At 44.4% G+C, this 230,304-nt stretch overlaps 3 protein-coding genes, 1 long non-coding RNA gene and 1 pseudogene across 6 annotated transcripts; 4 read left to right on the forward strand and 1 right to left on the reverse strand.

Annotated features, from left to right (window-relative positions):
- Positions 1 to 11,801: 11,801 nt before the first annotated feature.
- LOC110306910 (aldo-keto reductase family 1 member B1 pseudogene) lies at positions 11,802 to 12,720 on the forward strand (annotated as a pseudogene).
- A 3,636-nt stretch (positions 12,721 to 16,356) lies between these two features.
- Srp14 (signal recognition particle 14) lies at positions 16,357 to 20,270 on the forward strand. Its single transcript, XM_021183465.3, is given in 7 exon segments — positions 16,357 to 16,461; positions 16,601 to 16,673; positions 17,053 to 17,165; positions 19,268 to 19,300; positions 19,814 to 19,897; positions 19,900 to 19,947; positions 19,950 to 20,270. Coding segments are annotated over 7 exon segments (405 nt in total). The 5' UTR covers positions 16,357 to 16,437; the 3' UTR covers positions 19,980 to 20,270.
- A 624-nt stretch (positions 20,271 to 20,894) lies between these two features.
- Eif2ak4 (eukaryotic translation initiation factor 2 alpha kinase 4) lies at positions 20,895 to 115,864 on the reverse strand. 3 transcript variants are annotated; one of them, XM_021183477.3, is made up of 39 exons: positions 115,630 to 115,864; positions 103,395 to 103,507; positions 98,922 to 99,024; positions 95,608 to 95,760; positions 93,263 to 93,343; positions 91,152 to 91,300; positions 87,124 to 87,239; positions 83,633 to 83,787; positions 81,984 to 82,519; positions 77,967 to 78,073; positions 76,894 to 77,051; positions 73,672 to 74,099; positions 72,600 to 72,669; positions 69,968 to 70,051; positions 66,595 to 66,717; positions 63,779 to 63,883; positions 61,665 to 61,722; positions 60,870 to 60,949; positions 59,717 to 59,818; positions 57,568 to 57,621; positions 55,384 to 55,620; positions 53,298 to 53,373; positions 52,328 to 52,449; positions 48,818 to 48,867; positions 47,769 to 47,937; positions 46,477 to 46,593; positions 45,819 to 45,884; positions 34,318 to 34,488; positions 33,857 to 33,991; positions 33,443 to 33,550; positions 32,105 to 32,233; positions 29,806 to 29,892; positions 27,816 to 27,928; positions 25,812 to 25,870; positions 25,174 to 25,271; positions 24,156 to 24,224; positions 23,428 to 23,472; positions 21,970 to 22,088; positions 20,895 to 21,117 (listed from the first exon to the last, which is right to left on the reverse strand). In XM_021183477.3, the coding sequence occupies exons 1-39, from the start codon at positions 115,771 to 115,773 to the stop codon at positions 21,060 to 21,062; spliced, it is 4,947 nt and encodes a 1,648-aa protein (XP_021039136.1). In that variant the 5' UTR covers positions 115,774 to 115,864; the 3' UTR covers positions 20,895 to 21,059. The 3 variants fall into 3 exon arrangements, with proteins under 3 accessions (XP_021039136.1, XP_029327490.1, XP_029327491.1); XM_029471630.2 differs by lacking the exons at positions 98,922 to 99,024; positions 115,630 to 115,864 and having other exon boundaries at positions 103,395 to 103,508; XM_029471631.2 differs by lacking the exons at positions 98,922 to 99,024; positions 103,395 to 103,507; positions 115,630 to 115,864 and adding an exon at positions 98,138 to 98,254.
- LOC147005838 (uncharacterized) lies at positions 29,797 to 33,907 on the forward strand. Its single transcript, XR_015046497.1, has 3 exons — positions 29,797 to 29,988; positions 32,612 to 32,721; positions 33,785 to 33,907. It is a non-coding gene; the product is annotated as an uncharacterized LOC147005838 (long non-coding RNA).
- Positions 115,865 to 130,599: 14,735 nt separating the features above from the next.
- On the forward strand, positions 130,600 to 224,045 carry Gpr176 (G protein-coupled receptor 176). Its single transcript, XM_021156635.3, has 3 exons — positions 130,600 to 131,106; positions 217,025 to 217,277; positions 220,822 to 224,045. The coding sequence occupies exons 1-3, from the start codon at positions 130,791 to 130,793 to the stop codon at positions 221,945 to 221,947; spliced, it is 1,695 nt and encodes a 564-aa protein (XP_021012294.1). The 5' UTR covers positions 130,600 to 130,790; the 3' UTR covers positions 221,948 to 224,045.
- The last annotated feature ends 6,259 nt before the right edge of the window (positions 224,046 to 230,304 follow it).

Genomic DNA, 230,304 nt, shown 5'->3' on the forward strand with positions numbered 1-230,304 from the left:
TCCACCTCTCTACTTCCTGTTAGCTGAGAGAGGTGGTGCCTGGGATGGGCAAGGGTGGGAGCGGGGCCTCTGACTCTGAGGCCCTGACACCTCTCCTGAGGTTGCAGGTGCTTACGCAGGCTGATGAACACACACCCTCCCGTGTGCACACAAGCAAGCCCCAGGCCTGCCTGCCTGGGCTACAACTGAGAATCACTACCCAGGCTTACCCTCATTCTTCTCTACTTTTGCTTTTTTACCAAAACTCGATTTGGCAGAGTGCAGGCCTTCAGACCAAACGCCATGGGGGAACATCCTGTTCCCTTCTCCCACACCTTCGTCCACCCTTCCACCTCCAACACTGCTCCCTGCCCTGAAATCGCCTCCAAGGGCCTAGGAGTGTGACTCCTTTTGAAATGGCTCTTGGGTTCCTTTGGCCTAGGACACCTGGGTAAGCTGATAGGAGACCACAGAGCAGTGTGACTCGGTCTCTTCTTGCACACTGGAACGCAAACCGGCCATACACATCAAGTTGACTCTGCTTCCCTGGGGCTGCTGAGGTCTAGAAGGGAAAGGCTGAGAGCTTCAGTGGGACACAGAAGCTGTTTAGGAGATCGGGCTCCCTCCTTCATCACTGCCCGTGCTGTGGCTCTGAGGAGCTAGCATGAGCTCTGTTCCCTTCTCCCTTCTTCTTTCAGAAGAATTATGGTTCCTGTGGTCTTTGCCTCCTGCCCCCCTTTTAGTTCCTACCCCCTCTTAAGCATACCCCAAGGCTTAGAAGACAAAATGTTAGCTCTTTAAATCATCATGGGGACTTGATAGCGGTGCCAAGATTTTTGGCTTTTTGTTTTGTTTTGTTTTGCTATAACTGCTGTAAAAATTCAGGGGATGCCACCCCTAAAGATTCCCTTTTCTGGGCTGGAGAGATGGCTCCATGGTTCGGAGCACTAGCTGCTCTTCCAGAGGGCCTGAGTTCAATTCTCAGCACCCACAAGGCAGCTCACAACCATCTGTCACTGGAGTCCCATGGGATCCTATGCCTTCTTCTGCTGTTCAGACAAACGTGCAGACAAAGCACTTAATATGCACAACACAAAAATAACCAATTTAAAAGATTCCGATTTAGATTGAAGGACTTGGGGAACAGCTAATGTATGGGGGTGTAGGGGGACTTTCCCTGGACTATGCTTACTGGCCTTAAGGTAAACACTCTAGAAGACACCGGAGTGGTGTGACTCCTCTCTGTGACAAGTCTGGAGGTCCTCACCATGCTCAGACAGGCATTGTCACCTGTTCTCCTGAGAGCCCACTCATTTTCTCCCTAAATCTTTTGTCTTCCCCTCCCTAGAAGAAGCCATATACACTTCTAGATCTTACTTGCTATTGGTCCCTTCCCTCCTGTGAGGAACACATCTACACACACACACACACACACACACACACACACACACACACACACACACACACACTCATCCAATGCCAGCTTAACTTAATTATTAAATCCTGGGAAGGTAGAGGGCAAGTTCTTTCTCTCCTACACTAACTGGAAAACTTATAATGGACATTTTAAGGGGACACTTAAGGGAGACACAGAGCTGGGAAGGCTGGTGTCTGTCCTTCCCAGCTCTTACTGAACCCCACGCTTCTCTGGCCAGTGTGACCCTCCCTCAGATCTCCCCCGTTTCCCAGTCCTATGTGTGTGACTACGAACATCCAGCATCCGGAAGCCTCCCGGCTCCTCTACACCAAGAGCTTGGAATTTTTCAGTAAAACTACAGCTTCTTATTTCCTTCCTTCCTTCCTTCCTTCCTTCCTTCCTTCCTTCCTTCCTTCCTTCCTTCCTTCCTTCCTTCCTCCCTCCCTCCCTCCCTCCCTCCCTCTCTTCTCTCTCTCTCTCTCTCTTTCTCTCTCTCTCTCTCTCTCTCTCTCCCTCCCTCTTCTATCTTTCTTTTTTTTAAAAGAACAAACAAAGTGTTGCTATATAGTTCAGGCTGGGCTTAACTCACAATATAGCCTAGAGTAGTTTCAAATTCACAATGATCCTCCTGCCTTAGCCTCCCAAGTATTTGGGTCACAGCTGTGTGCTACTATGTGCCCAGGTAGTTCTTTTTCTTTTTTTTTTTTCTTTTTACTATCGTATTATTTAATCTATCACTGTGTGTGCATGTGTATTATGTGTGTGTGTGTGTGGGTACGCATGTCATAGCAACCGTTTGTAATCAGAGGACAACCTTGCGGAGTCAGTTCTCCTCTTGCATCTTTCCATGGATTCTGAGGGTGGAACCCTGGCTGCCAGGCTCAGGTGGCAAATGCCTTTACCTGTTGGGCTGTCTTACTGGCCCCTTCCTAATTTGCTCTTCTTGAGAGAAATTCTCAAGTCAAGAGGCCCATGTCGGTTTTAGTCTCTGTCTTTCTTTTCTGTTTTATTTTATTTTTGAAGACAGGGTCTTGTTCAGCCCAGCCTGAATTTGAACTCATGACATAGCTAAGGCTGACCTTGAATTCCTGATCTTCCTGCTTCTGGCCTCCAAAGTGCTGGAATTATATATGTACTGTCTTCAAGAGTAGTCAGGGCTCATATTATAGATGTGCACCATCATGCTTGCCATATATATATATATATATATATATATGTTTTTTTTTTGAGGCAGGATCTCACACTTTATCCTAGGATGTCCTGGTATTCACTGTGCAGCCCAGACCAGCCTCAGACTCAAAGAAATCCTCCTGCCTCAGTGTTCTGAGAGCTGAGATTACAAGTATAGCCAACTCCCCTGACAATCTTTGTCTTTAAGTGACAATATGAAGTTCTGAATTAAGTTTCTTACTTTCTAACTTTTTAAAAAAATATGTTAAATTATATAACACATATGTGTCTATGTGTGTGGTTATGCACATGTGACTACAGATGCCTGTGGGATTCTGGAGGTGTCAGATTCCCTGGAGCTGGAGCTATAGACAGTTGTGAGCCACCTGATGTGATGTGGGTGCGGGGAACTGAACTCAGGTCCTCTGCAAGCGTAGTAATGGCTCCTAAGCCCAAGAGTAGTGAGGGCTCTTAGCCCCTTGAGGCCATTTCTACTCTACATGGACCTTAGCTGGAGTCTTACCCTCATTTTCCTCTCAGCTGTCCTAGCTCCAGTCCCTTTGAGCATCCTGAAACAGCCTTAGAACATCCAAGCTGCACAATTTAAAACTGAAAAGGACCCTAAAATCCATCAATTTCCATCTCTCATGTTGCAGAGGAAGAAACAGGAGCCAGACAGGAAGTGACTGGTCCAATATCATTGGACTGATTAATGAAAGTGGAGCTTAGAACTCAGTGTTCAATTCTTTCTCACAGAGCAGCCCCACTTCAGAGACTGAGGCCTGAAGTCTAGGGCCTACTTTGGAGACATTATTGAAAGTCCCAGGATGAGTTGTTACTGAAGAGACACTTCCCATTTTCCAGAGCTAATGTTCTGGGCTTCTTTGCCCCAGTGGACAGTAGCTGGGTCTGGGGTGGGAGGAGGTAGGGGCAGAGAAAAGTTGTGCAGAGCCACGGGCTCTACTGGGCTCTCAGCCTTGGCTCCTGAGGACTTGCCCCCAACAGACCTCGGAGCAGGTGTGAACCCTCTGTCCCCAGAGTTTCTTGTAGAACAGTTTGTTCTGTGTGGGGAGAGATGGGGGTGGGGGGGACAGCAGTCAGTGTAGGCGAGTGAGAGACATTAGTAGGACCCTGGAGCCTGGTGCAGCTGCTTCCTGTTGTCAGAGCACTTCCTGCAATGGAGAGACTGGTCTCCCTGGCCTTGACACACACACACACACACACACACACACACACACACACACACACACACGGAAGGTCTCAATGAAGAAGCTGCTTATGCTCTCAAGACTTACCAGCTCCCTTGGGGAAGTAGGTCCCTGTCCCCAAATGTGCTCACTCAGTCCTGTCTCCTCCTCCTTGCCTTGTGTGAAAGATTTCTCTTGTCTTCTCTGCACCTGACTGTCTTCCATTCTCTGTCTGTCTCCCTCAGGTTCATTCTTCCCGAGGTCTGCACACAGACATTCTCTCTCTCTCTCTCTCTCTCTCTCTCTCTGTGTGTGTGTGTGTGTGTATGTGTGTGTTCACTGGCTCTCCTTGACCATGTAGCATGCCAGTGTGGGCCCTGCCTCCCCCTGCCTTGTCTTGTGGTTTGACATTTCACCCAGGTTTGTTCTGTCTCTTCCTGAAGACTGACAGACAGGAGACTCTGGGCCCCTTACCACTACCTCCTTACTTCAAACCAGTCAGAACTGGCCATATAAGTGACCGGTACAATGACTCCTGAGCACACGTTCTGTGTCTCTCTCGGTTCCTGTCTGAATTTAGTCAGCGGAGCCAGTTTGCCTCAGACACTGGCATGTTGAAATGAAGCACTGTGTTCTGTGGAACATGCTGTCTTCCAGGCACTTGGTCTCCTAATGGGAAGCTGACCATGACCTTGTTTCTTGTGGCTCTTGTGGCCCCCTGGCCTTCCAGGCCCCCTCTGACTCAGCATGAGAGTTTCTATGGGAATGACCTGAGCTGACCACTCCACCCTTAAAGGATCCCTGCTGTGTGTTTGCAGGTGGTCAGTGAGGGAGGAGGGAGCGAGGTGGCCGAGCATGGCCACCTCCATCCCACTCTGAGGGTCAGCAAATGTTTCCAGCCTCTGAACCTGCAGCAGGGCCTGGCTTGTGCTCCCCCCCCCCAGGGGGGGGCCTGAGGAGGGCTGGAGTGGGGGTGGAGAGAACAGTAACCTGGTACTCTCAACCCGGCACTCTTCCCGCAATTGTGAAATGGCCTTGGACAAGAGCCAAGCAGGAAGCTGCGTCTAATCTGTGGCCTGGCGCCTGGGGTGTGAGGCCTGCAACTTACTCTTCCCCTTCCCAGTGATGGCTGAGGCTGACATGCAAGCCCACCTGCCAGGAGACACCCTTGGGTAATGGAAAGGTGTCTAAGCCTCCATCCTGCCTACCTTAAGAAGGTGGGGATGCGGGCTGGTGAGATGGCTCAGTGGGTAAGAGCACCCGACTGCTCTTCCGAAGGTCCGGAGTTCAAATCCCAGCAACCACATGGTGGCTCACAACCATCCGTAACAAGATCTGACTCCCTCTTCTGGAGTGTCTGAAGACAGCTACAGTGTACTTACATATAATAAATAAATAAATCTTAAAAAAAAAAAAAAAAAAAGAAGGTGGGGATGCGAGGGGTAGGAATTACCTGTGACCGAGCTCCCAGTGTCTGCTTTCCCTTCCTTATCCCAGTCTGTTTTCTTAAGAATAAGGAGGAAGCTGTGAATGGTGGTCCACAGCTTCAATCCCAGCACTCGGGAGGCAGAGGCAGGTACGGATCTCTTGAGTTTAGAGCCAACTTGGTCTACAGAGTGAGTTCCAGGACAGCCAGGGCTGCCTAGTGAGACCCTGTCTCAAACAAACCAAACCAAAACAAACCAAAACAAACCAAACCAAAACAAACAGAACAAACACAAACCAAGCCAACCAATCTCTGCCCCCCCCCCCAAAGAATAACTAGAAGGTCAGACTAGAAAGATCTTCAGGGGCCTTTGCCTTCCTGGTTCCATCTTGTGACTCAACTGGTTCATGATCCATTGACATAACTGCTCCATCGGATGGGCAGTCTGCTTCTGTGTCTGCTTCCCCTGTTCACCTCTCAGAGTGGTAGAGTGGCTCCTTCATCGATGGAGATTGAGTGATAACGGGAGAGTATCTCTCACTTTGGGAGTTAGGATGCCTGGGGAGGTGATCTGTGCTGGAATCCTCACTGTATTATTTCCTGGTCATTTACTTCCAAGCTGGAAAGTTTAAACTTGGGACACTTAGGCATGGTGTCACACACCTTTAATCTCAGCACTCAGGAGGCAGAGGCAGGTAGATCTCTTGTGAGTTTCAGGCCATCTTATTCTGCATAATAAATTCCAGGACAGCCAGAGCTATGCAGTAAGACCCTGTCTTGAAAACAAACAAACGAACTTGGTACCCCTAATCATCATAAATAGAGAACCCCGACTCCTACCCACTAACAGTGGAGGGAGAAAAAGGCCAGGAGGGGAACAAGAGCCTTCACATAGCAGGATACTCTGGACCGGGCTGCTTGTATAACAACCAGGCATCCCTGGCTTGTCCTCAGGTTCCTTTTGTACAGTGCATGGTACACCCTGCAATAGTGCTGCCCCACCCCCACCTCCACCTCTGCACAAGGCACACGGAACCAGGGGATGTTTATGGGGTACAGTCTCTGGCATCTGAAGTGCCACATTAAAATCTAGCCTTCACTCAACATTTCGGCAGAGCACTCCTGTAATCCCAGTACTCAGAATGCAGAGGCAGGGGAATCATGTTCAAGGCAAGCATGTGTTGAGACCTTGGAGCTTGACCTGAGGTGGACAGCAAGAGAATGAAGAAAGGACAGACACACAGACATACCATACAGGAAGCTGGGACTGGGTGGACTAGGCTCTTGGATGGAAAAACCACAGCATCCTGGAAGCTGAGTGTTTATTATATAGACTTGAAGAGGAAGGGGGAGTTACCGCATACAGCTGAACAAGGAGAGATGTTAATACAGACAGATAAACAAGGAGGCAAGATTAAGGTATACTGGATCAAGGTTTGGCTAATGTGGTAGGTACAGTCTCTAGGGGAGCATTCTTTAGTCCCTAAACATGGCGGTGTTGGTGGGATAAAGCTATGACGGACATTTCTGTACACTCTGTCTACATCCACACATGGATCAGAAGAGAAGGCTTTTCCGGGTTCCCTCTGAGCCCCACCCTGGCAGGAGATGGAGACTTTGCTGTTTTTCCATGGGTCTGAGGCTATAATCCTTGAGTGGCTAACCCCACGTCAGCAGTACTCATTCAGTCAGGGGTTCACTCGGTTTTCCTCTGATCCCTACAAGCATGAGCTACAACAAACAAACAAACAAACAAACAAACAAACAAACAAAAGTGGCGGGCGGGGTGTGTGTGAGACATGTGATGAATGGGTCAGGTGAGGTAGCTAACAGGCACAGAGGTGAGGTGAGGTAACGGTTTCTGTAGGGGGAGGGGCGGGTCTTGGGAGGACCGATTAGTTGTGCTCTGGGTACTGTTTGAGTAGGAATGGGTGAGAACACTGACAACTGGCTTCTCTGGGTTTCATTTGTGGGATGTCTCTGTACAGATCTCATTTAACTCACCCCAGTGAGGAAGACCTTCCCATTTCCAGTTGAGATGGAAGTTCTTAGAAATAAAAGTGGCTTTCATGGGATGGAGAGATCACTTGTCGCTTAAGATCACTCTTGGCTCTTCCAGAAGACCCAGATTCTATTCCCAGCATCTGCACAGCAGCTCACAACCATCTGTGACTCCAGGTCTAGGGATCTAATGCCCTCTTCTGGCCTCTGTGAGCACTGCATGTGTGTTACACAGATTTACCTGCAGGCCAAACACTCATACACACACACACACACACACACACACACACACACTCTTCTTTAGAAAGTGACTTTCTTATGGAAACACATCTAGAAAGTGCTGTGTGGAGCCTAGAATTTAAGGGTCTGATGATTCTGGAGACAGGATTTTCTTTTTCCCTTGGAGTGTAAGGGAGAACAGGGCCTTGGAATGCACGTCTAGACCCAGAGAGAGGGAAGATGACAGGAAGAGAGTGAGGTACCAGAGCTGGCCAGTTTTCTGTCTTCTTTCCCTTCTGGCATCTTTATGGCCGACTCCGTGGATGTCGGAAAGGTCCAGTCCCCGGTGTGTGTTCCATCCTGGAACCATCCGTATACTGTTCCTGACACAGGGACATTATACACCGGGCCCTAAAGGTCCAGTCCCTACTTCCTCTTGGTGTCGTTTAACCCCTTTCTTGGTGCTTTAGTGATAGTGGGCACGAAATATTCAAATCTCAGGACTGTTAGGAGGAGTTGAGAGAACACAGGGAAGGGCCTAGAAATGAGCCTGGCACTTAGTAACTTCTCAGTAAACACATGCTAAGCTGTTCAATGAAATTAGTCCCTCTAACAGAGACAGGTCTGTTTTGGATACCCACACAGAGAATGCTTCGCACCATAGGGTGCCTGGTTAGTCCCTGTTCAGCGAATGGATAATTGATAATCTCCCCGGTCTACAGAAAGCCCAGATCCCTCCTGAAGCATATTTTAAAGATAAAGCCCACAATCTAGGATATTCTTGTCTGTCTACGGTAAATTATTATCCAAGCTCTAGGAGATCCTGGGCGCCTACCGCTGCACCTGTCCATTGGTGCTATGCCGTCCCCTGCTGGCCGGGAGGAGTACTGCAGGTGGGTCCCTGGGAGACTGAGCTGGGAGAGGGCTGCTGGAAGACACTGGGGCCTCCTCAGCTTTGTCTAAGGGAGCAAGAAGGGCGGTGCTAATGGGATGCGTCTGGAGGCTCTAGAGACTTCCTAAACCTCGGAGGGGCTTCGGGGACAGGTACTGAACTTCCGAAAGCGTCTGGCTATATAGCTCTTGTTAACCTGGAACTCATTAGCTAGATCAAAGTGGCTCCAACTAGCATCTATCTTCCTCTGCTTCTGCAGTGCTAGGATTGCAGGCACGTGATACCATGCCCTCTCAGTTCTCGGAAGTGGAAGTGACTTTAGGAATTAGTGTAAGCCCCTATGGGATGGTGGAATTATCTCTTTGCATGTGGTAGTCAACCCTTTAGGGTAGGAAATGATCCCCATAAATAATGTACCCAGGTCTCACACAAAAATGAGGGACCAGGGCAACCCCAGACTCTCTGGCCCCAAATGGAAGCTGGTCACATGGTCTCTGTAGGGTACTGGGGGCAGGATTAAAATGTATCACTCCATTCTGAGGGAGAGGGCAGGGTGGCAATGAGTCCCCAGAGTTAGGGAGTCTCCTACACGTACACAGCCAACACTTACTGACTGGAGAGAAGAATAGGAATTAGCAGCTTTGAGTAGCAACGTTCAGAGTGTGTGCCAACATGCCAGTGTGGTTACTTTTCGTAGGAACACTCGGGCTTCTGAACACACTCTTTTTTCCCACTGGCTTTCCCTGGGGTGCCTTCCTCACTAGAGCTAATCTCTTCCCACTGACCCACAAGGTCTCCAGGTCTTGGGACTTCCTCTGTCACCCTGAGTCCAGCCCATCCCTGTGTCATTCCATACTTCCTTTCAGTAGCCCATTTCATCTTCAGCTCACTTTAAATTCAGTTCACTGATCCTGAGTGAGGCAGCTCGGAAACCTAGATCTACTCAGACAACTGAAGACAGTCCCCCTGGCTCAGAGGACAGTCCCTGTAAGGCACAGCATCTGTGAGTCTCGGTGCTTCTGTTTTACAGGTGGGAAACCAGAGCAGCCACTTCCAGCCTGGGTGACTGGAGCCATAATGGTGCATGATCTGATAGACCACGTACTCTTCTCCAGGGAGACAGGCGCTTCCATGGTTCCTGACATCCCCATTTTGTAGCTGAGAAAATTAAGGTGCTCATAGATTCAAGTAAAGGTGGAATAAACAAAATGATGGACAGGAACGAAGGTGAAAGTGAAAGAAATTCAAAGAAAACAAACAATCCTCACCTTACACCACACGTATACACACACACACACACACCACACACACCACACACACACACACACCACACACACACACACACACACACACACCACACACACACACACACCACACACACACACACACACACACACACACACACACACACCACACACACACACACCACACACACACCACACACACACACACACACACACACACCACACACACACACACACACCACACACACACACACCACACACACACACACACCACACACACACACACACACACACACCACACACACACACACCACACACACACCACACACACACACACACACACACACACCACACACACACACACACACACACACACACACACACACCACACACACACACACACACACACACACCACACACACACACACACACCACACACACACACACACACCACACACACACACACACCACACACACACACACACACCACACACACACACACACACACACCACACACACACACACACACCACACACACACACACACACACACACCACACACACACACACACACCACACACACACACACACACACACACCACACACACACACACACACACACACACACACACACACACACACACACACACACCACACACACACACACACACACACCACACACACACACACACCACACACACACACACACACACAGTGGGCTGGTGGGTTAGTAGGGAAGAGAAAGAGTGAACCTAAGGAGAGGAAGCTAGAAATGTAGCTCAGTGCTAGGTTTGATTTGCAGCATTGCATAAAACTGGGCGTGTATTCAGGAGGTGGAAGCAGGAGGGTCAGAAGTTCAAGGCCATCCTCCACACTAGGGAGTTCCAGGCTGGCTTGAGCTACTCAAGAGCCTGTCTCCATTCCTGGTTCCCTCAGAAAACCATGCATGTGATCAAACAAACAAGATCCGTGCAGAGGAATACAAAACCCAAAGTAGATCCTGAGCTTTGGCCAACCTGCCAATCTTGGTTGATCTGTGATCTCTTCGGTGGCTTCCTTTGGCCGTTATTGGCTAGCTGTTTCCCCCTGTATGACAGCTTTGTGACCTGCTGCATCTTGAGATGGTCACACCACACTTTGTTGGGTGGGGCAGATGTTCTGCTCTGGTAGAGCAATCTGAAAGAAAATGGCAGCTGGTGATGGACTGGCTGTACGTCTGCCGACCAGTTGGCCTTTAGGCAGCTACGAGGTACCTTTAATACTGTCCTGCTTTTCAGAGAAGAAACTCATAAGAAAAAAAGTAACTTGTCTCCCAAGGTGTGTGTGTGTGTATGTGTGTATATATATGGCTACATATATATACAGTTTTGAAAATTTTTTTTTGTTTTTTTAAGTCCAAAGCAGAACAAGAATAGGTGTATTTTTTTCCAAGGGAAAGCATTCCTGTCGACATCGCTCAGGGCTGCCTGGTTCTAGCCTGTCGTTTCATTTGGCTGAGAAGGACCACATGGAAGGCAGTCCCGAAGATTCTTATGCCAGGACAGACAAACTCTGTTGAGAGGAAGGGCAACTCTTACAAACTCATTTCTGAATTCCTGGTTTATAAATGTGTCTGCTATTTGCCTCTGAATGAGTTGTTACATCTACCCAGTTCCCTTAGTAATGATAATTTTGACCAAAAATATGACAATGATTTTAACAAAAACCATGACCATCATTTCTTTTTATTAAATAATTCACCATATCAAGGTTCCAGTCATTTGTCTACAGACACCGACAGGTGGTCATGAGACATAAATTTGCCAAGTCAGAAGTGGTCACTCTATTTTTGTTTTGCTTTTGAGCCTGGGTTTTGCTATTTCGGGTATTTGCTGGCTCTAAAACAGCACCTCCCACCCACCCCCCATCTCCAGAGTCTGGGCTTCCAGGCATGAGTGCCACACTCGGCTCATGACTAGGCTCCTACCTTTTTTAAAAGAAGAGATTTATTTTTGTCTAGGTGTATAAGTATTTTGCCTGCATGCGCGTCTATGTATTATATGCGTGCCTGGGGCCCTCAGAAACCAGAAGAGGATATTGGATCCCTGGAACTGGCAGTTGTGAATGGTCATCTGGGATCAGGGAATTGAACCTGGGTCCTCTGCAACAGCAACAGATGTTCTTACCTGCTGAGCCATCTCTCCAGCCCATGCCTAGGTTTCTGATCCTACTTTCCATGTGTTCCTCCTAAGAAGGCAGGATCACAGTTGTTGGCTAGGGTGTGTAACATGCAGCAGTCATGGCCAGCTCTGGGTCTGGGTACCGGGACATCCCCTCCTGGCCAAGTGACTAGGGCTGTGCAGGTTGCTATTGACATTGGGTACCTTCACCCTGACTGTGCCCAGTGCACCAGAATGAGGAAGCAGTGGGAGTGGTCTTCCAGGAGATACTCAAGGAACAGGTAGGGCACGCCAGTTCTTCATCATCAGCAAGCTGTGGTGTATGGTGCACGACAGGGACACGGTGAAAGGAGCCTGTCAGAAGACACTCGGCGACCTGCCACTCCACTGCCTGGACCTCTGCCTTGTTCACTGGCCAGCAGGCTTCAAGCCTGGGCCTATTTCCTGTGGATGCATCAGGAAACATGATTTTCAGTGACACTGATTTGGGGGACCACCTGGACAGCCACGGATCAACTAGAGCATGAAGGTTTGGTGAAAGCAATAGGTGTCTCTGACTTCAACCCTCTTCAGATCAAGAGGATCTCAGCCAAACCTGGCTTAACATAGAAACCTGTGGTTCATCAGACTGAGTGCTACTCACACCTAACTCAGGAGAAATTGACTCAGTACTGCCAGTCCAAGAGGCATTGGGGTGACCTCGTATAGTCCCCTTGATTCTCCTGACAGGCCCTGGGCCAAGCCTGAAGAGCCTTCTCTCCTGGAGGATCCCAAGATCAAGGCAACTGCAGCCAAGAATGAAACTACAGCCCGAGGGCTACCTGGTTCTTCCCAAAAAAGAACTTAGTGTCAATCCCCAAGTCTGTGACACCTGCACACATTGTTGAGAGCTTAAAGGTCTTTGACTTCCAGCTGAGCGTCAATGATAAGACTATTCTACTCAGCCCCAACAGGAACTGGATGGAGGGTGTGCGCCTTGAGGAGCTATGACAAATACAAGGATGACCTCTTCCACACAGGAGTCTGAAGCTCCAATGCCTGCTCCTCCCCAAGCAATGTGCACCTGTTCTTCCTGCCTCGTCAGTCCTTTTGTCACATGGCCCGCATCTGTCCTTTTTAAGTGTTACATGGCCCGTGCCTGCACTGGGTAGAACCTTGCAGATCAGACAGCAAGGATGTGTTAGTTGAACGTAAGATCTGGAAAGCTTTGGCAGTAGCTGAGCTGTTTCTTCCAGCCTTTCTTGGTCTTTCTTCTTACCCAACTGGAAGATTCAACACAAGCACCTTTTCCAATCAAAGAGGAGCAAGATTTATATAGCCCAGGGAATGCCACTAACAGTTACGTTGTGAGTGCTTAGAGCTGTAATCCCTTGGGTCAGATTTCTCCTTGCCTCAAATAAAAACTGCTTTTTTTCGTGTGTGTGTGTGTGTGTGTGTGTGTGTGTGTGTGTGTGTATGTGTGTGTGAAAGGCAAGACCATTAATTATGGCTAGTAGTAGATGTAACCATGAGAACATGGAGCTTGTAGTGATTTGAAGAAGAAGCCATGACCATGAGCCAAGGAATGCGAGTAACATCTAGACTGTTAAGAAACACATTCTTCCTGGAAGCTTCCAGATGGAATTCAGCCCTCTAAACACACCGGTTTTTGACTTCTGATCCAGAGGTATAAAAGAATAAATTTTAAAAATTTCATGTTTTAAAGATTTTTCTTTATACTTATGAACGTTTTGCCCTGTATGCATGTCTGTGCACCAAGTATTTGTCTGTTGGGTCCTCTGGAACTGGGGTTAAGGACAGTTGTGAGACACCCTGTGAGTGCTGGGAATGGAACTCAGTTCCTCTGCAAGAGCAACAAGGGCTGTTGGCCACTGAACCATCCCTCGAGCTGCCCTGAGATGAAAAATAGTAAATGTCTGCTGTGTGAAGCTAGATTTGGGGCTCTTGGTATGGAGGCAATAGGAAGCTAGCACAATCTTCTAGTTGGGCTCCCACTTTCCTCTTTCTTATTTATTTATTTATTTATTTATTTATTTATTTATTTGAGACAAGGTCTCACTATGTAGCCTTTATTTATTTATTTATTTATTTATTTATTTATTTATTTATTTATTTGAGACAAGGTCTCACTATGTAGCCGTGGCTAGCCAAACTTTGCTTCATAGACTAGGCTGTCATCCAACTCACAGATATCTGACTGCCTTTGCCTCGTGCATGCTGAGACTAAAACTATGTATCAACATGCACAGTTCTGTCTCTCTCTCTCTCTGTGTCTCTTTCTGTGTGTCTCTCTCTCCCTCTTTCTCTCTCTAAGAAAGATTTCCCCATGTAGCCAAGGCTGGCTGTACTAGCAGGCTCTGTGTGTCAACTTGACACAAGTAGAGTTATCAGAGAGGAAGAAGCCTCAGTTGATGAAATGTCTTCATGAGATTCATCTGTAAGACATTTTATCAATAAGTGTGATCAATAGGGGAGGGCCCAGTCCACTGTGGGTGGTGCCATCCCTAGGATGGTAGTCCTGGGTTCTATAAGAAAGCAGGCTGAGCAAGCCAGTAAGCAGCACCCCTCTATAACCTCTGCATCAACTCCCACCTCCAGGTACCAGCCCTGTTTGAGCCCCTGTCTTGACTTCCTTCAGTGATGGAACTGTGCTCTGGAAGTATAAACTGAATAAACCCTTCCCTCCATGACTTGCTTTTTGGTCATGGTGTTTTCATCCCAGCAGTAGAAACCCTAAGACACTGGCCTAGAACTCACTCTGTAGCCCAGACAGGGCTCAAATTTGCCATCTACCTTCCTACTTTCTTAGCTCTGGGATTATAGGCACGTGTAGATACACTCAGTTCTGCCTTCTTTATAGTGTATTCTCTATGCCACAGGTGGGGGAATCTTTCAAATATAAATATGATTGTCATTGTCTGTGTACAACGTTCTTATCAAGACCTTCTCTCTGGATTTGCTTTTCGGGTTTTCGAGACATGGTTTCTTTGGCTGTCCTGGAATTTACTCTAGACCAGGCTGGTGTAACTTTTGAATTTTCTCAAACCCTACTTTTAATAATGGTTCCTAAATGCTCTAACCTCCCTTCTAGCCCACTACCTACAGGTTATTAGGATACGGGGGAAGTGTATCTGTTTAGAAATTATTCTTTGGAGTAAATCCCACCCCCATTGTCAGGAAATCAGCAGCTCAGTTCATAGCGTTCAGTAGCAGCAGCTCCATCCACTCGCAAATACTTCATTAATACAGAAGCAGCCCAGCAGTCCAACTCAGAAGTGTTGGGATAGCAAACATGAACCAGCAGTGGTGGTACGACCTAGCAGAAACTGCCAGGCCTCTGCCAAAACCACTCGAGTCAGCAGGAGCAGTTAAGCCAGGAGAAGTTCTCTGCCGTGTCTCTCTGAATGACGTGAAGATCATTGAAGACGCAAGACCAAGAAGCACTCCAAAACTAACTATGCAAGCCCCCATCACTGTCCATTGAGTCCTGTTTATACTCCCTCCAAACATCACGTGTCCTCCAAGGGTCTTGCCTCAGTATGACTTAGCAAAACTCCATGTGAGTCTGTATCAGCTGACATCACTCTGCCAATTGGCTGGAGTCCGAGGAAGTGGCAAGAAATTGCAGCATATCACCAGAAGGTTTGTGTGTGTGTGTGTGTGTGTGTGTGTGCATTTCTCTCTATGGGGTCACGACAAACAGAGCTCAGCTACTCAATGTAAGGCGAACCAATGCATGCATGTTGTTATCGAAGAATCCTTCATTTTTTGTTCTTTCGAAACATCCTTTTACCTGTGTCTGCTTCAGCAAAATATTCTTTGATATAACTGATTTACCAAAGAAACCACAAGTTTCCACTTTAGGCTGGCCTTGAACTCACAGAGATCCTCTGCCTGTCTCTGCCTCCTGAGTGCTGAGATTAAAGTCATGGGCCATCATTTCTGTCTGGATTTAAAAGTTTTAAACATGTTAAATCCAGATACTCACACTCCACCCATGAGCCACCCCCTCTCCACTCCCCTCTTTCTACCAGGAACAACATCTGAGCCTTCTGTGGCTATGGGCCCTGCTGACCGTGGCAAAGGCCCTGTGTGATCCGGCTCCTTCTCCAATCACTTTCACATATTTTCCCACGCTCTGAAGTAGGATAGAAAGAAAAAACTATGGACCCTGGAAACAGAAAAAAAAAAAAAAAAAAAAAAAAAAAAGCACCTTTTTCTGGGGTCTAGCCTGTGCTTCCTGCTGACAGTGAAAAGTGAGATCAACAATGCCTTCAGAGCAAGTACTCTCTTTCTAAAGATACCTCAAACAAAGATACTGAAACTTGGAGCTCCTTGGCCACTTATTCCTAAATGTAAACAATGCATCTATAAAAACACCTCACATCTTCATCTTCATTAGGAAGTTCTGAGAAACCAGATCATTGTGTAAAAAATGGGGAAAGTGAGTCAGTGGACTCTTGGGTGACTTGCATATGTCTATCCAGTCTTTCTTTTGCTCTCATTCCCTCTTACAGCCTACGGTGTAGCTTGACAACGCAGTCCAACCACTGAAAGCGTCATTCCTCATCCTGGATAGACGCCGGAGGAGGCGCCGAGCGCGCAGGCGCAAGGCAACCCGAGCGAAGCGAGGATTGACGGAAGACGTGTAACTAAAGCGGAAGTCCCGCCCAGCGCGAGCGAGCCTTCCGGCTGTAACCGCTGGAGGCTTCTGCTGAGGGCGTCGGGACCTGCGGAGCTCAGGATGGTGTTGCTCGAGAGCGAGCAGGTACCGGCGGCCCCGGGGGCCCGGGACTCGAGCGAGTGGGGTCAGCTCGGGTCGCGGTTCTCCCTTTGCGGGCGGGCCGGGGCTGTGAGGCGGCGGGGCGAGGAGCGGAGGCTGCCTAACGGGGCGTGTTGTGTTGCAGTTCCTGACGGAGCTGACCAGGCTCTTCCAGAAGTGCCGCTCGTCGGGCAGCGTGTTCATCACCCTCAAGAAGTGTAAGCAATCTCCGGGGCCGCGCGGGGACGCCTGGGAGGGGACAGCCCGGCCCCCGGCCTGTCCGCACCGGCCACCTCCGGGGCTCGTGGCCGGAACGGCGCCGGCCACCCATTCACCGTGACAGTGGGGCCCCAAGTGTGTCCGACGCCCGCTGTCAGGCAGCCCGGCCCCCGCTCCGTTAGTGAGGTCCCAGTGTTTATCGAGCGAGTCGTTGCTCCTAGTTTTGGCCGTATCCTGAGTGATGGCGGTGTCGTGACTATATATATGGGAGTGATGGCGGACCCTTCCTTACGATCATCAGAGTTTCACTTTGGACCCAGAAGCAACGCCTGTGGTGGTGTTTACCTGGGTGGACTTTTTTTTTTTTCTTAAACACAGATGACGGTCGCACCAAACCTATCCCGAGGAAGAGCTCTGTGGAGGGCCTCGAGCCCGCAGAAAACAAGTGTCTGTTGAGAGCCACGGATGGGAAAAGGAAGATCAGCACTGTGGTGAGCTGGAGGCCTTTCTTAAGGCTCTGCTTTCTTTTGTGTTGGCCTGGCCGACTCAGAAAAAGTCAGTTTTCTCTCAAGTAGCCAAGGTACAGGAGCAACCTGTCTCAGTGCTAGCTAGGAGAACAGATTTAAAACAAAATTAAAATAGTGTCTTGCAGTCTACTCAGGCTGACTTTGAACTTGTGATTTAGGGAGCTCACACCAGGCGCTTCAGCCCATGCTGGTGTCACAGGAGTGTTTCATCAACTGAGACAGATGACAGTGATGGTTTTTGTGAAGCTGGAGATGTGACCCAGGCCAGGGTCTTCATCCTGCTAAGTCATCGCCCTGGGTTGCGCTTCACCCCCGCCCCCTGAGGGAGGAGGGGCATGTCAGGATTAGGTCCGGGTCCCCCTTCCCTGTCATTTTGTCACTCCCAGGCTGTTGTGGGATCAGGATCTACTTTTGCTTCTTTTTGGCGGAGGGGGTGGGTTGTTTGGTTGGGATAAGGTCGCGGGTAACTTAGGTTCATTAGGTCACCTCGGTCTCCAACATGGTGGAATCCTAGGTGTGCACCACCTTCCCAATTACTGTTTTTGTAGGACAAACTATCAGCAATAAACTGTTAGACAGAAAGTAGAGGCCGAATGCTTGTTCTGCTGGAGTTCCGTGGAAGTGAGCAAAGGAGCTGCTGTGAAGCAGGACTGGCTGTGTTTTCTTTCTCTGCTGCTCCATCGGTACATAGGTTCTGGGAATTAGATGATTTTTTTTTTTTTTTTTGCGTATATGATTTATTTTTATAGACACAGACATTTTCTTTTTTAAGATTTATTTATTATTATATGTAAGTACACTGTAGCTGTCTTCAGACACACACATCAGATCTCATTTCAGGTGGTTGTGAGCCACCATGTGGTTGCTGGGATTTGAACTCTGGACCTTCAGAAGAGCAGTCGGGTGCTCTTACCCACTGAGCCATCTCACCAGCCCCTAGATGATTATTTTTAACCTGATTTTTTCCAGGTCTTTGCGGCTCACTTAACAAAGGTAGCTACAGGTTAGGCTTGGTACTACAGAGGATATCTAGTCAAGGACCATGATCTTTTTATGAAAGGGTGAATATGCAAAACAAAGATTCCCTGGATTCAGAGCCAATGCTTCTTAATTCTATAGTGAGCCTGTAATGACAGTAGTACAGGGTACTCAGGAAACTGTGGACGGTAGCTGATGTTCTCTTGAGACGACTGTCAAGGTCAAGCAAGGCTACATTGCCGTTATGGTTAGCTGTCATAAATGTGAAACAGCATTTTTCCTAGGTATTGTTTCTTTTATGACAGTTTGAATTGTGCTTCTATCAGTCTGAATCAATGGAAGACAGAGTTTCATGAGACAGGTCCTTGCTTATCCAGCCCATCCTGGCTTGGAGCTTGTTCCTGTTCAGGCCAAGCCTGCCGAGCACTGGGACTCCAGGCCAGAGCCACCACATGCTCAGCAGAGGGAGAAGTTTGAATGTAGTTTGCATAAGAAAATGAACACTTTTGACAAGTCCTCTGATATCACTCAGAATCCAAAGAGAAAAACGTAGGGGCATCTGTATAAGGTTTTTTTTTTGTTTTTTGTTTTACCTTAAATTTAAAGACTGTGGTACCGGACGATCGTCCCAGCTTTATCTCACAGTTGCTGGGTTTGGGATTATCAGAGTGTGTTTGTCTGAGGGATTTTAGAGAGGTGAATAGTTTGCTGGGAGCCCACTTCTGCCTTCCCATCCTGCTGTAGATGTCATATGGAAGAAGGCACAGAGCCGCTTTGCTCGTTCTTGAGAGCAGGTTAGGGTGGGTAGACAGCCGTGAGTACACTGGGACCCCTGAAGTTGGGAATTAGTATTTAAAGATTAGTTGTCTTTTTGTTGTCTTTTTGAAGCAGGGTCTCTGTGCAGTCTTGCAACTCGCTATGTAGACTAGGCTGGCTTAGAACTCACAGAGATCTGTCTGCTTCTCTCTCCAGAGTGCTGAGGTCCAAAGGTGTTTGTGGGCCACCATGCCTGGCCTAGGTGTTGTCTTGATGAACATTTTGACTTTTCTTGGGTGAATAGGTGCGAGGTGATGTTTTTCTCTTTGCAGGTGAGCTCCAAGGAAGTGAACAAGTTTCAGATGGTAAGTTCCATTCCCTGTTCTCCAGTCCTCCTTGAGGGCGTGCTGCCGCCCAAGATGGAGCCTGACTTCTCCGCTTGCCCACACTTTCATTTTATGAATATTGTTCAGCAGTGGTTTCCTTTCCCTCCTGCCTACCTTATTTTTATTTTTTCCTTTTTTTTTGTTTTTCGAGACAGGGTTTCTCTGTGTAGCCCTAGCTGTCCTGGTCCTCACTCTGTAGACCAGGCTGCCTTGATTTCTTTCCGTTTAAGACTAGTTCTTTCTTAAACTTCAGATATGCTCTATGATATTGTTGAGTAGGAAGTTGCCTGAAGTTTTTCCTTTTTGCTTGGGGAGTGCACAGCCTACAGCTCCCTGGGGAGTATGCCTCAGCTGCTGAAGGAGTGGAGACTTTGATGGCATACCAGTTGCCAGTACAGGTGTCCCAGAAGGCTTTCTCATGCCAGCTACTCCAAGTCTGTGTGAAAGTCACCTGCTTCCCCAGTTGGTACCTTTTCTTGTTCTGGCTTTCAGGCCTATTCAAATCTACTGAGAGCTAACATGGACGGGCTGAAGAAGAGGGACAAGAAGAACAAGAGTAAGAAGAGCAAACCAGCACAGTGACAGGCGTGGCTGCTACCAACCAGCTGCACAAGTGCATTCTTCCTCTGTTTGCTGCTTTCAGCACCTCTGTATGTAACTGTTTTCACGGAAGGGTACTTTAAGAGAGAAGGACTGGGATGGTCATGGGCTAGTTGTGGTAAGAAGCCAGTTTTTGATTTGTGCTGTGTGGCTGGATATTCTTAGATTCCAGCCATAAGGTTTCTAGTCATCTTTGAGGAGCTATGCATCATTAATCTCCAGGCTAGCTGCTTTTTTTCCTACCCTATTTATGACAATAACTACTAACTCTAGATGGTACAGTTACTCAGTGATTTTTACCTTGTCTTGAGATTACTGTAATAGTTTTATTAAAAGTTGTGTTATCCTACAGGTGGGTTGTTTTTCTTGGTTGTATAATTTAAAACAACAAAAAATGCATCTAGTTATTTTGTATGTCTGTTGCACATTTGCTCTGTGCCACAGCAACAACCTGTATGATTGGTTTTCTCGTACTATGTGTGTCTGGGACTGAACTCAGGTTATTGGGCTGGGCAGCAAGCATCTTTAATGCCGAGCCATCTGTCTTCCTGGACCTTATCTAATCTTACATGATTCCTTCAGCTAGTCTGAGTTCTCATAGCCAAACAGGAGTTTGCTTAATGACATTAAGATAAATATTGGAGAATCATCAAGAATAAAGATCCTGCCTGGCGTGGTGGCATAACCTGTAATCTCAGTGGTCTGGAGGCAGACTGATTTTGAGTTTGAGGCCAACCTGGGATGCATAGTGAGACCCTGTTCTGCCCTCCCACCCAGCTACAGAGGCAGAATAGATCACAAGGGATGGATGACTTTTGATCTCTGTGCCTTTTTATCTACTAGGAGAATGTAAATGTTAGGACAGTTTTATGTGCTTAGTGTTTAGGACCAAAGGAAGACAAGTGTCTGTCTTCTCCTCCAGCTCCACTAATGGCAGAACTGCAAATGGAAAACAGCAGATATGTATGAAACATTTATTATATCAAAAAGGTAAATTTATACATGAAAACCCGACAAAGCTTAGCTTTGTAGGACAGCTTATTAGAATTTTAAGTTAAAATGAATTGAATGCACAACATTCCATTATTTCAGTATAAGTCCTTGTCCATTTGAACAATACAGCAGCAGTTCTTTAGGGTCAAAATAGGATTCTGTAGTAGTCATCTCTGAGGCTGTACAGGAACAGCACTGACACCCTGCAAGAGAAAAGGACAAGCACACCGATGGCAGACTTAGTGGGATAAAATAATTTCATAGCTTTGTTTTAATTAAAAATATGGTAGGAGATTGATCACTAGAAAGACTGCATAAACTTTCTTGGAGCTGTGATTGACAGTTTGCAATTAAGTTCTGAAAAGAAACTGCCATTCACTACCAAACTTCCTTGATGTCCTTTAGTTAAACAGTGACATAAATGACTGGCATTTTGACATACACAGCAAAGGTAGTCATTTTTTGTTTTGTTTTTTAATGTCATTTGCTTTTTTTGTGACTGAGTTTCATGGAACCCAGACTGCCTTCAAACTTGCTTATAAGGCTAAGGATGACCTTGGATGCCTGATCTGTCTCTACATCCCAAGTTCTAGGATTATAGTTGTATGCCATCATCCCTGATTTAGTTGTGTAAATGTTTTCTGAGGCTTGGGAGATGGCTCAGTTGGTAAAGTGCATGCCAAGCAAGCACTGAGTTTGGATCCCTAGAAGCAGTGTTAAAAGCTGGGCAGAGTGGTTCCTGACAGTGTAGCCTTGGACAGGGTAGAGATATGTGTGTCCCCGAAGTCAGTGATGCCAGTCAGCCTAGCTCACTGATGAGCTTCAGGCTCAGAGAGAGACCCTGTCTCAAAAAGAAATGGTGACAAGGAAAGTGGCACGAACCCCATGTCTCCACATGTCACACACACAATACCCCGATGCTACACTCAGGCTCACAGTGCTACTGATAAGATCCTCACAGTGATTCACAGTCTAGAATTTGTTGACTGTTAACCCTTGACACTCAGTCAGACCCTTCCCTAAATTTTAACCACATGAAACCTGCTATAACTTACTTCTTTTCAACTTTGATGTTATAAATTTCATCGCAGACGAGTTTGAGGTATCTTTGCTTTGGCAGGCGTGACAGCAGCTGCTTCACAGTTGTGTTAAATGCCTGTTCATCAGCATCCCACTAGGAAAGATGAGACCAGATGTGACAGAGCAGAGCAGCAGGGTTACTGCCTGACTTTGTGGGTCAGCCATGTTGGAGATGGGGAGTCTGTGGCTCTTCCTTTGAAGCTTCAATTTTCTTTTGAGACTACAGGTATCTAGTTAGAGCCTGCTCTGCCTTGCCATAGCCAGGGTATTCGAAATGTGACTTTAGATTGCTTTTCTTGGACATTTCCTGTGTATAGTGGACACTGTTGCCTTTCATGTGTACTCACTGAACTGAATCAAAATCCAGCAAACTGCCAGAGTCCTGTGTGCTTGTTTGACCAACAGTAATGAGGAGGCAGGGTCTTAGTCTGTCCTGCTGTCTGGCCCTCAACTGAGGACCTCTTGCTTCCAATCCCAATCTTAATTCAGTTTATTTTAAATCTATGACTGAACAGTATGGATAGACAAAAAAGTTATTTGTTATGAAATGCTTTAAAAATTAACCTGTAGCCTGTCATCTCCATTCCTAGGAGCCTGAGGCAAGAGGATTACTGCAGTTCAAGGCCAGCTTGGGCTATATTCTGGTTAGTTTTTGTTAATTACACAAACTAGGCTGGAAAGAGGGGCCAGTAATAGAAGAACTGGTTCCAGCAGTTGGCTCCTGGGGCATTTTTCTTGATTAGGGATTCATGCAGGAAGGCCTAGCGTACTGTGGGTAGTGCTATCCCAGACAGGCAGGCCTGGTCTATAAAGCAAGCCTGCCAGCCAGCTAGTCAGTTAGTAGAAACATTCTTGCCTTGGAGTTCAACCTTGGCTTCCCTCAGTAAGGGACTCTAGTCTGTAATAAGAGGTGATAACCTTCCCTTTCTAGTTGTTTTTGGTCAGCGTTTTATTAGAGCTACAAAAAGCAAACTAGGATAGGCTACCTGGTAACATTCTTCCTCACAAAATATAGAAATCACCTGTAGCTATGATTATTTTACTACCATGGGACAGTTGAAAATTTTAAAGACTGGAAGAAAATGTATAAAAGTATAAACCTGTAAACAGCCCTTTGGGTCTTTTACAGCAGAGTGTTCTGTGTGACTGTGCTTCCCGAACTGGGGTGAAGATTGGCTTGGGAACACATGGTGCTATGGGTAAGAAACTAGATTATGCTATCTGCTAGGCTCAAGTCCTGGCTCTGAGCCTTGTGGCTGTGTGATTCTGATTCAGGAATGCCCATAACACATAGGAAAAGCAGGACCAGCGTTACTAGCTCAGTTCCTGATGCTGCCAGACAAACTAATTACTAAAGAAGTTTAAGACCTTTTACCAGTTTCTCTTTGACAAGACTGTAAAAGTCACAGTGCAGAATTGTTGCCGTTGCTTACCTCTAATGATAGAAACTGTAAGATTGTTTCCTTGGGTAGGTCCACCTGTTAATACACAGAAAGCATATATCATGTATGAAGTCCCAGCAGCTCACCCTGGCTGGGGCTGAGGAGAGGAACAGGGCTGCTGTAATTTTTTTCAGTGCACACATGCGTGCATGTGTGTGAAGACCTGAGGTTGGTATTGAAAATACTCTTCGCTGCTCTTCCATCTTATTCTATGAGGCAGAGTCTGAGTGAGACCCAGAGCTAACTGATGCCTAATTTGTGCCAACTTGTTGGTGTCTTCCTCAGCTAAGGTTGGAATCATAGGCATTTATTGTGGGTTCTGGGGACCTGAACTTTAGTTCGCACATGCCTTAACCATGTAGTTATCTTCCCAGCTCCTAAAGCAGACTTTAACTGGACTATGTGAGCTAACAAGCACTGGAGGCTGGAGTTCAGATCATATCGACACCTCAAAGGTGCAATGCTGCCACGTGCACTTACTAAGGCCTCGGCATGAGTGTGGCCTTAGGAAAAAAAAAAGAAGAGAAGAAGAGAAATACACAAATGACCATCTTTTCTCCCCAGCTTTTTCTAGTGTTAGACTGCCTGTAATTCACATGAGGAACAGCCAGGTCTGATACCAGATACAGCTGACAGCAAAAATAGCCCTGAATTCTGAGACCACACTAGACAATGCAGACAGATGCTATCTTCAGATTGTTAAAGAGCATGTGACTTACAGCCAAAATTTCAATTTCACTGCTTTTCTGATGTAAATTGGCAAGCGCAGTCTGAAGTCGGGTTTGTACCTAATAAAAAATGGAGTTCAGAGCATGTTAGTGTTTTTTTTCTCATTCTAGAAAACAACAGCATGACAAAGCCAGAGCTTAGAAAGGCCTTCAAACAGAACATAAAGCTTTGTTCCTGATATAGCTTGGAGAGAGCTGGAGGCTGAGGGGAAACTGATTTTGGGTCTTGTTATGTTGCCCAGGTTGGCCTCAAACTTTAGATCTTTCCAAGCACCTGAGATTACAGTGTACACCACCACACAAATGCTCTTAATAGTTGGGCTGGTCACCACAGCCCAACTATTAAGACCAGCCTGGTCTACAGAGTGACTACAGAGCCCAGGACAGCAAAACCCTATCTTGAAAAACCAAAGGAAAACCAAACAAAAATCACAACAGCAACAAATCAAATGCTCTTAACATCGTCTCCCATTAGGATCATGGCACACTCTTGCCACATTCAACACATTCAGTTACTTCTCTTGTTTTTATAACTGCATACTGCACGTGCTCTAAGGTTGCACACATGGCCTTAGTACAGGCATACAGCAGACACTGAAACCATGAGAACTACTCTTGTGGCTGGTCTAAAATGCTCTTATGTAGGCAGATTAAATGGATCATCTGTTGACAGCTGCTGCTTACTAACATCTCTGGAGAACAGATGGGCTGAATTATGGCACCTGAGAAGTTTTGCTAATGAGATCTTCAGAAGCCACCAGGTTAGAAGGGAAAGGATCTTTATATTTAAAGCCAAGGACAAGCGGCTGGAGAAATGGCTTAGTGGATCCAGGTTCAGTTTCCAGCTCCTGCATAGTCAAACTGCAAGTCAAATTCCAGGGGATCTAATGCCCTCTTCAGGCCTCTAAGATATATGGTTCACAGACATACATTCAGGCAAAACACCCACACACGTAAAATAAAAGCAAGCAAGCAAGCAAGCAAAGAAAAAAAGGTGGATGTGCTATACCTGAATCTCATGTCGCCTCCTGGTGCTGGCTGACAGCTTTTCTGGTGCTAGAACAATCACGTTGGGGACTACTGTAGTTCCATGGATTTCAAACAAACCTGAGAGAGAGTTTCATGTTAAAGTCTTTACTTGGGACCAGTTTCTAGAACACTCCATAAAGAGCTGTCTACTAGTGTACATCTGGCTGTGACTCATGTCGGCCTTCTTTCTTTTTGTCTCTTTGAGGTGGAGTCTAGTTATATAATATTTATAGACCAGGCTGGCTTTACACTGCATCCTTCTGCCTTAGTCTCCTGAGTGTTAGGATTACAGGCATGTGCCACCATATTTGGCTTGAGCTGCTTTTCTTTAGTCTGTTGTATGAGGGAAATATCCACATTGCATGTATATAGTGAACTGAGTAAAACGAAGGTTAAATCACATGTGTGAGTACAACACTGAGACAGACTAGGATTAGAGGGTTGGCCTGAGCCCAAGCTGCCTTAGCACTTCCAGGATATTGGAACACATCTCATGTGATACAGCCTGGTTGACACTTTCCTTTTAAAAGGTATTTTCGGCGTGAGAAGGCATCCATCAGCCTTAGCCCTAAGCCGACACAGCATTCTTAAGGCTAGGATTTCAATTAGTACTTATACCTGAAGCATTAGAAAACGACCCCTTCAGAGATTGTACGGCAAGATTATCAGAAGCGTCTCTAAAAACAAGCAAACAGTCAGTTAGCAAATGTCAATGAGGCAAAAAGCAACTCAGATAAGGGTGCCCTTAGAGCATGCTACCTTCCTACTGAATACAAAACCACGATCCTCTTAGTTATTAACTGGAGGAAAAAACAAAACAGAAAATGCTCTTAGTGGTGCTTTTTCTCATGAGCAAGTTAAAAAAAAAATAAGGACATGATTCAGGTTAAAAGACTAAGACAACATCCCTGATTCATCCAACTGGGTCTGAAATCCAGGCTCCACGGAGTCAGCTGATTTAATGAAATGTAATGGGTGTTCTTTTCGCTCCCTTACAATACAAAGAAACAGCAGTAGCAGGCCCCACCTTCACTCAGCCAGGAGCCTTGGTGACCACCACAGGAGAAGTTTCAAAAGCTGTACACAGACGCTCTTTCAAGCCTGCACATTAATTTATAACCTTTAAGAGACATGGTAGTGCTCCTTCCCTTTAATTTTCTGAACGTCTGTGATTTGACTGGTGACTTCAAGAATAGCACATTCCTTGAAAAAAGCCTGCCAGTGAATTCATGGAAACTAAGTGGTCATGGAAAGTGTGTGTTGGAGGGGGTGACTGGGGGGCACAGGTGGCAAAGCAAGCCTTGTATTCTCTAAGCTGAGACGCCTCAGTCCTGGCAGTCATGGTCCTTGGTGTCAGATGTTCTTTGCTGGAGGTGCATCTATCAGTCCTGTGCTCTGTCATGTCCCAGCAGCCTCTATTACACCTGCACCCCAGTGTGACAACAGCCTGTCTCCAAACACTGTCAGATGTCCCAGTGGGGACAAAACTGCTACTTGTTGAGAATTACTGACATCTCCTTAAATTTAAGTGTTTTCTGCCTTCTGGTTGTTTTTGAGACAGGGCTTCATAGATCCCAGGCTGGACTTGAACTTACTATGTAGCAGGGGCTGACCTTGAACTGACATTCCAAGTGCTGGGACTGTAGGTATTTGTCAGGATTATAATACCTAGATCTGTTTGTTTGGATACGAGCCCATATGAGTTGTGAAGATGTAAGACCTTTTCTAACCCCACTGCCCTTTTATAGTCTCCCAGAAGTAACTACAGTCAAACATCCTGTACAGTCAGTCCTCCAGATGTTTTCTATATGTAAATTGCATATTTTGCCGTAATACTCTCTATCCCACGGTGGACATTCTTCCACTAAAGCTCTGGAGAGATTATAAACAAAGTGCAACACCTTGGAGACTTCTGAACACAACACCACCTTTGAAACTGAAATTACTATTATTATTTTCAAAAGAACTATTTATTTATGTTATGAGTCCATTGTCACTGTCTTCAGACACCAGAAGAGAGGATTGGATCCCATTTACACATGGTTGTGAGCCACCATGTGGTTGCTGGGAATTGAACTCAGGACCTGTGGAAGAGCAGTCAGTGCTCTTAACCACTGAGCCATCTCTCCAGCCTCATTATTTTTTAAATAAAGTTTTTTATTCTACTAAGATATATTATCTAGGTTAACATGACTTGGCTATTACTTTCACTTAAAATGGATAAGTATTTTTTAAATGTTTAAGTGTCAATTTCTAATAGATTTTGAAAAAATTGAGATTGGTATTAGGGTGTGACTATATAGTACAGGCTGGCTTGACTTCACTTGGCAGCCCAGGTTGGCCTTGAAGTTGTGATCTTCTAATCTCAATCCCCTAAGTGGTGAGATCACAGACATGGGCCCCTATTCCGTCTTCAGCTGCAGTACACTGTCCTAGGGAGTAAGTTCTCACAAACCCAGGCCACTCCATGGATCTGTTCCTTCTGCCTATGGTGTTTACTTTCCTTCTGTCATGTTATGGTGCACACAAAGGGGCCTTCACCAGGAAATAAGTAGGTGGGGCTGCTCAGTTTTGGCTTCACAAATTGTCAGCTAAATTACTTTGTTTTCTTTATAAATTTACCTGAAATTTTTTTCGTCACCAACTTTGGTTCTTAGTTTCTGCATAACGTGATCCACAAGATCCGATTCCAATACACGCTTTTCTGTTTGCCTCTCCTTCTCAAAGGACTTGACCTTGGAAAGAATGAAATAATTTATCATTTGGAAGTTTCTGAAGCCAAAATGGTAGCTCAGTGTGCCCTAGTGAAGCAATTGGGTCAACAGTTTGGAGTCAGTGGGTCTTAATTGGGGAGGATTCTGCTTTCTGGAAGACATTTAGCAGTCTTTTGTTTTTTAAAGTAGTACTTTAATTAATCCCAGCACTTGGGAGGCAGAGGCAGGCGGATTTCCAAGTTCGAGGTCAGCCTGGTCTACAGCCAGGGCTACACAGAGAAGAAACCCTGTCTTGAAAAACCAAAAAAACCCCAAACAAACAAACAAACAAAAAACAAAAAAACCCCCCAAACTTTATTTTATTAGTTTTGTGATGTGTATGGCTGCATGTATGCTGTGGTGTGTCTGAGATCAGAGGATCAGTTGGCAGGAGTGGAGTCTTTCCTTTTACTATGTTACTATGGGAGTCCTAGGAGTGGACTTAGGTCATCAGGCTTGGTGGTAAGGGCCTTGACTCAGGCTCTGAGATGATTTTAGATGTCACAGCTGTGGAGTGTGCTCCAACATCTTGACATACACTATTACAAGGTCAAGGATACAGCAATGATGAACCAAATCTCCAAACATTGAAACTGTTCCTGAGATACATGGTCTGTTCAGGAATAGTTAGAGATGACAGAATTAAAAAAAAAAATGGCTCTCATATTACACAGTTCCCTGCTCATCCTGAAAGAGGTGGTTGAACAGCTGGGTATGTAGGCCTGTGTGGGCCTTGTTTGTTTGTTTTTTATTTATGTGTATGTATGTGTCTATAGCTATGAGCACGCGAGTGCAGATGCCTGAGGAGGCTGGAGGGGTCGCATTCTTCTGGAGCTGGCTTTACAGGGAGTTGAGTCCTGATGCGGGTGCTGGGAGGACTCACAGGATCTCTGCAAGGCAGTACATGTTTTTACCCACCAAGCCATCTCTAGCCTGGGCCATGTGATTTTATGATGAGGATATGTACACATTTGAGGTGCAATCCTTATTGCATACAAACTCTTAAAACACATGTCTAACTCATCCTGACAGCATTATAGGAGAAAATAAGGAGAATGAGAGATAAAGGCCAATTTTTTCTTTCAAAACAATATTTGAAAAGGTCGTGCGGTGGTAGGTTTATGTACAATTTTAGTTAGGTACAACAGAGTAAAATTGTTTAGGAAGACTCCAGAAGACAAGCTGTTGGCAGGCACAGCTCTCCTAAGACAAGAGCTTGGGGCTGGGAAAGATGGCTCAGTGGCTAAGAGCACTGGCTGCTCTCACAGGACCTGGGCTTCATTCCTTGTGGCAGCTTACTACCATCTGCAACTCCAGCTCTAGAAGAGGGCATCAGATTCCCTCTTCTGGCCTATGTAGGAACTGCACACACATGGTTCACAGACAGATGGAGGCAAAACACCTATACATAGAAATAGTACCCAAAAAATGTAGATTTAAAAAATTTATCTATTTTCTCTAGGAAGATGATCAGTCATGATAGAGTTTAGAGCCAGAGAGGGGGGGAGGGGAGGGAGGAGGGGAGGGGAGGGGAGGGGAGGGAAGAGGGGAGGGGAGGGGAGGGGAGGGGAGGGGAGGGGAGAGGAGAAGAGAAGAGAAGAGAAGAGAAGAGAAGAGAAGAGAAGAGAAGAGAAGAGGAGAAAAGAGCATGCTGAAGTACACTAGAGGTTCCACAGGAAACAGTTTGTGGAAAATGCTAGTTGATTTCCCAATGGTCTTGAATGTGTGTGCGCGCGTGCGTGCGTGCGTGCGTGTGTGTGCGTGTGTGTGTGTGTGTGTGTTGAATCAAGGGTCTTACCCATGCTAGGTAAGTGCTCAACCACAGAGCTCCATCTCCAGCCCTCCCCTTCCCTCTTTACCTTGACATGGCTTCCTTCTTTATCAGAGACCAGAGCCACATAGGTGATTTCATGGTGTCTGCAGTACTCTTGTAACTCTTCCTGGGACTGAAACAAACAGTGGGACAAATGGACACAGTGTGCCTGGAGCCCCTTCAAGTCATTAAGGACAATGAAAAAACTGCTGCTAATTGTATTCCCAAGGTGAGTTACTAAATATGCTGACTTCAGGGGGTAGGAATGCTATTGAGAGGAGCACAGAATTCCAGGAAGGAATTCTCTTGTGCTTTCGCTACTTTCATGATTGTGTTGAAGGATGGCAAACAAGTAATGCAGCCATGACAGGAAGAGGTTTTCAATGGCTTCAAACCTTAACAAAATGTGCCAAGTTCTGTAACACACACACACACACACACACACACACACACACACACACACACACAGAGCATTTTAGGAAAGCAAAGGAATAAAAAGACAGCAGCTAGAACAAAGCAGAATTAAGCTGGGTATTTTGTTCTTGCCTATAATCCTAGCACCCAGGAGGAGGCTGAGGCAGGAGGATGGGCTACACAGTGAGATCCTGTCTCAAAAAACAAACTGAACACCCGAACACTTCTCTAACAACATATGAAGCAAGCAAATAGATGCTTTTTCAGTTACATGATTAAAAAATTGACAACAGTTTTTATATGAACACACAGAGCTGCAGAAAGCTCATGGTGGGAGAGTTGGCCTGTGGGTTCCAGTCATTGCAGAGCCCTGGGGTGCCATTAGTGTAGCTAATGTACAAGCATCCTCCACGCCTGATAATGCAGACATTGGGTATCTAAAGCTCCCAACTCCAATTGTGAAGGGCAGGCAGGTGTCCAGGGTGACACTTTGCTCACCTCCACAGCTAGAGCAGATAGCAGGTCTGCACACTGGAGGCGCGCTGATGACTTACAGATCCACAGACACACAAGCTCAGAGTGCCCTCAGTGTGGCAAGCTGGCCACAGCATGTCCTCATTTTAGTCCCTGGAACCTGTCCAATGGTGGCCCTGGGCCATCACAGGGGCTGAGGTAGCCAGAGGTAGAGAGAAGGTAAAGATAGAAGTCTCACTGAGGACAAAGAAGAGGAAGCCTCCTCAGGAAAGAAAATTCCACACTGCTGAGTTTAAAGGAGGAAGGGCCCAGCCAGTGCAGGAGGTCTCTAGGTACAGACCCATGCCTCGGGCCTCTGGAGGGACAAGCCCTGCCAGTCATCTTGACCCTGACTTCTGACTTCCAGGATCTTAGAACAGAACTGTTAACACACTGGCCTTGTGGCCATCTGTTGTAGTAGCCATCAGATGCTAACGCAAGAGGTAACTCCACCCACAGAGATAAACCCTATTTGACAGACTCTGGTGTAGACTGGCAGGCACATCCAATTTTTTAAAACTGTTTTTACATTATGTGTGTGTGTGTGTGTGTGTGTGTCTTTCTGTGCATACCCACACATGTGTATGTACCTGCAGGGGCTAGAATTAACTCCCTGGAGCTGGAGTTACTTGCTGATGTAAGCCACCTGATATGGGGGGCTGGGAACAGAACTTAGGTCCGCTGGAAGAGCATCGAGGGCACATAAGCATCTTGCTAGCCCCTCTGTCCAACCTTCTGACATTGCTACAGGGAGTGGAGTTACACAGACCCCTGAGAGGCGGGCACATATGGCGGGCAGAGGGTAAACGGATAGGAAAGATGGCAAACTTCCAGCTTCTTTCTCACGCTCCTGAACTGAGACAAAGTCTTAAAGGCTTAAAGGCTTCTTCTACCAGTAGGGCACCACTGCCAGTAAACTAGTCTAACAAGTTCAAGGCCAGACCATACAAATACCCAATGTTTTGGACCAAACAGCTTCCCTGTCTTTGATTAAACTGACCAACCCTAAATTAGGGGGCATAGAGTGCTCAAAGGCCATTAAAACACCCATCCTCAAGGAGACCAGACATGAGGCTCCAGAGGCTCCACTCTGGGAAGGGTCTCGCTTCTCCCTCTCTGTGCCTTGCTGTGTCTGACATTTTCCCTGGTGTGCTTGAGATTTTTTCTGCCAGAGAAAGTGAACCCAATCAAGACCCCTACACAGTACACCATTATCATCTACAAAGCTCACCTTGAGAGACTTACCATTGAGTTACAACGAGTAAGCAAAACCAACAGAAATCTCAGCGTTTTAATGAGCTTAGGGTTATGGTTGGGCCCTACGGCTTCAGGTGGCTTCAGGTGGCCATGCCTGTGAAAGGCTGATCTATCCTGATCCGTAACCATCTGCATGTCATTCACAGCTTTCTGTCCCTTACCTGGGACCAGTCATACATGATTTCTGCAGTGATGCCTGCTGTCCACAGTTTCTGGGTTAGGTTGATGGCCCTGGACATGGACATCTGGCCAACACTGACAACCAGGAGATCACAGGAGCTCACTGTAACCTGATAGGAAACATAGTTACACGGGGTGGGGGTGGGGAACACTGCAGCTGCGGGGTGAGAGCAGCATCCTAGGGCTGACGAACTAACGCCCCTGAAATTGGGAACAGTCACACAGTGCAGATGGCTTTGGTTTAAAATGACATCTCGAAACAACAGAAAACAAGACAATTTAAAAAAGATCTTTACAGACATAATTTCAGCTGTCCTGTGCCATTAGGAAGATACATTTCCACTCCTACCCCTTCACCCAGGGAAAACAGATCTTGCCTGAAATGGGAAAAAGCCATTTTTTTTTTAAGCTTTGTAGACTAGCTGGGTTTTTGAGCAAGAGAATTGACAAAAGTGTGTTAACAAGCAGAATATGTTATCTTTACATAGTGTACTACGGATGTGGAGAGTTAAGTAGGAGAGATGCCTGAATCGGCAGCAGCCGGAGAGCAGAGAAGCAAGGAAGAGACAACTCTTCGCCTGGCCTGGGCACAGGAAAGGTAACTTTAAAACACTCGCGCTGCAGCTTTTAGGTCTTCAAAGCAGCTTTGTGCCCTTTGTTCCCGATTATTAAAATCCTAGACTCTTCAAAGTGATGGTCTTTCTATGTTAATGAGATAACTGAGACGGGGTTGGGGGAGAGGGACCTGGCCCTTGGGCAGACTAAGTCAGGATAAAGGGTTGGAGCTTTCAGACACAGCCCCAGTTCTGGGAGGGGAAGGGGCTAAGTGGGTCACTGGTGACATTGTCAACCCTGCTATATAATGAAGCATCCACCAAACAGCAAAGGGCAAGGTTCAGAGTGTTTTGGAAGGAGGCTCCCTGCTGATGGTGCACCACACAGGGCTAGGTGTTCATTCCTGAAGCGCCTAAGCTCTTCATGTCCTCACCTCTTCACGTTAATGTCAGTTATATTAAGCCAGGTCGATACAGGGTTTCTCTGAGTTCTGTGTCCTGCTCTAAGAAAGAGGGCTTCTACCTGGCATTGGAAGTGGAGGGGCCGACTTGGGGACTGAGCTCTCAACCTGTGGTTCTGCCATTGTCTTCAGGAGGGTGGGAGTATCATAGAGGGAACTGTGCCAGCTGGTGGCTGCTGCCATGCTGGTCCTTACTTGGCATGTGGGAGTGAGTATATAACTCGGCAGGCTGTGCTCCAAAGGTAGGTAAGTAACATGAGGAGTGGGGATGCCCCAAAGCGTGCCGGCAAGCATCAGGACTTACAGGCTCTTCCATGTTGAGGACAGCAGCAAATATCTTGTCTATGGCTATGCTGACACCGACAGCAGTGGGGACTGGCCCCACAGTCTGTGGGCCTCTGAACTTGGGAATCTGTGGATAGACCGGAGGCCAGGTTATGAAACAGGAAAGAAATATATTCTAGGTAAAGCAACAGCTAAAAAAAAAAAAAAAAAAAAAAAAAAGCAAGCCCTCACAAGCCTGGCGTGGTACATGCCTGTAATCTCAGAACTTGGGAGAAGAGGCAAGAAGATACATTTATATTCCTAGATAAATGCTACAGGGATTCCATAGGATTTACTGGGTTAACTTTTTGCATCATGACAGGGGGAATGAGCTGAGGAATTAGAGGAACTAGCAGTAGGCCAAAGCAAGTCAACACACAGGGCTTGCCCTTACCAGCAGGTCGTATCTGCCACCGGCGGCAAGGATCTCAGGCACAACCCTCTGCCTGCGTTTGCTGAATGCCAGGAACTGGAAGATGATGCCAGTGTGCTGCTGCACCTTGTAGACCAAGCCCAGGTTGATGGAGACCTGTGGAGGGAATGGCCACACATATGGGGCAGCAGCCTCAGCTGTGGAATGTGGACTACAACTCTGTCTCAATTATTCTGCATAAACAAAACCCTTCAGTAAGATCGGGCAAGAACTGTTTACTGGAGCCCGCCAAGCTCTGACAGTAACACCCTCTCTGAGGCACACGCCACAGAGTGGGTGTGTGTGACAGAAACAGTGTCGCTTGCAAAGAAATCCTGAGCTTTGGAGAAATACAACACTAACATTAGGGAAATAAGCCCCATCCCCTGGGGCCGCTGTTATCATGGCAGGCCCAAACTGCCAGCACAGAACAGCTGTCAAACCTGTAACTTCATGCCAAGTTTCTTCAGCAGCCCGACAACATCCTCGAGGTCTTTTAAGCTATACTTCACCAACTGAGCAACTCCTGTTTTCTGTTTTATTAGTGAGTTGATGGTTGGCGTTAGGTCTTGCAAATCCCCCTTCTGCTCGATGAACTTGTAGAGTCGACACAGCTGGAAAGCAAAGAGGCACAGTTAGCTGCTGCTCCAGGATGGGACAGGGACAGCATGCACAGTGCTTCCACACGCTGCGGGGCCTGCAGGGCCCTGTGTAGCCCCAAGAACGGGCATTGGGTGGTCACAGGTAATCCTAGCTTTTGTAATACCTACAGAGTATCCCTTCCCCCCAAATTCTGCTCTGAAGCAGCTCACAGAATGTTTGAGACAGACAGACATGTACTTAGTGGTAAGTACTGGCAGTGGACTGGACACTGGCTGGGCCTCTGCTGTGCGTTGTCCCCATTGTAAACCATGTTCCCCTCCTCCGTCCACACCCTCATTTTCATTACTGCAGGTGCACAAATGAGAGGGGCAGGCCATGCCAGACTTGTTCAGATATTCACAGAATTAGCCGGAAACTCTTCTCTCCCCTTGCCCGAGTAATCCCCACGAGGAGCCCAGGGCTGCCTCCCCCTGCACCACCTCTGGAGCCCCTATTCCCTCAGCCACTCTGTGTCTGCCATGTCTGCTCCTGAGAAAAGCAGTGCTGCGGACGGCAAACTCTGGCTGACCCCAGTCCCCAGCACGCAGCAGGAGGAAGAAGGAGTAACTATGGACACAGTGCCCGAGAGAAAACTACCAGGAGCCAAGCTGGAGATCAGACCAAAATTCCAGCTATACCACACTGTATGTAGGCAGTATCTGGCCCACCTATAGGTTGGCACACAAAACCCAGGAGCTGAGTGAAGTCTCAGCTTAACGTAATCAGTTAACCATATGTCATTTGCACTTTAAATCCCAAAGAGTTAGTTTCTCTCCCTTTTAATTTTATTCTTTATTTTTGAGACAGGTTCTCACTGTGTAGCCCTAGAAGTCCTTAAGTAGACCTGGCCTCACACTCACAGAGATCTGTTTGACTCTTGACTCTGTCCCACGAGTGCTGGGATTAAAGGTGTGTGCCACTGTGTACTGCAAAGTGGTTGTCTTGTAATCTTCTAACTAAGTTAAAGATAAAAAGGTTTAACTACAAAATCATGCTTTTGACTCTTGACTTAATTTTTCCTTCCTAGCGCTGGCAGTGTAGCTCTGTGGCTGGAGCTCTGGGTTTGATTCCTAGTACAAAGGAAGTGAGGAGGTTAGTTAGCTCAAAATAAGAGAAAATTTTCCCCAATAGCTTTTCCATGAAGTTACCTGGCTAATACCTGGCAGGAGCAATGAGGGAGCTTTTGTATCCACATGACTGGATGAAACTCAGTGTCTCTTGGGTTTCAAGATGTCACTGTGAACTAAGACGGAGCTGGACACGAACCTTCCTGCCCCTCATCCCCCATTTCCCTAGTATACTTGGAGCACCATTTTAAAATAATGAAGTATCAAATGTCATTAGATCCCATTTTTTTCTTTTAAAACTAGTCAAATACACTTCTTGTTCAGCATCACAAAGAGATGTTGATATCTTAGCAGCAGTACGGTATCTTAGCATGGTATCTCTGAGACATTTTCAAATATGGCATTAATTCAAAGAAACTTCTGGGTATAGAGTCACTGATCTGGACAGCTTCAACCAGATTCTTGGCACAAACTAGAGTCCCCAGGGCAAGGGATCCCCAATCAAGGAACTGCCTCTCTCAGGCTAAGCAAGCCATGGGAATCAAGCTTGTAAGCAGGGTTCCTGTCATGTCTCTGCTTCAGTTCCTGCCCTGACTTCATGGAAGTGTAAGCCAAGTCAACCCTTTCCTCTCCAAGTTGCTTTTGGTCATGGTGGTCATCTCAAAATAGAACGACAAGTAGAACATCTTCCCTAAATGAATGTGGGTGTTTCTTTCAACCATGGTCTATGTGAGCCCTGTGAAAGTTGTTTCAAAGAGTCGAGTGTGGCCTCCCTTCCCCCCAGCCTGGAACCTGCCTGCTCAAGGGTGGAGCTACCGGCTCATTCGTCCTGCCACGCCCACTGCTGGAACCTGCCTTTGCTGCCTGGAGTCACACACGTGTTCGTCCTGCTACTGGACCCTGAGTTACTTGGCGGGAAATTGGGTTCCCTCCCCCTTCCTTTATTAACTGAGTGTCTGGAATTAATAAAATTGAGTCTTGATCAGGATTTGTCTTGGCTCCATTCTTTTCTTCCGCCCCGTCTAGTTTCCTCTCTTTTCAGCCTGAACTGCCTTTCTCAGCGAACCGTTCGTGTTGTGGACTGCGGGCGGGCCGCAACAGTTGGTGCCCGAACAGGGACCTGAAGAATGGCAGAGGGATGCTAAGAGAAACGACTGCTGTGTGGAGCTCCACAAGAAAGGAAAGGATCTTCGTATCGGAGGAGCATCGGAGCAACGGACAGGTACACATGCTAGCGCTAGCCTAAAAATTTTCAGTTTTGTAAAGTGTTGCTGAGGATGCGGTAGGATACGAATCAAGTTTGAAGCAGTGCTGACCCAACACTGTTTCTGCTTGGGGTCAGCAGTTCGTTAATCGGAACTAGATACGGAGACAGGCGGTGTGCCGCAGTTTTTTAGAAAACTGCTTAGGTAGAAGAAAGAAGGGTTCAAAATCATGGATCAGGCGGTTGTTTTTAGTTTTCAGGAGTTGCTTAAGGAAAAAGGAGTAAGGCTTGAAGTACAATTAGTAAGAAATTTTTTAGATAAGATAGATAGCTGTTGTCCATGGTTCAAAGAAGAAAAAACGATAAATTGTGGAACCTGGGAGAAAGTTGGTGAGGCCCTAAATATCGCTCAGACAGATAATTTTACCCTAGGTCTCTGGGCGCTTGTAAATGATGCTATAAAAGATGCAACTTCTCCAGGGCTAAATTGCCCTCAGGCGGAACTTGTGGTATTTCAGGAGGAGTGCCTATCAGAGAAGGCCTCCTCAAAAAAAGATCTTCTTAACTCAAAAATTGATAAATGTGGAAACTCTGATGATGGACTGAATTTTAACAAAAATCACTCAGATAGAGGAATTGCCCATTACCTTAATGAGAACTGGTCCTCTTGCGAATCTCCCGCTTCACCTATAGTCACCACTTCGGGAGGTGCTACGCATAGGGACACACGGCTAAGTGAGTTAGAGTTTGAGATTAAGCTTCAGAGGCTGACTAATGAGCTTCGGGAACTAAAAAAGATCTCAGAAGCAGAGAAGAGTAACTCTTCTGTAGTTCACCAAGTGCCGCTAGAAAGAGTTGTGAGTCAGGCTCATGGGAAAGGACAGAATTCGTCTAATACGCTGGCATTTCCTGTGGTCGAGGTAGTTGATCAGCAAAATGCTAGGACCAGACATTACCAGACCTTGGATTTCAAGTTGTTAAAAGAGTTAAAGGCAGCTGTTGTGCAATATGGTCCTTCAGCCCCATTCACTCAAGCATTATTGGACACAGTTGCGGAGTCAAACTTAACCCCCTCAGATTGGAAGACTCTGTCCAAGGCTACCCTGTCAGGAGGAGATTTTTTGCTTTGGGATTCTGAATGGCGAGACGCCAGTAAGAAAACTGCTGCTTCTAATGCTCAGGCTGGTAACCCAGACTGGGATAGCAACATGCTTTTAGGAGAGGGTCCATATGAGGGACAGACAAATCAGATTGATTTTCCCGTTGCAGTGTACGTGCAAGTTGCGACAGCCGCATGCCGTGCTTGGGGAAGGTTGCCAGTTAAAGGAGATACTAGTGGAAGTTTAGCTAGCATTCGGCAGGGTTCTGATGAACCATATCAGGACTTTGTGGACAGGCTGTTGATTTCCGCTAGTAGAATCCTTGGAAGTCCAGACACAGGTAGCCCCTTTGTTATGCAGCTGGCTTATGAGAATGCTAACGCAACTTGCCGAGCTGCAATTCAACCGCATAAGGGACAGACAGATTTGGCGAGATATGTCCGTCTTTGCACAGACATCGGGCCTTCCTGCGAGTTCTCGCAGGGAACCCACGCGCAAGCAATGTTCTCGAGGAAACGAGGAAATAATGCATGCTTTAATTGTGGAAGTTTGGATCATTTTAGAAGTAATTGTCCTAAGAACAAGGGCGCCAAGGGTAGACAAACAGGCCGTACCCCAGGAATATGTCCCAAGTGTGGGAAGGGCCGCCACTGGGCAAAAGATTGTAAACATAAACCAAGGGTTTTGAGCCGCCCGGTGCTGGGAAACGAGGAAAGGGGTCAGCCCCAGGCCCCGAGTTACTCAAAGAGGACAGCTTATGGGGCCATAAATCTGCTGCCCAGCCAACAAAATCAGTTCTTGAACTTGTCAGGTCAAACCCAGGAAATGCAAGACTGGACCTCTGTTCCACTGTCCACGCAGTATTAACCCCAGAAATGGGAGTCCAAACTCTGCCTACCGGAGTCTTCGGACCACTGCCCACAGAAACCTGTGGCTTTCTCTTGGAACGTAGCAGTTCTATTGTAGAAGGCCTGCAGATTTTTCCAGGTGTTATAAATAATGATTATGAGGGAGAACTTAAAATCATAGCCGCTTGCCCTCGTGGTGTTATAACTATACCTGCTAATCAAAAAATTGCTCAACTTACTTTGATCCCTTTACGCCAGTCACTGTATAGATTCTTTAAAAGTGAAGAAGGACAAAATAATTTTGACTCCTCGGGTGTAAATTGGGTGAAATCTATCACAAATCAGAGACCTAACCTTAAATTGACTCTTGATGGAAAAGGCTTTGAAGGATTAATAGATACCGGGGCCGACGTAACAATTATAAGAGGGCAGGACTGGCCCTCAAACTGGCCCTTGACTGCTTCCTTAACTCATCTTCAAGGAATTGGGTACGCCAGTAACCCAAAACGTAGTTCCAAATTGCTAACCTGGAGAGATGAGGAAGGGAAATCAAGAAAGATTCAGCCGTATGTTATGTCAAATTTGCCTGTGACCCTGTGGGGAAGAGATCTGTTGTCACAGATGGGTGTTATTCTGTGCAGTTCTAAGGAGATGGTGACTGAGCAGACATTCAGGCAGGGACTCCTGCCTGGTCGTGAACTAGTAAAAAAAGGACAGGGAATTAAGACCTTTGAGGATCTTAAACCCCACTCTAACATGAGAGGTTTAAAGTATTTTCAATAGCAACCACTATCTTGCCTGCATCCCACGCGGAAAAAATTCAATGGCGTAATGATATTCCGGTGTAGGTAGATCAGTGGTCTTTACCTAAAGAAAAAATAGAGGCCGCTTCTTTGCTAGTGCAGGAGCAGTTAAAAGCAGGACATTTGGTGGAGTCTCACTCTCCCTGGAATACACCCATTTTCATTATCAGAAAGAAATCTGGAAAATGGAGACTGTTACAAGATTTAAGAAAAGTTAATGAGACCATGGTAGTTATGGGAACCTTACAACCGGGGCTCCCCTCCCCAGTGGCCATTCCTAAGGGATATTATAAGATTGTTATAGATTTGAAAGATTGTTTCTTTACCATCCCTTTGCATCCAAAGGATTGTGAGAGATTTGCTTTTAGTGTTCCTTCTGTAAATTTCAAGGAACCCATGAAAAGATATCAATGGACAGTCCTCCCGCAGGGGATGGCTAATAGTCCCACATTATGTCAAAGGTTTGTGGCGAAAGCAATTCAGCCTGTTAGACAACAATGGCCAAATATTTACATCGTTCATTTCACAGATGATGTCTTGATGGCAGGAAAGGACCCCCAAGAATTGCTTTTGTGTTATAAAGGTTTACAAAAAGCCCTAGCTGATAAGGGATTACAAATTGCTTCTGAAAAAGTACAAACTCAGGATCCTTATAATTATTTGGGTTTTAAACTCACTGATCAAGCTGTTTTTCCCCAAAAGATCGTTATTCGTAGAGATAACTTAAAGACCTTAAATGATTTTCAAAAATTGTTGGGTGATATTAACTGGCTTCGCCCCTATTTAAAGCTTACTACAGGGGAGTTAAAACCTTTATTTGATATTCTTAAAGAGAGTTCTGATCCCATTTCCCCTAGATCCCTAACCTCAGAAGGATTGCTGGCCTTACAACTAGTGGAAAAGTCTATTAAAGAGCAATTCGTTACCTATATAGATTACTCCCTGCCGCTGCACCTGTTAATTTTCAATACGACTCATGTGCCTACGGGACTGCTATGGCAAAAATTTCCTATAATGTGGATACATTCAAGGATTTCTCCCAAACGTAATATCTTGCCATATCACGAAGCAGTGGCTCAGATGATTATCACTGAAAGAAGGCAAACATTGACTTATTTCGAAAAAGAGCCAGATATCATTGTTCAGCCTTACAGCGTAAGTCAAGACACTTGGCTGAAACAGCATAGTACAGATTGGTTGCTTGCACAACTAGGGTTTAATGGAATTATAGACAACCACTACCCTCAAGATAGGTTAATAAAATTTTTAAATGTACATGATATGATATTTCCTAAGATGACTTATTTACAGCCTTTAAATAATGCTCTATTGATTTTTACTGATGGCTCCTCTAAAGGGCGAGCTGGATATCTTATTAATGATCAACAGGTTATCGTAGAGACTCCTGGTCTCTCGGCTCAGCTAGCCGAATTAACAGCAGTGCTAAAGGTCTTTCAGTCTGTACATGAGGCTTTTAATATTTTTACTGACAGTTTATATGTTGCTCAATCAGTACCCTTATTGGAAACCTGTGGCACATTTAACTTCAATACGCCATCAGGATCCTTATTTTCAGAATTGCAAAACATCATTCTTGCCCGGAAAAATCCGTTTTATATTGGCCACATACGGTCTCACTCTGGTCTTCCTGGGCCTCTGGCCGAGGGTAATGATCGCATTGACAGGGCTCTAATAGGAGAAGCTTTAGTTTCAAATCCTGTTGCTCTGGCCCAACGTGATCATAAAAGGTTTCACCTCTCTAGCCACACCCTAAGGCTCCGCCATAAGATCACTAAGGAGCAAGCAAGAATGATTGTAAAACAATGTCCTAAATGTATTACATTATCTCCAGTGCCACATCTAGGAGTCAATCCTAGAGGCCTTATGCCTAATCATATTTGGCAAATGGATATAACCCATTATGCAGAATTTAAAAAACTAAAATATATACATGTTTGCATTGATACCTGTTCAGGATTTCTCTTTGCTTCCCTGCATACAGGGGAGGCTTCAAAAAACGTAATTGATCATTGCCTACAAGCCTTTAATACCATGGGGTTGCCTAAGCTCATTAAGACAGATAACGGGCCATCTTATTCTAGTAAAAACTTTATTACATTCTGTAAAGAATTCGGTATCAAACATAAAACTAGAATTCCTTACAACCCCATGGGACAAGGAATAGTTGAACGTGCTCATAACACCTTAAAAAATTGGCTTTTTAAAACAAAAGAGGGGCATCTATATCCCCCAAGGTCACCAAAGGCTCATCTTGCCTTTACCTTATTTGTCCTAAACTTTTTGCAAACTGACATTAAAGGTCAGTCTGCAGCGGAACGCCACTGGCACCCAGTTACTTCTAATTCTTATGCATTGGTAAAATAGAAGGACGCCCTGACTAATAAATAAAAGGGTCCAAATCCAGTTCTAATCTGGAAAAGAGGCTCGGTTTGTGTTTTTTCACGAGATGAAGATGAAGCACGGTGGCTACCAGAGAGATTAATTCGTCAGGTAAACACAGATTCTGTCTCTCCTCGTAAGTATCATTCTAAAGACTAAAATTCCTCTTGTGCTGGGAGTGGAAGCTCTCAGAAAAACTGTTTTCCTCTGAGCCAATTCCCCTACAAGAGGCCAGAGATTAACTTTAGCTTTACAATTTGCATCTAAATAAAGTACCTTGACTTCTCCGAACAGAAAATTTACATTGCTACACTCTCATTGTTTAGAATTCTTCCTTCTCTCAAGCAGGTCAATCTACATTCTCCGGTTCTCCGCCCCTACGAGCAAACAGGTGGTACTGCTAATCTCCCTTCAAAGGACATCCCAGCTTGTGGCTTTTCAGTCTAAGATAAGATCTAGATTTACCAAGAGAGCTAGGGAAGTAAAAATTTCATATATATTTACAAAGATTAGTTCTTATTTTGATAGAGATGGGCTTAGTCCCTTAGCTGGCCTCTGGCTTTTCACCCTTGCTGTTACTGCAAGGTGTCCTTAGTTCCTCAGGCTACTGAGAATAACAGGGATAAAGAAGAAAGACTTTCAGCTCCTATTTTAACCAAAATTAATGGTGTTAATACTGACATAATTCTTATCTTGGCCTTGCTAAATCTGAGGTTAACAAGTCTCATATAGAGACCTCGCAATAACTCAGAATTGCGCTACTGATTCATAATCATATGAATACGGTATGGGTACCGCTTGGCGCAGGAGATTACTACAGAGGAAAAGTCCAGCTTGACCGTTTCTGAGTTCCCTGTGTGACACACCTGATTTAAAAGAGGTTGGTATCTGACTCCAGCTAAAAACCAAAAATACTTAAGGCTCTGCCTCCCCTCCCCAAAAGATACCAAGAGCCACAGATGTGAGTTGTTACAATGCTCACAAGAGGAATCAGGTCAATGTCCACCCAAGTCAAGGTTAAAGGCCCACTCATCTATGGATAAAAAGAATCATTTAATCACCTCTGTTAAGCATTGCCTATTTAAACTTAATTAATAGGGGAGAGAGAGATTGGAGACCTTGCTGTCGTAAGGGCAAGCCCTTCACTGCCTCCCACCCAAAAAATAAAAAAGCCAATTGGCCTTGTACTAGGAGCCAGCCAGTCTTCACCCCTTCTCCCTGTTCCCCTGCCTGTCACCCAAAATTACAGAGAATTATCAGCTCAGTGTTATTCTAAAATCGTTTAGTTAAACTCAGCTAGGGTACCAACGCCCTACTTAATGCAAACAGGTAGCTACCTATTCAGTACTAATTAGCATTATAAAGTCAGAGCCTACAGCCCAGCGCTGCTATTCAGTCAGTGCTTTAAAGACAGTCTTAGCCAGATACAGTTTACCATTAGAAAAGTTAGGGAATCCCACGGAAACAGGTTTTTTCTTTAGCCCTAAGAACTCAGGCAGAACTATTGAACATAGATAATTTTTCTGCCTCAGGCCACCCCCTTTTTTTATTTTTGTTTTGTTATCTAATGGGGGGAAATGTGGCCTCCCTTCCCCCCAGCCTGGAACCTGCCTGCTCAAGGGTGGAGCTACCGGCTCATTCGTCCTGCCACGCCCACTGCTGGAACCTGCCTTTGCTGCCTGGAGTCACACACGTGTTCGTCCTGCTACTGGACCCTGAGTTACTTGGCGGGAAATTGGGTTCCCTCCCCCTTCCTTTATTAACTGAGTGTCTGGAATTAATAAAATTGAGTCTTGATCAGGATTTGTCTTGGCTCCATTCTTTTCTTCCGCCCCGTCTAGTTTCCTCTCTTTTCAGCCTGAACTGCCTTTCTCAGCGAACCGTTCGTGTTGTGGACTGCGGGCGGGCCACAACAGTCGAGGGCAGATATTTGTGAAGATCCTCTCTTATTCTTCTATGTCCAGGCACTGTGCCAGCCATACAGTAACTGTCTAGGGATTAAGCGACTCTACTTGCCCTGTCCACAATCATATTTTAGTTTATTGAACCTGTGAATTTTGTTACCACCAAAGATCATGGGATGAAGTTTGAGATCAAGGAAGGGCTGTAAAGCTTCTGGGAAGGTTATTTATTTATTTATTTATTTATTTAGATTTTCAAGATAGGATTTCTCTGTAGCCCTGGCTGTCCTGGGACTCACTCTGTAGACCAGGCTGGCCTTGAACTCAGAAATCCACCTGCCTCTGCCTCCCAAGTGCTGGGATTAAAGGCGTGAGCCACCACTGCACAGCAACTTAAATTTTTTTAACTTATTTTTATTTATTTATTTTTTGATTTTTGGAGACAGTTTTTCTGTGTAGCACTGGTTGTCCTGGAACTTGCTCTGTTGACCAGGCTAGCCTCAAACTAAGGTCTTTGTCTCCTAAGTACTGGGATTAAAGGCATGAATCACCATGCCCAGTTGCTTCTGGAAAAGTTTGAAACATAAAAACATTTTTTTTCTTGGGGCTGGGTTTAGTGAAGAATGTAATTGCTTAGTATGCGAGACTCTAGGTTGAATTTTTAACACCACAAAAGAAAATTAAAACCAAGCTGGGCAGTGGTGGCACACTTGCGAGGCAGAGGCAGGCGGATTTCTGAGTTCGAGGCCAGCCTGGTCTATAGAGTGAGTTCCAGGACAGCCAGGGCTATACAGAGAAACCCTGTCTCGAAAAACCAACCAACCAACCAAACCAAACCAAACCAAACCAACCAACCAAACAAACAGAAAATCAAAAAACAAAAAAAGAAAAAAAAGAAAAAAAGAAAATTAAAACCAACCTGGGGATCCATCCCATAATCAGCCTCCAAATGCTGACACCATTGCATACACTAGCAAGATTTTGCTGAAAGGACCCTGATATAGCTGTCTCTTGTGAAGCTATGCTGGGGCCTAGCAAACACAGAAGTGGATGCTCACAGTCAGCTATTGGATGGATCACAGGGCCCCCAATGGAGGAGCTAGAGAAAGTAACCAAGGAGCTAAAGAGATCTGCAACCCTATAGGTGGAACAACAATATGAACTAACCAGTATCCCCCGGAGCTCGTGTCTCTAGCTGCATATGTATCAGAAGATACAGAAGATCAGTGGAAAGAGAGGCCCGTTGGTTTTGCAAACTTTATATGCCTCAGTACAGGGGAACGCCAGGGCCAAGAAGTGGGTGGGTAGGGGATGGGGGGGAGGGCATGGGGGGACTTTTGGGATAGCATTGGAAATGTAAATGAAAATGAAGAAAATACCTAAAAAAATATGGAGAAAATACACAAAATTCTGTTTTCTTCTGCTGTTTAGCCATTCTGTTAAGTGTGGGCCATTGTGCCAAAGATTTGGATTAAATAACATCAGTAGAGAGAACACAGTTGTCCTGTTTACCAAGAAGATTTTAGAGGTAGGAAATCTTCTAGGAAGGTAAGAGCCACAATTCTGTTCTGAAGAGTAGAAGACCTTGGGCGAGCTTAGGCTGTTTAGAAGGATTTGCAGAAATCTGTACCCTGGTTCCACATGGCTTGTTTTGGAAGAGGCATCGTAGAGCTGAGCCTGCTCTGCAGGAGGCTGTATCAAGCTCAGGCTTTACAAGGGATGTGAAAGAACCCAGTAATCAAGGAAGAGCGGGACTCCGCATGTGGAGGACACACAGAAGGACACACTCTGATCACAGCACCAGTCTCTCTCTTCCAATCCCAGTGGTTGCCATGGCACCAACACTCAAGGGGGAAGCTGCATCTGTGAGCAGCAGATGTGTGTTGCTTGCTACCGCACTGCTACAGAAACGTGGTGACATTTTCTGACACCGTAAAATGGTAGAGACAGTGGCAAACACGCCATTAGAAGGTACTTACGCTATTAGAAGACAAGGACAGGTTACAGAATTTAGCTTCCACTTCTCTCCTAGTCAGCTTCTCTGTCTGATGGAGAAGAGAAAGGGAACATGAGTGATGCCTAGTTCTTGGGAGGCCAAGGCAGGCCTTTGTGAGTTCAAGGCCAGCTTGGTAAACATAGTGAGACCCTGTCTCAAATCCCAGAAGTCCTCCTGGAAACAAAAGCAATACAGTGACCTCCAGCCTTCCCTCCCAGTCCCTTCATTCTGCCAGTGCCCCATCTGCATTCTGTTGAACCCAGCACGGCCCAGCAGCAGCAGCACTTTGTGAGGAAGAAACAAACCCCTAGAAAACAGCCAGTAAAGTCGGAACCCTCGAAGCCAATCTGCCAGATGAATGAAAACTAGGCAAGGCTTCCCTGTATTAAAAAAATATATAACATTAATGAAAATCCCAATTCATTCTGCGTTAACCACAGACCGTCCACACAGTTACCTCCCCCACGGTCACATAATTAGAAACAATAAAAATAAATCTTAAACACAATTGCTTCTGTCACATTAGAGCAAAGATGAAGAGAGATGAAATTCTCCATGTAGTTTTATGGTTGCTTGAGAATATTCATGGGCTAGTATTATTATTACCCTTCAACATCGAGTCAGAGAAATGAAGTGCTCACCACAGCATCATACAGAATAACGTAGACTTGGCTGAGCTTATCCTCTGGGATCCCACAGTGTAGGAGTATTGCCTTCAGAAGCATCGTATGGTTCAAGTAAATACTGTAATTTCTTTCCTAGAATAGAGAGAAAAATACTGTTATTTTCATTATAAAAGCAATACAAGTATGTGGCCAAATGAAATCTGGTAATTAATTTATTTTCCTACCACCACAGGAGAGCTAAAGTATAGCATTCTCTTTCCTGGTTCATTTTTCTTTCTTTCCTGGCCATCTATTCATCTATCTACTGAGACAGGGTTTCTCTGTATACCCCTGGCTGTCCTGGAGCTTGCTTTGTAGACCAGGACGGCCTCGAATTCACCGAGATCCACCTGCCTCTGCTTTCTGAGTACTGGGATTAAAGTCAATTGTCACTACAGTTTGGCTTATCTTTCATATCCATTATCTTCAATGTTACAGTTGAAGAATGTAATACTTTTATAATATTCATAAAAATACACGGGTTGGTCTTCAACTAAGTTAAAGAGCCTAAAAGAGCACACACAGATGGAGAAACAAGGAGTCAGATCAGTGGTAACCGACTTGCAAGCAGAAGGTTGTTAACGGTCATCATTCCCTTTGGCCACAGCAGTGAGTTACTGAGTGCTCACAGGTGTGCCGGGACAGCTGGCTACAGGGAGAAGTGGCCCAGGGGCTCTACCTTGAATGAGCACACTGTGCTTGGAGAAAAAAAAAATTAATGATCACATAGCTGCCTCATGTCAAGAGCTGTGAGGGTCGAGACTAAAGTGTGACCAGCCAGCCAACTCTGGAGGCTTCCTGGGAAAAGGTCTGACCCATGGCTGGATGAGAGAAGATTTTCTGGAATGTGAACATCCGTGACCAACAGTGGGGATGGCAGGCCTGTGAGGAGAGCAGCAAGCAGTCCCCTTCAGAGCTGGAGAGGAAGAGCTGGTGGGAAGGGACACTGGGTAGCTGACAGTGAGATGAGGGGGAGCACTGAGGTCCTCACCAGGGCAGGAGTGCGCCAAGAGCATGGTAGGAAGCAGCCTCATTCCTGAACGTTGTAAGGATGGGTAGAGAAAAAACTCGGCCCACCCCCAACAAACCAATTCTGTCAGGTTAGAAGCCCAAGTCCAAGATGAAGCTCAAAGTGTCATCCTCAAACTCTGCAGTTGCTTCAGAAAAGCCATGATCTGCTCCAGCACTCAGCAAGAGGCAGCAGTGGGTATGGGTCCCTCTGCCTACACTAGCAGGACAAGGCAACACATGACAGAGCGGGAAGGAACCTGAAGTGCAGGAAACTCCTGGATTATTTCATAGATGGTGTAGATGGTTTCGGCAGTGGGCAGAGAGCTGTTGGTGGTAGAAGTGACGATATCAAATGCACATTCCAGGAGTTCTTTGGGATGAAATCGGTCTAACTTCCGAGGTCTGAACACCCGCTCTATGCAGTATCTGGAGGAAGGAACCAGCTTTCTTAGATCGCTGCTTATTGGAAATAAATACGTATGAGGAATTGTTGGACAAAGAAATGAAGTTAAAAAAAAAATCTGTGTTGTGCTCAACAGTTCAAAGTCATGTTTGAACCCAACCAATTTTGCCTCATTCATAATCTATACCCCAGGTTCCAGCCTTGTACTGTTAATTTTTTTTTTTTACATATGTCTGATAGAGAAAAAGATATTACACCAAATGACATTAAGTGATGGCTTTCTACACAGAACTGTCCATGCTTTAGGACTGACTGGTAATTGTGGCCTCATAGCGCATAGAGAGAGAAATGTGACATGGTGTGCCCCACTGACAGCATTTTGGTTGTAATTGATGACGATCTGAGAGTCTGACCCCTGCAGTATCTGAACACCAAGCTCTCAGCACTGGCTGTTCTTGCTGGATCATCCCATTCTTTACAAGGAACTTTCATTTAGTTACCTGCATAAGGAATCCACAGAGACCACTGGCCATTTGTCCCTCCAATTAAACCTTAAAAGCAGCCATTTGAGATCAACAACAGCCAGGTCCTCCCTCCCCAAGTAACCACTTGAAAACATCATTAGTTATGTTGCCTGGGGCCATGTAGAAAGCACAGAATATACAGCAGGCCTGTCAGGAGACATGATTGCTTCATTTCTTCTAAAGATGTCTTAAGACATTCTAGTCAGCTGAGGACAAGGGAGCCCTGGGGCTGGGCTCCCTGACACATGCTGCTCAACACTTCAACCCCAGAAGTCTTTCCTGTATGAAAGTTTCAGAAGAAAAAAACAAAACCTCCCACCCACCTTTGTCTGATTTCATTCCCACATCTACCAAATGCAGGGTGCACAATACACCTTACCGTTTTAAATTCAGTATGTTATTTCTTGCCACATATCTTGCAAAAGGGACCTGAAAGAAAGTTTTAAAGACCCGCATCATGAGGTGCCAAGTACTACATTCTTTTAGATTTTAAAACAGCTTTGCTGGGCTAGAACCCACACATCACTTTAAGGTCAGGCACCCATTTAATAGTGAGGTCAGAACCAACTGCCCAGCCAGCACACCCTATGATGTCAGCACAATGATGAAATAGCTGCTGATGCATTTCTTTAAAAAGTATACCCTAGCCATTAAGCAGCATGTGACCGTACCCCGAGAGCATGCACACTTGGGATGCTCATGTGTGCTTCAGCTGCAGTAGGCTCTACTGCAGACTCTGCTCACTGCATTTCTGAGGGCTGTGAAACATTCTTCTTTTTTGTTGAAAACATGGTCATATTTTATCATGCTCATTTGAAATATGCATAGGTTACTGGTTTGTTGAGATTTTTAAGGTGTAGTTTATGGGTTAGAGAGATGACTTAGAGGGTAGTAAGACTTGTCATGCATGCTGGCTAGTTTTCAGTGGACACAGGTTCAGCCATTTTCTTGATTGATGTTTGATTCAGGAGAGGCCTAGCCTATCGTGGGTAATGTTCTCCTTCCTGGGCTGGTCTCTGGTGTGCCAGCCCCGCAAAGCTGTTTCCTTGCTTCCACATGCACATTTCTACACAATTCTTTTTGTTCTCTCACATACACTCTAGTACATTTTTAAAAATTCTCATTTACAATAACAGTCAAAATGAGTGAGTGCTTTCTCTTATGGTGAATAAAGTTCCTGAGTTCCATATCGGTCTCTTAGAGGAAATTATTTATTTTATGTATGGGTATTTTGTCTGCATGCATATGCATATCCCCTAGAACTATCATTACAGACAGCTGTGAGCTGCCACGTAGGCGCTGGGAATTGAACTTGGGTCCTCTAGAGGAGCAGTCAGTGCTCCCAACTGCTGAGGCATCTCTCCAGCCCAAGGAAATTCTGTTATGGAAAGGGAGCTCATGTTTAATGACCTGCCCCTAGTACCCTCTAGTAATCAGAGTGCAGCTACGTATCCTCCGGACCGCTGCTCTTTTCCTAACAGCCCAATGGTGATGGGCTGTTTATTCACCTCTGTCAAGCAATAATTCCAAGCTACTTTGCTTATTTAAAAGAAAAACAGAAGCCAAAAATATAGAAGGAAAGCTGGGAGTGGTGCTCACCAGCAGAATCCTTGCTTTCATATAAATGAGGTCCTGAGCTCCACTCCAAGCACCCCTCACCCATGAGCAGTGTCCCTCCCTCCTCCCCTACCTTCCTTCCTCTCCCCCCATATTTCTCTCACACATGCACATAATTATTTGGAAAAAAAATTCTCTTACATCTTAAAAGCAAAAGTTGTTTTGCAACAAGCCATAAAAAGTAAAAAGAAAAGAAAAGCAAAAAGGTAAATGCCTTGATTGTATTCTTCCTCCTAGGACTTTGAGATACTCCCTGACACCCTACTTTTTGGAGATGCCAAGACAGGCTGATGTGCATGGTGGCTCACCCATGAGTAAGAGTGAGTTCACTGAACACATATTCCAAGTGCGTGCAGCACATACAGCAACTCATCCACGCACAAGTTTCTCTCAGTTCTAGAAACCTTTCTTTACAAAAAAAGTGGGATTTTAGAGTTTCTTCAGAACTTATTTTTCTTAAGCTATCAATATATTATGGACATGTTTACAGATAAGATATACTAATATGTGTGTGTATTCACCCTTACATATATGAATATTTGATATACAGACAAGTTTAGCTGTAGTCTTTTGATAGATTTACTTTACATGTATGTGTGTGTCCCTGAGTGCAAGTCCACAGAAGTCAGAAAAGGGTGTTAACTGGAGTTGTAGGCAGTTCTGAACTACTCTGTGTGGATTCTAGGAACTGAATCAAGGTTCTCGGCAAGAGCATTAAGTGCTCTTAACTACTGAGTCATCTCCCCAGCTCCCCATTTGTCTAAAATGGGTCTCAGTACATAATGTGGACTCGCCTCAAGCTTGTGATTCTCCTGAACTTCCAGCTGTTGAGGTTACAGGTATAGGCCACTATGCCCAGCTACATTTTTAATAGCTTCTTAATATTCCATAATATCGATGACATATAGTTAACTATTCTCCTATAGACAAACATGATGGGTTTCATTTTTTGATACAATTACATAAATATCCTTTTAAGATTCATATACTGTATTACTCAAAAAAAAAAAAAAAAACAAAAAAACAAAACCCTAAAGGTGGAACTGTCATTTCATAGACTATGGAATGAGAATCAAATTTTGAAAAATTTCAAGGCTTAGTGGTTACGAGGCTTCTTGCTTTCCCGAGGGCCTGAGTTCTGTTCTTAGCACTCATGAGGGATGATCCACAATGCTGATAGCTCCAGCTCCAGGGATCTAATGCCCTCCTCTGCCTCGGTAGGCATGTGCACACATGTAGCACACACTTACATAGATACACATATAGACATTTTTCAAAAAAATAAATTTGTAAATTTTCATTCATTTCATTCTTTTATTACTTTTCTAAAAAGTTAGCCATTAGTAGTCTCAACAGCTCTGGTCATGTCTGAATAATATAAACATTTTTGTACCTTCCAAGTAAAGTTAAACATGTATGCACAGCACATATATCTTGCCATACCCCCAACCCTCTGGAAGTTTAACTCATTTCCTGTCTACGTACCGCCTGGCCGTATGCTTCCTTTATGCCTCCATTTGTACTTTTTTTTTTTTTTTTAAAGATTTATTTATTTATTATATGTAAGTACACTGTAGCTGTCTTCAGACACTCCAGAAGAGGGCGCCAGATCCCGTTACGGATGGTTGTGAGCCACCATGTGGTTGCTGGGATTAGAACTCTGGACCTTCAGAAGAGCAGTCGGGTGCTCTTACCCACTGAGCCATCTCACCAGCCCTCCATTTGTACTTTTAAAGATGGTTTGGTGCCGAGGATTGCACCCAGGGCACTGCACGTGCTAAGTACACACTCTCTCCTCGAGTTTGGTTGCAAGTGCCTTCTGTGCATTAGGGACAGAACCCCAACTCTCATACTCACTGCACGTTTTCCTCAGGTCTAGAGGAAAATGGTGGGTTTGCTAGCAGTTAAGGCTGTGAAAGACTAAAGTTGTTGCTGGCTAAGAAAGCTTTGGCGATCACAGGAAAGAGAACATGGACAAAACTCAGCATACCCATTAGCTGTTTTAACATTGCTTTCTCTAGACAGCGGACATTTGGGGTTTTACTGAAGAGCTAGCTGGCGAGTGAACGACATTCCTCTGTCCGAGCTGAGGTTGACTTGCTGTAGGGTGCTCTGTGGACCTCAGCACTGCAATATGGGGTCAGACACTTGCTGAACTCTAACACTGCCTTTACTCTGATTAGGTTTTTCCTACATGTGGCTCCCCAGTATAAGGCTGAAGTGGGGGTGTCTGGGAGGGGCGAGTCTTTAACAGAGCAGCATCCCAGCTCACCCGCAGGTCGAACGGAAGCATCACCAGCATGCCGCTGTGATCCATGAACAAAGCCGCTTCGTTGTGCTCATATATTTGCCTGTTTCGGGGAAGCAGCAGTGGGGTGCACAGCTGGACAGCGCCTATACCAAAATACAAAGAGACTGAGCCTCAGGTTCTTAACCCGAAACACACACAAGCACACAGGTGAGTGAGCTGCTGCTGGGACACTGAGAGCCAACATTGGCTCCCAATATTGGCTAATAATGTTCCAGATGGATACATGGAAAGCTGACCTGGGCTAAGTCTGTTGATTTAGTCAGACTTTGGGCTCCATGAGTCAACTGTATTAAGTAGCAAGGTTGGGATAATCAAACAGTTTCTCCTCAACAAGCTGGGCCAACTGCTTATAAGTGGATTTTAATATATAGTCAAACCAAAATCTACCAATAGTAATTTTTCTCTTTCATTGAGACTGGTCTCACTATATTGCTTCAGCTGGCTTCAAACCCCTTGCCTTAGCCTCCTGAGTGCTGAAATTACAGGCTTGTACAGCCACCTGGATTTCCTTCCTTCCTTTCTTTCTTTCTTTCTTTCTTTCTTTCTTTCTTTCTTTCTTTCTTTCTTTCTTTCTTTCTTTCTTTCTTTCTTCTGTGTGTGTATACCCACATAGTATATGTTTGTGTTGGTATGTGCACATGTGCATGGGCTTGCTCATGTATGCATGCACTTGTGCTACGGGTTGATGTCAGGTGTCTCAGCTGCTCTCACTGAGCCTGAGCTTCCTGAGTTGGCTGCTGCCACCGAGCTTGGGGCTCTTCCTGTCTCTGTGCCCCTGTCCCAGTTCTGGGCTTACAGATGTGTGCTGGCATGGCTGGGTTTTTAGTGGTGCTGAGGACTGAACTCAGGTTGCTATGCTTGTGTGCAAGCACTTTACTTTCTAATGACTTTTAGAAAACTGCCGAGGAGTGGTTTTAAGAGAAGGACGTACCATGCCTTTTAAAGACGCGGACGATGGTTTCACATACAAGCTGCTGGATCTTGGCTGTACGAATCAAGAAGTTGCCCTAAAATGAGACCGATTAAATGTCATCAGCAAAGCCTAACTCAAGAGTTCCTCTAAAATGTTCGTCTGCAGTTGTGTTGGGTGCTGCCCTGCCCAGTGTCAGGATCTCAGCAGAGGTCCTGAGCAACTGTCTCTTTGAACATATTTAGAGAGACATGTATATTTGCTTAAGGATTTCCTTTTCATTCCATTTTATTATAGTAATTTTAGAAATAAAAATAAGCAAAAAGACAAAATAAAGTCACCTGTAGTCTTACAAACAGATCTGATTATTATTAGACAGTCAAACTCTGCTCTTATTTCTGAGACAGGGTCTCACTGTATTGCCCAGGCTAGCCTGGCCACAATCCTCTTCAGTCTTTGCAAGGCCACAGGTGCGCATGATCATATGATCATAAATCTATAGTTTCTCTAAATTCCATCTTCTAAGATTATACCACAGCTTAACTATATAGAAGTAGACAGCATGGATGGCCAGCCTTGGCTACCTACCCACTCAACTCTTTAACTACCAACCAAGGAGCGCACATGGAGCGACCCATGGCTCCAGCCGCACCTATTGTCAGGCATCGATGGGAGGCGGGAGGCCCTTGTCCTGTGAAGGCTCAATGCCCCAGTGTAGGGGAATGCCAGGGCAGGGAGGCAGGAGTGGGTGGGTGGGTAGGTGGAGCACCTTCATAGAAGCAGGGGGAGAGGAGATGGGACAGGGGGTTTCCAGAGGGGAAACCGGGAAAGGGGATAACATTTGAAATGTAAATAAATAAAATATCCAATAAAAGAAAAGAAAAACAAAACATTTCTCTAAATTATTTCAGGTGCTTCTGTGTTTTTGTTTGTTTTTGTTTTTACTTTTAGAAATGAAATAATAAAGGTTCCCAAGACTGGCATCTTGACGACTCTTCAGAAACCATCTGGAAGCTTTTAGAGACTCAAGATGCTTCCCAGCTGAGGCAGCAGAGCTGCTGAGGAGCCAGGGCACCCTGCATCTGGGGAGCCAGAGCACCCTGCATCTGGGGAGCCAGGGCACCCTGCATCTGGGGAGCCAGAGCACCCTGCATCTGGGGAGCCAGGGCACCTTGCATCTGGGGAGCCAGGGCACCCTGCATCTGGGGAGCCAGGGCACCCTGCATCTGGGGAACCAGGGCACCCTGCATCTGGGGAGCCAGGGCACCCTGCATCTGGAGAGCCAGGGCACCCTGCATCTGAGGAGCCAGGGCACACTGCATCTGGGGAGCCAGGGCACCCTGCATCTGGGGAGCCAGGGCACCCTGCATCTGAGGAGCCAGGGCACACTGCATCTGGGGAGCCAGGGCACCCTGCATCTGGGGAGCCAGGGCACCCTGCATCTGGGCTTCCTGGGCCTTGGCTGGTGCTGGGAGCCATTGTTTCCACATACAGAGCTGACCGCTTGGGTATCCCAGGTTGGACATCTGAAATGGGCTCTGTCTCTCAGTCTCTTGGGAGGGCACAGAGTGGGAAGGGTCAAAATCAATAAGTGATTACTAGCATGGCTCTTTCCTGAACTATGCAGTCATGCTTTTTGCATGTGCTTTTGGGGCTTTGGGGGAATTTAAGCCAAGAACTTACAGCGCAGGAATAGCTGGTTAAACCTGGAATATTACAAGGTAAAACCCAAACAAAACAAAGAGATACGAACATGGGATGGCTTAGCTGGTAAAGGCACTCGCTGCCTAGCCTGGCAGTTTGGGTTCAATCCCTGAGGCACACATGGTGGGAGGAAAGAACTAATAATTCCTACAAGTTGTCCTTTGACCGCAACACCTGTACCATGACATGTGCATGTCCCACCCCCTTACATAAATGTTATTTAAAAAACCTATAAAAATGTAAGACATGAAGGTTAGATAAGCATTTAGTAGGAGAAAGGGTATTAGGAGTGGGAGGAAGATAAGAAAGGGCAGAGAGATGAGTTTGATCAGAATGTATCATAGACATACATAAAAATTATCAAAGAGTAAAGAGGAGTGCCCGCTATGTGTGACTCAGCCACCTTCAAGATGTCACTGTCGTAGGTGTAGTCTATGGCGGGGGAGATGTGCTGGCAGAAGATCTGACTCATCATGGTGCGGTAGGCCTTCCCGTCTATGTTGGCCAGCGTGTGGTGCAGCACTTCATGCAGCTCGGACTCCTCCATCTGCGGCGGGGGGAGCAGCTCACTCTTGAGCAGTTCCGTGGCCGTGGGCCGTTTAGCTGGATCATGGTTCAACAGCCAGGAGATGACAGATTTCTGCAACGTGACAGGCACATAGCTGGTAAGGAGACAGCAGGTGAAATTCAGAATCTCCCAATAGGCGGTCACTCAGGGTACTTTTTTTATGCTTAGGTGGCACTTCGGAGATCTCTGATTATGCCATTAGTGCCCCATGACCCTGTGACTTGGGCATGAATGTAACTGGAGCATTCTTGAAAGGGAAAGGCCCCTTTGTCACCAACGATCAAAAATATCCTTAACTTAACAAAGCACATGGAAGCTGAGCTTAGGCTTATGACTACAAAAGACTGTATAAAAAGGAGATATCTAGAAATTACCATAGAGCCCATGTCTAATGTTAGTACCTACGTACCGCACAGCGCACTGGTCCTCGCTCTCCCTCCTTTTATGTTCTTTACTGAGTCTATTCTCTGGAATCCTCTTGCTTTACATTGTTTGTTATGTCTCCATAGTGGAGAGCCCTCTGAAGCAGCACAAGCCTTTAAAAGGTTCCCTAAACCTTTTTCTATTTAAACAGTCTACTCAGTAAGTAAGTATATAGACCATGCTTTGAACTCAAAGAGATCCATCTGCCTCTGTCTCCTGAATGCTGGGATTAAAGACATGTGCCGTCACACCTGTTCCTTCATGATTCTTAATTCTGTAGCTTAGAAAAAGAATTTATAAAAAAATTGGCAGAATATTTGAGAACAGAAATTTTCAATTTTTAGATGGATTTCATAAGACATCTCTAATTTATTTTTAAAATACCCTTCTGGTGGAAACAGAGGCAGGTGGGTCTCTATGAGTTCAAGGCCAGCCTGGTCTACACAGTGAGTTCTGGGACAACTAGGGGTAGAGAGACCCTATCTATGAAGTGAGCATTTATAGCTATGACACTCAAAAATTCAGCGAATGACTAATTCAAATGGAAGATAGCTAACAAGATAAATAGAACTGGTAACAGCCTGTTTTCTAATACTTCTTCACTAATTAAATAGAGGTGGACAAATGAGCCCTGTTAGCCTTTAACAGTGTCATGGTAAACACTATAGAAGTATAGAGACTCACTCAAACAGAAATAAAAAGACACTAACAGTCCCGAAGTCTTACAGATGTGCAGTGGAATGGCCATGCAGACACACAGCTGATAAGAACTTGCAAATGTTGACATGCTCTGTTTATGTTCCTGTTCTCAATGCTGATAGTTTAAAGAAGATAATTTTGCCCTGACTATCACTGTCAATAACAGTCAGTGTAAGGAAGAAATTTCCCTATGACCTGATTATTAACGAGTAAAGGTTTCACCACAGCAAACAACTATCAGAAAGAAGAAAGGGACGCCAGAGATGTACACAGCTCACTTAGGGTCTCTCAGATTATTTGGGTGCTAGTGTTAGCGTAGGATGAACCATCTCCCTGCCCCTCTCCCCCCCAATAGTTACGGTGTATGTGAGAATTTTTCATGGTTGAAATACTGTAACAGCTACTGCTCAGTGGTGGAATACTTGCCTAGCATGTGGAAGACCTAGGTTTGATTCCCCCGTGCTATAAAACCAAACAATCCCAAGACCTTATAACAGCAGACCACCTGGAGAGCATAGTCCTTTCTGTACAACCTGAATACTTCAACCATAAAACAGAGATTATAATTTTTTGCCTGTATGTCCTAAGTTTTATCTAAAGCAATTTGCTGTAAAAGCATTTCTTCCCAGCTAAGCTAGTGGTCCAAGTAACACTTGAAGGCACAATTGAATACACAAAGAGCTCTGGAGTGGGTTAATTTACTGTCAAACCCTGGCCTTTTATAGTGCATTTCAAGCCTAGTAACATCTTAAGAGCTCCTCCATCTTTTGATATTTTCCCCACGGTGTTCCGTGAACACAAGAGAACGAGTGGCAGAAGATTTCTAATTGAAAACTAAGAGAAACAGTAATTAAAACCCAAGGCTGCAGACCAGCAATTAAAGCCTCAGCAAATTACCTGCTTTGTATGTTCTCCATCATCGAAGTCGTCTGGAAACTTGGGCGATGTGGGCTAAAAGAGTATTATATTCAAATCAGCAAGCGCTTGGCAGGCTGCCAGAGGCAAAGCTTTTATTCAGCACAGTAAGATAACCAAAGAGCAAATTAAAATTTGCTAACATGACACCTTCTCCACGCCCTGTGCTCACTCTTCAGTACACAGTCTATTAATGCAGATGTTACCCAAATGATGGCCTCCGTTATGCAAATCACCTCCTTTAAGTTTAAATAAAAGATAATAATAAGAGACTTTTGCCATGACTGTAATTGTCAATAAAAGTCAGCATAAGGAATAAATTAAGTGTAAGGGTTGCACAGAAACACAAAGCAGTTTAGTGAAACACATGGTGAAGAAAGGCAAGATTCCAGGAAATCATCAACGTAAGAGGAGGTGGGAGGTGGAGGTGGAGACGGAGGTGGGCGGGTCACGGGCGGCTTCAGACACAGCCAAGTCAGAGGCAGCTGCTGCTGCATGAAGCCTGACTTAGAAACAAACAAGCCAAAAGCAAATTCACCAACTCCAAATCCCACTTACAATTCCTCCGACTCCCTGCTTTTCTGATGAGCAGGACCTCATCTACAAGAGTAACTGATAGTTTACATATTCCTGAATTGAAAAAGCAATTTCAGATTACAGAAAGGGGCTTCCTCAAGGACATCTAGGTCCATCCCATCTAAGGTACATGCAGAAACACCCTCAGTTCATCTATGCCTTAGCAACTGCTACCCACACACTGCTGTCCAAAGTACAGACTGCTCTCCAAAGTGTCCACAGAGCATCCTCAGTGTGTGCACTGCTGACTCATAGGAACATCCTCAGTGTGTGCACTGCTGACTCAGGAGCATCCTCAGTGTGTGCACTGCTGACTCATAGGAACATCCTCAGTGTGTGCACTGCTGACTCAGGAGCAACCTCAGTGTGTGCACTGCTGACTCAGGAGCAACCTCAGTGTGTGCACTGCTGACTCAGGAGCATCCTCAGTGTGTGCACTGCTGACTCATAGGAACATCCTCAGTGTGTGCACTGCTGACTCATAGGAACATCCTCAGTGTGTGCACTGCTGACTCAGGAGCAACCTCAGTGTGTGCACTGCTGACTCAGGAGCATCCTCAGTGTGTGCACTAACTCACTTGTCTGCTGTGGTCTATTAGTGCGGACAGGGTCTTGCTCATGTGTAGTCCAGGCTGGCCTTGAACTCATGCCCCGTCTCTCTTACATGCTGGGACTGTAGGCATGCCCCTCCATGCCTGCCTTCTTCTCTCCAGACACGTTTCATGAGGAACAGTCCAAATTGCCCAGACTTTACTTTCTACTTTCTTAATGCCCCATTGTCATGGGCACCCTTGTCCGGGCTCCCTGTAACACTCACCCCTATAAGCACAAACAGCAACTGAGGCAAGGGTTTATCTCAAAAACATGAATGGGAATTTCACTGGGAAAAACAGCTCAAGTGACTGCTGAGAGCCACATTGTGTGTGTGCCAGGGTTAGCAAATTCTCTACCACAGAGACCTGGCTCCAGACTTCAGATCCATTTTAACTTCTGGTCATTCAGATTTGCTTTAGGTACCTCAAAACCAGATCCATCCAATATAAACCTTTATGTTTGGAGGGGGTGAGAAGATAAGGTCTGGAATGTCATATAGCCTAGGCTGGCTCGCCTCAAACCAAACTGTTCCTCATCACTGGGCATGTTGACAGGGGTGTGCTTTCTCTTACTAGAACACAGGACAACATAGGCTGACAAATTTAGTTACCAAAACCACTATGCTGGCAACTTAAATGAGGTGACACTCCTTGTCCCAAAGACATTTTACTGAAAACGACAGCATGATCAGCTTACCATGAATTGGACAATGGGTCATTGAAATTAGAGGAGGCAGCCAGGCTTGGGGCCGTGCACTGCAATCCCAGCATTCAGAAGAATAAGAGAGGGGAATCTCATGTTTCAGGCTAGCCTGGGCTACTGGCTAAGACCGTTTTGTTTTTTAAATCAACAATTGATAGCCCCTTCTATTTTATAAATATCAGGAAAAAGTCCTGCTTTGAGTTCAGTATCTCCACTGAGGATACTGGAAATTTATTCATCAAATATATCTGACACCCACATCTCGAAGTTGGTTGAGAACGAAAATTCTTTCTGAGGCAGTCACCATCGGGTGATAAGACATCTCAAAGAAGATAATTCCCAGGCTGAAGAGATCCACTTTCTGTGGGGAAAACAGAAATTGCCTTTAGAGAGTTCTGATATCAAAATGGCATTTCCAGGAGCTTGGGGGTTTAGTTGAGAAATATGAAGATCTGTTCTGAAACAAGTTTTTAGACCTATAATTTTAAAAACAAATCATCCAAAATTTTCACTGAGAAATGATGATCACAGTGAAGCTAACATGTCTATCTGCTAGCACAGTTGCCATCCCTCCCACCTCCTCTCTCTCTCTCTCTCTCTCTGGTAAGAACATTTGAGATCTAGTCTCTTGCGCTGTTTAAACTTATTGTACAGAGTGCATTCACCTTACCACGACCCTTTCTTGATGCTTGCTATTCCACTGCTTCAGCCTTTCCCCTCTTTGGCAGGCTCTATCCATGCTTATCAGTGCTACTGATAGGACCAAGCCTGTCACTTTCCAGGCAAGTGCTCTACCGACTGAGCCACACCCCTAGCCCTCACTTATCTTTGTCCATTCTTTATTCTGAATGGCATCCTTGTATGAGTTTCAGGACGTAGCTTGATGGTGGAGTACCGCCTAGAATGTGCAAGGCCCTTAGAGTTGGATGCCCAGAGCTGAAGAAAGCAATTCTGAATGCCTGCCAGGCCCCACTACTGCCTTGCTACTCAGTTCCATTCTTCACAGGCCTCATCCTAATTAAGGGCATTTCTCTTATTGTTTCCTGCTCAACATGGGTTTCGCCATCACTGGGTCAGCTCTCTGACCTCCTGTACACAGCTGTTACTCCCAGTGGCTGCCTTGTTCCCTATGTACCTGACGGGGGAGGGGAACAGCATAGAGGCTAGCTCCCATAGTCCTAATGGAGAGAAGAACTGCCAACTTCTGCAGCAACGATGCCAGCTTCCGTTGCTGCCCTAGGGCACTGCTGCAAGCTCTGCCTAGAATGACTGTTCCTACTTCAGCTGGTCACTAAACCCTACATGGTACAGTTCTGATGGTCACACTTGTTACTTACTCTGAGACCCCACCCCACGCGCGTGCGCACACACACACACACACACACACACACACACACACACACACACTGTACCTGGTTGTATGCAGACTTGGTGCTTCCTTGGACCTCAGGGCTTACATACAGAGCAGTGCCAACCATGCCAGTCAAATGGCCTATGGAGGAAGGGAGGGGAGCATTTCAGCCAGGGACTAAGTTATTCCTGGTGTTGCTGTTTCACAGTGCTCAGTACTGAGCCCAGGGCCTTGTGCATGCCAGTGAGGGGCAGTGAGCTACACCCCTAGCTCCAGATAGAGTAAACTTCAAACCAAAGGGCTTCCTCCTAACCCCTAGTTATATTTATTTATTTGTGTGGATGTGTGGACGCTGTGGCATGTCTGTGAGAGTCAGAGGACAACTTGTGGGAGTTCATTGTCTCCTTCCACTCTGTGGGCTCAAGAGGCTGACCTCAGGTCATCAGGCTCCTGGCAAGCAACTTTACCTGCTGAGCTGTCTCGCTGGCCCAGAACAAAAGAGCTTCTTTATAAAAGAGAGGCTGGGCTGGATCTGTTATCTGCTGTCCCCCCACCCCCAGGAGGAAGGCTAGGCCTGGATAAAGTCCCAGGAAGGTTGGGTTTGAGGTAACCTTACAGCACCAACACTTTGGGCCCCCAGGGGACCATCATCACCATTGTTCTACTAATGGCAGAGCTTATGCTTCTTAAGAATAATTAACATAGCGAAAGGAAAAAAACCTTAAACTCCCATAAAAACTATTTAAAGGATAATTTCAATTTGCTTCAGAATGAAGTCTTTATAAGTAAAAGGCAGATTTCAGGTTGAGAAGTTTTATGGTCTCCTTTTAAACACAGGGATGAACTAAAGGCTTACCTGAAGGGTCTGACTTAATCACTCGATCACCTGCCTGGTCGTCCGGTTTACCTTCAGCCTAAAACACAAGTGAGGATGGATTAAACACAAGTGAATACAGATTAAACGCATGGATTAAAGGGGATGGATTAAAGTCTTCCAGCAGTTCATGGCAATGGCTCACCTGTTTCTAAGTGAAGACTGAAAAGCTAACAAGGACCTCAGAATAATTATTACCTGGTTTTTGACTTAACACATTTACTTATTTTTTATATTTAGTTCACCCATTCATGCAGGGCTCAACGGAAACCCAGAGAAAGCAAGAGGAAAATGAATTCACTGGACAGCTCTCTTCAGGACTGAAACACCCAGACTCTTCTAGAAACCAATTTATGTTCATCCCTCAAACTCCAGGAATAGAAGCTGTTTATCAGGAAGCACAAGAGAATTAAAAACAGTGACAAACATTGCTCTACCTTTCCTAGTGCTACAGCCTCTTCTACGTCAGTTTTGCTATTTTTTTTTCCCTAAAGGTTGGTCACTAACTTGGCCCCATTGTCCCTTGCTGAAGCACACACTGGACTGTTTTGCCCTCTTTCACACAGCTCTAATGGTCACATTCTAAACCAAGTCTGGTGGTTTGCATGAGATCTCCTTCATAAGTCTTGGGCGTCTGAGTACTTGGTCTCTAGTTGCTGACTATTTGGGGGAGGCCTAGGAGATGTGGTCTTGCAGGAGGACATGTTCCGGGTGCTGTCACTTGCCTTTTGTTCTCCTTTGCTGCAGGTCCCAAATGCACACATTTTATAGCCGACGCATGAGTTCTGACAAGGCCTGGGCAAAGGGCAGGGATAAGGCTGTGTGCAGCTTGCTGAGACTGTAGAGCCTCTCCTCTACTCCCAACACCTCACTGGGCTCTTTAGTAGGGGACAACATCTCACCATGTCATCCGGGCTTGGTTTCAGCACTTCTCAATACACTTTATCTGCTCTGCTCAGGACCCAGTCCTTATTGCTCCTCCTCTATCTCTTTGCTGTGGTGGTGTCAGGGTCTCACTCTGCAGCTCTGGCTGGCCTAGAACTTGCTATGCAACCTAAGCTGGTCTTGAACTTGTGATCCTCCTGCCTCTGCCTTCTGAGTCCTGGGAAGACAGGCACCTACTTTCACTCCCAGCTTTTTTCTATCTCCTCACTCTCCGCTCCTAACTTTATCTGCGAAATTAGCCCTGGCGGTCCTTCTTGTCACTGTCTAAATTCCATTTTCTTTTTCTGACCAGTCTTGGAATAAGCTGCAATTACTACAGATCATGGGACCTAAAAGCTAGCTTATGATAATAGAGCCCTGGCCCTCAAAGCTGCCCAACTTCCAAAGACTTCTTCTTTATACATCAGCTTTTCTACACTTCACAGTTTCAGCCAGTCAGAACATGGGATGTTCACATAGCCGAGTGTGCTCACCTCGGCTGTTAGCTCATGCTGGTGATTCTTGTCTTGGTTTTACTGTGCCCTGCCCTGGACTTTGGCCTGCTAGACTCCCACTGACCTTCTAGGGTCCATCTGGAGTGCCACTGTTATATGCAGTCTTTATTTTCCTTTGGGTGATGGGGGTCCTATTATGTGGCCCAGGTTGGTCTTGAATACCTGGGTTTAGCTGATTAAATACTTCACCAGTGCCACAGCACTGGGTCTACAATGTTTCCTGTTCCACATGGCCACGCATCTCCTCCTCTCCTTACTCTCATCTCACTGTTTCTTACCCCTCACATTAATTAGCTCTGTATGCTAAACTAATCAGTAGTGTCAGAGCCAGTGTTTGTCCAGGACTGAGACTTACTTTTGCAAGCCAGTGGAAAGTTCCTCAGATGCAGAGCTTGTCAAATGCCTAGTAAGGAGACCCAACTGCCAAATTATTTCATATGCCTTTTACCTAAACATTGTTCATAAACCAATTAACTTCACATCCCTAAGATTCAGAACCTAAGACACACTTGCAGCCTGTCTCTTCAGACTTGCCTCACAGTAGAGGAAGACATGGCAGGGCACAGGAGATCATTATCCCATCTCTGTGTTTCCAGGGTTATTAAGGTACCCAAGTCATTTACAGGCATAGCCTAATTAAAAAAAAAAATTACTCACAGTGAAGGCTAGATGGTCTGTGGCCAGGCCAAAGTCACCTATTTTTACATGGTCATCAGAATCCAAAAAAATATTGACAGGCTTCAAATCGCGATGAATCATTCCCTGTTGGAAGACAATGAAGAGTCCAGCAGCTGCTTCCTTCCCACCCAGAACTCAGCACTGTTTCCCGACTTGAAAGGAGGAGGGTTGTGATGACCACTGGATGAGTCTTCTCCCATGGACTTCCTGGTCTCTGGAATGTCCTGTGACCTCTGACCTCTCTGCTGGTGGTCCTGGGCAGGGGCAACCCCCAGGCTCTGCTCCCCGCCTCCCCAGAGACTCCTGCTGGCTTTCCCTGTGCTCTGCTCAGGCCCTACTCTCCTTCCTCTCCTTTCCTTTGCGCTACTTCTGCCTGCCACACTCCTGGACTTGTCCTCTCATTCCTACATCTCCCTGTTTTGCCTCTTTCATGAGCCTTGCACACTGTTCTAACAGTTCAGGTCTATGCCACCAGCTCTCAGGAGGAGCTCAATGATAACATCACAGGAGTCCTGCTTTCTCCTCCTCAGAAGGGCTCAGCATGCTTACTGTTCTACGCAGAAGATGCTAAATGTAATACAAACTCTTCTCTGGTCTTTTGCATGGTACAAAGGCATATACCATAAGACATATACTCCTCTGGCTCTGAGAACAGGCATCCCTCTCAAGCACAGGTTTGCTGCATGTTTGTGCCTCTGTGTATGTAGGTGAGGCACAGAGAGAGGCCCAATGATGCCCACTAGAATTCCCTTTTATTTTCCACCTTGCAAATTATGCCATGTAGATTCCATGGCTTCTCAATATTAACAAGGCACAGTATAAACATTTTGAAGTTCCAAAAAATTGAGGCAGAGGGGAAAAAGCCCCAACATTAGATAATTCCATGTTTAAGACATGAGCACTGTCTGACCCCGGAGCCAGGCCTAAGAGCCTTCACCTTGAACAGCCAACTTCTAGCCTTAAAATGCCATTTCTACACACAGCTAAGCTAAGTTACTGAGCCCCACTACTCCCTGCTAGGCAGCTCCCTAGTTCCTCCAGGTTCCCAGGAAGCACAGCATTAGGTCACTGGGAACCAGATCTGTATGTACGAACCACATTCTCACCCTACACGGAACGGAACAAAGGATCACCTGCTGGGGATTAGTTCTAATGCGCCCAAACTGGGAATCTGCGTGTCCAAATGCTGAAGGGCCCTGGCCCCAATTGGTTTTTGATTGATCAATAAAGAGCCAAAGCCCAATGGCTGGGCAGAAAGAGAGAGAGAGAGAGAGAGAGAGAGAGAGAGAGAGAGAGAGAGAGAGAGAGAGAGAGAGAGAGAGAGAGAGAGAGAGAGAGATGGGACTTCTATGTTCCCAGGAGAAGATACACGGGGAGGAGAAAGAAAGGCTCTCCGCCAGAAGAAGGGAATAGGATGGACCAGGCAGGGAAGGAACAGAGGGAGCAATGGAGGAAATGTAGGCACAAGAAGAAAAGTGGCCTTAGAAGGGCTGCCCAGAGGCGTCTTGGACAGCAAAGAAAATGAGGGCACCCAGAAGGAGCCAGGGCAACAAGATAAAACATAGATTGAAGAGGTGTTAAGTCAGGAATGCCGCAGGGGGGAATGTGCTGGCTGCAGGGAGGTTTAGAAGTGCCCACCATTGAGCTAGTCAAGGCATAACAAAATTAGTTGGTGTGTGTGTGTGTGTCTTTCATTCAGGAATCCAGAGAGCTCTTGGGCAGGTGCAGGGCGTGTGCCACCGGTGCGCCAGGAGCCAAAGCAGTTAACTAATTCACCACTGCAGTCATCCTCAACACTTTGTACATCCAAATGCCTTCCTTACAGAGTGTGGGCAGACATCTTGTAAAGGGTCAGTGAGCGAATATTTTGGTGCTCTTAGGCTATGTGATGATAAGACAGACACCATGACCAGCAAGGTGGCTCAGCAGGCAAAGGTCCTTGTCACAAAGCCTGATAAACCTGAGTTTAATTCATGTAATTCACATGGTAAAAGGAAAGAAAATTGTCCTCTGACCTCCACATGTGCACAGTGGCATTCACTGGATCACACACGTATATACAAATAAACAGATAATTGTAAAAAGACTATTTGATCATGCCCATAGTTCCCCCCTTGTTTTGTTTTGTGTGCTTATTCTCCATTTTCTGTTTGATTGTTAATATAAGTTTATTACAAGTTTATAATTTCTATAAGCCAGGAAGATGGTTCAGTAGGTAGAGTATTTGCTATAAAAGCTTGAGGACCTGAATTCAGATACTCAACATCCACATAAAAGCTGGGTACAGAGAGTGGCAGACAAACAGACCCTGAGGGCTGGCTGTGCAGCCAGCTTAGCTGAAGTGGCAAGCTTGTGTGCAGCAAGAGACCTTGTCTCAAAACAAAACAAAACAAAACAAAGAGCAACAAAACTTTTCTTTTGATAAAGGCAACTTACTAAAAAAAAAGAGTTAAACTAGATTTAAAGTCTATGCCCATCAAGGCTGGGAGTACAGAATACAGCAGCAGGCAGGCAGGCATGATGCTGCAACAGTAGCTGAGAGCTTACATTCTGAAACCTCAAAGTGACACACTTCCTCCAACAAGTCCCTACATCCTAATCCTTCCCAAACAGTTCCACCAACTGGAGACGAAGGATTCAAATATTGTGGGGGCTATTCTCATCCAACCCACCTACATCCACAAGTACAAGGGGAGTGTATCCCTAATTCCCACAACACATGCACAAATCATGCAACATAAATGAACAATTTATGTAAAGAGAGGTATATAGACATGAGATGTTATAAAGGTTACTTTCTCATGGATATAAGCTAATCCATCCAGAATCTCTCGGAAAAGCCTCCAGAGCCGGCTGGTGTCTCGGAACAGCCCCTGGTCAATGGTGTCCCGCAGTGTGCTCTTCTCGCAGTACTCCATCTACAGAGAAGAACAAACCAGGTAGAGCCGATCACACCGAAGGCTCAGGATAAGGAGGGGAGCTGCAGTCAATACAATAACTCATTGTAAAACTTATAACAGGGTGTCTTAGTCAGGGTTTCTATTCCTGCACAAACATCATGACCAAGAAGCAAGTTGGGGAAGAAAGGGTTTATTCGGCTTACACTTCCATACTGCTGTTCATCACCAAAGGAAGTCAGGACTGGAACTCAAGCAGGTCAGAAAGCAGGAGCTGATGCAGAGGCCATGGAGGGATGTTCTTTACTGGCTTGCCTTTAATACTCAAACCATATATTTTATATTTTTCCTTTCTAAGCTTGCTATGCTTGTTCAAACTTTTCTTCATAAGACTTAACCAGAGAACAAAGTCTCTGCTGGGCTTTTTTGAAACTTCTTTTGTCAATACAATTAATCCAAGTCTCTTCACCTTAGCCTCAGGCAAACTTTTCAGACAAGGGCAAAAAGTAGCCACATTCTTCACCAAAGTACCACAAAACCAGTCTTTATGCCACATTCTGAAATTCTTCTCCTTTGAAATCTCTTGGGCCAGGTCAACACAGTTCAAATTACTCCCAGCAACAAAGTCTTCCATATTCCTACTAGGATGACCCATTAAGCCCCATTTAAAGCATTCCACTGCTTTCCAAATCCAAAGTCCCAAAATCCACATTCTTTCAAATAAAAGCATGGTCAGGCCTATCACAGCAATACCCCACTCCTGGTACCAACTTCTGTATTAGTTAGGGTTTTACTGCTGTGAACAGACACTATGACCAAGGCAAGTCTTTAAAAAACAACAACATTTAATTGGGGCTGGTTTACAGGTTCAGAGGTTCAGTCCATTATCATCAAGGTGGGAGCATGGCAGTATCCAGGTAGGCATGGCGCAGGAGGAGCTGAGAGTTCTATGTCTTCATCCAAAGGCTGCTAGTGGAAGACTGACTTCCAGGCAACTAGGGTGAGGATCTTATACCCACACCCACAGTGACACACCCATTCCAACCAGGTCACACCTATTCCAACAAGGCCACACCTTCAGATGGTGCCACTCCCTGGTCCAAGGATATACAAACCATCACACAGGGATTTTAAAAAGTCTTGGAAAAAGCTACCTTTTTTTTTTTAATGCTAAAAAAATAAAACAAATGACAGTATGAAAAAACCCATCTTGCATATGAATTGGCTCAATGATAGAACACATTACAAGCATGCATGAAGCACCACCCCCAGCACCCAAACACCCCCTAAAACCTATAGGAGCATATATGTGTTTAATAATAATATTAATAACCAAGAATACTGAAGAATACATTAGGGCAGATATACATAATATTAGCAGGTAATATAGCTCCCCCCGCCCTGTCCCCAAGGTGGGATTGAGCCAGGACCACTTGCATGCTATGCTGGCTGCTTGTTTTTAAAATCCTTTTTTTGTTTAAAACCCTTGTCACAAACATGAAAACCGAGATTGCAATAAGATGGTATTATGTTACAAGATTGTTTCCAATCTCAAATTTCCAAGAATAGCTAATTAGCCTAATGATGTCCTCGGATTTATTTGTACATGAATAACAAATGTTTTTTGAATCTAGAGAAAAACATTACAAGCATGGACACATTCAAGTAGGGGCTCTGTCTCACCCTTTCTTGGTGTATTAAGAGAGAAAACACTGTAGCATCATTTAAGTCTAAGGTCAATGTGTGAAACTAGCTTAGGGTCCCAGCCAGGGCCAGAGTGGGAAATTCCTCAGACAGAAGTGTTGCTCTGTTTTACACATCAGCCTTCATCCTCATCCTCGAATCCCCAGCACATCCTGAGTCACCTTCCAGGCCTCACTCAGGGCCCAACTCCAAGAGTCCCACCCACTTCACAGGACTATTTAGAGAAAGGGCACATACAGAGAGTTAAGGCATGCCCACTCCTGCATTCCTGGGACTCAGACACGGTTGTGAGAAGTATCAATAATTAGTTAATCTGTGGGAAACTGAGGCACTTCATCTGAGCTCACACAGTGACGACAGGTAGATCTAGGATGTGCACTTGCACAGCCTAGGTCCAGGGCTGCCCCATGGTGCCTCCTGAAAACACTGTAAAAAGGACAGGTTCAAGGCTGGGGTTAAGGCTTCCATGTTATAGCTTCCCTGGCCAATTACTCTTTTTTCCCTGGCCTGCTCCTAAAAAGACAATGGTCACTTTTAAAGGCCAGATCCTACAGACTGCACTGATCAGTCCACGCATCCCTGCAGTTTTCTCTGGGACACAGCGTTAAGAAGCTACCTGTGCTGTGAATTCATACCTCATAATGTATTAGAGTTTTATAAGTTTTGGGGGAGCTGGCAGGAAGTTACACATTGATGCAGTTCATCAGATACTTGACAAATAGCGTGGAAGAGCCATGTACAGTATATTAAGAGCAGCCAGGCCACAGCAAAGGGTATCAAGTCATCATTGCCCTTTTAAGAGACAAGTCCATGTTCTGTGTTTGAGGTTATTTGAGTCAAATGATTCCTTGTCTCAAGAAAAGGGTCTGAGCCCGGTGTAGTGGTGCATGATTTAATTCTAGCACCAGGAGGCAGAGACAGATGACCTCTGTGAGTCTGAGACCAGCCTGGTCTACAAGTTCCAGGCTAGCCAGATCTACTTAGTGTGAGACGGTGCCTCCAAAAGAAAACAGATGCAGACACTTCGAGCAATCCAGCCATGTGTCATTGAAGCCCTGGTTTATTTTTCTTCTTCTTCTTCCTCCTCCTCCTCCTCCTTCTTCTTCTTCTTTCTTCTTTCTTCTTCCTTCTTCCTTCTTTCTTCTTCTTCCTTCTTTCTTCTTCCTTCCTTCCTTCCTCCTTCCTTCCTTCCTCTTTCTTTCTTTCTTTCTTTCTTTCTTTCTTTCTTTCTTTCTTTCTTTCTTTCTTCTTTCCTCCTCCTCCTCCTCCTTCTTCTTCTTCTTCTTTTTTTTTTTTTTTTGTTTTTGAGACAGGGTTTCTCTGTGTAGCCCTGGCTGTCCTAGAACTCACTTTGTAGACCAGGCAGGCCTCAAACTCAGAAATCCGCCTGCCTCTGCCTCCCAAGTGCTGGAATTAAAGGCGTGCGCCACCACTGCCTGGCGCCAATTACTCTTTAGCAATGCCAATCAGCCCTTTTTTGTCCATAACCTTGCAGTCCATCATAAAACATAACTGCCAACAAGCAGTGAGAGGTACTCCATCCTGGAGCTGTCCACCAGCGTCTCACCTGGATATAAAGGTAGTGCACAGCCTCAGCTGCCACTGAAGGCTCAACCTCATGGCTACCGCCCTTTTGATTGCAGTCTTCATCCTAAGCCAAGAGGAACACAGAACTCAAACTGAGGGCTGAAATTAAACAAGAGCATCATCACCTTCAAGAACTTGTGTCTAAGGCCCCAGTCTCCTGTGCATAGCCTCCATCGCTTTAGGGGACATCAGCAGAGCAGAGTACAACCACCACCCTTTAGGAGCTTGGAGTACTTAAAGGGAAAGTCTGGTGAGCAGAGATTCTGCAGAGCTTACACACAACCCTGGGAGCCATAGGAGATAGGTAAGATGTGCAACACACAGACTCCTGCTCAGGCCTTACCTTTGAGGATCTACTGATAAGAAGGATGGAATGAATGCAGGGTGAGCCTGTGTTAACAGATGTCTTCACACTGTCAGAAGGTTCAGTGTCCTCTGGGCTACACCCTGAACACATCTTAGCTGCCACTCACATAGCACGTGATAAGCAGCCTCCTTCCTCACAAGGCCAACTTGCTTGTCTCCCCTAGGTAATTTTCTCTCTAATACCTTTAAAAAAGTCTTTTCTAGGGCTGGAGAGCCCAGAAAATAGTTAAGGGCTCAGTGGTTTTAGAGTGCTTACTGCTCTTGCAGAGGACCTGGGTTCCATTCCCAGCACTCACAACCACCTAACTCTGCATTTCAGGGGATCCAGCGCCCTCTAGCCTCCCCAGGGCAGCTAGAGCCTCCATGGGGCAGCGCATATGGTGTGCATAACCTCAAACAGAAGCACATACAGATGCATTGCACTAGGTTTTTAAAGCCTTTCTTCTGGTTTTATTTTATCTAGTTCTGCCTCTATGTGCATGCCTGTGTGTGGGTATGTATGTGTGAGGGCCAGTGCCTGTGGAGGCTACAGGAAGACACAGGGTTTCCTGAGACCCAGGCAGCTGTGAGCCAGCAGACAGTGCTTGGAATCAGTGCTCTGAAGAACATCTCATGCTCTTAACTGCTCTCTGGTCCCTTGACTACACTTTTTATGAGGAAGAACATTTTTCAATATTTTCCCTTTTCAAAGAAAATTAAAAAGTTCTACTTTGGAAATAACTGGATTCAAGTACTAAATTACTTACACTCTTTGTGAAGCGTCTGTGGAGATTATTAAGCCCTTGAGGTTTCTACCCATCAATTACAATGCTCATGGGATGTCGTCTTTAATTGAACCAAACTGGAAGCATAAATTTGATGCCCCTGATAATTAAATGCACAAGGAACACTAAAGCAAATATAACTTTTGCTTTAGCAGTTTAGATTATTTATGCTATTATTGTAGCTAACTTTATATTAAAAAATGAAAGCAAAGGGGCGTAAGTGGCTTTTAATTAACAATACTTATTAAAACCATACTGGCCAATTCATTCAAATCTTCAAATCAGTCGGAATGTGTATTAACAGTGTCTACATGTTTACTCCCTGTGAGTGAACTCATAAATGCTGGCGATTATCCTGTTATTCCAAGTAATGCAGCTATTACAGGCCACATTTAGTCACAATGGTCAGCTCACCGTTTCTACTCTCTGCATCCTGACCAGAGAAGGAAGCAGGGCTCCGTGGGATCTGAGGGTCCAGAATATTTGTCAAGTTTTTAAAGCCATGAGCCATATGGGGAAGTGTGCTTTTTTTTTAAATTTATTTATTTTTATTTATTATATGTAAGTACACTGTAGCTGTCTTCAGACACACCAGAAGAGGGAGTCAGATCTCATTACAGTTGGTTGTGAGCCACCATGTGGTTGCTGGGATTTGAACTCTGGACCTTCGGAAGAGCAGTCGGGTGCTCTTACCCACTGAGCCATCTCTCCAGCCCCGGAAGTGTGCTTTATATCACACCTAGTACACATCTAGTAAGCATCTGGCACTGGAGTTACAGGAGCTGTGACCTGCCTGCCTGACCTGGGAACTGGGCTCAGCTCCTTTGCAAGGGCAGTGCATGCTCTTAACCCCCCCCCCCCCCCCCCCCAGGCCACCTTCCCAGCCCCTGGAAAGGACAAGCTCTAGCAACAAAACTTACGTTTACTAAAAGTAAAGTGCATTCTGGCATTCTCTCTTCTTGTCCACAACATCAGAAATAAAACAAGGCGCGGTGGTCCTTTAAATTTACTCACTAAACATTGCAGGCTCACACTACCTGGTTAAAACACTGTTCTAGAAGATGGTTTATCTCACAGATGCCCGTGGAGGCAGAGGACACTGGATCCCCTGGCTGGGACTTGGTTTACAGGTGTTGTGAGTTATCATGTGGGGGATGGGAGCCAAGCTCAAGCCTGCAAGAGCCGTAAGAGCTCTTAACTGCTAAGCCGACTCTCTAGCTCCTCTGGGAAACTTTCCACCATGTGAAAAAGTACAGCATGCCAACTTACTTCTTCTATATGTCAGTATGAATTTATGGTGTGAATAAAAGCCCCAAACATAAATAGGATGTATTTTAAATGACTGGGTGTATTTTTAAACTGATATCCACCTACCAGATTAAGGCTCTGACATTCTACCTGGTGTTTATAACATTAGATGATGTCATTTCCTTACATATCATGCTCTGAGTGAAACTAGGTAACTCCTACTTAAATATTTACCTGATTTTGACTTTTACTGTTTTCATCTTCATTGTCAAAGATGATGTCACTGTCAGAATCTGAAGCAGGTCTTTAAAAAGAGAAATAAAGACATATTAAACACACAAACAAACAAAGCAAAAAGCTGACATTCTTTTTAGTTCACCAGAAAATCCAAGAAGCTCGAGCACTCTACATGGGGTGGTCTGAGAGAGAATGGCCTCTACAGCTCATTCATATACTGAAGTCTTTGCCTCCAGTTGGTGGATCAGGAGGCGTGGCTTGTTGGAAGAGTTATATCTTTGAGGATAGGCTTTGACATCATGGTGTCTCGTTACATCAATAGCACAGTGACTAAGACACACCCACTACTCTACAACATCAATACAGATTGGGCTGTTGCTTTTTCTTTTCTGTTACCTAAATACAGAACTTTAGTTTAGTTATTTAAGTCTTTATTTTATATGCATGGGTGTTGGGCCAGCATTGTCTGTGCTCCATACGTATGCTGTGCCTGTGGAGGCCAGAAGGGGGCGTGTGATTGAAGTTACAAATGGCTAGCAGTCATGGAGGTGCTGGGTATCAATTTCAATTCCTCTCAAAGAGTAAAAAACTCTCTCAACCACTGAGCCCTCTCTCCAGCCTCCAACAGAGACCTCTTTAAGAACGAACTCCATTATTCACAAAGTAATTAACTGCTAAGAATTGTAATAAATTGTATCCAACTGAGTACAATGAAGTAAATTGCTAAGACAATTGCCCTTGGGTCATAATTTTCAGTCCCAAGGCCAGTTAGTTATCAAGACTCTTCAGTGGTCCACAGAGTTGGAAGCTGTGATTTAAAGCAGTGCCCTGTGACAAATTCTCTTAAATGTATCAAGATAAAGTATTGGAAATCACGCCTGCTTCTTTCTTCTGGCCCTGGATGTGGGGAATCTTTAAAATTCCTCTGGGTTGCATTTGGCTACTCCCTGAAGGAGAAGTTTCCATCAGTTTGCTTCTTTCTTAACAGGGCCAACACACTGGGATTCTGAGTACCCCTGGTGTGGCCTATTGTCTTAGGGACCAGGGGTCCTCTCCCACAAACACTTACAGAAACGACTGGGAGAAGACGCCATCGCGCTCATCCTCGTCCTCCTCATCGCTGCTGGAATCCTGGCCCGTGACTGGGAAGCGGGTGCTGGTAGAACGCTCTGCAGATGTGCTCCACTCCACCGAGCTGCTGAGGATGGGTGGCGGTGCTGCAGCCTCCACGCTGCCCAGTTCTTCAGTGTCGCCTGATGTTTTCCCGCAGGTGGCTGGGCTGTCCTGGGCCTGGGGTGTGCAGTCTGGGGGCGATGTCCCAGGCACCGCTGGGCGCTCATGCCGCTCGATCCAGGCGTTGTAGTAGCGCACAATGTTCTCATGGTGCAGGCGCGATAGCAGTGTCACCTCGCCCTTGATCCGGCGGAAGTGTCTGCTTGCAGGATTGATAGGGATGCGCTTCACAGCATAGCAGCAGCCATCAAGCTTGTTTTGCACCTGTGGGGCAGTAGGGGACAGGACCTGGTCAGATTCGTAGCCCAGAACCTTGCACCCCTGCATTTACACCGAATGGCCCATTTCTGCCCCAACAGAACTTGTAGTCTGAGAACCCATAATAATAGCTAAGAGCCACAAAGTTTGAATTCAAGCCAAGGAAAGCTTTGGATGCCCCCAAACTAGGGAAAATGTTCAAGAAATTCCGATGTGCGGATTCCGCTGGGAGACACTGGGGAGGGCACAAGTTTCATCTCTGCCTCCTTGTTTCTTTCCCTTTTCCCTCACCCCTCCTTTTTCTCCTCTCTCTTTTTGGGGAAATATCTCACTATGTAGCCAGGTCTGGAACTTGACATCCTTCTACTTCAGACCTGGATTACCGGAATACACATTTTCTTTTGTTTTTAGGCAGGGTCTCTTACAGCCCAGGCTGACCTCAAACTCCCTATGGAGATAAAGCTAACCTTGGACTCTGCAATCTTCCACCTCCATCTTTTGAGTGCTGGGATTGCAGGCATGGACCACCATGCTTGTCTTAATCATTTATTTATTAATAAGTGTAACATTTTCTTTAAAATTAGGTTAACATATCGAGCCATAAGTTTTATTAATGTCATGACAATTACTTCCCATTTTTCTGTTTTTATATAGGCTAAATATGTATCAAAATACATTTTAGTTTTAAAGCAAAATTAATTTTCTAAAGCCAGTATAAGTTTCCATCTGCTGATTTTATTTTCTTAATATTTAAAGTCACTAATGATGGATGAAACTCCAGAAATTTTAACAAACCTAAAATAAATTTTTTTAATGAAAATTTATTTTACGAAGAATTTCTAAAGCCAAGTAAATTGGGAGATATTCGATTTCCTTGAGACTCAGTTTTCTTACCTACATGGCATTTATTCATTTTCATTACTAGTCTGAGTGGGGACAATAAGGAATACATGAGAGCATATGGAGAAAGAAGACTCCCCCAGCTCCAGGGAGGTGTGCCCGACCAACAGCAGCTGTCACCATCAACGAGCATGCTGCCCATTGATTTTTGTCACCAAACTAAATTGAAAACTGATGATATAACATCAAGCAATAAAAATAGGAGCACGACGAAACAACAGAAACGCATCCCCACGGCCAGTGTGCTCACACACCACCCCTCCCTGAAGGCTCCCCTGGTTTGACTGAATTAACTGTCCCAGGTTTTCCTTCACATTCCCGTAAGAGTTAATGCACTAAAAATGCCTAGCAGTTCATTTGTCCAAACGAGGAAGCTCAAGTGGTGAAGGGCAAGTGCTAAAGAAGCCTGGCGGTGAAACAGGCTGCTCGGCTCAGCTGGCAGTCTGCAGAGGGGCGAGAGCCAGGGCATCGCAAGAGGAGAAAGGAGGGCCTGGAAGATGAAGATGCCCTTGGTACGGCAGCTCACTAGCCATCTTTAAGATCGTGTAAATAAGGAAGGTTGCAAGGGGCCTGTCCAAAAAAAAAAAAAAAAAAAAATGACAAGAAAGAAAGAAACAAAGTTTGATAAGATAAATTCAAGAATCAAAAAAAGACATATAGTTAATAAAAGTGACACTGAATTATAACTCCTCCTAGAACGATGAGTTTTCTTGTAGGATACCTGCCTTGCTCAAGCCTGGCCCTCTTTTACTGTGGGAAGATTGATGAATTGCTGCTTTGGTTGAGAGGCCTGTGCAGTAAGAGAGACACTTCTAAGATGGCTATGTAACCCTAACACAGGGAGATGGAGGCAAGAGGCTTACGGTCATCCTCAGCCACACTGAGTTTGAGGACAGCCTGGGCTATGTAATTCTCAAACACCTGCCAGGGATATAGCTCACATAGCAGAGCACTTGCCAAGTACACACAAACTCTGGACTTGATCCCCAGCACAGTATCAAACAGGCATGGGAACACCGGCCTGAAGCCCCAGCACTCAGCTGTCAGGAGAAGGACCAGGGTTCAGGGCCATCTCTGCTACATTGTGTTTTCCAGGCAGCCCAGGCACCATGAAACCTTGTTTCAAAACAAACAAACAAACAAACAAAACCAAAACCCAACAAAACAACCCTCCAAAACACACAAAAATCATCCAACACAAGAGTGCCGCCTGCTTCTCTATACACTCAGAATCCCAAACACATACATGCCTCATGGATAGAGGTCACATTCATACGTAAACCATGGCACGCACCTCAGCTGTTCTTCATACTTTCTAACCTGCATCTCTAGTGGGTTAGAAAACATTTAAATTATATAAGAACAGCAGAAGCCTCTTCCTACATTATGTAATAACACTTACCCAGGCCGAGTGAGCAGAGGCCTAACAGTGCCAGACCCTAAGACATGCTTGTAATCTTCCATCTTCCTAGGCTAGAAAATGAGGCACCAAGACGGTCTCCCAGCTTGAATGCCATTTCTGTTCTAACTTTGGAATCCTTTTCTCCCTGACAACACTGGGGTAGGTAGAGAGGTCAACTCCCCTCCTGATCCAAGCACAGGGAAATGTTCTTCACGCAGAGATCCTGACCGCTCACAACGCTTATAAGTAATGTTTTTTTTTTTTTTTTTTCTTCATGTCATTGTTCTGAGCCAACCAAGGACACAGGAACAATGTATTCTTAATGAGTCCAGGGTGGCCTTAAAGAAAGCCTTTAACTCCGGGAGGTGAAAGTGCTCCCAGCTTCGAAGAGTCTTATTTTATTCACTTCCCTTTTCACTCCCAAAATGGAAACCAAGCCTTGAGGCCATGGGAAGGAAAGAGAAAGCTTAAAAGGGATTGGGGACAACCCTGTTGTACCTTGATAACAGCTCCAAAAGCTCCTTTCCCTAGGAGTTGTAGTTCTTCAAACTCAATGAAGTACCGGGAGAACTGCTTCTGTGTCTCACTGAAGAACGCAGCGCTGGGCAGCTGGTTGCTGGGGATGACGGTCTCAACGTAATCTTGTCCCTCAGAGTCTAAGAGAGAGCAGAGGCATGAGGAAAGCCTTCCCAGAGGACTGGGCTGGGAGATGGCTTGATGGTGGAGGCTCACACTGCCTTTGCAGACAACTGCAGTTTGGTCCCCAGCACCCACACTGAGCAGCTTACAGCTACCTGTAACTCCAGCTCTAGGGAACCTAATGGCCTCTTCTGGACTCTCTGGACACTGTATCCACATGTGCACATACCCACATGGACACACACATACACACATAAATGAGAATAATAATAAGAAAAAAAGCAGACAGCTCACAGGCGCCAACAACCTAAGTATGAGAGGAAGGTGCTCCAACTAGTGGTCTGAAAAGCACTTCATATCCTTTGACATTTTTTCTCACCCGGTCATCTTTAAAACAGGCAGGAATATACAGCTGGCCCATTTTACAGGTGAGGGTATCAGGGATGGAGAGAATGTGACTGAACTAGGCAGGTGGAACCCAAACTCAGGTTTCCTGGTCCCCGCCAAGCTCTTCTAAGATAACATGGTGATGTGAGTAACACAGCAGGAAGGGGATGCTCTACCCACTCCATCTATAGAGGCTGGAAGAACTAGGGTCACAAAGCAGTCTCATAAACACAAGGCCTGCACATAAGTGGATTAAGTGAGGCCCGGCCTAGGTAAGGAAAAAAATTCAGGCAGACGTTCTCAGTTTCAGGCTCTGCCTTTTTATCATCATCATCATCATCATCATCAAAGAAGTAGTCAAGTGTAGTAGGGCATGCCTGCAATGTCTGCAATCTTAGCACTCAGGAAGCAGAGTCTGGAGGACCAAGAGGTCTAGCCTGGGTTACACAGTGGGACCCTAGCAAAAAAAAAAATGAAAAAATGAAAAAAGAAAAAGAAAAGGTATTAGTTGTTGTTAAAGTTATTGTAGGCAGGCAATAACTCACCTTCAGGACTCTGCTCCACCAAGGGCAGTTTTGGTTGAGGGTTTATAAAGCTGTGTTTCAGCAGCTGCTGAGGGCTCCATCTTTCCTTGTCGTCCAGGCAGACACACCTCAGAGCGGGAGAAGAATCTCAGTGTGCACAGTGTAAATGCCTTTCTAGTTCATTACCCAGCTTATCTATCAGTCTGCTTTTTTTTTTAAACACACATTGGCAAATTCATGTTACTTTTGGAAGAAAATATACTTAAAAGTGAATTTAAATGAATAAACACCATTTCATGGTTTGCATATCCCACAGTAGACTGGGCTCAAGTTGAAAAGAGAAAAGAAAAACCAACAACATTTTGTTAACTATAGAGGCATAAAATGATCTGAAATACACTCAGGCCATATAGAGCAGGTTTGGACTGTCACTTCCATTCACAGCTCAGTAACGTGCCCTGCTGAACTAAGCCTGCTGGGGACCAGACCTAAATCAAGCTTTCCAAAGATAGCAATCAGATGCTGGGGATCCAGAAACACAATGGTAGCACTGAGCAACACTGCTAAAAAGTCACAGGACCAAGGCCAGCCTGCTCTACACAGTAAGTTACTGGCCATCCAGAACTACAAAGTGAGACTGCCTCAAAATGAATGAATACATAAATAATAGAAGTTCTCTCCCACCCTCCCTCCCTCCCTTTGTTTGTTTGTTTTCTTTGAAACAGGGTTTCTCTGTGTAGCCCTGGCTGTCCTAGAACTTGCTGTATAGACCAGGCTGGCTTTGAACTCACAGAAATCCATCTGCCTCTGCTTCCCATCGTCTGGCCATCTCTTAATCTCTTAATGTGCATCGCTACAGACCCTTTCTTTTTTGCTTCCATCTACAAGTGTACAACACCCAGTCATAATGGGTTATTGAGGATATTGAGTTTATTTGCCTTCAGCCATGTCTTTACATTTTATGTCAATAAAAACAATTATGTCAGTAAACTCCTACATCAGCTTGGACCCATTGGGATTTCCTAGTATATTCTCTGGTTCTCCTGGGGATATTTCCAGTCCTACATACCCACTGCACTGACCACATACACACACTGTGTTAAGTTCTAAAGTGCACTATCCACTCTAAGTCTACCACCGTGCATTACTGTGACTGACACAACAGATCTGGATCAAAACAGGTTTAAAACCTGCCGAGAGTTAACTGCAGCTTTGAGGAGCTCTCGACTGATAAGATTACATTTTCAGAATCCATCATTTTGGCAGTAGAGTGGCGACCAGCAGCAGAGGCCATGTTAGTCTCAGCTTTGAGACCAGAAGGGAGGGCAGGCCCAGAACTTCCCACAGCTCTTACTGCTGAGGGCGCTGAAAGCTGCAGTCTGGGTGCAACAGGGGCCAGGGGCAGCCAGCACTGGAGAGGTGGAACCCACTCAACCCTTGCAAGAGTCAGGGAACTGCCAGAATTTATTTACAATGCATTCCCTTACTGTTGGGATTGTTCCTCAGTGTCACACACACACACACACACACACACACACACACACACACACAGACACAGAGACACACACAGACACACACACACCTCACACATGCTGTGCTAGATTCTGAAGAGCACTATCAACTCTGGCTCAGCTGTAACATTAATGTGACTGCTGTGACAACAGATGTGGATCAGAAAACGCTAACACCTACTGAGAATGACTTGTGTTTTCAGATAGTTATAGCTACCAGGACGTTGTTAGTCCAGGATCTGCCATCTGGCTCCTACACCTGAGCTCTCAGCCACCTCCCAGATGACTTCCCAAGGGTGTTAACTAAGTACGATGGGGATCCCAGGAGGAGTCCACTCTGCTTTTGTGAGATATTTGCTTCTTCTGCTAACTGCAGTGGACAGCAAGGCTAACAACCTAACCCAAATGTCACCCACCCCAACTAAGCAGGCCATCAGAGGCCCCACCCCAGAAGGAGGCACACACACATTATCCCAGATGACAGCTATGTTAACAGAGTCACCTTCAGAAGCACAGAGGGGAGCTGCTCCTCTAAGGAACAACCAGGAAAGTCTCAGGCCTCTGATTGGCCCACTGCCCGGCTGCTGAAGTGAGAAGAGGGGAGAGTTCAGGGGGCATGGGAAGGATGGAAATGAGACTTTTCATTACTAACTTATCATCCCATCTGTCACCTCAGCCACCCTCACTGTAGAGTGCAGTTAAATCCATTTTTTTAAAGAGTTCTATTTGGGGGGATGGCAAGATGGCTCAGCAGTTAAACACACTGACTATTCTTCTAGAGGTCCTGAGTTCAATTCCCAGCAACCACATGGTGGCTCACAATCATCTGTAATGAGATCTGATGCCCTTTTCTGGTGTGTCTGAAGACAGCAACAGTGTACTAACATAAAGAAAAAACTTAAGAAAAGTTCTATTTCATTTAAAATAAATCATAAGTGACTTTTAAAAAGAACTTAAAAGTTTATATACTTTAAGGAGAGAATGGTTGCACACAGACTCAATGTTGGCCCATTTCCTCAAATGAGGAAAGTATCATGGCTACTTTCTGCAGCATACCAATAGCCTCATTTAAACGCTCTATGTTGCTTAAAGACAGGGGCACAGCGCAAGAATGAATCTTCATTACAGTATGTACTGCATAAATTAACTCAGCTCCAATATCACAGCCAGTCTTATGTGGCTGCCATCATCTGTGTAGTGCATCACCAGTGAAAGTCTGATGTGTGGCAGAGGGACTGCTCAGATTCAGAGACTGCCATATGAGTGACCAGCGAACTAGTGGGTGACAGGGATCACTATGGTCAGGTCACAGGCAAACAGAAATGTTAAGGCAAGAGAGAAGATGAAGAGACTTGGTGAGTGACTAGGGAAACGAAGGTGAGGAGAGAGAGAGAGAGAGAGAGAGAGAGAGAGAGAGAGAGAGAGAGAGAGAGAGAGAGAGAGAGAGAGAGAGAGAGAGAAAGAAAAAGAAGAAGAAGAAGAAGAAGGAGGAGAAGGAGGAGGAGGAGGAAGAAGAAGGAGGAGAAGGAGAAGGAGAAGGAGAAGGAGAAGAAGAAGAAGAGGAGGAGGAGGAGGAGGAAGCAGCAGCAGCAGCAGCACAGGGCAGGCCTGCAGGAGGCTGCTCCAGAGGGGTGCCAGAAACAACTGAATGCTCAGTTCTCTTCTTATTAGAGACTGAGGGGTAGTGCTGGCTTAGACTGAGAACATTCAGGGTGAAGGTAGAAAATACTGAGGGGAAAGTCCTAGACAAATAGTTTAGGCACAAGGAAAATCTCTTTATTAAGGACTCCTCAAACTGGAGAGAGCCTGGCTGTGGGTTAGAGAGATGAAGAGGGAGAAGGAGGCTGCCCCACAAGGCTGATGACCCAACAACCTGAGTGAGTGCCTAGAGCTCACTGTGGAAGGCGAGAAGACTCCAGAAAGCTGTTCCCTCTCCTTGGTTCGATTGACACAAACGTCAATGGGTTCTTGCTCTCACAGACATGGACACGGACACACGGACACACACACACACACACACACACACACACACACACACTTACTTTTTAAAAGCTGGCTTTGTAACGATTATGCACTTGTGATTCACAAGTAGAAAATCCTCTGTCTAGAAACAGGTGTTGAATTGGTCCTCTGACCTGGCCATTGGAGGACGAGTCAGGAAGAGAGAGGGCAGAACCACACTTCTTGAATGGTTTCCTGAGGCCTTCTCTTTGCTCTCCTAGGACTTAGCAGCAAAGTAACAGAGGAAGTCTACCACACCCAGGCCACTTCTTACCACTGCCAACGCTTCTGGGGTAGACAGCAATGGGAAAAAAATTCTAGAGTATTCCAGGCAGCCTCCCAACAGTAGTTTGCGAATCAATTATTAAACTCAAGTGGGTTCAGGAGAAGGTGGAAGGCTGTACTAAGGAAGGAGAAAACATGAGCCTGGGCAGGAATTCGCCCTGACTCCCTTCCTCACGTTTCAGCCTCCCCGCTCCTCAGCTGTATAGGAGGAAAGCAGGACAGAACAATCCCTGTCACTCACTTCTTCAGGAAGTCTTGGAAGTCAGTTGGCAGGTCACTGGGGATGGTCACCGGATACTCCCCACACTCCTGTCCTTGGCTGAGTGACAACAGCAGGAGGCCAAGACGCCACACATCCCCTTTCTTTCCTGTTTTATAAGGCAGGGCACTGTCACTAAAACGAACTCGAGTTTGCTCAAATACATCCTCCTTGCAAATGTCTGCCAGACGCTTAGAGATGCTGTAGTCTGTTATCTTGACAGTGCCCTCGGCATCTACCAAGACACTGGACGTGCTCAGAACCTTGTGCACCACGGAGTTGCTATGTAGGTAATCCAGGCCTGCCAGGAGCTGGGCTGTGTACTTGCGCAGCTGGTGGGTGGGGACTGGGCCCGAGTGGCTCAGGTGTGTAGCCAGAGAGATGCCACTGACGTGCTCTGCCAGAATGTCGATCACAATGGAGTCCTCCTCCTCTCTGGAGTTCATCGCAAAGTAGCGGATGATATTTGGATGGCTCAGTTTCACTAGGGAGCTGAATTCTGTTTCTGCTCCTTGAATCTGAGTAGGATATTAGGCAAATGACATTAGCTGGTGTTTCACTCCAAAAGTAAGGTGTGAGATAGACAATACACTTTCAAAGATGGGAAAATAGGATACTATGACCTGATTTTTCCCCTAAACTGGTAAATCAACCTGACAGTACATAAAAATGCAAGAAAGTTTAGCTAATTATCAACTTCAATGCCAAAACAGGGTATCCAAATACCATAAAATTGCTGTGTCTTTTAAAAATCAAAAATTTGGGGTATGTGTGTGATATGGTTAGCAGAAAAAAAGGAAACATATTCAAAATAGAATCTTCTACTAAGAATTATTGTAAAAAAATTTAAAATCCAGGGGATGGATGTGTAGTTCAATGGTAGAGCATCTATCCAGCAGGCAAGAGACCTTAGGTTTAATTCCCAGCACTGAAAAATATAAATTTAAATATAATATAATACAAAGGAAAAATCCTTAAACTTATTATATGATCGCCATCCAACACTAACTACTGATTTTGGTGTGCGTTAAAGTTCTCTTGCTTGGCGGTTTTCTAACTTCTTTATTAAGCAAAGAATAAAGAAATAGAATGTTAAGTGTTCCCGAGCCCAGCATTATTAACTCATATAAAATTCTTTTCTCATTAACAGCCTTGCACATAAACAAAAGAGAAAAAAAAAATCCCTCTGATCCCTCAAAAGTCATTTTAAAGCAACATTTTAAAAGAGCAGAAAAAAATATAAATAATTGCAAACAGCCCAGCTATGAAGTGGTAACTAATACCAGCAAGGCAGAAATCACAGGGGCCGAGACAGGAGGGTGCGTGCGAGGCTGGGGCAAGGTACAGAAGTGGGAGCAGCGTGGAGGCCTGGGGAAGGTGAGGGTCACATGGTCCTCACACTCTGGGGACTCTCTGTGGGAGTCAATGGGGGCAGGCTTTTTGCTTCATTATCTACAGTTTGAGATTGGGCCGTTGGACAGCCATGACAAACACTTACTGACATTTTCTTTCAGTTTTGAATCTAAGACAGGGGCTTCTGCAGCCCAGGCTGGCCTCAAGCTTGCCATGTAGCTTAGGCTGGCCTTGATCTGGTCTTCCCATTCTGTGCTCCACCACGCAGGCTTACCTACCTGCCTTTTGCACTTGTCAATCTTCTCTTTCTCTTGACTGGTAAGGCAAGGGCCCATCTTCTGCCACTGAAGGACCCACTCATGCAGCAAGACAAAGCTGCCAGTGGCTGTTTCCAAAGCATTGTATACCACCTTTCCCAGCTGCTCATCACTGCCTGCAGACAGACAGAAAAGATCACCAGAGCTTGTAAAGTGTGTGTGTACTACATGCTAACTATGAAAAGAATCATTTACTGCAATACCTGTCCATTTGTAAGCACTTTTAAATAATTATCAACATAACCTGAGCCTTCAAATCTTAATTGTTGTAGAAAGTTCAGAACCGATGATGAGATTTATCACCGGGTGAGAGAGAGAGAAGAGCATCTTACTGGACCTCCAGCGCCGTTCTCCTCTGCAATCCATCCTTGGAGACCACAGCTGCCCTGTCATCCCACTAACATAGATTAGTGTGCACAGTGCAACAGCTTAGTCTAATTTGAAAAGTGGCTTCATCAGAGGCACAAACTCTGTATATGCTCAGCAAAGCCCACTGCCCAGTGTTTTAGAGGGAAAGAACCAGAATGAGAGCTAAGGCTGAAAGCAGTGCACTTAGTTAACTATCAGGCACGTTTTCTCCTTGGGGATCAGAACTGCTATAACATTAAACCCTGTTGTACAAAATTCTCTGTTGCCATTAAAGATTATAATAGCAAAAGAAGAAAGCATCACTTGTTTTTTACTTTGTTTTCCTTACTCCATGCTTTCTTCTTGTTAATTTGTCTCATCGTAGCATTGAGGTGCCCAGGCCACACAGTCCTTGGTTGTAGGGGACACTTTGTGTCCGGCTGCCAACAAGTTAGATGTCAGTAGCACCCCTACCACAGCATCAACTGTCAAATACGCCTGTAGACTGGGTGCGCTCAGAAGTAGAGTACTGGATAAGTGTGTGCTAGGTGTGGGGTTCAGTCCCCAGCATGGAAAACCAGTAGTCTTCAGGTATTACCAAGTGACGCGAGGCTGCTGACTCATCTCCAGCTTGGAACCACTAATAATATAGTGATCTAGCCCTATGTGTGCATATGATGTGTGTGTGTGTGTGTGTGTGTGCGCGCATGGGTGTGTATGGGTGTGCACAGGATGGCTTGGGCGCTGGTTCCCAGCTGCTGTTCAGGTAGGATCTCTCCCTGCTTCACAGTGCTGTCTAGCTAGTGAGCTCCAAGAATCTGCCCCACCTCCCCAGCACTTATATTCCGAGCGCATGCCATCAAGCTTGGCTTTCTGTTATTTTAACTGTGGGTTCTGGGGTTAGAGTCATGCCTTCTTACAAGCACTGAGCTATCTCTGCAGCTGTACCCTTTTAGTACAAAAAGTCTAGTTTTTCATGATATTGCTTCACTTCCCTAATGAGACAAATAATTTAAGAGCTGTTGATAATTACATTTTCCATTTGAAAAATCAGAACAAAAATCACCTGCATATATAAGACAGTTTTAGCAGAAGTACTGTGGAGAATTAAGGCTGAATTTGCTCACCTAGACATTGCATTTGTCAGGCAGTTTTTACTTCAGGGAAATGCTGGCAACTTAGAGATTTTAATGCACACAACCTAATTATCTGCTAGTCATAATGACTTGTAAAAGTCTTAGCCTAAGCGGTTAAGACCTTATGTTTGAAAACTTGTCAGCTAAGGGAAGCAACTTTAGGATCATGTGTCGAGTAGCTCACTGGAGATGGTGACACCAAGAGTTTATGGGATGGACGAAGAAGAACACGGCTCACATGAAGTCTCACTGCATATGTGTGATCCCAGTGCACTGGCACTCATTCATGTAAGTATAACACTTACACTTACATGAAACATTCATGTACTATGTGTGTGCACATATGGGTGTATGCCACAGCATCTGTGTGTGGGTCACAAGGCCACTTTTGAGAGTTGATCCTGTCCTTCTACCATGGAGCTTCTGGGTGTCACTCAGGTTGCTGGGTGACTGCCCCTAGCCACTAAGCTACCTCGTTGGCACTGTGTGCAAATAGCTAGACATTTTATAATTGCTGGGGCTTTTAAATTATAAATTCATTTTGCTACCTTCATAGCACCCTTTTCTTGGTGGAGGCAACCCAGAGAGCAAGTGTACTGAGGCTGAAGACGTGTGAGCAGGACACGGACTGAAGCTGTGCTGTGCCAGCAACAGTTACTTATCCAGACAGCTGTCAGCACCTCACCCACGGCCAGAAACATCCTCTAGTCTCTAAACTACAACTTTCAACTGAAAAAAAAACATTATATATTGCTTCTCAAAATGAAAATGTCTTATTGAATATTAAAAAATTAATTAGTTAATAGTTAAAAAAACCCAGATACTTCATAGAAATTAGGGTCTATTTCCAATGCCAGACCCATTGTGAGAAAATAAATAATTTAGTTAAAAAGGTGCATCTAACTGATAAGCACACAGTGAGACTAAGCCTGAGGTACTGTCTTTCTGATTTCCCAGGTTATTGAAGCGGGAGTTTCATGTTGCCAGCTCACGAATTCGGAATGTTTGAATCAAGGACAATCTCAAGTCCAAGGCCAACCACCTCTGCTGGGGCCTATGTCAGCCCTGTGTCTGTGAATCCTAGTCTGTCTAGGCCGCTAGACACAGTCCCAGGTTGAGTGTCCAGACCAGAGGCTCTTCAGATGTTTGCTCTCTGCCCCTTTTATCTGCTGCCCTCTCCTTAGCTGCTCTCTGGTTTATTTGTACCACCTTAAAATGAGGAGGAAAGATGCTGAAAGCAAGCGAGCTTGACCTCTGATATACTATCCATTAATTCTGGCAATTATAGGATTGAAAATAGAAGTTAACTGTTCAATTCACTACATAGCAGCAAGTCCTAGCAGCTCATCTTGATGGCTAAGAAAGTCAATATAGAAAACTAGATTTTTCAATAAATAATTAAAATCCCAAATTGCAGAGAAAGGTTCATTCCAAGGAGTCACCAGAGACAACTGCCAAATTTAGATGTAGAGAAAATAAGGTGTTTTTTCCGGTCAAGGCACAATGTGCCTTGTAGGATAGTGCCAAGCAGATGGACAGAAGTAGCTTAAGGAGATTTGGGGGCTGGGGATATGACTCAGTGCTTCAGTACTTGCTTGGTATGCACAAGGATCTTGGTTCAATCTCTAGTAAGTACCATGAAGGAAAAAGCAGAGATTTGGTTATCAAAGATCACAAGTATCAGGGCTCATTTTGTTTATACACATTTTCTCAGTAACCAGATGCACATGATGCAATACTTAGAACTATCTGTCTGCTAATATATTTCCAAGAGCACAGTTGTATTTCCATATTACATTACAGGAGCTGAGTAGCTTCTCACCCTAGGGGCCAGAATTACAGCTTCCTGCTAGGATGAGGTCTTCCTCACACTATGTTGGTTGAGATGTCAACCTCTAGTCCATTCTGGTACATCAGGGTTAACGTTTGTCACTAAATTAACTTAATGGCCTTGGCTAGTTTACTCACCAATACATCTCCCTTTGTGCACCATGAGCTGATCAGGGCTACCCACAGAGAAATAGAGGATGTCACACGAGCCAGGAGAGGGTTCACCACTACACACAGAATACTGACGTTCTCGCCTGAAAAATAAATGCGGACAATGTTTTTTCCTTTAACTTAAAGTTTGACCCAGGAAATTCTCACCCCTTCACCCCTCCTAATTATTAGCCCATTGAGTCCAGTCTCTGTGTCTATGGGGGGTGGAGTTGAAAGTGCTAGTGGGAAAATGAATTCCTGCCCACTCTCGTTGCTCCCTTTTACATATGAATGCCATAAACTCCATTCAGAGTGGTATACACCAACCACTCCTATTTACACTGAAATTAAAATGCAGATCTTGGCCAGGCAAGAAGGCTCAGCAGCTAAAAGTGCTGTCTTAAAAGCAAGATGACCGGAGTTTGATCCTGGAACATGGAAGGAAAAAGCTGACTTTACATAGCTGACCTCCAAACAATCACACATCCATACAGCAGAGACACAGCATTTCATCTATATAGGAAGCTCAGCCGTCCATCACTGCAGCAAGTTCTACTGGCTGTCCATCACAGTAGAAAGCTCAGCTGGCCGTGGCAGTTTACATTCATCCCTCACTGATCCCATAGCTTCTCATTTCCCAGGCACAGGTGCATTTGCAGAACACTCAGAAGCAGGGGCTCAGAGTCCTCACTGTTCCAGCATGGGCCTCAGCCAGGGAATGCCCATTCACTCTCTCACTGTCTCTGATAGACACTCCCTGTCATCCCTTCCATGACTGTCCCTAAACACTTAACCTCTCTATATTTTTGTTTCTCTTTTCTGTTCTCCCTTCCCTGCCTTCCTCTCTCCTCTCCTCTCTTTCCCCTGCCATGGATGGGGAATACACACTGGGAAACTAGATTGCAAAAGCAATGAACAAGTTGGGGGACAGCATACAGTGAGCAGTGAAGGACAGAGCTCATTATGCTTGAACGTTCCTTGGAAATGCTCTGATGAAGTTTGCTGCAGGAAATCTGCATGGTCTCTAGGAGAAGAGACCTGCTCTTTTGCTGAAAACAAGGAGCACAGAGGGAAGGAAGTTCCCAGTCCCTACAACTAGTCTTACCCATAGGTGTCTGGTGCTGGCAGCAGTCTTTAAGTCAACACTGAAGACAGACTGTAGGCAATGCCTCATTTCCATCCTCTACAGACCTGCTGACCAGATACTGGCCCACCGGCTAGTCCTTCCATCCTCAATGTTCAATCTGTTCCTTGCATCCCCACACTGCAGGCTGCACTCTCTACACACTTACTCTGGGTCTTCATATTCAAACTAGAGCCCTGTGTCTTCAGTCCAGCCTCTATCATTCATGCCTCTACCACTGCAGCGAAAATAAACCAATACCCTCCTCCTCCACTGTCAACTTCAGTTTTATTTTCCTTTGGTTCTTTGAATTTAGTTGGTGGCATAATCACCTACTGTGTTTTATGAGTCCTACATACCCTACCCCCACCCCACATCTCCTCACTAGCTCCCCATCCAGAGGAGCCTTCAACTTTGGACACCTTCAACTTTCTCCTACATACAGACACTGCTCAGTCATAGCCCAGTGTCTCTGCTTCCAATCCTGAGACTTCTAGCCTTCCCCAACCTTTTCCCTCGTGGGTCTCTTATGCCACCCACATGTCCCACATATTCTAAATGCTGGGGCATAATCAGTACATTGAAGTTCTGTTTAAGCTTCTTCTTGTACAAATAAGAACACAATGAGATTTTTGGAGAAAAGGATACAAGTAAAGATTCAAAACCATATGCTAGACTTACATGAAGAATCTAGCAGCCCTTGGTATGAGCTCTGCCCCAGCCAGCAAATGGTACTACTCAGTCCTCTTAGTCCAACCCATCCCAATGTCCTGGAGAGGACAGGTTTGAAGGTATTTTAGAATATTCATCACCACACACTTGAGTCACAGAACACAGAGGTATTAAATTGGCACTAACCTGGCTAGCTTTCAGAGTGCTAGGAGGAGCTGTGCATGCTACCAGAGAAAAAAAGTCACCATTGATCTTGCCCACATCTAAACTCTGTGAGCCACAATAAGGTCAGCCCTGCCAAGATACACATGTTGGTGTAATAGTGGCATCAACATCAGGGAGTAACCAACTACTTTAACTATATTTAAGTCCCACTCCACAAGATGACACCCATATCTGGCACCATTGTTGGATCAAGATTTTGCTAAATGGACATTATAGTAAATCAATTCCTATCAACAGGGCTATACCTAGATTAGTACATATTTCAACCATCATCACAGAAACTTCTCTTTGCAATAGATGCTGATTAGCACTGAGAGCCACAACTGACAAAGGCACAAAGCATCAGTGACCACAATGCTAAGCCCTAAATGGACATCTATATCACATTCTTCTCTCCCCTAGGCTCAGGGACCACTGTAGAAGAGACGGTGGAAAGACTTCCCCAATGGAGGAGCTAGAGAAAGGACCCAAGGAGCTGAAGGGTCTGAAGCCCCCTAGGAGGAAAAGCAATAGGAACTAACCAGTACCCCCAGAGCTCCTTGGAACTATACCACCAATCAAAGAAAACACATGGGGGGACATGTGGCTCTAGCTGTATATGTGGCTGAGGATGGCCTAGTCAGTCATCAATGGGAGGAGAGGCCCTAGATCCTGTGAAGGTTCTATGCCCCAGTATAGAGGAAGGCCAGGACTGGGAATGGAAGTGAGTGGGTTGGTGAGCAGGGGGAGGGGGGAGGGGATGGGGGTTTTCGGAGGGAAAACTAGGAAAGGGGATAACATTTGAAATGTAAATAAAGAAAATATCTAATAAAAAAAAATAATTGGTGCTTACGGCTGTCCGAGATCTGCCACCACCAAGGCCGAGAGCCACCACTAGTTTTAAACCAGGATGCACGGGAAGTCCCATGTGCTAATCTTACTACACACACACACCTACACACATTCCCAATAATAAATAAAACTTTAATTAAAAATGAGCTGAAGAACCTATAATATTTAATAACCTCTCCATTCATGGCTTCTGCACTCAAATTCCTTTCTGGTTTGCAGGAGGCCAAAGCACACGGCTAGAGACAATCTCTAAGTAGTAAGAATATGGAGGAAGGAGTGTTCTTCCAGTGCCCTCTGATGACAGAGGACCTAGGAGCCTACCTCAGAGGGTGTGACTCTCTCCTCTAGGAATGGGTATTTTATACTGTATCCACTTTGGGAAATCCCACGCCTCTGTCTATGTTTGTACCTAACTATAGCAGGCCGTGCAGCTCACTTGATGGAGTGCTTGCCCAGAATACAAAAAGCCCTCCATTTAATTCCCAGAACCCAGTAAAACAGGCCAGGTGTAATCCCAGCATTTACATGGTAGAGGTAGGAACTTCAGGGCAAATTTGACTGCAGAGTAAGTTTGAAGTCAGTCTACATTATCTAAAACCCTGTTTCTCAGACCCACTACCACTGCACAAAAAGAAGTTACACACACAGTATGAAAAGTGAAATTTGAGTCGATAGTGATGATTCAGATGGATAAAAAATTTAAATCATTGAATCAAATCAAATTGTACTGAAGGTGAGACTGTGCAGTGTTGTAGGCTGTTCTGTGGGTTGTGACTGGCTTCCTGAGGTACTGGGAGGCAAGCATGACGATGTATGCCTGTTAATCTATCCCTGTGGGAGGCTAAGGCCAAGGGCATCACAAGTTCGAGGTCAGTCTGGGCTGTAAGATTTTTGCCTTAAAATAAAGTAAAACAGAGAGCTGGGCTGTAGCTCTGAGGCAGAGCTTAGCCAGTGTGTGTGAGGCCCTGGGTTCAAACACCAGCACCACACAGCAAATATGTGACGGTACTTAGAAAGAGTTAAATAAAGACTTGGTTTCATACAGTGAGCTAACAGATGGAGATAAACGTGCTGAGCAGTTGGTGAAGCATTCCTGCCACTCACTGCAGGTCATTTTATCCTTCCCCATCTTTCACCCTGCATGTGAGAAGGCTGAGGGACTCACCTGGACCTTCCTGAGGAGTGTGTCCGGGCTTTACCATTTCCTACAAAGTCAGGAGAGCTTCCGTGGAGGATGGCAGCTGCCCTGTGCCCTGCTGGGTCTCTCTTAGAGGCATAGTCCTGGTTTGTCAAACTAGTAATTTCCAAACGTTCCTAGGGAAGGGAGAATGAAATCCACATTAGCTGTTCATACAAGCGGATGACAAGCTCAGTTGGGATCACCCTCTCAGTACAGAATAAATTTTTATTTGATCGGGATGTTTTAGTGCCATTTCTGATGATGTGAAAAAATACTGGATCAAGAAGCAGCTTAGGGGAGAAGTTCACAGCCCACCACGGTGGTTAGGCCACAGTGGAGGAAAGCACGAGCCTACAGTCAGGAGCAGAGAAGTGGAGGTGAGCATGCTTCATACCAGCTATGATTCCTCCTCTTACACAGTCCTGGGCCCCAAACTAGGGATTGATGCTGCCCACAGTGGGCTGGGCCTTCCCATGTTATCTGGCAATCAGGATACTCTCCTATAGATACACCACACACCAAACCTAATGTAAACAATCTCTCATAAGACTTTCTTCCCAGTGATTCAGGGTTGTGTCAAGTTGACAATAACAGTTATCACAGCTTACAGTGTTACAACTAGACTCAACTTAAAAGGTGCAATGTGCACCAGGGGAATAGCTGGACAAGCAGCACAGGAGCTGAATTTTGATTCCCTACATTCCAAAAAAAAAAAAAAAAAAAAAAAGATGTGGTGGTGTGTGTGTCACCAAGGAGGCAGGATGATCCTGGAGGCTCACTGGCCAGCCAGTCTAGACCCTGCACAGTAAGAGACCCTATCTCAAAAAATAAAGTGGAAGGGGCTCAAGGGTTAAGAGCATTGGTTGCTCTTTCAGAGGACCTGGGTTAGATTCCCAGAGCCCACATGGCAACTCACAACTGTCTCTAGGTTCTAATCCCAGGGGATCTGATGGCCTCTTCTGGCCTCCTCAGGTACTGCACACTTGTGGCACATGGATGTGCAAGCATGTACACACAGTACAAATTACAGATAGAAACAGTGGCAAACCATTGAGGCAGTCGACCTCAGCCTCCACCTGTGTGCATGAAGGCAGTGTACACATTCAATAGAGTGCGTCAACCCAAGCCAACTCTAGGTCAACAAGTGAAGTCCACATCACAGCTTTAAGAGCATGAGATTTTTATATGTGAGAGCTTAGGATCTGCCTGGAAAGTTAAAAAGACAGAACTGGAGATGATTAGAGACTGGGTGGTTGAGGAGAGAAAGTGACTGACAGGAGGCAGTGCAGAGGTAAGATGGGAGGGTGGAGGCAACAGAAATGTCAGATTTGGATTCAGCTTTACCCAGGGCAGACTGGCACTACAGTCCCTTTGTTTTAATATTCAGAAAGACAGCCACAGAAGAGTGTCATCTCTAAGGTTACAGCAGGACAGCTTTGGTTGGGTGTTGTTTCCTGTTGTAGCACATGGGACCCTGCCAGCAATGTCCAGAAAAGAATGAGGAATGTCCCGATCACATCCAGTTTGTTCTTGAATTTGATGGCGAATCATTCTTTCTATCACCAAATCGAGTCTTAGGAAGGTATGTAAGGTTCCCATTTGCTCTTCAGTAAGAACAAACTGTTTTGTTTGTTTGTTTAATAAAAGTTCTATTCCAGGCTAATTAAAATTTCAATCTCCTGCCTTTGGACTCATTTGATAAATTACTGTAATTATATAAACCAGAGTTATTTACAGACAATATACAATGCTGGATTTTGTCACCTGCTTTGGAAATCTAAAAATACTCGGTAAGCAGAGCACAGTGCTTCTTTATGTTCGTGCTCTGAGAGCTAGGGCGGCTAAGGCAGAACTTCCAAGAGCAGACGATTAGCTTAGGTAATATTATGAATTCAAAGCAAGCAAAGGATACATAGTGAGACCCTGTCTCAAGCCCCTTTTTCCACAAATCAGAAAACAAAAGAAACAGACCCCAAAACGTAATAAATGAAAGGCCGGGCTTTAGCTCTAGCACATGAGAGGGAAAGCTGTCTCCCGTGGACATAAGGACTTTTACAAGAGGACACGCAGATCCTTTGGTACAGAATGGACGGCACCTGCTTAGCCAGTTCCTTCCTTTTCTTCTCTTCCTTGATCTCCTCTTTCCTTCTCTGAATCTCGTGGAGGATTTCACGTTGCTGAAATAAATCAGACCAGGTCAGACACCAATCTATAGAAGGCACCCAGCAGGTCCATTCTGGACTCACATAGCTTTTCAATTTCCATGCCAGGGCCCTCATTTCCTGAGATCTACACATGAAAGCTTGGAGTAGCCACGTTCATGTCTGCTGCCAGTGTCTCTGAGCAGCAGGCTTCCCTGTGAGGTACTGGGTCTGTCTTCCTTTTCACTCTTCTAGCTTCGACATCTGCCCATGTGCAGAGGCTGGGTGCAGGGGCTGTTGCCTTCCATGGACTTAGACAGGTGTGGTGAAGTTGGACGTTCTCGGAGCCTGGGCCTAGGGTGGCAAAGGCCCAGGTATCACATCAGCCCACCATGACCTTAATATGCCTTCTCCCATCATCCTTTTGAGTATTAAGTTATTTTGATGTTCGTCAATTGTTCTTAGTTCCCTACAACTGTACATTTTATCAAGACTATTAAGTCATCAGAAATGTAAATAGCAATAAAATGCAAAAAACCATAATCTAAATTTACAGGTAGTTACATCAGATACCAAAAAGGACTGTGAGTTGAAGGCCCACTAACATCTAATACTGAGCAACTATGTACTCTAACTGGGGACTCGACATGGTTTAATAGGAGCCAAGCAATATGGGTAAGATCCATCTCAATGGAATATGAGGGATGGAGAATGTTTGCCCTGTCAAGCACAACAACATTCTATAGAAAACACACAGAGGATGTTAGTATAGCATAGGGTGGAGAAAATGAGGCAGAAACAAGAACCAGACGTAAGCACCTAAAAGCAGGAAGGGGCTACTTGGAAAGAGGAAAGGTGCCAGAGGACGGAGAAGGAGAGGGACGAGGAAGGATAGCAGCATGGTGAATGTGATCAAAGTATGTCATGTGTATGCATAAAATGCCACTAGGAGACACATTACCATTAAAGAAAGTGGGAGAAAATCCAAGTCTTGAAGTATGAGTAGTAATATCTATAGCAAGAAAGAAAACCAGACTTCCATACCAAGAAATAAACATAAACCCAGTCCTAGATGGGAAGTTTAGTATGGATAAGATACCAATTCTTCCACAAAGAATATGCAACTTTGCTCTAATCAGTCAAAATCTCAGGAGGCCTATCCATCCGTTTTGTAGAATCTGAAGGGATAATCCCATAGCTCACCTGTGACACTGGTACATGGCCATGTCTGTGATACCCACACTGGGATACACAGTAGACCCCGCCTCGGGAAAAAGAACCGAGGTAAGAGAGGGAGAGGAGAGGAAGCTGGAGAAGAAAATGAAGGGCAACAGGATGGAAGAAAAAACAGTGGAAGACGAGGGGGCGGGGAAGGGTAGGTTGGCCTGTGTAATATTAAAAACATGCAAAGATTAAAAAAAATCAGAGCATGTGAATACTCAAGAAAATGAACTTAAATTTCCCCATAGACTCTAGCATAGGTAAGCAATTAAGACACGCTTCAAAGCCGTGGCTCTCAACCTGGGTGTGCACATCAGATATCCACATCATGATTCCTAACAGCTGCAAAATTACAGTTATAAAACAGCAACAAAATGTAATGATGGGGGGGGGTCACCAAAATATGAGGAATGTATTGAAGGGTTGTAGCATTAGAAAATTTGAGAATTACTGTTTTAGAGGAATCCTACAGATCACTGAATGAGGAATGGCTATGGAATGTGTTAGGGAAACACCTCTTTCTTTCTTTCTTTCTTTCTTTCTTTCTTTCTTTTTTTAATAACCTGCACCCACATAAGTACTTACTAAGTTGATCAAGGGGCTAAAAAGAAAACAATTTTAAGTTAAAATCAAGAAGGAAACCCAAGGTATAAAACATCTTAAAGGATTTTTAGAGTCAGGAAGCAGTCCCTGCTCAGAAGTTAACAGAAGAATAGAGATGTTCAGTGACCATGAAAGTAAGTTTAACTCCTGGCTCTTCTACTCACTGGGCATCAGCCACATCTGTCAGTCAGGAGGAAAAAGCCTCTAGATTCAGTGAACTCCTGTACAGGTTGGCAGGCTTAGCGACACAGGAAGTCCAATCATATGAGCCACTTAGAGAAGGGCTCCAAGCCAGTGATGGCTGCAGGGAGGGAGCTGGGTAGTGTTGCTCAGTGACTTGTAGTGATTTCTCTCACATGAATGCACATTTCCTGAATGAAGTGATGAGTAAGACTCACAGACACACTCATAGTGAGAGTGGGAATAGACACATGGAGGCCTCCAGGCTGGGGCCAGCACTAACAGCTGGTTCTCACCTCCTGCTCCTCCTTCCGCCTGGCCTCCAGCAACCTCTGCTGCTTCTCCTGAGCCTGCCTTTCCAGCATTTCTTCATGGAAAGACTTTGGCGGGGGCTTGTTATGCTCGCTGAGAAACGACTGCACATGGCGTGCCAGTTCAAATATCATCACCTACACATGTAAACAAGACAACCACAGATGATCAGTGATGGCAAGGGGCGGGGCTGGAGAGGGACTGCCACCCGGCAACACAATAAGCAGGCAGCCAGACTCACCTGCTGTGCCAGCATTTTGTCACTTTGCTCTGACATCTTTGGAATTAGGTTTATGACACAGTCACAATAGAAAAAGCACTTAGAGGGCTCACAGAGTCTGTGATCAAGATACATCACTGCTGAGATAAATAAAAAGTGTCTCTTCTTGTGTATATGTGTGTGTGTGTGTGGGGAAGATCTACTCAAATATACTGTCATTTTCCTAACATCTCGTCATCTGTATAAATAAAGCTGAAAACTATGTACGACTGTAGAAAGGGAATGGCTACCTTGCCAAGTAGAGAGCCTGTTTACTTGATGGTTGGACAGAACGGTCCCATGAGCATCAATCAGTGCTGTCACTTGTCCAGATAGCACACTGATCAGAGGCCCAGAAGCAAGTCTATAGACCTCTCCTTCCCTCCCTTCTGGCAATGAACAAGCAAGAGGCTGGTCAATATGTAAGGAATTAGCCAGACAGAGCCAGGAAGGGAAGGCAACCTCAAGCATCCATAGGGGAACAGAGAAAGTCACCTTTCTAGCCTCTGGGCTAAGCCAGAAGCCACAGTAGGGTGGCAATCAATAGTTCAGGGGTTCTGAGACCACACTGACTGGCATCAAGCCCAGGGTACTGTAGCCAAGCTGCTCCTGTCAGTGAAGAATGTGGACCGAGGCTCCTTCACCCATAGTTACCAGAGAGTGTTTTAACATCTTACTCTTTCATGCTGCTTCTAAGGGGCCTGAGCATTGATGACGCTTTCCTCGAGAAGCTGCGAGTCTGTTCACAGTCGACCTTCCCAGGAGTATGTGCTAAGAAAGTGCAGCCTTCATTTGGTAGAGGTGATATACTTTCTTATTATACCAGAAGCGGTGGTGTTTACTAAATATATCTTGACCTAGGGTTGAGTAATACCAGTCTAGAGGCTAAGCAAGGGCTAAAGGAACATTGGATAAAGCAAAATGTTTCCACCACTCCGAGAGACCATTTCTAAACCAGAAACAGGCAAGACCACAACTGTCAAAGTTTTGTTCTCATTGATTTAACTTATTACACTTTCTGAGCAAGTGAAGTCTGATACAATTTGTAGGACTGGATAAAAGCAAACATATTCCAAAGTAAGTCTTACTGAGGACTTCTCTCCTGTCCATTCAGGACTTGCCTCAGATACTGCTGAAGGACTTCTCCTGTCCTCTTTCCACTCTGGACACCTCATCATTCTCCAGAGCATTAGTCTCCAGTCTGCCATGGTCTTAGACTGTGCTTTGTCTGTGCCCCTCACTGAGGCCAAATCGTCTGAACACCACAGTTCCCCAGCATAAGATGTTCAGTAAATACCTTCTGACTGACTCAGGGAGGAACGCAGGAGTTTGATTTTATCAGTTAAAAAAAAAAAAAGAATCTTTGGTACACTTTAGATCACTTTCCACGACTAATAAAGACGTGCTAATACACAGCCAGGTGTGTAGTGCACTCCCTGACTAATCCCAGTACTCAGGAGGCAGAGACAGGCAGATGTCTGTGAGGCCAGCCTGGTTTCTATGTGAGCTCCAGGGCTACATAGTGAGACTCTGTTTCAAAAAAACAAAACAAAACAAAAACAAACAAACAAAAAACCAACCAACCAACCAACCAAGATCTACTAATGAAGATCAAAAGTCACTCAGAGGAGTGTTGAGCATGTGGGCACACACCTCTGATTTGGGCCACCAGAGCCATCTAGTGGGACTCTGTCCCCCAGCACCCCACATCCTCCAAAACATCACTGGGGCAAAGGTGAATGTTCCTAATCATTGCTTTTGGTGCTCCTCCTTGTAAAGAATGAAGCCTTGTTACTTTAACAGGCAGCCTTCAGGGAAGACCCTACCACAGCCAGTCCCTAAGCTTGTGCTAACGTTTCATTACACTCCATTTTACTTGAAAACATAAATGAATTCTTTAGAATTGTATTTTCAACTGCCAGGACTTCAGAGCTATGAAAACATGCTGGATCTGCACAGCCCAGTCCCACACTTTATGCCCCTCCAACCTCATCCCATGAGGATGGCTCCCCTAAGCTTTTTTTCCTCCAGTTTTTGGGGCAGACTCCTGCAGCACTCTGTCCACTACTGAGACATGCAGAAATACTGCCGGGCAACCGTGACTGACAGGCATCGCTGCCACCCACTTCCAAGACTTTCCAACTTGAAACCACTCCCACTGAATGAATTTGCCATTCCTTGCTCTCCCAGCCCCAGCAGCTACCATTCTCCTCTCTGTCCTGTGAGTTTGACTCTCTGGAATAGTCACGGAGTACCTGTCTTACTACAGCCAGCTCATTTCACTTATTCCAGCTTCTTTAAGGTTGCACTACGTTGTGGTGAATGTCGGAATCCCCTTCCTATGTAAGGCTGGACAACACTACATTGCACTTTGACCTCTTGGCCTGACTCCCTGCGGCTGACAGCTGAGATACTGGGTGGAGCAGACTCTGTAGCTCCCTGGCTGGTGCGCGATCGATCACAAAGGGAAGCAGCCGTGTGACTAGGCTGTGCTACTCTGTAGGATGAGTACACCCCTTTTACTTAGGACAGGTTTATCACTCTAGCTTGAAGAACATGTGTGGGAGTATTTAGAGCAACTTTATTTATAACTAAAAACTAGAAAACTCAATGTATTTCATCTTGTAAATGGCTAAAGGAACATCAAGGTGGAATACTATTCAGCTATGAAATGTAACAATTATTGTTACATTTAACCACTTGGGAAACTCTTCAGAGAACCTGAAAAAATTACCAACCTCTCCTAAGGTTATATACCGTATGAAAGATCTTCAAATGAGATTATAGAAATGGAGGATGGACTAGTGGTTGCCAGGTATGAAGGAGAGAGTGGGGGAACTGGAAAGAGGCCAAGAAGAACATAGCGCAGGATCTTTATGGAGATGGAGTTAGCCGCCACCTTGACCCCAAGCATCACTGTCAGGATGGAGGCTGTGATCATGTACTCAGTGTTGTAAGTGTTACTACTGGGGCAGGCTGCGCAGAGGTGAGTGGGATCTTTCTGTTTTGTTTCCAAAGCTCCAGCTTGGCCACCCTTACCTCTCCACACTGCTTTTTGGCCAGTTCTTCCAGGTGTGATTTTAACAAATTAACACTTTCATTCGACAGGCCTTTAGTATTTTTTAACTCTATTTCGGGAACTCTGAAAAAACAGACACACACAGAAAGAAGTTACTTGAGAAGGAAGTCTGCAGCTTGTTTTAAGGTATGCTAGGCTCCCAGCTTGAGCATCTGAGGATCCAATATCCAGACCTCCTAGCTGAAACTCCCCGTGTGACCAGCCATGCATCCCTTTAACCTCAGAAGGCCTTCAACTACATGCCCAACAATTCCAGCTGATACAGTGCTCGGCATGGAGAACCTTGTACCCAATGGAGAAGTGGGAAGGCCCAAATATACAAAGCCCCATTGCCCCTCACTAGGCTTGCTCCCAACTCATCTGCTTTGATAGTCTTTTAACGATCTGGTTAAGATGTCCCAGCACCATTCCCTGCTGCTGCTGACTCCGATGCCCTCGACAGCATGCGTCCTGCTCCTTCTGCTCCTTGTCTGACTGCTGACTTGGCTATGTGCTCCTCTGTACTGTAATTCTCTGCACATTCTTGGGCTTCAGCAGGAAGCCCAAGAATGCCTGATGAGTGCAGTCATCATGATCCATCTGGAGTCTCACAATGGTCCACACCTGTCACACCATTCTGCTGTGTGTGTGTGCTCTCACGTGTGCATGCCTCCTGAACACTAGTCGAGTGCATCATAGAAACCTGCCTATCCCATGGTTTGCATGCTGCTTCAGCCCTCAGAGTTCATCTAAGAAAACACTTTAAACTCAAGGAAATTACACAGTCAGCCTCCGGGTTTCCTTTATTCCTAACCAATAAACATCCATTAATAGCTCTCTGGGATTAAGCAGAATTTACGTCATTTTCCTGATGAGAAGGTGATTCATCACTTCCTGTTAAGCATTTCTAAGGGGTTCCTAGCATTTTACCTTGGTGAAGCCTTCCTGTGTATTCACCTAGTGTGCACTCTCTCAAGGCTCCATTACCACCCTGTAGAACAGGATGCTATAGTCAGGATCTTCCTGAACAGATAAAATCTGGGAGATACAAGTCTGTATTTTTTTAAAAAAACCTTAGTAATACCAATGTGTTGAGTCCACAGATGGCCTACCACACCCAGGATTCTCTCACACAGAGGAATCAAGGACCACTGTGCATAAGCGTTCTCCTATATCACATTATTTTAAACTGACTGGAGCAGTCCCTAGAATCAAGCCTTACACAATTGTTTCTGTGTGTGTCTTTGTGCAGGTGAATGTGTGTAGGTGAATGTGTGCATGTGCGTCTGTGCCTGTAGAGGACAGAGGTCAACATCAGGTACTGCTTCCTAGGAGCTGTCCCCCTTGATTTTGGAGACAGTCTCTATCGATGGAACCTGGGACTCCCTCATCAGGTGAGTCCCAGCATTGGCCAACACTTCCAGGGGACACCAGTGTTGGGAATACCATGCACACCAGCACGTTCAGCTTTTTATGTATGTGCTGGAAACAAGTACTCAGGTTCTTGTGCTTATTCATCAAGCACTGATTTATCCCTCCAGCACTTACATAATTAAAAAAAATGATCTATTCTTATGCTATGTGTATGCATGGTTGTTTTGCTGACGTTTATGTCTGTATGCCACAGTATCTGTGAAAGCCAGAAGAGGGTGTCAGATCCCTTAGGACTAGAGTTGCTGGCAGCTGTGAGCACCATGTGGGTGCTGGGATTTGAATGTGGGTCCTCTGGAAGGACAGCCAGTGTGTTTAACTACTCAGACAGTTCTCCAGCCTCTCCTATTTGGCCAGGTGTGGTGATGCACACCTTTAGTCTCAGGCAGAGGTGGGTGGATCTCTGTGAATTTGAGGCTAGGTAGTCAGCATATTGAATACAGGCCAGCCAGGGCTACACAACGAGACCGTGTCTCAAAAAAAAAAAATCTATACAGCAATATTAACAGAACTTGTCATGTATCATACTAATGCTTTATGTCCTTGACATGATAATTTTGTGTGGTTGATAAGAGTACTTTTAAACTTTCTAAGTTCTAAGCATTTCTATGTTGTTCTATGTTTAAGATTTATTTATTTACTTATTATATGTAAGTACACTGTAGATGTCTTCAGACACACCAGAAGAGGGCATTAGGACTTGTTACAGATGGTTGTGAGCCACTATGTGGTTGCTGGGATTTGAACTCAAGACCTTCGGAAGTGCAGTCAGTGCTCTTAACCACTGAGCCATCTCTACAGCCCCAAGTCATTCCATGTTTGTATCAAATGGACATATAATCTGTCTGCCTAGTTCTTTGAAGTTGGTAGCTTTTCGACCAGGGGAGTTTTGGTTTCCCAGGTGACATTTATGGAGATCTGCAGACTCTGGGTTATCGCAGCCCAGGAACAAGCTTTTAACAGGCAAGTCAGGATTGTGACTCAATTTTCCATCATGCACAGACCAGCTCAACTAACAAAGATCTCCTGTTAACCCAACAGGAGCTCCAAGGCAAGAAATTGTGCTCTAGGGCTCTCCTTTGTGGTCTCAGGCTCACAATCTTCCTGACTTAATTCTGGGACCATAGCATGGGCCTGCTGCCTGGTTCTAGTCTATTTGCTTTCAGAAATTACGCTATAATTAGTATTTCAGTATGCACATATCTGGGCTTTTCATGTTGACTTTTCAAGAACAAACATTTGAGTGCTTGAGTCTATGGCACAATAAAGAATATGTTACCTGTGATCTTTGGCCACAGATTCTGGCTCAAAGGCCCCACTGCCTTTGGAATTTCCTGGGTGGCAGAGCTCAGGAAAGCATATTATGTTCTTCATCACAAACCCTTTCAGCCAGAGCAGTGTTTATGAGGAAAGGTTAATGCTTGCTTGGGTGCCAGCACAGTATGAGGGTAAAGGTGGCTAGGATAGCTCCAGCCTTGACCATGGGATGAGATATTCCAACCATACCCCTGACCCCTAAGGAGGAAGGAGGTGCTGGAGACTGAGCTCAATCGCCATGGTCAATGACTTAATTACTGTTCATTCATGCCTAGAGAGCAAAACCTCGCCCAGTCCCCTGAACAGCAAGGCTCAAGGGTACTGTGAACTGCCAAGCATGTGGAAGAGCTGAGGATGGTGGCCTGGAGAGGACACTCAGATCCATACCCCTCCCTATGCTCTGGCCTATGCAGCCTTCTTGGGCTATTTTAGACCAAATCCTTTACAACAAACCAGAAAATTACTTGTTCTGAGTTCTGTGAGTCATTCTAGCAAATTATCTAATCTAAGGAGGTTGTGAGAATGCTCACGTTTACAACCACAACTTATACATCAAGAGCATGGGGGCTTGTACCTGGCATTTAAGCAATAACATTCTTGATAAAGTGAGCCCTGACCTAAGCCATCTGCACTAACGTAGTGTCAGCAAAGACACCATGTATACCGCACCATGAAGCATAAAACAAAAGCCAGAGAGCCACTGGCTTAATTTTATTTCATAAACTTAATTACATTTCTCATGAGTCAACCTCCCACAAGCATCTATGCATGCGCTCTCAAGCCTGCTGGAAGCACGGGAGTTACTGACTTCAGGAAGCTCAGACTGAACCAATGAGATTCTTCTTCACCATTTCTTAAATCCACAGCCTCCATTCGTGCCCCACCCACTGAGGAAAGGAGCACCTCCTTCCATTTGCCACCTTCCCCATGACCCCTCACCTGTCCCTGCACATTAAGCTAGAACTGCCAGACACTGTCCCAGCCAATCGGAGGTCCTGGGGATGCTTACAGCAGAGCCCACTGAGTCCTCATGGGGATGCTTTTGTTCTAGCTTCATGCCCAGTGGTGATGTCAGCTTCTTGAGTGCTTACATCTATGTGTAGTTTTGGTTTCCTCTCCCACTGGAGAATACTCAAGGTATTGGTGGGGAGGGACTCGGATGGTCAAGGTCTGCAGGGCTGGGGACAGCCCTGGAGCACAGGGGACAACCCTATACCACCTCGTCAGACTTATGCTGCTCCACTGAGAAAAACAGTAGCTCCATTCCTCTCTTTATTCCAGGCAGTGAAAGGCCGGGCAGGGCAGGTCAGGTCATCTCATCTCCAGTGGCTATAAAGGAAGCACTTTAAATGCTCGCCACATCTTTATCCTATATGTATAGACCTTCCTTCTCTCTAGATTACAAAGAATTAAATAAGCATGAAAGTTGCAAAAGCAAAAAGGTGGTCAATGAGTAAATACTAGCATCCAGTCAATGAGTGAATATTAGCATCGGTAGTGAGCACTCTACAGCTATATGCAGACTTAAAGGCAGCTTTGTAAAAAGTCTAGGGCTGATGTAGTGTTACTGAGATACAGGTGATGGGAAATGAAACGTTACATTGGCAGACAAAGGAAGGGCAGAGGAAATGCTCCCATCTGTAATGTTCCTATGCTGTCAAAACAGAAAGCGAAATGACACGGAAGCTTCTCACACAGGTACTCACACATCTGGGTATGTCGGCGGGCACTTAACCCTCAGTTCCACTTGCACATATACTTCTTCACCAGCTAGGCCCTGAGGGTAAAGAACTAAGTTGATTTCAGGAGGCTCTCTCACCTAAAAGAGAAAAGGAACACATCTTGTAGGGTTTTCCTCTTCCCGACCTGTCCCTGTACGCTGTTAGAGCTGCTTCACACCGTCCCAGCCAATCAGAGGATCAATTATCATTTTATGTGTATGGGTGTTCTGCTTGCATCTATCTCTGTGCACCATGCGTGTGCCTGGTGCCTGTGGAGACAGAAGAAGGCATCAGATCCCCTGGAACTGGAGTTACAGACAGCTGTGAGCTGCGAATCAAACTCCGAGCCTCTGGAAGAGAAGACGGTGCTCACAAGCACTGCGCCACCTTCTCTATCCCCTGGAGAAACAATCGTAATGAGAATGAGAATGATCACCTTAGTTGAAAAGTTCTATTCCCAAGTTTTGAAAGTACTTATGGTTTACAGAAGTATTCTGTCATGTTTCCAAAAGCATGGTTTAAAAGTGAAAATGTCAGAAAAAAATACATTTTCCTGTCAAAGGTATCAAAGGATTGAAGAAAAACACCCACTGGGCTTCCACTACTTAGAAGTTACTGGTTAACTATGTGCTAGGTGCTGGCCTGGAGGCGGAAGGTGAATCTAGACAGACCTGGCCCCATCAAACACATACAGACTAGAGGGCAGATGATCAGAGGCAAAGGACGGGGAGAGCCGCAAAGGAAGCGGGGCTGAGTGACCTGAACAGGTATAGTAAAAAAGACCACATGAGCAGGGGACACAGGTCAACCATACCTGCCTGAAATGCCTGGGGTGTGTTTCATATTGTAGAGGTTTTAGATTTTGAAATAGTTGTAGATTTTTAAAACTTTCTTTGGGGGAGTACTTTAGAATTCATATTTCAGATATTGAATGTTTTCATCCTGTATTTATATTGAAATCTGAACAGAATTGGCCCAGCCTGATCTCATCAAAAATATTTATGAGCAGCTTACAGTTGTCTCAATGGGCAATTTTTTGTTAGTACTTACAAGAAGCTAGCTCCTGCCTCCTCAGGACTCTTACATGAGCACTTTGATCATTTAATGTGTTTGAGGTATAAGGGAACATGCTCAGATGTGGTCACTGGGGAATGTTTAGGCAGATAAGCTGATCCTGGGCAGAGATGGGTGCCCCCAAAGGCCAAAAGGAGGCCAGTGGGCCTGGGGCATATGTGTGAAGGGCGATCAAGGAAAGCAGGTGTACTGAGAAAGGTCAGCCAGACAACAAACTCGGCAGGATTTAAAGATGGGCAATGATAAGATACAACATACACTTTAAAAAAACCACTCTGGCTGTTGAGGAATGAATGGGGAAGACTGAAGGCAGAAATAAAAATGAACAGGGCTGGGGGTGTAGCTCAGTGGTAGAGTGTTTGCCTTGCATGTATAAGGGTCTGGGTTATATCCCCAGCACTGTAAATTTCAAATAAACAAAAAAATCATTATAACGATTAAGCCAATGTTGGACATCCACAGAAGGAGGGAATGTGGGAGGGGGAAGAGAAAATGGATTTGAGATCAAGCTAAGAGAGATCGGGCAATGAAGGACACAAAGGAGAGGAAGGGTCTTGTGCCAGTTGATCCCTCAGGTGGTGAAGGATGAGAGCAGATTTTATGGCTGGGGCCATGGAGGCCACAGGTAGTGATCTTGACCTTCAGTGTAATGGGCATCAAACACAAGACAGTATGCCGAGGAGTGACAGCTAGGTGAGCAAGTGGACACTGCAAACCCAGACAGCTCCTTCAAGGCTGAATGTGAATAGGGACAGGGAACACGGCAGAGGTGGGTGCGCTGGGAGTGGTTGAGAGAGAGGGGATGATATGAACTCAAGGGAGAGATTTTGTTGTTGTTGTTTTGATTTTAAAGATAGGAAAGATACTAAAGCCCATGAGGGTGCTGGTGGGAACAGCCGGAAGAGCAGGCTGGCGTAGTGCGGATCCTGGATACAGCAAGGCAAGGAAGGTCAGCATCTAGGGAGTCAAAAAGGAGAGACAGTGAGGAGGAGAGGCTGGGGTTTCCTTAGAGGAGCCCAGAGGGTGGGGCAAAACCACTCTCCACCACAGCAGGACAGCATTGTGGCTTAAGATGCCAAGAGAATTCGCACAGGAGTTATTTTGTTGATAGGGAGAAAGTGGCTATCTGATGCTTCTGATGATATGTGACCATGCTTCTTACACAGCTACAGTTCAAAGAGTTATCATCATTACTTCAAAAATTAGCTGTGTTATGTGTGTGTTTATGTGAATGTATGCCACCTGTGGGCAGGTACTAAAGAAGCCAAAGGAAGGTGTTGGACCCCCTTGGAGCTGTAGTTACAGGCAGTCCTGGGCTGGGAAGCGCAGGTCCTTTGGCTGAGCCCCAAATAGCCTCACTTTCTTTTTGAAGTGTTTAATTAGGGAAAATGTCAAAGGTAAGTAGAGATAATGATAGGATAGAACCTTGTACCCACCATACAGTTTCTACAATTACCAATTTACAGCCAATCTTTTAGCTGAGGCTACTCCTCCTACCTGCCTTGCTTATTCTAAGTCCTATCAATCACTCTTTACCTATATTATTATTTATTTTCTGACAAGAGTCTGGCAAAGTTAGAAGATTATTTGGCTCCATTTTAGAGATAGACACATGAAGAGAAAGCTAGTCAAAATTTTACCTGTGCTTTCTACATCAAGACACATCTTTATAGACTATTATCTCACTGAACATAAATTTTGAAAAGACATTACAATCACCAATTAACATTCTGTTAAGAAATTATTTCTTGGAGGCTGGAGAGATGGCTCAGCAGTTAAGAGCACTCACTGTTCTTCCAGAGGTCCTGAATTCAATTCCCAGCAACCACATGGTGGCTCACAACCATCTGTAATGGAATCCAGTGCCCTCTTCTGGTGTGTCTGATGACAGCTACAGTGTACTCATATACATACAATAAATAAATCTTAAAAATTATTTTCTCTAATATATAGTACTTTAGAACAATACAGAATTTTTTTAGCATGTGTAGGATGAGCGGGTGCATGTGTGTGTATGGGTGCACGTGTATGTATGGGTACATGTGTGTGTATGGGTGCATGTGTGTGTATGGGTTCATGTGTATGTATGGGTGCATGTGTGTGCGCGTGTGTGTGGGGGGGTGAAAACACATTGTGTGCATTTTCATAGAGATGCCTGAGGTTGATGTCAGGGTATCTTTCTTGATCACCCTAGATTTATTGAGGCAGGGTTTCTTGAACCCAAAGCTTGCCAATTCCATCTAGACTAACCAGCCAGCTTGCCCCGGGGACCCTGTCTCTGTCTCTCAAGTATTGGGATCACAGGCAACCACCATGCCTGGTGGAGTCCAAGTTCTGGTCCTCAAGTTCGAGGCCCAATGCTTTCTCCACTGAGCTATCTTCCTAGGGCAGATATAGTATTTTTTTTTTTTTTTTTTGATTTTTCGAGACAGGGTTTCTCTGTGTAGCCTTGGCTGTCCTGGAACTCACTCTGTAGACCAGGCTGGCCTCGAACTCAGAAATCCGCCTGCCTCTGCCTCCCGAGTGCTGGGATTAAAGGCATGTGTCACCACGTCCAGCTTCAGATATAGTATTTTAATACCAAAGGGAGAGCCAAGAACCATGGCTCACAGCTCTAATCCTAGTTTCTGGGATGCTGAAGCAGGAAGATGACACACAGACTAAGTTATCTCTGAAAACTGATCAACATTCCTTCTTGTCAGTTTTCTTCTAAGTGCTGAATGAATGTTTATTAGCTGATACAGACAGCATACCTGTGGTTGATCCTCTTACTGAATAGGAAGGAGAAGGGTTTGGCATCTATACTGGATTACCCATGAAAAAAATCATTTATAGTTAACACTGTAGATCCTACACTATGAACAATTCTAAGAATGCATTTTCTGCATCTTAAAAAAATGAACTTTCCAGTTATAAAATCACCTTCAAAGAGCTTTCACTTGAATTGTCTAGGTTTTTTGGACTGTGTGGTGCTGAAGGTGCTTCACACAACATCCCTTGAGTGCACATGCCTGCAAGGCCAGAGCATCCCAGCTAGGGCACTCTTGTTGATGATGGCCAAGCCAAGGATTGTCTTGTCTGCTTTGTGAAAAGTCATGCTGACCTTTCGGAGTTCCTCAGAATGACTACCCTGGAACCAGGCCGACAGTGAAGGCAAAGCTGGTAGAGACCACTGAGATGGAGAAGAGCACTGCACATTCAGAACTTTCCCTAGAACACTGGGGCCATCAGGTCTCCTGGAGTGAGCCTGGCTCTAGCTGCTCAGACCATTCTCTATCACACAGAAAATGAGTCTATCTGGATGTAACTAACCTCCTTGGGAAAGGGTCTTGCAGGCCATGGCTAAATGCTTGGAGTCACTGAAGCAGGAAGCAAACTTGAGGAGGCAGTAGTTCACTGGAGAACTACACAACACTAAGACACCCTTGCACTTAATGAAGTACAAATGAATCCATGTAAGGACTGCTCGAAAACTAGAGCAGAGGCTTCTGAGAGCCAGCTCCCAGGACCACTGGGGATCATGGAACGGTAATGGTCTATAGAATTCTGGGCTGAATAAAACATATCCAGTAAATATTCCTTGGATGGAGCAGCCACAGAGCCCCAGGTAGGTCACAGTCTAGATAACTCCACAGTGCAGCAACACCACAGAACCACGAGGGATGAAAGAGCCAGGGTAGCTAACACCAAAACCAATATTTAGAAACCAGGATAGAACATGACTTGAAGTGAGGAGACACCTGGCATAAAGGTTTCCACTTCCAGAGCCCAAGAGCCGAGTGATGGTGGTTCAGATGTAAGAACAGACCACAGCCACTTAGGAATGACCCAAGATGAGATGAAGCCTAACAACTTGCCACAGTGTGAGTTCCAAGCGAGGGTTACCCAAAGAAGGAAGAACAGGCCACAGAAGCAACAGGCTGGTTATGTTTAAGCCCCTTATTTTGGCTGACAGAATTTAATGGCTCCTGTAGTATTTCCCCTACAGATTACAGACTTTGGGGTATTTCTCAGAAAAGCCTACTAGTTATCCTCATTATCCAGTCTCTCCTTTACTTTGTAACAATAGAACCAGACAGTTTAGTTGGGTACATCTCCCAGGCTACTTTGCAGCTAGTTTTAGCCAATGAATTAATTTCTGGAAAATTAAGAGAATTGAGATCTGTCATTTGCTGGGCTAGTGATGGAGCTGTTGTTTGGCACATGGCATTTCAGTCCCCCGAACCACAAGGCTTTTTTGGGGTTTTGTTTATTTTTAAAGAATGATCATGTGAAATTTAGAGAAAATGATCTTAAGAGAAAATTTGTCTGGCCTTAGTGAGAGAGGATGTACCCAGTCCTACAGTGACTTGATGTGTCAGGGAAGGTTGGTACCCAGAGGGGGACCTCTCCCTTCTCAGAGGAAAAGGGTAGGTATGGTGGAGGGGCTGTGTGAGGGGGCTACTGGGAGGTGAGGTGGGGCTTCAATCAGGATGTTAAGTGAATAAATAAGTTAATGGAACAAACAAACAACAACAACAAACACAAAAGAAAAGGATACAACAGTTTCTGCTGATTTGGGGATTTGGTATATAGCCCAGGCTAGCCCTGAACTCAAGATCCTTCTGTCTCACCCTTCTGAGGGTTGACATTATGCGTTGGTACCATTGTGCCCAACTTCATATGCAGTTTCTTTACACATTTTTTTTCCAAACAGGTTGGAATAAAGCTATGAAGGCTGGAGTTCAGACAACGGTGTTAGAGCACAAGGGCACATCAAGGGCAGAGCATCCTTAGCAAGAAGGAAGAGCTCCTGAGCCCCAGACTTTTATGTACAAATATCACTGTTAGGTTCTCTGCCATGTGCAGCTAATTTAATACTAACCACCACCAACTTACTGAAAGAAAAATGACAAAAACAATAATGTAGAACTCAAATAATGAAATAACTCAAAGAAGAGTTCTTTCAGAGATTAGACCAGAATATTTCCTAGATTTCACTCAAGAAGACAGGAAATGGCTTTTTTGTAAGGTATGTTCAGGACACAAAGAACCTTAAACCTCAACAACTGAAAGTTCACCCTAAGAAGAAGCCCTTCCCACTCTCCAGGGTTCATATATATATATATATATATACAGCCCTTCTCTTCCTCTGTACGACCATGAAGTGAAAGGCCCTCTGCTACATACATATCTCACAATGGGCACATCAAGGGCAGAGCATCCTTAGCAAGAAGGAAGAGCTCCTGAGCCCCAGACTTTTATGTACAAATATCACTGTTAGGTTCTCTGCCATGTGCAGCTAATTTAATACTAACCACCACCAACTTACTGAAAGAAAAATGACAAAAACAATAATGTAGAACTCAAATAATGAAATAACTCAAAGAAGAGTTCTTTCAGAGATTAGAACCTTAAACCTCAACAACTGAAAGTTCACCCTAAGAAGAAGCCCTTCCCACTCTCCAGGGTTCATATATATATACAGCCCTTCTCTTCCTCTGTACGACCATGAAGTGAAAGGCCTTGACAAAGGCTATATGATGGCTATTCTTGGTTGTCAACTTGACAGCATCTGGGATTAACTAAAGCCTACATGACTGGACACACCTATGAGGGATTTTTTTCTAATTAAACCATTAGAAGTGAGAAGTCATTCAGATCTTTGAGGTGGGAAGATCCACCTCTAACTGTACCACACCTTTGGCTGGCAGCCTATATAAAGGGCATGGAAGAAGAAAGTTTGCTCTTTTTCTTTGCCTGCTTGCTCTAGCCCTTGCTAGCAAGTCTATTCCTTCACTAGCATTAGAGCCTATTTCTTCAGGATTCCAGCATGCACTGAAGAACAGCTGAGACATCCAGCCGTGTGGACTGAACAACTTCGGGCTTCTGGGACTTTATATTCATAGGCAGCCATAGTGGGACTAGCTGGATCACAGTTTTTAAGTCATTCTAATACCCCTCTTCTCTGTGTGTAGATGGACAGTAGATAGATGATAGATAGATAGATAGATAGATAATCATTCTATAAATTTTGTTACTCTAGAGAACCTTGACTAACAATACAGACCCCAAAGCAAAAGTTGACTGACAAAAAAAAAAAAAAAAGCTTTACAACTGTGCCAAGCTAAATCTTCTTTCATTTTTTAAAAAGATGTATTTATTTATGTATGTGAGTACACTGTTGCTGTCTTCAGACCCACCAGAAGAAGAGTATCAGATCCCATTACAGATGGTTATAAGCCATCATGTGGTTGCTGGGAATTGAACTCAGGACCTCTGGAAGAGCAGTCAGTGCTCTTAACCATTGAGCCATCTCTCCAGACCCAATCTTTTTACTTTTTAAAAAAGCTGCTTAACAAAGCTTCTCTCAGGCACCTTTGTCTCCTAAACACTTGGGATCAGCAATATGAATTGGTTTAGGTACATGTCTGTGCTTGTTACACATACTAGAGGGAAGGGTCAATATCCTTAAAAGCTGAATATTTTAACTTCATGAAGCTGAAAATCTTCAGGTTCCAAGACTGAAAGGTATGGGGTGACAGTCCCATCATTAGACTTCACTGGGTTAGAAAACAGGCACCAAAGTGAGGATAAGGTTTGGGAAATTAATTTGTTATATAAACATCCATCAAACCCAGTGTGAATAATTGCTGAGTACACTTACAAGTCAGGAGTTACTGTGTATACATATGTATCTATCATAATTGTTAAGGAAAAAAGGCACACACTTTAACCAGTTTGAGGTATCTGTCTAGAATTGTTACCTAGTTTCCTGCTATCTGTCCTCCTTGCATTTGAAGGTAAACTTTAATCAGCATAGCTTCTTTTTTTCTCTTCCAAATGGAAATAGCATTCAGATGGAAGCAGCCTACATGAGACCAGGATAGAGCCATGGGGGAAGGGAGATAATCTGGGCAGCCTGCTTGTAAATCTGTACAGAACCAAAAAACGGAGACAGTGGACTGGAAGAATGGCTGGGTGGGCCCCCTGTATTATCACGAGGCCCTGAGTGAATTCTCAGGATCCACGGAAAACCCATATGTATCCACATGCCTATGTGTGCTGATAATCCAAGCTTTGGAGGGTAGAGGTAAGTGGAGGCAGCCTAGCCAAATGGTGAGCTTAAGGTACAGTGAGAGATCATGTCTCAATTAAAAACAAAACAAAACAAACAAACAAACAAACAAAAGACTACAAGTGGAAAGCAACAGAGAAAGATACCTGATATCCTTTTCTGGACTCAACACATATTGTGGTACACTGTAAGTATGCACACATGCACACATGCATGCACGTGCGTGAGTAAAAACAGACAGACAGACAGACAGACAGACACACACACACACACATCATATCAGGAAAAAAATGAAGACAGTTAACAGCCAGAAAGATACTAATGGCAAGTGCTCAGAAAATGGAATTAGATAACATTCCTCTAGATTTATATGAAATGCCTTAAATATTTATTTCCCTCTTTCCTCCATCTCTAAAACTGAATACTTTGTTTATAATGACCAAGTTTATCTTTTCTCAAACATTTGCTCATCAAATTAAAAAAACCAACAAACATTAGATTCTTTAAAATTTAATATGACCTTCAGCTCCATTTTGAACAAGCATCACAACATTCAGAATTTGTTCTAATAAATATTCGAACAGGATTTGGACCAGGTGCTATAGTTTCAATGTGTCCCTCAAAAGTATTAGAAAACTAATCGATCCTGGTCTACAAAGTGAGTTCCAGGACACCCAGGGCTATACAGAGAAACCCTGTCTCGAAAAAAAAAAAAAAAAAGATGACAAAGAGATACACAAGCACACAGGAATACCCTCCTTTGGTATGCCATGCCTTCTGCTATTTATGATCAGCAAGGTCCTCACAAGGTGTAGCCCCTTGATTTTAGACTTTCTAGGCTCTAGGACTGTAAGAAATAAATTGTGCTTTGGTCTTGGTTTATAAAGTTTCCAATCTGTAGTAGCATGTTATAGCAGCAGAAAGTGAAAGAAGAAGGTATCAGGCAAGGCCATTTAAACATTCACATTGAAACAGGAAAATTCAGTACAGTGAATGGCAACAATGTTAAACACCGAGGACTGTTAAGAATGTATAATAGTTTAAAACAATGTTATAACAGCATTGATAATTAAAGAGATAGTGGCAAGGAATAGATGCAAATACATTTGGGAATTGCTAACATCAACTTTGGAAAGCTTTATACCAAGCACTGGAATGGAAGGGTTAGCAACCTCTGTGTGTGTGTGTGTGTGTGTGTGTGTGTGTATAGAGGCAACACTTCAGATTGGCAGCAGAAGTGGAAACTTCACCTGTTTCTCAGACTGTGAGAATGGACAGCACCCGGAGAACATGATCTAGACCCTCTTGAAAAAGATATTTCTACATTTATTTGATGGAAGCTTTAAAAAAATGAAGTCTCTGGGTGTGGTGGCACATGCCTTTAGTCCCAACACTCAGGAGTCAGAGGCAGGTGGAGCTCGTGTGTGTCATGAAATAATTAAATAATTTAAATAACTAAACAAAAACATCTGACGACTTATCCTCTTTCTTTTCTTTCTTTCTTCCTTCTATTTTTTTTATGGTAACACTGGAGCAGGGGGAGGGTCTTTTTTCCCCCAACTTTTGTTTCTTAGTGCTGAGAAATCAAACATAGGATGTGCTAGGCAAGCACCCACCCTCAGATGAGGAAGTGCTTTGTAGATGGGGAAGAGGGAAATAAAATACCCATGTGGTTCAGAAAACAAGTAGTTCATTTTGATTCTGTTAAAAATTTTTAACTGCATAAATTACATAAATATGTCTATGATTAATTTAGGAGAAAATTTTTGTTTCATGTTACCACAAATAAAATTTCCCTAACATATATCTACATTTTTACCATTGAGTAAGAAAATAGACCTTAGAAGAGAAAAATAAATCAATGACTAAGAACAGTTCAGAGATGGGCAGTGGTGGCGCACGCCTTTAATCCTAGCACTTGGGAGGCAGAGGCAGGTGGATTTCTGAGTTCAAGGCCAGCCTGGTCTACAGAGTGAGTTCCAGGACAGAGAAACCCTGTCTCAAAAAACAAAAAACAAAAAATAAACAAACAAAAAAAGGAACAGTTCAGAGAAAAAGAAAAGAAAAAACATGAACATGATTTCTAACCAATGAAATACAAATTAGATGGGACAGGTTTCATTCATTTACTGTCAAAATGAAAGGACAGAGCATGCAATGTTGACAAAGGCTAAAGAGATAAGTGCACTCATAAACGACCAGTGGACCCAGAGACAGAAGGAAGGAGGGAGGGTTTGCAATGCCTCCTAAGGGAGGAAGCAGACCCTCTGCTGATACGGAAAGCTAGACAAGATAAATAAGTACTATTTTTTAAATGTCCTTGAATTATAAACTATATCTTAAATGATTGATGCCCAAACTTTTAAATGTGTAAATTTTTGATATACACTCTGAACTGTTTGACTATCCATGAATGAAATGTTTCAAAGCTGACATTTAATCCATGACATATCCCCCAAAAGTTAAAAAAAGTGATCTGAGTTTACTGGCAGTAAACTTGACCTGAAATGAGAAGAGGTCATGGTCCTCACTGTGTTCAGGCTGACATTTGCATATTCATACATTTATTTCATTGCGTTTACATTTTGAACACACCCCACAGGCATGGAAGGAGGAGGCACATACACCCCGGATTATGTGTAAGAACACTTCTGAATTCTGAAAACTACTAGGCCTCAAGGGTTCTAGATTCAGGATAGTGGCACCGAATAACCTTTCCCTGAAGAAAGGCAAGTAGCGGGTGCTAATGAGAGCTTGTTCAAAGAGTAACCTCTGACTCATCAGACTGAGCATCAGTTATTTGCCTGAAAGGCCTATGAAAGAAAGTGTTGGTGATATTGCTTGTGATCCAGAGCCAGAGTCTACTACTGAATAACTCTACCTGCCTTTTACGGTATCTCTGTGTTAAGTCTTCTTGGTTATAAAGGCCACCGTGAGCTGTAAATTCCTGGGCTAACTGGGATCAGCTATAAATTCTTAGGATTATCAGTATCATTACCTAAAAGTGGCTGATGGTTTTCCTTCCATTTTCCTGCACCTTGGGAACATAAAACTAAAACAAAACAAAACAAAAAGCCAGCTGGGTCTACCTGAGTTCCCCGCACATTCTGTAACACTATTCTGGTGGCTTAGGCCCTACTTCCTGGTTCCCTGGAAACAGAGAAGTTGCCGGATGACCTGTAGGTTATCTTACTATTTACCAGAAGCATGTATAAACTGTATGTAAATTACAAATAAGGCCTAGAAAAGTAAGCTTCCTGCCGGCAGCAGGGGTTTTGGGCGTGTTTTACCCATGACTGTGTTCCTAGCGTCTAAATCATTAAATTAAAAAGTATATTGGTTTAGTGGGAGAATCTTGGCCCTGACAGCTTAAGTAAAGCCTTTTCCTAAAGAAATACTAGATACTGAGAAAAGGCAGACACTGTGAGTTAAAGAAGTAAGGCAGATGGAGGAAAGAAGTACTTTCAAACTTCAGGAACATTTTAGTTCTGCAGATACACTATTCCAGGATAGGGAGAGACTGTCACTGCCCTCAGCCTAACTTCCACACAAAAAAGGAAAGTGATGTTTTAAATAGAACTCGGTAAACACTGCATTACAGCGACAATAAACGTGTTCTATACCTATTCCTCAAAAGTCTCGGAGGAAGGTACAAAAAGTTCTTCCACACCGGAAACGGGATTTACACAGTGTGACCTGGGAGTCTGCTGAGAGCACAAGACCTGGACCCACGCCCCCTAAGCATTCCCAGCACAAAGCAGCAATGAGCGACTATGAATGTGCAGTCACAACCCACCTCGAGGCCTGGGGCGAGTCGGGGTGGGGAAGAATGGTTGGAAGGACGAAGGGTGGTTAGGGGACGTCAGTGGGAATAAGAAGCACAGCAGAGAGAGGAACCCAACCGGGGAAAAAGAGAATTCAGCCCAGGTGCTGCCTTCTCAAGACCAGCGGCGGTGCAGAGGCAGAAAGTGAGGGTAGTGGAACTGCAAGATGAAAAGCCTGCAGGATCTAAGTGGTCGCCCCAGACTGGAGGCGTCTGGCTGGGCTCCTAGACAGGAGAACACCGGGCCAGACCAACCACGTTCCTACCCGTCCGCGCGCATCCGGCCGCAGATCCTGGAAGTCCGAGCCGTAAATGGCCTCCAGGGCCTGCAGCTCGTGGTCCTGTCGCTGCGAATAGCTCTCCTGCGGCTCAGCCCGGCCGCGTCCAGAGGCCCCACGGCCCCCAGCCATGGCGGCCGGGGCAGGCGCAGCGGCCTAGGCGAGGTAGCGGTGATTCTGGGGTGGGTAGGGGAGCTCCGGCCCGCGCCTCGACCGAGCTGGGGGCGGGGCCTCGAGTCGGAGTCGGGCCTGGGGGAGGGGTCTCGAGCTGATGACAGGCCTAGGGGGTGTGGCTCTGCTCTGGGGAGGCGCTTTAAAGACAGGATCTCCAGCGGGAGACGAACCTGGGGGCGGAGCCTCGAGCTGAAGACCGGCCTAGGGGCGTGACTCTGAGCAGGTGAGAGGGCCTTGGGCGGAGCCTAGGCCAGGAGGCGGGTCTGAAGGCGGGGTTCTCCGCGGCTGACTCCTTTGGCCCACTCCGGAGAAGGCCAGTGGGCGGGGTTTTGCTCCAACTTCCCAGGGCCCAAGACTTCTAGTAGAACAAGAGTAGGGGAAAGCTTTGCCTTCTTCCTGAGGGGAGAAATTGAGTCAGGAATTGCCAACATACTTTGGAGAGCCAGTCTCTCAGGTCAAAGTGACAACACATATTAGTTTTCACAAAACAAGTATGTAGCAGAAACAGGCGCTGGAACTCCTTCACCCTGCCTGGATAGCGAGAGGAAAATTTTAGAGTGCAGTCATGAGTTAAATCGTTTATCTTACCTGACCTTCCCAGAATGAGACTACTGGGAGGAAAAAAACGTAAAACCTGTTTCCCACATTCGTTACTCTTGAATCATTAATTAAATGTCTCATGCATGCTCTCTGGACTCTCTGAAATTCTTGCCTTGCATTTTCAACTCCCACAAAGAGAATTATCCGACCAGTTCATTTAGTGTAAATTTGAGCGTTCGCATTCATGTAAAATGTTGCACCCTACTTTACATACTTAGGGATGTATTTGTGTCCATATGAGTCAGGGTCTCCCTCTGCAGCATGGTCTGGCCTTGAATTCATAGTAATCTTCCTATTTTATCCTCTCAGCGCTAGGATCATGAGACCATGCCACCATCCCTATTTGACCATATTTTTTTTCATGCATATAAGTAACCTATCTATTCAGACATTGCTATTGCTTTGTTGTCTACCTGCTGTAGCTTGATTCAGAAAAAAAAAATGCATTATCATGCCTCAAGTTAGGTTAGGTGACATGTCTCTGTCAATCTTGTTTGCATCTATCTTGTTCACTTAGTAATGTTGACTTAGGCATCTCACCTTCATTCATCACTCTGATCAGATAAGGTAACACAAAGGCCTTTTAGAAACCATCTCCTCCCTCCTTCAGCTGGAGACCTGTTCTGTTTCCAGGGACCCCTGCCTGGATACATGGCAGAACTCAACAAACAGTGAAGATATTTGTTGAGTGCTGCCTTTTTTTTTTTCCAGTTCTCACATTCAAACTGTCATCATGTCCCCAGTTTCCCCCTAAGCTGCAGCCCATTTTTACCACCTCTTCACTGGCTCTCTATTCGGCCGTCTTCATCCTTGTCTCACGTTAAGCAGCTCTTCCTATTGTAGCCAAAGTAAAGTTCTTAAATCACAAATATGGTCACACTAATCTCTAAAATCCTTCCATTTTCAACTGCTCTTTTTCTATTACAAAAGAAAAACTCAATATGGATTTTTTTCAACATAAAAGCAGAGGAAACATTATAATAACCCAGGTATTTGTCATCCAAGTCCACAATGTCAGATGTCATCACCAGTATTGTTTCATTTTCTCCATCCTTAGGAGTGCTTTAAATATCAAATATTGTGGGCTTTGTTTATAAAGAAGCATGTGTGTAACAGAAAAGGACATTTGAAACCCATATAAGGTTACCATTACACCTTAAAGTGTAACACTGTCTATGTTATTAATATCTGTATAGTAAATTAATGCAAAATAATAAAAATACTTTTATTTAATAAAACAATAATTATTGTGTGACAGTCTTTTCCTGGGGTGACACAACACACACACACACACACACACACACACAAATTTACCACAAAGTAACAAATGCACCAATATATAACTTGATGAACCATTGGGGTTGTTATTGGTGCTACTAATAGAAATGTGGGTGAGGAGTTACTTAAAGGAGCAGGGATGACTTAAAAGCAGCTACACCAGCAAAAACCACACCCCAGCAAGAGGGAAGACCCTGGAAGCTACTATTGTGAGCTACCTGCACAGCTTGCAGGGAGCCCCACACTCCACAGTCCTAGAATCTCTGTGAGTTACCCAGGCCAGAGTCTTCTCCCTAGAAGTTGTTCACCTTTTTTTTTCTACTGCTGGGAAGGAGGGGGTGTTTATTTTCTGGGATTGTGAGCATCTGCCTCTCACCTGGAGGTGATGTTTCAATTCAGAGAGAACCCATAGAACAAGTGACCATATAGACATGTAGAAAAGGGTCCTGCTTATTAAGAAAATTTCACTGTATCATTAATGGATAATAGAAATGTTAAACCAACAATTTGCTACCAAGTAATTCAAAATGAAGAGAGTTTTGTTGTCCATATATCTATGACACATAGGACCATAAGTATCCAATGTTGACCATGGGATAATTTAAGTGAAAGATCATGTGAATTCTTTGAATGATTCTTGCAACCCTTATATAAGTTTGTAATTAATTTAATGTCACAATTTCAAAATAAGAAACTAGAAACTGTCAACTGTATTCCAAAGTAGAAATTTTGTGTTACCATTAGTGTTTCAAAGTTCTGGTCCTTGTCCCTGACAGGAACTTTGTTAGTCTTTAACTTTGAAACATTGTAACAGAGGTGCAACAATGTTTCAACTTACTGGTTTGAAAAAGCACCCTTATTTTCCCCAAGTTTACAGACATTCAGGTAGGTAGTTTAGAGAGTTCCCATATGCTCTCTCCCTCCAGAGCTTTCTCCAAACTCTTGTTATTACAGTCATCTAGTGTTGCTATTGAATATATAGAATCCCAGGACAGAAACTGTATGTGCAGAGACTGACTGATCAAAACTGCAGTGATGTGAGGTTCAATTGTTTCAAGTCCAGAAGCTAATTATCTCATCTGGGGCTAGCTTTAGCACCATGAATACCATTCCTTACCCAGGTCTATGTTAGAACTAGTATTCTGTGACTAATAGATAATTCTTATCTATTAATTTTGCAGACAACTAAGCCAAGAGGTAAGAATGACATCAGATAGCATCAGACGCCTATAAACCTTCCCCTATCTTGCTGTAATGACCTCTCTGATTATCATCAATGTATTTAAAACTTGTGACTTGTGGCTTTCTTTATTCAGTAAAACACAAGGAAACAGCTTCCAGCTGGAACATACAACCTAGAACTGGTTTCCTGGGCCATGACCACTCAAAATAGCTTCAGAATAAACTGTCCCTTATTCTCTTTAAGGCAGGAGCTGTTTTTTGTTTTTATTTTTTTATTTTATTTTATTTTATTTTTTGTCTAGAGGCTGCCTTATTACTAGCTAACTTTCATAGATTATATTAGGGTTCAATGTTGTACAAATACAGATTGTAATTTATCCAGTATTACTTTACTATGTATGATAGTTTGTATACCTAAAGAGACTCCACATTCCACTCACTTGTCTCTTAGATAATTCTCTTTAGACTTTAATAGCTGGTGTTTTAGTTGTTTTTCTATTGCTGTAACAAAACACTAAAACCAAGGTAACTTGTAAAAGAAAGCATGCAATTCAGGGCTCAAGGTTCCAAGGGGCTAGAGTCCATGATCATCACAGTGGGGGAACAGGCAGTAGGCAGCAGGCAGCAGGCATGGCCCTGGAGCAGAAGCTGAGAGCTTACATGTGATCCATAAGTATAAGATAGAGAGAGCTAACTGGGCTGCTGTGGCTTTTGAATGCTCAAAGCCAACACCCAGTGACACACCTCCTCCAACAAAGACACACCACTTAATCCTTCCCAAACAACCTCACTAACAGCTGAGCATTCAAATATATAAGCCTATGTGGGACATTCTTACTCAAGTCATCACAGTTAGATGTCTACTATTTATAAGAAACATCAAATGGCACAAAATACTAAGTATAAGTAGGAGATTCTCACATGGCTGTTTTATAAAGAGAATGGGGCCCAAGGGGTTTGAGTGTTTGTTGTTGCAGTGGGTGTTATAGCACTTCAATGGAACCCTGCCTGAAGCTATTATGAATTTTTCAGTTTTACTGTCTTAGTTAAGGTTTTACTGCTGTGAACAGACACCATGACCAAGGCAACTCTTATAAGGACATTTAATTGGGGCTGGCTTACAGGTTCAGAGGCTCAGTCCATTATCATCAAGGTGGGAGCTTGGCAGCGTTCAGGCAGATATTGGTTGGAGGAGTTGAGAGTTCCGAAGGCAGCAATGAGAAGATTGGCTTCCAGGAAGCTAGGATAGCAGTCTTAAGCCCATGCCCGCAGTGACACACTTCCTCCAAAATAGTGCCACCTCCTAATAGTGCCACTCCCTGGGCCAGGCATATACAAACCATCACATTTACTGTGTCAAGATCATCCTTTCTCTCTAAGCCAGTTGAGCCTGGATTTCTATGAACTATTCTGGTAAGAAGACTGTGTGAAATAGGCTTTAACAAAATAGAACAGGGTGAGGGTTGTGGTTCAGTATTAAAGTAGTTGACTCATATGCATGGGGCCCTTGGGCACTGATGTCTGGGGCTGGAGAGATGGCTCAGCAGTTAAGAACACTGACTACTCCTTCCAGAGATCCCCAAATTCACTTCCCAGCAACCACATGGTGGCTCACAGCCATCTGTAATGGGATCTGATGCCCTCTTCTGGTGTGTCTGAAGACAGCTACAGTGTTCTCGTATACATTAAATAAATAAATAAATATTGAAAACAACAACCAAACCCTAACATCTCAGGAGAAAAGAGGGGGAAGAGCCAGGAAATGCAACAAAAGGACAGAGAGCAACAGAAAATGAATAGTAAGTACATCAGAGGATAGGTTGCAACTATTTCTCAATTTTAGAAGGCCTGCTTCATCGACGATGTCACTGCTGCTTCTTGGTGGATCTGAATGCTCGCCAGTGGTCTTTTCTGATGAGCAAAAGCACGACTTCCAAAACCTGCAATTCAGTTGCTCAGGTCGGTCTGGAACTCATTCCATAGTCAAGGCACACCTTAAGCAAGTGATCCTCCTGCCTCAGCCTCTGAGGAGCTGGCATTAGACCTGACCCAGTTCTTTTACTCCTGGGGTTTGTCATCTTTCTGGGCCTGAAATAGGAAAAATATTTATTAGTAGGCGTTGCCTCTCCCCTGATGATGCAGATATAGGCCGGATTAGACAATATTAAAAGTAGATACAGGCAGGTTTATTAGGAGGCAGCTCTCAGGTGGGATCCCTATCTCACAGGCAGAGGTCAGTGAAGCCACGCTTCCAGGCCAAGGCAGGTGAGTTTTATGAGCCTGGGCACAGGGTGATGATGTATGAGCTAGAAGCTAGGATTGTGCCCATACACAGTCAAGGACTGAACCCCTGGTGGCCACTCTTTTGGTGGGTTGTGTGAAACTCGAAGAGGAGGAATGATGATAGCCTCATGTTAGCCCTGAGGTTTTCCAAGCAGACAGGGGAGGTTTCGCTGTGCAGACAGGGTTTGGGGAAGGAGGGAAGACGGGGTTTTCCCAGCCTGTGCAAGGATGCGTAGGGGTTCCAGCCTACTATTCATCTCTCCCAGTGGTCAAGAGGGTCAAATGCATTGTTTGTTTAATTGTATCTCTGGGGAGAGATAAGTGGTGCTCTAACACTGAACCACATCCTTAGCCCAACAAAGTCTCTTAGCACAGTGCTCAACCCCACAGCACTTACTAGGGGCCTGCTTTTCTCCCGGTTCAGATTCCAGGAGAACATTGACTCCTCTTTGCTCTGTAATAAACATGTTGCCCAGAAATTGACCAATGCAGTTTCTTTCTGCTAAGCAAAATCTGCAGTGCAGTCCCTGGACAGTCAGTCTGGGCCATCCCACACGTGGTTCTGCATGGCTGGTGCATGCCCTGTAGTCAAAATGTTGGATCAGAAGCCTTTAATCTTAGCACTATGGCCATTCCAGACCAGAAATTCTGAGTTGCAGGGAGCTACTGTGGGATGCTGAGTGATGTCTCTGGCTGCTGTCTATCGTGGGCTGACTGTATAGAGCAGACTGGGTTTGAACTTGCTCATTGTGTCTTACTTTGCATTTATGTCACCAATAGTTTGATCATTTTCCTATGCTTATTTGAAACCCTTGTATCTTCTTTTTTACCTGACCTACGGTGCACCTAAAGTGTTGAATTGTCTTATAACTGAGTTTAGAGAGCCATTTATATATTCTCAATGTACATTCTTTATCATCATATATGTGATTGTTAGCATACCTTTTCATTCTCTTGACAGTGTTTTCTAGAGAACAGTAGTTACTTTTGGAACCAATGATTTTTTTTTTTCATTTGACAATAGAATCACACACACACACACACACACACATACACACACACACACATATATAAACACTCACAAAGATATACACACAAGCACACACATGTTAAGCATGTACCTATGCAGTTCTGCACCATGATTCCATTCCTGTAATATACTAAGAAACACACATTTAGTAATAGAAAGAGGATAAGTGCTGGCCTATGGCCAAGACTAATTGACGAGGAGGAGGAGAAAGGGATCCACAGAAACTAAATGTCCATTTTGCGGGTGATGTATACATTCATTATCTTGTGGTACTCGTTATCAGGACTAGGGTTACAGCTTAGCAGAGTACCTGCTTGGCAAGTACAAGGCCTTAGGTTCTATCCCCAGCAAGGCAAAGCAAAGTAAATAAAGTTAAAACGCTGCACTAACCATCAAAGTGTAATGTGTCACATATCTGCTATATCCTAACATGCTGGTAAAAGAAATTCCTCTCTTTGCAGTGGCTTATTAATCCAAAAATCTAAAAAACATGTTGCTTTGGGTTTCTGTATGTTCAGTCAAGGGTCAACCCAACAGGTTTAGAATCTATAAACATACATTTCAAGGCTTGTTAGGAGTGGTTTTGTCTGTCTGAAGTCCCCAAGCCTCTCAGCATACTTGGAGATTCTCTTATTCTTTAAACCCTCTCCTTCCTTCTTCCTTCTTTCCTTTGTGATACAAAATTCTTCATTTCTGAAGGATATTGTCACTGAATGGATAACTCAGTCAATCATTCTGTTCTTTCAGCAATAATGAAAAAAGGTGTTTTTAAGATTTTTATGTGGCATAAGATAGTTGTCATATTTAGGGGGTGCAGCACAGTGACACTGCTATATGCGTATGCAATGTGTGAGGACCAGATCGAGATGTCCACCATCTCAAATGCTGTACATTTCTTTGTGTTAGGAATACTCAAGGTCCTCTGTGATGTGGCTGTTCCTGGTTGTCAACTTGACTATATCTGGAATGACCTACAGTCCAGAATTGGAGGGCTCACCTGTGATCCAAATTGTGAGGCTGGAAGACACAAGTTTCTGACCTGGATCGTGGCATGGAGATCTTGAGGCATAGTGGTCATAAAAAGCTTAGGCCCAGGTATGGTAGTACATGCCTTTAATCCCAGGAGACTGAGGCAAGCAGATCTCTGAGTTCAAGGTCAGTATGGGACAAAGCAAGTTTTAGATGCAGGTGTGATACACACCTTTAATCTGGGTCATACCTTCTGCTGCAGGCCTGCATAAGGACACTGGAAGAAGGAAGATTCAGTCTTCTTTGGCTGCTTGTACTTACATCTGTTGGAAACTATTTCTTCAGGATTCCAGCCTATACCAGAGACTAACTGAAACAACCAGCTTCATGGGACTGAGCAGCTACTATTGTCTTGGACTTCCCATTCATAGCTGCTCATTGTTGGGTTAGTTGGACTACAGACTGTAAGTCATTACAATAAATTCCCTTAATATATAGAGACCTTCCATAAGTTCTGTGACTCTAGAGAACCCTGACTAATACATTCTCTTTTCTAGATATTTTGGAAATATACAATTGTTGCCTACCTGAGTTAACCCATTAGGCTGTAGAACATTAAAAGTTGTGTGTTATTTATGTGTATGTGTATGCATGTTCACGTGTGTGCAGAAGCCTGAGGTTGGCTGTCTTTCTTGATTACTCTCCACCTAATTGAGGAAGGGTCCCTTGCTCAGCCCAGAGCTTGCCATTTTGGCTTGTCTGGCTTGCCAGCTGGCTCTGGGAATTCTGTCTTTGTATCTCAAGTGTTGAGATCATAGGTACACTACCATTCCCACCCAGCTAGACAACTCTTAGCTTTTCTATGCTACTTAACTGTTGTCTATGTTTCTCTTCTATTGCCATATAAAACACCATGATCAAGGCCATGTATGAAAGGAAGCATTTAAGAACTTGTGGTCCCAGATGGTTAAGAGTCCATGATCATCATGGCTGGGAGCATGGCGGCAGGCAGGCTGACATTGCCCTGGAGCAGTGAGTGAGAGCTTACATCTTGAGATAACAAGAGAGAGAGAGAGAGAGAGAGAGAGAGAGAGAGAGAGAGAGAGAGAGAGAGAGAGAGAGAGAGAGCAAATGAGCTAAACCAAGCATTCAAACATATGAGCCCATGGAGGCTATTTTTATTCTAGCCACCACAACTGTTCTCTCCCCTCTCCTCTCCTCTCCTCTCCTCTCCTCTCCTCTCCTCTCCTCTCCTCTCCTCTCCTCTCCTCTCCTCTCCTCTCCTCTCCTCTCCTCTCCTCTCCTCTCCTCTCCTCTCCTCTCCTCTCCTCTCCTCTCCTCTCCTCTCCTTTACCTGACTCCAGTTACCACGAGTCTACTCTAGTGAGATGAACATCTTTAGCTTTCTCACTCCTGTTTCTTAGCTCAATGTCCTCCAGGCTCATTCATACTGCTGGGAATGACAGAATTTCATTACTTTTACGGTGGAATAAGATTCCATTATATGGTTATATGGTTATTCCATGTTATATCTATTCATCCATTAATGGATGCTTAGGTGGCTCCTGTATCTTGCCTATTGTGAACCAGAGCAGCAGTAACCATGGTGCCCTGAAAGAGTGGCTTACTTCATTTCCTTTGGAATCATGCCCAGTAGCAGGATTACATGATTTTATAGTAGTTCTGTTTCCAATTGTATTTTTTTAATTGCCATACTGTTTCTCATGATGGTTGTACTAATTTATATTCCCACTGATAGTGTGTAAGAGTTCTTTCTTGTCATACCCTTCAGAATTTTGTCTTTTGGTGACAACCATTTTAACTGTGTGGGATGTATCATTACAGGATTCACTTGGATTTCCCTGATTCTGCTGAGCAGACCTTGCACACGTGTCTCTGCTGCTTTCTTTCTGACCTACAATGGTTTCAGTGAGAAACTTGATGTCATTCAAATGATTTTTTTTTCTTCTAGAAGAAACGTTGTGTGTCTCTTTGTCTACTTTTAAGATTTTCCTTTTCTTCTGTGATTACATTCATAAGTTTAGTGATGACAAGGCTTAGTGTAAATCTTCTCTAAGATAACAGCTTTTTGTTTTTGTTAATTATAGAGTTTTTGCCACTAATTTTCTGGACACTTGTTTTGAATTATTCCCCCTTTTCACTTTTGGTAGGTAAAGGCTCTCTGTGTCCTGGCAGCCAGACAAGGAGACTCAAGGCTGTTCCTGCTGTTCCAGTCTCTGCACATACAGTCCCAAAGGTGTCCTGTGAATCTGTCCGTCCGTGTCCCTGTATCTGTCACTTGTAAAGAGCTTGCCTTGCCTCTATTGAACAGCACAGAAAGCATCCCAGGGAAGGATTGATGGCTCTTTATGGAAATCTTAATGGAGTCTTACAAGGGAGTCAGTTACAGACTCCACAGCACCCAAGTAACATCACTGTTCAGCAAGTAATAGCCCTGTGTTGGAGTCAACATTTACGGTGGATATTCATTTTTAGAAGATTGCTTTCAGCATCTGATTATTAGAACCCAGGTGCATTACGCTGGTCAGGGTAGCGGAAGAGTGTGTAAGATTGCACAGTGCATTAGCTTAGGTGTAAATGTTGATTACATGGCAAACCCAAGGCAAAAAAACGTTAGTTGTTACACTATTCTAAAGGCAGGTTAGACAGGCTGAGTGCACGGCAGGATAGCAGTCTTAAGTAACCTCAGGGCATAGTGATTACTCTGGCTGTGAGGTCCAGTAAAAGTTCCAGTCTCTTAGAATGTAAGAGATTTTTGTCCTAACATTGCACTGCACCTATGAGTCTTGCCTTTTAACTTTTGGAATAAATTAAGCATATCCTTTTATCCCAAAGCTATGCTGTTTCTTCCAAGTCAGGTTCTGAGTCATGGCCATGGCTCATCTTGTACTGAAGGAGAGATATTACTGTATTGATCACTTAATTCACCAAAATTGGTTCTAGATAACTTTCAACTCTGACAAAAAAAAATCAAATTTATCTTCAAAGGATATATTTATCATGAACAGAAACACAGGAAAGAATGTGCTAGATCCTGAATTTTACAGTAACAGAGGCGCTCCAAAAAGGGGTTAAGTCTCAAAAAAATATCCCACAACTATGTGGCTCCCCAAGACTACTGGAGGATGACAGTATTCATGGAGATTTTTAATTTACTACTAGAACCTGGTCTGGGCTAGGGATGTGACACAGTGATAGAGTGCTTGCTTAAGATGTGCAAGGCATTTGTTTTGTAGTACTGGGGGAGAGGATTTGCTTTATGATCAGTACATATCTGTATGTGAATGTTTGCATGTGCATGTGTGTGTAAGATGTTGGTGTGTATGTGACTACTGAGGCTTCCCTGTGAAGGAAGGAACTTTGTATTTTTCTAATACCCTCGAGAACTTTAATAGCAAGTCTTTAGGTGCGAAGTCTACTAAAACACATTTGTAGATTCATATCCATGGGGAACCATTCTCCAACTGATATACTGGGATAGTTTAGAATACATGAAGGTCTACATTAATATTACTACCTTTTATGAGACAGGGTTTTCATTATATTGCCTGGAACTTGCTATTTAGACCAAGCTGGCTTTGAACTTAGTGTTCCACCTGTTTCTAGCTCCCCAGTGACCTAGAACACTAGAATATTTATAATTATGGACATCTAAATCTTAAGCTTTTTTTTTTTTTTTTTTTTTTTTACAAAAAGCTACTGTGTCTTTTGCTAATTGAAAATAACTTGTCTGGTATGGTATCTCACGTCTGTCATTCCAGTACTCAGGAGGAAAATCAGGAGTTCAAGTTTGTCCTTGGCTCTAAAGTCAGTTCAAGGTCAGCCTGGGCTACTACCAAAGACTTTTTGTGAACACCTTCCCTCAATTAAAAAAAAAAAAAGAAGCAAGAAAAGTAAGCGATTCTTTCATTTTTGGGGGGAAATACAGAGTCTGGTAAGTAATATTTTACAGACGCCTCACAGAGAGTGCTTTAACATGTTGGAAGGGGAATGTTTCCCATTCTGTGGCATTTGCTGTCTTTAATCATCAACAAATAGGACTTGATCTAATAGTGAAGTTTAACATATCTGACCTTGAGGTTTTTATTAATTCAGTATTGCAGTCTCCTTAAAAAGCCTCCGCAAATGGCTCCTCCTATGTCTATTTGATAGAGGAGGGCACCAAGTTCACAGAGGTCAAGAGGGCTGGAAATGGCACAGGCATTTGCACACAGGTTTGAGGGACCACTATGCATGCTCTGCCTTCTTTGCCCCCACTGCCCCTCGGGCTAGATGGACTCTGTGATCTTGAGAAGGTTTGTATGTCTGCCTGGGTCAAAAGCCAGTCCAGGTTTCCAGAAGAGAAATGGCTTAGAACCCATATTAAGTTTAAATACTCTCAAAAAGCCATTTAAATGAAGTAAGTTTATCAGAGACTGACACGGGTTGGACATGAAAAGCCCAGCAGTTTAATTCAAAGGTTCCCAGGGGCTCAGTTATCCATTACCACTCTCATTTCCCGAGGACCAAGAATGTTCTATTGCCACTACCAATTTACACAGAGATTTAAAAAAAAAAAAGTATCCGACTTAATACCTGCTGTGCACATAAATAAAGTATATTCCCTTAAATATGCAGGCCTGTTTCCATGAGTGTCTGACAGCACAGGCTGGGTTGTGCTGTAAGAAGAAATAACTGTAAAGATATTTGTAGCTTAGTACAACAATGTTTATTTCTTGCTCACACAAAATTTATTGTGGGTGGCTATGTCTCCAGGACATGAGTCCTCCCATGTGGTGACTCAGAGGCTGCTCTGTGTTTAGGCAGTTCCATTCAGAACAAGACTCCCTTCCTAACCACTGTGGCAGGGCAGAAGAGGGACTGGGTAATCAGAAGTAGCATTTCACTGTCTCAGCCTACAAACACCTCATCATTTCTGTTCAGATTTCACTAGTCATAATAGTCATGTAGCCTTGCTTACTTGAAAGGGCAGTTGAGAAAGATTGCTTTCTGTGTGTCTAGAAGAAGAGAATGGGAAGCTGGTAACATGAGTAATGTCTGCACAGTAAACCACCGACTATAAATAAGCACAGGACTATAGGCACAGGACTATAGGCACAGGACTAGCCACATACAAATACAGAACTGCCTACTCAAGATGGGAAGTCACCTACCACAGGACTGAGGACAAAATACTTGTCTCTCTAGCCTTCTCTCTCCCTTCAGTAAAAGCCACAGAAGAGCACATGGAGGTGTGATGCAAGACAGGGGTCAGGAGGAAGGAAAAAAAACTACAGCCCATAGGATCCATCTTACTTAACCATCATTTTGGTCTTTGCAAGAATCCTAGATCCCATCCCATCTTCTTTTTCTACCTACCCAGGATCCTTCCTGCTTTTAAATGAATGTCTAAGAATACTAAAATCCAAGAATTCTTCTGAACATAAATGAAGAGATAAAAGGAAATAAGCTCTCATGTATACAAGCGTTAGTGCTCTTTTGGACCTCCCAGTCTAGAACTACCAGAAACAAAAACTTTGTTGTTTATAAGCTGCTTGGTCTAGGGCATTTTGTTTCAGTAGCCTAAGCAAATCAGAACAACCACACTGGGTTTTGACCCGGTCATGCCCAATTCTAGAAAAAAAATATCCAAATTAAAAATTTTTTTCAATAGAAAACTCTTTTGATATACTTTTATTTAATGACTGCAATATCATGCTCCATATTCTACATGTTCGTCTTACAAGTGATCGACACCCCTGAGATTTGCCTGCTTAAATGTAGTATGGTTTTGTGACTGCTTCAACAAATCTAGTGCAGAGGACATGATACCATGTAGATTCTAAAATGACTTATAAAAGTCAGTGTAGTTTCTGCGAGTCCTCACTTGAAGAACAGCATTGCCTATGAGGACACTAAGCAGCTACGTGGTAAGGCCACACGTAGATCATTCGGAGCACAATTGCGTCTGACTTCTAAGTTATGGCCAGTATCTCCTGCCAGCCACGAATAGCCTCCAGATGCCAGACGCTGGCGACATAGGTTGTTCAAGCCGCTGAATTTTGTGAATTTGCTGTGTACTAACCAGCAAGTATAACATTTAAATGATGTCTAACCTCATGTCATATAGAAACCTTACCCCTGACTCATTGTAGTCAGTGGAAAATCCACCTAAGACGTGACCGTAAGACCGATGTTACCTTGTCCCTGGTTCTGTATTTCCATAAAGCATGTGTGTCTCAATTTGGGGATCAAGGTGACCTCCACTTTGATTTTTGTTTTTGTTCTTTTTGCCGTGAAAGTTCTCACATATTCAAGCCTGCCAACTTATTTTGTAGCAAATTCCTAATTCTCTTGCCTCTCCCTCCAAAACTCTGGGATTAGAGGTATGCACCACCGTGCCTGGCTCATTTCTATATTTTTCTTCCCTTGATCCTTCTCTTTCAGTTCTTTTTCAGTTCCCTGTTTCCATTTCACTCCTCCTGTTTTATTATTTCTTCTTGTATGCCTGCTTATCCCAACTTCCCAATTTACATCAGCCTGCAGGAAACCCCCTCCAAGTCTTCATCGCTGAATTCATTAGCAGTGCCCAGTGTGGAGGTGAGGCCCAATGAAAGGGCCTGGGAAACCATGAGTGGGTTCCTTTTAGTCCACCTTTCGAAGATGGACGAGGCTTTGACTTGACGGAGGGCCCAGGAGGCTGGGCTCCCTGCCCAGATGGCAGTGGCAAATGACATAGAGCCTGCAGGCTGTACCTCTAAGGACGCTGGGGCAGTAACCACAGCAGCAAACGCAGTGCATCCTTCAGCAGCTAGAGACTGAAACTGCGCGCCTCCCACGCGCCCCGCGACGAAGTCACGCTCCACTGGGGCAAAATGGCGCTACGTCCCTCACCAGCAGCGTGAGGGGGGTGGGGGGGTGGGTCGTGCGTCACGTGACCTCGCCTGCCTGCCGCGCGGCCCCGACTGCCTCAGGCACGCGCTGGGAGCCCGGCTGCAGAGCGGGCGGCGGCTCTACCCCGCTAGGGGCGTCCTACCTGGTCCCTGCTAGGTCACGACAATCTGTCCAAGCCAAGATCGGACCTGGAGTGGTGGGGCTGAGGCCAAGGGTGGGGGCGGCTTGTAAAGGCAAAGGGGGGCGGTGCAGAGCCCGCTCCAGGGGTTCAGGCAGCCATGGAGATTGGACCCCAGCTGAGCGTCCCGGAGTCCTGGCGCTCAGCCGAGTGTGCGGGGCCAAGCTGTGGACACTCAGGGCCCGTTGCCCAGCCTTGGCTGCCCACAGGGTTTAGCCCCCACCCTCCCAGCTATAATCACTAGGCTGGGGCATTTCATGGGGGTTCGCACCGCCCCAGCTTCGAAGCTACTAGCGGCATTGAAATATAGCTTCAGCCAAATGTTCCCATCCCAGTAGGGAGAGAGGATCAGAGCGTGCGCGGGGTCCTCCGCAGCCACCGATGTGTGTGCTGGGTGGGTTTGGCCGCGCTGCCCACCCCCTCCCCCCCTCGGGAGGAGGGCCCAGCGATGCTCTGTGACCGTGCCGCCTCCATGTGGTTGCTGACGGGCCCAGGGGGGAGCAGGCATGGGGCGCGGCCGCACCTCCCTCCCACCCCTCCTCGCGGATGGCTGGCTAGGCGATGAGCAGACGTGAGGGGCTAGCCGGCTGGCCGGCTCTGCAGGACTCTGCCTGGCTCCCGAGCGTCGGTCCCTCCGCGCCCGGGGCAGGAGCGGCTGTGCGCTGGGCTCAGAGGCCAGGCGGACGAGCGCAAACCCTGGGCTTCGCTATGGGGTACAACAGCAGCTGGGTGTCACCGAACACCAGCCACCCGCGCAACACGTCGGGCGCCGAGGCTGGCGCCAACCTCAGCGCGTTCGGGGAGCTGAGCGAGGCTCAGCTGTACCGCCAGTTCACCACCACCGTGCAGGTCGTCATCTTCATTGGCTCGCTACTGGGTAAGCCAACCCGCGGGGCCACCAGCGGGCCGGGCTTCCCCGAGGACACAAGAGCTGCCGTGGGGTGCGGGGTGCCTGGCCATGTGCGGGGAGTTGAAGGAGATTTAAGTTAGGCAAGGACGGTCACCTCCAGCCTGGAGGTTGGAAGCAGAAGAGTTGGGACAGGGCTTCTCTTGGCAGGATGGTACAGGTACAGGGTTCTGGCGAAAGACCTGTCCAGACAGCCCTTGTCCAAAGCTTCAGACTCCGCGCATCACCGCTTACCTTCTGGTGCCCGGGAGCATCGCTGCCTCTAGCTCTTGTTTACAAATAGGAGCAACGATTCCCAGGGAATTTGTGACTGATGAAGGAATGTTAACTCAGTCAAAAATGTGTTTTTGCGCTACTATTTCGGATATAAGCTAATTATTTTTGAAAGAGCTCTATTTTATATGTCAGTTTTGGTTTGTTTCTAGTAACGGGGACTTTTTTTTTTTTTTTTTTTTTAAGAGCGTGTGAAGTTAAACTTTACATTGTCTTCAGATAATTTTACAATCTTTGAGTAAAACGAAACCCATTGGACTCCTCCACCTGTGTTTTAAGTGCATAACAGAGATAAGAAAAAAAAAAACCAACAACAACAACAAATGTCTCAAACCACTCACAGAAGATTATAGATTTCTTCCCTTGTTCAGAGGGGATTAAAAAAAATAAATTGACCAAAATGAACTGCGCTACTCTGTTACAGGGCACTGGATCAGTTTTCAAAAAGAGCTGCAGGACATAACAAGGATGAAAGAATTACTGTTCTTGTAATTTCTTGTGCAATGGCTAGTAAAATGTGTGTGGGTTAGGGTGAGACTCATCTTTCCTCCCCCTACTCTTAAATGGCTCTTGCTTTTTAGGGCAACTCTTTAAACAACAAACAGTGCAATCAGACTGCTTTCCATTGAGGTTTGGCTAGCACAATGGATACTAGCAAACAGGCTTAAATTCTCTGTTGTGACATTTGTAAGAATGTGAAAAGATTACAATTTATGTGTGGATGTTGTGGAGAAGAGAAGTCAAAGTTTCAAAGTCAGAATAAATTATATTTCCTAGACACTTGAGAATTTCCATGGAAACCAAGACATCTGAGATATTAAAAGACTATATTTGGAAAAAAAATAACGTGTGGAATTTCCCTTCATACTTTCTCAAGTTGTCATCCTTCTAGCCCTTTCTGTTGTAATAGCTAGCTTCCACGTTCTATCATGGAACATTTTCAGCGGTCCATGTGACGTTGTCTAGATGTGTGTTTTCAAGTGGACCGCTAAATGCACATTTACACAGTAAAACCCTATGTTCCAAATATTTCTGAGATTCATTTAACAATCACTAACTAAACATTTACTATGCAAAAGTACTATGCAAAGAGTTAAATTCCAATATTGCTTCTCTTAAAAGGTATATTAATGGGAAAGTCAGAAAAATGACTTTGGGTTTTTCAAATATACACCTCATATATATACATATATATGCATATATGTATGTATATACTCACACACACATACATACACACACACATATAGCTTTTCCCCATGGTAACTTTGGTGTTGAAATTTTTTTCATGGATTGAATTCAAAGGGTATTATTGGAATAGAAGATAGATATCATGTCTACAAAAGACATAGTGAACAGTGGGTATAGAAATGCTTTTTCCGCTGTCTCTCTGTATTTTTCTCTTTCCTGTCTTTCCTTGAACTGGGTTCAGGAACTTTTAGTTAAATGGACTCTTATTTTCAGTTCTTTTCCACACAGCACTTGTGAGTGACATGCAAAACTGCCTTCACGGATAGGTCTAAAAAAAAAATTTTAAAAAGGACTCATTTCCCATTGATCTTTGGTTATGCCTGACTAGACCTACTAAGAAATCTATTTGCTCTATTCTATTTCCAGAAAATACAAATATAGCATTTCATGTTTCCTTGAAAACATTGTAACATTGTCCTGTGAGTTCACTCTTTGTGGGTGATCTTGATTCATTGTTCTAGATTTCGATCAATTCAAACAAATCTATGTACATGAGATTTTCCTGGAAATGCCAGTTGAGGCTCAGTACTTACAGTCCAAAGCTATGTCCAGTTACATGCAAGGCATGCAAACTTGGGAATGAAGCTCCAAAGTCCACAAATACAGGGCAGCCATGGATTAGCAGGAGGAGGAAGATGAAGTCTTTGGAGAACGGAGTGCTGTCTCCTGATAGATTAGCCACGACTTAGTGTACCTGCTTCTCATCTCAAACGCAGGCGAATGAGTTGTTCTTTACTTTTTTCTCTCTAAACAAATACAAACACTCTCTACACATCCTCCAAACAGGTTTCTCCCTCCTAGGCTTCCTGAGACTCATTAGTACTCCGGAATACTTTCCTTGCCCTGATATCTTGTAAAACATTAAGCACTTTAACTGGAAAATGTCGCAGTAACTTGGGATAACTGTAATATTTCTGTCATAGCAATATTATTTACTGTGCTGAAAACGACTCAAGCATTGCTCAAATAATGTGCCCTTTGGGGATCTGGATAAATGAGAGTTTCTCAGCCCTCGTGATACAACATCTTGGGATGCCTTCAGTTAAATGGGAATCCTGGAAGAGAGCCATGTAATTTAGGTCCTCTAGAGTCAACAGTTAGAAATGGAAGACTCAGAAAGATTTGGAGTCGCCAATTCCAATAAGATAAAATTTGGAGGGCATGGTGGCACAGGCCATGCCCTTCATCCTAGTGCTTGGGAGGCAGAGGCAGGCAGATCTCTGCATTCCAGACCAACTTGGTCTACAGAGGGAGTTCCAGGACAGCTAGGGCTATACAGAGAAACCCCATCTTCAAAGACAAAAAACAAACAAACAAATAAAAACTGGAACCCTACGGGACTGATCTTTCTTTTCTCAGTCTCCTTGGATTCCCAATGAAAATACCTGCAGAGGTTCATTTCTCTTTGTTGCTTTTCCTTAGAAAGGTATGACTGACTATTACCGCTAAGCTACGCCTACCCAGATCACTTGTCACCCGTGCCTGTTATCCTTGGAAGCATGGGAGACATTTTTAAAAAATGAATTTCCCATTAAAGTCACCACTGCAAACAATAGCCAGCATGTAAGTATTCTACACTAGAATTTACCTAAAAGTGTTTTAAAATATAGACATCAGTTTTCCTTCCTCCTGGCAAGCCATTATGTATAAATGGTTCTCCTTTTTTAAGTTGGCCTCCTTTGCCAACTGCTGTGCACTGAATATTTGCCGGATACCCACACCCTCCTGCATTCCCATGTTACAGATAGAACCCCCGTGTGATGGTCTGAAAGAAGTAGGTCTTTTGGAGAAAGTTTAGATGAGGTCAGGTTTAGGGCTCACAGACTCTGTCTCTCTCTCGTGAAGATGTAGCAGGAAGGCAGTAGTCCATAAATCAGGAAGGTCTTCATCAGAACCTGCCCAATACTGCATCTGATCTGGGACTTTCTAGCTTCCAGAATTGTTAGAAATAAACATTGTTCAAGCCACCCAATCTATGTGTTTTATTTGTTTCTTTTTAAATGGTAGCTTGTGCAGGCCACTATGCACTAACACTATTGGTGTATAGTGATCCACGGTGAAACTGATGACCACAAAGTAAAGGTTCTATATCACCCTTCGTCTTATTCTTTCAAAACAGGATCTCTCTCACTGACCCTGCAGCTAGGCTGCTGGCCAGTAAGCCCTAGCTGTCTTCCTGTCTCTGCTCTCCTTCCCTCAAACCACTAGGATTACAGCTTGGCCCTTTCTTTACATGTGCTCTGGGATCTGAACTCAGGTCCTCATGTTTTCAGAGTAAACACTCCTATCCACTGAGCCATCTCCATAGCCCTAAAGTAGTCATCTTAAAGGAAAAATAGGCAGACGGTACATGCAGCTCAGTTAGGTAGCGTGTTTGCCTAGCATGCAAGAGACCATTGGTTTGATTTGGACAACTGGCGATAGGGTGAGGGGAGGAAGGGAGAGAGGGAATGAGCTTGTTGAATCTGTTCAACAGATAGATGATAAACACCGTTTTGCCTCTTGCTTGTTTTTTATAGTCTTCCAGCAAAATCACATTGCATACAAGGGATGGTCATGATACTTGGTAGAAACATATATTTGTGGCTTTGATATGAGCTAGATGATTCTTAGAGTTTCCCAGTTAAACGTTTGACAGGTGATGTATTACGCTAGCTTGTACTCATAATTCATAATTATATAGAATAATTTTTGGTTAACCATAATTATAGACAATAGTAACATAATACCTACCAGCTGCCTTACATCTATATGCCGTTTCTGTTTTAGCATGTCTAGAAGCATGTATACACTGCATAAAAAAAACCAAGGTATCCTAGTCAGGTGTGGTGTTGCACACCTATAATCCCAGGATTTGGGATTTGGGAGGTGGAAGCAGGAAGATCAGAATTCAAGGCTTAACTACATAGTGAGTTCAAGGTTAGGCTGAGCTGCACAAGATCCTGTCTCAACACACACACACACACACACACACACACACACACACACACACACACAGATGGAGGGAGAGGGAGAATAATATATATCAAAATCAGGACATGGCAGGATCAGTAATTAGCTTGGATAGATAAACCCAATATTTTGAGTCCAAATGCCTCATGTTTGATTTTCATACGATAGAAGTCCATCCTCCTCCCTCCATTTTTATGCTCGTGTGTGCATGTGTATACACATGTACATTTAGTGGCTATGAAGTGATATCTCACTGTGACTTCAGTGTAGATTTCTCTAATGGCTAATGAGATTAAGCATCTTTTCATGTGCTCATTACCCATTTGAGTATCATTTTAGTTGCATCTATTCAGATCCTTTGTCTTTTTTGTTGAATTGTGAGTAAGCAGTCAGGACACCAAGCTCTTAGGTAATTTGCAGATATTCCCCCAGCTCTGTGTGTTGTCTGTGCTTCATTTTCTTGTTGCCAAAGTCAGAAGTTGAAGAACAAATGAAGCACATTAAAAACAAAAATTGGGGTGATTGCTGTACTTGATGCCAGACGTCTTTAAACCAAATTTAAATTGCTTGTAAAATGGCATGGTGAGATTTGATTAGAATAAAACTGTTCTGGGAGAGTTTGGAAAATTGGCAGCGGAAGTGGGAAAGAAAACACAATAGTGGGGAAGCTAGCCTGAAAAAAAGTAAAGATGTCTATACCCATATATACATTGTTTATAGATGTATATATTCATTTTAATTTTAATATTATATGTATGATTCTAAAATTTTGTTTGTATGTGCATTTGCTTGCACATATATGCACCATGTGTGTGCCTGGTGCCTGTGGAAGCCAGAGGAGGGTTACAGACAGTTGTCAGCTGCCATGTGGGTACCAGGAACCGAACCTTGATCCAACAAGGGCTCCTAACCACTGAGCCATCTCTCCATCCCCTTTGTATTTCCAATACTTGATCAAGTTTGACATTTAAATTAAACTGTAATTCTACATCTGCATTAGTTCCTCTTGTGTCTCTGTAGCCGTGACCTATGATCGAAATAACTTCTGGTGGGAGAGGGAACGTTTGCCATGACAGAGATAACTTCAGTTGCTTTGGCTCATGGTTTTCAGAGGGTTCACTCCATCATGTCAGGGGAAGGGTGGCGGCAGTAGTGTGTGGTGCACACTTTTCATAGCACAGCAGACTCGGAGAAAGCATGACAGGAACCAGAGGCTGGGCATAACCTCCGGAAGTCTGTCCCTTTCTGTCAGCTAGGCTTTGCCTTCCAAAGTTTTTTAAAAACTCCTTGACTAACTCCTCCATGTGGGAAACAATTGTTCAAAATATAAGTCTGTGTGGAACACTTAAGATTTAAATGGAAGCATTCCATGCCTGGCCTCCAAAGACTCATAGCCATCTCACAGTGAGAAGTGCATCTAGTCTAACTTCTGGAGTCCCTAAATTCTTACTGGTTCTAGTACTGCTAAGATATACACATACAAAATCTCTACTGAAATTCAAGACAGTCCCTTAGCTGTGAGCCCCTATTACATTTAAGAGAGAGTCATGTACTTCCAACATACAGTGACACAGACTTCCTATTCCTAAGTGGAGGAATAAGGGCATAGGTGAGATCAAAGAAAGGCAAAGTCATTAGGGTAGATTTAATCACTATAGCTCCATGTCTGATATTAAGAGCATATAGTGTCATAATAGAGGCTCTAACAGGCTTGGGTACCATCTCCTTTATAGCTGTGTCACATGCAGTTCATATGGCTTCCTGCATTGGTGTATGCAACTTGCCTTGGCAAATGCCCCATGTTCTTGGCATCCTCAACATCCTGGAGTCTTTATTCTAACTTAGGCTTTACCCTCACAGCTTTATGCATAGTCCTCTCAGGAGTTCCTGCAAGGAATCTAATCTGACTTCACTGGCTATTCTCTTGAATTTTGGTGGAAGCCTGCATGGCCCTGTAACTCTTGTGTTATGCATCCTTGCAAAACCAGCAACACATATGAGATGCCAGTTTCAGCTGCCAGTTTGAGCAGTAGCCTGGGCCTCTTGGACCATGGTTGCAGTGCCCTTTGAGTGCCTGAGTGGCTGAACTATGAAAAACACTTCCCTAATGTGCTGGCTTTATGTAAACTTGACACAGACTGTAGTGATCTGAGAAGAAGGAACCTTGATAGAGAAAATGCCTCCATGAGATCTGGGTGTAGGCAAGCCCGTAAAACATTTTTTTAAATAGTGATTGAGGGGGGAGATCCCAGTCAATTGTGAGTGCTGCCATCTCTCAGCTGGTGGTCCTGGCTCTGTAAGAAAGCAGACAGAGCAAGCCAGGAGGAGCAAGCCAGTAAGCAGCACTCCTCCATGGCCTCTTCCTGCCTCCAGGTTCCTGCCCTGTTTGAGTTCCTGTCCTGACTTCCTTCAATGATGAACAGTGATATGGAAATGTAAGCCAAATAAATCCTTTCCTCCCCAAGTTGATTTTGGTCATGGTGTTTCCTCACAGCAATAGAAACCCTGACTAGGACATCGGGTGAGCTCTTTTCAAAAGTAGAGATCCCTTGATAATGCTATTTATTTATTTATTTATTTATTTATTTATTTATTTATTTTAGTATAGGATAGAGTTTATTCAGGTCATGGGGAGGGGAATCAAGAGGGAGGGAGAGGGAGAGGGAGAGGGAGAGGGAGAGGGAGAGGGAGAGGGAGAGGGAGAGGGAGAGGGAGAGGGAGAGGGAGAGGGAGAGGGAGAGAGAGAGAGAGAGAGAGAGAGAGAGAGAGAGAGAGAGAGAGAGAGAAGAGAAGAGAAGGAGTAGAGGCCGGCCATGAGCACGCGGAGAGAGCGGGGAAGGGAGTAGGGAAGGGGCAAAGGGACAGAGTAGGAGCAAGAAGGGAAGAACAAGAGAGGAACAAGAAGATAATGCTATTTTTTATTGTGTTATATTAAACTTTATTTCTATTTATGTGTGTGTATATGTGAGCACCCGATTGCCTGTATGTTTACCACCGTGTGCAGGTGCCTATGATGATCAGAGGAGGGTGTTGGAATCTCAAGAACCATAATTACAGGCTGTTGTGAGCAACCCCAACTGGATGCTGGGAACTGGCATGAAACCCACATTATCTGCAAGAGCACCAAGTCCTCTGAGCCATCTCTTCAGCTCCAACACTTTCCTTGAGAAAGAAATGCTTTTAAATGAGTGCAGTTTTATATCCTGGAACCTACTATGGGTGCTGGGTCTTGCCTGTTCTTGAAATGCGCACAACACATCTTTCCTGTTGTAACAGTGTAACACGTTTAGTTTCTTGTAGCCCCTGAGATGGATGGAGAGCCCACAACTTAAGTGAGGCAAACTTAACTTCTCAAGGAAGGAGTAGAGCAAGCCTGAGATCGAGGTCCAAGCTTTTTAGCCAACATGCTTATAAACTCAGTTTTAGCCTTTACACTGGAACTAGTGATCATTATATAGCTGACCATTTCCAGGACACCTCTTTGAGCTTAGATCCATGATTTAGTTGTTTGGTCATGATTTGTGTAAGTTTGGTTCTCTTAAAATTCCACTATAGGCTAGAGTATTGCTAAGGATTAAGAGGAGAATAATTACAAATAAAAACTTTCTCAACATACTTTAAGGTGTGTGCAAAAGTCCAGAAGCCAAGTCGAGTCCTGAGCCCTTCCCTTTATTACTGCATCCGCTAAAACTGTAAAACAGTAGCTCCCCCCCCCCAGCACACACAGATTTGTTAACCTTATGCTGAAAACTGGAGTGACTGTCTTCACGAAATTGGTTCAGTCTCTATCTGTGCCTTCCTTCCTTCCTTTCTTTCTTTCTTTCTTTCTTTCTTTCTTTCTTTCTTTCTTTCTTTCTTTCTTTCTTTCTTTCTTTCTTCTTCCTTCCTTCCTTCCTTCCTTCCTTCCTTCCTTCCTTCCTTCCTTCCTTCCTTCCTTCCTTCCTTCCTTTCTTTCTTTCTTTCTTTCTTTCTTTCTTTCTTTCTTTCTTTCTTTCTTTCTCTGTGTCTGTCTCTCTGTGTCTGTCTCTCTCCTTCTCTCCCTTCCTCCCTCCCTCTCCCCCCTTCTCCCTCCTCTTCCTCCCTCTGATGGTCTAGGCACTTTTGACTTATCCACCAGCGTGGTGACCATCAAGCAAGGTAACTTGCAGCAGCCTCACTTTCACACAGAGCTTTTTAGTTTTTTGGCACAAACCATGTTATTTCATTCCGTCATATTTACTATGTGAAATGATGTAAGGGATATTTTATTTCTTTTTTTTTCTTCTCTAATAGTAAAACCCCAAAAGTTCCAACAGGGAGTAGCTGGAGCCTGCCTGCTGGAGACGGCAGAGCTGTGTTGGCTTTCTGTCACTGTCATAAAATGCCTGAGGCTATTAGTCTTGTGTGGAGGAAAGGTTTGTTTGGTTCTTGGTTTTAGTTTATGGTTGTCTGGCTCCATGATTTGGGGCCTGTAGTAAGGCTGGACAGTGAAACAAAGCTGTTCATCTCACAGCATCCAGGAAGCAACAGACAAAGGAGATGCTGGGGTCGCAACATCTTCTAGGCTCTACCCCTAGCACCTAACTTCATTTCTCTAGGCCTCATCTTCTAAAGATTCTATTCCTGCCAGACAGGGCTGCAGGGCAGGTACCAAACCATCAATTTATGGGCCTTTAGGGGATAAGCCAGATCTAAACAACATGAAGATCCCATTGTCCAAAGAAGAGTCATATAGTAAAGAAAGGTGCTCACCTGAGAGGAGGAATTGCAAGCATTTTCAGGTTTTACAGAAGGGAGCCCAGTCTTGGCAAAGAAAGCCTGCAATGGGCATTAGATAGAAAACAACCTTCAGATTGTAATGTTCTATGGGTCTCTTTTGTGATAGCCCTTCAGCAGTTGCCCAGCCCCACTCTTACCCTGGGGAGAGAACGGGCACACGAGCCAGCCTTGCTGATCCTAGATCATATTTACTTGTCCACAGTGATTATGTCCAGACTAACATGGAATGCAAATCAATCAGGGTGCTTAATATGGAGCCCTTGGTAGAGAAGCCCTCTTTCCCCAAGGGCATCTTCAGGAAGCCCTGGACATCTGACAGGTGTATGGTTGGGGAACATGCCACCTTGTGTCTTCTGATTTTTACCACCAAGGGTTTGGTAAGTAGTCCAAAGGATGCTGAAAGCTGTCTGCTTAGGCTATGAGGCTAGCGAGAGAAGCAGATGTAAAGATAAGATGAGGAGAGAGAAATGGAGACAGAATGAATGTGCTCTGATACTGTTTGATTCCCTGGAGCTCTGGAGCCCATTCTATTTATATTTTCCAGTTACACAAACCCCCAAACCACAAATCTTTTTTAGAATTTAAACTGGAGTTGGGTCACAGTAAAATTTACAGGAGTAGCATTATTCTTATTACTCATTTGGATAAAAAAAAAAAACAACCCAGAGGGCTTCATGGCTAGTTTAATAGCACATTTTAACAGCTAGAAAGACCCTCTGTAGTGGAAACTAGAGGCCTTGCATGAGCAGCATTGGAAACCCAGAGCTGTGAGAACCCAGCAGGAGCCAGAAAGGCTCTGGCAGCTGGAGACATAGTCACAGGCTCTGAGGCTGGTCAGGCCCAGCAGAGGACAAGGTCAGGGTTGGAAGGTCATGCTCAGGTTCAGAGGGTCACGAACGCAGGAATGTGTTAATGCTAAAACCGTGGGTCTGGCAAGATGCTTCATGGCTGCATAGAAGCAGAAGCCCAGAAGTGATTCATTGAGTTGGGAAATGTTTTAGCTACTGTCTGGGACTAGCACACAGCCTCTGATGCTTTTAATCTTCATTTAAACATGTACTTTTACTCTAACTTTTCACACATAAACATCATTGATGGTTAATATAAAAACCCAATAATTAGGAAAGAAAACCTAGCTGCATTAGAAAAGGGAAATTGCTGTCAGCTGTCGCTCCCCAGAATGCCTCCGGGTTGGATGGAAGCTGACTTATGCATTCTTAGTGTTTCCAGCCTCTGACTGGGAATAAAGCTTAAAGGTGAGGCATGAGAATCCCAGCCCTCACTATAGTCGCTTTGGGACAGCTTCAGGAAGCCCTGGACATCTGGCAGGTGTATGGTTGGGGAACATGTCACCTTGTGTCTTCTGATTTTCATCATCAGTATCCAGCAGGTCACTTCTGTGAGGTTGAAATGAGTGTTGTCAGCTGAGCAGTGCCTGGGGCTTGGCAGAGAAGTGAAAGCTTTGCTAACAGGAGATCCACACATTCAAGCACCGAGAGGAATCTGGGCCAAGCTCTTTACCGCATTGTCAGGTTCAGCAGACAGTACAAAGGCAGAAAACAAGAAGCAGGAGAGGGCCAAAGCAGAGGCAGGACACACCACTTGCACTTGCTCTTGGCTTCTTTGACACATCAAGTTCGGTCCAGTGGAAGGCTGTTCCTTGGATGTTCTGTCTGCCATGGAGTACTCTGCTCTGGATGTTTCCCATAGCTTGTCTGTCTGTCTATCTGTCTCCCTTCTTCCTTCTCTCCCTTTTCTCAGTACATAGCACAGGCTGGTTTTGAACTCTTGATCTTCCTGCTTCTGTCTTTCCCACCATCATGACTATCTGCCCTCTTTTAAGTTACAGCTCACATGCTATGGGCCCTTTCTGTGCATTTATCTAAGGAACTCTCCCCACTTCTGTTTATATCTACCCATTTGTAGAAATTGTATCCCCAGGAATGATTGTACTGCTGCTGTATTATCATGCTCTGTATGAGGACAGAGACTTTGCTGAAAGCGTTACTGTGTCTCTGATGTCTGTCTTGTCTGGCACTTAGTTGGTATTCAATAGTCAGTGATTTGAAATATTTGTGAGGATAAACAGTTAATTAACATCTTTCCTGGTCTGCTTGAGACCTAGACACACATAGGAATGATAATGAAGTTTACACAGCCAAGATTCAGATACATGAAGCCACGTTCAGTGGACTGGAGCAATGCCTTCTAAAGTTGCCTTTCAGGAAGGATGGCAGCTCTTTTGATGGAAAACCATAAGGAAAGAATTTATGGCTTGATTTAAGCTAGAATGAGTCTATGAGATGACACAGTATGAAACAGGCAGAGTAAGGGATGTGAGGACATCACTACAGATTCTGGAGTCTTTGGGATCTTTGGCAAGACTGGAAGTATTGCTAGAAGTACTCTGAAGTCACAATGTTTCCTATGGCTGAGGCATAGAGGGGCCGAGAGGCGGACGTTGTCACAGGGAATCAGCTGACATTTGGCTATCTCTGCTTTGAAACATGGCTTCTGGGTGTGTGAGATCAAAGTGGGATTTTTGTGTTTCTATCAAATGTTAAGAAAGCCTTTCTACCTGTATACCGTGGAAGCTTAGAAGAGGAAAGGGAAGTCAAATGAGAATCCAAAATGATGGAATATCTTCATCCTAGTCAAGGAAGCCGGCAAATGTTTGAGCAAAAGTCTGAGTTTTGCACAATGAAGGTAGTAGATTTACAAATGAGTTGAATGAAGCATCGCCTGTTAGTGGGATGTGTGTTTGACAAAGGCTGTTTGTCACTTGTTCCAGCCACTTGTGCATACACAGCTCTCAGTCTAAACAAAATAAACTTACTTTACTTGGACATAGACATAATTATAGATTTCTATGCAGTTACAGACAGCTGGGCATGGTGGTGCACACTTGTAAACCTAGGAGGTTTGTAACTTTGAGTCTAGCTTGGGCTACATAGCAAGACCCTGCGTTCTTTATCCTGTTTCCTAATGACAGCATTTTGCAGTACACAATCAGTACATATGTGGGGCTTGTGTGTGAGGTGGGTTCCAGTATCACAACCAGGATCTCACTGCTATTTCTGTCACTGCAAGGTTTCCTCTTGTTGCACATTTATAGCCATGCCCACTTCTCTTCTGCCATGCAGATGCCATCTTTGTCCTTGGCCACTAGTGTCTTCTCCATTTAGGTGACTTTTCCATCTCAATGACATTGTATAAATGAACCAATATCTTACATGACCTTTTGCAATTGGCCTTTTTTATTCAGTCTAATTTTGAAAAATTATTCAAAGTATTGCATGTATCAATAATTGTTCCCTTTTATTTTGATTCCACTTGTATGACCTTTTTTGAATGAATGTATGGGCAACTGTCTACACTTTCCTGGTCATTCTTAAGCCACACACTCTCGGTGCTATCAGATGAAAGAATCAAAGTACCGAACTCCATTTAAAACGAAAGGCTCTCCTGGTCATGAAATCCCCAGTCCAGGCCTGTTGCTTGGGAGAAGGCTGAAGTCAGATAACCAGATGTGAAGTCTCGTCTGGTTCCTCCCTCATCTCAAGTCTATGGCCAGATTTTCTTGGCTGAGGTTTGAGGAGTGGATAACGAGAAAGAGATATAGATGGCAGAGAAATGCTTCTCACTGATGCTGCTGTAAGTGGTCCATAGTCTCCAGGTTTCCTTGGTGGCCATGATGCTTCCTTTGTGCTTTCCACCTGGGAGTGCCATTAACCCCAGCTAACTCATCAGCCACCCTCATCGCTCCTGGGGTTATAGATGTGCGTGGTGTATTACATGAGTCTGGGGAATCTGAATGCAAGACCTTGTGTTTGTGCAGCAAGTATCCATCATCACTGAGTCATCTCTCCAGCCCTGAAGTCTGAACATGCTCTCCCAAAGATATATTTTGAATTATGTAAGTGCATATGTGCACCTGTGTGTGGGTATACGCTTATGTGCACCTGTGTGTGGGTATATGCTTGTGTACACCTGTGTGTGGGTATATGCTTGTGTGCACCTGTGTGTGGGTATATGCTTGTGTGCACCTGTGTGTGGGTATATGCTTGTGTGCACCTGTGTGTGGGTATATGCTTGTGTGCACCTGTGTGTGGGTATGTGCCTGTGTGCACCTGTGTGTGGGTATATGCTTGTGTGCACCTGTGTGTGGGTATGTGCCTGTGTGCACCTGTGTGTGGGTATGTGCCTGTGTATGAGTGTATGGGTGCTCATGGAAGACAGAAAAGGACATCCGATCTGCTGGAGCTGGAGTTACAGCTGGTTGTGAGCCAGCTAACATGGGTTCTGGATACTGAATGCTAGTCTTCTGCAAGAGCAAGCACTGCTAAGCACTGAGCCACCTTTCCAGCCCAGGCTCTGATACCTCACTGTACAATGCTCCGTTCTATCTGGTGCCTTGGTCACATTTTCTCTTCCCAGTCACACAGCATTATGCTAATTTAGAAAAGGATTTTATACCTACTTAAAACTTGAGAGGCAAACAAACAAACAAACAAACAATCACAAAACCCTTGAAGTTTCTAGGGTTTGCTGCCATTGCTTCAAGTTCTGGAGCCGAGACACTAACTACCCTTTTTAAAAACCTCACAGATGGCTTGGCCGTTGCGTATTTTACAGCAACCCAGAGGCGACCAGTCTGATCTTTCTGTGGCATTTTTTCCTCCTCCTCATTTGTGTGGCTTCCATTCACAAACTCTATGAGACAAACGATGAGATACACTTTTCAGAGTCCTTAACAAAGCTTGAAGTTCCCAACTCACACAGCCAGGGATAAAGATGACCTCTCCTCCAGTTCTTACTGATCCTATGAGGTGACCGCTAGTGGACCTAATAATCATCAACAGATAATTTCAGGTTATATTGCCTTCTCCAAAGTTCAGACAATTTATTACTTGTTCTGGATAAAGTAATTGGAGAGTGCCTTGTATTAAGAATGACTTCGTATTTTCTGAGCCAGGATATTTGAGGACATCTCTGCCTTGTGTGCTCTAAATGTAGGTGCTGTTGACTCCCTGGTTTTCCCCGGCATCCTTGTGTGTACTCATTTGCACCTTTAATTACAGCTACATTTTGTTGGGACCGACTGTGCAGTTTCTTAGGACAAGAGACACTTTTTGCAGCTGCTAAGTGGAAAGGAAAGAATAACTCTCCAAAGTCTATGTGAGTGTGAATTTAATTTCCAGGAACACAGAGTTCAATAGAGACTCACACAGAGACAAAATAATCAAATTTCAGTTCCTAACCCCTCTCATCGATTGACGAGAATAGCATCTTTTATGTGTGTCCTGTTGTTTCTGTGGCTTGCTCCCAAGACTGTAGATCATTAGCGGCAATGAATCTACCAATGATCAGCCTGAAAATGAAGCCTTTGGCCTGTGTGAAAGGGAGGGCAAGGGACTGGAGGGCTGAATCTACCAATGATCAGCCTGAAAATGAAGCCTTTGGCCTGTGTGAAAGGGAGGGCAAGGGACTGGAGGGCTAATTGTCTGTTTCTCTGTGGGATGTTGCCCTTGTTAAGATTGGATAGGACTTAGCTCTGAAGAGCATCCAGTCATTTTTTCTTGTTAGTAACAAATCAATGGGATTTAGCAGGCAAGGATCACAGTTAGGAGGAGGGATGAAGTCTGGCCTAGCCCTGTTGCTGAGCCAGATGGATACCAGGTAAAGTTGTTTCTTTGTGATTTTCATCAAAGCCTAAGATTCCTGGACTTAGGAAGCCCTCCCTGGGTTGTATCCCTATATAAAGTGAGTGTGGTACTTCTATAACATCAGAAATTAGGAGGTGGAGGCTGGGGATTCAGAGGGCCAAAGTCATCTCACGTTACACTGAGAGTTGAAGTCTAGGCTGGGATACATGAGACTGTGTCTCGAAAAAAGAAGATAAAAAAAACGCCTGTTAAAAATGCAGGTTTCACCGGGTATGGTGGCGCACGCCTTTAATCCCAGCACTCGAGAGGCAGAGGCAGAGGCAGGCAGATTTCTGAGTTCGAGGACAGCCTGGTCTACAGAGTGAGATCCAGGACAGCCAGTGATACACAGAGAAACCCTGTCTCCAAAAAAAAAAAAAAAAAAAGAAAAGAAAAAAAAAAGAAAAGAAAAGAAAAAGAGAAAAAGAAAAGAGAAAATAAAAGCAGGTTTCTGGGCTGTTGATATAGCTCAGTGGTTGAGAGCACTGACTGCTCTTCCAGAGGTCCTGAGTTCAATTCCCAGCAACCACATTGTAGCTCACAACCATCTGTAATGGGATCCAATACCCACTTTTGGTGTGTCTGAAGACAGCTACAGTGTGCTAACATACATAAAATACATAAATAAATGTTGAAAGAAAGAAAGAAGGAAAGAGAGAAAGAAAGAAAGAAAGACCTATCAGTAAATTCTAACCAACTAACAAACAAACAACAAAACAAAACAAAACAGGTTCCTGAGTTCTCCTAACAGAAATTCTATTTTAGTGGGTTGTTTTGGTCTCCCAGAATCTGTTGTTTTGCTGGAGACACTGGGTGATTTTTAAGCAGGTGCTTCTTCATATTGACTGAGGGATGCCTGAACAATTCCTCAGAGTCTATTGAAGTGGCAAGTGGGTACCAGCATCATCCCCCACCCCCGGCATATAGCCCTGGGAGTTAAACGACAAGGGCAAACGTCCAGAGACTGGAGGAGAGAAAGTTGATTATGTAATGGACAGAGGTCATTAGGAGACCTCCATCCTCTTTGGGGAGTAGACTTGTCTTTAGTCAACTTTTTCTTGTAAAGGTAAAATTGGGAAGGGGAGGTATAAGAAGTTAGTCTGGAGTAACTGGTACCAGTTTTGCTATGGCTTTATTTTTATTATTTGTGTGCACATACACACCAGAGGTCAACCTTAGTGTAATTCCTTTGGAGCCATCTATGCGATTTTTTAAACAGAACTCTTCATTGGTACCTGGGGCTACGCTGGTTGGCCAAGGAACCTCAGAGACCTGCCTGTCTCTGCATTCCCAGTGCTGGGATGACATGGCGACATACTGAGTGTTCTACTTCCTCTACCCATGCTCTAATGAGCAGCATTACCTGAAAGCTGAGGAGGATATAAGAAAAACAGAGAGACTCTAATACAGCTGGGCAGGACCCCTTCAAAACTTGATGGCTGAGATCACTGAATTTCCAAGCCATGTTCCTGCTAACCATCTCTGTAATAATTCCCATCCTGTAAGTAGTCAGTAAGCTACCTATTCCAAAGGCAGAAAGGGAGTTCTGACGTTTGTTTTTTATGATGAATTATTTTATAGATATTGTGTTGGATGACATCACTATCTTTTCATTACTTTTGGGTGTCCTCGAAGCCTCATATCTCAGCATAGATAACCAGATGGGCCACTGGGCTGTCAGAAACACGGTGGGACTTCCTACCATGCTCTATATATTCTGGAAAAACCTGAGTCTTTCTTTACTTGTTCTGGGTAGAATTTTTTAAGATTCACAAAACTTCAATTGACCCAAACACCACCCCATGGAGTCTGGTCACGTGCGTTCTGGATTCTTCTCCCCTTGAACCATTTTGATCAAATTTACTTCTACCATCTTCTGGGACTGTGGTCAAAAATTGTTTTCAGCTGGGCACAGAAGAGATTGGAGAGGGCATGTGGGTGATCAGAAAGAGCAATTAAGGGCTATTTGGCTCTGGGGAGAATTGTGACAGATTTAGCCTGCAAATCTGTTGTTAGAACATAGGCGACCAGGGAGCAGGTGGGCAGCGTTAAAAGTACATTTCTCTGCGATTTGCCTTGTTTGTTAGGCCTTTTTATTGTTGGGATTAGACATCTTTAATTTGGACTCTGGGACCTTCATGCATCACCTCAGGCTGTGCGCACAAAGGCTGGTTTAAATCTCTTCTGCCCACTTTCCATCCCTACATGAGTCTTGTGACATTAGGTTGTGGGAAACTTGGCCTCACTGAATTTCATGTATTCCTGTTGACTTGTGCTGATGGTAACTCGTCGACCCATTGAGTTAACTGCTTACTGAGCCTTTATCTCACGTGCTGTTGTTTTGCTTCTCTTTCATTGGCCTTGTCTTTGTCTGATTTAGGAGGTCAGATTAGCACTTTAATCATTTCTTAACCGAAACGTAATACAACTTTTTGCTTTTGGATAAGGTTTCTCTGTGTAGCCCTGGCTGTCCTGGAACTCACTCTGTAGACCAGGCTGGCCTCGAACTCACAGAGATCCACCTGCCTCTGCCTGCCTAATGCTGGGATTAAAGACCTGTGCCACCATGCCCAGCTAGTCACGGTATTTTAATTCCTTTAACAACCTATTAGTTTGGGGGTGGATACGGGAGGATCTGATTATGCTATGCGACACTATTGCTCCCAGTGAACTTTGCTATGTGTCTTTTATATCTTCATTTAAATGATTAGTTTAAACAGGGTTAGTGGTGGGGGAGCAAGATTGCCTCTCCAGGTTGATTTTAATTAATCAGTCATAATCTTTTGGGAATAATTGTGAAACTAATTATGAACACACAGAGTATTACTGTCATCCAGCTCACACTGGTTTATCTTGTTTACAAAAGTACTCTGATACAGTTTGTCAGAGACGGCACTGAATGCCACGTGGTGTGCGTTTGCAGTGTGTGCCTTCCTGCCAAACACTGATACGACTCTCAGGCTGACCCGTATAAATTTTGCTCTTCCTTCTTCCTCCTTTCACTGTCTTTAGCCTTTGGCTGGTCTGTTTGTGCTTCCCACGATTCCTTGGAGCTCTGCAGAGTTGGTGTGCGATCGTTCTCACATTTCAGTGTGTAAAGGATCTCTTAAGTGAAGATTCTGATGCAGGAAGTCTGGGATGCTGCACTTCCAGCAAATGTTTGGGCAGTGTTGACACCGATGGTGCTCAGACTATGAACTCTGAGCATCGAGAGGCTAGAAGACTTGGCGTTCCAGATAAAAGTCTAAATTTGAGTTGGAGGTCAGAGGTGTGTCTGATACCAGGTGTGTCTCCTTCAATCAGTCTGCACTTTATTTATAAATGAGGGTCCCTTTGTTGAACCTAGAGCTCACCCATTTGGCCAGTCTATCTATCCAGCCAGGCCTGGGATTCCCTTGTCTCTCCCTCCACCCACCATGCCTGCCTGGCCTTATGTGGTTGCTGAGGATCTGAGTACTGACTGGCCCTCCCATTTGTGCAATAAATGCTTTACCCGGCGATTAGTCTCCCCAGGCCCAGTGCTCTTCAGTATACATCACTGAGCAGCTCTTTGTCTTTTGACTCGTCTTCAGGACTGCTTGCCCCACTGCTTGCTCATCCCTGCCCTATCTCTATGGTGCCTTTCTCCTTTCTTCCATTCATGCCCTGGGAAGAACACCCCTATTCTTTGCCCTTGTTTCATCCCTTTCTGATCCCTCTTCAATCCACCAGTCTGATCATGTCACTCTTCTCTTTAAAAGCTTTCCCTGGCTCCTCACCCTCTGTAGCTCTGTATAATGACATCTCTAATGGAGCTCCCACTTCCCTCTAGCCTGCTCCTTACACTGCAGGAGCACCACACTCTATTTCATTCTTACCGCGCAGCAGTGTGGTCGCCCTCCTTGCTGCTCTGACTTAGCATCTCTTGTCCCACCATCCATAATTGCCTCTTTTTTTTTTTAACATTAATCACTTGACTAACCCCTCTCATTTTCTGCATATTCCTCTCACTCTTTCATTCCTACAGCTAAGAGTTTGCCTCAAGTCTCAAAAGAGACTTTGAAGAGTAGGCTTTTGAAGAGTTTTAGGACCGGGAAGACTGTGGGAGACTGGTGAAGGTGGAGTAAACGCTTTTTGCATTGTGAGGTGCCCACGAGCCCTTGAGGGTAGGGGTAGAAGATTACAATTCGGATCTAAAGTGTTCCCCGCAGGCTCTCATCTGAAACGCTTGGCCCCTGGCTTGTAATACTAGCAGTGAGAGTCTCTGTCTCTGCTTGGATTTATTTCTTGAATAATTCAAGAACAACTGAAAGGGGTTCTTGTGCATTCCCTTCCTAGGCTGCAGCTATAACCGTGGGTTATGATGGAAGATGTGCTATCCCAGCTTCTCACTGGAAGGTTTAAGGGCACTGAGTCACTCTGTAAAATGACTATCAATCTTAGTTTAAACAAAGGAAGGCTTGCCCATCTCTCTGTGAATGACGAGAGAGAACAATTTAAAATTAGTTTATCAGTGTGTGAATTACTCTCGCTTATCTACACAGTATTTGTTATCTTCATGGGAATGGATTAGTAAAATTTCATCAGAGGTGAATGCACTCATAGCATCTGTAGAAAGAACAATGAGTGGTAAGCTTGGAACTCCAGCATCATCTTGCACTGGCTCCCTTCATAGCTTTGTTAGAACTCCAGCATCATCTTGCACTGGCCTCCCTTCATAGCTTTGTTGGTCTTCAGAGTGGTTGGTCACAGACATCGCCAAATTAATTTGGTTTTCTGAACAGAAATGGAGACTAGAGGAAGCAAGCTGACAGCTGCCTGCAAGGGTGCAGATGTTGAACCATTCATGATGCAGCGCAGAGGCGCAGGAAGCTGAAATAAATTAAGACCCAGAGAAACTAGGCTGTGGCCAAAGGAACATTTTTGATAAAACTTGAAAATATTTTCCATAGCTGTGGTCATGATCCCTGAGGCAACAAATGCCATTTGCTGTTAGACAGGTTGCCATGGCCCTTGCTGACCAGAGGAGGGGTGGTGAGAGGAGGAGACCGAAGGGCTATCAGACTTAACTGTTTGTGCCTTTTGTCAGTGGCCTTTTGTGGAAGCACTAGGGATAGGTCTTAATCCTCTGAACACAACAGGCACCTAATGAGTGTATATAGAATGAAATATTTACAATTAAGGGAAGGAAGCACCAAGTTTTATAATGAGGTTTTGGGCCTGCTGTGCCTCATGGTGACCTAGATTTCTGTGCTGCTTAGAAAGCCATGTGAAGGGAATTGGCAGTTTCATTAGGATGTCACGAGTATTGATCTAATATCCTTTCCTCCTGGGACACGGGGCTGCTGCTGAATTATGTTCTAGCTGAAATGCCTGAAGAGGGAACTCAGGCCCCTTTGCTTGTGACTGATGTCCTGGCCAGTCGGTTTCTGGTCTCTGCCACCCTTCAGCCTAAGGCATTAGTTTAAATTGAGCTCAGCCTCCAGCAGGTTGTGCCAGAATCCTGAAGAACCACAGCCTGAGCCGGAGGTCATAGTTTGAATTGTGGAAGTTCCTAGTCACAACAGTTTGCTTTGTGAAAAAGCACTCGGCCATGACAAAGCAATTCTTCTGAGGATAACGTTCCTGGGGACAAAAATAGACTTTTACACAAGACCATTGTGGGTTCTGTGGCTAAAGGGTTCTGGAGTCAGGAAGCTTTGGGGTTAAATCCTGGCTCTGCCACTTGCTGGCGTTTTATCCTTGACTCAGCATCTACGTTTTAAAAATAATGCTTTTTTTTAAAAAAAAATTGTAATAGATAATCAGGGGCTGGGGAGATGGCTCAGTGGGTAAGCCATGCAAGCATGAAGACCTGAGTTTGAATCTTCACTACCCATGTGAAAGCTGTGCATGGCTGTGTGCATGGCCCTGTGTGCATGGCCTGTGTGCATGGCCTTGTGTAACTTCAGCGTCTGAGGGCAATTCCCAGAAGTTTGGTGGCTAGGCAGCTAGCCTAGCAGAAACAGCGAGCTTTGGGATCAACGAGAGACCCTGTTCCCCAAAGTAAAGTATGGTAGCCAGACAAAGTGGTGGATGCCTTTAATCCTAGAACTCGGAGGCAGAGAGGCCTCCTGTTCAGGACCAGCCTAGTCTACATAGTGAGTTTAGGCTAGCCAGGAATACCTGGTGAGACCCTGTCTCAGTAGATAAACACTAAATAGGTATTAATAGACAACTGACCACCCTCCTTTTGTCCCTGAATGCGCTACATGCAGATCACATACATATACATTTAATAAATGAACAAATAAATAGATAAATAAGGTGAAATTTCTCATCTTATTTTTTTCCATTTCCAACATTCTACTGTGTTCCTAGGATTATAGCACCAAACTGTCCCAAGCCAAATGGTCTAAATCATCTGAAGTTTGTTCTCTCAGTTTTGGGAGGCTAAAACTCTGAAATCGGGGTGTGCGCAGGGCTGGCTCCTTCTGAGAGCTCTGAGGAAGAGTACCCTGCCTTGTGCCTTTCTCATGGTGTATGGTAGCTTCGTCATCCTTGGCTTTCCTGGACTTTAGCTGTGACCCTACATTCTCTGCTTCTGTGGTCACATGGCCTTCTTCTCAAGGTGTCTCCTACTGATGTATGTTGCTTGTTATAAGGACACATGTGCATCACACACACACACACACACACACACTTAATAAACCATATTTATTTAGTAAATAAACCAGGAAATACTAGAACAGGGCTCCCTTATTTTACTGTAACCTTGCCTTAATTTAATGACATCTGTAAAGACTTTCCTTTTAAGTATGATTGTGTTCACAGCTCAGGTGGGAGCAGCTAGATAGAAGAAGATTTAGGACTTGAACATAAACTTTTTGAGGGACAGCTGGACCTCTTCAGTGGTGAACTCACTAAGTTCACATAGAAATTAATGATGTCATTTCTCCTCTCCTCTCCTTCCCCTCCCCTCCCCTCCCCTCCCCTCCCCTCCCCTCCCCTCCCCTCCCCTCCCCTCTCCTCTCCTCCCTTTTCCTCCCCTCCCCTCCCCTCCCCTCCCCTCCCCTCCCCTCCCCTCCCCTCCCCTCCCCTCCCCTCCCCTCCCCTCCTTTCTTCTTTCTCTTCTCCTTTCCTCTAGTCTTCTCTCCCTCTCCTCTCCTCTCCTTTTTCATCCCCTCTCCTTTCCTCTCTTCTTTTGTGGACTAGTGTGTGTGTGTGTGTGTGTGTGTGTGTGTGTGTGTGTGTGTAGCTTATGTTGTCCAAGCTGACCTCAAGCTTGCAATGTAGTGATCCACTTCCCAAGGCTGGGCTCACAGGGTATAATCAACTCGCCTTGCTTCTCCTATTGTCTTTAACTTGTAGTTATCAAGTCATCGACTTAATTGTTGGCTTCTCATTACCTACTGTATTTAGTATGATTCCCTGCTTTGCATTCCCTGATGGTGACTTTTTAAAGTCATTATATCTAATGAGCACTGAAATCTGTATATATTTATAGGATGCCATGTGATCTTCTGACCCCCCCCCACACACACACACAGAGTGTTCAAAGCAGGGTAACCAAGATAATTTCTTATTGTAAGAAACTGTCTTCCCTAACCCCGACTCCTTTCTTTGTGCTGTTAACTCTATATGGAAGGCCTTCTCTATTTATGGAAGTCAGATTTCTTTTTTATAAGTGTGAGGATTATGGTCTATACTTCCTTATTTTCCTATAGCACCTGCCCCATTGCTAACCACTTATATGCTCAATAAATGCTTGGGTTAATTTTATGACAAGGCAGAAATATACAAATTATAGATTGTAACAAATTAGGTTATAGTTTCATCCTTTTGATTTCCCAAATTTAAGTTGCTTGAAAATTGATCTATTCTAACCGATTAAGTTATTCAATAGACTTTGTTTATCCCAACCAGATACTAACAAGGCCTGACCCTGCTTAGCTTCCAAGATCAGCAAGATTGGGAACATTTCAGGGTGGTACAGCAGTAGACTTGTTTTATATTTTTACCAAGAATATCAACACTGTAGTTTAGTCTTGTTCTGTTGCTAGCATAGCCTATGTTAATCTCCCCTCCCCTCCCCTCCCCTCCCCTCCCCTCCCCTCCCCTCCCCTCCCCTCCCCTCCCCTCCCCTCCCCTCCCCTCCCCTCCCCTCCCCTCCCCTCCCCTCCCCTCCCCTCCCCTCCCCTCCCCTCCCCTCCCCTCCCCTCCCCTCCCCTCCCCTCCCCTCCCCTCCCCTCCCCTCCCCTCCCCTCCCCTCTCCTTTTCTCTCTCTCTTTCTTTCTCTCTTTCTTTCTTTCTTTCTTTCTTTCTTTCTTTCTTTCTTTCTTTCTTTCTTTCTTTCTTTCTTTCTTTCTTTCTTGTTTGTTTCTGTGTGACAAGGTTTCTCTATGTAGCCCTGCCTGGCTGTGCTGGAACTCAGGCTGGCTTTTAACTTAGAGATGTCCCTGCCTCTGCCTCCTGCATGCTTGGTTTAACGGTGTGTGCCACCATGCCTGGCTCTGTGTTGGTCCAGTCCTTAAATGCTCCCAGCACATCAATTACTCTACAAGTCAACACTGAGTTTAGTATCTGAAAAATAATTTGACATAACATCTAAAAACATAAATGCAGCTAATTTGGAAGCAGGAAAAAGGTTTACGAGGATTCTCTTGGTGGGGAAGTGGAGGAAGGATGGGGTCATCTGTGGGATCTTGTGCGTGCTGAGCAGGTTCTGTTCCACTGAGCTACACTCCTTAAGAGACCTTTCTAATTTAGTCTTCTACCTCTTCAAAAAGGGTAAGGCCAAAGGCAGGGTGGCTGTTTAAACTTGAAATGACACATATCAGGGCCAAGTTAGGCCTGTGCTCCTTTGGAAATCTAGTCAAACCCAGCTCATCCAAGGTCTGATAGATCCAGTTCCAGTTCGGCTTTCTTCCAGGTCTGGAGTGAAGACATAGATGATAAATGGATTCATGTTTTTGGGGTTTGGCAGCAGGAGGGTAGGTAGAAGTCAGCGATTTCTCTTGTCAGAAAATACTGAACAGTTCTCTCATATATAGACTCAGTAAGCAAAAGATCTAATGCAAACACATAGTAGATATTATAAATATAATAGAAAATAAACTGGGAGTATAACACAGTAAAATAGCACACTGCTCAGGTCACTCAAACCACTCAGCATCTCCATGGGCTCTCAGCAGGCTGAGCCCAGAGCTTGCCTCCTTGGTCTTCCATTCACCGCTGTGGTCAGGTTTTTGTCTTCGGTGAATGTCTTAAGTGACATTAACTATAACTTCAGTGAAACCTTCTCTACAGAGAACTACAAAATACCAGGACCAGAAAATTGGTGAGATTTTAATATTTCAACCAAATATCTTACCATGTGCTGTGCTATCTTTTAGATTAGAAGTGCCAGGACCTGAGCTCAATTCTTTCTTGACTTTGTGTTTGTAGAATCTTAAGGGAGCTGGTGTGTTGTTGGTATTTATTACTTGGCTCTAAGCAACAAGCCCCAGTTGTTGTGATTGTGCTTGTGATTGTCGCAGTGCGGATGCTCCCTCCATGGCCAGCACCAAGCTACTAGTGTGACCTCACTGGAGTGGAGCTATGTAGAGGGGAGGAGGAGAATGTTCCTGTAAGAGGCCTGCTTTCCACAGACTGATGGAGGATTGAATCAAAGTAGCTCCCTTTGAAGTTGCCATTACTTTATTTCCTTTTACAAATATTTATTAAGCATCGCTTTAGATACTGGGAATTTAGGTAAGGACCAGAAAAATAAATCCTGAATTCATGACATTTGTGCCCCACTTGAGGCACCCAGAACGTTCTAATTCCAGCTGGTTGGTGCCTTGCTATCACAATATTTGGGAACTGCTTGAGTCAGGGTCCCATAACCCTTTTATTTATTCTTTAAAAACTTATTTTCATATTTATTTTCTCATACATGTATGAGTGGGGGTATGAATGAACGAAGGGAGAGAGGGGGCTTCTACTCATGTGTGAGTACCCATGGAAGCCAGAAGAGGGTACTGGATACCCTGGACCTGGGGTTCCAGACAGTGTAAGCTTCCTGGTGTGAGGGGAACTCTCATCCCCTGGAAGAGCAGCAAATTCTCCTAACTACTGATCCCACCTCTCCAGTTCCTTCTGTAATACTTTACTAGACAACGAAACCTGAGTTAAGTTCCTATAACACTCTGCTAAATGAGGAAAACTGTGTGGGCTCGTTGTCCTGTTCCTGGCTGTGAAGCAGGGGTTATCAAGGGAGGGAGAACTGTTGTTTCAACTGCCCTTGGAATTGCAGAGCCCTGAACCTTACAATGTTAGGAGTGTGGGTAATGTGCCACTGTGACGGAGTTAAAGAGCAGACTGTGTTCTTGCTGTGGATTCCAGGCACCTAATAATCCAGAAGTGATTGTGGGTCTCAAACCATTCCATGTGTCATGTAAAGTTCCCGTAAGAGTGGATAGGCTTGTGGAAACCAAAATGAAGTCTAGGATCAGGAAGCACACACGTTCAAGAAGGTCAGGACAGGGTTTAATGAGGCTCCTGAAGGCAGAACATTAGAGAGAAGGACGACTCAGACACTTAGGGAGGAAAGATGTTTTCTTCCTTTAATGAGTCTCAGTTCTCAGCTGAGCCTCTTGTGTGGTAAAACAGACAAGTAAGAGAAGGATAAACGGATCCCGATGAATCGGTGTGTCCATGTTATGCTATAATAGATGGGGAGTCCATAAAGCAGTGAGACTTTCTTATGGTTCTAAAAGCTAAGAGGTCTCGTATTGAGGTGCCCACATCTGATGGGGCTTCTCCCTACACCATGATATGGTGGAGAACGTCATTTGTCAAAAGAATAAGAGCAAGAGAATATGCTGGTGTTGAGAAAGCCCAGTTTTTGTCACAAAGCCATTCTCCTGCGACAATGTCATTAGGACATCATTTGAGTGTCCTCTCATGTCATAATCACCTCTTAGAGGTGTTGTTGTTCACCATGGGCACATGACCTTTGAAGGAGACATCCAAGCATTGCAACATGGGCAAAACTCCAAGAAATGAGTGGATCTCAAAGAGTGCTCTGACTTCTAGAATGTCTTTAACAAAGAGCAATACAGTTTTAAAGAGACTAAAAGACCAAAGAAAAGAGTCTTGCATTTCTAGGGACACTACAGTCTGGGCAGGCAGATCTGGTCTTGCGCACTTCACACTGGGTTATGACCTGAGAAGTGGTACGATTCTGTCATTGTGTGAACACCACCCAGTTGGTAGAACCTACTACACACCTCCATGAGACAACAGAGCTACAGCTCGTTGCACACACCTGTACAACGTGTTATTACACTGAATATAGTGGGAAGTTATAGTACAGTAAGTGTTCGTACATCTACACGTACCTAGAAGAAGAGACACTGTTAGGTGTATTGGCCATTTTCCCATGAGAATTCTTTATCTTTTAAGAATTTCATATGTGTATACTATGAAATACAGTCACATTCACTCCTATTTCCCTCCAACTCCCCCATATCCTCCCCAACATCTTCCCCTTGCCAACTTGATACCTTCTTTTTGTGTGAGAACCTATTAAGTCCAGTTCATGGTGTCTCTACACACATGGTTGTGGGGCCATCCACTGGAACATGGGAAACTTACCAGTGGCCACACCTCAAGGAAGAATGGCCCCTTCTTCCCTGATACAACTGTTTTCTTCAGTAAAGATTGAAGCTTGTTTTGTTCCCTATTCTAAGGAGGAATGAAGTATCCACACTTTGGTCTTCCTTCTTCTTGATTTTCTTGTGTTTTGCAAATTGTATCTTGGGTATTCTAAGTTTCTGGGCTAATATCCACTTATCAATGAGTGCATATCAAGTGACTTCTTTTGTGACTGGGTTACTTCACTAAGGATGATGTCCTCCAGATACATCCATTTGTCCAAGAATTTCATAAATTCATTATTTTTAATAGCTGAGTAGTACTCCATTGTGTAAATGTACCACATTTTCTGTATCCATTCCTCTGTTGAGGGACATCTGGGTTCTTTCCAGCTTCTGGCTATTATAAATAAGGCTGCTATGAACATAGTGGAGCATGTGTCCTTATTGCCAGTTGGAATATCTTCTGGGTATATGCCTAGGAGATGTATTGCTGGATCTTCCAGTAGTACTATGTCCAATTTTCTGAGGAACCACCAGACTGATTTCCAGATGGTTGTACAAGCTTGCAATCCCACCAGCAATGGAGGAGTGTTCCTCTTTCTCCACATCCTCACCAGCATCTGCTGTCACCTGAATTTTTGATCTTAGCCATTCTGACTGGAGTGAGGTGGTATTTCAACGTTGTTTTGATTTGCATTTCCCTGATGATTACACAAAACACCCATGGAAGGAGTTACAGAGACAAAGTTTGGAGCTAAGATGAAAGGATGGACCATCCAGAGACTACCCCACCTGGGGATCCATCCCATAATCATCCACCAAACCCAGACACTATTGAATATGCCAGCAAGATTTTGCTGAAAGGACCCTGATATAGCTGTCTCATGTGAGGCTATGCCAGTGCCTGGCAAATACAGAAGTGGATGCTCACAGTCATCTATAGGATGAAACACAGGGCCCCCAATGGAGGAGCTAGAGAAGGTACCCAAAGAGCTGAAGGGGTCTGCAACCCTATAGGTAGAACAACAATATGAACTAATCAGTACACCCAGAGCTCGTGTCTCTAGCTGCATATGTAGCAGAAGATGGCCTAGTCGGTCATCAGTGGAAAGAGAGGCTCCTTGCTCTTGCAAACTTTATATGCCTCAGTACAAGGGAATGCCAGGGCCAAGAAATGGGAGTGGATGGGTAGGGGAGCAAGGCGGGGGGGGGGGGGTTTAGGGAACTTTCGGAATAGCATTTGAAATGTAAATAAAGAAAATATCTAATAAAAAAAAAGAATGAAGCTTGTGCAAGCACCCACCCCGACCTATGGCAGAGTTTTGGCTGCTTTGATATCATGCGGGTAACCACAGCTGCTGTGAACTTGAGTGCAATCGACATGCTGCGTCCAGAAGACGGTGCTCCAGAGCGCTCTTCCACCCAGGCTTGGTCTATTTGTCAGTATGGATGAAATTAGAAGTAATTGTTTTTAGTTGTTAAAGTTTAATTCTCTTAGTATTATTTTAAGAGACTTGGCATTTGCATAAGAATGGACAAAATGATCAGGATAAATAAACATTTTCTGTCCCTGTGACTCCTTTCTTGTGTTTGTGTGCCAAGTGTGGTTTCTTGAGCTGGCCTTGGTGCACCGTTGAGGGGAAAACAACACAGCGGCCTTGTCTGGGTTCAGTGTTTGTCATTTATGCAGAGGTGAAAGTCAAGATGGGATAGTAGATGCTGTCCAATAGCACACACATCAGGCTGGAGGGAGTCCCCTGATCTCCAGTTCCAAGGATCCGCCTCTCATCGACCTGCCGTCCCAAGGGGAGGGAAGAATCTCTAAATTTTCTGCTGAGTCCCAGAGTTTTGGACCTAACATTCCCACTCCTGAAGACATATATGGGTTGTGTTCTCCTAGCAGGGAATTTGCTAAGAACTGTCACTCAACCTGAGACAATGTTTTCTTGTCTGCATCTTGTTCTACAACAGTGAACCATCTCATATTAAAAGAGAGGTCCCCTGTGTGGCTGAAGTAATCTAAGCCAGGGGACTGCCCTCAGAGCCTGTGAGGGCAGGTGTGCTGTAATTATCGAGTCCTGTGATAAATGTGCCACACTTAATTAATTGGAAGATTTGTCTCTAATTTACTTTGGAGACACACAAATGATTCAATTAATTAATGCGTGGCAAGTAGCTGCCCTGGATCAGAGGTGGGGCTGGGCTCCTATAGATTTTGAATTCCTAATTCTGTTTTTTAATCCTTTCTTAAGCAGATATGCTTTGGAAACCATTTTGGCTTTGGAAAAGAGCCCCGACAGCATTTGTACTGTGGAATTTGCAGAAAAGGGGTAGTACTTTGTTTTCCCAAAGGAAGCCAGCAGCGAGTTGCAGAATCTCTGATTTCAGCTCCACGGCATTTCAGACTGTCTGCTCAATCCAGTTAGGGGGAGACGGGTAGTCTGAGTCACTGGTAAAGGATAGGTATGATAGTTGTGACAGTTACTGTTGTTGATCTGGATTCTCTAGGCTGTCTCTGAGCTTGCCCACGAGGGATTATGCAGATTAGGTTAATTGAGTGACATCAACCCATGAGTTTGGGTTCTGGACTTTTTAAAAAGCAGAAGCAGTTGAGCAAGGCATTATTTATTGCTTTTTCCCTCCTGTGATTGCAATGTGACCCACAGCAATTTCCTTGCCATGTTGGATTCTACCCTTGAACTCTGAGCCCAAACAAACGCTTCCTCTCTTAAGTTGCCATTCATTCCTTGTCAGGGCATTTTATCACAACAAGAAGGATAATACAGGGGTAAAGGATGGGGCAGCTTAAAGCAATTTCTTGGAAGCAAAACAACTGCTGACGTAAGCAGACAGTCTGAGGTTTGAGTCAGTGGGGTTTTGATTCCTCGAACTTCCGCAAAACTGGGAATGCCATTATTAGTATGTCCGCCTAGGAGGTTTCCATCTTCTTATTTCTTTCCTAAAGGATCCTGCTTCTGTCTTTATCAACGAAGTGCCCAGATGAAAATATCTCCCGCACTCCTTTGCAGATGGGGTAGCAGGATCAGCTGTGTTTTGAACAGTGAGTGTAAATGTGGGTGCCACTGGGTAAAGTTCTGAAGCACTGTAAGGTAGGAGGGGAGGACTAAGCTGAGAGCTGCCTTTTGTCTTCCACTTTCCTGCCTGGAAGTTGGGTCCTAAGGATGGGCAGTTTGTCTTACAGTTATGTGAAGAATAGGTAGACTATGACATTATAAGTCTTGGCCCTTCCTTAATAATGTCTTTGGGTAACTTCCTCAACCTCTGGAGTTAGGTTTATGGAATAGATTAACCTTCATTCTTTTGATCTGTTGTTTTTCTGACAGAGTCAAATGTACCTTTCAGAAGCTATTAGGTGGAATATTACATATATGTGTCTATATATGCATGTATTACTAGGTGTGTGTGATTATAATGTATGATAGTGCGGTTGGAGCTAGACATTTTTGATATGGAGAGATTCCTGAGTCTTCTGTGCTTTCTTTGTTGGAAGTTCAGGACACTGAGGCATAAAAGCTTGGCTGCGCCAGGCAGTGTTTAACACAGTGACGTCATCATTTACACTGTTTACTGCTCTGTGTGAGGGAAGACCACACCCAAAGTTGGTCAAGGCAGGAGCTGACAAGTTAGTGTGCCTCCTTTGTTGGAAGGATGTGAGTTCAGAGGCCTTTGCCTACCCCTGGACAGGAGGCTCTGTGGGCACAACCTGGTGTCTGCCTCCACAGAAATGTTTGGCCTCTTTTTTTTCCCCTCTCAGCCAGAGATATTGGTCTGGGAGTATGTCCAGCTATAGATCTGTTGCCTTATTGGAGGCAGTTCCATTGGGTAGGTTTTCTCTAACGAGATCCAGTCAGCATGGTTAGAACAAAGGCTCACTACAGGAGTCTTATAGCCGTCACAGACTCTACTTCCCTTTGGCCACTTTAAAATATGTCTTCTAGATTTTACCATTAGAGATTACTGTAGATTATTAATTCTCTCGTCGAGTGAGAAGCAAGGAAGAGTACTCAGTAGGGAATGTTATAGGGCTTTATGTTCAGAAGAGGAAAAAAAACTCCTAAATATCACACAGAATATTCTAGACAGTGTTTCTTTGTGTGTGTGTGTGTTATCATTTTTTAAAAGTTGGATATTTTATTTATTTACATTTCAAGTGTTATCCCCTTTCCTGGTTTCCCCTCTGCAAACCCCCTATCCCATCCCCCCTAACCCTGCATCAATGAGGGTGCTTGACAGTGTTTATTCTGTGCCTTGATGTTTCTCAGATGTTTAGCAACCACACAATGCTCAGGACACTTTGTCAATAAACACACCATGATTGAGGTAAGCTTTAAGAAACAATGGCCAGCCGGGCGGTGGTGGCACATGCCTTTAATCCCAGCACTTGGGAGGCAGAGGCAGGTGGATTTCTGAGTTCGAGGCAGCCTGGTCTACAGAGTGAGTTCCAGGACAGCCAGGGCTACACAGAGAAACCCTGTTTCGAAAAAACCAAAACAAACAAACAAACAAACAAACAAACAAACAAAACAATGGCCAGAGCTGGAGAGATGGCTCAGCAGTTAAGAGCACTGACTGAAGGTTCTGAGTTCAAGTCCCAACAACCACATGGTGGCTCACAACTACCCGTAATAAGATCTGATGCCATCTTCTAGTGTGTCTGAAGACAGCTAATAGTAAATAAATCTTTGAAAAACAAACAAACAATGATCATTTAGATAATATTAATTATATTTTTAATTATGTTTTTATTTATTATACTTAATTATATTTATAATTATACTTATTTATACTTTTGTTTGTTGTGCGCGAAGACAACTTGTGGGCATTTATTTTCCTTCCATTTCTTGGGTCCTGGGGATGAGACTCAGCTCATTTACCCACTGAACCATCTCACTGGCAGAGCTAAACTTGTAAAAGTGAAAAGGTTTAGAAATAAGAAGCATGCTCAGTAGATCTCAGTGTGGCATGCTTCCTTGGTCTTGGTCTCTATCTCCAGCTCCAGAAAATAAACAAAACCAGAGAGAAGCATGGATCATGAGAGATGGGGGGAAGCTGGGGATGCTCATATATTTGATGGTGGGAATGGCTTTGAATGCCAGGTTCACTGACTTGTATAAATTAAATATGAATGGCTTTATGTGTGCATGTCAACCATGTCTCAGTAAAACAATCTTTTTCTTTTAAAAAACAGAGTTTGCTTGAAGGGCTAATGGTAAATAGCTGAGAGCTACTAATGGTAAAGTCTAAGTGAAACCTCTAATTTTCCACTAAATCAAGCTATTGTGAAAGAAACCCATGTCTACTGGATTACTTTTTCTTACCTTTACAAAAATAGAAAATACCTCTTCCTAATTTACAGTGTCATAGGGTTGGTGATAAATGCGTGGTGACTCCACCAGTGTGAGAAGTTTGGATAATTCATACTAAACTTGTGTTAGAAGTATGGTAAGCGTTCCACCTGTGTATCTGCAGGCAAATCAGCAAACTTGCTGATCAGTCGCAACGATTTCTGTGCTTATTCTTAATATTTAACATAGGCATGTCTTAGTCCTGGAAGGGGAGGGGTTCAGGAATATCAGGAGGCTCTGCCCCTTCCCAACATGATCCAAAGAGGACAGCAAGGTGTTGGTCTCACTTCTAATTTAGACTTTTTTTTGTGATGGTGGGACTCATGGATAGCTAAGGGGGAAATATTCCATGTGGCTATTGCCAAGACAAGCCATGTGTGACCCTTGATGAGACCTGTGGAGCAGGAAAAACAAGGAAATCAAAAGAGAACCTCCCTTTTGCCCTTGAGCCCGGAGGCTTGCAGAAGCAACCTTGACAAGCAGAGTCTGGGGACACAGTCACTCTAATGGTCTCTACCTCTTTGTAGAACATGCAGAGATGATACTTAGTGGCTATGCTTTTTTTTTTTCATATTTACCCTTAAAACTCTTTTCTACTATCTTGCAGGAGCCATATCGTTGTGTTTTATATATTTGGGTGAATGAAGAAGTGTATGTTTTGGGATCAAGGGAAAACTCCCTCTATGTGTGGTAACTTTATGGCTCACTGCCACTGGCTGTTCTCTTGGCACTGACTTCAATACTCGGTTTCCAGTTTGTATTACAGCTCGCAAAAGAATGCTGAGTAAGAGGAAATTGTCTCCTTTCCCTTGGTTGGTTGGTAATAGAACCAAGAGTCTTTAAGTACTTCTCTCTCAATCGTGTTCCACTCCAGTGAGTACTCTACAGGCCTTTGATTTTACCCTGAGGAAAGTGAAATACATGCCTGTAAGTCCGTGATTTCCAGTGTTCTATGCCATGTACAGGTATTATCACACAGGACCATTAATAACACTGCTAGTTTGCCAGTGCACTCTCACAGTTGTATTTTCCTCTGAGGATAGTGTCCTTAACTGTGTGGCTCGCTCCCTTAAGTTCTTGAAAGTGATTTTTATCTGCTTTGTTTGAGGAATGCAGCTTTGAGTAAGTTTTGGTGGTTTTTTGTTTTTTTTTTGTTTTTGTTTTAAATCCTTTCACTGCAAAATGATTCAACTCCATCCTGAAAGGTGTTATTTTCTACTTGTTTTAGAGAAATTCAGAAAGTTCATAGGGAGAGTATTTTGTGTTGTACCATCTTTGAAATACCATTTAAAACTGGTGCGAAGCCTCCGACTGCTTCAAGCTGCTTCCTGACACAGGCGTATGACACAAACACTGCCACATGGAATAATTGTCTAATATAATCTCCAATATGTTCCTTGGCTGCTGATTGGACTTTGAAGTCACTGGTGTGAAATCATCTTATTCTCATTTTCTCCCTGCACGAGGCTGAGATTCACTGCTTGGTATGGCTCTATGAGGTCTAGTATCTTTATTACCTGTTTTTGTTTTTGTTTTTTAAATCAGTATTCTTGAATCAAAATGAGAACTTTCAAGCCATCTGTTGTTCATTTGTGTGACCTGGAGATAAGATACATGAGCAACAGTATGAAATGCAAAATTGTATTAGCAAACAGCAACACATAAAGATGCTAAAATACATTAATAGAGACTAACTGCCACAGGTATGCCTTTAGGAGCATGGTAAATACAGCAGTTGCTAAGAACACAGCAAGATTGCTATAAAAGTCCTAATCAATTTTGTCTTTCAAAAGTAATATATATGGAATTAAAACTACTTGTCCCCAACTACCCAGTCAACTGTGGATCATTTGACTGATTGCCTGAGAACATCACACTCTTAGGTCCTTTAAAATGACATAGTAGAGCTGGAGAAATGGCTCACTGGTTAAAAACACTGGTTGCTCTTCCAGGGGACCTGGGTTTAATTCCCAGCAACTGTTGCTCTTCACCTTGGCAGCTCACAACTGTTACTCCTGTTTCAGGGGATTTAATGCTCTCCTTGGGCACCGCATACATGTGGTGCACAGACATGCATGCAGGCAAAATGCCATGACCCTTAAAATGAAAATGAGTCAGTAATTTAAAAGGTGACATAGTAGGTTTCAAAGCCATGCTTTTTAGAAGGAAGTTTCTGCGTTTCTTTCTTAATTTTAATTGAGTGTTAGGCACATGCTGCATATTTTGTTACGCTGAGATATAAAGACAGAGCAAGGTATCCTTGGGTATCTTAGCTCATGTTTTACCAGGGAAGACAGAAATACAAACAAATGTTTGGACTTCACTGTACTAAGTCAATGCTGGAGACACACTCACGAGAGCACAGTGCTGTGCATGAAAGTTATAAGCAGTTTAGAGAGGGTGGAGCATAAATTACAAGGGAATGGCAAAAGGCGAGGCTGGGTAGAAGCCAGCACCCACAGGGCTCATTAAGATTCCCAATTAAGAAACTGGGAATTTATCTTCTGAGGCTCAGGGAAACATGGGGTAGTTTTAACAGGGCAGGGACAGGGCAGCTTTACGTTACTAAGATTATTCTCTTTGGGGCTTTGTGCAGGTCAATTGGATGAAGGAAAGGTTGGCCACAGGTAGACCACATAGGAGACCGCTAGCAAAATTCCAAGCTAGGTGTAACAAAGGCCTGGCCATGGGAACTCAGAGTAGGTGGCAAATATAAGAAGTAAAGAAGATAAAATATGAGGGCTTGAGTGGCCAGGTATGGGGGTGAAGGCCAGGCTCTGTAGTATGGGTTCTTGCCATGGTGCCATCAGTAAGGAGAGAGATGGCATCTGGGAAAGGCAGGTGACATGAATCAGGGCATACAGGAGGTAGATGATTGAATCTGGGATGTTTTGGAATGTCTAGTTTGACTCAGTTTCAATAAATTGAAGCTTGAGGGTATAAAGCTGAAAATCATCACAGCAAGTGTCAGCACAACTCATATGAAAACATGACATTATCGTCTTTAGATACACACAGTCTTGGTATTCAGTACAGCAGGGGCACTCATGCCAGTGGTGGAGAGTCTAGCTGGTCCACTGTTCTCCTCATTCACTCCGGGGCATACTGCATTTATGACAGAAAGAGCATGAGATTGGGAGCCAGGAGGCCTAAGTTTGCTGCATCCAATAATATGTATGATAAAGGGTGATAAAATGTTTAGATGAGTCCGTGCTTACATTTAGTGAAGCATCTGTTTGCCTACATTTGAGTTTGAGTAGGCAATACTGGGTGAGTGTGTCTAGGAATGTCCACTTGAATGTAACTATGTGGTGGTCTGGTGGTCCATGGGAAGTGGCACTAATTGGAGGTGTGGCCTTGTTGGAGGAAGTGTGTCCCTGAGGGGTTGGGCTTTGAGTCTTTGTTTAAGCTCTACCCAGTGCAGAGGAGACTCTCCTCCTGGCTACCTGCCAAAGACAGTCTCCTGGCTGCCTTTGGATCAAGATGTAGAGCTCTCAGCTCCTTCTCCAGCACCATGTCTGCCTGATGCTGCCATGCTTCCCACCGTGATGATAATGGACTGAACCTCTGAAACTGTAAGCCAGCCCCAACTAAATGTTTACCTTTTATAAGACTTGCCTTAGTCATGGTGTCTCTTCACAGCAATGAAATTCTAAGACAGGAGGGGTGTGGGGAATACATTTATATGCTCTTAGATGCTGTTCTCCATATTGTTTTTATGTTTCCTGGCAACAGGAATTGTAATGAAAGAGATTTTTCTAAGCAGATGGAGACATCAAACAAGAATGAAAGTAGGGAGAAAATAAATGTCAACAGAGACCAACATGGATTTGCATTAGGTGTTCTCAGTGTTGCTAGATCCATAATTGGGATTCGTAACTAGACTTCTAATTGTATTATTAACAAAAATAGGATGAGAGAATGCTAAACAGATGAGGCAGTCAATTAGGCAGCTGAGGGAAAGATATCTCTGTAGGTGGAAGAAGGAACCTCCTCTACCTACTGATTTTTATGATTATCTCAAAGGGACAGAAGACACTGTTGACCCTGTTCCTAAAGTGTTTACCTGCCCCCTGCTAGATTATAAACCAAGAAGGCTAGTTCTCAGGAGGTAAGTGCATGGGGTTTTCCATAGAAACAACAATAGCAGTGAGCTCATTAACATCAACACAAATGGAAACATCACTTAGATATTTGTTATTTTTGTTTCTGTGACAAATACCTGAGAAAAGCCAAGTCAGAAAGCAGTTACTTTGTTTCATCTTTGAGGAGCCAGTCTATCAGAATGGGTAAGAATGATAGTGAGAGAGACTCTGGCTGGGCGTCTGCGGGAAGCACGAGGTGGATGGTCACTTTATACCCGCAGTCAGGAAGCAGAGAAGTGGATGCTGGTGCTCAGCTGGTCTCATTTAGTTTTCATCCCATAGGGACCCCAGCCTATTAAACCATTCTGGAAACATCTCCCATAGAAAGGTGTGTCCTTGTAGTGATTCTAAATCTCGTCAAGTTGACAATGAATAACCATGCATTTTGCCTATTTCACTTAGCAAGAGTGATAACCAACCTACTGTTCAAAAGGAAAACGTGTGTACAAATATAGTTTTATGGGGCTTGAATTCCTTGTGCACAAGAAGGCACACAGGTGTGATTTGTCCGTTTCTACATCCCTCTCCTGATTGTCCTGCCTCTGGCTGTCCCTCCCTCCTCCTCCTCCTCCTCCTCCTCCTCCTCCCCCCCCCTCCCCCTCCCCCTCCCCCCCCCCTCCTCCTCCTCCTCCTCCTCCTCCTCCTCCTCCTCCTCCTCCTCCTCCTCCTCCTCCTCCTCCTCCTCCTCCTCCTCCTCCTCCTCCTCCTCTTCTTCTTCTTCTTCTTCTTCTTCTTCTTCTTCTTCTTCTTCTTCTTCTTCTTCTTCTGTTTTTTCAAGACAGAGTTTCTCTGTATAGCCCTGGCTGTCCTGGAACTCACTTTGTAGACCAGGCTGGCCTCAAACTCAGAAATCCGCCTGCATCTGCCTCCCGAGTGCCGGGATTAAAGACGTGCACCACGACGCCCAGCCCTTCCTCTCTTCTTTTGGACCTGGGATCCAGCTAGGGTCCCCAGTTGCTAGGCAAATGCTCCACCCCTGAGTTACCCTCCGGGAGGAGTAGAATCTCAATTTCAGAGACAGGAGTCTATGAAATTCCCATTTAATGGGATTTGGCATCTGCCATTCATTTTAAAAACCTGGTATTAATTTTAAATGAGTCCCAGTAGAATCTTGAAGAGGGTCATTGGTATGAGGGTGAAGGAAGTTATTTTTATTCCACTAATTGCCTTCTGTATTTAAACTAAACAAACAAAACTCCTATCTTTTTAAGATGTCAAACCGGGCATGCTGCTTTACATCTGTAGCCCCTGCTACTCAAAAGGCAGAGAGAGGCAGGAGGACCCATGAGCTAAGCCCAGCGTGTGTAACGTCACAACCCTTCTCTCCTGTTTCAAGAAAAGGAAGAGAGGAAAAGGTGTCAAACTGGAAGAGTTCAGAAGAGATTCAAATGTCTGAAAAAAATACACACCAAATAAGATAGTTGATGATGGTTGACAGTAACTGTATATAAGAAACCTCTTTGCGTTAAGCAGAATATTAGGACCCAGAATATTATGTCATACATCATAATTTCACAGTATCTTGGTATTTTTCAACAGAACCATAAGATGCAGAATGTTGCATAATAATTCCATTTAATCTATGCATAACACGAGCCAGGTTTTGACCAAGCTTAATGAGTAGCCGACCAGATGAGAATCTTGCTGATTCTTTAGCTAGTGATCTTTTCAATATTCTTCACTACCTATATACGTACAGCTTAAAGATGCTGTGATTGTGAATGAGACAACTTCACTTGTAAGGACTTGCATATTTCCCAGTGTGTATGTCACTTCTAAGAACCATAGCATAGATCCTGCAAAGATAAATATTTCATTTAGAACACATCTTGCAAAGGGATGTTAACTACCTTTGTAATTAATTACACCATGGGCATTGATGTTTGTTGTAATATTTTGACATTCTTAGATGTCTTTAGAAGTGATTGCTTTTACGTTAATCAGGCTCAAATGTAGGCTTAAGGGGGCTGAGTGTGGGGGTGAAGCCACACTACCAAACAGAAGAGACAATTCTGTTTGCTGCCAACAGATGGCAGTATTGGTTATATACTAGAACATATTTTCTGTTACTCTATGGCAAGCTCCTTCGTTGGCCTTGGCCTTAGTCTGTCTCTCTCTCTCTCTCTGTCTCTCTCTCTCTCTCTGTCTCTGTCTCTCTCTCTCTCTCTCTCTCTCTGTTAATCTTATTTAAATCTTTTTGAGACAAGATATCACTAAGCTGAGACTGTGTAGGTAGCCAAGGCTGGCCTTGAACCCTTGATTCTCCTGCCTCCATTGCTGGAGATCTTAGAATATAGCTGTGTGCTACAGCGCCCCTGGCTTTGAAGAGTATTATAAAATTATTAACATCAGCTGCTATCTATGAAAGAAATGATAAGAAGAAACACTTAGTCATTTTTTATTGGCTTTTAAGAATATAAATGTGACAAAGAGGAGAAACAATAAATTCTATATGCAAAAAAATGAGTCAATTTGACCCCAGAATTTTCTTGAAGAACTGTAAGTCATGTGATGCATATAACTTGCTATCCTAATGTGAATAACACATCGAGAATGGAAGGAAAGCTGATGCACGCCTGTATCCCTGCACTTGGAGGGGAAGCTTCAGGAGTTCAGGGCCATCGTCAGCTATGTAGTAAGCTTGAGGGCAGCTCAGCATATGGGAAAGCACAGTTTCAAACATATAGACAAGAAAGAGAAGAGAGAAACTATTGAAAAAATGGAAAAACCTTAGGATTTGTTACTCTAGAAAAGCCAATCAATATAAAAAATAATGGATGCCAAGTCACCCAGTATGAATTTTAAAATTTAAATATTCACTATTGTATGTGTGTATGACCAGTGCATGAATGCATGCATATGCAATGAACTGTGTGGTTGTTGGTGTGAGTATGTACACGCATGTATGTGGAGGTGAAAGGACAACTTTTGGGAGTTGGTTCTCTCCTTCCACCATAGGGTATTCTGGGATCAAGCTCAGGTGATCATCTGTATCGCAAGCGCTTTTACCTTCTGAGCATTTCATGGCAACTTAAATGAGACAGGGAAGCCTGGCCTGGTGGCTATGAATGACAACAGGCTTTGAGATTATTCTCATCAGCAGATCTTTCACACGAGGAATCCCAGTCAAAGCCTTACCTGAATTCCATGGACTGGGTATCTTTGGGAGCTTCATTAAGGATGATGCGGTTACTTCCTAACACAAGTTCTAGAAAAGGATGCACAGTTTTAAAGTGAGATCAGGGGAAAGAAGATGATGATTTGAAGTGCCACCTGTGTGTTGGAAGCCCAGATGCACATGGTGTTGGCACTTGGGGCCCAGATGCACATGGTGTTGGCACTTGGGACTTAGAAACAGTCCTCTGAGGCCATATCTTTATATAGTAAAGTTCGGGGTCCTCGTGCTGTTGGATTTTAGGAAATGCTTGTTGATTTCACGGATTTTATGTTACTCAGTAATTTGACCATCTGCCCTGGGAAAACTTTAATCAAAATCATCCAGCATTGTGTTTTCCTTCTTGGTGATAAGAGTGTGGTTGGTGATTGGATTGCTCAAAATGAGGACCAAGAAGAGAATAAGATGGAGAGTAAGTGATGCAATTGGTACCCAGGCTGGCTGGTGTTGGCAGGGTCAGAGCAGAATCAGAGTGCCACCACAGTTTGGCCTCCTAGGTGACTGTTATACAGATGACTACTATACATTGAAGATCCATTAGGAGGAGAACTTTAGTCCCTGGCATGTTAGCATTTCCAGGATGAGGAGCTGACTTACAGCCTAAGGTCTACAGGAGACTCACACACTCAGCAGCTCTCCATTTCTGTAATCTGCTGGTTGTTCTCAGTCCTGCTGCCATCTTGGTTTGTGACATCCTCACTTACAGACTCCTGGCCTGGAAATCTTTCAGATGCCCTTGATGTTTTTCTCTTCCTCATCTTCAAATCAAGCCTATCCCCAGTTCAGACTTTACTAGAATCAATTATCATCAATTCTATCCCTGAAATGGCTTCCCACCCTCCATTTTCCCAATCTCCACCTCAACGTCTGTGGTCTATACCTGGTGTCCCCAAACCTTGGGCTCAAAAGTAAGAGCTGATTGGTAAAGCTGTTACTACCACCCACCAATCGTATGACTTTGAGCTCGATTCTTGCCCTGTCTAAGCCCGGCTTCTCTCAGGCAGAAAATGAGGTTAGTAATAGCACCTATTTTTGTGAGGTCTTGAATAGGAAATGAGATAATGTAAGGTGCCCAAGAACCTGCATAGTCAGCACCTGCATTATTATAATGGAGTCCTTACTGTGTTTCATTTCTCCAGTCTCCCACGGGCCATTTTCCAACTGCTGTTAGTATTGCTTTCTGAAATCACTGTTTGGATTCTGTCAATCTCACCATGGAACACGCAGCAGCCGCAACAGCCACTGCCTTCTTTAGCACCTCAGTTCCTGTAGGATAGCATTAGCTTGTTCTGACCTTTTACAGTTGGGTCCCATCTGACCTCATCTTCACATCAGTAGGAGCCCAGCCGTCAGTCCCAGTCTCCCTCCTGCTCCTTCTCAACTTCCTTCATGGACAGTGAGGGTTCACCAGTCTGCTTTTGACCGAGTTCTCCCCCACACACTCACAGTTCAAGGCCCACTAGATTATGTCTTCTCATCTTTCCCACAATGCTTCTGCCTCTGATCTACCTTAATTTTTTCTGCTTCGAGCTTTCACTCGTTGTTTTCATGCCTCTGCCACTGTCACGTGCCAGCCTTGGGAATGGCAGGAACCTGTTTTAGGAATCCTAAGTGTCCTCCATAGTGCCTGATTCCGTGGGTTGTAGATTTGCAAGTGCTTGGGAAATAAACGCTGAACTGGATGAAGTAATTATAGCTTCATTAGCCCTTGACATTTAAAAGTCCCATTTGCTAATTCGGGACTTGTTTCTGAATGTCTTCCCATTTTAGCTTTTGGGTCACTCAGCAGGGATCAGCATGGAGCAGGGGTTGGCATTAGATGAATTCGAGATTTTGGGTTCAGTTTCGGATTGGTTAGGTTAGTTTTGGTTACTAGGAGATCCTGTCAAGGAGGTCAGGCATTGGTCATCTGAATGGGTGGAGCAGAGTCCATGTAGCCCACCCCCAAGATGAAGGAAGACAACTTAGAGGTCTATTCTGAGATGCTTGGAGAAGTGTTCTAGAACATTTTTTAATACTAAGAGGTGAGGGACCACTGCAGAGAGTTGGGGAAAGGGCATGGGGTCAAGGTGACAGTTGAGGGAGGCAGGCCCTGACTGCTGTACATTCACGTTCTAGGCAGTCAGACTTGCTCTAATGGTGGGAGTCTGTACTGTTTCTCAAAACTGCTTTGCAATGCAATAGACTCCTACATCTCCACTGTTCAGATAGTTCTAGTGAGATAGTACCTACCACAAATGGTTTGTGAGACCCCAGTTTATGTGCATAGAATTTCTGTACCCTTTCATATCATGCCAGATGATATGAAAGAAACATCTCAAGAGGTCAACTTTTTTTTGTTTTGTTTTTGAGACAGGGTTTCTCTGTGTACCCTTGGCTGTCCTGGAACTAACTCTGTAGACCAGGCTGGCCTCGAACTCAGAAATCCGCCTGTCTCTGCTTCCCAAGTGCTGGGATTAAAGGCATGCGCCACCACTGCCCAAGAGGTCAACTTTTAATGGCTTCATTAGACTCCTAATTCAGTTCCTCATCTTGTACAGGCTATTAGCCTGTTGAGTAACCAATGCAAATCGTGAGCTCATTCTTTGACTAATTGTTTATGCATATGGGAACTCTAAATTATTCATGTAATTTCGTGTCTGTTGCTGACTTTCCAAAGATTATTCATTGCCTCCTGCTCATGTTCTGTTGTCAACTACAATAGTTTCCTCTATCGTATAACAGATTACTGAACACATAACGGTGTAAACCATACAAGTCTATAACCTCAGTTCCTGGGAGCACAGGCTTGCTCAGGGTCTTAGCAGGCTTAAGTCAGGTGTGAGGCAGAGCCGTGATTTCATCTGAAATCCTCTGCCATGCTCAGCAAGGATGTGGGCCAAGTCAGCTTCCTTGCAGATCTAGGGATGGCCTCAATTTCTTATCACTATTCCCTAGGTGTTACTCTCAGCTCTTAGGAATGCACCCATAGGTCACTGACATGACTGAGTAATGGACCCAAAGATATCCTGGTCCTAATTCTCAGACAGGCCCTTCCATGGCAAAAAGGACTTTATGGGTGAGATTAACTTAAGGATCTTGAGATGGAGAGATTTTCCTGGATCCACTGGGCCAACTCTAAGTATAATGAGAAATGTAAGTTGGGAGTGCTAGAAAAATATGACTGCAGAAGGCGGAGTTGTGTCTGTGGAAAGAGGATAAGGGACAAAGAATTCAGGCCACTTGTACAAGCTGGGGGGACAAGGAAGTAGGTTTTCCCCCTGAACTTCTGTAGGAACCAATGCTGATGGCCTAGTGGCTTCTGGCCCTCAGAACTATAAGAGAGAAGATTTGGGGAATGTCAAAGCATTGATTTGTTATAGAAGCCCCAAAGGTGAAACAGACTCCCAGAAATACCTGTGTGCAGACTACATGTAATGGTACATGCAGCAAGAGACTAGACGGGGCTTGCCATTCTCACATCTATGTCTACAGTTTTTTTTTAAACCAATACCCTAAGATGATTTAGGGTTAAAATGATAAGAAGTAGAACCAGGTTAGATTAAAGAAGTCACAATGAGTCTTTGAACAGAAGGGGGGGGAAAATCACAAATAGTAAGAGAGGAATTGTGAAGGTGGGATAAAAAAATGAATGGAGGAACTCTAGACAAAGGGAAGAGAGAGGGGGAAGATGATGGGCCGGAGGGGGCTGGTTTGGCTGTGCAGACTTAGTCTGCAAACAGCTTATGACAAGCGGCTCTTGTTGGGAGGGCCTCTGGGACCCAGTAGATCTGCTGGAGGTCAACATCATGGCAGAACTGCTGTTCCCTGGGGCCCTTATGGATGTCACAGCTTCTCTCAGCTTCAGCTGCTTTGTCTGGGGCTCCAGAGAGGAGAATTTCCACGTTTTCTCCCATCTTCATGGGTACAGTCCTTCTAACATAAACCACTAGTCCTTCGAAATGAAAAGTGTTACAGTTCCCAAGATGCCCTGGTTTAAAACAATAAACTCAGAAACTAGTGTGGTGCGAAGGGCAGGGTTGCTGGTGGAGCCACAGTGGTGCATGTACATTGTCCACGGAAGCTTGGCTGTCAGAACATTCTATAGGGCTAAAGTGTTCATGTGGGAACACTTCAGAAGCAAAGTCAGTCCCCAGTTTTGGTGACCTCAGACCCTTTTGTGAGGCTAAAATCATTACTTTATCCAAGATGGGACATTCAGTTGTGCAGAATGAGAGAGAACCTGCCTTTGTCCTTCTAGTCCTTTTTGTGGTCACAAACATCACCCAGACAGCTGGGGTGACTGAAATGTTGGTTTATCTCTATATTTAATTATAATTATCAGGTTAATAGGCTAATATTAATACTAATTAAAAATGTCTTAGAGCCATTTTCTTTTAAGTTCATAAAAGTCTCATTAAGACAATTAGAACAGGCCTTTAGGAGAAGTAGTTTTTAAAATGACTATACATAAAGTACCACTGTTTCTGAGTGGCCTCCTTGACTGTCCTACATAGGGTGCTCAGCTGTGTGCCAGTTCCGGTGAAGACGTGTCTGGGTTGCTTCTCCTGTTTTGTATCTCTTAAATGTCTTACTGAAATCTCCTGACCACCCTGTCCACACTGCTGTGGTCTTGAAGTACCCATACCCACAGTTGGTCTCAGGAGTCTTCTGGTTCCTAAGATGGTTTATGGTGTTTCTATTTAATGAGCAAACCCCTCTAGACTGTCTTCTAATTGCCTCAGTAAGCAATCCGCACTGTTAACCAGAAGCCAAATGTCACACACACACACACACACACACACACACACACACACACACACAGTGACAGAGACTAGGAGACTAGGAAAAACAAGTTAGTGGGTGGCTCTTCATGATCCAAGGCTTTGTGTTCCTCTGTATTGTCTCCACTTGCTTTTTCCTTGAGCCTGTGTAAACCTCCGTGTGTGAATTTCCTGTGTCCTTCTCTCAAGTGTTACGACATCAGTGGAGTCTCACACTCCAACTCATTCTCTGGTGAGGTGTCCTCTATCAACTGCGAGGCTGGCCTCACAACCTACTTTTTGGATGAGTAACAGAGTACAGTCAATAGTGAAGTTGGAGAAGCTACACAAGTCTTCCCCCAGCCCCAGGAACCCAGACTGCCGCCTATTGCAGACATACTTGAGCAAAGACACCCCAGTTCTCGGCATTCATTGCAGGTGGTCTGCTGGAGATGGGATGCACTGGGGGCCCTGAGCTTTCCCTCTGATCTGGCCCTGCTTTCATTTCTCACACTCTTTGCTCCTGTCAGTTGAGCCTAATAACACACTGCTAGGATGTTTTTTTCCTCTTCACTGTGTATTCATGCTCAGGAAGTGATGCTTATGTGGCTTCTGTCTCACCCATTCCTTTCCCCTGCAGTCCTGAGAAAAATTCATATCTGATGATTTTATGTGGCTGCTTAAAATCCCCCAGTGGAGCTAGAGAAATGGTGCAGTAGTTAAGAACACTTGCTGTTCTTCCAGAGGACCAGGGTTCAGTTCCCAGCTCACAACTGCCTGTAACTCCTGTTCCAGGGGAATCTAATGCCCTCTTCTGACCTCCGTGAGTTCCTGAATACACACTAGATAAATGGGTAAATGAACAACAAGAGTCTCTGGTGGCCTTGAGCAGCCTCCATGGTAAAGTTCAGACTCATAGCCTGTGAGGCCTTTCACAGCTAGCCCTGTGTTAGCCTCCCCTCTGACCAGCCATGACTCTGGGAAATTTCCTGATGTCTGTGCATGTGTGATGGCAGTTTGCAGCCTGGCCCTTCTCTAAATAATTCATCTTTAAGCTCCAAGTTTGAAACCTAAACCCAGTGAGCCAAGTGGCCCCAATATGGCTGGCTTTTAGCAGAGCCCTTAAGCCACACTTAGCATGCTGGTGGTGGAAACACGTGGCTTTGTCCCCCTAACAGATGTCTAACACGTATGTTATCGGGCTGTTTTGGATCAGCTGGCATTAACACTCACAGGTCAGTTCTGCGCTTTGTGTCTTTACCAGCCTGAAACCATCTACTTTCATGATGGTTCTACTTTCAAGAACCATAGTTCTTGGTGGTTGGACAGTTTGGTCTCTGTTGGTGTGGATTCACTTTGTTTGGCATCTTTTATACATCACGCTGGTACTAGTAGCTTCCTTCTGTGGTTTCCTGTTTGTAAAGGCACCTACTGGATGGACTCCTCAAACTAGGAATCACAGGTCAGAGGATGAAGGCGTGCGCCATTCTGGCTGATGTTGTCCAGTACATTTGTGACACCCTTAGAGATTCTTTCCTCGAGGTATGAAGAAAGCACTTTGATTCTCATCTGCAATGTACAAAGTCACAGCTTCTCCATAGCCTTGCCAATATGACATGTTGTAGACACGAGGGAAGAAAAATGACGTCCGAATGCAGTTTGAATTTCTTATTCTAAAATCTGACATCTCTCCTCATTTTTCTTTCTTCAGGTCGTCTACCTTTCAATTCCTTTGACCTGCCTCCTTGCTATGTTTTGGGGGTGCATTTTGTTACTAAGTGTTTGGCTTTTTCTTTCTCAATTTTAAGAGCTTTTTATGCATTAGGAAGATTAGTCATTTGTGGATAAATTGCAGGTATTTGCCTCTCAGTATGTGAATTGTGTTTTGACTTTTCCTAATAGCTTTTCGTTTTGCCTTAGAGATCTTTAATATGTCTCATCCTTCCTGTACCTTTCCTGACACCACCTCTTTCTCTCCCTTCCACTCCTGGGTGAATCCAACTCTTCATGAATTCTAAGCTTTGATTTTATTACTGAGCTGCACCCCAGGGCCAGATTTTTCAACACTTACCTTTAATTCCTTCTAGATATTTAGTTATAATTAGAAAAGTACTTCCTGCTCTCTATTCTAAAGAACCCAGCACCTTTACTTTTAAACACCTGTGCTCTCTCCTTCCTCTCCCCCCATTTCTCTCTCAACTCTTAAAATCTCTGGTCTGTTTAGGGAGCAGAGCACTGAACAAGCAGTGGTCACTTAAGCCTTTGCATGCTTTCCTTGTACAATTGCAGAGGTGGTCATGTGTTGCCCCTCTGAAGATGGAAGTGGCCATGCATTGTGGTCACCTTTGTCCACTCTCTCCCAACTTGTTTCCCTTGTTCTGTGTGCTGTTGGTCTAGTCACTCCACTGTCCTGGTCTCAGGCTGTGTGACTAGTTTACAATCTGTTTTGGGGCCTTGTTCTTACTGCCTATGGAGAATTAACTCCTGCCTCAGAGTTCTGTGTGAGCCATGGGAATAAGATAATCTTTTCTGAATGATATCTAATGCTGGACCCTGTTATTAAGAACTTCTGGGTTAGGCAGAATGGCTCAGTGGATAGAAACTCTTACTGTGCAAACCTGGTAAATGGAGTTCAGCCCTCCGATCCCATGACACTTGGAGAGAACTGACTGCCTCCAGTTGTCCTCTGACCTCCACTTGCTTGTTAGGACACGGGCAGGCCCATGTTTACAGTCCCTGCACCCACTCAATAATATAAATAAACAACAACAACAATTAAAGGTAACCTCTTTTTTGAGGGCACCATAGTAGAGAGGAAAAAGAGTTGTTTGCTTGTTGAGGCAGGGCTTCACTATGTAGCCTAGGCTGGCCTTGAACTTACAGAGGTCCACCTGCCTCTGCCTCCTAGGTGCTGGAACTGAAAGTATGGGTCACCATGGAACAAGACATCTTAAGAAAGGGAGCCAAGGTCAGAACAGGGAAGAGACAGTAATAGAACGCAGGGGATATGAAAACAGAGGAAGGAGACCGCTGTTGGGAAGAGAGAGTCGGGGAGGGGCGTGAATTAGAACAAAGTAAAGACACACATGGCTGGAGATGCCGTAATGAAGCCCATTACTTTGTATGCTAAATTTAAATTTTAATTTTAAGAACCTCCTTTTGCCTCACAGTTAGTGGAGGTGATATTTTTACTTTGTCCTCAGTCTTCCGTTGTTCCTAGCGCACTATTTTGGCTTTCTGTTCATATGTTAAGTTTACAGCCACTGCTTTAGTGAAGACAATTCATGGGGTATTGTCACCCCCTTAGTGCCCTCTCCCATGGTGCTCCCCTTGTTTCAAGATTTTCATAGTTATCCTCCGTTCATCTTTTCATATGCAACTTAAATCAGCATATCACATTGCAGAGTAAAATAACTTGCTGGCTTTGTTGTCAGATTCAGCATACACACACACACATACAAATATATATGTAATATGATTATGATTTTTATGTATAATGTATGATGTTTCATTGTGCAACCTAAAACGTACCGTGTAGGCCAGCCTGGCCTCCAGATTGCCGGGACCCTCTGCTTCTGTCTTCTGAATGCTAGGATTATAGCCATGCTTCCAACTGCTGACTTATCCTGGGCCAAGGCAGGGAATTTAAAGATCTTTGAAACTGTAAAGAAACCATTATAACTTTTTCAATTGGTTAAGAAATAAATGTTGGTAGTTGAGATTATCTGTTTGTATAGCCATTGGCGAGCAGATGCAAATGTCAGAAGTCCAGGCTGGAGAGACGGCTCAGAAGCTAAGAGCACTTGCTGCTTGTGTAGAGGACCAGGGTTTGATCCCCAGTACCCACATTTGGCAGCTCACAAGTGTTTGTAATTCCAGTTTCAGGGGATCTGACACCTCTGGATTCAGCGGAATCTGCACTTGTGTGTGCATATCTACACACACACACACACACACAGAGAGAGAGAGAGAGAAATAAAATAATAAATCTTAAAAATAAATCTCATAAATCTAACAAAAGTGTGGAAAATTGTTATTTCTTTGGTTTATGATTATAAAGTGAGTCCAGTGCTTAAGTTTGTACTGAATAAATATGGCCAGATAATTGTTTTTTCTTGACAGCATCTACCTCTGCTGCAGTGGCAGTGTCGGTATTTATGGAATATTTAGAATTGTGACATTATGCTGCTGTGGTGACCCGATGACTGCTGGAAAGGCTTCTTGGAAACCATGTGACTTCTACCTTTGGATTTTGTTTATCCCTTCCAGGTTACAGGCAGGCCAAGTCATTCGGGTGAGCCAGTGTTTACTTACAGGGAAAATTTGCTACTTAGTTCCCTATTAAAAGTGTTGTGTTTCAGAGTCCTTACCTTGTGTGCACACAGGAAAAATGACTGGTAGGACATGACATTTTGGCTGATTTCTGTCATTTTGAACTTTTGTTCTAGATGGTGCCAGTAAAAATGTAAGTTTTAGTTTAAGGTGTTGCCCCCCACCCTCCCATCTCTGCCCTACACCTCTCCTCTCTGCATTCCCTCTGGTGTGTGTTTAGATAGGGAGGCCAGCTGCTCTGTCCCTAAGGTCCAGGGTTTACCCAGAGAGCTACGAGCAGTACAGGTTTCACAAAAAAGACAAGGTCAATCTAATACTATGTATAGAGCCAGAGAATAAATTCCTACTCCAGTTCAGAAAAAAGAAAAAAAAAACAAAACAAAACAAACAAACAAACAAAAAACCACAAACCAGTAACCTAGAACACAGGCAGGGTGACCCAATGTGCATTTAAGTACATCTGTTAAAGGCACGGGCTTTTACTGGTGGTTCCAGCCTTAGTTCTCAAGACGGAAGTGCGGTCTTGTTAAGGCCGCTATGCAAATTCTGCTTCATTTGTATAATGAATAAGATGTTTCAAGTGAGGGATTTCTGGGTTGAAATACTGGCAGTGCTGGCCCAGACCTCCTGATAGTGCTGGTGCTAGATTTTCACCTAGCTCACTCATAAAGGGTGCAGAATATTGGATAGGCATTTCTTTTGCAAGCTTCGTTTTTGGGCTACATTAATACTAGTGCATAGTTTCAAAGTAAGTGATTTCAGCCAGTATCTGCTTGCTGGTTCCTGGTAGTACAGCCTGTGTTATATTGCAGATGACAAACTGTTTATAGAGACATTGGACTTTTTTGGACATTTCAGATCTTGGGTCCACGGTGAACAGACTGGCCACAGCCAGATCTGTCTTAACATCCCTGGGAGAGTCTCTCCCCTTCAGGGTTATAGGAGTGAATTCCTTTAGCCATTCTACCTGATACTTACCAATACTTGTTTTCCAAATGGTGCTGGATGCTGGGTACTCCAAGGTGCCCTGCCCTGGAACAATGATCTGGAACTTGTGTTTCATTGTTCAGGCCTGGCATCAGCATTGGGAAAGTTGGAAGACAATAGAACGTAGAAAAATGCAATCGGCCACAATGACCTCATCCTGTATGAGCAAGCTAGCCTAAGCCAGCTTCTCTCACCTGTAGCTGAAGCACGTGTCATGAGCTCTGAGGTCTGTTTCTGTGCCATGTTGGGGATCAAACCCCAGAGCCTTGACATTCTGTTTCAAAAAAAAAAAATCTGTGTATATTTCTGTGTTCTGGGAACCCATGTTCTGCTTTATAAAAAAAAAATCATAGTCATGTTAATGAATTCAGAGGAGTGGGTACTTTTGAGTGCCTGCTATCTGCTGGGTATTGTTTGAAACATTGTAGATATAGTGATAAACCAAGGCCCTAATTTCGCCTGCTGCCTTTCCAGTGCTCATGATAGTCGTCACATTCACTTTAAAGATCTTATAATTACAGGAACTTGATACAGTATAATGACCCCCCCCCAAACAAATGAAATACTTGATCCTCGGGAGAAGTCACCTAGGGTTAGAGAAGCCATCCCTAGAAGACTTTCCTATGCCTAGTGGAGAGGTTAAGGGAGCTTTTAATGGCTTTTAAAAGAGGATAAAGCCCCCCTGGGGGTGGTGGGATGTACAGACAAGACAGAGCCTGGGGCTTGGTGTCTTTTCATCTTCTACTGAGGTGTTGAAAGCTGTTCAGAGGGGATTGAGCCTCAGGTACAAACAAAAGCAGTGCTGGGCTCTTTTGGCCCCCTGCTCATACCTGGCTCACACACAGGTGTACTGGTGGGAACTGCGACAAGGAAATTGCAAGCCAGAGCTCTGTGGTCTTCGGTGCAGTGCCCTTGTGCAGCATCAGTTGTGGAAATTTGACCTTTGTTTCAGTCTTTTCAGCCCATGGAGTCTTGGAGCCATCGTGTGGCCCAAGTCAGGTTGTGTACTGTAGACAGAGATAACGGCTAATCTCATTTTACTGCTGTGGGGTGACTTGCCCTGCCATCTGGGGCCTTAGCAATGGGACTGTATTTAATTGCTGTTGATTTCATCTTTTAGTTTTGTGGTGAAGCTGTCTGGGGACTGGCCATTATTTAACAAAGAGTCAACAAGCCCTGAGCTGCTCTGCTTTAAGCCAGGCAGTGGTGGGCAGCTGCCAGCAGGCAGTGGCTGGCAGTGGTGGGCAGTGATGGGCAGTGGTGGCAGTTTGAGAATTTCTTGCTAAAATGTCAGCATTTGAAGTTTCAAGTTTCCCAGCTGGAAATCTGTCCTCTCCTGATTCCCTAACTCTTTGCTACCCCAACAGTACTCATGACTGGTTAGAATGGCTTACGGGGGTGGGGGTGGGGGGAAGCTAACAGGACCACTGGAGACTCCTGTGACTTTGTTTGGGTTAGCCTCATGGCTTAACTGTCTGAGTTGGGAGGTGTGGACTAGTTCACTCTGCAAGTGAGTTCTTTTGACTAGTTTTGAGATCGTTTTGCAAAGCCTTAGCTCCTGTATTGTGATGACTTCAGGACCCTTTTGACTGTTTGTAACACTGGCTAATGTGGCTAACAAGTAAGTCCCAGACAAAGAATGGGTTCCCATGGAAGGTGGCGTTAAGAATGACTTGGGGGAAAGGGAAAGTGGTCTTTTGGTAGATTTCTGTATTTGCTGCGGACATGGAAGGAGGTGTAAGAAGTGTAAGTGGTTTGAGTGAGAAATGTCTCTCAAGACTTGGAGCAGGGAGGAAGGGACGGGGGTGGGGGGTCGTGGGGGGGGGGAGGTGTTACTGGAACACTTGGTCTCCAGTTGGTGGCGCTGTCTGGGAGGGTTAGGAGGCACTGTCTTGCTGGAGAAGATGTGGTTTGGGGAGTGGGCTTTGAGATTTCATCACCTTGCCCTACTCCCAGTTTGCTCTCTGCTTTCTGCTTGCTTGCAAATGTTTGACTTCTCAGATTCTTGTTCTACCTGTCATTCCTGCAGCTCCTCTGCCTTTCTGCCACAGTGGACCCTTATCCCTCGAGAACCATAAGCCCAAGTAAAGTCTTGCCTCCACAAGTTACTTCTGATAGTGGCATTTTATCATAATGACAGAAAAATAGCTGATACACTGGGTAACAGTAAATGCGTTTATATGTATTCTAGGGACATTTGGGAAAATTTCAAACAAATAATAAATCTGCTTTCTCATTCTATAGTAGTTGAGTGACCATGTTAAAAATACCTCTTCCACCTTAATGGGATGAGAAATAATATTTTGGAGTCAAATACGTATGATCACAGTTTAGGTCACTTCAAATTCAGCGTTCTGATGTGGTAACAATCTTCATGAATTTTTTTTATGGTAACAGGGCAAAGAAAGCCTTAAATCAAGATTCTTTTCAATACAGTGATGGCGTTCCAGGTCCCTTAAAGCAGTGATGGCTCTCTGCAGGCCTCAGATGCTGTCTGACAGCATTTGTTTCTGGATTGATGAGAGAGAGAGAGAGAGAGGTTCTGTTCATACCTTTCCCAAGGGCTTACCTAATAGTCATAAGAACGTTAGTCATATACATGGAAAGGTAATAAGCAGCCATTCTAAGGGGGTCAAGGTAGCCCAAGGTAATTTGTAATTGTGCTCCAAACCTGCAATAGTCCTGCCTCTCTGTGGTTCCTGAAGTTCTGATCAGTCAGTCAAGTGCTAATTGGACCATAGGCCTTGTAGGTAGATTCTTGCAGGAAACTTTAATCCATAATAAATAAATGAGCAATTTATCTTTCATATTCCCTCCCTCTCTCCTTCCCTCCCTCCATCCCTCCCTCCCAGTTCCCTCCTTATCCTTTTTCTTTGCCAGTAGGAAACACTATGTCAGAAGAGCGATAGCAGCAGAACAGGATTGTGACGTCATTTCTTTCCTGATTTGTCTGATGGGCTGGATCGTAATACATGACCTAATGATTCCTCCTGAGCCACAATATCAAAAGGGGCAGAGAGCAGCCAAGGGACCAATTACAAGTTTAATTAAAGGACAAGCTGGGAGCCCCATTTTGTCTTTGCCTTCAGTATTGTGACATTTTAGAAACAGGACATCTCTGAGACAAAAGAGTTGACTAGAAATGACACCAGATCCATCGAGTGCTAAAATACACACCTTTAAAAAGTGCCACTCCAAGTCTGTGTTCTGAGAGAAAGCGTGTTGGTGTGTGAAATTGCAGTTACTATGACAACCAGAGGCTGCAGCCCACTGACACAGCGTTCATAAGGAAAACAAAAATTGATGTTAATGGGTGAAAAGCAGCCATTGATTTAAGAGGTAGCCTGAGCCTGGGATGTGTTTATTTGAGGTCCAGGCCCTTTTTTTTCAGATGAAATATTTCTCAGTCTCCTCTTACTTCATTTGTCTTTTGGTGGCCAGCATTCAATCATCTTTAACCAGACAAGGCATCCTTGTTACCAGGGAGAAAATACACAAGAATGACAGGTTGAGTGGAAAATGGATTTTAAATGGGGAATTTGTTTACAAACGCAGAGTAGGAACCTTGGTTTTATACATTAAAAAGATGATGGAATAAAGGTTTCTGATTTAGCAGTTTGGGGTCTTTTAAAACTTACGTTTTCTTTACTGACTTGACTCATAGCCCCATGGCCTATGTTGAGTCTTGGAAGCTCTTCACGTGCAGGAATAATTCTGGACACTTCAGAAGAGGATAAGTTAAGTGAACACTGGTCTCACATCTCAAGTTTCTCCAGAATAGAACTGTCCGTGCTTGAGTAATTGACTCCGCTGTTTGTCTGTTTGTTTAGATGAGAGGCCCCAAAGTCACAGTCACTAGACTGTCAATAGACACTCTTATTCTGCCTCTACTGTATGTACCAAGTCCACCCACTTCCCTCTGTTTTTGTTCCCACCATGTTAGTTCAATCACAAGTCTTCTCTTGCCTGAATGATTTCATATTAGCGGTTCTCCACCTTCCTAATGCGGCTGCAACGCTTTAATACAGTTCTTCATGTTTTGGTGACCCCCCCAACCATAAAATTATTTTCATTGCTACTTCATAACTCTAATTTTATTGCTTTTATGATTCATAACATAAACATCTGATATGCAGGATATCTGACATGTGACCCCTGTGAAAGGGTCGTTCAACTTCCAGAGGGGTGGCGACCCACAGGTTGAGAACTGTTAACAACTCTTCACTCATCATTCCTTTTTCCATTAATTTCCCTGCGCCGCTGATGGGTTGTCTTTTTTCCCCTCAATGAAACAGTTGATGTTGATAAGTGTATGCTGACACATAGTTTGTAAGAATACATCCTGTGTAGTCCTAACATTGCCTCAGGTGATATCATCTGTAACTATAACACAGTGCTTCAACTCTGAGATGAATCCAGATCTATCCAGATGTGACCGGTTTCCATTGCCTCAGGACTCCCTCAGCTGCTCTCTCATTCCATCGTCTCTCCTACGGGAATCTCTGCCCCCTGAGTCTCTCCTCTCTTCTCTGGTGCTGCTGTATGGATGGCACCATGCCACATACCAGTCTAGGATTCTAACAGTGACTCCAAAGAGTGACAGTGATGGTGGTCGGGTTAGTCTGGGTTCTTCAGAGGACCAGAGATTCGGTGAGATTTAGAACAGTTGTATCAATCCTCCCAACACTCCCTCTGACACACACTCTCCTTCCTACAGGTAGTAGTGGACAGAGAGTGGACTTTAGTGATATGCGACAGACAAGTGGCTCCATAGCAGCTTAACATCACAGCTTCGTAGCCTCTCCTGTGAATGAAGGAGAAATGTGGTGAAGTGAGCCGAAGTCACATGTAATGAAGAGGCTGCACTTGCTGCCCTGGTTTCTGAAGCTGGGCTGAATGCCCAGGAGATTTTAAAGAACTGTTGTTGTTGTTGTTGTTGTTGAGATCAGCTTCTATTCCATGTTAGCTGTGACAGCTGCAGTCAACCCCCACAATTTAAAAGTAATATTTATTCTTAAGAAATATTTCTGCTTTATAAATCCAGAATGGCACTTTAGCTGAGAGTTTAGCTTTCCTTTTTAGGAATTGTGATTATGTAATAATCTTTGACATCAGCAGACACTGATATTGATCCATCAATTGGCTAGCATGTTTAAACTCCAAATATGAGATAACTTGCAAAATGGGATTCTGGGAGTGGCTGATTGAGTCTCTGCAACTGGGGCTGTGTGAGTCTTTTTCCTGTTACTATAACAAACTACCTGAGAAATCATCAGGCCTATGTGTATCAGTGACTGCTGTGGGTTTGCAACAATTAAAGAAAAATGGCCATGAGTTTGAGAGACAGCAAGTAGGGTGTATGGGAGGAATTCATGGGAAGAGAGAGGAGAGAGAAATGATATTATTAAAATTTAAAAACTATTATTAAAATGTCTTTGGAGCTGGGGAGATGGCTCAGTAGGTAAGAACAGTTGCATTGTGAACATGAGAATCTGAGTTCGAATCCCCAGCACCCACACAGAAATCCTGGCATGGCTCTCAACGTGACTGCAATTCCAGTATTGGGGGCCAAAGACAGGTAGAGCCCAGGAGTGCTCTGGTTAGCCAGATGTGGTGAGCTTTGGCTCCTGTCTCAAGACTGCTAAGGTGGAGTGGTTCAGGAAGATGCCTCATGTTGTTCTCTGGCCTCTGAAGGTATACCCATGGGCATGCCTACCTGCACACTCATGTGCATGCAACACACACGCGCGCGCGCATGCGCGCGCGCACACACACACACACACACACACACACACACACACACGTACATCTTTGATGCAGTCTGTTTTATTTTCTTTTGTCTGAATATTTGAAAATAAAAAATTAGTTCCCTCACAATAAGTCCTTGTTCCTTATGTAATATGGGTTTGTTTATTTATCCTCTTCCTCCCTTTTCCTCCCTCCCTCATGTGTGTGTGTGTGTGTGTGTGTGTGTGTGTGGTGCTGGAGTTTGAGACCTGGCTCTTATCCATGCTAGGCAAGGGCCCTGCCACCAAGCCTCAAGTTTTAATTTTATAGCTGCCAGTCAGTGGATTTAGAGTTAAAAAAAATAATTTTATAAAAATATTTTTAGTGAGACTTTTAAAATAAGAAAAGTGGTCATGTTAGGCTCCAGGCTTTAATTGTGCTTGGGAGTGGTTGTTGGTGGCTTACAGCAAGCTTGCTTTTAGCAAAATGAATAAACTGTTGGTTGAACTGTGAAAGATACAGAGAGAAAACCCTGGGCTACCTCCAGGGAGAATGACTATGGCTTTTTCACACACACACACACACACACACACACGAGAGAGAGAGAGAGAGAGAGAGAGAGAGAGAGAGAGAGAGAGAGAGAGAGAGAGAGAGAGAGAGAGAGAGGAGAAGAAGAAGAAGGAGGAGGAGGAGGAGGAGGAGGAGGAGGAGGAGGAGGAGGGAGAGAGGAAGGGAGGAAGGGAGGAAGGGAGGAAAGGAAGAAGGAGAACTTCGCTTTGTGGGGTGGGGGAAAGTGATGAGAGCGAGAGCTAGAGAGCATACATCTTCAAACCAAAGCACTTGGTATGTTTAATTGTTGCTGGGTTCATGGCTTCCTGGGGAGCAGTAGGCACATCCCAGGAGGGGGACAATGTCATTTTCCTCTGGAGCATGAAATTGACTGGTGTCTGAGAGGCCAGACACATGGCTGTGCCAGCTGTCTTTGTATTCTGGCTTATTCAGGACATCACACTTCTTGCTAGTCCCTTAAAAACAACCTTTAAGAGAGACGTAATTGAATAAACATTGATGCTTCCTTCATTATGTGTGTCTCAGGCCTTCAGAAACATACCAGCGGACTCATTAAAAAACCTTATTGAGATATTCACTTGCAGTATGCTCACCCCTTCAGAGTATGCAATCCAGAGTTTTAATAGCCACATTCCAGAAAAAGCCAACATCACATTTATTGCTTCAGAAAGAAAGCCCTGCTCATTAATATCTCCATTTCTTCCATTTCCTTTCTTCCCCATCATAGGCAACTACCGATCTACTTCGTATATTTAAGGAATTGCTGATGCTAAGCATATGCAAATGGAACTGAGCAATACATGGTCCTTTTACATTGGCTGCTGAGGTTCATTCATGTTGCTGAGTTTATTCATGTTGTGGAACATGTCAATATGTCACCTCTTTTTATAGCTATATAATATTCCACCATCTTTATGTACTACGTTTTTTTGGTTTTTTTTTTTTTTTTGCCAGTAGATGAATTTTGGGTTATTTCCTCTTTGGCTATTGAACAGTGCTGTTATGAACATTCTTGTACAAGTTTTGTGTGAGCATGTCTTTTTATTTCTTGTGAGCATACTCCAAGGAGTTGCTGGATGTGGCAGACAGCAGGCCAGCGCTCCCACCATACTGCCCTGAAGATGTCTAGGTCTTAATCCTCTGAACTGTGACTTTGTAATGTCACAGGGTAATCAGACATAGAATAAAGACTGCAGATGGAATGAAGGTTGCTAATCAGATCACTTTAAAATAGATGATTCTGTACCATCTGGGGGAGTTACCCACTACAGTCAAAGGGTCCCCAGGGAGGAAGAGAGCAGAAAGGGAGTCAGAGCGAGACTCAGTGAGGAAAACTCATGTAGCTTCTAGAAGCTGGAAGAAGCAGGAAAGGCATTTTCTCCCTAAGTCCCAAAAGCAGAGTTTCCTTTCAGCACAGGCAGATTCCTCGTGGACCTTCGGCCCAGAGGTTAGGGACGTAATGATTTTGTATTGTTCTATACCATCAAGTTTGTAGCAGTTACTGCAAGACAGGGAGCACGAAGTCTTCCAGGAACTATCAAAATGCCACCTTTAGCATCCCCCCACCCATCTGGAGGGCTGGAAGGGTCAGCACCTGAGCTCTGCACACTCTTAGTATCTGTCTTTCTCAGTAGTCTGTCTAAGGGATGCAAAGTGATTGGTGGCTTTGATTTGCATTTTCCAGCTAGTGGTGTTGCACGGCTTTTCTTAGGCCTGTCAGGTCTTTGTACATCTTTGGAGAAGTGTCAGTCAGATCCTTCGCCCATTAAAAAGTCATATGGTCTTTTTGTTATCATGTTGTAAGATTTTTTTTTTATATTCTAGATACACATGCCTCATTAAACCTGCAGATATTTTCTTGTATTTTATGGGCTACCCTTTGCTTCTCTTTGCTTCTCTTCATGATGTCCTTTAGATTTAAATTTTGGTGAAATTCAATTTATCTGTTATTTTTTTCATTAAAAGTTTTATCAGCACATATTATATGTAATAATGGATTTTGTTATGACATTTCCACATATGTATATTATATATTTTGATCATGTTTATCCCCATTACCCTCTCTTGTCCTCCTCTCATCCCTGCCAAGTCCCCCCTTCTTTCCAACCAACTCCCTTTCTCATGCTTACTCTGTGTGTGTAACACGATTAGCTTAGTTAGGGCTGCCTAGAGGAGCATGGGCCAGGGGTTTATACAGGAGCACAGGCAACTTGCCAGTGGTTATACTCCTGGAGAAAGTGCCTCTATTACTTTTGTTATTGTGCTCTTGATGTCATGACTAAGAAGTGATTGTTTAGTTTAAGAAACTTTATTATAATAAATGAAAATGCTATCCACTATAGTAACCAGACCCTAAGTTTGTACAACCTTATGGACTTATATACAATTAGAATTGGCTTTCAGGACTTAAGTCTTGAGATTTCAGTATCTCACATAGACTTTATGCACTTATGGATTTTGGGGGTGGTGTTGGTGGTGGATAACTGAATCCAGCACACTGGCTGAGGTTCAGATGGTGGTTTAGATGCTTCAGGCCAGTGCTTCTCAATTTTTCTAATGCTGTGACCCTTGTTGCGGTGATCCCCAACCATAAAATTATTTTCATTGCTACTTCATAACTGTAATTTTGTTACTGTTATGAATTGTAATGCTCTTTGGCCTTGGCATATTTGCTCATAAGGCATTGCAGAGGCTTTTCTTTTCTTTTCTTTTCCTTTTTTAAAAAAAAGATTTATTTATTTATGTATATGAGTACACTGTGGCTGTCCTCAGACATACCAGAAAAGGGCATCAGATCCAATTACAGATGGTTGTGAGCCACCACGTGGTTGCTGGGAATTGAACTCGGGACCTCTGGAAGAGCAGTCAGTGTTCTTAATCACTGAGCCATCTCTCCAGCCCCTGCAGAGGCTTTTCTTACACCAAGAAAAGTTTAAGCAGTCTTGCAGAGATGTGTGCACCTAACCCCCCCCCCCCAGCAGGCTTGCATACATCTGTGTGCATAACCCCCTGGTTGTGATCTTGTAGTCAATGCCATTGCTTGCTTTGTCTTCTTAATTCTTTCACATTCTAAAATTTCTTAAATTGGGATCCGCCGTCCAATCCAGATGTTAAATGAGCGGAGTGACTTATAATTGGGAAAGCATGTTAGGATTTCAGTCTGTGGACCCTTTTGCTTCTCCTAGTTCTCAGAGCATCAGCTATTGGCACCTTGTCTGCTAATTTTATTTTCCCCAAAGTCACCTTGCCTCTGCTAAGCTCCTTGCTGTTAGTGTACTCATGCTGTGTGACCTTCCTGCACAGTGATGGAGCTTCATTGCCAATCCGGCCCCTCTCAGGTTTGCTGGAACCTCCATCTAAAACTCTGCCTCATGATGTCTTCTGGTACCCCACCTCCCCTTCCAGGTAGTGTATCTTCCTTTCTCTTTGTATCCCAGGTAACAGAATATCCTCCACCATGTTAAATAACTACTTGTCTACTGTTATGTTCAAGTCATTTGTCTTATTCCTTTATCTGATATTAAGCTCAGAGCCCTTTGGCCTAATAATTCAATGAAAGCTCCCTGAGTTATTTAAATTTTTCTTTGTTACTATCTTACAGTTCACTGGTTGTTTAATATCAAATATTTAAAGTCAAATTTATCTCAATAGAGTCTCGTTGTGTTGCCCAGGCTGGTTTCTAACTTGGAGGCTCAGTTGATCCACTTGCCCCATTCTTCTAAGTACTGAGAGTACAGGTGAATATTACTCTACCCATCTGCCTAGCTCCTCCCTCTTCAGAGACAGAGAAATGATCTAATAATGCCGCATCCCCTCATGGCAGTGGCTTTGTGATGCCAAATGCACCATGACAGGAATTCTTGTTGCTGGCAACACTAGCCTCATAGCAAGGCTTGATCTGACCCACTGGTCAGGCGAGTAGATGTAAGAATATACAAAGTTGTCAGGTGTGGTGGCACATGCCTTTAATTTTGGTACTTGGGAGGCAGAGGCAGGCAGAGTACAAGACTAGTCTAGTCTAAGTGGTAGGATGTTCCAGGCTAGCCAGGGCTACACAATGAAAGCCTGTCTCAAAAAACAAAAACAAAAAACAAGGTTGAAGTCAGGTGTGGTACACACTTATATAGACAGTGATGCCCTTGTTCAAAAACATGAGGGATAGAGAAAGAGATAGAAAGAAAGAAAGAAAGAAAGAAAGAAAGAAAGAAAGAAAGAATGAATGAATGAATGAAAGAAAGAAAGAAAGAAAGAAAGAAAGAAAGATAGTTAGATAGTTGTGTTGTTGTTCAGACAGAGAAGACAAAAATCTACTGTCCTCTTTATGCTTCTCATTTTGCTGCAGTGACCTCTGTTGTATAATAACTTAGAAGACACTAGACAAGACGATCACCTATCACTGAATCAGGAGCTAGGCAGTTGGTCCTGTCAATGTCTTTCCTGCTCATGGCCTGGAGAGGGATACTTACAGTGTTTACACTGCCTCCGGAAAGCCAAGTTGCCAGGTTTTTTTGGTGGTGTAGGGACAGTGCTAATGGCCTCAAAGCAGTGAGCCTGTATGCTTTACAGCAGAGGAGCACTGGAACCAAACAGGAACCTTAAGCAGCTCTTTCCATTTTGTTTCCAGTCTGAAGGCACAATGCCTACAGGTTCTTCATGAGCATTTCATGTCGACCCTCTGTTCCCAGGGTGGCTCCGTGTCCCAGCAGGCTCCAGCAGTCACTGTCCAGAGCTGTCCTGTATTCTGCCCAGACCATAGGAGCTCCTTCCATCCTCTCCCTCGAGGACTTCCACTATTTAGTCTGCTCTCATGGCTTCCTTACATCTAGTTAGGTACAGATTCATGCCGCCCAAGTCTCAATGGGTCCCAGAGACACTTTTTAGCCCTTGTTCTCAGCATCAGTGGTGGCATGGTAAGGAGGTTCCTTTAAAAAGAGGTAGTGGGGTGCCATGGTTACATCCCAGGCTCTAGAGTTCTGTGACCTGGCTCTGAATTCTAGTACCTCTGTTTTTCATGTCTGACTATGGACAAATCATTAATGTCTCCGCATCTCATTAAGAATCATACTTATTGCATGGCTTCTAGCAAAGACCACACCATGAGTTCTAGTTGTGAGATCTATTTGGCAGTGGCTCTTTAGATTCTGGCTGTTGGTATTAGATCTTCTAACACCAACATGCTCCATCTGCTCCTGTCCCATTACCCCTATCTGGACAGTTAGGACAGCATGCAAGGTTGGGGGAGGGGAATTTTGCTGTATACCCTTCCAGCTCAGAGAATCTGTACACTCAGGTTCAAGTCCTAGTGGAAGTGGCAGCAGCTCATTTTTATCTATTTATCCTTGGAGTATAACAGTGTTTCCTGAAATGGTGTGTGTGTGGGGGGATCATATGTGTGCACCTGTGGAGGCTGGAGGTCAACATGTATATGCCTTCCTCAATCACACAGGCTGTGTGTCCCAAGTGCTAGTATGGAATATGGGGATCGAACAATGGTCTTTACTCTTGACTTCCCACACTGAAGCCCTGTGGGTGTTTCTGTCAGCCCTCTGTCATAGCTGGAAAGAAATGCAAACATTGTCTCTAGGTGTTGAGTAACCCCCCACCCCAACTCTTAAGGATTTGTGTATTTTAACAACAGATTTACATAAGTTAGCTCCCATTGGGCAAGGCATCCTACACATTTGAGGATAACCTGCTCTCTCAATAGTGAGTTCAAGGCCAGCGTGAACCGCATTATAAGATTCAGACTCAGAAAGAAAGAAAACATTAGTTCCTAAAGTGACATTTTCAGCATCATATTTGACTGGTTGGAAGAAGAAATCTCTCTCTCTCTCTCTCTCTCTCTCTCTCTCTCTCTCTCTCTCTCTCTCTGTACAAACATATTTTCTTTCTCATATTTAGTGGGAGAATAAACGCCATTTCTAGTTGCACTTGGTTTGGAATGATCAGAGTTGAGAGCCTGGTGTGTAGTTTTCCTCATGACTGTTCCTGCTCTCGTAGGGACATGCCACTGTTTATACCGTTTAGCTTTATTATATTAAAAAATTAATGCAGCCGAATGCATTGATTTTCTTTATTTATAGGACAATCCATCAAAACTAAGACTGTCTAGGACTGAGGAGATGGCTTAATTGATAAAGTGCTTACTGCACAGCATGGTGACACAGTTAGAATCCTTAGTACCCATGACCCATGCAAACGCAGGGCAGGCATGGTTGGCCTGCTTTTTAATTCAACACCTCAGGAAGCCAAGACAGGGGCTCCCCAGCTGGCTGGTTAGACCAGCTGGAATAGATGAGCTCTGGGTTCTTTAAGAGACCCTGGCTCAATAATACATGGTAAAGAGAGGTCGAGAGAGACACCACTGTCAACTTCAGGTCTCCATATGCATAGGCACACCTGTGCAAGTACACCTGTGCCCACACGCGTGCACCCACCCACATACATGTAAACACTCTCATCTCACTCACACACACACACACACACACACACACACACACTCACAAGCACTCACATGCACATCTCATAGGTACTGCCAGGTTTCTTCCCTGATGTCTATAACAATTTACTTGTAAACCCAAAACCTATAAGGATGCTTCTATCTCTGTATGCTTTAGTACTAAGAAGGCTAGTCTGACTCCATGACAGACCTCAAATTGGCAATTTAGGAGACAAGGCCTAAGAATTGGGCAAGTCCAAACAAACCCAGGTAAGTCAATTACTAATAGAAAACCCCAGGCTCTAGCCTCCACACCCCGGCAATGGTTCCAGAATGCCTAGAGATAGAGCCAGATAAAGCTCATCTATCCTGGAGCCCCAATGTGCTTTAAATTGAGCCTGTGAGCTCACTTGGCTCTCTATCTTGGTAATGGGAGATTCTGCAGAATAAAAGACTCTGCTTTTACATGCTGTTTGAGTCCAGGGTGACATTCTTCAAAGAATCATGGACCCTTACAGTACTAGATGTTGTCAATTTTAATTCCATTTTTATTTTTATTTTTGGTTTGGTTTGCATTTTCCCATTTCCTTAGCAATCAGCATTAGGTTCTCTTTAGATCTCGGTGGTGAACATTGGCACTGCTTTCCTGCCAAGCCTCCACTGACTTCTGCTTCTCTAGGTGGGAACTGATGCAGCAGCTTCAAGTGAGCATGATGGATTTTAGTCCTAATGACTGGTGTGTACTGTCCTCATTTAAAATCGTCAGAAAGATGGATTTGGGGCATCTGATTTACCCAGCTCTCTGCAGAAGCCACCTTGTAGGTCCAGGACCTTGCTGTGCTGCGTAGATCGAGTAGAGCCTGTGGTGGGAGCTCTCTGCAGGGAGGAGCAGCTCACATAACGTCATATTAGGGAGACGCATGTGTGGAGAGGAACTGCGTAGCATGCTGCATTAGAGAGAGGCTTGTGTGGGAGGAGCTTGGATGGTGTGTATATTAGAGAGCCTCCCAGCATCCAGTAGCTGCAGCCTGACCTTTCTCTTGCCCACTGCTAAAACAAGGTGAACAGACCCCAGTGCCCTCCGTTTCTGAGGATTTTTCTAGCATTTGAGCAGCCATGGCATCCTGTTGTGACTCCACCTGGAAAACCTGATGCTGCTTTCTGAATCATTTGAGCATAGGTCACTTACAAACAGTCCAGAAACTAAAATTATGGCCACAGTGAGAGAGCAGAGAAGTGGAGAGCAAAGAAATAGAGGGGAGAGTTTCAAGTTTTTAAGCCTCATCAAAGACCCCATAGGGCCTGTCACACCCCTAGTTAGGGCCCTAATTCACATTCAAAGCTGTAGGATTTTTGTCTGTTATAGTGAACGGGGCAGGGGTGGGGTGCAGCTTTTGTCGTTCTTGGGGGTTTCCTGGGTGGAGCACATAGACTCCTGGGCCACACACACCAATGGACAGGAAAGGATGGAAGTTCCAAGTAGTGACGTTCCTAACAAATTTTAAACTGGTGTGAGTAGAGAGTGAGGTGGAGAGTGGGGGAGGGGTGCAGAATGGAGCGCCTTGGCAGGCTGGAGAGGAGCAGATGTCTTACAAGTGCATCTTGTTGGAGGTGGCAGATTCAAATACCTGGCTGCATGTGTGCTGAGGGTAAGATGCTGAGCATACACTGGAATTGCCAGGAAATTAAACAAAACAAAACAAAACAAAACAAAACAAAACAACCCCCCCCATCTGTGTTGGAGATTCTACAAGGCTCGAAGACTGATAAGAACTACAAGATTGTGGAGAGTTAGAATGTTGCAGATCCAGAGAGAGAGAGAGAGATTATCTTGGGCTATTCATTGCCCATCCCTGTGTTTGAACTAACATCTTTTTGGCCATTGGGTAAAGCCTTTGAAAGGTATTCTTAGCAGAGCCCCTTACAAATCCAGAAGTTAAGCATGGCATCAGATAGCGCCTGAAACCTCCCAGAGGAGTTTCCTGCTCTGCTGTGTGGTCACTGCCAGCGTGTTTGCTAAGCACATAGATTTATGATTTTTCTTTTATTCTGTGACTAATGAGAGCCCATGGAACTTGTTCTCCAGGGAGCACTGTCACCAGGAGCTTTGAAGAACACCACATCGGGCACCGCATTTTACTGAGAAATTGGGGTTCTTTTTTCTGAGCTCTTCTCTCTTCTTAATAAAAGAATTTTCAAAATGAAACTGGAGGACAGTTTCATTTGAGAGAAAACAACAGGGCAGGCAAAGCTGTGGATCTGAACAGCTGCCCAGAGGAGGGATGTGGAGGATGAGGGGTGGGGTGGGGATGGGGGCAGAGGTCGGGGTGGGGAGTAGGAGGTGCTGGGGAGACAGCCTTTTGAGTTAGGGCAGGATGTTTCGCCATGAAGGTCAGCAAACAACTACATGGCAAAGGGCAGGTAACTTCAGAGAAAAGATGAGACACCCAAAGTTCAAAAGACAACATGTTTAGACTTTGGCCAATATCTGAGAAAGAGAGAGAGAAAAGAAGAAAAAGGGAAAGCTGAGGAGAGCTGAGACCTGAGTGGCTGCAGCTCCAGGACGACTGCACTGAGAGTTTCATGAAGGGAAAGTGCCTCATCCCATTAAGGGGATACCTACTCCTCCTAGCTAAGCTTGGTTGCAGGGAAATCAGCCTTGATTGACAGGCCCAACTGGATGAACTCTCAAGGGAGGGTGGAGACAATCGTATGTAATGTTCTTACCTTTGGAATGGATCCTGTCTCCACACAGGAAGACTCCACCAGGGAGAGGTCCATCCTCGGTGGCCTTCAAGGCTTTAAGGCATCTGTAATGACATGTTTTTCAGAGCAGCTTGAGTCTGTGTTCCCAAGTCACAGTCGCTCATATTTGGTTCAGGAACTCTCTTATTCCCTTTGTTGTGAAAGCTGGATTTGCATCAAGACCATAGGATGCTTTCCAGACATGTAACCTGTGGTACCCGAGGATACCATATCCTAAGATGGATAATACCAGAAGAAGAGGAAGAGGCATGGGAAGATTCAGGTTTTGTGTGGGCATCGTGAGTTGCTTATGATGCTTATGAGGGTGCAAAGTGGATGTGTAGGCATGCAGATACAGGTTTTGTCTTAGCCACTGTTCTGTTGCTATGAAAGGCACTGTGACCAAGGCAACTCTATGAAAGAAAGCACTTAACTGGGGGCTGGCTTACAGTTTCTGAGACTTTATTCATGTCACCATGGGGGTGGGGCATGGAAGAACACATGGAGCTGGAGAAGTAGCAGAGAGCTGCATCCTGGTCTGTAGGCAGTCCAAAAGACATTGAACCTGGTGGGGGCTTTTGAAACCTCAAAGCCCACCCTCAGTGACACACCTCCTCTGATAAGGCCACACCTAATCCTTTTCAAATAGTGCCACTGCCTGGTGACTAAGCATTCAAGTGTATGAGCCTACCAGGGGCCATCCTTATTCACTACCACAGGTTTGCATGTGAGTATGTGGGCCTGAGGCACGGATGAGATGCAAGGTGGGCAGTAAGCACAGGGGCCATTCCAGTTTCACTGGAAATGGTCTAGTGGGTGGGGCTAGAAGGGCCAGGATGGCCTTGATGGGAAGAGAATCCAGCAAAAGAAACTGCAAAGTAGGAGTGGAAACCCAGAAAGGGTCCACTGGGTGCAACTAGTACTGGTAGAGTTCATAGCTGGTCATGAGCAGAGTCCTATAATCTGGTTAGGGTCAACACCTAGGAAAAGGTAGGTGTTGTTACCACTAGTCCTTCACTGCCACCTCTCAGGCCTTACTGCCACCTCACAGGCCTCACTGTCACATCACAGGCCTCACTGTTACCTCATAGGCCTCGCTGTCACCGCACAGGCCTCACTGCCTCCTCACAGACCCTCAGTGCCACCTCACAGGTCTTACTGTCACCTCACAGGCCTCACTGCCACCTCATAGGTCTTGTTGTCACATCACAGGCCTCACTGCCACCTCACAGGTCTTGTTGTCACCTCACAGGCCTTACTGCCACCTCATAGGCCTTGCTGTTACCTCACAGGCCTTACTGTCACCTCACAGGTCTCATTGCCACCTCGCAGGACTCACTGTCACCTTACAGGCCTTACTGCCACATCATAGCCTTGCTGTCCCCTCATGGGCCTCACTGTCACCTCATAGGCCTCTCTACTACCTCACAGGCCTTGCTGTCACCTCACAGACCTTACTGTCATCTCATAGGCCTTGCTATCACCTCATGGGCCTCACTGTCACCTCATACAGGCCCTCACTGTCAACTTACAGGCCTCGCTGTCACCACACAGGCCCTCACTGTCATTTCACTGGCTTCATCGCCACCTCACAGGCCCTCAGTGCTACCTCATAGGCCTCGCTGTCACCGCAGTCCCTACCTGCCATCTCCCAGGCCTCATAGCCACCTAGCAGATTCTCATTGTCAAAGCACCAGCCTCACTTCCACATTATAGGACCTTACTGTACCTCAGAGGTTCTCACTGCCACAAGACCCGACTGCTACCTTATAGAACTTCACTGTTCCCCTAGAGTCCCTCACTGTCATGCCACAGACACTCAATGTCACCTCATAGCCCTCGTGGCTACATTAAAGACCATGTCACCTCCCAGGACTCCCTGTAACCCAACAAGGTAATATTTGGATTTCACAGAGTCCTCCTGCCACCACACAGGACATGGCCACCATCTCACAAGCCCTCACTATGACCTAACAGTCCTCACTGGTACCATACAGTGCCTTCCTGTTGTGTCACAGGCCTCTTCAGTCCTTATAGGCACTCACTGTTGCCCCAGAGGCATCACTGCCACTTCATAGGCCCTAACTGTCACCTCACAGGCCACAGTGCCATTTCACAATCTCATTATCACCTCACAGGCCTAACCTTCCATTGCACAGGCCCTTCCTGCCACCTCACAGTTCTCACAGACACCTCATAGGCATCATTGCTACCCCAGAGGCATCACTGCCGCCTCATGCCTCACTGTTCCCTCTCAGGCCTAACTGCCATTCCCACACTTTGACACCTCACTGACACTCACACACCCTCATTGCCACTTCTCAGCACTTCCTTGTCACTACAGAGACTCAGCTGTCATATAGGCCTCTCTGCCAATCTAAAGCTCCTTTCTGTTCCACTGCAGCTCCTCAATGCCACCTCAGTCCTCATGGTGACCTCATAATTACTCAGACCACAGAGGCATAAGTCACCTCATGGACCTTACTCCCACTTCAAGGACCTCACTGTCACCTCACAGGCTTCACTGTCACAGCTCTCACTGTCACAGACTTCCCTTTAACAGGCTTCCCTGTCACAGGCTTCACTGTCACAGGCTTCAGTGTCACAGGCTCTCACTGTCACAGCCTTCACTGTCACAGCTCTCACTGTCACAGGCTCTCACTGTCACAGGCTTCACTGTCACAGGCTCTCTCATTGTCACAGGTTCACACTGTCACAGGCTCTCACTGTCAGAGGTTCACAGTGTCACAGGCTCTCACTGTCACAGCTCTCACTGTCATAGGCCTTACTGTCACAAGCTCTCACTGTCATAGGCCTTACTGTCACAAGCTCCCCGTCACACCACCAGCTCACTGAGCCTGAAAGCATCATTCACCCCATGCCCCACTAGCTTCCAGTGCACCTCAGTTTTGCGCCTTGCTGATGCCTGTGTGCCTTCCAGTAAGCACAAATCCCATTTCACCCACCCAGTGACTGCCTTTCCTGATTTCACTAATTGGACTGAATGGGAAGAAGTAGGACTGGTAAACTTGGGTTAAGGACTCTAAATTTTAGGTGATTCACACTCAAAGAGTTATCAGGGCTGTATGTGGGAAAATGGTTTAAAGAATTTCTTTTAAACCCTTTGTGGAGGAAGAGTAATTCAATGCAACCCTCTGAGGAAGCAATTCTTTTGTGGTCCCACACTGAATGAATTCTGTGATGCCATTCATGAAGTCACCCGGGCATGACTGTTGTTTAACACCCATTGTGAGTGAGGCGTAGCTTGGCACTTTTTATACATCATTTCATCGCAACAGTGGTCTTTCAAGGCCAGCATTCTCATTCTCCTCCTGTCCTCGAGAGAAGTAGGGCAGCCTGTCAATACAGGTTGAAGGAGTGGATCTCAGTGCATAGCAATGTACAGCAGCAAATGTGTCATCATTCAGCTGCTGGCGGTCACGGATTTGGTTGTAGCAGGGCCAGGTGCTTCTTTTCGTGGTCCAGTTGCTGACCAGCAGTGCAGCACAGAAAGGCTTCAGCAGAGGTGGAAGGCCCCTTCCGCCATGTCCTATTTATGCTGGTTGGCCCTATTCATTGTGAGAGAGGCCCACACAGAGACATAAATACCAGGGAGGTGTAAACCACTGACTGCCTTTCAATTACTTATTGATTAATCTGTTAATAATTAATTTTTATGATGCAAATGTTAATGTAGCTTTCAGGTTATGAAAATAGATGTCATAATTACAGCTAGTCGATATAAGGATGGTTCTGGCTATTAAAAAGTTATACAGAGTTAGCATGGGATGGCGGTATGCCCAGCACTCAGGAGACAGAGACAGGAGGATCTCTGGTCAAGGCTAGCCTGGTCTACAGAGCTGATTCCAAGACAGGGCCACATAGAGAAACCTTATCTTGAAAAATGAAATAAAACAAAACTTATGAGAGTATGGAGAAAGCCATCCTCAGTGGTTTAATTGTTTATTGTTAATTATTTGTAATTTTTGAGATTGTTCATAAGGGAAAGAGCAGTGTTTGGACATTTTGATTTTTGCTGCAAAAACTGAAATTAAAAGATTAAAAATAGAAATAAGCTCATTTTAAGTAGATTTTAATGTATATATTTTGATCAATGCTACATAAAGATATGGCTTAAATGTCAGTTCTGACCCCTTCTACCAAATGTCAATAGTATGTTAGAAATAGTGCGTATAGTTTTGGTCAAGAGTAAATTATTAGTTTTTAAATTAAGTGAAACACTAATTTTGGTTACAGTGAAGAAACAAAAGAGGTATAGTTAGCTTTTAAACATTTTAAAATTTGCAAGGATTTTAAAGTTTAACCAAAAACTTCCTTTTAACACGTAAAGTGAATGAGTTTGTTCCTTTGAATTTTATTATGAAGATCTTTTCTCTGTTTTTCATTTAAAACAATAGTGAATGAGTCATGTAACAGGAACACATTTCAGAACAGATCCACTTGCCCAAGGCCACATAGAAGAACAAATCACAAATGAAAATACTTTTTACTTCATAGATAAAAACATTGATGGCACAGAACTCAAGCGGGGGCAGAGGGGAAGGGAGGGTTACTTATTTGGTGGAGGCAGGAAGTATACAGTCAAAGTCAAAGTTCATATGGAAGACTTAGTTAAGGGTGTCACCAGGAGACAGTATTGGCGTTGCTTCCATCTTTGCTTTTAGACCTTGTCACTAAGTTGGGCTTCTTATTGACATTTTACCCCTGTAAGTTCTTGAGTAAGTTGAGACATATATTGGGGTCCAGGATGAATAAAATGAAAAGACCTTGAGTTCTCAGTCTTGGAGCACAACCGACACTCAAGACCACTTGGCAAGTTGACCTGTTGGCTTAGATTCAAAGCCTGAAAGTGGGCTCCAGTCTTAGCAGGTAGATAACAAATAGGTGGCAGATTTTCCCTAATTGATCACGTGCATCGGTTTTAGCTTTGCCCTTGGATTTTTTTCATTGTATGTGTGTGTGTGCGCGCACACATTCATTTGTGCACACATTTGTGCATGTATGAATCCATGTGTGCCTGCGTGTATGCATGTATGTGTGTACATATGCATGTGGAAGCTAGAGGACAACCTCACATGTCATCCCTCAAGAGCCAACAGCTTGTTTTTTGAGATAATATCTCACTGGCCTGGACCTTGCCAAGTAGCCTCAGCTGGCTGGCCGGCCAGTGAGCCCCATAGATCACCTGTCTCTTCCTCAAGCACTCGTATTACAAATGGGCACCACTGTGCCTGACTTTTGTATGTGGCTTCTGGGGACCAAGCACAGGTCTTCTCTACAGCCCTGGGGTTTTACATTTATGAATCTCAACTTTGTATTAAATTTTTATTTCTACTACCTCATTAACTAAATCTGAGGACATTTTCCATATCTCTAGTTGGTTAACTCATTTTATAAGGAAATATGTTAACATGAGAAAACTTAATATGGGAAAAGACTACAGAATGTATATGCAATTCATATACATCAAAAAGCTATCCTAAGGAGCTGAAGAGATGGCTCTGCAGTTAAGAGCACTAGCTGTTTTTTAAGGTTACCCTGGTTCAATTCTCAGCATTCATATGGTAGCTTACAACTGTCTATAATTCCATTTCCAGGAGATCCGAAGTGCCCTTCTGGCCTCCGTGGGCACATATATGCAGGCAAAAACACCCATACTCATAACATTGAAGAAATTAAAAAGCTATCAGATATTTGAAACTACATTACTAATATCAACTAAAAATAGCGTATCATCATAAAACTAACCAAATAACGAAAAGATTCCACTCCCCTCCTTAGGGCCATGTTATACGAAACCCCAGAGGTAGCAACCCAGGAAGCTAGCTTCATGATGAGATAGCTCTGAGGGGCATGTTTAATACTGCTTTAAGAATGTCACTAGTGGGGCATACGTGGGAAGCATGTGAAAGGGATCATTAGCACTCTTAAGGGCAGCAGTCTAAAAGGCAGCAGCTTGGGAAGGGTGTTGCCAGGAATAAAACCAGATACTTTATCTTAGAGAAATTTGCCTTCAGCACAGACTGGCTTCCAGTGCTCGTATAGTGAAATGCACTGATTCACATAAACTTCTTTTGCTGGAACTAATGGGCTGTGGAATGGGCTTTTGTCTTCCTTAGCTACTAGCCCAGTCCTGAAAAAAATGGAAGCTGGTGCTCACTCCACATGATGGTCTAAGGCGTGGACAGAGCAACCAAGCTCTGGTTGAAGGCAAGCTCTGTTTCCATTGATCTTCACGGTTCCATCGGTTACAAGGGGAACTGTAGGCAAGGATAGGTAGGTCACTTGGCCACAAACTGGTTGGCAGTATACCTTGTTGATCTGGAACTCATTAGAAATCAATGTCTCAAAACAAAACAAAAACAAAACAAACAAACAAAAAACAAATTCAAGACATCCAGCCCCATAACATCATTTCCATTGCACATTAAAGTGGTCTTGTCAGATGCAGCCAGAGAAGGGCTTCTTTTTTTGTCTTGGTAAATATTGCCAAATTCCCCAGCAACTATTCATGTCCAATCTACTTAAGTTTTAAAAAACCACAGACCTGGTCATCAGGGAGCTCAAAATAGTTTTTCCCAGCAGTGCCACATCACAAAACATGTGACTCTTTTGAGAGAAAGGGGCTAAGGGAGGAGGGAGAAAGAAAGAAGGAGGAAATGGGAGGAGGAGGAAGAGGAAGAAGAGGAGAAATAGGTGTATCTCTGTGAGTTAGAGGCCAGCCTGGTCTACATAGTGAAACCAGTGTATCTCTGTGAGTTAGAGGCCAGCCTGGCCTACACAGTGAAACCAAACAATGGAGGTCAGAGCAGGACATAAGCCAGCAAACCCAACAGAGTAACAACAAACAAGAAACAAATAACGGTTGTGTCATCTGGACTTTTCAACGTGCCCTGATTTTCCCATCATTAGCCATTGTAAAGCAGATGACTGGGCAGTGGCCTTAGGATGCTTCTCTTCCCAGTCTGCTTCACAATTAGCAAGCATCCCTCTTCTCTCTTAAGGCTTGTCTAGTTGCCTCTGGAAACAGGAGAGATGTAGATGGCTCATATGGATTTCCTCTGTCCAGATCCATGTATACAATCTGTCCGGTGTGACATGTCGCTTTCTTCCTCCTGTGAGGGAACGTCAGAAAGTTTGTTATGGGAGAAAATAGCGATTTTATAAGTTGTAGCACGTCACTAGTCATTGCACATAAGGGGATTTTCATTTCCTTACTTGGCTAGCTAAGAATCATGAGTCCATGCTGTATCCTTAGCCATGATATCTGCATACGTAAATCTTCCTAGGAATCGTGGCAAGGGTAGACTAGTGGAAAGCTCAGCTTAGTGAAGGGGAATAGCTCTGTATTTGATCTTACTTGCTTTATCCACATACTTAGTGACATTGGTTCTCCTGTGAAAGCCAGTCTTTCATGAACCCTTAAGGTAGGAAATCCTGCTCTCACAGGATAGCAAACATTTCTCCCTGTCTCTTGTTTTGTAATGGGAAAATAAGAGGTCATATCTTCTCATTTATGCTTTAAACAGGCTAATAATGTTGCCTGCTGGGTTTATTTTGAACTTGTAGGAAAATTACATGACAAATAACTGTGATATTCAAAATCAACTAATGTGAGAAGGGAAATGTGGAAGCTGCAGGCCAATTATTCACGAAATGATAAAATGTTCCGTAAGCCCTTCTGTATTGATCTGCATCTCTGTGGCCACCATCGTCACGAATATTGGATTCTTAGAAAATGATACAAAAAAAAGGGAACCTTTTGTTCAGTTTTCAGCAAGGAAGATTCAGCACAGAAAGCCCGAGTTGCCTTAAATAGCTCCTGGGAAATGCACATACACAATGGAGCTTAGTGCGAGAGGTGAGTGGAACAGAAATGATTCTCTCAATTGATTTGCTCCCAATGCTTTGCCCTCCTTTTTTTCTGTCTCTTAACCCTCAAATAGTGCCCTCTGTTACAACTTGAGGGAGGGCAGAAGAGGTAAAGGGAGAAATAAGTGTTAGGGGTTGCTTTAAAAATTAACTTGCCGTGTGTGTGTGTGTGTGTGTGTGTGTGTGTGTGTGTGTGTGTGTGCGCGCGCGTGCATGGGTGGAAGCATTTGTCCCACAGTGAGCCATTGGTGGTCAGAGGACAACTTCATGAAGTCAGATCTGTCCTTCCACCCTTATATGGGTTCTGGGATTGAACCCAGGTTGTCCCACCTTTACAGCAAGCTCGGCTACTACTGAACCATCTCATGGCTGTGGCTGGCTTTTTAAACGGCATCATTTCTGTCCGCTGTACTGCCCTTTGTTACAGGCACACACTTCCCAAGTGCCTTACTTATGGAGCTCCTTAAGTTTGCAGTGTGCCCATGTATCTCATCACTTACTTTAAACCTCTCTCTCCAGAGGATTATTGACCCCTAGTATTCTGAGCACTTATTCCATGTTCATAATTTGAGTGTCCTCATGGGGCTGTATGCTGTGAGATATCCTCTCAGTGATGAGTGTGTTCTCGTCTCACCCTTGCTCTCAACTTCAGACCTGCCATTTCCATCCAGAGCCTTCCATGTCCCAACCATCTGGCCCCCTCGAGCTCTCGCCCCATCTGCTGCTCTGGTTCCTTCAGCAGCTCATTCTGGGACCATCCTTCTCTGCTGGTCTCCATCCTGTGGGAGAGGAGGAATGGCTGAAGGACGTGGAGCTGGTGTGCTAGGGGGAAACCATCTTCCTAGTCCTAGGAGAATGGCCTCAAATCTGTTAGAACTATGACACATCTCTGAGCTGCTCAGTACCCAGGCTTTCCTGTTCTTCCTGCCTCCCCTCCCAAACTCAGCCACGAAAAAGGAATGGAATCTGAACTTTTAACAAATGTCATTGTCAGACTGGTCCATCCAGAATACAAGTTGCAAAATTCCCATTCCTAACCTTGCCCCTCCGCCAACTTCCCAGATGTGTGGGTCCCAGGGGACTGAAGCAGTACACACTCACTTTCTTTTCTTAGTCCTCTAATTATTTTACCCTTGAGGCCCTTGGAAATATTACCAACATAATTTTTCCTTTCCGACTGCATAATTATAGTTACTGGAAGCGAGGGAGGGAGGAAGTGAGCGTGGAGCATGTGAGCACCACATGAACACTAATTATAGTAGAGCACCATGTGCCTTTGTTGACTATATCTCTCCAGCCTGCTCTAACAGCGTGTTGACAATGGGAGGTAGGAACCACTCAGCTTATGACTGGGGGGTCATTGTCATCAGTAAGTGTACCTACAAAGCCAGAGGAAAAAAGCTGATGGGTCTGATAGGGAGCTTCAAGTTATTAGGTTTTTATAAAGCAACTCTTAATTGTAAAGATGTGCTTGGTTCAAACTGGTTGTGATGCTTTGATCCCAGCACTCAGGAGGCAGAGGCAGGCAGATCTCTGTGAGTTCAAGGCCAACCTCGTATTCAGAGTTAGTTCCAGGGCTCTGTAGAGTGAACCTGTCTCGAAAAACAAACACCAAACCAAACCAAAAAAACCCCAAATCAACCAACCAAATAAAAGTGCTTAGTGTAATGAAGATGAAGGTGAGCAGAATCGTAGCAGACTACAGGCTTTTCATGTTTGTGTGTGTATGCATATGAGTGTGGTGTACATACATGCATATGTGCACCTTGCATGTGGAGGCCAGCAGAGGCTGTTTAGTGTCTTCCTCTATCATTCTCTGCCTTATTCCTTTAAGGCAGGGTCTCTCCCTGAATCTGGAAGTTTTGTCTTCCCCCACCCCTCTGTTCTGAGGTTTCAGAGATGTGCAGGTCCATGTCCTCACTTCTTATTGGGTGCCGAGATCCCCACTCTGGTGCCCAGGCTTGGATTATATTAGACTGTGACTGTGCCTGATTCTCTGAAGGAACACTTTTGCATCTTCAAAGACCTCTTACTGAGATGGCCTGTGTAGTAGCTACCTAGGATCATATCTAGCTCACCTCTTTGCGGTCAGTTTGGCTTGTTTGCATGCCTGATGATGGAGAAAGCCAGACTGCTTGGTTCCTTTTCACTAAAAGCATCCTCTCCATGCCCATTCCTTTGACATGTCTCCTATTGCTATAGAGGTTTATTTAGTTCATAGTCTAAGAGTCTGACCAGCTTTTGGTAAGCGTTTTATGAGGCGAGATAACTCAGGGTGAAGAGGTGAAGGGAGGCAGGTGTGAGGAAGAGGAGAGGTACTAGGCTCAAGTCACAGCAACATGCTCTGCCCTAAGCCAACCCAGTTGCAGGGGAAAGGCATTTCTATGTCTTAAGGAAACAATCACCTCTTAAAGGCCCCAGAACCCCTCAATGCTGTTATGTTGCCAAGTAACCCTTAACACAATTTCTGATGCAGACAGTCTGTTTAATTTACAGCATCCATGAAAGGAAAATGGAACACGAGGTCTTTCAGGGCTCTCATTGCTGTCATAGTTAGACAGGGCAGGTGATTCTGAGTCTTGCCATAGCTTTTCAAGGAGTACCATGCTTTCCAGGGAGGCTGCTGCCAGTAGGAGAGACTAGAGTAAGGTATTTGTGAACCATGAAGATTTTATAGTTTATAGTCTTGACTTTTTCTTACCTTATTCATTTGTGTATTGAGGGACCCAAGGAACCATTTGAGGGCCTTTGGCCGAGAGAGTCAAGACCATGGCCATTGTCATCTTGATGGCATGCAGTTTGCCTTACCATTTGGAAACTGTTGCTGCCAGAACCTCTGTGCTTATTGCGCTTTTACCTAAAGCTCTTTGTATGGCTTCATTGGAGATGACCCGACAAGGCCATTATTAGAGTCTCTTTTTTATATTCTAAGGAATTACAGCAGTGAATCTCGTTAATACTTTTCTTGAATTATTCATCGGGAACAAGTACTCCAAGAAGAATCAGCTATCCAAGGCTAAATTGGAAAGATGCTTTTCATTCAAAGCGATGGCTTAAAATCCACCATGAATTTTAATATACTCACTGTGTAGCTCTCTCCTGATAATTCAATTCCTGCTTAATTTGAACTCCCTGAATCTTTCTTAAATGAAAGGGTGTCTGAATCAAATTAATTGTAGCTGAAATAACATAATTTTGTCATGATAATAGCGATGGGCTTAAGTAGCGTGGGGCAGATATTAGGCAGTTTAATCATAAGTTATAGCAAATTGACACTTCATTAGTGAGGAAAGGGTACAAATTTCAAGTGAGGGAATAGAATGAATTGTGTTGAAAACCACCAGGCATCACTGTCTGGCTATAAGCTAGCTCTCTCTCATATGCCTCTCTGCGGTCAGAGTTCTACCAACATCAACAGCAAAGGATCCACTTACCACCTAACCAGCATTGGCCTTCTGGGTAGCTGAGGGATTTATCTGAATAAATTGTAAAGAGGGAAAGGTTTTGTAAAAGACCAGATAGAATCTTCTAGCCTCCTTTGGTGATATGAACTTTGAAAAGCTCAGCTGCTGCGTTTGATGTTCTATCTCCTCCCCACCGCCCTGAGGTTGACCCAGCTCAGCAGCGTCTTTCTAATTTTCCTTAGGGGTCATTTGTTGCCGTACACCAAGGAAGTTCTTCCCTCCTGTCTTGTCTTTCCGTCACTGTTCCTTTTTGATCAGTCTCCCTCTCTGGTGAGTGAGAGTTCCCTGTAAGGGTTTGGGTCAAACAGAAGGGTTCAGAGAAAAATATGCACTTGAATTTTGCTCTGGTTTCAATGTGTCCCCCTTTAAACCATTGGTGTTTAAGGCATAGCAGTTGACATGATGGTATTAAAAGTGGGGCTTCTAAAGAAGAAGTGACCTTCTAAAGGTCACGAGGACATTGGGACCACAGCTCTCGTAAAAGAGATTCACATGGTTATTGGCTCACTTGCCCTCCTAGACCTATTGCCTCCAGAGCACACACCACAGGCAGCCATCTTGGAAACAGCATCCCTGGTCAGATAACTGACATGTGCCCTGATCCTTCATTTTCCATACTTTTCAGTAAGAAGCGGTTTTGCTTAAGTTTTTATTTAGTGTGTGTGTGTGTGTGTGTGTGTGTGTGTGTGTGTGTGTGTGTGTATCATGGATATGTGGAGCTCAAAGGACATCTTTCAGGAGTCACTTCTCTCCTTCTACTATGGGAATTCCACGATCAAACTCAGATAATCAGGCTTGGGCAGCAAGTTCTTTTATCCACCGAACCATCTCAAGCCCAAAGTTAATTGGGTTTGGTTACTTATTTCTTTTCTAAATAGCTTAGTCTGTGGTATTGTCACCATCAAACTGCTACTCACCCCTTACAGCCTTACTTTGTCATGAAGAAAGAAGAATTTCAGGACCACTCAGAGAGTGAGTTTATTGATTAAACAGAAAGATAAGATGCTCTTGCCCAGAGAGAAGTGTGAGCATTAGGAGAGAGATGCACTCAAGTGGCTCCGGAGTAGCTGCCTGTGTGATTTGGGGGCTCTGAAATGGCCTTGGGAGACAGATGGTAGGGAGAGAATGTGTGGCTATATTCAGCCACAGAAATCTGTCCTGACACAGAGACCTTACTTTAGGTACCCTGTGCAAGCTTTCAGGTGAAGATGGCAGTGCCATTAAAGACAAATGCATTGAACAAATAAATTCTTCCTCTTGAAGAGGTTAAACTTAAGACAGAGTTCATCAGCTTTTTAACTGCCTCATTTATGGTGAGTCTCAGGACAGGCAGTACAGCTCATCTGTAGCCTTCTTAACGACCTTATTTACGGTGGTTCTCAGAACTGTAGGCAGTGCAGCTCATCTGTAGGCATTTGGATCTTAAGTTTGCTCTGGATAGGCATGTTGAAATTCTGTGGTGTTAGGCAATTGAGAGGTGGAAATCAGAACAAGGAGAGTGGTGGCAGTGGTTGTGGTGGTAATGATGGTGGCAGTGGTGTGATGGTGGTGGTGGTGGTGGTGGTGGTGGTGGTAGTGGTGATGGTGATGTAGGAGGTGGTGGTGGTGATGGTGGAGGAAGTGATGGTGGTGGTGGTGGTAGTGGTGGTGGTGATGGTGATGGTGGTGGTGGTGGAGGTGGTGATGGTGATGGAGGAGGTGGTGGTGGTGATGGTGGAGGAGGTGATGGTGGTGGTGGTGGTGGTGGAGGTGGTGATGGTGATGGAGGAGGTGGTGATGGTGATGGTGGTGGTGATGATGATGGTAGTGGTGGAAGTGGTGGTGATGGTGGTGGTGGTGGAGGTGGTGATGGTGGTGGTGGTGGTGGTGGTGGAAGTGGTGGTGATGGTGGTGGTATAAGGGTGATGGTGGTGGAGGTGGTAGTGGTGATGGTGGTGGTGGCAGTGGCAGTGGCGACAGCAGCATCAGTGTGGGGTGGGTGTTCCTTTTTCATGTGCCATTCCTTTGCTAACCAGCTCTCTTGCCTCAGTGGTCTGCTACAGCAGTAGGAAGGACCAAGACAGGTTCTAGGATCATTTCGTTGCACTCTGGGTAATAAGCATAGGGCAGCCAGGTATATCTTAAAGAAAAGATATCATGCAGAACTGGGAAGTTTGGAGTTATTTATTTATTTTTCACTGGTGGCAATAGGGATTATTGAATGCTTTTAGCAAACCAGTCATGTCACCTTTGCCCCTCTACACTTTTAAATGGACTGAACTCAGGCTCACCCTTTTTGTCCTCTAGCAGAATGTGTTTGCTTATTTATGTATTTTTTATAAGTGGATAACCAACTTGAAGAAAAAAAACTCCAGTATCATAAAGAACCCACATAGAGTCATGCTGATAGAAAATGGAAACGTGTCCTTAGGGATGTTCTTGACTTCCTAGTGATAGGGTTAAAAAGAGTGAATAGTGGGTCTTTTTATCATTAAAATTCTTGGTTGCTTATCTTGTGAGAAATTAGAGGACTTCCTGCTACCTATGGGAAGATCATATTTTTGGCCAAACGACATTTCATCCTCTCCGCTACCCCTCCCTGCCCCAGGAGCTGTTGAGATGGCTTAACAGCTTTGTGATTAAGAGTGCTTATTGCTTTTCCAGAGGATCTGAATGATGAGGATGATGATGAGGATGTTGGTTCCCAGCATCCACATCAGGTAGCTCACAACTCTCTGACTTCCAGTTCCAGAGCAGCCAGTGCCCTCTTCTGGCCTCCATTGATATAGCATGCATTTGGAGCACAGACACAAATGCATGGAAAACATTCATAAACATAAAATAAAATAAAAACATTACATATTTATTATTTACACACTTATACTTTGTTGTTTGTTGTTTTATATTATTTGTAATACTTATATTTTAATTATTTATGTATTTATTTTATATATTATATACTTATGTATAATTTTATTTTACAATTTTAATATACTTATGAAATATATTGATAAAATAAATGTAAATATAAGTAAAACATTTTAAAAAGCTATTTGAAAAAAACTGTAAAGGAGAACCAGTAGGCCCAGTAAATGGGAAAATTAGCATTTCCAGAAACAGTAGACTAACTTGAAAGAAACTACAAGTGCATAAAGATGATTGGATTATAGAAAGGAAGGAAGCCCCAAAACTAACGATGTTGGAATACAGAATAGGTTGCATGACTTTGTTGAAATCCTGTCTTAGTTAGGCTTTCCATTGCTGTGAAGAGACACCATGACCCAGACAACTCTTATAAAGGGAAACATTTAATTGGGGCTGGTGAGAAGCAAGACAGCATCCAGGCTGACATGGTGCTGGAGAAGGAACTGAGAGTTCTACATCTTGATCCAGAAAGCATCCAGGAGAGAGACTTGTCTTCTTCACTGGCAGAGCTTGAGTGCTCAGAGACATCAAAGCCTGCTTACACCGTGATATTTTCCTCCAACAAGGCCACACCTTCTAATAGAGCCACTCCCATGGGCCAAGCATATTCAAACCACCACAAATACATTTTTCAAAGTTGGGTTTGACTACCTCTGATGAATTAGGACTCAATAAAATGGAGGGCTATCTGAGAATTCTCTCCCAGTTTGTAGAAGAGGGTAATTGTTGAAGATATAAATGATACATGCAGTGGGTGAGATCTGATGCACATCGAATACTGGCCCAGGAGAATAAATAGGAAGGTAACAGTGCAGGAGTAAAAGAGACTGAAGCCAGGCCTGGAATAGGGTTTAATCCCAGATGCTTGGCTGGCTGAAGCAGGAAGATCACAAATTCAAGGTCTGTCTGAGCTCCAGAGCCAGGTTCAAGGCTTTCCTGGGCAACTTGGTGAGACCCCTCCTCAAAACAAAAATGGCCTTGGATGCAGCTCAGTCACAAGCATGAGGACATGAGTTTTGATCTCAAGAGTCCATGTAAAAAGCTGGGCAAGGCAGTACACTCCCCCAGTCCCAGTGTTTAGGAGAAAGTGATGGGGGAGAGGTGTCCTACTGGGGCTCATTGGTCAGTCACTCTGTCTGAATCAAGGAGTGATAGACACACATGCACACACACACACACACACACACACACACACACACACACACACAGATGCACTGGAGATAATATAGTCTGATACAGCACTTGCCTGACATTTAAAAGGGTTTAAATTTAATCCTCAGTACTGTGAAAAATTACCATCTAGATAATTAACAAATAAATAAACAATGATTAAAAACTTTCCTTAAACATATAGAGAGACCAATTTTTCATGGCGTTTGTGGAGGACCATTGGACATATGTATATACATACATATATATATATATTCACATATACAGAGAAATGCTCATAGGAATTTCTCATTAATAAACATGCAGTTTGGTTTTCTATCCAGCTTTGTATAATAATGGAGTATTAGAAAGAGCTTAAACAAGTCCACTGATATACAGTAAATAAATTAATTGGGATATAATTAGACAAGCACTATTGCTTTATTTAGCTGTCAAGATGATGATATGTATCTACTTTTACTTATTGTTACAGAAACATAGTCCCCATAATGACTAGATCTTGTGCAGTATGCATAGTTTGCTACCACAAAAATCCCTATTTGTGAAAAGCATCCCTAAAGTTTTCAATAGGTAATCACTGGATGCTTTTACTTATTACCCTTTTGTAGGCTTAAAAAATGTGTGTGTGTGTGTGTGTGTGTGTGTGTGTGTGTGTGTGTGTGTGTATGCATGTGTACGCATTTAGGCTACCAGTGTGCAGGTACCCATATAGTCAGGCCAGAAAATGAGTACCCCCAAAAGCTGGAGTCACAGACAGTTGTAAGCGCTGCTATGGTTTCTGGGAACCCATCTCTGGAAGAGCAGTAAGCATTCTTATCAGCTGAGTCATCTCTTCAACCTTTGTCCTTTATATTTTTATACATTGTCTGCATTTTAAGAATTGGTTCTACATCATCTTGGTAATCACGCAAAGGCATTTCATCGGGAAACAGGAGAAACCTGAAGTCCCAGACTAGAAGTAACTAGAGCAAGCCTGGGGGCTCCCAGGCTGCAGCAACCAGATGGCACCCTGGCAAGCAAGCCTCCAGGAAGCAAGCCACTCAGATCTCGTTCTCTCTAATTCCACCAAGTGTTCTCCTCCCCTGTACCGCTTTTAGTGAGCAACTCCCCCACCCCAACTTCTTCTCTTCTTTCTAAAACAAAGTCGATAGCTCCAATATACTTAAGACCACTCCATGAAACGGGGGTGCTAGGAATATATCTATTAAAGCTAATTAAAATATTCTCATTTTCTGGTTGCCCAATGGGTCTGTTGGGAGAGATAAAAAGTATCAAAGAAGGTCAGTTATAAAAAATTAAAACTGGGTCTGGTGATGCTATTCCCAAAGGAAGAGCTACCCCGTGGCTGGAGCTCTGCCCACACGGAAGTGGGTTCAAGCTCCACCCGGATTCTTGATGGAGAAGGCTTTCCTCCAGGCTCCATGGATGCTTGTTTTCAGATTCCCTGAGATTTCTGTGTGTGCCTTTGTGGTGTGTGTGTGTTTGTGTGTGTGTGTGCGTGCCTTTATGGTGTGTGTGTGTGTGTGTGCCTTTATGGTGTGTGTGTGGGGTTTTTTTTGGGGGGGGGTTTCTTTCTATTTAAGGAATCCTGAGCTGCTGGGTTTGCTGAAGCTAGATGTGGTTACTCCATCCAAATTTCCTGCTGTGCACATGAAATTAAAGATTCCTATGCTCTCTAAAGTTCTGATGTAGTAGGGTTAGATGTAAGGACTCTGTACTTTAGAAGTTTCGTGGTGATCCCAATGGTCATGTAGGTTTATGAACTATGGGCTTGGGGCTGGAGACTTGATGACATATGGTTACTCAGTAAGAAAACATCACAAGTGTTTACACACACACACACACACACACACTCACGTACGCACAAGCATGTTCCCACTTATTCAGGATAAGAGGTGCTTATACTGATACCACTGTCACCATGGTGATAAGCTGAACGTAATGACATATGGGCACTCCTCTGATTTGGAAGCCTTGCCAGGCATTTCTTACACACTTGGCTCAGCAGGTAAGCACTAGATGCTTTTGCCAGCATCCCTCAGAGGTAGTCATTGTCAGGGCTTCCTCATCCAGGAAGCTGGTGTTGGACTCAGTGAGTCAGAGTCCTATAATGGGCACCCCCTGAACCTGCCATGGGACCTACAGTGGGAATGTGCTGGCTTCCTGCTGTGGACCCAGGTTGGAAAGAGCAGTCCAGCCCAGGAGCATGGGTGAAGGCTGGTGAGTCTGTTGCCAGTGGGTGTTTGGGACTTGACTACAGATCAGACTCAGACAACTTTGGAATGGATGGATCCAAGTGCTGAGGTGCCCAGCAGCCCCATGGTGCTACAGGAGGAGACTTAAACATGGGTGACAGGGTTAAAATTATGGATTGAAAATCCAAAATATATGTTGTTTCAAATATACAGACTGTGGGACCAGTGCAAAATGACTCAGCTGGTAAAGGTGTGACCTTTACCTTGGAGTGCTACTTTAAGCTTGGAGACCATAGTCTGATGGCCAGAAGTTTCATAATGGTGGCTGACCATCACATATGCACCATGGCAACCCCACCCAACACAGGTGTGCATGCAAATACACACACATACACACATTAAAACAACAACAACATGAAAATCCTCAGGATTTTGATTCTCACAAAGGGAATAATTTATTTATGAGAAGTTCTTTAAGGGATAAAGATTCTTCTAGCAGTGAAAATCAAATATACCGCAATGTGTACATCTCTTCATAGACAATATCTTCCAGTGGACTATTACATTAATAGATTCTGAGCATATTTTTAAGTCTTGCCTGTAACACTATGTAAAGAAAGATGCTTTGGTTAGACTCAAATCTGTGTACCAGTGAAGAAGGGCTTCCAAATCAGGAGGATTCTCATAAATCATTGTTGTTCAGCTTATCACCATGGTGACAGTGGCATCAGTATAAACAACTCTTACCCTGAATAAGTGGGTGTGTGTGTGTGTGTGTGTGTGTGTGTGAGATCACTGTTGATGTTTTCTTGAGTCACTATCATCAAACTAATACCGAGTGCTTTAGAGAATTCCTGGAAACAGCTGGCCCACATGTCTAGATGTTTCAGTTGGTTTTTCTACATTGTCTAGAAGATCACAGAACATTGTGTTTGAGAAGACCTTGACAGTAAGTTCTGTACATATTCAGGGACAAAGGCAGCTCCTTGGAGTGACCCTGCCTGGAGCTCTGGATAGCCTGTGCCCTGGATAGCAGGCTTAGTACCATGTCCTTCCCATAGCGTGTGGCTCTGCTGTCAGATTGGCTTACTAGCAGGCATCCTCTGGGCAGATGCACAAGAGCAAGCAGTGTCCTAAGCGGGATGCCCTAGTTACAGAATGGACCAAGGAAGGATAGGCTGTGTGGTACTGAAGGGTACCACAGGCTGATGGGCCCTGGCCAGCTTGACGGGCTTTAGGCTCCATGTGTAGGAGTCTGAGGGTTGAGTTTAGAGCCCACTGTGCTGGGGCATCTCTGTAGCTGCAGCTCTTCATCCCAAATGGCCCCCATGCAGTATGTCATTCTGACTTAGGGTTTTCTTTGGAAACTCTGATGACGACATGCATACTCCCAAAATGGATAGCTGCACTGCAGGGACTTTTGATTGCTGTCTGTCCATGTATTTTGATAAATTCATTTATTTAATGATTATTTATAAGATGCCTACTCTTCCTAATAATGAGCTATGTAAGGACTTGTAACTGAACAAGGGTGACATATGTTTTCCCCAATGAGAGAGAAACAAATGGCTAATAATAATTAGGGATGTACTGTAAAGGCACAGCAAGGTATTGTAATGTACAGTGGAGGAAGAAATGCATGTGTTTGAAACAGAGAGATCGTCAGAGAAGGCCTTTTGGAGGAGACAGTATTTAAACTAAAACCTAGATTAAAAGGAACCAAACTTATGAAGAACATTCCAGGCAATCTAGAAATGCTACACAAAGACATGTGTGGTTAGTGTTAACCTTGGTGTAGCTCAAGAGCAGCCAGAGAGCTGATGTTCTGCAAACCAGAGGAGGAAAGGTGTGGGGTCAGACAGGCAAACACCAGGTCCTGGAGGATGACACATTGGGAGAGCGATAAGGAATCGGGCTTAGCTGGAAACAGGAGTCTGGAGAGAGGAAAAGGCTCCTTTGGGACGTGAATCTGGGGTCATCAGCATTTTGATGGGAAGTCACAGGGAAAGGTAGTCTAACTAGGAAGAGGCTGTAGCAGCAGTGAGTCCCTGGAAAAGACCAATCAGAAGCTGAAGGAAGTGGGAGGGTAGGAACAAAGTTGGAGAACTAGGCTGTGGAAGCCATGGGAGGAGAAACATCAAAGAGAGGTGGTTGATGAGGTCATTGTTATGCAAAATCTAGAATTTCAGTGTCCCTCATGTGGGTCACTAGTTACAGGTACTAGTGGTTTTTGTTGTGTTTTGTTTGTTTTGTCAACTTGACACAAACAAGGATGATCTGAGAAAGGAAATTTTAATTGAGAAAATACTAACATCAGATTGGCCTGTATCAACTCTGTAGGGCATTTTCTTAACTGATGAGTGATGTGGGAGGGCCCAGCTCACAGGGGCAGTGCCAGCAATGGGCAGCTAGGCCTGGGGACGTGAAGGTAGCTTTACTTGAGCCTGGAGAGAAAGCTGGTAAGCATCACTCGTCCACGGTCTGCTTCAGTTTTTGACACCAGGTTCCTGCTTTATCTCTTGCCCTGGTTTCCTAGATGATACACTGTGGTGGAATGTGAGCCAAATACGTGCTTTTCTCCCCAAGTTGTTTTCGGTCATGGTGTTTATGACTGCAACAGAAAGCACACTAATTAACTGCTCGTGGCCACTAAGCACTTTAAATGTGACCATTTCCAACTGAGAGAGTCTGGAAATGTAAAAGCAAAACCAACCAACCAACCAAAAACAAACAAACAAACCACACTGGATTTTGTAGACAGCACAAAATCAAGAATATAAAAATGTTTTATCAATAATTTATCAGTAATGATGTGTTGAATCATATATTTGGGATTCATTGGGTTAAATAAATCACAGTGTTTTAGGATTAATTGGGTCAGATGAAAGACATCATTTAAATTCATTTGCTTCCCTCTGTGAGATACTAGAAAATTGTAAAAAAGAAAAAAAAATTAAAAAGTGTGGCTCTTACTGTGCTTCTTCTGGATTGTTCTACAACGCAGAAATCATTAGCAAGTTTGAGAAGAGTAGACTGCCTGATGGTCGGAGCCATCAGTTAGTGCATACACAAAGTCCTGGGTTTGATTACAAACTTTGTAAACTGGATGTGGTGAACATACTCAGAAGAGTCAGAAGTTCAAGGTCACCATGGGCTATAGGAGACCTCACCTTAAAAGAAAAAAAAATTAGACTGCCTGAGACCTGACTGATTTTTTTTTTTAAATACTGCCCATAAGACTGCTCCATCATTGCAGAGTATCTTTTGCCTGGAATCAAATAACCAAGTAGCAATGCAATTTCATGTAGAATTTTTGGTATGTATGTGCGCTAATAATTTTGCATAAATTGACACTATGTCCTTGAATAGCCTGAAGTAAACTCTTCACATTTTAATATATTTAACCTGTGTCTTTCCTTCCTTTTTTGTCATCTTTCCTCTTTATTTAAATCCTTAATTCACTTTTACTTTTTTTCTTTTGTTTACATATCTGGCCAGGAAACTTCATGGTGTTATGGTCAACTTGCCGCACAACAGTGTTCAAATCTGTCACCAACAGGTTCATTAAAAACCTGGCCTGCTCCGGGATTTGTGCCAGTGTGGTCTGTGTGCCCTTCGACATCATCCTGAGCAGCAGCCCTCACTGTTGCTGGTGGATCTATACGATGCTCTTCTGCAAGGTGCTCAAATTCCTACACAAGGTGTTCTGCTCTGTGACTGTCCTCAGTTTTCCTGCCATTGCCCTGGACAGGTAACTGAATTTATTTAACTTTTAGCCGTGTGTGTGTGTGTGTGTGTGTGTGTGTGTGTGTGTGTGAGAAGAGGGTGTTAGTTAGATTTTCATCTCCTGGAGTTGGAGTTACAGGCATTTGTAAACTGCTCAGTGTGGGTGCTATGAACTAAACTTGGGTTCTCCAAATGAGCAGCAAGTGCCTGTAAACAAATGCTTAGCTATCTCTACAGTGCTGAGATTTTGTTCTTTTAAATGTATTGAAAGATGAGTGTCATCATGTGAATGACAAGTAGTTAATACGCCATATACTTTTTTTTTTTTAGTTTGCTTATGGCCATCAGAAAGAGAACGTGTGTCCAAAACAGAGTCTTAAAGGGATGAGTTGGTTTATACACCAGGATGCTACTGGACCCTGGTGCTGTTCCAGCCTGGTTGGGATTGGTATTTGCACTGCAATCTGAAGTGGCTTGCTTGTCTGGTTGATAACTTTGCAATTAGGGCTCTTTGCTGCAGGATGAAAGTGTTTCTGGGAGAAAGGGGATGATTTGGTGGCTGTTTAAGGGAGGACCTGAAATTCTTCTGGAGGAATGAGTTCTGGGGTTTCGTGCAGCCCTGTTGCTACTTTTCTCTTCCATCAGCTTCAGTGGATGTCTGTAAATGGATCAAATGCCTTAGTTACTGTTGTGTCTCCTGACTTGGGCTGAGGGCACTTGCCTCAGTTTACCTTCTGACGCTGTTGTGATGCTTTGATTTCTGTTGGGTCATTTCATGGCAGGCGTCCTTCTGCAATTCCCTTCTGCCCCAGTGGAGTCCCTTTTTTGTTTTGATTTTTAAAGGTGGTGTCTTTCTGTGTTGTCTAGCATAACTTCAAATTCCTAGGCTAAAGTGACCCTGCTTTAGCCTTTCTTTTAGCTGGGATAAAAGATGCACATCACCACACCTGGTGTTAGCGAAGGGCTAGGTCTTCACTTTTACTTATGAACTATTTTTTTCAGCAAGTTTTTAAAAATAGCTTTGACATATAGATTACATGTTATAAAAATCACCTATCTTAAGATTCAAGTCAATGAGCTTTAGTTCCTTCTTCGAATTGTGCCTGCACTACAGTCTAGTGTCAGAATTTCTGTAACTTTCCCAAGAAGCCTCATGCTGGTTGATTCTTGCTCCCATATCCACCATTCCCATTGCCATACCTCAGGCAGCCCCGAATCTGCTTCCCAGCTCTGTCTGCCTTTGTGTGGCAGTTCATGTAAGAGGAATCATAGAACCCAGGGTCTTTTGTTTCTAGCCTCTTTCACTTAGCATGCCAGAGCATGTATCAGCATCCCATTAGTTTTTTATGGGCACATAAAAGTCCATTTTGGACCCACCACAGTTTGGTTACTCATTTACCAATTGGTGGTTATGTGTTTTCTACTTTTTGGTTGCTATGAATGCTGAAAGTTGTTGGTTTTTTGGTTTTTGGGTTTTTTTTTTTTTTTTTTTGCTTTATGTGTATGTGTGTTTGGTCAGCATGTATGCATGTGTTTTGTGTGTATATGTCTGGTGCCTGCAGAGGTCAGAAGAAGGCTTGAGGTCCCTTGGAACAGTTGTGAGCTGCTATGTGAGTTCCGAGAACTGAGCTCAGAACCTTGGAAAGAACTCAGTTTATAACCACTGAACCCCCTCCCCAGACCAACGTGGAAAACTCCTAAAGAATAGGGCTCGGTGAGAATGAATTGTATAATATGGATCATATTGTTGTTGTTATATGAGATCAGTGCAATAGTTTATTTTGTGTTGGCCCTTGATCTTAGACATGGAAATATAAAAACAATAAAAAAAATTCCCTGTTTTTGTCCTGGCTGATAAACCATTGCATTTTAAATACCATCACTCATACAAAAAAGTCAGCAAATGTTCCTACCTTATTATTCAGAGATACTAATTACTTGCAGACATCAGTGAGGTGCACTTGAAGAGGGAAAAAGGATCTTTTTCTCTTCCTTGCATCCATTTGCTTCTTGACACTAAGTGGGCAAGTTAATTAGGAGGCCCTCCTACACTTCCCACACCCACTTCTTAGAGATGTGCACACTAAGAGCATTATTTCTGATGAGCTGTACAGATAAGATGATGTGCACATCTTACAGTTTATTTCCCAGTGTGTAACAGGATGGGAAAATGATCGTGTTTAAGCAGATGACAACCAGAGCCAGGACACTCCTGAGGCTCGTTTTCACGCGTGAGAGTGGTCTCATCGGATGTCTGTAAAGTTGTGATTAGAAACGTTGATCTGTACTCAGAGCCAAGGTATTTTAAGAACATGCATTGTTCATGCACAATCTTTTCTTATCTTCCACGGGAGCCTAAATTAGTAGACCCCTCTACACATTGTCCCACCCTCCTGTGATCACCCATTGCCTGTGCATACCGCCATGGTTTATGTCTGTGTCTTGGAACATTCCATCTCTGTCCACCATCAGATCCCACAACAGTGCCACTTTCTCTGATAGTTCCCCAGGTAGCCTTACATGCTCTGGGCCAACCACCTACTCCTCATGGAGTGCAGAGATGTTTGTAACTCTTCAACTTTTCAAGTTTGTAACTCGGTCTGCACAAGCATGCCCACAGCATCTGTTGTGGTTCATTGTCATCTGTCCCCATGAGTGAGGGGCTGCCATCAGGGTAGGGAGATCAACTCCAGTGTTGGCTGCCAGCAGAGCTAGTAAGAAACATCTCACCACACCTCTGGTGACTGGTGGCAGCCCCTAGGTGATGGCTATGAAACTACTCAATCCTCCCAGGTCATTGATGACATGAAACCAGGCTCAGTCTGGAATTTTCCCTTGCTACTTAGAGAATGATTACATTGTAGTTTGGAAGGAGGGAAACCCTATGTTATTTTAACAACTAATTAATGATGTGGGCCTTTCAGACCTGCTGGTTGCTCTTAGAGTTGTGATAACTGGCTACTGGGCAAATACCATGTGATTGGCTGTGTTTGATTGAGAGCCATCATTCATCTGGGTATCTTCTGCTGTGGGCAGCCTTAGAGACTAACAGCTTTTAGTGTACAGGCTGGGGGGGGGGGGAGTCTGCTTTTGATATGTATGTAGATAAATTTGTTGCAACAGTGGCTTTTAAGTTTCTTAGAGGCTTCACAGTATAGAAATTTTACAAGTTACTCCTTACCATTACATTGAAAACTAGATATCCTTTGCGCAGGGGGCTTTTAAGGATCTATACTTTATGCTGAGGGCATAGGAGATCTTAGTCCCGGTGGCGATAATTCTAAGGCTAGCTATGAAATGAATTTATTTGTTTATTTTCCTGATAGAGTCTTAATTGCTGCATGGAGACAGTGCTTTTCTCTGCATCTTCACAAAGCTTCTTGGTTTATTGCCCTCCTCATTGTACCCCAGAGTCCTCAAAACATAAGGTCTGACTACCTGACTTTTTCGAATGATTCCATCTGACTCAGTTCTTGTCCCATCTTGTCTACCTATGCTAGTTTAGGTTCCCCTAATTTCAAGAGTATTTTTTTCCCCTGTGAAATGAATTTTGCGTTTATGTCATGCAGGTACTATTCAGTCCTCTATCCTCTGGAGAGAAAAATATCTGATGCCAAGTCTCGGGAGCTAGTGATGTACATCTGGGCTCATGCAGTGGTGGCCAGTGTCCCTGTGTTTGCTGTGACCAATGTCGCTGACATCTATGCTATGTCCACCTGCACGGAAGTCTGGAGCAACTCCTTGGGCCACCTGGTGTATGTTCTGATCTACAATGTCACCACGGTCATTGTGCCCGTGGCTGTGGTATTTCTCTTCCTCATCCTGATCCGGAGGGCCCTGAGTGCCAGCCAGAAGAAGAAAGTCATAATTGCTGCACTGAGGACCCCACAGAACACCATCTCTATCCCCTATGCCTCCCAGCGAGAGGCAGAGCTACATGCCACCCTGCTCTCCATGGTGACAGTTTTCATTCTCTGCAGTGTACCCTATGCCACCCTGGTTGTCTACCAGACTGTGCTCAACGTACCTAACACCTCTGTCTTCTTGCTTCTCACGGCCATTTGGCTGCCCAAAGTCTCTCTGTTGGCCAACCCTGTGCTCTTCTTAACTGTGAACAAATCGGTACGCAAGTGCTTGGTGGGGACCCTGGTGCAGCTGCACCACCGGTACAGTCGCCGCAATGTGGTTAGTACAGGGAGTGGGGTGGCTGAGCCCAGCCTTGAGCCCAGCATGCGCTCGGGTAGCCAGCTCTTGGAGATGTTCCACATTGGGCAGCAACAGATCTTTAAGCCCTCGGAGGATGAGGAAGAAAGTGAGGCCAAGTATCTCGGCTCAGCCGATTTCCAGGCAAAGGAGGTGCTCACTTCCTGCCCCGAGGGCGAGCAGGAGCCACCACAGCTTGCACCGTCTGTGCCACCTCCAGGCACAGTGGACTCTGTACCTCGGGTGTCCCCAGTAGCTCCCATAGAATCTGGGATATTTCCTGATAAGTATTCCCTGCAGTTTGGCTTTGGGCCTTTTGAGTTACCCCCTCAGTGGCTCTCTGAGACCCGAAATAGCAAGAAGAGGCTGCTTCCCCCACTGGGCAATACCCCAGAAGAGCTGATCCAGACAAAGGTGCCCAGAGTGAACAGGGTGGAGCGGAAGATGAGCAGAAACAATAAAGTGAGCATTTTTCCAAAGGTAGACTCCTAGCAAGACCTGTGAGGGCCTGGAAGCCACAGGGAGCTTGTGTATTCCTGCTCCCCCCTCACTCTGGCTGCAAGCCACCGTGGGGCGACAACTCCTCTATGGGGCAGATGCTTCTGAGTAAAAGGGAAGTCTACATAAATCCAATGTCCTCTTTATTGAGGGAGTATATATTATCTATCTTAGTGGTCTGTGTCCTTCGTCACATTCAGTGTAAGGTGGGCAGAACGGAACATTTTTCTGGGAGATTCCTCCTTTCCCTGTGTGCAGCAGAGAACTCAAAGGGAGTAGGCACTCTGAGGAGGCCCAGGATAATTATGGGTGTCAATGGCCACAAAGAGGAAGCTGATTTGGTTTTAATTTTTTTTTTTTGAGACTGGATCTCTCTATGTAGCCCCACCATATAGACTGGGCTGGCTTTGAACTCAGAGATCCACTTGCCTCTGCCTTCTGAGTGCTGGGATTAAAGGCCTTGCCCGCATGCCCACTTAAGAAACCTATTTGGATAGCTAAATAAGAATAACAAACAGAAAGATATCTGTACTGAGAAGACAGAGCCATAGTGTCCAATGCTGTTCACTAGATTTTGCAACCACCTGGATCCTGTTTGCCGATACCCCTCATCCGGATTTCTGGGTCATAAAGGGGGGATGACTGGTCCTACTTTGTGGCAGACAGGGCAGTGTCCGAGGGAGCCTTTTTGTCCTTGATTATCTTTCCATCCTGTTGGTATCACCAAGGCCTCCCACAAATGTACAAATGTCCCTTCTGTCACCAGTCACCACTGCTGCCAGGAAACCACTGCCAACCCTTCGCTGTGTGTCCATTTAAACTGCACTTGATCAGCATCAAGGAGAGAAGCTTTGTGGCAGTGAAGGCAGGTTGAGAAATGCCCACGATGCATAGCTTTTCTTTCTTTGACATGATCTAGAACAAAAGACTAGAGTCAGTATAGTGGGATATATTGAGTGACGTATAGGCACAAAGTAAAACGTCATAATTGGCAAGTGTTTGGAGTTAAAAGTTGCTGAAGAAATGTAGGTGACATGCACTGGGTCCTTTGGCACCTTTAAGGTAAAATTCCTTTATTAGCACAAGTGATTCTGCCCCAGGACTTGTTAGTCTGACCTATAGAATGGGCCCGCCTGACAGTCTCATTTTCAATATGTTCAATGATTCTGGTCCCCAGAGAAGGTGAGCAGAGCAAGGAGAAATAATGATTGCAAAATGCTAAAGCAATACCCACCCTGATTTAGCACTTCACCCCCTACTTCCCAGTAAAGGTTCAGTATGAGCCATGGTGGATGGGAGAATGTGTTCTTTCAGCAGCCCAATGTCCTGGTTCTCACGTGTGAGCCACTCTGGGACTGATGTACCAGGCCTAATTCCAACTGAGCCCTCCCCTCATATGTCAAGTCTGCAGCTCTGCTCTTCTTTAGGGTGCTTTGTTCTTGTTCGTGGTACTTAGTGGAGCCAGCTGGGTGGCTTGAATGGATGGGTGTTCCTTACTGGCAAATCTCTACATCTCAGAGGCAGTGGTCCTAGCAGCCTGTTTAGTCATGCTGGCTCATCTCCCCTAGGCAGAAGCTCAGTCCATGTGTGGGGAGACTCCTTTTCTTTCCTTCTGTTGTATTATGTCTTGTGAACCTCAAAATCTTCTCCTTGAAGAGGGAGCTCCTTCCTTTCTGTGAACCACCTCACAGACTTGTTTGCTTGCCATAGAGACAGGGTACTGCACCCCTCTTGAGGCTCTGTGGCCCTCCAGGCCCTGTGTACATGTCATCTGTAGCTCTTGGTCCTGACACTGTGTTAATGCTGTGGCCCTTCAAGCTCATCTTTCAAAGCCTTCTTAGTTGATACAGCTTTTACTAAGGGGAAAAACACAATCCTTTCAGAATATTGTGTGTACCTGAGGAGAACCTGTGAAATAAACCTGTGTTGCTGTCACCGTCCTGACATGTGTATGTATGACTTAGTACATTCTCAACGGCAGAGTTTGGTTCACCAAATTCTCATGTATGCTTGAAAGAGAAGGCTGACGCCTAACAGGCTGTCACCGAGTGTATTTCTATACTCTTTGAAGAATAACATTTTAATAAAAATTATAAAGCTGGTTCTGAGCTCGAATGATTGCTTGGGCTGTTCTTCTTCCTTGAACGTCTCCTTAAACATGGCCTCAAATATAAGACAGCCATTTGTCTCCCAAGAATGCAATCACAGCACCATAGAAGCATTTTCCTATGTTTGTTGTTGTTGAATGAATGGAAATTAATTCCCCAGGAGCAAATGCCACATCTGAATGAATGTCACAAAGATGAATTCTGAGTTGTGCTGGGGTGGGGTGGGGTGGACTATGCAAATCGCCCAATGGCTCCATGGCAGTGGTGGCATGAAGCCTCATCAACTTTCCAGTCTGTAGGAATCTAGACTTGGACAGGTGAGGAGACTGCCACGTGCCTCAGTTTCCTTTCTGTGACGTGAAATGATAATTGTGACAGGTTTTATTGTTATGACGTCATCTCTGATTAGATTGAATTGTGTCTACAGTCAGCCCCCGTTGGGCTCATCTACTCTTTGCCCTGCATGCAGCCAAGGCTCACTTTCTCTGCTTTCTGCCGTGGGAGAAGTTATTCCTTCGGGGATAATATTTACCCTCGGGACATGGAAATCAGTGAAAAATACCCTTGCTCTCTGCCCTTCTGCTTGACATTCACAGGAGACATCCGTCCAGTTCTTAGAAGGCTAGATAGAATTAAATGCATGTTGTCACTTTGTTGCCTAATCAATGCACCCCTAGATTGGCTCTGACTCTTTTTATCTGGATTTTTCCAGCCTCATTTATGCTCTGAAGGATTCCCCTAGCCCCCCAATTTTCTACCTGCACAAAACTTTATCTCAAACTGTGTGTTCAGTAAAATCCAAAGCCTATGAGAGAAATTCATGAACGTGCATAAGGGTTAAATGGTGTGCCTCGACAGGGTCTGGCCCGAATACAGCTAAAGCAAGACCGGTCCTTAGTGTGTTTTTAAAAAGAGATCAGGGGATTTCTTTAAAAATCACAGAACTGAAATTAACTGGTGTTTTTCCAAGTTGTTCTGACAATGATAATCACAATGCTGATACTCTGGACAGTGCCTACCCAATGCACCGTTTAAATCCCCAGGGAGAGGAACCGTAATCCACAGCGTTACTTTGGACGATCCAGAAGCCATATCGGAAAACAAATGCACATAAATTACGATGCCAGTGACACGGAAGGAGAACAGAACATACAGAGGGAGTCAGATGTCACGTACAAACCCAGAGTGGCCTATCTACAGGGAAGGAGGCTCAAGTCTGTCACCCGTAGCACTACATTTCTACTGACATTGGCAATCAAGCCTGATTGGTGGGACTGGAGAGAAGAGCCCCTCGTTGCCCTAACTCTGTGATATTCAGTTTATGGCACAACTGTATCCAGGGATCAGGGGGGCGGTATGCACCACAGACCTGGTATGTTCTAGGGGGAAAGAGTTTATGTTAGAGTTTTCATGAATGATAAGGATTAGTAACTTCATATTTTTAACTGCATTTTAAGGGTTTTGAAATTTTCATAATATATACAGTGCACTGGGATCATATTCATACCATGTCATTCTTTCTTATCCCCCAACTCCTGCTAACAACCACTTTCCTCCCAACTAGTCTCTGCGCTACTTTCATGTCTTTTTGTTTATTTTTTTGACCCACTGAGTTTAATTAGAGTTTTCTGCATGAGCATGGGTTGGGGGTTATTTTCTGGAGCATGGCAACGTACCAGTAGTTACACTGCTGGCTTTTGAAAAAGGACATCTCCCTCCCTGGCAGCCATTGACTAATGCTTTCAGACAGAAAGTATCTACGAAGATATAATGTCACTAACACTGTGACAAAGTGATTCCCGCTCAGCATAGTTACAAAATTTTACTGGGTTTAAGCCACAACCGGTGTGCTCGGTTAGAGCTCTGTGGCCCCAAGAGAAGTACAGCATGGTAAATAAGAGGAGCGTGTATGTGTGAATGAATTAGTCACTGTGGTCAGTACGAGCTCCCAGGGCAGCTGCGAAGGCCTTTGTGTGGAAAGCTTTTAGAATAACTATAAAGGATCTCTGAGTCCCCAGGTATGAAGCATTGGGGCTAAAATATTCCCTCTGCTTTAGGTTCCAGCCAGTGTTTTCCCTCACTTGTGCCGAAGGCATCAGTTAGTTAATCAGGAGAATAAAGTCCTGGGGCCTTTCATAAATATGAATCTGATCTCCAGCGTGGCTTTATGGAAACCTCCACAGCTAATCCATGTTCGCAGCATTCAAGAGTCTCTTACTGTCAATTTTAAATGAATTAATGATAGGTGAATGAATAAATACATAAGAAGTACTAGCCTATGGGGCAGTGGGATTTCTGGTGGGAAATCTGCTGTTTAGGGGTGCAGTTGCTGGCTCTTAAGAATTCCTCTAAGGACTTTGGCCAGGGCTAATGGCACGGAAAGTGGGACTCTATATCCTTCTCGCCTCAACCCCCCCCCAACTCTTGTTTGCATTCAGTAGAGACTGTGTAAGTTCTCAAGCCGTGTGTGTGTGTGTGTGTGTGTGTGTGTGTGTGTGTGTGTGTGTGTGTGTGAATACTGACATGGTTTCTGAGGTACATAACTGGCATGAACAATAATTATTTCTCCAGCTGTATTGATCAGAACTTAATGATCCCAACTTTATTTCTGTTTCTATTCATTGAAATCAATCAATAAAAAAGCCTCTACAGAAGGAGGTGCTAGAATGAACACAAAAATTTCCAACCCACATTTCTCTATCCAGCCAGATTTCAAATGTAAAGGTAGAATAAAAATCTTTACAAATAATCAATTCTCAGAGAATTTGCCTCTCATGAATTCTTTCTAAAAGACACTAGAGAACATTGTCCTATAAGAGGAGGAAGAGGAGGAGTAGGAGGAGGGAGAGGAAGCAACTGGGGTTAGACAGACGGTCTATGTCACTGATGAGAGCAGTAGTTAACCCGCGTATCCTAAGAAGGGGACCCTAGCGTGGCAGACAGTGCAAAAAGCACTGAGGTCACCAGTCTATGATGGAATGATGTGATTTGAGACATGTCTCAGTCCACTTGTGCTCCTATGACAGGATTCCACAGACCAGATGACTTATGAAGAACATATGTGTTTCTCGGTTTTGGAATATGGGAATTTAAGATCGAAGTGTCAGTAGATTCTACTCTGTGGAGGAGGGCACTTCTGTGCCTCCAAGATTGGCCTCTTATTGTATTCTCTGGAGGTCTGGGATGTACTTGCATAATGAAAGTAGAAAAGCAAGCCCATTAGGTCCATGACATCTCTCTCTCCTTTTTTTCTGAATGGAGTAGTTCCATTCAGAAGGGAAGAGCCACATCTTGTGGCTTAATCACCTTGTGAAGGTCCAACATGGTAAAGGCATCACATTTATGTTAATGTGATTTTCACCTTGTGGTCCTTTGTTCTGTCATGGTGTTGCCATTATAATCTAATAAAAGTAGAACATGTGCTTAGGATGCATGAGGCTTCCCATTCAGTGCCTAGAACCACAAAAAGCAAAAGCAAAACCTACCAACCAAGCAAACAAACGAACAAAACAAAACAGGCAAAACAAACAATAACAAAACCCAGGCAAAAAGAAGGCAAGGAAAGCAGGCAGTTCAAGTGAAAATTTTTGGTTTCTTTGGAGACTCAGTTGTATCATATGATGTTTTTTTTCTGGAAACTGTCTTATGAGAGGATGTTTTTGCTGAAGCAGACACACAGAGGATGTTTTGGTGAGAACAGACTCATGGTGTTTTTCTGGAAGCTGCCTGGGAAAAGGGCATGTGATGTTTTGCTAAAGCACACAATTGAGAGAACACATAATGTTTGGAAAGGGCATAAATATAACCCAACGGACAGTAGAAGACACTCTGGCATTGGTTCACCTTGCCTTCTTCACTGAACATTGTTTGTTATGAGTTTGTAGAGAAAAATCCACCATGAACGTTTTGGTGGTGTTCCAGTGGCTTCTTGCTGATTCTGAAGACTTGTGTCAATTGTCAGAGCCTTGGGATGTCTTCAGGATCGAACTGCTATTGCTGATTTGTGAGTGGTGTTTGCAAGTGAATCAAACTACCGCTGCTGATTCATGTAAACCGAACTGCTGCTATCCTGACAACGAAGATTGAAATCACCCCAAAGAACTATTTCTAAACAGGCCCTCATCGTCCTTTGCCCTATTAACCTTTTCTTTCCACTACCTCTGGTGGCTGATGGGCTAGAAGGGAGGTTAAAACATCTAAGAACCCTTATTAAAGTAGCTTCTGAAATATATAAGCTTACAGGCAGGATGTATTTGTATTAGGTCCACAAATCATGCAGCCCAGATGAAGGAAACTAGCCTTTTTTAGGAAGATGCCTGAGGTGGACATATAGGAATAGCACTTGCGGAGAAGGCATGAGAACCTGAGCTTAGATCTTGACATCCATGTAAAAACCCAGGTGAGGCTACAAGTGCGTCTAACCCACAGGATTGTTGTTGGTCCTTGTTGGCCACCAGCCTAGCTCAAGGTTCAGTGAAAGATCCTGCTCTGAGGGAGTAAGGTGAACAGTTGAGAGGACCCTGCTTCCTTTTCTAGCTGCACATGTATGTGTATAGACATGTATACACTTAAATGCCTATACCACACACACATGCATATTACCCCAACTCCACAAACAAGAGTGTAATTCATCCCAGAGGATGGCCTCAGAGTGTATGGGCAGCACAAACTGGACTCAATGGTTTATTAGAACAAAACAAAACAAAACCCCTCCAAATAAAAAGATGAAGCCATTAGGTTGGGAGGGGTTGGGGAGGTGCGCGTGGACCAGGGAAGAGGGAGAAGACTGTGTGTGTGGGGGTGTTAAATATGATCAAAATATATTGTATGAAAATCTCAACGAATTAATAATTATTTTTAAAAAAATAAAACTTACAGATACCTTGCTAGTGAGCTGTACATGAAGGCATTTGAGAGATACAGGAAGATTCAGCAATGGGTACAAGACATCCAAGCAAAGCAAGCAATAGGCGATTGTGAAGTCCAGGGCTAATGAGAGGTCAGAGGGGAATATGGACTAACTCTCAGGGGTGAATGATGTTCAATGAGAGGTCAGAGGGGAATATGGACTAACTCTCAGGGGTGAATGATGTTCCCATGAGCAGGTCAGTGTAAACACCAGTTACTCAGTTAACCAAGGACAGCATGCTACGGAGAGAATGAAGGAGAAGCAGGAAGAGTTCACAGTGGTAGACATCTGCCGTGACAGGAGGCAGCCCCAGATGATGCAAAGGATAGAACATGCATATTATTTAATCTGTGGCTGTTGTGGATGGGCCTGGTGCTGTTCTTGTGAACCAATCCCCTAATGAAAAAAGGAGCCAATCACTGGGCGAGTAGGAGGGACTTCCGGGTTCGACACAGGAAGAGAGGCTTCAGGAGAGAGTGAGGTCCTTCGTGAGGACAAGATGAGACCCAGTGTCTCCTGGTTTCAATGGCAGATCTGTCACAATTCTTCACCGGAGGATTTAGATTTAATAAAGCTTGCAAGATTAGGATTTTAGTTGCTGCACCCAGTGATTGAGTTACTGTTGTTTCTGAACTAAGTTTGTGTTGTGTTTTCCTTCACGTGGTGGCTCATCTGGGTCCAAGAGAGGAAGGTATGGCGGCAAAGCGTGGGCTTGCCTGATGTGCACCACAAAGACCCTGGGGGATTTGAAGCACGGGGTTGGCGGGGTTGTCGTGGTAGCGGCCTGCCAGTGGGAATTTAGTAAGCTGGGTGAAAACATTGTGGAGTTATGAATCAAAGTCTCCACAAGTTAAAGACAGGTCGGCCATTCCCACCAGTATCTGACCGGCCAGGCCACTGGGACAGAGGCACAAGTGAAGGACGTGATGGTTCTATTTTTTAAAATATTTCCTGCAACATGTGGCAATATATGAAGTGCCAGAGGGCACAGCTCGCGCGAAGACAGGTCCTCATCTCTGGAACTCATTTGTTTGTTGTGTTTTAAAGCTTTTTAGAAAAGTTATAAAGAAAATCCATCTACATGTATCCTTTTGATAAAAATAAAAAATGTAATGTTCAAAAACTTCTGAATTTTGGAGTGCACCATCAGACTAAACCAAAGAAGACACTGATGCTTCACTAAAGGAAACTGAAGACATGAGGAGATTGTGGCTGTGGGTGGAGTCAAGGGCTTCCGCAGGCAACCATCCACTCAGCCTGTTCCTTTTGTTTTGCCATACAAACAAGGCAGGGATGCGCCATTATAAACTGCATTCCCTCTTGTGTCTTCTGGG

This window comes from Mus caroli, unplaced genomic scaffold, assembly GCF_978045245.1.
Source record: "Mus caroli unplaced genomic scaffold, Mus_caroli_1 scaffold_2, whole genome shotgun sequence".
Classification (NCBI taxonomy): domain Eukaryota; kingdom Metazoa; phylum Chordata; class Mammalia; order Rodentia; family Muridae; genus Mus; species Mus caroli.

What these genes read in the sequence shown, in the direction of transcription:
- Eif2ak4 (XM_021183477.3), bottom strand. Translation starts at nt 115,773, where the DNA reads ATGGCTGGGGGCCGTGGGGCCTCTGGACGCGGCCGGGCTGAGCCGCAG. An exon ending in CTTTTGGAGCTGTTATCAAG is followed by an intron (nt 74,100 to 76,893) that starts GTACAACAGGGT and finishes ACTGCCCCACAG; the next exon opens with GTGCAAAACAAGCTTGATGG. An exon ending in AACTTGGCATGAAGTTACAG is followed by an intron (nt 33,992 to 34,317) that starts GTTTGACAGCTG and finishes TTCCCTCCACAG; the next exon opens with GTCTCCATCAACCTGGGCTT.
- Gpr176 (XM_021156635.3), top strand. Translation starts at nt 130,791, where the DNA reads ATGAGCAGACGTGAGGGGCTAGCCGGCTGGCCGGCTCTGCAGGACTCT. An exon ending in CTTCATTGGCTCGCTACTGG is followed by an intron (nt 131,107 to 217,024) that starts GTAAGCCAACCC and finishes ATATCTGGCCAG; the next exon opens with GAAACTTCATGGTGTTATGG. An exon ending in CCTGCCATTGCCCTGGACAG is followed by an intron (nt 217,278 to 220,821) that starts GTAACTGAATTT and finishes TATGTCATGCAG; the next exon opens with GTACTATTCAGTCCTCTATC.